At 38.6% G+C, this 280593-nt stretch overlaps 3 protein-coding genes across 12 annotated transcripts; 2 read left to right on the forward strand and 1 right to left on the reverse strand.

Annotated features, from left to right (window-relative positions):
- Positions 1-17258: 17258 nt before the first annotated feature.
- On the forward strand, positions 17259-40179 carry POPDC3 (popeye domain containing 3). 3 transcript variants are annotated; one of them, XR_004352613.1, is made up of 4 exons: positions 17259-17410; positions 33780-34145; positions 35450-35558; positions 36566-37037. XR_004352613.1 is itself a non-coding variant. In XM_032651867.1 (4 exons), the coding sequence occupies exons 2-4, from the start codon at positions 34032-34034 to the stop codon at positions 36845-36847; spliced, it is 876 nt and encodes a 291-aa protein (XP_032507758.1). In that variant the 5' UTR covers positions 17267-17410; positions 33780-34031; the 3' UTR covers positions 36848-37023. The 3 variants fall into 3 exon arrangements, 2 of the variants coding, with proteins under 2 accessions (XP_032507758.1, XP_032507759.1); XM_032651867.1 differs by having other exon boundaries at positions 17267-17410; positions 33780-34516; positions 36566-37023; XM_032651868.1 differs by lacking the exon at positions 17259-17410 and adding an exon at positions 29722-32911 and having other exon boundaries at positions 33780-34516; positions 36566-40179.
- Positions 40180-60341: 20162 nt separating this feature from the next.
- BVES (blood vessel epicardial substance) lies at positions 60342-102884 on the forward strand. Of its 6 annotated transcripts, none has more exons than XM_032651843.1 (9): positions 60342-60582; positions 64473-64709; positions 67088-67212; positions 69842-70029; positions 70755-70863; positions 79070-79237; positions 80170-80311; positions 90520-90562; positions 99472-102884. In XM_032651843.1, exons 1-9 carry the CDS (start codon positions 60390-60392, stop codon positions 99539-99541), a joined length of 1275 nt encoding a protein of 424 aa, XP_032507734.1. In that variant the 5' UTR covers positions 60342-60389; the 3' UTR covers positions 99542-102884. The 6 variants fall into 6 exon arrangements, with proteins under 6 accessions (XP_032507734.1, XP_032507735.1, XP_032507736.1 ...); XM_032651844.1 differs by having other exon boundaries at positions 90523-90562; XM_032651845.1 differs by lacking the exon at positions 99472-102884 and adding an exon at positions 92415-92572 and having other exon boundaries at positions 60344-60582.
- A 14176-nt stretch (positions 102885-117060) lies between these two features.
- On the reverse strand, positions 117061-233321 carry LIN28B (lin-28 homolog B). Of its 3 annotated transcripts, XM_032651457.1 has the most exons (5): positions 232669-232718; positions 232166-232353; positions 167776-167960; positions 141040-141081; positions 117061-117662 (listed from the first exon to the last, which is right to left on the reverse strand). In XM_032651457.1, exons 1-5 carry the CDS (start codon positions 232697-232699, stop codon positions 117296-117298), a joined length of 813 nt encoding a protein of 270 aa, XP_032507348.1. In that variant the 5' UTR covers positions 232700-232718; the 3' UTR covers positions 117061-117295. The 3 variants fall into 3 exon arrangements, with proteins under 3 accessions (XP_032507348.1, XP_032507350.1, XP_032507349.1); XM_032651459.1 differs by lacking the exons at positions 141040-141081; positions 232669-232718 and adding an exon at positions 233189-233321; XM_032651458.1 differs by lacking the exon at positions 141040-141081.
- Between the last annotated feature and the right edge of the window lie 47272 nt (positions 233322-280593).

Below are 280593 nucleotides of genomic sequence, written 5' to 3' on the forward strand. Positions count from 1 at the left end.
AACAGCCACAATTGAGAGGGAGTCTACACATTCTGTTTTTTAGCTGTTTAGATGAATTTTCATGACTTTTCCTTTGTCTGGTAGATGTTTGTTTTTCTACATCGTTTAAGTAGGATTAATTCAAGCATTTCACACCTAGGACCCTCTGAAAGACAATTTTACATTTGAGTATATTTAAGTCCCTAGGTCCACCTCTTTCCTTCCTGCAACTGTAATAGCTCAGCTTCTCATACCCTCCTGTTGTGACTCTGGCCAAGTTCTCCCATCCCTCCTAGAACACAAGTGTACAATTTAGTCAACCCTAGTCCATAGGAACCAATCCTTATAGCTCAGAAATGTTATTACAGCTTCCAGAAAGGACCTCTCCAACATAGTCCCAAAGATCAATTTACTCTTTAAACTAATAAGCCCAATTCATTGGGGAAATCATGCACCATATATATTTTATTACCTAGCTGTAGGAGATATTCCTAAAAGGAAATGTGTCATAGAGCTACATACATGGTGACAAGTTCTGGGGGGGGGGGTGGTTTATCTTGTTGTTGTTGTTGTTTTGCTCAAGAGGAAATTGGTGTTTCTTGAAAAACTGGAGGGAGGGACAGCACTCTTACCACTCCTTACCAACCACCTTTGCTCTCTGGGTCTCCTTTGTCAGCTCAGTACTGGTAGAGAATTGCTGTTCACTGTCTACACCCATGGCAACCAGATCTGACCCATGTGTGTATGTGCCTTTGAGATGGAGGGGAAATAGGAGCCTCCCAAGTTCAGATCAGTTGCTTTGATTCCCATTTCCACTGTGGATTGGCTCATTTGTGCTTACTTCTCTCAATCATCCATTTTGGTTAGTGAACAGGTCACACAATGAAGAACTTCATATGGCCTGAAATGGTATGTAAATGTGTATGTGTGTTAATTAGGTAACTTAGAAATAGCACATCTGAAAAATAAACCAGCAAGAACCTGGCACTAATGTTCTGTAACTAGGTTTCCTATTGCCTTGAACAGCTATTATGTTCACTGGTGGCCAAATGAATTCAAAAGCAAAACATGTACAACACAGACTAATACAATCCTTTCCCAGGTTCCGGAGAGCAGCTTGTGGTGGCTCTGTTTCATCAAAGGAAGCTCTGGTCTGTTGCAAGAATGGCTTGCTCATTCTGGTGATGAATTAGCTGTATTAATGTGCCAGAAAAAAGCAGCGATATGGGGATAATTTCTATAAAACTTGATGTTTCATCCGAATGTCATTAACAGAGCCAAGAATTTTTGTCCTTGCTACTGTGAAATAACTCAGAGCCAGTGGTTGAGTTAATCACAGCTAATATTTTGTCCACATTTGAACAAAGCATCAGTTGATTTTCCTTCCTTTCTGCATAATAGTTTTTGAGAGAGACATTTTGTTTTTTCAGTTTGAAGATTTTTTAGTGAGGACAAGAGTATGGAATTACCAGATTAGAGATAAATTTTGAGATGCAGGGGATCAACAACTGTGCACATTTTGTAAAAAACTGGTTATTAAATACATATTGCAGGCCAACCACTGAGGCAGAGCTGTGGAGCCCCAATCCCAAGTCAGCCACTATCCAAGAGCCGAAAACCTGATTCCTTTCTGACTTGTCCATCCTCCAGCCATCTGGCTGACAGGGCCTTAGTGCTCTGGCCGGGTGTCAGGCCTGAGCCTCTGAAGTGGGAGAGCCAAGCTCAGGACATTGGACCACCAGAGACGTCCCAGCCCCACGTAGTATCAATCGGCGAGAGTTCTCCCAGAGATCTCCATCTCAATGCTAAAACTCAGCTCCACTCAACAACCAGCAGCTCCAGGGCTGGACACCCCATGCCAAACAACTAGCAAGACAAGAACACAACACCACGCATTAGCAGAGAGGCTGCCTAAAATCATAATAAGTTCACTGACACCCCCAAAACACACCACCGGACACGGTCCTGCCCACCAGAAAGACAAGATCCAGCCTCATCCACCAGAACACAGGCACCAGTCCCCTCCACCAGGAAGCACACACAACCTACTGAACCAATTGTACCCACTGTGGGCAGACACCAAAAACAACAGGAACTACAAACCTGCAGCTGGTGAAAAGGAGATCCCAAGCACAGTAAGTTAAGCAAAATGAGAAGACAGAGAAATACAAAGCAGATGAAGGAGTAAAGTAAAAATCCACCAGACTAAACAAATGAACAGGAAATAGGCAGTCTACCTGAAAAAGAATTCAGAGTAATGATAGTAAAGATGATCCAAAATCTTGGAAATAGAATAGAGAAAATATAAGAAACGTTTAACAAGGACCTAGAAGAACTAAAGAGCAAACAAACAATGATGAACAAGATAATAAATGAAATTAAAAATTCTATAGAAGGAATCAATAGCAGAATAACTGAGGCAGAAGAACAGATAAGTGACCTGGAAGATAAAATAGTGGAAGCAACTACCACAGAGTAGAATAAAGAAAAAAGAATGAAAAGAATTGAGGACAATCTCAGAGGCCTCTTGGACAACATTAAAAACACCAACATATGAATTATAGGGGTCCCAGAAGAAGAAGAAAAAAGAAAGGGACTGAGAAAATATTTGAAGAGATTATAGTTGAAAACTTCCCTAATATGGGAAAGGAAATAGTCAATCCAATCCAGGAAGCACAGAGAGTCCCATACAGGATAAATCCAAGGAGAAACATGCCAAGACACATATTAATCAAACTATCAAAGATTAAATACAAAGAAAACATATTAAAAGGAGCAAGGGAAAGGCAACAAATAACATACAAGGGAATCCCCATAAGGTTAACAGCTGATCTTTCAGCAAAAACTCTGCAAGCCACAAGGGAGTGGCAGGACATATTTAAGGTGATGAAAGGGAAAAAACCTGCAACCAAGATTACTCTACCCAGCAAGGATCTCATTCAGATATGATGGAGAAATTACAAACTTTACAGACAAGCAAAAGCTAAGAGAATTCAGCACCACCAAGCCAGCTTTACAACAAATGCTAAAGGAATTTCTCTAGGCAGAAAACACAAGAGAAGGAAAAGACCTACAATAACAAACCAAAAACAATTAAGAAACTGGTAATAGGAACATACATATTGATAATTACCTTAAATGTAAATGGATTAAATGCTCCAACCAAAAGGCATAGACTGGCTGAATGGATACAAAAACAAGACCGGTATATATGTTGTCTACAAGAGACCCCCTTCAGACCTAGGGACACATAGAGACTGAAAGTGAGGGGATGGAAAAACATATTCCATGCAAATAGAAAGCAAAAGGAAGCTGAAGTAGCAATTCTCATATCACACAAAATAGACTTTAAAATAAAGGCTATTACAAAAGACAAAGAAGGACACTACATAATGATCAAGGGATCAATCCAAGAAGAAGATATAACAATTGTAAATATTAATGCACCCAACATAGGAGCACCTCAATACATAAGGCAAATGCTAACAGCCATAAAAGGGGAAATCGACAGTAACACAATCAGAGTAGGGGACTTTAACACCCCACTTTCACCAATGGACAGATCATCCAAAATGAAAATAAATAAGGAAACACAAGGTTTAAATGACACATGACCTAACTGATATTTATAGAACATTCCATCCAAAAACAGAATACACTTTCTTCACATTTGCTCATGGAACATTCTCCAGGATAGATTATATCTTAGGTCAGAATCAAGCCTTGGTAAACTTCAGAAATTGAAATCATATCAAGTATCTTTTCTGACCATAACATTATGAAACTAGATATCAATTACAGGAAAAAAACTGTTAAAAATACAAACACATGGAGGCTAAACAATACACTATTAAATAACCAAGAGATCACTGAAGAAATCAAGGAGGGAATCAAAAAATACTTACAAAAAATTACAATGAAAACATGATGACCCAAAACCTATCGGATGCATCAAAAGCAGTTCTAAGCGGGAAGTTTATAGCAATACAATCCTACCTCAAGAAACAGGAAAAATCTCAAATAAACAACCTAAACTTACACCTTAAGCAATTAGAGAAAGAAGAACAAAAAACCCAAAGTTAGCAGAAGGAAAGAAATCATAAAACCAGATCAGAAGTAAATGAAAAAGAAGTGAAGGAAACAATAGTAAAGACCAATAAAACTAAAAGCTGGTCCTTAGGAAGATAAACAATATTGATAAAACATTAGCCAGACTCACCAAGAAAAAAAGGGAGAAGGCTCAAATCAAAGAATTAGAAATGAAAAAGGAGAAGTTACAGCTGACACTGCAGAAATACAATGGACCATGAGAGATTACTACAAGCAACTGTATGCCAATAAAACAGACAATCTGGAAGAAATGGACAAATTCTTAGAAATGCACAACCTGCCAAGACTGAATCAGGAAGAAATAGAAAATATGAACAGACCAATCACAAGCACTGAAATTGAAACTGTGATTAAAATCTTCCAACAACCAAAAGCCCAGGATCAGATGGCTTCACAGGCGAATTCTGTCAAACATTTAGAGGAGAGCTAACACCTATCCTCAAACTTTTCCAAAATATAGCAGAGGGAGGAACACTCCCAAACTCATTCTACAAGGCCACCATCACCCAGATACCAAAACCAGACAAGGTTGTCACAAAGAAAGAAAACTACAGGCCAATATCACTGATGAACATAGATGCAAAAATCCTCAACAAAATACTAGCAAACAGAATCCAACAGCACATGAAATGGATCATACACCATGATCAAGTGGGGTTTATTCCAGTAATGCAAGGATTCTTCAATATACGCAAATCAATCAATGTGATACACCATGTTAACAAACTGAAGGAGAAGAACCATATGATCATCTCAATAGATGCAGAGAAAGCTTTCGACAAAATTCAACACCCATTTATGATAAAAACCCTCCAGAAAGTAGGCACAGAGGGAACTTTCCTCAACATAATAAAGGCCATATATGACAAACCCACAGCCAACATCGTCCTCAATGGTGAAAAACTGAAAGCATTTCCACTAAGATCAGGAAAAAGACAAGGCTGCCCACTCTCACCACTATTATTCAACATAGTTTTGGAAGCTTTAGCCACAGCAATCAGAGAAGAAAAGGAAATAAAAGGAATCCAATTCGGAAAAGAAGAAGTAAAGCTGTCACTGTTTACAGATGACATGATACTATACATAGAGAATCCTAAAGATGCTACCAGAAAACTACTAGAGCTAATCAATGAATTTGGTAAAGTAGCAGGATACAAAATTAATGCACAGAAATCTCTTGCATTCCTATACACTAATGATGAAAAATCTGAAAGTGAAATCAAGAAAACACTCCCATTTACCATTGCAACAAAAAGAATAAAATACCTAGGAATAAACCTACCTAAGGAGACAAAAGACCTGTATGCAGAAAACTATAAGACACTGATGAAAGAAATTAAACACGATACAAACAGATGGAGAGATATACCATGTTCTTGGATTGGAAGAATCAACATTGTGAAAATGACTATACTACCCAAAGCAGTCTACAGATTCAATGCAATCCCTATCAAACTACCAATGGCAGTTTTCACAGAACTAGAACAAAAAATTTCACAATTTGTATGGAAACACAAAAGACCCCGAATAGCCAAAGCAATCTTGAGAAAGAAAAACGGAGCTGGAGGAATCAGGCTCCTGGACTTCAGACAATACTACAAAGGTACAGTAATCAGGACAGTATGGTACTGGCACAAGAACAGAAATATAGATCAATGGTATAGGATAGAAAGCCCAGAGATAAACCCACACACATATATTATCTTTGATCACCTTATTTTTGATAATGGAGGCAAGAATATACAATGGAGAAAAGACAGCCTCTTCAATAAGTGGTGCTGGGTAAAGTGGACAGCTACATGTAAAGGAATGAAATTAGAACATTCCCTAACACCATACACAAAAATAAATTCAAAATGGATTAAAGACCTAAATGTAAGGCCAGACACTATAAAACTCTTAGAGGAAAACATAGGCAGAACACACTATGACATAAATCACAGCAAGATCCATTTTGACCCACCTCCTAGAGAAATGGAAATAAAAACAAAAAGAAACAAATGGGACCTAATGAAACTTAAAAGCTTTTGCACAGCTTAGGAAACCATAAAAAAGACGAAAAGAAGGCCCTCAGAATGGAAGAAAATATTTGCAAATGAAACAACTGACAAAGGTTTAATCTCCAAAATATACAAGCAGCTCATGCAGCTCAAATCAAAAAAGCCAAACAACCCAATTCAAAAATGGGCAGAAAAAAAAAAAGGGCAGAAGACCAAAATAGACATTTCTCCAAAGAAGATATACTGATTGCCAACAAACACATGAAAGGATACTCAACATCACTAATCATTAGAGAAATGCAAATGAAAACTACAATGAGGTACCACCTCACATTGGTCAGAATAGCCATCATCAAAAAATCTACTAACAATAAATGCTGGAGAGGGTGTGGCGAAAAGGGAACCCTCTTGCTCTGCAGGGGGGAATGTAAATTGGTACAGCCGCTATGGAGAACAGTATGGAGGTTCCTTAAAAAACTAAAAATAGAACTATGACCGAGCAATCCCACTATTGGGCATATACCCTGAGAAAACCATAATTCAAGAAGAGTCATGTACCATAATGTTCATTGCAGCGCTATTTACAATAGCCAGGATATGAAAGAAACCTAAGTGTCCACTGACAGATGAATGGATAAAGAAGATGTGGCACATATATACAATGGAATATTAGCCATAAAAAGAAACGAAATTGAGTTATTTGTAGTGAGGTGGATGGACCTAGAGTCTGTCATACAGAGAGAAGTAAGTCAGAAAGAGGAAAACAAATACCGTATGCTAACACATATATATGGAATCAAAAAAAAAAAAAACTGGTTCTTAAGAACCTAGGGGCAGGACAGGAATAAAGACGCAGATGTAGAGAATGGACTTGAGGACATAGAGAGAGGGAAGGGTAAGCTGGGACGAAGTGAGAGAGTGGCATGGACATATATACATTACCAAATGTAAAATAGATAGCTAGTGGGAAGCAGCTGCATAGCACAGGGAGATCAGCTCGGTGCTTTGTGACCACCTAGAGGGGTGGGATAGGGAGGGTGGGAGGGAGATGCAAGAGGGAGGAGATATTGGGATATATGTATATGTAGAGCTGATTCACTTTGTTATACAGCAGAAACTAACAAAACATTGTAAAGCAATTATACTCCAATAAAGATGTTAAAAAAGAATACACATTCCATAGATACTGACCTTTAAAGCTGTAGTGTAGCAAGTCAGAAGCTATAAACATAGCCTTGCCTTTATTCTTTGGGAAGCAGTAGAAAATTGTGGTAAATATGCACACGAGGGCATCAGAATGATTCAGTTTTAACACTGCCTCCATCACTCTAGGTTATAATAGGAACTGAAGCTAATTGCTGGAGACTGCTTTATACCTCAATGTCCCATCAACAATGAGGGGTAAAGATACTTACCAACCTCACTGAGAAATTGAATGACATAATTTAAGTAAAGCTCCCAGCGCAAAGTAAGTATTCAACAAGTGGTAACCATACCTACTAGCTGCTTAACTATTAAATCAATGTAATACTTACACTTCAAGTGATAATGGAGCTTAGGCACCAAATCAGAGAAAAATAGTAACAATTTATCTTATTTGAATTAATGTTAACTCAAAGTGTTAATACACTAACTTTCTCCGTAATTCACACTGCCTTATCCATGTATACTTAGCAGATTATTAAAAACAACAAGACAACCAAACACCACTTAGTGCATCTGAGACAGCTGATGTATAGGAAGCTTTCTGATTGCATGATGATTTGACTATGGCAAGCTGACTCAGAGGTTGGTAAAACAACTCAGTGTTTGGGTATAGAACCTGATTTCTATTTTAAATATCAAAATCCTTTAGATCTCAGTTTCTTTACCAGCGAGGGTTTGAGACGGAGGGAGCAGGGAAGGCAATCACTTCCCTTCCTGCTTCTCCACTAAGTGGTGGAGCAAGGATTAAAAGAGGAATCTTTTAGACACCAAAATATGTGCACTTAAGTCCTGTACTACAACTGCTTCCCCATTAGGGATAAAGACTGGGCTGTGTCAGCAGTTCCCAGCCAGCGACACTCAAGAGAAGCAGGTGGTACAGGGGCAGAAGGTGTGGCCTCTTAGAACCCCCTGCCTGCATTTGAATCCAGCTCTGCCACGTGTGCCGTAAAACCTGCAAAAATTACTTAATCTCTCCAAGCCTGAGCTTCCTTACCTAGAAAGTGAGGATGGAAACAATACTTGTCCATAAATTCATAGGAGGGTTAAATATCTAATACATGCAATTTGCTTAGAACAGTGTCTCATTTATTATATTAAAAGCATATATCTTGATGGACATATGGGAAACATGCTAAGGTTTGGGGTTTTTTTCTTCATTTATTTGTTATTGAATCTGTGGGATTTTGTCTCATTTGCAACAGAGTTTTTACTCTGTCCTACAAAGCTGGGGATATACCTTTTATCTCTTATGCACTGACTACTTCAAACACTGCTCATGTATGTTTTTTTCTCTTATTTCACAGGGATTTCTGGGAATTAAAGGAGATATTTCAAAATTAAGCTATCCCTTCGTGAGGACTATGAGTGTTAGGTTATCTATCTTTGGGCCAATGATTCCAAAATCACTAAGCTTTAAAAAGTGAGTTGTCGGAACTGCAGTGTAAACTGCTGAGAACTATAAAATTGTAAGGTAAATGCTCACTCAAGGAAGTTGGATCTTATCATAGAGCTTGGCTTTAAAATCAGCATTTAAGGCAAACATTAAACATAGTTAAAATTACTCTTGAACATCTCTTAGAGCACAGGATAGTTCTGTTTGTCAGTAAATCCACTATAGTTACTTTTTATTTTCTTTCTTTCTTTCTTTTTTTTTTTTTTTTGCGGTACGCGGGCCTCTCACTGTTGTGGCCTCTCCCGTTGCAGAGCACAGGCTCCGGACCCGCAGGCTCAGCGGCCATGGCTCACGGGCCCAGCCGCTCCATGGCATGTGGGATCCACCCAGACCAGGGCACGAACCCGTGTCCCCTGCATCGGCAGGCGGAATCTCAACCACTGCGCCACCAGGGAAGCCCCACTATTGTCACTTTTTTCTCCAGCTTTGGAGCAGATGACATTTCTTCTGCTGAACACCAGATGAAGAAACTGACTTGTACTTAAGCCAGTTTTGTATGAAAAAAACATGCACAACATAAACCTAGCACTTTATATATACTATATCATTTACTCTTCACAGTGGTCTTATGAAGTATTAGTATGTATTCCTTTCTCACCTTCTAAGGACTGAGGCAAAGCAAATAACTGACTCCCCTGTGGTCTCTGGCAGGTGGGCTATGGAGCAGAATTTTGATCTCAGCTCACCGAAGCCCCTAATTTCCCTCCACATGCTCCCTCTGCCGAGAATAACTTTTGTACGACATTGAAGGATACAAATTGTCCTTTACTCTGCTCAAGCAAGACTGCTTAGCATCTATTAGAGGAAAGGTTGAGTTTAGAGCTTCATGCATTGAATGCAGAGTAGTTGGAGGAAGTCCAAAGACTAAGGAACCCGTTTGAAAATAGTCCCAATAGGGATGCAGTTTAAGAGTGGAAAGATATAAAGAGAGATAGGACATCACTGACTCTGCTGGGTTTTAGAGCCATAAATAAATTATGCAGGGAAGCCAGGGAAGAAGCATCCTGGCAGTCTGCGTGGCTTGGTTGCAGCCTTCCTTGAAGAGGGGCTGGATGGGGGTCTCCCAAGAGTCCTTTCCATCCACAGTTCTAGGAAACCACCCTGGACATCACTAATAAAAGGAGCAAAGCTAGAGAGATTTTGCCCACCAGCTAGTTACAGATACTACTCAGCTGATTCCTAGAATGCTTCTCTAAAGGGGAACCCGACATTACTGTCTTCTCATTTAATGATGGGGAAATGAGGCCCAGACACCAGATTCACGGGAAAAGTGACGGCTCCACAGGCACTTTTGCTGGAGAGGCGGCCCCAAGGGCACCGGCTCCACGGCCAACAGTGAGTATCCATGCCTACCCCTGGCCTAGAGGAAGCGCACAGGGCCCGGGGGCTGGGGCGTAATAGGGTGTAATCAGGAGAATGTTCCTGATGGCCGGTGCCATATACCTGTGGTCACCAGACCAGCCCATACCTCTGAATAAACAGGCCTGTGAAAGAGACCAATTACTCAAATCCCTGGTCCACAACAAAGTCAGATCCTTTCTTGTGGCCTTGCTCTTTCTAAAGGGTTCTTTTTCTTGTAATGGCTTTTTTTCCTGATTATACATACAATATAGTTAATACAGAAAAGGAAAAAACCGAAAAGTGTATAAAATAAGATAAACAATATAGAGAAGATCAGATAAACAACGAGGTCCTACTGTATAGCACGGGGAACTATATTCAGTATCCTGTAATACACCATAATGGAAAAGAATATTAAAAAGAATATGTATATGTATGTATAACTGAATCACTTTGCTGTACACCAGAAACTAACACAACATTGTAAATCAACTATACTTCAATTTAAAAAAAAGAAGGGATTTCCCTGGTGGTCCAGTGGTAAAGAATCCACCTTACGGTGCAGGGGACGCGGGTTCGATCCCTGGTCAGGGAACTAGGATCCCACATGCCGCAGGGCAGCTGGACCTGCGGGCCACAACTACTGAGCTCGCGTGCCTCAACTAGAGAACCTGCATGCTGCAAACTACAGAGCCCACGCACCCTGGAGTCTGCGTGCCACAACTAGAGAAGAGAAAACCTGCACACCAGAATTAGAGAAGCCCACGTGCCACAACGAAAGATCCCGCATGCCTCAATGAAGATTCTGCGTGCCGCAACTAAGACCCGACACAGCCATAAATAAATAATAAATGTTTAAAAGATCATGTATTTACTATATAGTATATCTTTTCCTTATAAAACTCAGCTATATAATAGTCTATGATATGGATAATAGTAACAATAATAATGAGATAGCTTATGTGCCAAATGCTGTGCTAAGGACTTAATTTGCATCATCGCACTTATTGAAAGCAATCCGGACAGGAATTACTTGATACTTCCTCCAGGTCCAATCCAGTATGGCACTTTTTTTTTATAAATTTTAAAATTTATTTATATATTTATTTTATTTATTTGGCTGCGTTGGGTCTTCGTTGCTGTGCGTGGGCTTTCTCTAGTTGCGGCAAGCAGGGGCTACTCTTCATTGAGATGTGTGGGCTTCTTATTGCGTTGCCTTCTCTTGTTGTGAAGCATGGGCTCTAGGTGCACGGGCTTCAGTAGTTGTGGCATGCGGACTCGGCAGTTGTGGCTTGCGGGCTCTAGAGCGCAGGCTCAGTAGTTGTGGCGCATGGGCTTAGTTGCTCCACGGCATGTGGGATCTTCCCGGACCAGGGCTTAAACCCGTGTCCCCTGCATTGGCAGGTGGATTCTTAACTACTGCGCCACCAGGGAAGTCCCCAGTATGGTACTTTTAAAGAGTCAGATATTTTATTTTCGCTTTCTTTAAAAAAAAAAAAAAAAAAAGCTAAAAAATCTAATGATTCAGGAACATCAAAATCAGCTAGATCATCTTTTCTTTTTTAAATATTTAGTTAGTTAGTTAGTTGTGCCGGGTCTTAGTTGTGGCATGCGGGATCTTCGTTGCGACACGAGGGGTCTTTAGTTGCGGCATGTGGGCTCTTAGTTGCAGCATGCAGGATCTAGTTCCCTGACCAGGGAACAAACCCGGCCCCCCTGCATTGGGAGCGTGGAGTCTTAACAACTGGACCACCAGGGAAGTCCCTCAGCTAGATCATCTTATCATCTTGATTACAGCCCCAGAGGTATGGTTAATATTAAAACCTAAGAAGAACTTACAAAAATTAACATGAATGATAAGCCTCTAGATTTATAAGGCCCCTGTGGGCTCTGTTAATCTGAAAATTCAACAATGGCCTACCACACCTCATCACCAGGCTAATGGTAAAATTATGTGTCAACTTTTAGAACTGTTTAGAGTTTGTGCTTAAGCCACACTTCATTTTGATGACCTTCTGTAAAGGTCTACTAACCTTTTTAGTTCTGTAATTTTCAGGCTTCTAACTTATTAAAGATGATACTGATATAAACATTCTACTAAGCTTTATGAAAGACATAATTTTAAAAGACCAACACATCTAAACAATAAAGTTCTCACCTACAATTTCTTAATAGAATTGTGTTTAGAATGTAGTATAATATTAAAAAATAGTCAATACAAAATGCAAAGTCCTTACAGAGGAATCTACACTTCTATCCTCGTTTTCTCTTCACTTTAGTTGGTTTGTGTTTCTACGTTTCAGCAACTTTCCATTTTTCTCCTAACTCTGAACACTAATTCTCCCTTCTGGAACCCAGAGATAATTTGTGATTTAAAAATCCTCTAAGGAACAGAGTAATGGTTACCAGAGGGGAAGAGGTAGGGGGAGGGTGAAATGGGTAAAGGGGGTCAGCTATGGTGATGAGCTATGCAGAGAGTATGCAGAAGTAGAAATATAACGTTGTACACGTGAAACTTAAATAATGTTATAAACCAATGTTATCTCAATAATAAACACATACTTATATACATAAATATTAAGAAAATAAATAAATAAAAATCCTTTAAGGCTACTGAATTTTAAAATGTGCTTTCTTAACTAAAATCTTAGCAAAAACAAGCCCTAACATAGGGCTTACTATTGTGAGATACTTTTACATAATATATTTTTCTCTTTGCATTGTGCCTCAATTCCAACTATTACCTATTAGGCAGAAAATGAGACATGTCCTATTCACTAATCCCATACATTAAAGCAACTATATCAAGTCACTTGAATCCCATATTTAAAAATATGAGATGTAGGCAGAATACATTTAAAGGCTAATCTACTTTTTTCCTGAGTATATTTTCCCGGTACATATGGCTATGTACCATAGAGCCATAATGAAGGCTTTGCACCCATTTGTGCCTGGAACTAACTGTGCCTGGCACATGGTGGCACTTCATAAATATCTGTTGAATGAATGAATTTGCAACCAATGAAGTGATTTGAGGAGCACAGAGAGAAAAGGGTAACTCTGGTCTCTGCCCCCTACCATGAACCAAGCCAAGAAAACCTCAGTCCCTCCCAGGTCCCATAAACGGCAGGGTCACCCCACTCATTTGGTTCTTGGCCTCAAAGCTTGGCTGTGGCTGAGTTTTTCTGATGGAGCAGAGTGAGGCCTCTTCACAAATGCTGACTTGGATCTCAAATGCTGACCTTCATATTTTTTCTAAGAACCTCTTTTACACAAAGTAGAGAAGTAGCTGTTAGATAACAGTTAGCTCTCCATCCCATTTCCTAAGAGAGAACAACTGCTTACATGGACCAGACATTAAGATCTGTGTTCCAGTTACAACTACTCATGTGGCAACACCCTCTTTATAGGATGCACAGAAGAATATTCTCTTTGCATGGTCTTGATATTATAAAAAGAGTTTAATTGTACACTTGCATATTTGAATTGCATCTTTGATGAGTGAATATTTAAATAAATTTCTTTATTATTGGTTATTCTTCATTTGTAATCTTCCCCATTTTTATTTACTTTACAATTAATTTTTTATTGAGATATAATTGACTACAAATACTTTTTTATTTGATCAGGTGGAATGGGAATATTTCATAGTCAGTTATTGCTCATTTGTTTATACATCCGTGTTTACCTTTCTTTAATCAGCTCCATAACGATATTGCCTAGATCTAACTGTAATTTTTATATCAATCAGCTTTATTTACCATTTGAAAAATAACTGTTGTTTAGCTACATACTGAATTTCTTGAATTTAGGTCTTGTTCAGAACAAAATTTATTTAAGAACAATGATGCTATACTTTTGATGATGTAAAAATTTAGGTATTATTGTTTCCAAAACATTCAGTACTCTATCCTAACCTAAATCTTCTGCCTTCTGCCCTACGTAATATAAGGATATATCCTGGGATGAGGACTGAAACTTTGAAAACTGTCTGGGCCTCACACAGAAGTTCATGGTCCATCTTTCGGGAAATATCTCAAGGTGGATGTTCAGAAGCAGTGAAATTCTAAACTAACCAGAGGCTCTCCTAATATCAGTGTTCGCTAAACTCATAAGGATTTTGAATGCCTCAGAGATCCCCCAATCTACTCCAAGCAGCTATTCCTGCTGTTAAACAAAGACTAAGGTCTTCTGGGTGGATAAAGGTGCAAACTTCTTCCCCAAGATGTGACCTTCACCTAAAACCTGGGAGCTCTCCAATCTCTCAAGGGCATGTTCAAATGGAGACAACCCACAAAGCTTTGGGAAAGCAGAGGAAAAAAGCCAAATACAAACTAAAGAACAACCTAGACACACCACATAGCACTTATTGCAGACAGCAACAGAGATGACAGGTTTTTCTTGGGTGCTGATGGAGATCTAGCCAAGACAGGTACTCTGCTGGACTGCACCTCAAGAGGTTTCCTAATTCCCCTGTCAAATCACCAGCCCAGGTCCTGCTGCCCTAAGGCCTGCTGGGATCCTATCCACCGAAAAACACTGGCATTTTCAGTTCTGGAAGCAGTTCTGACAGCTTTGATTCTGCCACGTGCACAGAAAAGAGAAGCACAAAGATTTTCCATGAGAAGATTGCAGGAAGAGTAAGGAGGTAGAGTCTAGACAACTCTAAGAAGTGCTTTGACCTAAAACTGTGTAATGTACTTTTTCTTTTTTTAACTTATTTTTACTTTTTTATTGTGATATAATTCACATACCATAACATTTACCCTCCTAAAACGTACAGGTCAGTGTTTTTTTTTTTTTACCATATTCACAATGCTGAATCACCATTATCTAATTCCAGATCATTTCATTGCTCCAAAAAGGAAAGGCAAATATGTGGCCTTTTGTGTTTGGCTTCTTAGCATAATGGTTTCAAGTTTCATCCATGTTATTCCATGTATAAGCACTTCATTCCTTTTTATGGCTGAACAATATTCCACTGTATGGATTTACCAGATTTTGTTTACCCATTCATCAGTTGACGGACATTTGGGTTGTTTCCACTTCTTGGCTATTAGGAATAATGCTCCTGACCATTCAGGGCTTAGTTGCTCTGCATGTGGAGGGAAAACATGTTGCTCACGGCTGGGCCCGTGAGCCATGGCCGCTGAGCCTGCACGTCCGGAGCCTGTGCTCCGCAACGGGAGAGGCCACAACAGTGAGAGGCCCACGTACCACAAAAAAAAAAAAAGGAAAGAAAGAAATGCAGTAATGCAGTTGGAAGTCCCAGAGAGCCCTCGACCTGTGGCTGATGCATCGGGCACCACTTCATTAGTTTTTGTCTCATGAAGACTTTGCAGTGAAGATCAAGGCAGGGACATGTATGTGAAGGAGTAAAACAGAAAAACCAGAAGGCATCAGGACAGCAATATTTAACACAAAGTTTATCAAAGAAGGAACTACACTGTATGTACTAATATGTTGAATACCTGAACCACACATACAAGTTGAATTAGTTACTACAAACTTAATGGCTTAAAATAACACACAATTACTACCTCACAATTTTGCTGGGTCAGGAGTCCAGGCATAGCTTAACTGGGTCCTCTGCTTAGCGTTTCACTAAGCCAAAATTAAGGTGTCCCCTGCTCTGCATTCTTATCTGGAGGCTTGACTGGGGAAGAACATTTCTAAGGTCACTTAGATGGTCGACAGAATTCATTTCCCTGTGCTTGTAGAACCCGAGGGCTCTGGCTTCTTGCTGGCTGTTGGCGAGAGGCTGGTCCTAGAGGCCACCTACAGCCCCATGCCCCGTGGACTTCCCCAGCATGGACGCTTACTTCATCAAGCCAAAATGGACAGTCTCTAGAGAGAGTGTGCTACCAAGACCAAGTCTTCTGTAGAGTAATGTAGTTACAGGAGTGGCATCCATCACCTGTGCTGTATTTATTGTTTACACGCAAGTCACAGGTCCCAAATGTACTCAAGGGGAGGGGATCCAACAAAGGCATGAAACCCAGGAGGCAGTGGGAATCGTGAAGCCACCTTACAATCTATCACACAAGCATATCTTTGCTGCTTCTGAGGTTTTAAATTTAAAATGACCATGAATATAATCCTTAAAAACATTGTAATGTACAACACTAAATAAGAAGTAAAATCTGAACCCAGAATACATCTGATGTCAAAGCTCATGACCTTCTCACTTCCCCAGCCATATCCAGTTTAAACTGGATTTCCAACATCTCTGAGGCAATCGCTAGAATGAAGAGTAAGAGCAAAAGCCTGGAAGACAAGCGGCTTCTAGCCGCGTACGGGCTGTAGGAACATGGTTAATTTTTGTCCCTCAGTCCCAGTAACAATTAAAGGAGGTTAATTTTACCATTTATATTACTTTAACTGTTATTCTGGAGACCAAAAGAGACACTGATTACTCAGTAAATATTTTGTTCCTGGAATCACTGTCACCAACACAGTTATATAACACGAATGAGGGTGCTGAGAGAGGGGAGGAGATGGAAACCCTCGGGTAAGTTGTATTTCACTGTTCCCTCACCAACCACCATAGGGTTTGACCAAAGAAAACTTCACTAACTTCATAGGAGGAAAATATGCATTTGATTTTTGCCTTAAGTTGCATGCACTGGCTCATCACTGATTTGAAATTTTTTATCATCTGTATTTAATTTTTTTTCCTTCTATGATCGTCCATGCTCTTTATACATTTTCTTTATTCAGACGTTCATTGATCTGAATCAAGATATTAAACATTCTCTGTCCTATACACCCAAATATTCCCATCCCCTCTCAGGTAATTTCACCACTTTTTGTTTACAGTGCGGGCCGGTGGGGTTGGGTGTGAGGTAGTGAGAGGGCAGACGTACAGTTGCTTTCCATCCCAGGAGTCAACCCCATGTCTCACTGCCTAGGATAACAGCGAATAATACAAGGTTCATTTTATAACTGTGATTGGTGTTCACTTCGGGAAACCCATCTTCGCAAACTTTGGTCCGCCGCGATCGCTAAGTTGATCAGAAGTCCCGCGACTCCTAGGAGGCTGGGGCTGCCCGGGCCCCGCGCGCCCGCGGCCGCCGCCACCCCCGCTGCCCCCGGGGCGCGCGCCCGTGCCCAGCCCCCGCCTGCACCGCCGCGCCGCTCCGGAGCCGGGCTGCGGTCACCGAGCGCCCGGGCGCGGATGCGGGCGCCTGCCCGGGGTCGGCCAGGAGAGCGCGAGCCGGGCGCCGGGGGCTTCGCGCCGGCTGCCAGGGCCCGGCGCGCTCGGCTGGGAAACTTCTCCGGGCGCGAGGCCGGAGCTCAGCGCGGGGCCTGGGAAGGCCAGGTAAGGAGGGAGCCGGGGCGCCTCGGCCGCCACTCTCCCGCCCCCGTCCGCACCCTCACACCTGGCAACGCCGGGGCCGCTCGCCGGGCGAGGCCTCTGTGCTGGCCCCGCCCCCGCGTGGGGGCCGCTCGCCGCAGACCCCCGGCAGCGCCGGTGCTTCGCCGCCGGTGCTACTGCGCGCGCCGCTCCGCCGCCGGGCTCCAGCCCCGCTCGAGCCAGCGGCTAGCCCCGGGTCCGCGCGCCGCCGCTCGAGCTTGGCGGGCGTGGGGGGATCGCTGCTGCGGGTCGGCGCGCGGGCCCTGGGCGCTCGGGTCGTCCGCGCATAGAGGTGAATCTTCCTCCCACCTCTGCTGTTGGTCCCACTCTTGCCCCGGGCACCTTGGAGTCCCCCCAGAAGGCCGGATTTTCGAGGGAGAAAAGCTGCTTCTGGGGGCCCTGATATCTTTAGGTTGGCCTTGGGGAAGTCGGGCAACGGCGGGAAGTTTCCTTCAGCAAAGGGTCTGACTAGGGGCAGGGTTTCACGCTGAGTTGGGGACCGAGAAAGCGACCTCATCCAAGGTCACGCTGACCTGTTTACTCTATTTGGGGAATGCCCCTGAAAAAAAAAGGGAAGGAAGGAAAGAAAAAGACGTTTGAAAACCACTAAATTACCTCCTCACCAAGGTCGGTTACAGAGGTATGATACATTTTGAGGGTCTGTATTTTAAGAAAAGAGTAAAGGCACAGAATCAAATACAGTAGTAGGACTATGGCCAAAAAAAAAAAATTGTTTTAGTCAGGAGATATTGTGCAAAAAGTTCTGTATGTAAATAAATGGAAAGGTAGAATTAGAAACCCACTTTTCTACATAACCGAATTTGATTTTCTAAACTTCTAGAATGTGACAGCCTTCCTTCCTGACGTTTCACTCCAACTTTTGTGGTTAGGTATTTTCAATTTGCAAGCTTGCACACTGCAATTGAGTTTTATGGCAGCCTTAAAAAAATTATCGGTCTCTGTTCATACTAAAGTTTGGTGGCTATTTTCTTTTCTGTAATTTTTAATACCAAGGACTGTTGCATGAACATATCCCTGGTGTGACAGTACAAGAACTTGGCATTGTTCTTTATGGCAAGAGAAAACCAAACAAGAACTACCTGAAACAAAATATAAACAATACAAAAATTGGATCTCCTTCCACATTTGCAAAATGAAGAGGTCTGGCTGATCCCAGATGATCTTTAAGCCTCTTTCCTTCTCTGGGAGACTGGGTTTGTCTTTTGAAGAGTTTGGGATACAAATACTAAGTGAAATCTAGAGTAAGATGTTATCTGTCCTAAAATTTTATACATATAAACTGGGAGACATTTGATAATTGAGTTTCTTTAATCTCATCAGTCTCTCAAAATAGCTGAATCATTGTGCATCCTGGGTTTCTAAATGGTGATATTCTATGTTATTAAATAAAAATGTGTCATGGGAAGCCCAAATTCCATGCTTCTTATCACAAGACTGACTAATAGGGTTGACACACTGGAGCATTCACGTCTGCTTATTTTGAAACAGTCTCCAGGAAAGATCAAGAATGGTTATGAAGCATTTGCTGTAGTATGTGAGCATAACAACACATAGCGACATGACAGGCAAGAAGTTTTGAAACAGCTTTGGAAAATATCCAGGATAGATTTGCAAGCCTGCAAATTGCGATTGAAATCTTTTTTTGTAATTATGGGTGTTGGTCAGCTGGGATTATGAGCTATAGGGAATAAGTAAGAATTTACAAGAGTATATTGAGTCATTAATGTGATTTTTTTTTAAAGAAAAGGGGAAAATATTTCTCTCTTTTATCTAAGTAGTTAGACAAAAATGTCTTAAAGTGAAATTTACAACCGGTTATTTTATAAATTAAATAAATAACCAAAAGTTGCTGACTTAAAGTTCCTGTAACAATGCTGGATCCTCCTCCAGCCCAGAGAATTCAGGGATCAATTCATACAGACCCAAAGTGAGATCTTCTCATTTTGTGCTTTTCAGCAGAATAACCTCTAGTGACTGTCACACACGCACTCTGAAATTGGCGGAGGAGGAGGGATTTATGGTCTAGAAAATGGTCTATAGCAGCTGAGCCTATAGAACTTTCATCTCTCTGAGCCTCATTTTCCATTCTGAACAATGCTGATAATACTATTTGGGTTGCAGAGTTGTTGTGACTCCTAAGTGGGTCAGCATAGGCAAGAGCCAGTGTCTGGCACATAATAAGAGCACAGCTCATCTTAGTTCTCCCTGTCTTCCTTAGTAGGTGTTTGTTTATTGACTGAACAAACTGTAGGTTGAACAGTAGGTCACAATTTTTTGCTTTTGATTTCAGAAACTCCATGTGGCAAAATCTTGACAATTGTTGAATCTTGGTAATGGGTATATAGGAATTCATTATATATTATTTTCTCTGTTTTGGAATACGTTTAAAATTATTCATCAGAACAAAAATTTAAGAGTGAATCTGAAAAAAAACCCACCTTATAAGATATATTTCTAATCTAGCATTTCATTTTTAATTGGAATTTTTAAAATTATTCTATATGGACAGGAAAGAAAAATACAATTATATAGAGTGAATGGATGGGTGGGGAATGATACTGGAGAGCAATCTGTGGTGATCTTCAATTTTTTGTGAAAATTTTTTTTATTTTAAAAGGATCCAAAACTATTACATGATATTTGTTAATTCTGGTTGTTGGATTCATGGATTTTTATTCTCTGAAATTTTTGTATTTAAAAATTCTCAAATTAATATAAAACCACCTTTTGGTTTTGTAAGATTATTATAAAGGAAGCAGGTACTTCTCTGGTGGTGCAGTGGTTAAGAATCCACCTGCCAGTGCAGGGGACATGGGTTCGATCCCTGGTCCAGGGAGATCCCACATGCTGCGGAGCAACTAAGCCCATGCACCACAACTACTAAGCCTGCACTCTAGAGCCCACAAGCCACAACTACTGAGCCCACGTGCTTCAACTACTGAAGCCCTGTGCCCTAGAGCCTGCGTGCCACAACTACTGAAGCCCACGCACTCTAGGGACCATGTGCCACAACTACTGAAGCCTGCACACCTAGAGCCCGTGCTCTGCAATGAGAAGCCCATGCACTGCAAGGAAGAATAGGCCCCGCTGCTCGCCACAACTAGAGAAAGCCCTCGTGCAGCAATGAAGGCCCAACGCAGCCAAAAAAATAAATAAATAAAAACTAAAGTAAGCAAACAATACAGATATGTGCAAAGAAAAAAGTAGTGTCCCACCATACAAGAATAACCACCCTTAAGATTAAGTGAAGATCATTCCATATGTCTTTTTTGCATTTATACAACTAGAAGGATACAGACACATTACTGTGTAATGTGGTACTCCAATGACATATAATGTTTGGGGGTTTATTTGTCTGTTTGCTTTTGGTCTTTGATGGAAGTTCTAAAAAACAAGTTTGTTTGCATTTTGATTTTCAAGACTTTAGACTGTCTTTTAAAATGTAGCATTTATTTTAAAATTCAATATGCAACAACTGACTTTAAGTGAGTTTTAAGTAGCTTAAGTTTTTTGCATATAAGATGTACTATTAGGTGATTTTAGATCTCATAATTTGAAGCTGGGTTTTAATTATGTCAACATTTGAATTTCACTAAAATGCAAGCCCCATGAGGGCAGGAATTTATTGAATTACTGCGTATGTTAATTAGTAATATTTTCCCGGCCATTTGAAAGTTGATGATGCAGTCAATTATGCTATAATGCTTGTTTTGAAAACCAGCGTCATTCCAGTGCAATTGAAATATTAGGGAACAATTTGAGCATAACACAAATTTTGCACTTGCTTATACATGATTTACTCAGCCAGAAACACCAGGTGAACACAGTAAACTGCAACCAGCTAACTGAGCCCTGTAGGAATACACAAAATGCCAACACACAGAGACCTCAACGTCTACCAGCTACCTTGGTTCACCATGTGGTATCCTGCAAGATTGTGTTTTGCTATTCTTTTGCACTTAGGAATTTTTCTACATAAAAACACACTCATTCAACATCCCAAGAATGTTCAAGCATCTTGATTCAAAAAAGAAAAATAGTGCATGCAAAAGGAAAGCTTCAATATTGAAGAGAAGCTTGAGATAATCAAATATTTTGAAAGAATCAGGAGAATATGTAGTATTTCCTGAGCAGCAGGAATAAGGGAATAATCCACATTGCAGATCATGACAGGAAATGCACAAAAAAGAAACATCTATGGCTGGAATAAGCTCAGGTACTACAAAGTCAATAACAACGAGGCTGAAAGAAATCAAAGAAATGGAAAGATCGTTCAGCACGTGGATGGAGGACCAGTGAACAATCTTTCTCACAGCCAAAGAGAAAGCTCCTGTCTATATACGAACACTTGAAATGGTCATTCCCTGCAGAAGTGCTCCTGTTAGCACCAGTAGTGGCTGGTTTGGTGGTTTCAAACATCGTTGACCCTGGTGTGTGATCCATGTGCTCATTAAGCCCGAAAAAATGACAAAGGAAAGATTATAGCCAATTAGCTAGCACACGTGAACTTAATAGGTGTGTTTGCCAGGAAGGAAAATGAGAACCTGAAGTAAATAAACATAGAAAAAGTGAGTTCATTTGCTGCATATAGGACACTTGGAGGAGAGGTAAGTGAAGGTGTCTACCTTGGATTCATATCAAAAGACTGTTAATGCATTCATGGTTCCAGCTTCTCTTGCATCTTTCATCAGGAATCTTAGGTGAACTTACTGCTTGACATGATAGCAGGTGATCAAAAGTGAATGGCTTCCTGCTTGTGCCTTTAACCATTTCCAGGACATGGAGAAGTCAGAAGAACTTGAAGCAGAGTATGGGGGTTGTTTGTTTAAAGCAATCAAATGATGAGCTTGAGAAGGAGAGGTTTACTGCTGTGTCTTCAAATTAAGAATTATAGGGCACTGCGTGATTCAACATAGGACTCAACCTATCCTTCTGTTGCTCCAAAAATTGTAATTTCTTTTTTTTCTCTTTTTTTGGCTGCGTTGGGTCTTCGTTGCTGCCCTCTTGTTTTCCAGATATGACTGAAGACCTGTTACCACCTGATTTTCCTAATTTAAATCTAGCAAGGATTGAGTGTCTTCTGCTCCACAGACCTATATTCCAAGTCTGTCATAGAATGTAGATTATTAGATTAATGAAAAGCCTCATGTATAGTTAGTATTGGTGTATACTGTGTGTGTATTCATTTTCTATTGCTTTGTAACAAATTACCACAAACTTAGTGGCTTAAAACAACATAAATTTATTATCTCACACTTTTTATGAGTCAGAAGTCCACAGGCACAGCTAAACTGGATCCTCAGCTCAGGGCCTCACGAGCTTGCAATCCAGGTGTCAGCCACACTGCACCCCTCATTTGGAGTCCAGGGTCCTCTTCCAAGCTTTTTAGGGTGCTGGCAGAATTCAGCTCCTTGTGGTTGTAGGACTGAGGTCCCCATTATCCTGGTATCTGTTGGTTGGGTACTTCTTTCAGCTCACAGATACTGCCTGCAGTTCCTTGCCTTGTGGCCCCCATAGGCATGTCACAGCATGGTGTCTGCTTTTTTCTAGGCCAGTAAGAATATGTTTGTCTAAGTTCCAATCCCTCTCGAGTCCTACAGTGGAGTCTTATATAACTTAACATAATCACAGCGGTGACTACTCCAGCACCATTGGCCATATAATATTAACTAATCAAGGGAGCATCTGTCCCATGCCATTCACAGGTTCTGCCCAGACTCAAGGGAAGGGGATTATAGGGCGTGCACACAAGCAGGGCAGGAATCTTAGAATTCTCCCTACCACCGTATGTGATAAAGTGAGAAAGCAAACATGGCTGAAGATAATCAAGTGTGATCTTAGCTGAGACAAGAGAATCAGAGAAACCCTTCGTGGCCTGTGCGCATGGTATGAAAAGTCAAAGGCATACTCCAGCCTAGAAGCCTAGTGGTACATGAAGAGACTTAGGCATTATGTGCAAACAAAGGCTGGTGTGGACCTTCTGGAATCCAGAAGGCCACAATCCAATCTCCAGCATAAAATTTATAAGATTGTCTGTCTGAGATTTCCAATGTATACCATGAGGTATCATCAGAAGATGAAATGATAAAACAAGACCATGTAATATAATTGCTTAGAAAAGTAGAATTCTCCTAAGGGAAAAGGAAAAAGTAGTGCCTTCCTTGGTAGGTTAAAGAGGCCAAGAGCTGTAGTGGGGCTGGCCATCTTTTTAGGCAGATGGTGACACATCTATGCCTTGGATAACATCTGACTGTAGCATATGAATATTGTAGCCAATATCATTTACATTGATATCAACTCTTTGCTCTTAATCTTAGATAATTCTTCCATATTTATACATTTATATGCTATACATATGCACTGTTTGCACAGCATCCTGTCAAGTCTTTTCATTTCCTCTCTCTTATTGCTTGAGAGGCTCTAGACCAGCACTGTCCAAGAGAAATATCACGCAAGCCACATACGTAATTTAAAATTTTCTAGTAGCAACATGAAAAAATAAGAAGAAATGGGTGAAATCAGCTTTAATAACATGTTTTATTTAACCCAGTATTTCCAAAACATCATCATTTCAACATGTAACCAATATAAAAGTTATTCACCACTTATTCCTTATCTGTGTACTAAGTCTTCGCAATCCCTTGTGCACAGCACATCTTACTTCAGACCAGCCATATTTCAGGGGCTCGACAGCCACAGGTGGCTCCTGGCTCCTGCAGTAGCCAGCACACCCCTAGAATTCTAAGGCCTCTGATCATGGGCATTTAATTTCAACTCTCATTTCTCTTTGTACTCACTTTCTAGATAGTCTTGCCAGCTCCAGTCCTTACTCAGGATTGTGCTATGTTATTACAAGACAACTGTTACATACCCCTCCATCCTGCCCCTTATCTTCTGTTGTGAACTCTGTTGCTAGACCAAGTGCATCAGGTTAAACATGACTCAAAATGAGTCCCCCTTTCCTCTGATTTCTTTCCGAGCTTCGGGAAAGAAAGGGATGAAAGGAAGATGAAAGTATCTTCATCCTTTTTCTGTTCCTCTGTCGCAGTAGAGACACATCTTCCTTTCATTTCTTCCTCATGGTCTAATATATGCTTTCCTTTCTTTTTAGTCCAACACCTAAGCCATTGATTCAGGTATTGATCATATCTCACTTGGACTTCCTGGCTTATTAACCAGCTTGTTCCAAAACTGTATTCTACACACTGCTTTTCTCCCTGAGCATTGTTATCATTGCTCTCTCTCTCTCTCTCTCTCTCTATATATATATACACACACACACATATACATACATATATAATGACAAATTAATAAAGCCAATGTTTTAAAAATGCACACACGATCTACATACATTCATTTCTTTAAAAAATACTTAAATATATACCCCAACTGAGAGAATAAGCAAATTATGACACTTTAAAAAGGAAAATATATATAATGGGCAATATAATATATAGTGGAAGCCATGTAGACCGATAATAAAGGCCATAAAAACTCAGAACCTAGAAGGTGCACTTCAGCCACCATGTTAAGGAAAGGCTGCTGCAGAATATCCACAAACCTTGAGCCCCCTTGGAGATGAGTGGTGAGGAAGAAAAACGCCTCCTCACCTGAGCAAAGCATGGAAATGAAGACACAGGAGAAAATGGGCCTTTCCAGCCCTTTAAAAAGAAGCATTAGGGCTTCCCTGGTGGCTCAGTGGTTAAGAATCTGCCTGCCAATGCAGGGGACACGGGTTCAAGCCCTGGTCTGGGAAGATCCCACATGCCGCAGAGCAACTAAGCCCGTGTGCCATGACTACTAAGCCTGCGCTCTGGAGCCCGTGCTCCGCAACAAAAGAAGCCACTGCAATGAGAAGCCTGTGCACCGCAACGAAGAGTGGCCCTCGCTCACCGCAACTAGAGAAAGCCTGTGTGCAGCAACAAAGACCCAACACAGCCATAAATAAAATAAATTTTTAAAATATAATAATGAGGATTAAAATTCAGACCCTTTACTCTACAGAATGTTCTGGTGTCTCTCAACCCTATCCCCCTAAAAGTCTGTAACCCTGGTTGCATAACAAAATCCCTGGGAAATTTGTGAAAAAATTCCAGTGCCTGGGCCCTACCACAGTTCTTAAATAATTAAACAATCTCTAGAGTTGGGCCCCAGTCGTAAACCTGGTGTTAAGATCTGCAGTCATAATTCAGTTCTGCCCCTCAGCTCTACATTTTGTCCTATGCTAGGAATAATGTTCTATTTCATATCATGGAGAGTTGTGTTATTTTAGAGCTAAAAGGAACCGTACATTATTTGTCCAACTCTTTCATTTTATCAATGAGGAAACAGGTCTGGGAAGCTTAAAATCACACGCTGTTTAGGGGCACAGCTAAGACTAGGACTCTTCTCTTAAGTTGTAATGCCAACTGGACAGACTAGATAGCAGAATGGTGCACGGACACCAGCACTACAGCCGTGGACAGACAACCAGGGATCAGGGAACATTACATGGAGTAACCAGCATGGGAGGACAGCCAGTGGTCAGCCAGGAATGGACACAGCTGAGGCTCTGCAAGCAAGGGTAATTCAAATATCCTTCAGGAACAAGATAAAATAATGGCTCTCAAACTTTAGTGTACATAAGAATCAACTGGGAGCCTATCAGAAATGCATCTTTCTGGGTCCCTTCCTGGCTCAGTAGTTCTGGGGTGGGGCCAGGGAAGGAGCATTTTAACAAGCCACCAAGGTGATTCTTTTTTTTTTTTAAGATTATAAAGTTTTTTTTTTTTAACATTTTTATTGGAGTATAATTGCTTTACAATGGTGTGAGTTTCTGCTGTATAACAAAGTGAATCAGCTATACATATACATATATCCCCATATCTCTTCCCTCTTGCGTCTCCCTCCCACCCTCCCTATCCCACCCCTCTACGTGGTCACAAAGCACCGAGCTGATCTCCCTGTGCTATGCGGCTGATTCCCACTAGCTATCTATTTTACATTTGGTAGTGTATATACGTCATGCCACTCTCTCACGTCGTCCCAGATTACACTTCCCCTTCCCCATGTCCTCAAGTCCATTCTCTACTGGGTCTGCGTCTTTATTCCTGTACTGCCCCTAGGTTATTCATGACCATTTTTTTTTTTTAGATTCCATATATATATGTGTTAGCATACGGTATTTGTTTTTCTCTTTCTGACTTACTTCACTCTTTATGACAGACTCTAGGTCCATCCACCTCACTACAAATAACTCAATTTCTTTTCTTTTTATGGCTGAGTAATATTCCATTGTATATATGTGCCACATCTTCTTTATCCATTCATCTGTCAATGGACACTTAGGTAGCTTCCATGTCCTGGCTATTGTCTCTTTTTTTTTTTTTTTTTTTTATGCGTTACGCGGGCCTCTCACTGTTGTGGCCTCTCCCGTTGCGGAGGACAGGCTCCGGACGCGCAGGCTCAGCGGCCATGGCTCACGGGCCCAGCCGCTCCGCGGCACGTGGGATCCTCCCAGACCGGGGCACGAACCCGTGTCCCCTGCATCGGCAGGCGGACTCTCAACCACTGCGCCACCAGGGAAGCCCTGTCTCTTTTTGAATTATGGTTTTCTCAGGGTATATGCCCAGTAGTGGGATTGCTGGGTCATATGGTAGTTCTATTTTTAGTTTTTTAAGGAACCTCCATAATGTTCTCTGTAGTGGCTGTATCAATTTACATTCCCATCAACAGTGTATGAGAGTTCCCTTTTCTCCACAACCTCTCCAGCATTTATTTTTTGTAGATTTTTTGATGATGGCCATTCTGACCAGTGTGAGATGATATCGCATTGTAGTTTTGATTTGCATTTCTCTAATGATTAATGATGTTGAGCAGTCTTTCATGTGTTTGTTGGCAATCTGTATATCTTCTGTGGAGAAATGTCTATTTAGGTCTTCTGCCCATTTTTGAATTGGATTGTTTGTTTTTTAGATATTGAGCTGCGTGAGCTGCTTGTAAATTTTGGAGATTAATCCTTTGTCAGTTGCTTCATTTGCAAATATTTTCTCCCATTCTGAGGGTTGTCTTTTCGTCTTGTTTATGGTTTCCTTTGATGTGCAAAAGCTTTTAAGTTTCATTAGGTCCCATTTATTTATTTTTGTTTTTATTTCCATTTCTCTAGGAGGTGGGTCAAAAAGGATCTTGCTGTGATTTATGTCATAGAGTGTTCTGCCTATGTTTTCCTCTAAGAGTTTGATAGTGTCTGGCCTTACATTTAGGTCTTTAATCCATTTTGAGTTTATTTTTGTGTATGTTGTTAGGGAGTGTTCTAATTTCATTCTTTTACATGTAGCTGTTCAGTTTTCCCAGCACCACTTATTGAAGAGGCTGTCTTTTCTCCATTGTATATTCTTGCCTCCTTTATCAAAGATAAGGTGACCATATGTGTGTGGGTTTATCTCTGGGCTTTCTATCCTGTTCCATTTATCTATATTTCTGTTTTTGTGCCAGTACCATACTGTCTTGATTACTGTAGCTTTGTAGTATAGTCTGAAGTCAGGGAGCCTGATTCCTCCAGCTCCGTTTTTCTTTCTCAAGATTGCTTTGGCTATTCGGGGTCTTCTGTGTTTCCATACAAATTGTGAAATTTTTTGTTCTAGTTCTGTTAAAAATGCCAGTGGTAGTTTGATAGGGATTGCGTTGAATCTGTAGATTGCTTTGGGTAGTATAGTCATTTTCACAATGTTGATTCTTCCAATCCAAGAACATGGTATATCTCTCCATCTACTTGTATCATCTTTGATTTCTTTCATCAGTGTCTTATAATTTTCTGCATACAGGTCTTTTGTCTCCTTAGGTAGGTTAATTCCTAGGTATTTTATTCTTTTTGTTGTAGTGGTAAATGGGAGTGTTTTCTTAATTTCACTTTCAGATTTTTCATCATTAGTGCATAGGAATGCAAGAGATTTCTGTGCATTAATTTTGTATCCTGCTACTTTACCAAATTCGTTGATTAGCTCTAGTAGTTGTCTGGTAGCATCTTTAGGATTCTCTATGTATAGTATCATGTCATCTGCAAACAGTGACAGCTGTACTTCTTCTTTTCCGATTTGGATTTCTTTTTCTTCTCTGATTGCTGTGGCTAAAACTTCCAAAACTATGTTGAATAATAGTGGTAAGAGTAGGCAACCTTGTCTTGATCTTACTGGAAATGGTTTCAGTTTTTCACCATTGAAGATGATGTTGGCTGTGGCCAGGTGATTCTGATGGAAGTGATCTGGGCACACCTGCTGGGAAGCACTAAACACTAATCTAAGGAACAAGATTGTTGTTGGCTTCCAGAGACTGGCTTCTTGGCCACTGGAAAGTGAAGACTTAAGGATGGGTTGGTTCTGGGTCTATACCTGCCAGCAGTAGGTGGCCAGGACACAAGATAGGGAAGAATGATAGAGATCACTCCTGCAGAAATGAGTAAATTTAGAATTTACAGTATAAGGATGGTTCGTCTTCAACTGTAGTCCTCTGAGGGAAAGAAAACTTTTGAAAACTGGATTCTCCAAATGGCTCAGCTCTATAACATACAAGCAACAAATACAGCAATGGCATTTCTATGTTATTTAAAAATTTGCTAAGAATTTTTAATAAAGACTTTCTCATCTGAATCTTCCAGCACCCTTTAAAGTGGACAGAATAGGTGATATTACCTCTGCTTTACTGATGAATAAATATGTCTGAGTTCATCTACATAGCAGGGAGAAAACTAAAGCCTACATTTTCTAAATCCTGGTACTGTGGAAGCAGAATGATGCAGTTTAAACTGTGAGTTTCAGAGTCAGGCAGACCTGGATGGAATCTTAGTTCCAATATGAGTAGTGTGGTAACCTTGAACAGCTTACTTGCCTTCCCTGAGTTTTCTCATCTGTGAGATGGAGATAATAGTACTTTCCTCATGGGGTTGTGCAGGTTAAATGAGATAATTTTTCAAATATGTCTGGCACATAGTTGCTGAATAAGTGCAGCTCCTTAAAGATAAGCAGAGAGGGCTTCCCTGGTGGTGCAGTGGTTGAAAGTCCGGCTGCCGATGCAGAGGACATGGGTTCGTGTCCTGGTCCGGGAGGATGCCACGTGCCGCAGAGCAGCTGGGCCTGTGAGCCATGGCCGCTGAGCCCGCGCATCCGGAGCCTGTGCTCCGCAACGGGAGAGGCCACAGCAGTGAGAGGCCCGCATACTGAAAGAAAAAAAAAAAAAAAAGCAGAGAAAACTAGCTTTTTTTTTTTTTTTTTTTTCCAAAACAACATAAATTTATTCTCTCGTAGTTCTGGAGGCCAGAAGTCTGAAATCATGGTATTGGTAGGTGTACTCCTTCCAGAAGCTCTAAGGGAGATTCTGTTCCTTGCCTCTTCCAGTTTCTGGTGGCTGTCAGCATTCCTTGATTTATGGCTGCATCACTCCAGTCTCTGCCTCTGGGGTCACATTGCTTCCTCCTCTTCTATCCTCCTCTTCTATCTGCATCCTCTGTGTGTCTCTTATAAGAACAATTGCCATTGGATTTGGCCCATCCGAGTAATCTAGGATGGCCTTCTCATCCGGAGATCCTTAACTTAGTTATATCTAGAAAGACCTTTTTTCCAAATAAGATTACATTCACAGCTTCCAGCGATTAGGGCATGATCATATATACTGGGGGGCAAAAACTAGCTTTAAGTTCATGATTATTTCCTATATGGAACACACACCAAAGTTGGGATATGATTCCAATTAATGAATAGAATATTCATGGAATTTTGATCTTCTTCGTTGCCTAGCAACCCAAACTAACACAATACCACATGCTACCAGAGTTGTTTTAATCAGATCAGGAATTCAACTGCTCTTAAGGAACTGAACGTTCTAAAAAGACAGAAGGATTCTCCTATGAATTTGGAGTTGTGCCAGACATCTTAAATGAGTGATGTCCCAATCCCTCAGTCAAGGTCTCCTCCACTTCTGTTCCCTTAGGTGACGGAAGATGTTAGAACATCTGTTGAATCGGATAGAGAGTGGGGATGGAAAAGGTAGAGTGGGCTTGTACCTCTATACCCGTGTGTTCAATCCACATTCACTGAGTGCCAAGGGTCAGAAGTACAAAAACATTTGTCTTTGCCCCTTAAGAGTTCTGGAATCTAGAAGAGGAAGTGAGTCAATGTTGAATAATAATACAGCAGATTACTTCATGAGTGCCTTTCTATGTCTGTGTCCCTGGCAGTATTCTGAGCATTATGGATTGAGCAGTACAAGCAGATATAGCAGGTCTCAAATATCCACTGTTGGGATTATTATTTTACTGCCAAGCTGTCCTGGCAGAATATCCCACTGATCTCCCAACACATTAAATCAGATTCACAACCTTGAAAGACACATTGCCTGCTGGGGAGGGCATGAAGCTGAGTGGAGGACTGGAACTTCCACCCTGTGACTTACTGCCTCCTTTCCCTGAAGCAAGTTACCTAACCTGTCCGGTGCCCCGCCTTGCTCATCTGTAGGCTGAGCGCGATGCCTGAGATACTGCCTCCCTCACGGCAGTAAGTGTGATGCAGCGAGGTAATAAATGGCCACGTTCTGAACCAATAACTGCCATTTCTGAGCTGATCTTCATCAGTTTGCCACCCAGTTTAGATCACATTTCACTGAGCGTCTTCGTGCCTGCCTTTACATTTCCTTATTCCCTAGAACTCAGGGTCTTACAATTTAAAGAGCAAACTTGGAAATATTTTGTTTATTTGCCCTTTATTTTGTCTCCGTCACTTGTATCCCCATGTGTTACCTTCTTTTGCAGGGAAGACCCACTTTATTGCTTAAGAAATCCATTGTGCTCCTTTGGCATTTCAGCATTTATTTACCCAAAAACATGACTTAAGGCCTACAGGCTTTTCAAGCAGCCAGCTGGTTGATGCACCACGTGCGGCATTCATATAGTACTGCTGGCACATGTCAGAGGAGCACTCAGGCTCATCACCTGCCCCTGTCAGTTCTTCCTCTTCTAATCAAGTACATCTGTTTTGGTGACTGAATAAAAACACACCAAGCAGAGAAAGGCTGGGTGTGGAGTAATTTAATCAGGGCAAGTCAGCACTCCCTGTTGAGTGAGACGGCGTCAAGGATAGGAAGATGGCTTGGGAGCAGCTTATTGAAACAGAAGCCGACTGGGAAGGGCCGGAAACACGGTTCCTCATATAATCATAATGGGTCACACTCCAGGAATGTAGGTGGCCCAGTATATCCCCCAACTCAAGAGTTTAAGGGGACAAGATTCCCATAAGCTCCCTTCTGAACTGCCACAAACATTTTACATGGCCTCTCCCTGTTAGCATCATTTTAACAATTTGTTGAGGATTATAAATTTTTCAGGAAGTTCAAACCCAAGTTCAGAGCTCTACTGGTGGTGCTTTTTAATATTGGCTTCATGGCTGTGCTTGGCATCCTAAGGAACTGATTAATTTAAAATACCCAAGTTTTAAAAGTTAAACAGCAGGGGGACTGACACTTGCAGTCTGCATTTCACAGTATTGTATTTTTTAACACAGCATTGTATTTTTTAAAAACGTTTAAAAACGTTTCTCTGTTTTGAATGTGCAGTAATATATAATTTTGTGTTTGGTTTAAAGAGGAGAAATGAAACATATTCAGCATGCCAGTCTGCCTTGAATCTCATCTCTCACAGAGAGATGTGTGGAGTGATTATTAGAGGGATGCAGACTGTGTAATATGTATTTGAAAGCAGCATAAGTAGAAATAACAATATGGTTGTAAGTTATAGGTCTGTGTTGTTGTTTCTTTTGGAGCACAGGCTCCGGACGCGCAGGCTCAGCGGCCATGGCTCACGGGCCCAGCCACTCCGCGGCATGTGGGATCTTCCCGGACCGGGGCACGAACCCGTGTCCCCTGCATCGGCAGGCGGACTCTCAACCACCGCGCCACCAGGGAAGCCCTGGTGATGTTCTTAATGTCATTACTTGCTGAGAAGAGAATCACTGTCCAAGATGAAAAACCAGGAACTTCAGCAGCAGCAGCTTCTTTATTTTCATTTCTAGTTCTGTTGGTAGCAACACTATTCCTTTTTTCACTTCAGCTAAGTCATTTTCACCTCTGTTTGTGTACTTTTTTTCTATGAGACAAGATCTATGATATCTGATATTTTATTAACAGGTGTTCTGGAAAAATCCATCTCAAGATAAAAACACTAAATATAGCACACAAGTTCAAGGTTCTTGAATGTTATTTTGGTTTCAAAAAAGTCAATCTAATGAATGCCTCACACTGAAACCATTTATTGTTAAGAAACCTGGTGATAAATGATACATATCCTACAGCTCTGTCATCATGGTTAAATCTCTCCTGAGTCAGATCACATATTAGCATTTATACCATATGGCTGAAAGGGTAGAGAATATATGTGCAGAGGAACAAGTCGCTAACATTTTTGACCATCTGGTAAATAAATGTGTAAGTAGCAGGAATTTTACTATTATTTATTTAGTTATATGGATGCAACCTTTAACCTGAAATAGCCTCTAATACAGTGAAGGAGAACTGAATTTTTATTTCTCAAATAATTTAGATCTAATTAATTAAACATTTTCACAGTCTACTATGTGCCCTTAAAATCTGACTCCTAATTGTGTGTTTCTTATGTTTATTGATTTATTAGGGCTCCTTACAATGCCTAATTTAAAATGTCTCTCATGGGAGACCACATGATTGGATTTAGCATACAGGCTCAAGTCCTGAAGTTCTGCTCTGCCACCAACCACTGTGTGGCCTTGGATAAATTACTTGGCCTTTCTGAGCTTCGAATTCTTCACCCATAAAGAGTGAATAACATATTGTCAAACAGTATCTCTAAAAGGGTGGGCCATGGAAGGCCATGGATCGATGCATCAAAATCATGTGTGGAGCTTGTTCAAAATACCAACACTTAGGCTCCACCCTCAGAGATTCTGACTCAGTATATCCAGAAACAGTCTATGAAGCTGCATATTTAGTCACTGTCCCAAGAGATTCTGAGGTATGCTGAATTACTCTTCTAGGGACCAGCTGATTATAGTGCTTATTAGCTTTCTTGAAAAATATGTAGTTAGTTGTAACAAATACTAAAATTTCTGTAAATAATTTATTATTATTAATAAGCCTAACCCTGAAATATGCATTTATAGAGCCTAGAAATTTAACACTTTCAGTATTTGTGCTGAAAACATTTTAACTTCATAGAAAATAGGATGCCAACTTGAATAAGTAATGCTGATGGCTCACTGAATATACTTCTCAATTCTCCTTGTTTAATTAGAATCCTTTCTGTTTTTTTCTCACACAGGAAACCACAAAATATTTCTGGGCTAGATCTAAATCAGGAGCCCAGATGAACTTAAGGATGCTAGCATGGGATTCTTAGTTTTTCAAGATCCATACACACCAAACCCTTAATCACCCCAACTCCAGTGTCCGGGCTTTCTCTGGTTTTGTGAAGACTGAGCAAAACACTGATGATGGAAAAGCAAAGGACTTAATTACTTGCTTCGATATCATTTAACATCAACTGAGAAGTGAACCAGACGGTAGTACAGCCATGGAGAGAAATTCAAGTTTATGGAAGAACCTAATAGATGAACACCCAGTCTGCACCATCTGGAAGCAAGAGGCCGAAGGAGCCATCTATCATCTTGCCAGTATTTTATTTGTAGTAGGTTTCATGGGTGGCAGTGGATTCTTCGGGCTCCTTTACGTCTTCAGTTTGCTGGGGTTGGGTTTTCTCTGTTCTGCTATCTGGGCTTGGGTAGATGTCTGTGCAGCTGACATATTTTCCTGGAATTTTATATTGTTTGTCATCTGCTTCATGCGGTTTGTTCACATCGCCTATCAAGTTCGCAGCATAACCTTTGCGCGAGAATTTCAGCTGTTGTACAGCTCCCTCTTCCAGCCTCTGGGGACCTCTTTGCCTGACTTCAGAACTATTGCTATGAGCTCAGAAGTGGTTACTTTGGAAAAGGAGCACTGTTATGCCATGCAGGGGAAAACCTCCATTGACAAACTCTCCCTGCTTGTTTCAGGAAGGTTTGTACTCTTGACGCTTGCGTGTCTTTCCTCTTTATTCCTTACTAGCTTGTGTTTCTTTCTGCTGCATTTTCCATCTCAACACAGCATAGTCCCATAGTCCTGGGCAGCATTTAGCACGCTGAGGCGTGAGAAAGCCCTTGACACATGAGTCATGGACATAGGCATTTAGAGTACAGGGTATTATTTACTTGAAGCAGGTTATAATTTAGAGTCTTAATATTTCTTCACAGAAATCAAATGTATGAATTGGTTTGTCTGGATATGCTACTCGTTTCCAAGCTAATCATGAGAGTCAAGAGGATGATGCCAGCTTAAATTCACAGAATACTTACGTTAGCACGCAAAGTATTTTGAACAGATTCTGCTAGGGCATTCTTTTAAATAATAAAGAACACTTAAATTTTATAATGATCATTTTTTTCAGTAAATTCTAGCAATTGCCCACTTGCTAGAAGGGGACGTGCACTATATATAAAATTTGAAAACAGAAAGTTTGGAGGAAGAAATACTAATGTGATTATTCATGTTTTTTAAAAGGTTAAATATTTAGTCTACAGAGGTATTTCCAGTGGTACTTCTTTATGTTCTTCAGTGTTCTCCTGCTTAATTTAAAATCTGACTGAGTGCATTGAAACTTTTAATTGCAAGATATTATATACACAGAAATGGGCACATATCATCAATGTACAGTTTGATGAATTTTCTGATGAATCTTACCCACTGTTCCAGAATCCTAACCATGGGAGGAACAGCGGTACATAAATCTTAAAGGGGATTTTTGTCACTTATTGTAATGTATCAATTTAATATTTTGCCCTTAAAGATTTTAAAAGCCATAAAAAACATCAGAGATCGGAAATACTGTTCTGTATCCTCGTCCCCAACTTAGTGCTCTCTTTCTCCTTCCCTCATAACTGATGTCCTTTGTAGGATCAGAGTGACAGTTGATGGCGAATTTCTGCATTACATCTTCCCCTTCCAGTTCCTGGATTCTCCTGAATGGGACTCACTGAAACCCACAGAGGAAGGCATTTTTCAGGTAAAGAATAACTAGGCCACACTATGAACACTGCCTCTTCCTGTTTAAAAACAGGCAAACAGGCAAACAGAGCAGCAGATGACATAGGAATAATTTATATTTAACTTTGGAATGTACTTAGTATCACGCATGTCTTCCCAGTTCCGCTTGAGTCTTGCTGATTAATGTCACTTTATAGGTCCGGCAACAAGGAGAAGATTCGGTATTACATATGACAGAAAGGAGTCTGTGATAAATATTCTTAAATTTTTCTTTGCTTAACTGAGTGTATGGGAATTCAAATATAATTAATTGATATTTGACTCTAAACACTGCCACCTGTCACAGTTTAGAAAAACACCAAGAACAAAAAATCTGCCCTTATTACAAAACAAGTGACTTTTAAAATTCAAAATACTGATGAATTTCAGTTGTTTTCTAGCAACAAAATGCTAAACTTACTGTCACTAGTCTGCTGCCATATCGGGTAGTTTTGAAAGATAATCCTTTCAGTAGGTTCTGTCTATTATGGTATACTTCCTCTGGTTAATACATGTAACATACATGTGTGTGTATCCATGTGTGTGTCTTTGTCATACAGATTCATATACATATGCAGAATAGGTTAATTCTATTCGGTACTGCAGAAACTGCATTAGGGTTAAATGTTTACAGTCTTCAGGATTGACTTGGAAATATTTCTCTAACATTAGCCAACTTTATTATGTTTTAATATCAAGTAACTCTCACTTCACTGAAATGCAAAATCTAGATACCCAAACTTAGAAAACAGATAAACTGGAGATAAACTGGGCACAACACTGTGATTATTCATGTTATAAATTACATAGATAGTAATACGTTTTGTAGTTTCTATTTTAACAATATATTGTGGGTTGGTAGGCTTTTTTAAAGTTAAAATCAGCACGAGAAATTCATTTAAAATTTGGGGCCAAAAAAAAAAACCACATGGCAGAATATTTCTTGCTTCCTGTTCTCTGATTATGTGTGGTCTTATGTTTGTTTAGGTAACGCTCACAGCAGAAACTGATTGTCGATATGTGTCCTGGAGGAGAAAGAAATTATACTTGCTCTTGGCCCAGCATCGTTACATCTCCCGCCTGTTTTCAGTTTTAATTGGCAGTGACATTGCAGATAAACTCTATGCCTTGAATGACAGGGTATATATAGGAAAAAGATACCATTACGATATTCGGTTACCCAACTTCTATCAAATGTCAAGTCCTGAAATGTCCAGATCAACCCTGACAGAACATTTTCAGAATTCCAGACGACGTTGTGATAAATGACACCGAAGCCTGGAGTTTTATAAGGATAAAAGACTCTCTTCATCACTCCCCGAATGAAATAGCAAAATACAGAAAATGGAGCTCACTAATATTTTTATAAATCCAACTCAGAGGCGAGATGCCACTGCCAGCTGTTTCATTCATCTCAATGTGTGCATTGTGAAGAAATTTTACAAGTTTTTTTTCTGTATTTCTCATTGGAATATATGGGGGGGGGGGGCGGTGAGTAACTACGGGCAGTTTGTCCTTTTCTGCATCAGCACTGGGAGAATGAAATTTTGCGTTCTCAAATATGTCCTCAGACTTATTCAAATCTGCCGCCTTGCCCCACTGAGTTAGTTAAGTGTCGCTTCTCAAGAAGCAGCCAGTAAGTACTCTCAGCAGGAGAGTGGGTAGCTACTGTCCACACCAGTGTTTCCAGAATTCACTTTTTGCTACAACCTCTGATGGAAGCAACATGTGTTATTGTGGTGGGCAGCAATCACTCATTTTAAATGTGGAGTTGTTTACTATGACTAGAAAGCAGAATAAATGCAAGAGGTAACAGTATGCCAATCTTGAAGACTATTTTATTGCTACAAATAATTCATCGGCTTAATCATTACCGTAATAGTCCTAATCATTACAATAACATATTTTAAAAGAGGCATTTCATGAAAAATAAAGCTGCATACTAATTACTGAGTAAAAAGAATACTTGTGAATAAATAGGAAAAATGTAGCACAGCATCTCAATTTTCCACGTTCGGCTGAAAGGGCAAGAGGGGGAGGTTTGGCTAGACAGTGAGGGCCTCCTACTGAAAGCTCCACCCACCGCAAGCACGCCGCAAGCATGGGTGTCTGCCTTCCAGCCATTCCTTCAGCTTTGTAAAGAGACAGATCTGATCCCTACCTGGAAAAAACTGGTTTTCTGAAGCTCACGTGCAGGCCATGTTCTTTGGTAGAAAGATAATAGCATCCTACCTTTAACAAGTGTATATTGAGCACCTACTGTGGCTCCAAATGCTGACCTGGACACTGGGAATATTTCAAGTAACAGAAATCCTATCCCTCGTAGAGCTCACATTCTGGAGGTGAGGGAGACAGATAATAAAATAAATCAGAAACACCTAGAGGTAGAAAGAGATAGTACCATGGAGAAAGCTAAATCAGGGAAGGTGGCTAGAAAGGGGCATTGCAGTTTTAATAGTGGTCAAGGAAGGCCCGAGAGAGAAAGGTAATGTTTGAGCAAAGGCCTGAAAGAAGCAAAGGAACGATGCATGCAGCTATTTGGGGAAAGAGCCATCTGGGCCGAAGGAGAGCAAATGAGGTCTTTAGGCAAAAGCAGGAGCGGCTGGGAGGCCGGCATGATTCGAGCCGAATGAGCACACGGGAGAGAGGGCAAAGAGGTAATATGGGGGCCTAATTAGCATGACAAGAACTTTGACTTTTATTCTGAGAATGACCAGAAGCCATTGGAGAGTTTTAAATAGAAGAGTGATGTAATCTGCCCTACGTTTTAATAGAATCACGTTGGCTAGTCTGCTGAGAATAGACTGGGGGAGATGGGGACAGGAGTGGACCTGGAAGGGGAGATCAGGGTTCAGTGTGAGATGCTCATTCAACTCTGAAGTAGAGGAAATAGTTGGAGGAGTCTGGAGTTCAAGAGAAAGGTCTGGGCTGGAGATAAAGATTTGGGGGTATTTCACCTATAGGTGATATTTAAGGTGATGAGACTAGTTGAAATGGCCAAGGGAGTGAATGTAGATTCAAAAGAAAAAATGGCCCGAGGACCTTTCCTTGGGACAGTCCCTTGTTAAGAGGACAGGGAGGTGGGAAAGAGTCAGCAGAGGGTGCAAGAAAGAGCAGCTAGTGAGGTAGGAAAAAAACCACAGGTGTGCAGTCCTGGAAGCCAAGGGAAGAAAGCGTTTCAAGAAGCGAGCGATGAGCTGCTTCAAATGTAGCTGACGGTCAGGTGATGGGAAGTCTGAGAATAAACCATTGGGTTGAGCAGCATGGAGGTCACTGGTGAACTTGACAGGAGAGGTTTTAGTGGAGTGACTGGGGACAAAAACTCGACTGAAGGAGGTTGAGGGGAAATGTGAGGCAAGATGCTGGAAGAGCAAGTGTAAGTATGTTTATCAAGTTTTGATGTGAAGGGAAACAGATATGGTTGGTAGCCTGAGCAGGAAGTGGGATCAAGAGAGAGGATGTTTTCGCTGGGTGTTTTTTTTTTTTTTTTAGATAAGAGAAATACCAGCATATTTGTATACTGATGGGAATGATCCAGAAGGGAAGGGTGAATTGCTGGAGTGATGACCTTGAGCAGATGACTCAAGGTCAATAGACAATCATTAGTTAAGGAGAGAAGGCAGAGTATATGGGAGTGTAGTTGCTGGCAAATGAGAGATGTGACGGGAGCTTGTGAAAGTTCTCTCATAATTACTTCTATTTTCTCAGTGGCCTAGGAAGCAGAGTCAGCAAGGAGGATGGGGAAGAAGGGGTGGGGTTATGTAAAGTCCATTACTTTGTATGTTAGCATCTGCCGTAAGAGGGACAGTGTGACAAGGTCTGAATCATTAGTCTGGATGAGCTACTGAGCTATTCAAACTCAGCATGCACTAAACGAATAGTCAGGAGGTTCTTCTGTCTCGCAGCCACACATGGCCATCATGGGCAGCACTTACGAGCAGACACAATGGCAGCTGTCTGCCTGGTGCCATTGGAGGCCTTCAGAAAGCACCCACGGGCTTGTCAGTGGCTTCACAATGACTCTGGGAGAAATTCATTTCTTTGCATCTGTAAGACTTTGTGTGGTATGAGATATCAAAACACAGAGTACCCCAAGTAGCAGTCATACCTTAAGTTACTTCCGGCTAACAATACAACAGGGTTTAATTATCAGATAGCTTTCTAACCATGAAAGTCAACTGAGAACAAAGCCAGACAGAAATGGGATATAGACTTTTGGCTCAAATCATGTGGCAGAGGGAGGAGAAGAATATAAATACAAGTTTTCCAGAAATCGAACCATTTTTAGGATGAGGAGGAAGGAGTACAAACATAACAGGATAAAGAGAAGCTAAGAGATGCTGTGAAACCTCTCCATCTTCACACTTTTGTGTAGGCCTGGCACCGTCCCTCGGTATTAACAGATCGGTTACTATCCAACACCTTGGTTGCACCCAGCTTTTCTCACTTAACAAAATAAAAATAAAAAACCCTGTAGTGACCTCTATGTATCTACTCTGTATGTTTGCTTTGAAATGTCTAGCAAACCACATTTTACTATCTCAAAATACTCTAGTCAACCCAGATGGAAAGAAGAAAGCACTGATAATCCTGAAAAAGTACCCCAGAAGTGCAATATCACAGTGAATTTAAATTTAATCTCTATTAAAAATTGGGCTCAATTTAATCTTACCCTAATTGTTTCCAGCCCTAAATTCCTTTGATTCATCTATCGCTGGTAAGAGAGCAGTAAGATGAGGAACCAGTTGTTTCCTTGTGTTAAAAATGCTTTGTGGCTTCATATACAAAATCTGTATATGCAAAAATAAATGGAGCGCCTTGTCCACAGAGTATTAAGAATTTCAAGACCGAGACAGTAGAGCATTTATGCCAAGCGTGGGGCTCTTGTAAGCCTGGGGCTCTCTGTGACTGTGTAAGTCGCAGGCCCACGCAGCTGGTGCTGGCCAAGAATGATCCCTATGACTTGAAGGAATTGGGGTGATTGCTTTGTGATTTTTCTGTCCTAAATTTCGCAGTCAGAAAGAGCTGAGAAGTAGCCTGAGGAGGAAAGGGAGGGGCTTTGTCTTAAAATGAACCCATAAACACTCCCACCCTAGTCACCAAGGCCAGTTCCCAGAGGCTACAGGCTCCTCTTACACACCTTTATTTCACCTGGATGTTTGGAAGCTTCCTATCCCCTCGGGGCAGGATGTGGAGGGGAGCTAGTCCTTTGAACCTGATCTGACCTTTGTGCAAATATAAAAAGGGACCAGTGTGATTCGCCCTGGACTCTGCACCCTTAGGAACTCACGGTGCTGAGATTCATCTACTGTAAAGGATAGTACGACGCTCTCAACATTTACAGGTCGAAGAAATTTCTCTTCCCTTCAACAGAGGAGCAGAAGGAAGTTCATTTGCTCTCTGCTCATCTGAATAAGCTCTGGATGTCATACTGTTACACTGTACAGAACCAGAAGGACACAATTGATCTGACAGAGCAGTTACAAAGCGAAATCCCTCAACTAAGCTGGCAAGAGCCATAAGAAAGACAGTACTCGGCAGAGAGTATGTATTACTATAAGAGCAATATATTATACAGCATTATGTACTTGAGTCCCCTGGTTTGACCAAGGGCGTAAATATACATGTGGCATCGGATTGCACTTTCAAACTAGGTTCCACGTTCCATTATGTTGCGTACGGTTATAGGAGAAATTAATCTTCAGAAATGGTATTCCCAAATTTATATTAGTTTTTAGTAAAAGACAGTTTTTATACAAATTTGAGAAATCAATGGGCCTAATTCCATTATTTTTCTTCGTTCTACTAAAAGTTCACACATACATAATCGATAACAAATATCAGTATCGTATGCATCTATTATAATACAGGTTTAATTTGATAAAACTGTATTATTTCAAGATCAAAAATCTTACAGTAATGAAAAGATGTGGCAAGAGTGAAAATTAGTTCCTTTAGCTCTTAGTCATATCACTATGAGTATTTCCGTCATTTTCATGCTGGATTGTACATTTGCATACAATATTAGCACGGTTTCAACATAATGAAGTTTTATTATTATGCTAAATTTGACTAGGTTTAAAACTTGCTAGCTATTCAAGATTGACAGGGAACGTTTTTTCCCCCTTAGAACAGACCATTTGTGTCTTGAACTATAATTCTTCCCTTTACTCCCTTTCAATTCAAGCTTTGCTGATCTCAATAAATGTAATTAAATTTTATTTATAGGATTCCAAAAATATTTGTTTCTATGTAATTTTACAGTAGGATTTTTAGCTTCACTTGATTTAACACCAGATGTTTTATGAGTCATCTAACTTGAGATTACCACTCTTACTCAATCTAAACTTATCTCCCAAGTTATATAATTACAAAACAATATCTTACGTATATTTAATACTTTATAGTTTACAAAGCATGTGTCTACACATGATTTCATCTGCTTGTTCCTTGGAAGAATTCCATTTTATGGATAAAGATTAGAGAGGTTGTAATCAAACTTATAAGCTTTTGCAGAGCAAAGGAAATCATAAACAAAACAAAAAGACAACCTACAGAATAGGGAAAAGTATTTTCAAATGATGTGACCGACAAGGGCGGAATTTCCAAAATATACAAACAGCTCATACAACTCAGTAACAAAAAAACAAACAACACAATCAAAAAAACAGACATTTCTCCGAAGAAGATAAACAGATGGCCAATACAAGATACATGAAAAGATACTCAACATTGCTAATTATTAGATAAATGCAAATCAAAACCACAATGAGGTATCACCTCACACTGATCAGAATGGCCATCATCAAAAAGTCTACAAATAATAAATGCTGGAGAGGGTGTGGAGAGAAGGGAACCCTCCTACACTGTGGGTGGGAATGTAAATTGGTACAGCCACTACTAAGAACAGTAGGGAGGTTCCTTAAAAAACTAAAAAGAGTTGCCATATGATCCAGTAATCCCACTCCTGGGTATATATCTGGAGAAAACTAATTTGAAAAGATACATGCATCCCAATGTTCATAGCAGCACTATTCACAATAGTCAAGACATGGAAGCAACCTAAATGTCCATCAACAGATGACTGGATAAAGAAAATGTGGTATATACATTTATACAATGGAATATTACTCAGCCATATAAAGAATGACATAATGCCATTTGCAGCAACATAGACGGACCTAGAGATTATCATACTAAGTGAAGTAAGTCAGAAAGAAAAATACCACATGGTATCACTTATATGTGTAATCTAAAATATGATACCAATGAACTTATTTATGAAACAGAAACAGACTCACAGACATAGAAAACAACTTATGGTTACCAGAGGGGAAGGGGGGTAGGGGAGAGATAAATTAGGAGCTTGAGATTAGCAGATACAAACTATTATATATAAATAAATAAATAAACAACAAGATCCTACTGTATAGCACAGGTAGCTATATTCAATATCTTGTAATAAACCATAATGGAAAAGAATTTTAAAAGTAGGCTAAAAAAGATTAGAGAGGTCGAATCACAGTGAATGGTGACACTCAACTCAAGCCAGTTCCTCCAAATCAGTGTCCTTGTGTTTTTCATGCTATATTGACCATGGTGCTACCAAGTGACTTGAAGAGAAGTAAAATGCCCCCAGTCTGAACTGAAAGAAAACTCAAAGTCAAAATGCTAATTGCACATTTGCTGGGTTTGTCAGTGGGGGAACATCTTCCAAACACGAACATTTCTTCTTCCAAATCATCAGCAACTACCTTGAGCTCAAATGTGCTTTACAAGTGAAATTAAATGTAAGTCTATTAAAATGGCTATAAGTTTATATAATAAGAAAGTATGGCCAAGCTTCTTTGATGCAGTTTAAATAAATTCTTTAAATTCTGGATCTGTCCAATTTCATTTGAGATATTTTCATATCTCCAGAAATCTTATCTCAGGCCACCTCCCCCACTTACATTCTAGGTGAACTAATTCAGTGCTCTTTGTAGTGCTGTTTCTCTCTTTTCTTTTTTTTTTTTTTTTTAACGTCTTTATTGGAGTATAATTGCTTTACAATGGTGTGTTACTTTCTGCTTTACAACAAAGTGAATCAGCTATATGTATACATATATCCCCATATCGCCTCCCTCTTACGTCTCCCTCCCACCCTCCCTATCCCACCCCTCTAGGTGGTCACAAAGCACTGAGCTGATCTCCTATGCTATGCAGCTGCTTCCCACTAGCTACCTATTTTACGTTTGGTAGCGTATATATGTCCATGCCACTCTCTCACTTTGTCCCAGCTTACCCTTACCCCTCCCCATATCCTCAAGTCCATTCTATACGTCTGTGTCTTTATTCCTGTCCTGCCCTGAGGTTCTTCAGGACCTTTTTATTTTATTTTAGACTCCATATATATGTGTTAGCATACGGTATTTGTTTTTCTCTTCCTAACTTACTTCACTCTGTATGACAGACTCTAGGTCCATCCACCTCACTACAAATAACTCAATTTCATTTCTTTTTATGGCTGAGTAATATTCCATTGTATATAGGTACCACATCTTCTTTATCCATTCATCTGTCGATGGACACTTAGGTTGCTTCCATGTCCTGGCTATTGTAAATAGAGCTGCAATGAACATTGTGGTACAAGACTCTTTTTGAATTATGGTTTTCTCAGGGTATATATCCAGTAGTGGGATTGCTGGGTCATATGGTAGTCCCATTTTTAGTTTTTTAAGGAACCTCCATACTGTTCTCCATAGTGGAGAACACTATGGAGAACACGGTATATCAATTTACATTCCCACCAACAGTGCAAGAGGGTTCCCTTTTCTCCACACCCTCTCCAGCATTTCTTGTTTGTAGATTTTTTGATGATGACCATTCTGACTGGTGTGAGGTGATACCTCATTGTAGTTTTGATTTGCATCTCTCTAATGATTAGTGATGTTGAGCATCCTTTCATGTGTTTGTTGGCAATCTGTATATCTTCTTTGGAGAAATATCTATTTAGCTTTTCTGCCCATTTTGGATTGGGTTGTTTTTTTGATATTGAACTGCATGAGTTGCTTGTAAGTTTTGGAGATTAATCCTTTGTCAGTTGCTTCATTTGCAAATATTTTCTCCCATTCTGAGGGTTGTCATTTCATTTTGTTTATGTTTTCCTTTGCTGTGCAAAAGATTTTAGTTTCATTAGGTCCCATTTATTTATTTTTGTTGTTATTTCCATTTCTCTAGGAGGTGGGTCAAAAAGGATCTTGCTGTGATTTATGTCATAGAGTATTCTATGTTTTCCTTATTAAAAGAGTTTTATAGTGTCTGGTCTTACATTTAATTCTTTAATCCATTTTGAGTTTATTTTTGTGTACGGTGTTAGGGAGTGTTCTAATTTCATTCTTTTACATGTAGCTGTTCAGTTTTCCCAGCACCAATTATTGAAGAGACTGTCTTTTCTCCATTGTATATTCTTGCCTCCTTTATCAAAAATAAGGTGACCATATGTGCGTCGGTTTATCTCTGGGCTTTCTTTCCTGTTCCATTGATCTATATTTCTGTTTTTGTGCCAGTACCATACTGTCTTGATTACTGTAGCTTTGTAGTATAGTCTGAAGTCCAGGAGCCTGATTCCTCTAGCTCCATTTTTCTTTCTCAAAATTGCTTTGGCTATTCGGGGTCTTCTGTGTTTCCATACAAATTGTGAAATTTTTTCTTCTAGTTCTGTGAAAAATGCTATTGGTGGTTTGATAGGGATGGCATTGAATCTATAGATTGCTTTGGGTAGTATAGTCATTTTCAAAATGTTGATTCTTCCAGTCCAAGAACATGGCATATCTCTCCATCTATTTGTATCATCTTTAATTTCTTTCATCAGTGTCTTATAGTTTTCTGCATACAGGTCTTTTGTCTCCTTAGGTAGGTTTATTCCTAGGTATTTTATTCTTTTTGTTGCAATGGTAAATGGGAGTGTTTCCTTAATTTCACTTTCAGATTTTTCATCATTAGTGTATAGGAATGCAAGAGATTTCTGTGCATTAATTTTGTATCCTGCTACTTTACCAAATTCTTTTCTGCTAGCATCTTTAGGACTCTCTATGTATAGTATCATGTCATCTGCAAACAGTGACAGCTTTACATCTTCTTTTCTGATTTGGATTCCTTTTATTTCTTTTTCTTCTCTGATTGCTGTGGCTAAAACTTCCTAAACGATGTTGAATAATAGTGGTGAGACTGGACAACCTTGTGTTGCTCCTGATCTTAGTGGAAATGGTTTCAGTTTTTCACCATGGAGAATGATGTTGGCTGTGGGTTTGTCATATATGGCCTTTATTATGTTGAGGTAAGTTCCCTCTGTGCCTACTTGCTGGAGGGTTTTTATCATAAATGGGTGTTGAATTTTGTCAAAAGCTTTTTCTGCATCTATTGAGATGATCATATGGTTTCTCCTTCAATTTGTTAATATGGTGTATCACATTGATTGATTTGCATATATTGAAAAATCCTTGCATTGCTGGGATAAACCCTACTTGATCACGGTGTATGATCCTTTTAATGTGCTGTTGGATTCTGTTTGCTAGTATTTTCTTAAGGATTTTTGCATCTATGTTCATCAGAGATATTGGCCTGCAGTTTTTTTTCTTTGTGACATCTTTGTCTGGTTTTGGTATCAGGGTGATGGTGGCCTTGCCGAATGAGTTTGGGAGTGTTCCTCCCTCTGCTATATTTTGGAAGAGTTTGAGAAGGATAGGTGTTAGTTCTTCTCTAAGTGTTTGATAGAATTTGCCTGTGAAGCCATCTGGTCCTGGGCTTTTGTTTGTTGGAAGATTTTAAATCACAGTCTCAATTTCAGTGCTTGTGATTGGTCTGTTTATATTTTCTATTTCTTCCTGGTTCAGTTTTGGAAGGTTGTGCTTTTCTAAGAATTTGTCCATTTCTTCCAGGTTGTCCATTTTATTGGCATATAGTTGCTTGTAGTAATCTCTCATGATCCTTTGTATTTCTCCAGTGTCAGTTGTTACTTCTCTTTCATTTCTAATTCTATTAATTTGAGTCTTCTCCCTTTTTTTCTTGATGAGTCTGGCTAATTGTTGATCAATTTTGTTTACCTTCTCAAAGAACCAGCTTTTAGTTTTATTGTTCTTTGCTGTTGTTTCCTTCATTTCTTTTTCATTTATTTCTGATCTAGATGATCAGATCAGAAATCTTTATGATTTCTTCCTTCTGCTAACTCTGGGAGTTTTTTGTTCTTTTTCTCTAATTGCTTTAGGTGTAAGTTTAGGTTGTTTATTTGAGATTCTTCTTGTTTCTTGAAGTAGGATTGTATTGCTATAAACTTCCCTCTTAGAACTGCTTTTGCTGCATCCCATAGGTTTTGGGTCGTCGTATTTTCATTGTCATTTGTTTCTAGGTATTTTTTGATTTCCTCTTTGATTTCTTCAGTGATCTCTTGGTTATTTAGCAGTGTATTGTTTAGCCTCCATGTGTTTGTATTTTTTACAGTTTTTTTCCTGTAATTGATATCTAGTCTCATAGCGCTGTGGCTGGAAAAGATACTTGATACGATTTGTCTTTCTGGTGGGTGGGACAGCATCCGATGGTGTGTTTTGGGGTGTCTGTAATCTTATTATGAATTTAGGCAGCCTCTCCGCTAATGAGTGGGGTTTTGTTCCTGTCTTGCTAGTTGTTTGGCATAGTGTGTCCAGCACTGTAGTTTGCTGGTTGTTAAGTGGAGCTGGGTCTTAGCGTTGAGATGGAGATCTCTGGGAGAGCTTTCGCCCTTTGATATTACGTGGATCCAGGAGGTCTCTGGTGGACGAATGTCCTGAACTTGGCTCTCCCACCTCAGAGGCACAGGCCTGACATCCGGCGAGAACACCAAGACCCTGTCAGCCACATGGCTCAGAAGAAAAGGGAGGAAGGAACAGAGGAAGGAAGGTAGGAAGGAAAGTTATTAAAATAAAAAAATTATTAAAAATTAAAAATAAAAAAAGAAAGAAGAGAGCAACCAAACCAAAAAACAAATCCACCAATGATAGCAAGCACTAAAAACTATACAAAAAACAAACAGACAAACAAATAAAGGAGAGACAGAACCCTAGGACAAATGGTAAAAGCAAAGCTATACAGACTAAATCACATAAAGAATCATACACATACACACTCACAAAAAGAGAAAAGGAAATATATATATACATCTGACAAAAAAAAAAACGGAGAGCAACCAAATCAGTAAATAAATCTACCAATGATAATAAACTCTAAATATTAAAGTAAGATAAACATAAAACCAGAAACAAATTAGATGCAGAAAGCAAACCCCAAGTCTACAGTTGCTCCCAAAGTCCACCGCCTTGATTTTGGGATGATTCATTGTCTATTCATATATTCCACAGATGCAGAGTACATCAAGTTGATTATGGAGATTTACTCCGCTGCTTCTGAGGCTGCTGGGAGAGATTTCCCTTTCTCCTCTGTTTGCACAGCTCCTGGGGTTCAGCTTTGGACTTGGCCCCGCCTCTGCGTGTAGGTCACCTGAGGGCGTCTGTTCTTCGCTCAGACAGGACGGGGTTAAAGAAGCAGTTGATTAGGGGGCTCTGGCTCACTCAGGCTGGGGGGAGGAAAGGGTACGGAATGCAGGGCGAGCCTGCAGCAGCAGAGGCCAGTGTGAGATTGCAACAGCCTAAGGCGTGTGTTCTCCCGGGTAAGTTGTCCCTGGATCACAGGACCCTGGCAGTGGCGGGCTGCACAGGCTCCTGGGAGGGGCGGTGTGGATAGTGACCTGTGCTTGCACACAGGTTTCTTGCTGGCTGCAGCAGCAGTCTTAGCGTCTCATGCCCATCTCTGGGCTCCACGCTGATAGCCGCGGCTCGCGCCCATCTCTGGAGCTCATTTAGGCAGTGTTCTGAATCCCCTCTCCTCGCGCACCCCGAAACAATGGTCTCTTGACTCTTAGGCATGTCCAGCCTTTTTCTGGGCTCCCTCTGGCTAGCTGTGGCACACTAGCCCCCTTCAGGCTGTGTTCACGCAGCCACCCCCAGTCCTCTCCCTGGGATCCGCCCTCCAAAGCCCGAGCCTCAGCTCCCTGCCCCCACCTGTCCTGGCGGGTGAGCAGACAAGCCTCTTGGCCTGGTGAGTGCTGGTCGGCACTGATCCTCTGTGGAGGAATCTCTCCGCTTTGCCCTCTGAACTGCTGTTTTTGAAGCTTCCCCCCTGCCTCCCCCCGTCTCCGCTAGTGAAGGGGCTTCCTAGTGTGTGGAAACTTTTCCTCCTTCACAGCTCCCTCTTACTGGTACAGGTCCCATCCCTATTCTTTTGTCTCTGTTTTTTCTTTTCTCTTTTGCCCTACCCAGGTACGTGGGGAATTTCTTGTCTTTTGGGAGGTCTGAGGTCCTCTGCCAGCATTCAGTAGGTGTTCTGTAGGAGTTGTTCCACATGTAGATGTATTTCTGGTGTATTTGTGGGGAGGAAGGTGATCTCCATGTCTTACTCCTCCGCCATCTTGAAGGTCTCTCCCTCTCTCTTTTCTAAGATGGGATAAAATTTTATGTACAATGAAACTTTGTAAACTGAAGCTTTTTCACATAGTAACTGGTAAGGTTTCCAAGACAGAGAAGGTATTTTTTGACGTGAGGTAACTGGTGGTTTCTGAAGAACAGGGAATATATCTGAAGTGGGATACAACTTGGTTCATCTGAGATAAAAGTTTAGCCAATGCACAAGCACAAAGTCTATTTTTCTGAGAAAAAGAATTCTGTTTTTAAACTCCCCTACTAGTCTACATCTTGCTTACCATTTGGGAACCAGTGCCTGGCATATGACAGCTGCTTTGTAAATATTTGTTGAGTAGAAGGAAAATAATTGCACCTGTTCTTGAATCCATACCTGAGTTTCGACACTGAATCCCCCTCCCAATTTGACTTCAGTGATGCAATGCCATCGGCAGTTTTATCATGAAATAAAATGTAAGACATGTAATAATGTCATTTTTTCTTTACGTCATTTTTTTTTCTGCATGACACAGAGCTGTTATTACTTTAAATGACTTTCAAAGCCGTTTTTCTTCCTGATATTGTTGAAGCGAGTTAAACAGCACTTGTTCAGAATGCACAGTGATTAGTTTTCAGGTTCCAAGATCATTCTTTGGATTGAAAACCTGCAAGCTGACTTAGCTTAGAGAATTTTGTGCTGGTAACATGCAACAGATTACTGTGTTCCCTCTAAGTAATTCCATTTAAAATGATAAATTGGGGACTTCCCTGGTGGTCCAGTGCGTAGGACTCTGCATTCCCAATGCAGGGGGCCCGGGTTAGATCCCTCATTGGGGAACTGGATCCCGCATGCATGTCACAACTAAGAGTTCACATGCTCGCATGCCGCACCTAAGAAGTCTGCATGCTGCAACTAAAAAGATCCCACAAAATACAATGAGATCCCACGTGCCGCAACTAAGACCCAGCGCAGCCAAAATAAATTAAAACAAACAAACAAAAACCCTTAAAAAATAAAATAAAGTGATAAATTAACTAATATAACTGGTCCTTGTATTTCATCTTTCTCAAAACTTTATAGTTTGGGAGCTCCAGTGACCTCACCTAATGCCAGTCTCCATACTTTTATTATAATTATATTTTTCTGTGAAAAAATCACTCCTGGTCTAGTGATTTGTATATAGCAAGTGCTCGTTATTTTTTTTGAAAAAGAAATGAATAAAATGTATAGCAGGTGTAAACTGAGGAGACACTGATCAGACACACGCAAAACACAGCTTTCCTTTAACCTGTCAGTTGATCTCATCCTGCTCTCACCCCCTCTTCCCAGGGATGGCAGAATAATACACTTGATCCTACCACTTAAAAGTAATTTCTTCCCGTTTTAAACAGTCATTTAAAATGAACCCATTAGTCTTTCTGTGCTTCTCTCCTTGCTCTGGGAGGTGCAGGACAAATTTACAAGGCCTCACGGCAGAGCAGGAGAGGTGTTTCAGCCTCTCTCTGTCCTGTGAGTCCTCCTTGGATTGACTGAATGTTGTTTGGCCACTTGGTCTCTGGGCATCTGGGATGGTGGCCCCCCCACCCCGTGTCCTGCAGTTGCCTGTGGCATTGAGGTCTCTGCACTCCTCCCCCACTGCTGCTTCCTGACCCCGGGCATTTGCCACCATTCAGACCACTCAGTATTTCTAAATGAATGAATGAGCATCTCAGGGTTAACATCACCTCTTCTCTCTCCTTCCAAACCTATCTTTTCCACCTTGTTCCTGTTCCATCATAAATCACCTAGATGGTAAGTGCGGGGAGAGGAAGGTGGTGGTGGGGAGTATGAGGGTGGGGAGGGGAGAGGAAGGTCACTATTATAGTGGAGAGGTCACCATAATTCTAATAAAGTGATTTTTAGTCTAGTAGAATATTATCATTTTGTTATTATTTATTCCTTCTATTAGAAAGATAATATGACCATATCATAAACAAGTTAGAACAGAAAAAAGAAGACAGTAATTTCACTATGCTAACCCAATTTCTATTAATATGTTGGTGGTATATATTTCTTCTTTTATATCCACCATTCATAATAATTTAAGTTGTAAAACACCATTTTTAAAATATTTAATATTTCTTCTATCAGAGGACAATACTTAAAAGCAAATGCAAGTATTCCATCAACTAATATTTACTGAGTCCCAAATATATGTGCATCACGTGTCAGGTACCATGGAGACACGAAAGTTAAATCAGACACACTTCCTACCCACCATAAACTTACAACCTAGAAGGAGAAGTAAGGCTTTTACATAACTATTTAAAAGGTAGCAAGTAATAAAGCCGTAATAGAGATAGAGACAAACTGCTTTGGGGAATCCACTTCTGTAATATCCCTTTAAAACACGTGGGAATCACATGCCAACATGTTAACCCATTAATTATGTAAGTAATAAATGCCAAGGCATTTTAATGATTTCATCATATGGCATCTTATAATGGCCATTAATAGTAATATTTTCTACTAGATTTTTTCCTACTCAACATCAATTTTCTAGGTATTAGAAATTTTATTTATTCATTAAATAGTCATATGACATCATCTGCAAGATTTCCTGACTCACGTTGGAATGCTCTGTTGCTTTTAGATGCCATTTTCTGAGTTTATATTCATTACACTTTTCTTTGGATAATTTAACGTGGTGTAGTTGATGTAAAAAATATTAAGAAATCCCTAAGTTGGAGTACACAGTAAAACTGCATACGAATAGTTTTGTATATGGCATATAAACCATAATGGTGTTCTGTGGGAAAATGCGCTAACCAAGGTAGTTCTATTCCTCCCAAATGCTAAAGCGACTCAATGACTGTAAAATCTATCTTTTCAAATCATGACCTTTTTTTCTCCTATGAAAGTGTGTGAGGGTCTCTGCAGTTTTCAAACCAAACATCATTATCATCATTTTATGTGGCCCTAAATTTTACCAAATATGTTTGATCTTGGACTAAAGAAATATGTCATCTTGTTTATCACTTTTTATGCCAAATGATAAAGCTGCTGGTATGTAGCCCATAAATATTTTATTAGGTTTTATATATGCATTAAGCTAGCAAGGTGTCTTATTTTCATGAATTTATTACAATAATTTAAGTAGTCGTAATAATGAAAATTTGCATGTAAATAATTCTTTTCTCCTGGGAACTCTGAGTGCTTTTGCACATCAATTAATGCCAGATGGCAGCACCATTATTCCCAACTTTATTTTATTTTTCCATCTTTATAATGCATTGCTTCGGGTTTTTGTTTCTAGCCAATGTCAATTACTGGGCTGGCTATTGTTGGCCTCCAAAACCAGCCTTTTTTGAGGATTAATTACTTAACAGAATGATACTTCCCAGTAGAAACTCTATGATGGAAAGTTTTGCTTTCATCAGATACAGATTAAAAGTCATTCCCCTGGCTTCACTTTCAATAAAAATCTTGACTATACATTCAGACTACATGTTATTAAGAACTGCCAAAAGTTATTTTTCTATCATTAACAACTTCTCCTTTCTAATCACTAAATTAATTATTCATATAAAGGAGTTACTTATACACTAAAAAAAACCAGTACCTTTAAAAGCGTCATCCTCAGGCTTGTAGCATTTCTCTTCTCTAGAAGTAGAGGTGCTTAACGTGGGATTCATAAGACAGGCTTCAAGCGTCTGTGAATTTCTAGAAATGCCCAAAAGGGAAAGAACAAAACACAAGAGAAGTTTTTACAGTGGTTGGTGCCAAACTTTTGAACCTGCTCTTCCTGGGGGATCTGCCTGGGCCTGGGATCCATTTTTGTTTTAAGAATCCAACCGGGGCCCAGCCTTGACGCTTCTTTGGGAAATGATTGTGAATTGGAGCTACTTCTCTGATCCTCTTTTCACACTTTTTTAAAAAAATCATGATTCTGTTATACTTAGTTACTTATAATAAATTCCTTCTTTTGGAAATTACTTTCTGAAAGATTAGGAAATCCTATTAAATGCTTCATATATGGCCTTTGTTACTTTAATATTTAAAACAAATAATTCACAAATGCAACTCTTCTGTTTTAGAAGCAAAGTTACGTAAGGAAGAATAAACAGAGGGAGTATCAGGGTTCTAGTTTCTGACTATAGTCACTGTGTGCACATTTCTGTCAAGTCCCAGACAGTGAATTACTGTAACTTAGTTCTGTCAAGTGCCCAGTTTCTAGAATCTATACTATTGCATATTTTATGAATTTGTTTTTGAAGCCAATATCTCATTTCTGGCTACTCCAGGGAAATCCCAAACCACTGGATATTTTAGCATGAGCCAAAGTCTTGCAATCTACAAATTTTGTTTGAAATCTCTGTCTTATGTATGCTATGTTCTAGCTATTTAAAACAGGCAAATACATAGAAGATGAAACCACATCTTTACTTCATGTGTTCATAGAATACGTCAACTATTTCATCAGATTAGGGAATTTTGATGATGGGAATTCTAATAATTTTTACTGATTGTGTACCATGTGCAGAGCACTATAAGGAGGGTAAAAAGATGTACAATTAAGCTACCGAAAGCCGGATGCCAGACATTTTTTTTTTTTTTTTTTTTTGCGGTACGCGGGCCTCTCACTGTTGGGGCCTTTCCCGTTGTGGAGCACAGGCTCCGGACGCGCAGGCTCAGCGGCCATGGCTCATGGGCTCAGCCGCTCCGCGGCATGTGGGATCTTCCCGGACCGGGGCACGAACCCGTGTCCCCTGCATTGGTAGGCGGACTCTCAACCACTGCGCCACCAGGGAAGCCCGATGCCAGACATTTTTTAAAACATAGTTTCTAAAGGTCAAAATAATCCTTTCAACTAAGAATTATTTTCACAGTTTTACAGACAAGCACTTGAGGCTCATAAACGTTTAATCAATGATTTGAATTCACCCAGTTTATTAAAGGTAAAACCACGGTTCAAATCCAGCTGATGATTCCAAATCCCCGACTCTTTCGACTACCTTTATAATTCACTGTCTTCTTAGTACTGGGTCACTTTTTTTGTTAGGTTTTGTTAGTTAGGTTTTGTTTCTTTTAAGGGATGAACGTTTGGGGTAAAAGCTCATTGTTCAATGAATCAAATATAATCCAACTTTTTAGGGAGCTCCTCCCTGAATTTAGTATTAGAAATATTGAGACATTGTTTTAACCATTTTTTAGACTGTGGGCCTTTGGGATGCAACAACAATAATATGAAAGATTATACACTTTTGCTTTATTTCTTGTTTTTAATTTAGCCAAGATATAAAACACCTGTTCAATGCATAACCAGTTCTTTTGAACAAATTAACCGAGTCAGTCTAAAAAACAAAAACTACAGCTATTAGAAAGGCTAAGATAAAAATTTAAAAAAACCTGATTATACCAAATGGTAGCAAGAAGGCAGAGGAGCAGGGATTCTCACTCATTGCTGGTGGGAACGGAAAATGGTCCAGCCACCTCGGAAGACGGTTCGGCAGTCTCTTACAAAGATAACACAGCTTTACCATACAATCTAGCAATTGCACTCCCTGGTATTTATTTACCCAAATGAGTTGAAAACATGTCCACACAAAAACCTGCCCACAAAGGTTTATAGCAGCTTTATTAATAATTGTCAAAACTAGAAGAAACCAAGATGTTCGGAAAATGGTGAATGGATAAACACACTGTGGTACAATACATTCATACTATGGAACACTATTCAGTGATTAAAAAATGAGCTATCAAGACACAGAAAGACACAGAGAAACCTTAAATGCAAATCGCTTAGTGAAAGAAGCCAGTCTGAAAGGTCAGTATTCTATATGATGCTAACTATATGACATTCTGGAAAAGGCAAAACTATGGAGACAGTAAGAAAAAAAATTCAGTGGTTACCAGAGGTTAGGGAAGTGAGGGAGGAGAGGGATGAATCAGAGCACAGGGGATTTTGGGGCAGTGAAACTATTAGCTATGATACTGTAATGGTGGGTACGTGCCATTACTTAAAACAAAAACAAAAACAAAACAAAACTCTGTTTCCTCTACTCTTCGTACACCAAATGTGTGTGGGGTTTTCCCACACCAACCAATCCTCCAACTCCCCAGACACCAAATGGGTGTCCCACAACTCAATTCTGATACTAACTACCCAGAGTTAGTGTAGACCTCGCAGGTTAAGGTCTCAGTGACAGAAGACCACCCCCCCCCACTTCTAATGCCAATCATAAGTAATGGGCCCCCAAGTTCACCCTTCAGTCCACCTTGCCTATAAATCAGGGTTCCCACAACTCTGTCCTCCGCTTTGATAACCTGCTATAACAACTCACAGAACTCAGGGAAACACGTTTACCAGTGTATTATAAAGGATACATATGAACAGCCAGATGAAGAGGTACATAGGGCAAGGTCCAGAAGCTTCCTAGGTGCAGAAGCTTCTGTCCCTGTGGAGTTGGGGTGTGCCACCCTCCGAGCACGTGGATATATTCGCCAACCTGGAAGCTTTCCAAACCCCTTAGCTTACGGATATTTTTGAGAGGCCTCATCTCAACGGCATGGTTGATTATTAACTCAATCTCCAGCCTCTTTCCCCTCCCCAGAGAATAGAGGGTTGGGGATGAAAGCTCCAAGCTTCTAGTCGTGGCTTGGTCTTTCTGGTGACCAGACCCTATCCTGAAGCTATCCAGGAGCCCACACAGGGTTATCTCCTTAGAACAAAACACACTCCTATCACCCAGGAATTTCCAAGGGATTTAGGAAGCTCTGTGAAAGACTCTGTTATCGCCCCCATCACTCAGGAAATTATGAAGATTTTAAGAGCCCTCTGTCAGGAATTGGGGATCAAAGACTAAATATTAGAATAAAAGATGCTCCTCGCACCCCAGTCACTCAAGAAATTGCTACAAGGGTTTTAGGAACTCTGGGTCAGGAACGGGAGAAGAGACCAAGAATTATATTTATTATGTCACAGGTGGACACATGACAAATACATTTGGCAAAACCCATAGGACTGTACAACACAAAGATGAACCCCAATGTAGACCCTTGTTAATAATAATGTAACAATATGGGTTCTTCAATTGTATCACACTAATGCAAGATGTTGATAATTGGGGAAACTGTAAGCAGGGGAGAAAAAGGCTCTATAGGAGCTTTCTCTACTATCTGCTCAATCATCTGTGAACGTAAAACTGCTCTAACAAAACCAAAACCAAGCCTATTAATTTTTTTAAAAAAGGAAAAGAAATTTTAAAACAGTCAATGAGGCTCGTTGTCAAACTGGTCAATGAAAAAGTTAATGTAACATTTAACGCGATAAGCTTAGGTACAGAAAGAATCTAATCAAATCATTGTATAAGAGTTGATCACAACTGCCTGCCATGAGACCATACCAGAAGCAGCTATGGCCTCTGCAGTTCGGAGTAACATTTGAAAGAAAGTCTACACTGATGTAAACCATGGGCAGACAGAGATAAGGAAGGTAATGCGACATACTTTTTTTTTTTTTTTTTTTGGCGGTACGCGGGCCTCTCACTGTTGTGGCCTCTCCCGTTGCGGAACACAGGCTCCGGACACGGCTCAGTGGCCATGGCTCAGGGGCCCAGCCGCTCCGCGGCATGTGGGATCTTCCCGGACCGGGGCACGAACCCGTGTCCCCTGCATTGGCAGGCGGACTCTCAACTACTGCGCCACCAGGGAAGCCCCAGTAATGCGACATACTTTTAAAAACAGTGACTCCCTCAGGTCACGTTTTATTTTCACAAACTTGTTCTACATGAACTTTGAAATCTTATCAAGGTTTTGTCCAAATGATAAAAGCAGACTAGGACGCCCATAGCGAAATAAAGGTAGAAATAATTGTTTATGTCAATCTAAGCTGTACTAGCTAGAGCTTTTGCAGAGGAGACAGGCTGCCCTGTGTTGTTATTCATGCCTCGTACCCTTTTCATTCTACACTTCTATGCAAGTTACCTCCTTGCATCATATTCATTTTCAAATAGCGCTGAGTCTTTCAATCTGATCTTTCCATGCCCAGCAGGAGGAGACCAGGGAGCCTAGGGCACTCCCAAACCCAAGTTTCTGTGTCTAGAATTCTTATTTTGAATTTTATAGAGCTGATAGTCATATATCAGTGATAAGAAATTCAAACATAAAATTATGCTTTTAATCCTTAGACGGGTTATAGTGAGGCGGCACGGATTTAGTTCAGTCTCCTCTTTCTGTGGAGCACAAACTCCGAGCAAACAGACTATCCAAGGCCAGTCTTATGATATCGAATCTAGTATTCTTTTCATAAAAGTATGCAATCTTGATATGATCTAAACGCCTTACAGGCATATCTGATCCTGTTAGGTAAGGAGTATGTCCAGTAACAGCTGACTCCATAACTGGAGTCTGGTATCCTAGTCTGCAAAAGCCAGAACCTGGGCTCTATTATTTTAGTAAACATGTGTTTAAATTTTTATAAAAGGAACATATAATCATCATAGAAAATTTCACAGAAGAAGATGCAGGAGGAGGCGTAGAAGTTGGAAGATGAAGAGGGAGAAAGGAGAAATGGGAGAGAAGAAAGGAGGGAGAGAGAGAGGGAGGGGAAGAAGGAGGAAAAAAAGAAAAATCGGGCTTCCCTGGGGGCGCCGTGGTTGAGAGTCCGCCTGCCGATGCAGGGGACACGGGTTTGAGCCCCGGTCCAGGAAGATCCCACATGCCGCGGAGCGGCTGGGCCCGTGAGCCATGGCCACTGAGCCTGCGCGTCCGGAGCCTGTGCTCCGCAACGGGAGAGGCCACGACAGTGAGAGGCCCGCGTACCTTAAAAAAAAAAAAAAAGAAAGAAAAATCACTTACAACTTCAGCACTCTGAAGTAAGGAATGTAAGCATTATACTGCTTAACATCGCCGATGGTTTGTAATGTTCTCCACATTCTTGTAACCTGCCTTTTTCTACTTAACATCTTTTAACGGGAGGCAGTGTAGGCAGTGACAGAAGGTGGCAGAAACTGTACAGGTAGTGGATGGGAGCGTAAGCTGTAGAGCTAGACTGTCTGGTTCACATCCTGGCTCAGATTCTCGCTAGCTGTGTGACCCTGAGCAGGCTACTCGACCTCGCTGTTACCTCAGTTTCCCGTCTACAAAATGGAGATAATAATAGTAACTACTTCTATCATGAGGATTCAATGGCTTAATATATTTAACCACTTATAACAGTGCCTGGCACAAAGTATACTCTATATCAAAAGGCAGTAAATTTTTTCAGTAAAGAACCAGACAGTAAATATTTTAGGCTCTGCAGGGTCATATAGTTTCTATCACAACTCCGCAATGCTGCCTTCATGGAGACTGAATTTGAATTTCACATAATTTTCACGTCATGAAATACTACTCTTCTTTTGATGATTTCAACCATTTTAAAAATGTAAAAACCGCTTTAGCTCATGAGCTGTGCAAAAATCAGTAGTAGGCTGGGCCTCTGGGCCAGAGTTTGCTGACCTCTGTTCTGTATAATTAGCAGACATTATTATGTCTCTAGTATCTTTCTATAAATTATTTTTAATGGTTGCTTAGAACAAGATTATTTGGATGTCCTATAATTTACTTAGTCCCCTATGATTACAAATTATTTCCAGTGTTCATTACTACAAGCCATTCTCCAATAAATATCCATGCAAAATCTTTGTGCACATTTACTATTAAACCTACACCTTAAAATGTATGTAGTGGCAGCTACCAAAATGGCTGGCAGAGCATCTAAAAAGAAACAGACTCTGGGGCTTCCCTGGTGGCGCAGTGGTTGAGAGTCCGCCTGCCGATGCAGGGGACACGGGTTCGTGCCCCGGTCTGGGAGGATCCCACATGCCGCGGAGCGGCTGGGCCCGTGAGCCATGGCCGCTGAGCCTGCGCGTCCGGAGCCTGTCCTCCGCGGCGGGAGAGGCCACAGCAGTGAGAGGCCCGCGTAACGCATAAAAAAAAAAAAAAAAAAAAAGAAACAGACTCTGAAGAAGTAGCCTTGAAAATAAATCTTGTATAGATACAGCAAATTTCAAACATGTTAGAGAAGGAGCTCTACAAGTAGAATATATATTCATACACACATAGAACTTACTTGGTACCATTCTAAGCCTTCTATGTATATTAAATCATTTAGTCCGCAAAACAATCCTATGAGAAACAGGTGCAATCATCATCCCCATCATCACCCCCAAGATACAAAAGAGGAAACTGAGGCACAGAAAAGCTAAGTAACTTCCCCAAGGTCACACAGCTGGCTGGTGGCAGAGGCAGGATTCAAACCTGGTCTGTGCAGCACTATGGCCCATATTCCTGAAGAAGATGCTGCACTGCTTCTGCAACAGGAGAGGCCTGGCGAGTGTGCACACCCAGGTCCTCACTTTATAAAGTACCTGTGGTCTTTGGCTCATGTTTGGCACGCATGAACGACCTCACACTCTAATAACTGGCACAAATTTTATCTGTCAATGGGACACTTCGGTGGAAACGGTGAATGCCCACCTAACCTTCCTCTTTTGTCCTCGAACTCCTTCCCCATACCGACTCTTCATTAAATTGCCCTGCATTTCTTACCCAAAAGACTTGTGCTCTATAAACAGTAAAGACTGACTGGAGCGTACTTTCACATCTCGTTTTTCAAGTCAGGGTCCCAAATCTGCCAAATTCACGTGGCAAACTCCGGGTGGAGCTTCGCCTTGAGTGGAGGGCCAGGGACGGCCACGGGAATGCAAATTTCGGATAAGTACCTTCTTCCATGGAAACAAAACCGCGGCTCGTGTCGAAGGTCTCTCCCGCGTGGCCCCCGCAGCAGAAGGGCGGGCTTGCTCTGGCCCCTCGCCGGGTCCCCGAAGGCGCAGTCTCGCGTCGGTGTGGACCAAACCGCCAGCCTCCGCCGCCAGGCTCAGACGCCGAGTTGCGCTCTCTCCCGGTCCTTCCGGCTTGTGCTGAGATGCGGGCGACTGTCCCAGAAAGGAGTTATGCGAGTGGGTCGTTCGACTTTGCGGGGAAATTATTCCAGCTTTCGTTTCTCCTTCTGATTTCTCTCCCTCCTGGGACCCGACTGCGAGTTATCCCCATGAGGCTGAGCAGCCAACGCCGCTGGCCCCAAGTTGTTGCCCGTCTCCCACTCGTGCCCAAACTAGGACAGAACCGAGAAGTAGAGAGGAAAACCAGGAAAGAAAGAAGCGGGTGCTTCAAACGGGACCACGCTTGTGCAGACGCGGCGGCGGACTTGGAGCAGCGGGGCGGGGAGTCCTGGCCGAGGCCCGGGACTCCGCCCGCCGGGGGGCGCCGGGACGCTGGGCGCGTGCGCTGTGCGGCCCCAGCCCCGGCCGCAGCTGCCGTGATGCCTATTTTAGTCAAAGCCGCTGCGGACGCGGAGACCCGGCAGCGGCCGAGCAGCCTCCCGACCCGCCGATCGGCCGAGGCTTTCGCGTCGGGGTCCCGTCGAGCCTTCGCGTCCGTGTCCCCTGCGCCCCGCCGCTACCGCCCCAAACTTTGGCCAGCACCAACCGGGCTCCGCTCCAGGGACGAGCCAGGTAAGGAGCGGGAGGCGCAGCGGCCGCGGGCTCCCACAACGCGCCCGGCTATTTGCAGCCTCGAGCTCCCGCGGCTAAATCGGGAAGCGAAAGTTGGATCCCTGCTCAACTGGGAGCAACTTTGCCCTCCCGGGCGGCGGCTGCCTGTTCTCGGTTCCCCGGCCGCCGGGAACCCCGCCCTCTCCTCGCTGGCCGCGCCCTCGCGGGGTTCGCTGTCCTTGGAAGCCGCCCTTCACCCTGGGTCTGGGCGTCGCGGTCACAGACCCTCAGATGTCAACTGCCGCCACTCGGGTCTGGCAGCGCCAGCGTCCTCGGGCGCTTGGACCGCATCGGGTGCCGGTTCCCGCGCTCTGCTGCCCGCAAGCTCTAGGTGAGCTCGGCTTCTCCCCTCCACGAGAGGTTCACAGGGCTCCGGGCCCGCGAACCCACTACGGCTCCTCCTCGCCCCCTGTAGGGCCTCCGGGTCCCACGCGGAGGCAGCGCGCAGCCGGGCTCACCGGGTCGCGCGCTCTGGCCTCGCGCTGCGAATGCGAGGTGGGTCAGGGCGCTCACTGCACACCCGTCGTGGCCCGAGAGCCTCGGATCAAGACCAGTTGACACAGACCTTCCCTCTTTAAGGAGCGAGGTGAGCTGGGCGCCTGGGGAGAGCAGATGGCTGGGGAAACCGAGATCTACCCGCGCCCTCGTTTCTGAGGCTTTGGGAAACGTGTTGTTGGCCAGATAAGTCTCAGAAACTGCTGGCTTTGGAGCAAGAATAAGTACGAAAAGACTCTTAGCAACATAGTGCCCTTGTCATTCCGAAGATAAACGAAGGTTCAGTTAGAATCACGGAATGAATTGCGCTAGTCTATGAGCGTGACTTTTGCTCGCTGCTGTTATCGTCTTCATTTGCGTAGTTTGGTGAAGGATTAATGTTAGTTTCACCATTTAGCTATTTAGCCCTGCACACACCTACCTGAAAAGCAATAGATAAACAGGCCTTAACTAGAACAGGTAATTTAAGAAATCAGACTCGGAGGAAAAAGAAAATTTCTCTTGATTTAGTCAAAATTAACCTGAACGTTCACCAATTTACCAGTCTAATATTCCTCGTTAGACTCATTCATTCTCTGTATAAGGATAGTTCAGTGCAAGCCACATAAATCTATTAAGTAGTGGTCAAAGGAAGCTGAAACCTTTGGCAAGCAAGAGGTTTCCATATTTATTGGCAAGATCCGATCCATATTTATTGACAGTAGGTTACTGGCATTTCAAAAGAGACATATAGATAAGTATCCCTAGATAAATAATAGACATATAAACATACAAATAAAATAAATTATGTATAATAAATAATGTTAATTACTCTACAATATATATTGAATATAGAAAATTAAATAAATATATGGACTATACATATATTTTTAACAAGGTGTGGTGCATCAAAATATGTTGTAGGATTATCTCACCTTTTAAAAATTCTTTTCACCGTGTCCTTGGTTCTTGGGTTAGTAGATCATAGTTTTCCTGTCATTTCTCTTGACCAGAAATTGGTACTTTCAGTGCCAGTTGGAGAAATTTTAAAAGCCTGAAATTGAATTACAGTGAATTAGTTGGCAGTACAGGTGTAATCAGGTGGATGTGAGGGGGAATATGTATTACTTAACTGACTATATAAATATCTGTTAGAGCCACAGACTATTAAAACTTGAAGGGGTTTCAAAGACCATCTAGTCCAGTTGTCTCAATTCCCAGTAAGAAGCCAACCCAAGGAGCAGAAGTGACTTTCCCTGGCTTATGTGGCTCCCTGGCGCTTGTAGTATAGAACCTGACTCTCCCAGCCTCAGGCAGGCTTGGCACTCCCCTATCTTTACTACTGAGGTTTGGGGAGACAGAAAAGTAATTTCTAAAAATGTCTGTCATTTCTGTGTACCTTCCATATGGCTTTCACCTCTGGCATTCTCTACAGAGAAAAGGCCTTGGATATACTTAGGTGAATATGACTTTGTCCCTGTCTCGTAGAGAACACAGGTTAGTTAGGGGAACAAATGGGACAATGGGAATGAAAACACATTCTAAAGTGCAGTAGAAATGGCAGTTATTTTTAGCTTAGGTAATACTAATGCATAAGCTGATATTGACATCATGAGTGATAGAGGACATTTAATATCATTTTCCGTCTTGACAAACTTATGAGATTAATTCTGATTTGGTTCTTGAAAGCAAACTTTGTATAAATTGAGTTATTAAAATAATGATTCCTCCCCCCATCCTAATAGGTTTGTATTTTTATTGAGCCAAACATTTGGAAGGTAGAGGATTAAGAGGTACAACCTATTATGTATGAAATAAGCTACAAGTATATATTGTACAACACAGGGAATACAGCCAATACTTTATAATAACTATAAATGGAGTGTAACCTTTAAAAATTGTGAATCACCATATCATACACCTGTAACTTGTATAATATTGTACATCACCTGTACTTCAATAAAATAAAATTTGGAAAGTAGTTGAATTTCAATGATTTCTTTCCTTTTTGCAGCAAATCAATATCTAAGTCAACTATTTCTCATATGTATGAACTGTTCTAGAATTATGGGAAGAGATCTTTAATTGACTTGATCATTTCATTCACAGTTTGTAAATTTAGGCATGTATAGGTTTCTATCATCTTAAGAGATGTGGAATTCTTTCACATTTATTTATTAACATCCTTTCAAAATGCCCAACCTGATACCAATTGATTCTACCACCTAAAACCTTCATTTTAGTGTGATGGATGAAAAGAAAAAAAATGGAAAAATATGGCTTATTGTGTAACCTTATTTGGAAAGAAAATCATATTTCTAAATTAAATTTAAACATACTTTGGGTCCCCATTGGGAATTCTTTGCCCGAAACAGAACAATTCACATATTCTGTAAATCTACATAGTTTTTGCCAGGGACCAATTTGTATAATTAACAATAGAAAGAGTTTTTTAAGTACCAGAGAGGACAGGTCATATAGTAAGGAAATAGTGCCCTTTTGTGTTAAGGTTTATGTAAGCATGTGTAAAATGTATGTTCTTTGAAATGTATTTGCTACAGATTCTAATATTAAATAGTCAAATGTATACTCATGACCCATCTTCCATATAAGGAACCTGGAAGTTTACTATTTTTCAATTTGTGAGATGCAACCAACTAGAATTTTAATGGGAAAGTAAATCTTTAGACAGTTAAAGGAGTAAATGTTAACACTCTCTCTGTACATATAAATGATTATAGTAATATATTTATTATGTCATATATGATAATTTAGAATGTATATATGTACGCTCTAGTGATTTAACAAGAGTATGAAATTAAAGCCTTCCAAATATCCTAAGCCTTCAAATAGTAAATAGTAAGGTGTTAATTTTTTGAAGGTATTAAAAAAATCATTTTTTCTAGTTATTTTTCCTGTGTTTGGATTCAGTGTCACTAGTGCGAGTATGATAGAAAGCTATACTAAATAACTGTAATAGCTATGGTTTATGAACATTGGTGATTGTCTTTTAGACTAGTTAATTCCCTCATTTCTCTCTCCCCCTCCAAGTATGTTTAGATACAAACATATAGATATATGGAGTGATTATATATATATATATCAGAGAATAATTGTGCACTATGCTAAGTATTTTATATATTTCATTTCCTCATAAAGTCAATGAGGTATTATCATCATTTAACAGATAAGGAAATAGATACATTTAATATGTGACAGAGCTGGGATTTGAACCTAGGTCTGTCTAATTCATAACCACCAGAGAAGTCTATTTACCAACATTTAGTTCTCAGAAATAATTTTGGTATAACACGCATAGGGGTGATAAGATACAGCTGTCATTTTTTGATTGTCCTTTTGTTTATTTGTTTTTATAGGAATTTTCAAGATGAATTATACCAAGTCCAGCCCATTGGCAGAATCAACTGCAATAGGTTTTACACCTGAGTTAGAAACTATCCTACCTGTGCCTTCCAATGAGACCACTTGTGAAAACTGGAAAGAGATACATCATCTAGTTTTTCATGTAGCGAATATTTTTTTTGCAATTGGGTTGGTTATTCCAACTACTCTTCACCTTCATATGATACTTCTTAGGGGGATGTTAACTATAGGTAAGATACCTAACTGAGACTTTATGTAACTTTTCTATAACTTGCATCAGATGGACTTTGTATTGGGGGTTTCAAAGGATTTACATACTTGTTAACTGCGTAACTGGGTCAATAAACTTTCTATACCTCAGTTTCCCCACGTGTCAAATAAGGGTAAAAATACCACCTCCTGGGGTTGTAAGAATTCGGTGAGTGTGAGTGTGATATCTGACTTACAGTAGTGTCTGGCACATCGTAAGTACTCTATAGTTTTAACTATCATTATTTGAATAGGCATTTACTTGCTGCAGCAAGTAAAGCAACACTGGGAACAAAAACAGTTACCCAGACAAAATAGTTCAAGTAAAATTTGGGGGGTGGTGTGCTCTGTTAACCCTGATGAAGCACGTTAAATTAATCCACATCAAAATACTAAAACAATCAACTTTACTATTTTAGCCAGTGATCCTTGACAGATTACTCTCTGTGTGATTATGTCCCTGGTGATTCATTTATTCAGGTCATTTTTGAGCACCTGTAATATGTCAAACAGAAATTGACAAATGCAGTCCCCATCCTTGAGAAAGACACTCTTGGGGGCTGGAGAGAAACAGATGGGCGGTCACATAGGACAGATCAGATGCTGTGATGCAGGTGTGCACCCAGTGCCAGGGAGAAATGGACTCCATGATGGGCTCAGCAGAAAGGCAGACCAGGGTCCACTGAAGAGACAACTTTGGAGCTGGTTTTGGGAAGATGAGGATTTCTCTGAGTGTGAGTGTGTATGGTATCCAGGTAAAAGGCACAGAGGAGAGGGAGATTCAGCATGTTGAGGGAGAACGAAGAGTAGCTCATTGTGCCTGAAATATATGACAGATGACAAGAAAGGGTCAAAGAAGGTGGTAGAAGAGTAGCTAGAAGGTAGCTTGTAGGACTTCTGTGGCTGTTACCTCTGAGTCAGGTAGGGATTACAGCAGGAGGAGCAGAGTACTGAGTGAAAAAATAAAACCACACCCTGTAAAAAGCAAAAGCTAATTATGACTTTTAAGACAGAGTTTTGGAGGTGGAACAGACCAAGGGAGATCACCTAGTCCAACACTTGATAAACAAAGAAACTGAGGCCTTGGAGAAGTTAAATGACTCATCCAAAATTAAGACCAGGAAAAAGTGGTCAAACCAGGACTATAATTCAGGTTCTCCAGCTTCTCAGTCAGTCCTTCCATTATGTTACCCTGTCTCCTTTAAGTAATAAGATTTTACATGTCTTCAATATTTGCTACGCAATATTACCTAAAGAACCTTAAATTTTTTATATTTTGGGCTATTATTCAGGTGCCCCAAATCATTCCGGTGAAATTTTAAAATTGCAAATGAATAACTTTTTTAAATGGGAGATTTAGTTTTTATGTGCATATGTGCTGTTGATATATTTGTGTTGATAATTGATATTGATAATTTTACTTTAAATTTAAAATATATATTGATTCTCCCATCATAAAACTGATCAAAAGAAACTGCAGATTTGCACAAACCCCTTAGAAAACAGTTCTTTAGTGTCGTCAAAACCTATAAAGTTATTCCCCTGGCTTACTGGCAGGTGATCCACCCTAACTAAGCAAGCAGTCACAAGAACAGATACATTTTTATGTATAAAGCTGTTTTTGCTACTTATCAAAAATTACAGCCAAAACATGTCACCCGTCTACCAGTAGGGAGATAGTTAAGTAAATTACGGTTTAATTAATTACAGTCATTAAAAACTATGTATACGAAGAGTTTTAATGAAATGGGAAAATCACTGCAATAAGTAAAAGAATACGTTTTTTTTTTTTTTTTTTTTTTTTTTTTTTGCTGTACACCGGCCTCTCACTGTTGTGGCCTCTCCTGTTGCGGAGCAGAGGCTGTGGACGCACAGGTTCAGTGGCCATGGCTCACGGGCCTAGCCGCTCCGCGGCATGTGGGATCTTCCCGGACCAGGGCACGAACCCGTGTCCCCTGCATTGGCAGGCGGACTCTCAACCGCTGCGCCACCAGGGAAGCCCAAGAATAGGTTTTAAATTGTGAATTCATTAGGTTTGCCATCAGGTAAAAATACATAAAGACTGTGAGGAAGTATTAAATATCAATAGTGGTTGTCTTTAAGTAGTAGAATTATGAAGTTGTTTTTCCTCCTTTAAAAAATGGTTTTTATACTTTACAAGTTTTCTGCAACAAAGTGTGTTTTGGTTTCGTTTGTTTTGGTAATCAAACAAAAACCAAAATGTAACTTCATGTGATATTTGTCTTAGGTATTTCTAAGATGCATTTGGTTTATTTTATACATGGAGGATGACAAATGTATTAAGCTACATGCTGAAGCTACTCTAGACACCTAACATGCCCACTTCATTATTCAACAGGATGTACCCTTTACATCGTCTGGGCCACTCTCTACCGATGTGCCTTGGATATCATGATCTGGAACTCGGTGTTCCTGGGGATCAACGTTTTGCATCTTTCATATCTTTTGTACAAGAAAAGACCGGTAATTACTAACAATTAATTAATAAAGAAGAGATTTTAAAGCTGTTGCTTTTCAAGTACTTTGTTCAGACCTGAGAATGAGCATTTAACATCTTTAGGCCCTTTAATATCATTTTTCTGAAGATGAGACTTTCTATGAAAGTCTTTCTAAGACTTTCACTTTCTTTCTGAAAGTGAAATATTTGAGCACCACGAAATTTGTTCTACCGACGAGTTTTTAAAACGGCTTTAATCATTAGGGCAATTTAGACATGAGAGAACATGACAGTATTCTCTCTTTTTAGTCATCTAACTTCATTATTTATTTTGCCTATTGATATTCAAATGTCACTCTGGAAAATCTTTGCCTTGTTATAAAATTAAGTGCTCAGAGACAACTTCCGTGAACTTGCTAATGATTTACAAATAGCTTATGCTATTTTTAAAAATGTAATAGCTGTTTTTTTTCTTATGTCCAAAATACTCATTTAAGGAAATCACCATTTTTGGTGAGTTGTTATGAAAACACTAGTCTTTAACTTTTTCTTCTCCACTCCTTGTTGTATTTCCTTGGTCATACCAAGAACAGATGTAAACAGAATAGGAAAATAGCATGGCTCCTAGAAACCACTCCACAGCTGTTTGTTGACTGTCCAAAGCACATACAAATATTCAGTAAAGTAAAAGATAACCTGCTTGCTCTAATCTTATGTTCAAGGCCAGACATGCACATAGAAAACTATTAGAAAACAAGATAATTCATAGGAAATTATAATTTTGATGATACAGGTGATATATGTAATAGGCATTCCACTAGACTGTCATCTCCTCAAACATCGTAACCCAGTCTGTTTTGCGTACTGTATTAGTCAGTTTTCACTACATTATGCTGTGTAACAAACAATCCGATAGTCTCAGTGCCTTACAACAGCAACAGGTTTTTTTCCTTACCAACCTAATATATGGATTGTGGCAGCTGTGATTCTATTCCATGTGTCTTCTTCATTTCAGGGTCTCTGCTGAAGCAGCAGGTTCTATTTGGACATGCATTCTCATGGCAGAGAGAAAAATATAAGGGAACAAAAGAAACACCCAATGTTTCTTAAAACTTCTGCTCCCATTTCACTGGCCAAAGCAAATGACATGACCAAGCCTGATGATGTGGGAGTAGGATAGGATAAGAGGATATATGATCCTCTCACGGGGGTGGAAGCAGCAAATAGCTGGAAACAATAATATCATCTACCACAATTACTGTTGTATTCCCGGTTCCTGCCAAGCATGGTTAGCACTTAACTGGTGCTCAAGAAAACATTTGATAAGTGGATGCTTTCAAAGAGAAGAATTAAGAGGGCTTCATGAAGGAATTGGGACTTGAGCTAAGACTTGCAGGACGAGCAGATTATGAATATGAGTCAGTTTTTCAGTTTGCATGTTCATTGCTGTGCCACATTGGCTAGTGTGCATGCCGGAAGTGAGACAGATTTGTGAATTATTTTAAACACTCATCATGAGAGCTGTGGAGTGGAGAAGGTAGATGATAATAATGATAAGGATTTCAGCTTCTGAATATCAGAACTTACTAGAACCCCAAGTTCTGAACATAAGATTCAGAAGTTGCTGATGTGATGGTAGCACCAGGTAAGTAAATCACTTAGTATCTGTGCTTTCGTTTCTTCTCTGACAATAAACCTACCTTTTTGAAAAATATAAATGCTAGTACTTCGTTAAAATGAAACAGCAGGACAAGTGAGAGCATTGCAAAGGCTGCAGTGACATCTGAGCAGCCCTGGTCATCTGCGTCTGTAAGCTTCATGGTGTGGCTGCCGTAGATTTCATTGAGATGGATGATCATTTGAACCCCAAAGTTCATTCACATGCTGTACAGATTTCCCAGACTAATGCTGGGTGCAAAGACGGGGCTTGACCCAGGCCTTGAATAGTCTGACAGCAGAGGTGATTGAGCCATTTTGCTTTCCCTCCCTCTAGCATCCAGCCTTACTGGCCAGTGGGTTCTCTATTCTACCGAGATTATGGTAGCTCAGGATGAGACTACTACATGGAAACTTTTTTACTCTTCATTTTGCTCCAGAATAAATGAGAAGCAGCAGTTGCAGCTGTGGATGTTTGCTTTCCTATATTAACTCATTAGATAATAATTATATATAGAAAAAATGTTTAATGTATGTATCTTCATAAATTTGTTTCCAAGTTGATTCCTAATCTATGTACTTATTTTCTTGCTGTAATATTTCAAAGTTAGTGTAATTTCCTTCTGTGAAACAAAAGTATTCTAAAAATGAAAAGGTTTTACGTTGTTTATAGGAAATGCTAAGATTGGCAAGGTGAATGTTGTGACAGCATTCGAAACCTCTGCGGTTGCTTGGTAGCGCATAGAAAGAGATGTAATCAATGGTGCAGATCTTCACCATATGCTCACAGGGTTCAGTTTAACTGCAAAAGTGCCCTTTCAGCGTCTAAATTTACATCACCACTTACTCTTCTGTGTCAGATTCCACTGACCAACACACAGAAGGGTGATGGCATCCACTGCAGATTTGTTTATTCTCAAAAATCCCTATTTAGACCACAGAAGCCAATGTTTTGGTGTTGCTGCGTTAGTGTGGTATCTGGTCACTGCTGCCTTTCAGGTAAAAATCGAAAAGGAACTCAAAAGCATCTACCAGCGATTGTTTGAACCACTCCGTGTGCCTCCAGATTTGTTCAGAAGATTAACTGGACAGTTTTGCATGATCCAAACATTGAAAAAGGGCGAGACCTATGCTGCAGAGGATATAACCTCAGTTGACGACCGTCTGAGTATTCTCCTGAAGGGAAAGTAAGTGCTCTGTGGAAATCGAAATGCTTCGTTTGCCTGGAATCCTCTTCTGGCTTCTGGGTAGGAAATGAATGAAAGGAAATGTTGCCGACCAATGAAGGAAGTGATCACAGAGCTGGTTGGTGGTGAATTTTCATCAGACAACTGCATTTTAGAATATTACAGAGCAACATGGTAAAATTATGTAGAATTTATTGCTGTGAATCTTGTTGATGTCAGTGTTTTCATTTGTGAAGTTTTCAACTTTTTGGGAAGTTTTATTTAAATTTAACGAGGCAGAATTGTAATAGGTTTAAATTGGGTGTTAAAATTTAAGGAGCTTATGCGTATCTCAGAGGTGACTTGCTTAATTTTTTTGAACATCACAGAAATACAACTTCTAGGAATATCAGTCTCCTGGGGAGACAGCCAGTGTCTGTTCCCTCTCAAAAGTGTCCCAGTTTGAGTAATTAATTATATGGTCACTCCAGCTATAACAGCAATGATAACCATTGGAAGGCACATATCTTCTTCAATACATGTCTTTTTTCCCTTGTTGTTGGTGAAATTTATTTTGAAATTAATACTTGTGCCTCAGGAAGGGCTTTTTAATTATGTCAGTCACCTGTGGGGGGGGGTCTTTAAAATTTTACAAAATACAAACCCATAAGATTATGGAGATTTTAAGGCTTGTCACATTATGTGTGGATTATTATGCATTTATTAACACTAATTTCTGTTATCAGAATGAAGGTCTCCTATCGAGGACATTTTCTGCATAATATTTACCCCTGTGCCTTTATAGATTCTCCTGAATTTAGATCAACCCAGATGCACAAAGGTGAAAAATTCCAGGTATGTTTTGGCATGATTTTTAAGAAGATTGAAACTAGTTAATGTCTCATTCAAAATCCAAAGGATATGGATGGGAAAGTGGCCATGATTTACTGAAAGAAGAGATTACCATACGGAACATATAGTATGACCCCATTTTTGTAAACCTTAAAGTAGTGTGTATATGTACACAGGAAGAGGTCTAGAAAGATCTAACCTGATTTAGCCATTGTGTTAACACTGTTATTTCTGGGTTGTGAGTTTGATTGCTTTTTTGTGTTCTTCCTTTTTGCTTATTTGAAGTTTTATGATTTCTCCACAGAGAACATCTAATGCTCTTGTTATGAGAAAAAAGGAAAATGTCAATTATAGATAATCAGTGTTCTTAAAACATGTAATTGGTTACTTTTATTGGGGAAAAACAGAAAACTGACTTTGCCCTAGAGAACCTACTTTGTTAATCCTTATGAAAAAAAACTGTAACCACTTTACTCTTTTAAATTTAATGAATATGTTTAAGGGCAAAGAATGAAGTTCTTCACAATTACAATAATTTGAACATGACTACTTAGCCTGATTCTTTTTTGTATCTTAAAAAAAGTACTCCATTATGTGACACTTTGTTCTGCTTCTTTCTGCGAGTGTCCAGCTCTCCTTTTTTATTCCCCTCATTATTGTTAGGAGAGTAACCAAGAAAATGGGTGAGAGTTTCCTTTAGTCTCAGTCTCTAGATAAACAGAAGTAAGGAAATATCCTGAGAACAGGTTTTCTTATGAGCCAGAGGGTAAATGTATTTAGGTAGGAAATGGAATAGAAGGGGATGCTATCACCTGAGGGAGGAAAAAAATCAGTGTTTCTTGATGACAGAATCTTATCTTTGAGTCTTATTCTGAAATGCCACACAATTTGGGATGCCACATGGAGATAAAAGGGCACATTCACAGACATTACTTAAGTTTATTTACAATGGTGTCAGGCCTGCCCTGCTCCTACCTTGCCTGAGTAACTGGCCTGAGTAACCACATATCTGGTTAAAGTTATGTGCATTTACTAGAAGGTCTCATATAAATTTACCACCTGGCTGCAGTGCTGGCTGCAAGCACACTGAGCTTAAGATAGAGGAGAAAGCAGCTGCTGTACCCTGTCTCCCCTCATTTACACTTTCCCTTGCGTTTTCAAGGGTCAGCTCTGCACTGAGGTTTATTCTTATAGTATCTTTAATCACCACCATCTACAAACTGGCACAGGGCCACTTCTTTTCTCTCTCCCTCTTTCCTCTGACCACCTTACAATTTCTTCTTCCAAAACCCAACATTTGGGCTTCCCTGGTGGCGCAGTGGTTGGGAGTCCGCCTGCCGATGCAGGGGACACAGGTTCATGCCCCGGTCCGGGAGGATCCCACATGCCGCGGAGCGGCTGGGCCCGTGGGCCATGGCCGCTGAGCCTACGTGTCTGGAGCCTGTGCTCCGTAACGGGAGAGGCCACAACAGTGAGAGGCCCGCGTACCGCAAAAAAAAAAAAAAAAAAAAAAAAAAAAAAAAAAAAAAAAAAAAACCCAACATTTATCTGCTGCATCCATTTCTCTCTTTATAGTAGCAAGTGGTTTTACACAATAGCTCAGTTTCGTATAATCCTGAAGAGACTGGCATTTGGGGAAAAAGTGGGAACTGAACCTCCTCTGTTTCCAGAAGCACATAGCCCCTGGGATATAACATGTACTGTCTTTTCCACCGGACTTCAAATTATGTTATAGTTATAATTAAATTAACAACAAGAAAGGCATTTCTGCCACTGGTCACAGTTCTTTTTCTTCTTGGGGACTAGGGATTGGGATTCGGTAGTTGAGAAATGTTCCTCATGTTTCTAAAAACATGACCAAACTCGAGGTACCTTAGCTGAGTGAAAGCTATTTATTCAGTCTTTCTGAAGACTAGTCAGCTTTTCTCGGCATAGAGTCTGGTGTGGCATTTCCTGATGGGTCAGTGGGTAAAACCTACCCTGGCATCATCGAGACTGTCTCCTGTACAGCTGGAGCAGATTCCCATCAGAGTAAGCCCTCGGGAAAGATTCTGTTTTGATTATTTACCAAATGTTCCTACTGGCAGATACTCAACAGTAAAAATAGCTGTTGCACATCTGTGTAGGAGTATATTGCCTCTTCCTGAAGCGAGTTCGCAGTGAAAACTGGCAGGTGCTCCCAGGACCAACTTTTCGCTCTCTGTGCCAGTGGCATTTACACCTGAGAGTCAATGGCCAGACGTCTCCGTCCACATGCCTTTTTACCTGCTAATCTCATTTTTCTCTAACTCTGAACAGTTACAAGTGTTCTGACAAGGAGCCGCTTCCTTTGCATTTTTCTTTCTTTAAATTCATTCTTTGGTAGGGGTGCTACTGAATTCTACCGTAGGGTGAAAGGAGGAAAGGAAGCAAGTGGACCCGATGACTGTCCCTTGAGATTACACAGTGAATGTTGTTCAGGAATGTGCGGTAATTATGATGACCGGCAGAGTGACAGAGCTGGGACAACGACTCTAAACTTCCAGCTGCCTCCTAGGTGCTGTGTTAGTACTTACAGACCCAAGCTGCTGCTTAGAACTGTTGGAGAATCTTGAGTATCATTATCACAAAAGGTAGTTTTTTGTGTTTGTTTCTTCTTTGTACAGTTTCATATCCAGCGAGCTTTGCCATTTCCATTTTTCTTTTGGATTTTACCTCCCGCTGTTGCCTTCCCATAGTCAATAGCACATCCTGTGCTGTGAAGCTTGAAAATCAAACCTTTATTGACTTTAAAGGAAGAAGAATGTCTTGGAGGCAGATGTCCAAGCTCTGGTGAAATAAACGAACACTGAGTTATAACTGGCTTTTAAATAAAACCTTATCTTAGTGTTAAGTAAATCTTTGGGTTAAGTAGCAAAGCGATTTAATCTGCCAGTCTTGACTCTGCTGTGTTTTAGTGCAGATGAAAACTCAGTAAGAATTAGCTGAACAGACCACCTCCAGGACATTTTTATGTTCCTGGTGTGTGAAACTTTGTGCAGCACACAAAGAAAATAATAAATTCTCCCCTGAGGACAGTCAGTCAGTCACAGTGTCAGACTGCCATTCCCATTCCAGGACATTCAGCAATTCCCTCCGACGCTCTTTTCCTTGATAAGGTCTTTTCATTATGTGAGGGCGTAGGATTGGTTTGGGACTGATCCAGCGCCTTGAGGTAATCACAGCAAACCCGGTTACAAACGCTTAGTCTAATTCCCTACCTGAGAGAAATTCTTTCGTGTCTTCCATTACCGTGTTTGCTTTTATTTCTTCTGTGAAATTCTTCACAAGAACTCAAGCATGGCACTGCTGAGGTACCCTAATAACCTAAGAAGCAAATGTATTTCATGGAAGCTTTAAAAATTCCTAGATTGCATCATAAAAACTCTTCATTAAAGATATGTTTCACTTGACTGTTGTAACAGGAAATCATTAAGTAAATCTATTTGACAGTAATGAAGCATTAGCTATCCACTGAAATGACCTCAGTCGATATGCTAACTACCTGCTTCCAGCTAAATGCCTGCTCTTAGGGACTTGTAAGACTCATACATACTGTAGGTATAGCTTACTATTTGAATATTGTTACTACATTTAAATTGAATAATAATTTTAACAGGTTTAAAATCGTTTTCCACCATCAATAAGAAATGGTTGCCTAGTCGCATGTAAATCAATGAAGTCAGAACACACCCTCTGACCATACACAAAAATAAACTCAAAATGGCTTAAAGACTTAAACATGGGACATGCCACCATAAGACTCTTAGAAGAAATCATAGGCAAAACATTCTCTGACATAAATTGTATCAATATTTTCTTAGGTCAGTCTCCCAAGGCAATAGAAATAAAAATAAAAATCAACAAATGGCACCTAATCAAACTTACAAGCTTTGGCACAGCAAAGGAAACCATAAACAGACTGAAAAGACAACCTACGGAATGGGAGAAAATATTTGCAAACGATGCGACCGACAAGGGCTTAATTTCCAAAATATACAAACAGCTCATACAACTCAACAACAGCAAAAAACCCAATCGAAAAATGGGCAGAAGACCTAAATAGACATTTCTCCAAAGAAGAAATACAGATGGCCAATAGGCACATGAAAAGATGTTCAACATCGTTAATTATTAGGGAAATGCAAATCAAAACTATAATGAGGTACCACCTTACACCGGTCAGAATGGCCACCATTAAAAAGTCTATAAATAACAAATGCTGGAGAGGGTGTGGAGAAAAGGGAACCCTCCTACACTGTTGGTGGGAATGTAAGTTGGTGCAGCCACTGTGGGAAACAGTATGGAGGTTCCTTAGAAAACTAAAAATAGAATAACCATATGATCCAGCAGTCCCATTCTGGGCATATATCCAGACAAAACTATAATTCAAAAAGATACATGCACCCTAATGTTCATAGCAGCACTATTCACAATAGCCAAGACATGGAAACAACCTAAATGTCCATCAACAGATGAATGGATAAAGAAGATGTGGTACATATATACAACGAATACTACTCAGTCATAAAAAATAATGAAATAACGCCATTTCCAGCAACATGAATGAAACTAGAGATTATCACACTAAGTGAAGGAAGTCAGAAAGAGAAAGACAAATACCATATATCACTTATATGCAGAATCTAAAATATGACACAAATGAACCTATCTATGAAACAGAAACAGACTCACAGACAGAGAACAGACTTGTGGTTGCCAAGCAGGAGGGGGGTTGGGGGAGGGATGGAGTGGGAGGCTGGGGTGAGTAGATGTAAGCTATTATATATAGAATGGATAAGCAGCAAGGTTCTACTGTAGAGCACAGAGAACTATATTCACTATCCTATGATAAACAATAAAGGAAAAGAATATTTAAAAAGAATGTATATGTATAACTGAATCACTTTGCTGTACAGCAGAAGTTAACATTGTAAATCAACTATACTTCAATAAAATAAGTGGCTTCCTACTGTATATAAAGCAGATAAACAACAAGGACCTACTATATAGCACAAGGAACTGTATTCAATATGTTGTAATAACCTATTATGGAAAAGAATCTGAAAAAGGAGATATATATATATATATATATATATGTATAAATGAATCCCTTTGCTGTATACCTGAAACACTGTAAATCAACTATACTTCAATTTTTTTTTTTTTTCTTTTTTTGTGGTACGCGGGCCTCTCACTGTTGTGGTCTCTCCCGTTGCGGAGCACAGGCTCCGGACGCGCAGGCCCAGCGGCCATGGCTCACGGGCCCAGCCACTCCGCGGCATGTGGGATCTTCCCGGACCGGGGCACGAACCCGTGTCCCCTGCATCGGCAGGTGGACTCCCAACCACTGCGCCACCAGGGAAGCCCTACTATACTTCAATTTTTAAAAGACATTTAAAAAAATATAGGAAATGGTGGCTAAGCAAATTATAGTATCATTTTGAAAGTATTGCCTCAGGGCAACTTGAGGTTATTAAAATGGTTGAAGAAAAGTTAAATGCATATACATCACCTAAGTGCAACGACGACTTCTTTTCTTGGATGATTTCCGACTCCTCTTTTAACTTCTTCCCCCACTGTTCATGAACTGTATCTTCCAAAGGCATGGATGACATCTGCGCAAAATGAAGGGACCTCAACATTCCTAACCCTTTCTTTAACACTTGGGTGCCAGACTGGGCCACTGTGTGTGCCCGGTGCTCACTTTCTCTAATTACTCCTCTAGAATGTTACTCGGTTGCCTTCTGTTTGCGTGCCCATCTCCTACTATCTCTGGGAACTCCTCAGGACTGGCTTATATGGCTCTTGACCTTATACTTGACCTTATACTTCCTTAAATCTTTTTTTTCCCCTTGGTCACATGTCTTTACTTATTATCAGCTTCCTCCACTAGAATGGAGGCTTCAGGACATCGTGTTCAGCTGTTCTTTGTATGCAGGATTCTTGATGGTGAGTCAGCCTTGTGGTCACTTCACCAAATGCCTTTCTCTGTGACTGTCTTGATGAATCTAGGACACATTGGGTAGGGTTTGGCCTGGTGGAAAAATATGCCTGGGCTAGAAGTCAGCAGTGCTCACTCCACCATTCATTAACATGTGTACCTGCCTAAGTGTTGTGGTGCTTCTCATTTGTTTTTTTATAAATTTATAAATTTATTTATTTACTTATTTATGGCCGCGTTGGGTCTTCGTTGCTACACGCGGGCTTTCTCTGGTTGCGGCGAGCATGGGCTACTCTTTGTTGTAGTGCGCGGGCTTCTCATTGCGGTGGCTTCTTTCTCTTGTTGCGGAGCACAGGCTCTAGGCGCCCGGACTTCAGTAGTTGTGGCCCGCAGGCTTGGTAGTTGCGGCTTGTGGGCTCTAGAGCGCAGGCTCAGTAGTTGTGGCGCACGGGCTTAGTTGCTCCTTAGATCTTCCCGGACCAGAGATCGAACCCGTGTCCCCTGCATCAGCAGGCAGATTCTTAGCCTCTGTGCCAGCAAGGAAGCCCCCTGGTGCTTCTCATTTGGCATCTGGAAAATGAGGAAGAATCTTAGCCGTCTTACCTCAAAGGCAGTTTTAAGGACCTGCTTACATGATAGATGTAAAAGCACCTTAAATGTTAAAGTACAATACATACTTAAAGTGAGCGGCATTATGTGTACCTGTCATTTCTTACTCATTCTCTACCATTTTCCCCTGTTCTGTATTTGTCAAAACACTTACTGCCACCTGAGATTGTCACATTTCTTTATTCCTCATCGGCTTCCTCCACTGGAATGTAAGCATCACAGGGCAAGGATCTTGGCTTTTTTGTTCACAATGGTAACCTCAGTGCCTTGAACCGTGTCTGGCATAAAGTACGAGCCTCACAATGTATGTTGAAAGAATAAATGAAATTTAGTGTTTTACGGAGCCATAGAGCTGCTGATGCATTTCTTAAATCCCAATGTGTTTGGTTTGGGGGATTTATTGTTTAATGTATTTAATATTATTTAATAGAATAAATGAGTGCAGCTTTATTTTTCTAGGAACACTGACCCACGTTTTGTAGCCAAACCCTCTAATTTACTAAAGGTCAGATTTCAACCACTGACATAAGGAGAGAAGCTGGGTTTTCTGTTTTCTCTCCTAGTAGACATAAATACCTCCTTGTCATCTGAAATGTGTTTAATTTTTTTACTAACCAAGGGTAAAGAGCTCCTTTGGAAATCTTTGCTCTGAGCCCAGATATGACTTCATGTCAATTTAGAAACCTTTATTAACCTCCCACTTGGACAAGCATTGGGTTTAATGTTGAAGATGTAAAAATGGTTTTTGCCTTCAACAGTATTTGAGTTCATATGTTAATTTCTTCATCGGTAAACCTGCACTGAGCGCCACTCAGTGTTGGAAGCCAGGCATTCAGTATGAAGATGCACAGTCCCTGCCCTCAGGGTGCTCAGGAGAGAGAGTGGACCACGGATGAGCTTGAGTTCAGTGACAGGAGTGCCACGTGAAGCTGACAGAAGGACCTGCGTGGGAGGAAGGGTGTCCTGACCCTGAACTTGGAGTGAGGGCGTGGCCCCTTGCCCTGGAGAGAGGATGTATTTAAGGAATACTTAAATTCTGTGTAGTGCAATTACAATGCTTTCCCATTTTCCTATATAATAACACTTAAGGAAAAGGTGTGGTTTCCCAGTTCTGAGCTAACGGGGGGATCTCTGTGTGTGTCCCCAGTGGGCTACCCTTGGTAGGTCACACTCAAGAAATACCTATGACAGAAGGACCCAGAGAAGGACCCTTACTAGCCATATTTATCAGTAACCATCTGGGCCCTAAAACCAATTCACGTGAGTTTGCTTTCTCATTCTCTAGTATAATTATCTGGATATAAAGAAATATTTAGCCATAAATTGTACATCCAACTGAGACATCAGTCTAGCACACTCTGTAGCAGTACTATTGACACGGTGGCCATTCTTCTATCACCAGACCTCACAAAACAGAACAACAAAACTTGAAGACTTTGCTTTCATTTAGTCTACAGATTGCTTGGTTTTAAACGTAATGTTATACTTAGTTATAGAAGCGAGTGTGTATGGATCTTATTTTAACTAATATGACAAAGCATTGCTATGATAATATCCACTAAATTATTCTACTCTTCCCTCCCCCCAAGTTACTAACATCATAATTCATACACATTTTTCTCTCTGTTTCTTTGGCAGGTCACCATTATTGCAGATGATAACTGTAGATTTTTATGCTGGTCAAGAGAAAGATTAACTTACTTTCTGGAATCAGAGCCTTTCCTATATGAAATATTTAGGTATCTTATAGGAAAAGACATTACAAATAAGCTCTACTCATTGAATGATCCCACCTTAAATGATAAAGTAAGTGTTTTTCTGAGTCTGTTTTGTTAAATACATACGTATAGTTAGGTATATCTCCTTTTATGCAATATATATTTTCCTGAATCTTCATTAGTCATATGTTAAGTGAAGTGGGGATGCTTGTAATTTAGAGACCCTTCAGGGAATCATTTCTCAAGCGTGAGGAAATATTATGCAATTATTATATTTTCCATGACCTGGTGAGGTGTCTGTGAATGTCAGGGACCTCCATTTGTGGTGATGAGGTGCTAACCTCTTCATAAAGAGTCTTTCAAGCAATCTAAGGAAGATGATAAATGAATGGAAGAACTAGCCAGTGGTATAGGCCATGGAAGGAGGGGCAGGGGGAGGTTGCAGACTGATAAAGGCTGATCAGCGCCAGCAAGCGGGAGGTTGGCTTTTTAACCCTGTGTTTTCCAGTCTTGCACATTCTACTGGTCAGGTACCCTCCCAGAACGCCCATAAGTGACGAGAGGTATGGGATGGAAGCCTGCGTCCATTCGGTTAGGAATTTCAGAGCTGTCTAGATCTCCAACGATTTGCAGTTTGAGCTCCACTTCCCCACATTTGCTTAGAAGGAAATTAAAATGATTACAGAAGAGAACTTGCAAACCTTGTTTCCGTGATAAGTACTGTTCTCCAGGGACTATGAGTATGGGTGTGTGTACTCTTCGAGTCATCTTGGTGAAGGCGGTTATCAAATTAGGTTGGTGCTTATTATTTTTCAGATTCATAAATAGGCTATTGAGTATATTACATTTTTCCTAATGTATTTGTAGTAATAGCTTATAATAAAAATTACAGCTACCATTTATTGGGCACTGACCGTGTACCGGATAGTCTTCTATTTCAAGGAAAAGTAAATGTTACTTACAGGGAATAGGTGATCTAAGTCTCATGGCACTCAGAAATCTTACAACTTTGCTTTATAGACGGTCCAAAAGTTGGACCACCAGCTCAGCCTTTGCACACAGCTGTCCATGCTGGAAATGAGGAACAGTATAGTCAGCTCCAGTGAAGATGAAGACGGCTTACACCAGTTTCTTCGGGGCACCTCCAGTGTTTCCTCTCTTCGTAAGTTATCTCCACACTGGGATTCTGATGGATATTGCTAGAAAAGAACAAATGACAACTTTGATCAGAAAAGTAACTTTTCAAGTAGCAAGTGTTTGGCAACCTAAAGGTAACAATAAAAATAATCAAAACTTTTCTAGCTTTTTTTTTTTTTGGATTGCACATCAGTTAAAATCCAACTCTAGAATGCTTATTTCCATTTCAGAAACTGTCCACTTGTTTTGCCATATGCTTTTCTCAAACACCGGTTCAGTAGAATAGTATGAACGAGTCCATACGGTTTGCTGGGTATCCAAGCCTTGTTGTTTTCATGATTTTAGTGGAAGCCTAGGCCCAGCATCGTGTTTAAAATGGTAGGACGCAACAGCTGGAGGTTGTACAGCCAGCTGTTATCTCAGTGTGACCACCAGAAGTTAACAGGTGAGTGGGTAACGGAATTTTCCTGAAGATGAAGAAGGCCACTCAACACCCCTGTGAGTCTCCTCATTCACACCAAGAGGCAAGTTTTCCAAGATTCCACTATAGTTTAAATTGTTTAAAAACATTTTAAATAATACTAATGGCACAGATGTTGAAGATTAAATGCTTAACATTAATGCTTAAAATTATTTTAAGAATTATTCCAAGAAAGGTAGTATAAGACTGTGGAACAAATTCACGGGAAAGAGCAGACAGGCAGACAGATTCTCTCACTGCATAAGCTAAAAATTATTAATCTTTACAATTGTATGTTAATCCAAGGTAACTTTTAAGAAAATCCAGATACGCATTTAACAACCCTAAGCGTTTATGTAAATGATCTTGTAACTTTGGATGCTTTAGATAAATCGGATTAAGGATTTTAAGTATCGCATAGTCAGGAGAGGCTGGAATTGACAAGGCCATGTCAATGTAAGCTTCAAAGCAAAGTCTAGGCATAGAAATGCATTGTAGGCCTAAAAGAGATTTCAGGAACAACGCAAATGAGAACGTGGAAATGGCTATATTTTATTCCAAAGTAACTTTTAGAAAGTACAGCTGAGGTTGACCAAACTCTGAATCTACTAGCATGTCAGATGTGTTATCTGCCTTGTTGAAACAGTTTGATGGTCGGTAAGCATTTTCAAATGGACCCATCCTAATTACATGTACAGTGATTTCTAAGAAAGGCCAGCAGAAAGGGAATTACAGTGAAATATTGTATGTGAATTATTTTTCCTGTAGAATATCTTTTTTTGTAGTTTTTTTTTTTTTTAGTCCCACAGTCTTGCTTAGGAAGCCCTGAGACTGGGCAGTTTATACTATGGCCATTCGTTTTCTTAAAATCAGTTTTGTTTTTCTGTAATATTTTCTTGTATAATCTAAATCTTTTGGACATTTTAGAAAAAGAAAAAAAGCTTCTCTAGAGTATGTTCTTTAAAGAGAATTAGAACATGTTTTCAAGTTTAATGTTTGCACTGTACTTGCCTTCGGAAACCTTTATTTCCAGGTGTTCCGTGGATGGATCACACACGTTGTGCATACAGACCTGGGTCCTTGCTCTAATAATTCTTAGCTGTGTCACTTGGAGTAAGCCGTATGACCTTTCTTATCTGACATGAGCTGTCATATCTCAGCACAGGCCTGGATCTGGTCACAACTCCTGCTCTGTTTCCTTCCCTCTCCCTTATAGCGAATCGTGAGTTTAATCCAAAAGTCCGTTCCCCACATGGATGATTGAAGCTTCTGTGTCTGTGAAGAAGTAGGCAGCCCTTGGGGGCAGAGGGGGCAACTTTACTTCTCAGTTCCCTTGTCCAGTTGTACTTTGCTGTACTGAAAATGTGTACAACTTGCTTATGTTGTTTATTTACTTATTTTAGCCTTAGGTTTATTAGACAAGATCTTACATATTGATGCAAATGCAGAGAGCCACATATGTGTGCATACTTTTGAGTGTGTGTGTGTGTGTGTGTGTGTGTGTGTGTGTGTGTGTGTGTGAACCGCACAGCAAATCCATGTTCATACCTGCTTCGTTTTTTTTTGCGGTACACGGGCCTCTCACTGTCGTGGCCTCTCCCGTTGCGGAGCACAGGCCCCGGATGCGCAGCCTCGGCGGCCATGGCTCACGGGCGCAGCCGCTCCGCGGCATGTGGGATCTTCCCGGACCAGGGCACGAACCCGTGTCCCCTTTATCGGCAGGCGGACCCCCAACCACTGCGCCACCAGGGAAGCCCCCTACCTGCTTCCTTTTGACCAGTCTTCATTCTTGGCATCACTCCTGCAGTTTAATGAAAGACATTATTATTTGAGCACAACACTGATATTAATTATGAATTATTTAATTCACCCTATCGCGTGATTCATTAAAAACTGGTTAGTTCTTGTTTCTCTTACTTAGATTTTATCCTGGAACTACTGAAGGCTGTTTTCGTTTTTCTCTTGCCAGATCCATCAATATGCCATCGACTTTTCCAAATTACAAATTACATTCCTTGTAAAGCAGAGAATACAAAACCAATCTCTCAGGACTGTTAGGCTGAAATAACGAAATTTCGCACACTTTGAGCATGCAGTAGGCCTCAGTCAATGTTAGGTCCCTAAAACAAGGGCCTAAACTCTTACTAGTCTGGATTTTTGATGGGCACGTGGGGGCAGCTGGGGCAGCTGCTCTCAGCAACAGTATCAGCTTCATGAATGCTAGTGGAGAGAAGGGCACAAACATTTATTGACAATAGCAGGTGTTATTTTTTTCAGGTATTCTCTATACATAATCACATTTAATCTTCACTGCAGTCTACACAGAGGAGAGGTATCTTAGCTTTCACTAGATGATGCAGTGCCAACAGACGGTTCCCCGAATCTCTGGCTGCAATGCTTTCTTTCTCCTTCACCTGCACACTGGATGCTGCTCCAGCTTGTATCCTCCACACTCTGGAACACCAGAGGAGCAGCCGCTGTTTGGGTAAGCTGCCACTCGTGGCATAGGGAGGACAGTGGTGGCAGAATCACCCCACGGCTCTTAAAACTCCTGTTTTGGGCTTCCCTGGTGGTGCCGTGGTTGAGAGTCCGCTGCCGATGCAGGGGAAACGGGTTCGAGCCCCGGGCCGGGAAGTTCCCACATGCCGCGGAGCGGCTGCGCCCGTGAGCCATGGCCACTGAGCCTGTGCGTCCGGAGCCTGTGCTCCACAACAGTGAGAGGCCCGCGTACCGCAAAAAAAAAAAAAACCTTCTGTTTTGAGGTAGCACTTGCCACTTTCACTCATGTCCCCTGGACCAGAGAAGTCACTTGGCCAGAACCACCATGAATGGGTGGCTCTTTAATCCTCCTTCAGGGGCTACACAGGAAGGGAGGGAAAGCAGGCATGTTGACAATAACACAGTCTACCGTGATGAGTATCATTTCACTTTACCGAGAGGAAATTGGGAATATGAGATGTGTACTCACTGTTCCAGATCCTCAGGGGGAGGTGCTGGCAGACAGACATATCCTGTCTGATTCCTCAGTCCATGATTTTAGACCATATTGCCTCTGTGGTTTAAAAAGAAAAGGAAAAAAAATGCATGAAATGTTTGACCGGTGCTTTATAATTTACAGGTCACTTTCACACCCATTCTTGCATTTGAACCTGACGACTCTGCCAGCTGGGCACAGTGGCCGCTATTACTCACCTCTTTGCAGACGAGTCCACTACACTTAGGGAGAAGGTAGTGTTTGCCAAAGGTCACTTCTTCCCCCTCCATCCCACTTCCTTCAAGAAACCTACCATCCCCCGAATCCTTCATTAGGACCAAGCAGTGCCACAAATACGTTTTCTTAGACCAGTTAATTTCCATTTCAAAGAAAATGTTGGACTTAATCGTTGTATGGAGGTTCTACGCAGGGACATTTAAAATTATCCAATAATATTCTCCAGTCAGTTAGCTTTCACATTGCCTCACATAGGTACTTACAGAACGATGAGCAATGCTGCTCTGTAAAAACTAAATTTATTTTATATATTTTCCTAACCAAAAAACTTTGACATTATTCATTCTAGTCATTAACTCAAACGTAGATTTAAATATTAAAAGCCATTTCAATATTTCTCATAATTATTTTTTAAATGAATATCAGGATGTACCCATTCATGGTGGTTCCGGCCAAGTGACTTCTCTGGTCCAGGGGACATGAGTGAAAGTGGCAAGTGCTACCTCAAAACAGGAGCTTTAAGAGCCATGAGCTGAAAAGTCTTGGAATCTCTAGGCTCCCCTTTCCATCTCTTTCTGTCTGTGTTTCAGCTTTTTGTTTTCTTTTGTTTGTCCTATAGAGCAGAGATTCTTAAACATATCTATGCATATGCGTAACTTGGAGATCTCATGAAAGGCTTTGGTGCAGCAGATGGGGGTGGGGCCTGGAAGTCCATGTGTTTATTAACAGGCGCCCACGTGATGCTGATGTGGCTGGTCCCTGAACTATGCCTTGAGTAGTGAAGCTGTAGAATTCCCTGCATTCTGGAATTTGGCTGATTGCATTCCCCTGGTTGTGATTAAGATGTTTCTTGTATTTCCTTGAGGCTCACATAGATTCTGGTGAAGGCTCTACTTTTTTTTTTCTTTTTGCGGTACGTGGGCCTCTCACTGCTGTGGCCTCTCCGGTTGCGGAGCACAGGCTCCGGGCGCGCAGGCTCAGCAGCCATGGCTCACGGGCCCAGCCGCTCCGCGGCATGTGGGATCTTCCCGGACTGGGGCACGAACCTGTGTCCCCTGCATCGGCAGGCGGACTCCCAACCACTACGCCCCCAGGGAAGCCCCAGGATCTCTACTCTTTACCAGGGTCTGGATTCCACTTCAAACGATCATTTAAAGGCAAGAAAGTAAAATAATGAAATAGTCTGAGAAAAACTTTCCTGTTTATTCACTAGCACATACTCCAATTAATTTAACTCTTTTTCGCTTTCCTGTTGCTTCATTTACTTGAGTTCCATGTTTAGAAGTGCGATTGTGAGATAGGATGTCCAGGACGTGTGAGAAGGATTTAATGCCCTCAGATGGATATAAGTTTTCTTCTTTCTGCTCCTGGACCAACGTGCTCATCAGGGTGCCTTGTCATCTCCTTGTCTTTCCTTCCTTACAAGGTTTGGCTCCCTACGTGTGATGTATAAAACACACACACACACAGATCGACTGTACTTGGCAGTTCCATCATGATAAGTGGTGCTGAGCAAGGCATTGTCATGGCAACAGGTGGACATACTATGTTTCCTTGAAAGTTGAGAACTTTATTTTAGTTAATTGGGGTTAAATAAACCTATCGTTTGGTTTGTTTTTGGAAAATCCTGAGTCAGTGTAGGTGATCCAGTCAGAACTCATCTTTGAAAGATTTTGCTAGTTTAAACCGTGTATTTTTTCAGAAATTATAATTAAAATTCATGATTTCTTAGATAGACTATGGAATAGAGATATTTATTACTGACAAAAAAACCTTTACAAGTATTTTTTGTTATTAATGTTAAGATGGTGCTGTGGACAGTGTACTAATTTCGTATGACCTAGATGCACAGGTCTGCTCTAAGCTGAGTTAGTTTGCATCTGGTTCGTATTCTTGGCTGTAAAGACTAGGCAGCATATCTGACGTAATGAGTCTCCCTCACCTCTCTTTATCTATTTTTTTTTACCTGGAAAGATACAAAAAGCCAATACAACCTTCTTGTTTCATGAAATAGTCTGTTCAACCCAATTTGTATTTTGTTCCCCCTGTGAACAACGGTAGGCTTATACACAACAAGCTTTACATAAAATTATAGGGAAAGAGAGAGACAGGGATGTGATCGGGCAGTAGGTACCCAGGGGAAGAGCCCGTGAGCCGTTCTCAGACCCGCCAAGAGGGCTAGTGAGAAGCAGCGCTCCTGTGTAGTCGAGCAGGGTGCAGCTGGGGGAGGTTAAGTAACCTGCTTAGGGCCACTGGGCCAACCCTGAAACAAAGAAGTGGTGAGTTGGTTACAACAGCGGTCCCCAACCTTTTGGGCACCAGGGACCGGTTTCCTGGAAGACAGTTTTCCCGGGGGTGGGCATGCAGGCGGGGTGGGGGGATGATTCAGGTGGTAATGCGAGCAATGGGGAGCGGCAGATAAAGCTTTGCTTGCTCACCTGCCACTCACCTCCCGATGTGCGGCCCAGTTCCTAACAGGCTGCAGATCAATACTGGTCCGCGGCCCGGGGTTTGGGGACCCCTGGGTTACAAGGTCTTGCCTTGCTTTGGCCCTTACGCATAACCATACGTGAGCGTAAACTTGTTTGGGGATATTCAACCCCTACTGCAGCCACTGACACATGCTGACCACTGTCATACATGTTCTCATTTAATCTTCACAACCCCCCAGTGAGGTAAGTGTTACGTTTCCCCCGTTTCAGGTTGAGGAGTACGACAGTCATCTCCTCTGGGTCCTTGGAGCACAGCCCCTCCTGGCTGGGGGACCGTCTCCAAGGCCCACACTCTCACCAACCCTCTAAATGGCCTCTATCCTCATCCAGCATTTTCTCATCTGTAAAATGACTGTAAAAGGATTTTACTGGTTATCTATTTTTAGTCTTTTAAACAAAAATTTTCTTAATTATCAAGTTAATATACACACATAGATATCAAGTAGTAAAGAAAATATCTCAGTGAAAAGAACTGACCCCCTCCAACCTAACTGCTCCCTAAGAGCAATCACATTGGAACAATTTTTGTCTAAAATGATGAATAATGGGCTGTTATTCGATTTATCCTCTTAACCTTTATCTCCTAACCTAACTTAGCTCACTTTTAACTTCCCTTCCCCCTTCTGCTCAGTATGACACTACTAGTTTTTATTCCTTTATTGTTTACCTTTGTAACATTAAATAGTACACTTAAACCTCCATTTCTTTTTTCTCTTTGAAACATTGTTTAAAGGTGAGGACATTAGCACCCCTACCATTAGCATCCCTACCCTTACTTACTCTTTACCCCTGCTACCTTCAAACTGTTGTCTCGTCTTTAACTTTCAAACAATCAAGGTTGATAACATACACATTTCTGTTCCCTCTTTTGTTTTCAAATTGTTTTTAATGTGGTAAAATACACATACTATGCAAATTACCATCTTATCCATTTTAAAATTATGGTTCAGAGGTATTAAATACGTCTGTTCTCTTTGCAGTTAGGTCTTCCTTGCTTTGTCTGTGGGTTGTTTTGTAAAGTTTAAAACAAGTAAATAGTGTTGACATTATGGTTTATTCAGAACCCAATAGTGGGCTATGACTACCCCTTTCTTTAGGTTCCAGTGTCATGATTCCTGATCTCTTCAAAGCAGACTGTTTCTAATAAGTTCAAATGGATTCTGCTTTTGTCAAACACAAACATAACACTACAGTTTACTTCATGCCTTGCCTCTCCTTTTTTCCCCCTGAAGTTTTTTGTCGCTTTGCTCTTAGGGCTGTCTTAATCACCAGATCCCCCGTATCTTAAAGCTGCTTTTTCTTTCGGGTGAATCCATTTCATTTCTCCTTAAACTCTGAGTAGTTATTTCACCTTTGAGCCATGCCTTTTCATATTGCTTTCTGTTTTTACGGGCATCTCCAGTGGCCTCTCTTTTTCCTTATCCTTGCCTTTTTGGTCTCACATCCCCGCTCTCTCAGGCCATCAATTCCGTGTCCCCTTTTTCTCAGACCTTCCTCACAGAGCTTCCCACCCTCGTACCTCACCCCGGACTGGTGATTCTCTGGGTCTGTTGCACAGCTGCCATCCCGGAACCGCCTTCCCTGTTCCCCGGAGTTTATCCACCAGCTCTGCAGCCCTAAAGCTTTCTCTTTGGGGCAGAAAAGGGCTGCAGGACCCTCGCTGTTCCGTAGCTACTCACACCTGTTGCCATGCAGCTCAGGGCCCCGACCGCCCATCTCAGGAGTCGGGAACTGATCTGAGAACCTCCCATAGGAGCCACTAGCCTCCTCTTCCTCCCCGTAATTGCGATAATCTGTATACTTCCTTGCTTGAGTCCCTCAGTGCTGGTGCTAAGTCCCTCCAAGGGAAATTAGGTACAAAGGCCAAACCTACCCTTCTTCAGAAAGCTTCAGTCCAAATTCAGTTTCTACAATTTAAAACAATCTTATGACCTCAATGAAAAGAACCTCTTTTTAATTTAAAAAAGTTTTATGATGTAAGTAGGTAAAGGCAGGAAAGGGGATGATAATCCTTTCTAGCAAAGAAGCCATTAAATTTTTCCCCTTGGGAGGGAGGGAGACGCAAGAGGGAAGACATATGGGAACATATGTATATGTATAACTGATTCACTTTGTTATAAAGCAGAAACTAACACACCATTGTAAAGCAATTATACTCCAATAAAGATGTTAAAACAAACCAAAAAACAAATGACATTTCCCAGCCTAAAAAAAAAAAAATTTTTTCCCCATTCCCATTCATCAAAAAATGTATAATCTAATTAAAATTCTAATCCCCTGTAAGGTTTTTAATTACTTGCTAAAGCAGTTGGCCAGATGGTTCAACATAATAAAAATAAGAACACTTTGAAAGGAATGAAGTAAATGTCATCAAAGTTAACAGAAAAAAGGGGGAAAAATCTTACCATATTATATCGGATAGTTTACAGAAGTGTCACTCCTTGTTAAAAAGTGTATTTCTGAAGCAGAGCGAGAAGTCATTCGACAAACTTCATATCACGGTCCTGTACTTACTTGAAGATCAAACTTGAGGTCGCTTATTCATTCTCTGGAACACATGTGACCTTCACTCTGGATTTAAGAACAACAAATATGTCTGTTTACTTTTTCCTGTGAGGAGAGGCCCTCAGGCCCTCATGTAATCTTAAGCACCTGAAACAGAAATAAGCTTAATAAGGATAGGGCTGTATCAAAGGGAATGTCTCTTACCTAACTTTTTACCACTCTGGATAGCAGAGTTTCGATGGATTCTTATGTAAGATCGCCGTGGTCTGTGTAGAAAAAGCCTTCCTGGGGTTCTGTAACTCGGGACTTTAGGAAGACAGGAAAAGGCCTGGCAGGGCAGCCTGAGCCCATCCTCCGTGGAGGCCCCTGGCTGGTTTGCAACTGCAGGCAATGACCCTCAAGGACGCACAGTGGGTCTTAATCACCAGCTCCTTTTCTTCTCAACTAGGATGCAGCACGAGCCACTGCCTGAACAGGTCTGCTGAGAAGAGACTCTTTTCCCAGATCCAAAGCCCCCCGTGGGTATCCCCAGTGTTGTCACCTCCTGTGGTCTGGCGTGTGTGGAGGTGTCCACTGTTTGGTTCAGGGCTCTTACCTCTAAGTCTGTCTTCTGCATTTGCTCAGAGCCCGTGTTTCTGAGTTTTGGGTTTTTCTCTTACCCTCAGGAGGGCTGCCTGGTGTTCCCGTTCTCTTTCCCACCTGAACACACCGAACGTGGTACACAGCTCAGAGTAAATTCTGCTCCGCTGGCTGTGCCTTTTCCAGGCCTTGCTATCTGTGGAAGGGATATGTACGTCTTCTTGGCAGAATGGTTTTTGGGGTTTTTGTTTTTGTCACGTGGTATAATACGAAACATCCCCCAAGCAAGAGTAACTCGATGGAACCGTTTAACAATTTCACACCTGATAAGTCTGGACTGAAGTTCAGTCTAAGACATTTGTTTTACATCCTTTGAGAATAAACTGTGTTAATTGGCAGCCAGTGCCAATTGGAAGGTGTTGATAGCTGATAGCCCAAAATAATGCTAATTATCTCTTCTTGATTATAATAAACACCAAAGGATATAGTTAACCACTTCTGTCTCCCAACTCTGAAAGCGGTTTTAATAGAAAAAGGATAAAAATCAGTTTTCTGGAAAATTTGTGGATACGGAATGATTTGCCCCTCTAGAATTTGGGATAAATGAAAAGTAAAGCATTATACGGAGGTCATGAACCTCACAGTAACGTCCTCGAGGGGCAAAAGTGACTTGAAAAAGCATTTGGCTAAAGATAAGCTCAATTTCTTCCTCTGTTCTCTCCTCATGTTCTCCTACTTAGGGATGGTATTGGGCCTTCTGGGCCAAGTTCTGAGGATGCATCAATGCATAAGATTAATGAAGAACTGGGCAAACTTGTAGAAAGAATTTACTAATGTTCAACTTGTGAAATGTAAGACAGTCCCCTTAAAGCAGAATTCTTTTTTTCGTTGTTGTTCATACTCCAAATTGGGTTTGGATTTATTAGCGGACAAAGAAATGATTTCTGGCAGCACCGTGATGACCTGAGTCTTTCCACTTGAACCAGCAGGTGTCCTGTGGAGGGCGGAGAACACCGGGTGTTCACCAGGGTGAGTGAGCTCCTTCTCTGGGAAGTCTGCCTTTCTCCTGGCCGTGACGGTGGCCAGTTCCCGTGTAGGGCCAGGCGAACCTCATACTTGGCCCTTAGTGGTACAGAAGCCAGGCTCCCTGAGGTTGAGACAGAGAGTGGACTCTCTCTGCGACTCTGATTCCTGTCGAGGGGTCAGGCAGCCAGCTGGCTCTGGCGGCTTCCGGCGGCTACAAGTCAGACGGTGTCCCTGTCACCTTCCAGTACATCTGCCGATGGAGAAAGAGCAACAGGCACTGTGCTGGGAACTGGGGTGTTGGGGGGCTGGTGGGCCCTAACGCAGCCACAAAGGCTGAAAGGGCATCTCTTCTTCTCTGTGTGAAAAGAGCACAAGGGCTGGCAGTCTCGCTGGGCCGTCGGGGCCTCCTGGTTTACCCTGGCCAAATACGTTTCCGAGTGGGTCCCGCCCCGGTGGGAAAGGCGTTTATCCACAGCATCTCCCCGTGTCTATTTCCTTCACAGGTGTCCTGGTTGTCCTTGCTTTATTTAGCCTCTGAGTATAAATTAGAAATAATGACATGGATACGGTGAGAATGAATTGCTCCCAAAAGTACAATGTAGTTCCTGAGACGTAAAATGATATAAGGGCAGAGACTATGTTTGATTCGTTTTTATTTCCCCAACATTTAACCCAGCCTCTCAGCCTTGTAGTCGCTTGGGGATTCTCTTTGCTGATTGGATGGAAACTTTGTAGCAGGTGACGATACTGACAAACTTCACTGATGCTGACTTGAGGGGACAGTACTCCTGCCTGTGCTATAAGCACTGTCGAATCATCAATGATACGAAAGTGATGTCCGTCAGGGGACGTGATAAAGAATATAGTGATAACAGTCACCTTTCATAGCGAGGTTTTACCATAACCTGAGACCTGCATGCACTTGAGGGACTCGGGTGGCACCCCACTGCCAGGGCAGGGACCTGACCCTCAGAGATCCAGTTTGATGGCCATGTGATATTCCCAAGTCCTCAGGATCAGCTTTCTGAAGGCCCCGTGCAGAGTTTCGGAGGAGGGATTTTTCTCATGTACTCAGTAATTATCAAGGACCTGGCTATGTGTGGGTGCTTCAGAGAGGCTGCAGGAGAGAAGGGGCAGTGATGACTGCCCTCAAAATGCTTGCTCTCCAGTAAGGGAGAGATGCAAGTACTTGTTGTCCGGTGGAGAACAGAATCTCCCCACAGAAGGAATTAGGAAAGATTACAAAGGAAGGAGGTGGGGCTTGAACCGCACCTTGAGGAGTGGATAGGAATTTGGTGGGTAGAGAGGAGAATGGAGAAACCAGTCGGAGGGAGAGAAAAGCAAGGGGAGAAAAGGAAAATGATGGGCTGGATTTGGGGAGCAGTGAGTTTGCTAGAGCTTGACCAGAAGGGAAGGAGGCCCCTGGATGTCACCCCAGGACTGTGGATGACTCTTGCTTGACTGTCTTTTACCGTTACATCATAAGCTCTACAGCTCTTCCTTTCCCAGGTAAATAGAGTGGGGACAGAATAACTTCTTTCACAGTATCAGTGAAAAAAAAATGTTGCCGGCTATATCAGTAGACAAAAGATGTTACAGCCACCCTGACGGTGAGCCCTGAAGGAGCTCAGGAGAGAAACAGGATGCCCGCCATCTAGCAGTCTGCCACCGCCACCACCCCCTGACCGTGCACCCTGAGGGGACTCAGGATGCGAAAGCACAGGATCCTGGCCCCAGATAGCCGAGGTGCATAGCAAAGGAATGATTTCAGTGAGCCCAGACTCCTGCCTCTTCCGATACCCAGAAAAGCGCTAACTTCCTTAACTTGCGATGTCTTGTTTCCTTTAATTAACAGTAATCTTTTGATGCTCTGACTCCCTGGTCTTTGTTGCGAAAACTCCTACGTATCCTGGCTTCTCCCTTCCCTCTTTGGAGCCATCACCCAGAGCGATCTCTCTGAGAGGCTGTGTCCCGGCCTTAAGTCCTCAGTTTTGTTCGCCAAATAAAACATAATTCTCAACGTTTAGGGTGTGCATTCTTTTTTCAGTCAACAACAGAGAAGCTGAAAGTTCTCACAAGGTTTCTCTAGGTCATTTCCAGTGGGATTGGGTCCTCTCTCCATTCTCTCTCAATGGAAAAAGGCAGTGATTGGTGAGGTTAGTTAAGGGGGCAGATAACATTTTGGCCCCGATGTAGACAGCACCCTCACATTACCACAGAACGTCACCCCTGGTTTGACAGATGGGCTTAAAAACTACAAACCAATTTCCCCCACTTCCCCAGCCCAAATGCATTGGGCGTGTTTGTGTTATGTGTGTCGTACACTTAGGTCTGAATGCTCTACGTAACGGATTGGGCATAATGCTCTTAGACATGCCATCTTGCTTGTTCTGAGGGTTTTATCTGTCTGCAAATACTCAGCCTAAGTTAATATTTCATGAGACCCAATCATAACTTGAGGCTAGAAATATGATGGAAGCCATGGCTATTGTTTTTTCTTAAAAAAAAACCAAAAAACAATTTTGCTGCACTCTTAGATTGAGAAACACAAACCCCTATTTGAGCACAAGTCCCATTTCCTTTATGTGCTGTTCCTATGAGTGAAGATGAATTTTAACAAGTTTCCTAATGATTTAGGCCATTGCTCTCCTAAGGCCTTATTATTAACTCGTTTTACTGACTTACATTTACAAAGGGATTATAACATCCTAGGCACAGATGTAAGAACTTAACAAGTGTTGAGTCATGTAATCCTCTTAACCACCATGTGGAGTAGATGGTATTATTATGATTTCTATTTTACAGATAGAGAAATTGAGGCACAGAGAGGTGAAGTAACCTGCCCAAGGTCTCACAGATAGGTCACGTTGCCATTTGAGTAGACGTGCGAATCTGAGGTTATGTTTGGTGTGTCTGCTGTCACCTGTGTAAAAAGGGATAAAAAGAACGTGTCTGAGAGATTCTCCCTTGCTGTGCTCAGAGGCAGAATTGTGTTCTTGGACTATTTTAATTGAGGGTGATTTTCTACCGTTTACATCAGTAGTTGTCTCTCTGGAAACTCAGTATTTTAATTGACTGTAAATGTTGGAAAGTGAACAATTTCCATGTATATACAACAAACACACTAGCTCTGCTGAAGTCCAGCCCTGCGTAATTATGATCTTTTCATGTTGGAAGATGTGGCTGTGGATCAGGGCATCTCCCCAGATGTATGGCAATGACTGTAGAGTTAATAATTAAATGACAGTTATTGTATGTAACTTATTGCTTCCTCCTACCCCCCAAAAAAACCTCAACCATAAAAAAGAATGAAATATTGCCATTTGCAACAACATGGGTGGACTTGGAAGGTATTATGCTGTGTGAAATAAGTCAGATAAAGACAAATACTGTGTGAGATCACTTATGTGTGGAATCTAAAAAATACGACAAGCTAGTGAATATAACAAAAAAAAAACCAGACTTATAGAGAGCTAGTGGTTAGCAATGGGGAGAGGGAAGGGAGAGGAACAAGATAGGGATAGGGGGTCAAGAGGCACAAACTGTATAAATAAGCTACAAGTATATATTGTACAGCATAGGAATATAGCTAATATTTTGTAATAACTAAGTGGAATATAAACTTTAAAAATTGTGAATCGCTATAATGTACACCTGTAACTTACATAATACTGTACCTCAACTATACTTCGAGAAAATTAACAAAAAGTTTTTTTAATGTTTATGTAATGATGTTATGTGAATCTTTAACTGGAAAACAGTGATAAATGTCATATATGCCAAAGAGACTTCTTAAGTTAAAATAATTTATATGTAAACGAATATCATTTCTTGCTAAATACGATATTAATGTTCTCTCCTAACAATGGCCACGTTGATTCCGAAGCTGTCCATGGAAGGAACACACAGAGCCTCCCCCCAAGATGTGTACATATCAGGCCCCCAAAAGTCCATTTCCCAGGTATCTTTATCCTGATCTCAAAATTCTATCAGTTACGTAAGCAATGTAGTATACTTTTCATCCAAATCGATAAAGGTAAAATGAAAAATATATATATCTTGAAAAAAATGACAGTAACATTTCCTATGTGCCCAGCACCGTGCCAAGCACATTCCATTATTTTGTTTAACCCTCCCAACAACCCCATGAGGCAGGTCCTGTGAACATCTCCTTTCCACAGAGAAACGGCTTAGAGAGGTTTAGTAATGGAGGACAGGTCGCACAGCCAGGAAGCGGCACAGCAAGGATCTGAACCCTGGAAGTGTTTCCTTGAGCCTCTGGTCCTGACCACCGTTCACTGCCTCCCACATTCCAATCCGTGCGTGGAGCACACGGCCGGCCCCCACCCCTCCTCCTCGCTGAACGCTCTCAGGGTTGCTGCACCCTCTGGTCTGCAGCTGATTCTGGCCAGGGATTAACAGCTGATCTTGATAAATTTCTTGTAGGCTTTCTGCTTTGTGTCTTCATAGAATCCTGCTACTGTCCTTTGCTGTACAGCAAGTATTTGAAGAGTCAGATTTCACCCACTGTTCCTCCATCATCAACCTCACCCCCAGCCTGAGTTCAGCGTTTCCTGGTTGATTGATTGCTAACTGACCCCGCCCTGCTGGAGGGCAGAGCAAGAATCCGGCACAGGCATGGGTAGGGACAAGGGAGACCATGACAAAGTGGAGCCTGACATGGAACGTGGGAACAGTATGGAAGAGAGTTTGCTGTAATATTAGGCACCTTGAGAAGCCCATGTACCTATTTATAATACCTTTTACTCTTACTGTTAGATAATGTTTTCTTCTGCATCAAGCATGGTGTCCATTACAGTAGATGCTCAATTAGCATTTGGTGAATGCATGAACGAATGAGGGATGGACAGAATGCGTGAGTTATTGTTTGGTTTCTTATCCGCTGCAATTTGGGATTTATTTCCTCCACCCGGCTCTTCCCTCCTGCATGCCTGGATTCTCCTTCTCACCACCTTCTCTCTCTCCCTCTCCCCCGTCAGTCCAGGTAGTGGCTGGACAGGTGGTGGCAAGAAATGTTCTTTTAGGGCTTCCCTGGTGGCGCAGTGGTTGAGAGTCCGCCTGCCGATGCAGGGGACACGGGTTCGTGCCCCGGTCCGGGAAGATCCCACATGCCGCAGAGCGGCTGGGCCTGTGAGCCATGGCCACTGTGCCTGCATGTCCGGAGCCTGTGCTCTGCAGCGGGAGAGGCCACAGCAGTGAGAGGCCCATGCACCGAAAAAAAAAAAAAAAAGAAATGTTCTTTTAGGTGGTGATCCAGATGGTGTTAGGTTCTATAATTTTGGAGTAGAACCATTCTTTAGGGAAATTAGGACTTAAACCAGCCTTCAAGGGACTCGAATCACCACATATGATGTTACTGTAGGAGTGTGCATTCTGAGTTCTAAACAGACCTTGGGGCAACCCACTGGGAGCTGCATATGTTTGAGAAGCTCATACCATCCAGGCATCTGCAGTGGCATCCCCTCCACATCTGTTCTCACGGACTACGAATGGCTTCTTGACTTTCATGCCTTGCATTTGGTCCATAAGACATTTGGTCCACACCAAGGTCCTTGATATTTGGTCGTATTTGGTCCTGTCCAGAATGTCCATGGAGACATTTGGTCCATGCCAAAAGGCCCTTGATATTTGGTCTTATCCAAAATGATTTGCCATGCACAGCAATCAGAGAAGAAAAAGAAATAAAAGGGATCCAAATTGGAAAAAAAGAAGTAAAACTGTCACCGTTTGCAGATGACATGATACTATACATAGAAAATCCTAAAGATGCTACCAGAAAACTACTAGAGCTCATCAATGAATTCGGTAAAGTTGCAGGATACGAAATTAATATACAGAGGGACTTCCCTGGTGGCGCAGTGCTTAAGAATCTGCCTGCCAATGCAGGGGACTCAGGTTCGATCCCTGATCCGGGAAGATCCCACATGCCATGGAGCAACTAAGCCCATGTGCCACAACTACTGAGCCTACGCTCTAGAGCCCACAAGCCACAACTATTGAGCCTGCGTGCTACAACTACTGAAGCCCGCACACCTAGAGTCCGTGCTCCACAGCAAGGGAAGCCACTGCAATGAGAAGCCCATGCACCACAATGAAGAGTAGCCCCTCCTCGCCACAACTAAAGAAAGCCCACACACAGCAATGAAGACCCAACGCAGCCAAAAAATAAATAAATAAAATATTTTTAAAATGTTTTAAAAACAACAAAATTAATACACAGAAATCTGTTGCATGTCTATACACTAACAAAGAAAGATCAGAAAGAAAAATTAAGAAAACTTCCATGGGGTTTCCCTGGTGGCACAGTGGTTAAGAATCCGCCTGCCAATGCAGGGGACACGGGTTTGAGCCCTGGTCCGGGAAGATCCCACATGCCACGGAGCAACTAAGCCCGTGTGCCACAACTACTGAGCCTGTGCTCTATAGCCCGTGAGTCACAACTACTGAAGCCCACGAGTCACATCTACTGAAGCCCACGCTCCTAGAGCCCGTGCTCCGCAAAAAGAGAAGCCACTGCAGTGAGAAGCCTGCACACTACAACAAAGAGTAGCCCCCACTTGCTGCAACTACAGAAATCCTGCATGCAGCAACGAAGACCCAACACAGCCAAAAATAATAAATAAAATAAATAAATTAATTTTTTTAAAAAAGAAAGAAAACTCCCATATACCATTGCATCAAAAAGAATGAAATACCTAGGAATAAACTTACCTAAGGAGGCAAAAGACCTGTACTTTGAAAACTATAAGACACTGATGAAAGAAATCAAAGATGACACAAACAGATGGAAAGATACACCGTGTTCTTGGACTGGAAGAATCAATATGGTTAAATGACTATTCTCCCCAAGGCAATCTACAGATTCAATGCAATCTCTATCAAAGTACCAATGGCATTTTTCACAGAACTAGAACAAAATATTTTAAAATTTGTATGGAAACACAAAAGACCTCAAATAGCCAAAGTAATCTTGAAAAAGAAAAATGGAGCTGGAGGAATCAGGCTCCCTGACTTCAGACTATACTATTACAAAGCTATGGTAATCAGAACAGTATGGTAGTGGCACAAAAACAGAAATATAGATCAATGGAACAGGATAGAAATCCCAGCAATAAACCATGCACCTATGGTCAATTAATCTATGACAAAGGAGGCAAGACTATACAATGGAGAAAAGACAGTCTCTTCAGTAACTGGTGCTGGGAAAACTGGACAACTACATGTAAAAGAATGGAATTTGAACCTTCTCTAACACCATGCACAAAAATAAACTCAAAATGGATTAAAGACCTAAATGTAAGACCAGATACTATAAAACTCCTAGAGGAGAACATAGGTAGGACACACTTTGACATAAATCACAGCAATATATTTTTGGATCAGTCACCTAGAGTAATAGAAATAATAACAAAAATAAACAAATGGGACCTAATTAAATTTAAAAGCTTTTGCACAGCAAAGGAAACCATAAAAAAACCCAAAAGACAACCTACAGAATGGGAGAAAATATTTGCAAATGGTGCAACCAACAAGGGATTAATCTCCAAAATATACAAACAGCTCATGCAGCTCAATAAAAAAAAAAAAAAATCCAATCAAAAAATGGGCAGGGCTTCCCTGGTGGTGCAGTGGTTGAGAGTCCACCTGGTGATGCAGGGGACGTGGGTTCGTGCCCCGGTCCGGGAAGATCCCACATGCCGCGGAGCGGCTGGGTCCATGAGCCATGGCCGCTGAGCCTGCGCGTCCGGAGCCTGTGCTCTGCAACGGGAGAGGCCACAACAGTGACAGGCCCACGTACCGCAAAAAAAAAATGGGCAGAAGATTTACATAGACACTTCTCCAAAGAAGATATACAGATGGCCAAAAGCCATATGACAAGATGCTCAATGTTGCTAATTATTACGGAAATGCAAATCAAAACTAGGAGGTATCATTTCACACCAGTCAGAATAGCCATCATCAAAAAGTTTACAAATAAATACAGGAGAGGGTGTGGAGAAAAGGGAACCCTCCTACACTGTTGGTGGGAACGTAAATTATTGCAGCCAGTACGGAAAACAGTATGGAGGTTCCTTAAACTAAAAATAGAGCTACCATATGATTCTGCAATCCCACTCCTGGGCATATATCCAGAGAAAACCGTAGTTCAAAAAGGTATATGCACCCCAATGTTCACTGCAGCACTATTTACAGTAGCCAAGACATGGAAGCAACCTAAATGTCAATCGACAGAGGAATGGATAAAGGAGACGTGATACATATATACAATGGGATATTAGCCACAAAAATGAAATAATGCCATCTGCAGGAACATGGAGGGACCTAGAGATTATCATACTAAGTGAAGTAAGCCAGAGAAGCACAAATAGCATGTGATATCACATGTGTGGAATCTAAAAAACTAATACAAACGAACTTATTTACAAAACAGAAACAGACTCACAGACTTTGAAAACAAACTTATGGTTACCAGAGGGGAAAGGTGTGGGGGAGGGAGGGATAAATTAGGAGTTTGGGATTAACATACACACTGCTATATATAAAACAGATAATCAACAAGGTCCTCCTGTAGAGCACAGGGAACGCTACTCAATATTCTGTAATAACCTCTCTGGGAAAAGAATCTGAAAAAGAGTAGATATACATATATGTATAACTGAGTCACTTTGCTGTACACCTGAAACTAACACAACATTGTAAATCATCTGTATTCCAATATAAAATAAAAGTTAAGTTAAAAAAAATACAGTATTTACGGAAACTGCATTCCTGGTACCAGCTATAGATGCCCAGAGAGTTTTATCTTCCAGTTGGAGTTTGCCATTGATCTATCAGGCCAGCATCAGGGAAGGCTGTCCGTTAAGTGGTTCTTCTTTCTGTGTCTCTGACAGATGTGTCACCCCTACACCAGCGAGCCTCTGCGAAGATGAACCCAATAGAGGAAGGGGCGGAAAACGATGACGAGGTCTTTGAACCCGTGTCCTCGAATACGCTTCAAGTTCGTCGCTGGCCTTGATCCCAAGAGAGGATTCACGTTACCAAGAGGGAAACTGTCTGGAAGAGATCCTGAAAAATACCAGCACTTTTTCACAGCTTTTCAATTGTTCTGCTTTAATATTGATACTCCCAGCCTGGGAGAGTCTGAGGGCAGGAAAGGGAGGGAGATTCAAAACATGGGAAGGTTATCTTCTCTTTTTACTGGTCAGCTTTCTGTTCCACTGAGCCTTCTGACTAAACCGAGTGCTATTTTTGAGAGATATATTTTCACAGTGTTTTCTAGATATGTTATCATTTAACTTAAAAAAATCTTAGCGCTTTGTCATTGCAAATGCCTTCACTTATCTTTCCGAGCTGTTCCTTTTCGTCAGAGACAGTTTTTTCTCTGCCGTGGCAATGGGGCTGTCCATTTGATAGTTTTAACAAACAATGTAAGTTCGAAATTGAGGCTGAGGTAACATTAAAAAGCAGGGAATCTCAGGCTTCGCTCAGTTGATTTTTTGGCCGGAAAATTTTAAAGAAAGGTGTGATGCGATTCATGTATATTTTTCTCTCATGCCAGACACGTCATTCTACTAGACTGCCTTCCTTTTGTGGGCATTGTGTGGATAGCTTGATAATGAACAAAGCTCGTCAGACTTTGCTCACATTACCCTTATATTATGCTGTTTGGAAGTTGGGCTGAGCCCTAAAGCTGGAAACATTAACAGTGGAAGCGGTTCTGAGCCTGGGGTCGGCCTTTGGCTAAACCAGCCCAGCTTGCCCCACACTCTGCTGTGGGAAGCACGTTCCTTGGGGTGGGAGGACCGGAGAGTCAAGTGGCCAAACAAGTGTCGCAGAATGACGAGGCTGACGGAGCCGCTGCACACTTCAGCTGCTATTCCGACACGCAGATGGCTCCTCCAGGTCCATAGATGTCTCCTTACTGTGTGTGCCAGGGACCAGGTGCCAGAGATGCAAACAAGGACACAGCTGTGTGCGGGCAGACGGTCCACCACAAGCTCTGCCATGATCGCCCGGCCTAGATAGTGCTGTGAGGGCCTGCATTCCAGACATGGTGGTGTTTGGGAAATTCGAAGTCTGCTTAAATCATCCAGCCGGTCAGTGTGACTGTGGCCCTCCACCAGGCCACGTAGTTGGGGGAAGCCCCCTGATGGGCTGTGCTCCGTCATGCCCCACTACCTTTATTTTGTGTCATCCACTGGAACCAACTCTGAGTCAGTCCCATTATGTTAAACAGCTAAGAAAAGTTCCCAGTGAAATTATTTTCAGGTGAGCTGAGCCAAAAGCATCTTTTGCCAAGAGGTGATTTCTGTGAGAGGAGATATAAAAATAAGCTACTCCAGGGTCACCTCATTTTCCTAAACTCATTTTTTAAAGCCAGTTATTTTAGTAATTTCACTTGAGTCAAATCTACATGCTTGGTCACTCACTGAGAAACTTTGCACAGACTGGGTGTCCAGCTCCTAACATACCCATCAAATGCTGGCTTATTAGCCTCACAGTAGAAAGGCTGATTTCACTTTCCCACTATAGTGGTCTCTTCTGCTTGCTAAATTAGAAATTTATTTGGGGACATGAAACAAAGGTGAATGACTTTGCCTTGGCTTTAAGACTATAAAGATATAATAGGTTGAACTCTTTCTTTCAATGCCCGAATCAAGTATATAAGGTAATGGTGTTAATACTGCTTTCCTTTAACTATTGGAGTGAAGCTATGTAGGCCATTGAGTTTACACATGCATAAGACCTAATTTACAAAATCACTCTATAGAGTAATTAGATATTACATCCTTCTCTGAGTAGAAAGTAATTTTAGATGCTGCTAAAGCCGTGTTTTTCATGTTCTGTGAATCCACAGAACCTTGAGATTTTCTTACCCTGACCCATCTTCAGGTTTGTCTCACTTTGTCAACCACAGACAACAGAGGGTGTTATCTCTAATGATCAGCCTGGATGTGTTTGGAGGTTATTTTCTATAGTGCTGGGAACAAACATGCTTAAAAGCACACTGCTAAAATTAGGTGATATGAAGTCATTTACTGGTTTTATTAAAACATGTGTGCACATCAGTGCCATTGATAAGGAAGATTGTAATTTCAAGATTAGGAATCTTGGGCTTACCTGGTGGCACAGTGGTTGAGAGTCCGCGTGCCGATGCAGGGGACGTGGGTTCGTGCCCCGGTCCGGGAGGATCCCACATGCCGTGGAGCGGCTGGGCCCGTGAGCCATGGCCGCTGGGCCTGCGCGTCCGGAGCCTGTGCTCCGCAACGGGAGAGGCCACAACAGTGAGAGGCCCGCGTACCGCCAAAAAAAAAAAAAAAAAAAGATTAGGAATCTTCAAAGAGCCATTTAGCTTGAATGGGAAACACGAAACTATTTTTAAATACATCCCTCTAAGGACAACAGTTAGTCTCAGAGAAAAGGAGCTGAAGACATTGAGTAGTCTTCCCACTAGACTTGATAGCAAAGAAGCAGATAAGAAAACATAAAAGATCTCCTATGGATAATTTTTATAAATTTATGTATACAAATGAACAAGTGTATCTTTGTATAACGCATAGATAAAAAACATGTTTGCTGCCAAAGCCACCAATGAGATGCTTCCTGTGTTCTTTGGCCTTCACTTAGCTGTGTGACCAAGGTCCAGAAAATGGTCTGTAAAAATTATTCTGTATATTACCCCAAATCTACTACGTTTAAATGTAACATCAAGTCCGTTGTATGAAGCTGGACTGTAACGTTTATACCAGAATGTATGTCAGTTATGATATTTTGCAAGCCCTTATAAATATTATATTTATAAATCAATAGCACAAACCCTATGATGTTTCTAGATCTTAAATTAGTAATAATGGGTGCTACATAATTATTTTTCACTTACCATCCTTAGCTTCCTGGGATCTTTTCCGTTTCTCCCTATGGTCCATTTCACTTTAATGCTGTGCCCACTGGGAGACACCACCTTCTTCGTGTCTGGTTCTCCTTCCATATGCCTGAAGTTTTTCTGATTCTGTAACTTGGAGCTGCTGATTCCTGCCTCCCAGGTCCTATCATGGCCCCAAAGGCAGAGTCACTTGGATGCTGGAAAAAATATTTAGGAAACGTTGTGTAACCTACATACTCTGCCCTGTCTCCAGTGTACCCAGGTGATGACCTTGCCTGCCAGTGAAGATTTCATGCTAGTGCATGGTGGCTCCTGGCCGAGCACTTGGGAAGGCTGGTCAGTCCCGACCCTTGGGGCTTGGTGCAGACCCTGAGGTACAGCTCCAAGGATTCACTGTTATTATTATTTTTAAAAATCCATTTTCTTGGTCATTTCTTCTTTTTTTTTTTTGTGATACGCGGGTCTCTCACTGCTGTGGCCTCTCCCGTTGCGGAGCACAGGCTCCGGACGTGCAGGCTCAGCGGCCACGGCTCATGGGCCCAGCCACTCCGCAGCATGTGGGATCTTCCTGGACCGGGGCACCAACCCGTGTCCCCTGCATCGGCAGGCGGACTCTCAACCACTGGGCCACCAGGGAAGCCCTTCTTGGTCATTTCTAAAGTTGCTCTGCAGAAACCGTTGACCCTGTTTCCCCTCCCTTCCCTCTTTCCAACCCTGGTTTCCCAACCTCTTTTTCTAATTATCCCCAACTAGAGTAATTAGAAATTCCCACCCACTCAATTCAAATTCCCAAGGATGTGAAGGGTTAGGACACTGTGCAGGGAGCTCGAGGTTGCCATGCACTCGGGACACATCTTCTCACTCATGGTAGCCATGCTCTGATCATCACAGGACCCCAAGTACCTTGTATGTAACAACATATTGTAAGGGAAATTTAAGAAACCCACTTTAAGTACTATTCACAGATTTTACCGATATACTTGCAATCTAGTTTTAAAGTACACAAGGATTTTGTGAATGGTTTTTACAGACACATTATTTATAGGGATCGCATTCTTTCTGCTTTTAGGTGCCATTTACACTGATACTATTTTACTTTATAATAAATTTACATTTCGACTGAATGGAGCCTTACAGTTTAAAATATCTTCACGTATTGTCATTTGATCAAATACATTTCTTACTTGGAATATGTGCGTATTTTTAATTTCATGTCTCTTACGTGTAGCTGATTTGCCCTAACGCCATGCCCAAAGGTTCAAGAACCTTCAGAGGTTATGGGAATTCCTCTGGTTTAGGTAATCTGAGCAGACCTGCAGAGGGCATGCCCTTGAGTTAGTTCCACTTAGTTTCAAAAGCCTGCCATCTTGCTGCCTTTGGCCGTGAAAAGAAAGGGCCACGAGGCAGTGGGCAGTGTTGCCTGGATGCAGCAACTGGGAAGCCTCCAGAGTTACACTGTGAGGATAGATTTCAACTTTTTAATACACTGCATCTGAACATTCTCTTCTAGTTTTCTGAGATTCAACAACACAAGGGGTCACATAGAGGAGCCAGAACCCCTCCCCTGGGTCTATTCTATTCACGGAGAAACCCTTCTCTCCTCCCATCACCCGTGCTCGGTGTTGGAAAGGGAACTGGGCAGCCCATCTCTTGGCCCTTGATAGTAGGTCCTTGGCACCTAATAAACTTGCCCTGATCAGCCCCAAGACTAGACCCAACTAGAAGAGGCATCTTACATGACGAGCAAAGTAATTAATTCTCTTTCTCAATAAGCCATGTCACCAATAGGTAAACAATTTTCTGCTAAGGTGTATGTGTGATGAATACATATGAATGAACACACTACATCAATACTTCCTTGCTGCAGCAACATGGATGGACCTAGAGATTATCGTACTAAGTGAAGTCAAGTCAGACAGAGAAAGACAAATTATGATATAACTTGTATGTGGAATCTCAAATATGATACAAATGAACTTACTTACAAAACAGAAACAGACTCACAGACAGAAAACAAACTTACGGTGAGCACAAGGGAAAGGGGACGGGGGACGGATAAATTAGGAGTTCAGTATTAGCAGACACACACTACTATATATAAAACAGATGAACCACAAGGTCCTACATTAAAAAAAAAAATTCCTTGCTATATCCTAGGGGCAGACATATCCCCACTGACCGTCAAGCTCTCCCAGCCTCCTTCATTATCCTGTCATGAGAGAATTCACGGCTTCCTGGCATGCAGCGAAGCTTTCTGCTTTTCTGCCCCATTTGCCTGGCCCAGCTGCCCGGTACAGGCAGGACTCCACATCGCGGGACCAGCCCCGGGCCCGCTCCTGGGGACGAAGCCTTGTGGCTGGGGATTTCACCCTCTGACTTCTTGCATGACAGACCAGCAGAAGCAAACGTGGTTTGAACGAAGCTAAACTACCTCACAGCTGAGTAAATGAGGTCCCACAACCAAAACCCAGCTCACAGAGGAAGGGAGCCTTCAGGGGAAAATGATTAGCGCCATTTACCTCTTGATATTTATCTGCAAATGATGAAAACTTGGGAGCTGCTCCCGTTCGCTGGTGGTTACATATAATTAGGCCATTTGTGCAGACACGGACTGAGGTAAAACCCGGAGTCCCTTGCAGAAAGCTCAGACCAGGGGCCGAGCCTCAGGCCATAGCCTCCCATGGGGGCCGTGATGAATGGAAAACAGAACGAACTCATTTCTCTTTAAAGGGTTTCCGTTATCATGGAGGCCTCGCTAACCTTTTTCATTGTGCTTCCCACTATTTTTATTGTTCTCATCTGACCTCTTTTAACTCTTCTCCTTATTAGTATTGATACATTTTGCTATAAGAATTACAATATAATGTGATGAGTAATAATAGCTGTCTCTTGAGTGCCTACTATTTACAAAAGACTGTTATAGGCATTTAAATAAAATACATGAGTTAGGGGACTTCCCTGGTAGTCCAGTGGTTAAGACTGCACTTCCAAGGCAGGTGGGGTGGGTTCTAATCCCTGGTTGGGGAACTAAGATCCCATGTGCTGTGCAGCCAAAAAAAAAAAAAAGAAAAAGTGAGAGAATACACGATTTAGTATTTTCACAAAAATCCTAGAAGGTGGTTAAGACAATCGAACGGAAGCTCAAAAAGAATGATTTTGCCAAAACAAACCAGCTAGTAGAAGGGGGGGGATTTCATCCCAGATCTCTCGGCCTGCGGACCTGCTCACTCTGTTGCTTTTTCCAATCCTCTTAGATAGGAAGCCTGCATCCTCCAGTACAAATCTTGTTCTCAGCTTCTCACCTTAGGTTATCAAGGAGTTTCCATGCTGAAATAAAAAAATATAATGCTTTAAATTTTTTGAGCAACAAACAATTTGTACTTTTGAGGGAGAGGCTTTTTTAGAAAAAAAGAAAAGCTAAAATTTCTATTGACCTTTATTTAAATAACCTATCAGTTCATGTGAAAGGGTGGGGTCCTAGTTACACTTTGCCCCAAACGGGTTTTTATCTCTGTTGTCCACCTTGATCTCCCTCTTAGCTCAAAGCACCGACCTGAAAAAGGAGGCCGAGTCTTTATCCTTGGACATGACTTTGAGGTCAGATCTACCTTGTTCTGAACACCAGCTCTGACCATGTGATCTCTGGCAAGTAGTTACACCTTTTTAAGCTGCTGTGTCCTTGTGTGTATTCTAGAACCTTCCCAAACATGCAGTTGGCATGAAGTACATATTCATTCTCATCCCCTTTTCTCTTTTTCCTTTGGTTGCCACGTTGAATCCTTAAGGCTTCTGGAATCTTAGCAACCACAGTCCTTGTAAAGAGACACAGGGTTGGTACCAGCAGGACCTGAGGGGCAGGCCGGGCAGGGGTCAGTCACCAAGATCCCTCCCGCTCACGGCAGAAATGTCTGCAGGCCCGGGGTCCAGGCTGCAGTCTCTCTGGACCTGTCCGACTGAAGCAGAGAGGCACCCATCCTGTCTCCCACATGTGGCCCCAGGAAGCATTAGGCAGAGAAAGGAGGCTGCAAGCGCCTCTCGGGGGAGGTGGCTATGGATGTAAAACGCCAGCATTAGGCTAAATGAGGCTCTCCAGGAGGTAAAGAGGACATCTTCAGCTGTGGTTGTTTTCAACCAATATCCTTGTTGATCTCCCACGGGGACCACGTGAGAGCGAAGAGCAGGTGGGATGGATATGGCTGGAGCACGTGATGAGTACGTTTTGACAACAGAAGGACGGAGAGAAGTTTATCTAGACCCCAGAGAGTAAGGGGGAGGGGTAGCTGTCAATCACTCAGGAGACATGTATTCCGGTCACAGTTTGATTGTTATAGAATGCTAGGACCCTGGGCAGCTCACATCTCCTGATGGGGCCTCAGTTCTGTCTGTAAAAGGAGGTCCGACCAGGTGAGGGATCTTCCAGTTCTGGTGCCCGTAATTGGCCAGTGTGCGGACTTAAGCGCTGACATGGCGTCTCCTTGCTTCACGCGAGCCTCGTGGTCCAAGTGAGTGAGGCCTTTTTGCAAAGTCTCACCTGCTGTCTTCTATCCAGGGTGCTCCCGTCCTTGGACTGTCCTTCGCGAATGCTGCGTCGGTTTGAAGTTGTGATAGCATTATCATGAGCGACACCCACGTCTTTCATCATCAAGCAATGTTTCCTTGTGTTATCATTTAAAGGTTTCTCCAAAGTTGTCCTTAACGCAGTCAGCTTGCTGACAAACCCCTTCTAGCCCTTCCAGAATGGTGTGGATTGAGGTTTCCTTTGGAGGGGACAGAATTGTAGAATTTTAGAGCAAATAGAGTATGTAAATTTCAGCTAGCACAGAAGTTCTCAAACTTGAGCAGCATCAGAATCACCTGGAGGCTCCTTAAAAACCCAGCCCGTTGGGGCTTCCCTGGTGGTTGAGAGTCCGCCTGCCGATGCAGGGCACGCGGGTTCGTGCCCCGGTCCGAGAAGATCCCACATGCCGCGGAGCAGCTGGGCCCGTGAGCCATGGCCGCTGAGCCTGCGTGTCCGGAGCCTGTGCTCCGCAACGGGAGAGGCCACAATAGTGAGAGGTCCGCGCACCGCGATGAAGAGTGGACCCCGCTTGCCACAACTAGAGAAAGCCCTCATACAGAAACGAAGACCCAACACAGCAAAAATAAATTAATTAATTAACTCCTACCCCCAACATTGTAAAAAAAAACAAAACCACCCAGCCCACTGGGCCCCGCCCCAGAGTTTGATTCAGTACAGTTGGGGTATAGCCCAAAAGCTGCACTTCTAATAAGTTCCCAGATAATGTTGATGCTGCTATTAACGAGACCACACTTTGAAGTCCCCTTAACTAGTCCAACCCCCTTATTAGCAGATGAGGAGGGTATGTCTGGGAAAGTTGAACCCAAGCATACTCATTCATAGTCCGATGGTTTTCAGTTAAAAAAGCAACTTTTGGGCTTCCCTGGTGGCGCAGTGGTTGGGAGTCCGCCTGCTGATGCAGGGGACACGGGTTCATGCCCCGGTCTGGGAGGATCCCGCGTGCCACGGAGCGGCTGGGCCCGTGAGCCATGGCCGCTGAGCCTGCGCGTCTGGAGCCTGTGCTCCGCAACGGGAGGGGCCGCAGCGGTGAGAGGCCCGCGTACCGCAAAAAAAAAAAAAAAGCAACTTTTTTTGTGTGTGGTTTTTTGTTGGTTTTGGTTTTGGTTTGGCTCTAGGCCAATAGTTCCCAAACTTTTAATAAAAGTCACTTAGGGAACCAGTTAAAATCTGGCTCCAGTAACTCAACACACCTAGAACTGTGGGTCTTAACTCTTGGCTGTGCATTGGAGTCACAGATCCTGAAGTAATTTATCTGGGCATCAGGGTTCTTAAAAGCTTCCCAGATGATTCCAATGGGTAGTAAATTTGAGAAGCACTGGGCTGGAGGAAGGTCAGAAACCTTCACTAGTCTACGCATCCCAGGTGATTTGGCTGTAGCTGCAGGCTGGTCTGGACTTTGCGGGCGAAGACTTTTATTGGTCTTGCTACCTGCTTTAGGAAACAAAAAACGACAATGGTGTTAGTTTGGGATTTGAAGAGTGACTAGCAGAAGCGGGTGATAGAGATGGAAACGGTTAGACCAAAGCAAACGTAGGCAGTCTTGGCGTGTGATTTTTTTCTGTGAATACCAATATTTTTGGGGGGAACACTTCCTCTTTTTTATTAAGATATAATTAACCTATAACATTATATTGAGTTCAAATGTACAACATAATGGTTTGATATTTGTATACATTATGAAATGATCATCAAAATATGTCAGGTTAACATCCATCACCACACACAGTTACAGTTTTTTTTTTTTCTTGTGGTGAGAACTTTTAAGATCTCCTCTCTTAGCAACTTTCAAATGTGTAAAACAGTATCATTAACTAGAGTCACCATGCCGTCCATTACATCCCCAGGGCTTACTTATTTTGTAACTGGAAGTTTGTACCTTTTGACCACTGGTGGTGTGTGATTGTGATCCTTTCAACTCCCTTACTCACTTTCTTTGGCTCCCTGTAGCTTCCTGGGCAGAGTCAGAAAGAAGCTTACTGCCTGGTTTTGGTGTTTGGGAGAAAAGAATACTTAGAATCAGAATTCTGAAGTGTCTTTTCTAGCTCCAAGCCTGGTTGTGTGACCTGAGCAGTTAATGTCATCTCCCTGAGCCCAATTGTATATTCCTTTGTAATATAGGTATAGTAATATCTGCCATCTTTCCCTTAGAAGGGCTCCGTGAGAACGAAATTTCAAAGCCCTTGTAAACTATAAAACACTATAAAAGTGAAAGCTATTATTATATTAACCAGTGACACTTAAATGGAAGCTTAAGGTGAAAGAAATATCTCTTCACTAAATTACACCTGGGAATTCTCTTGGAACTTGTATCTAATTAGTCCTTGCTTCTAGGTGCACATGTTCAGATCCCAAATCTAGAACACCTGGGTGTGATAGTGTGAGTATTTTAAGAAGATTCTTAGGTAACAGGAGCATAGACAGACTTATTAAGATGTCCAAGTGAGAAGAAGCCACCACAGTTTTATGTAATAAAATGCCAAACAAAAATTTTAAAAGTCTTGTATTATAGCTTAAAAGGTAGATGAGAATTTATGGGATAGTGATGCAATATGAGCATTTAATGCTATATAGGTGTTTATATTTTTGAAGTTTCTTATTACAAGAAAACCTAGAAATACTCGGATAAAATACTTTGAGACTATCAATATCCCTTCAGCATCATGAACTTCATATTGACAGCCTCTTATGTCTTCTGCATAAGAGCCTATAAAGCCATTACTTATAATTAGACATTTTTCTAGGGAGAAATTTTCCTAGATAAGTTTATCATTCATGTTTAGAAATTCAAATATGTGGTAGCTATGAGGTGATGTAAAATTGTGAGGGAAGAGTGCCCTCTGGTGGTATCATGCATAACTGAAATGTATCATACTTGGTCTTTAATCATAGAATTATTAAACTACAGTTCTACAGTTTCTTAAAAGTCAGACGATCACCTTAACCATAAAGAATTTTTACACCTCCAGAGGCCCAGTGTACAATGGACTATATCAGAACATGATTTTTAATTGTGTTATATTATTTAGGTTATCTTTTACAGAAGCCCTAAAGAAAATTCTAGTCGGGACAGTGTTCCATTAAGAAATACTTTTTAGGGACTTCCCTGGTGATCCAGTGCATAAGACTCTGCGCTCCCAACGCAGGGGGTCCGGGTTCGATCCCTGGTCGGGGAAGTAGATCCTGTATGCATCCTGCAACTAAGAGTCCTCATGCTGTAACTATGACCCGGTGCAGTCTAAATAAATAAATAATTTTTTAAAAAAAGAAATAATTTTTAATTAAAAAGCAGCACTGTAGGTTAACATGGCACCTCCAAATGGAATGTCTTAAATAATCTGACCTTGGCCCAGAGGGTTTTCTTATTGCCTATTTGTTTTGGTTTGGTTTTGAGTGGGGTTAGGGATGGCGTTGGAATATTTAGACATTGTGCTGGGGTTTGGATGGGACTTGCTGAATCTTCTCTGGCAGGTTTTGGGAATAACCAGCTGGGATGATCCAGTGTGATCCTAGGTAAAGACAGAATATTGGGCCAAATGACGTTCTAGGGTCTCTTCCAACCACTTTGTTCTATGTTAAATTTTCCCTGGCAATCTGATCTGTCTCCCCATTAATGCTGTGCAGTATTAAATAAAATGAAAATACAAACCCAAGGAAATAGAGTAAGCTCTGGCACATCTCCTGAATGTTTCTACAACAGCTGCTCACATTCAGCCCCTCCTTTGTATTCTTCAAACTTTTCTACCATGAGAAAGTTTATTATGGTCATAATTAGATTTTATTATTATTGTTTTGAATGGATTGCTCTGGATGAGTGACAGAAGCAGTTTAACACAGGACTGGCAAACTAATATCTGGACTAGCTAATGAAAATTATTCATACAGAATTAATTTCATGAAGAAATGAGAGACTTTGAAGAGCCAATGTGGAGATAACTGTAACGGCATGACGATCTAAATGAAATAAGTGATTATAAATAGAACTTGAAATATCTGACAGAAATATCTGAGGCCACACTCCTAGAGGAAATTGTGGAAAACAGTAAGGAAGGACCACATGTCAATAATACCTGTATTTGAACTAAGTCAAATGTAAATATCGTTTGAGTGTTAAGTTTGAAATTGTCTTTCTCTATACTCAGATTTTGCAGTATTGCTGCTGCCATAATATTTAGGTGTCAGTCCAGTTCTCCTGACAAAAGAGCAAAATGAACCATGTCATTTGAGTGTAAGCAAAAATCCCAAGGTCGGAGTTGGTACTTTAAAGAATTTTTACAAACTGGAACAGGCAGATAGCTCCAGATGCTAGGCAGCTCAGAAATTAACTAGAAATTGAGGTCCTTGACCTTGAGAAAAACAATTCACACCTTCAACTTTGATTAATTTTAGAAACAAAGTATACATACATATGTCCTAAAGTCAAGAAACTTTTTAAGTGGAAATACTGGGCTAAGAAACATGCCTGATATGCAGACTCAGAAACATTTATCACTTTCCAGGATACCTAAGACCACTTCGGAAAGTGTGTGTGTGTGTGTGTGTGTGTGTGTGTGTGAAAGAGAGAATGAGAAAGAGAGAAAGAAGGATTAGAAAGAGTAATATATGATGATTTCTACATTGAAGTTGACAGAAATTATAGTTGGAATTTATTTTTAAAAATCTATACCTAATGTATTGAAAAAAGACCAGAAGAAAATTAATAATGAACGTTAATGGTTATTTATAGGTGATGGGATAACGTGTGTTTAAAAGGTCCATATTTGAAATTAATAAAATTTAATAAAACTAAATTTAAACTTAGAATTAATAAGATGCAGGTGATGGGATTATGTACCATTTAAATTTTCTTTCAAGGTTCTCCATATTCTCTACAGTAAAGTACAGCACTACTTCTACAACGAAAAGCTACTCTTTTAAATAGCGATTATCAATGAAAATAAACATGGTTGAAATGTTTAGGTAATAACCTCCTCGTGAGCATTCACGATTGAGCTCTTCACGTCACCCACTCACTGCTGCACGAGTGACTATACGTCACACTACTGAACTGTACTCTTTAAAACTGGCTAACATGGTAGATGAAGTTATATGCTGTTGTTGCTGTTGTTTTTCATAGTAGACCACAAGGGAAAAAAAACCTGAATCATCCAGGTGTAGAGCAGAAAAGAAAATCGGTGTAATTGTGGGACTGGCCAATTTATAGAACTCGGTGGTTTTATCAAGTTGGTTGTATAGAATACCAAGGCTGCATACAAAGTTTGGTAAATCTACATTCACAGTTTAGATATTTGGTACTGGTGCCACCTGGCCTTGATTGTTCTTTTCAAATACCTGAAAATTCTTAGGGAAAAAATTGGAGGAAAATTCTAAAATGGTTTCTCCAAAAGGGTTTGAACACTTTTGTTTCGGGCTACTCTTCCTGACCCCAAGAAGTATGTGTCCTGATTCACAAGCTTGCACAGTCCGTGCTGGCTGACGCAGAATGATTCCTAGTGATGACGGGACACACCTTTCCTCCTTCATTCAGACGGAATTTATTCCCCATCTGTCCTGTAATAAGTAAGTTTTATATTTATGATCACTGCTATCTGAGGATATGTTAAAACTATTTAATTTATGCTCATATTGGTAATAAATACTGCCCAAGTAGCCTTTTACCCATTCATTTAATTTAGCCATCACACAAATCACGAAAAATCTCCAAAACTCATCATAAATGCCAACGTTATATGTTTTATTTTTAATCAAGTAATTTCTTTAAACCTCAAAATATCCATAATTGACAGAATAAGACATTAGGCATGAGATGAGAATATAAAATCCACGGTCTGCAAAAAGGCAAACAGTACTTTTAGTCCATCAGGATGTCTGTACATGAGTGAAATGCCATTCCGACCATCTAACTCCTTTTTTGTCCTTTAAAAACATACAGTTCAAGTGTTTTTTTATTTTCACTTGTAAACAACGTGAGCCAAAATGGACAATGAGGTCATCTAAATACTACACAGGATAATTTTAAAGCACTAGATAAAACACCATATTAAAGACATATAGAAATCAGTGTTCACTTTGGTCTCTATTATGGTTAAAGTTGTTAATACCAAGAAGCAACACACACTCATTAAAGCCAGCTGGTGGTGGGTGCCAGTGGTTGGGAGCTGTAATTCAGGAGGTAGTCAACACCATCATTTTCAAGCTGGTAACTCTCACGCACGTGAAGCCACAGATGTATTAAATGTCCTAATAGTTTCTCACAGTACAGCACTTTACCATAACTTTGCAGCTTTGCTCCAAGTAGACAATTTAACAACGATTCAGAGGTCAACCTCTCACTCTAACTGAACAACTATGACACAGATCACACAACCACCACATCTGAAAGAGGCTGCTGACAGCAATGTAAGACAGAATTCGATGCTTTTAACAAGTTGTTCTTCCCTAAAACAAACAAACCTCATTAAGACAGCTGGAAAATTAAAGTCCGTGCAGCTGCACTTGTACATACTTCCCCAAATTTTATAACCAAAGGGGAAATACACATATATATTTTATGATAAACATTTCTTAGAGAAAACAGATAAATTAATTTAAATTAACTTTTTAAGACTTAATGAGATCTCCCATGTCCTGTATAATTCATCTTACAGTGAATGTTACAAAGTCTATTAACACTTATGGGCTTCTATTCACAAACTAAATACAACTAGCAGTAACTTGGGGCCACATTGGTGCAAAATAAAACTGGGCCAGAACATGAAAAAAATACCGGCAATAAAAACACCCTATATTTATTTGTAGATGGACCAATGCTAATAACATGATGTTTCTTGATCTTTTCTCCTACATTGCACGCCAAACTTCCAAGTTATAAGCAGGTAAAAATCTTTCTAAATCTTTCAGCTGTAAAAATACATCCAAAGGCTTCTAGTAAAGACTAGAAATGCAAGTATAAAACTGTTTCTACTATAATCTGCCATGTAGCAATGAATAGCTCACGGGGCTAAGAGACCGGTAGTGCATCTTTCTAAGGAATTACATTTGTGTTGACATGGGGGGGTGAGGTCAAGGGGCAACTAATTCACTGACCTCCTGCCCAACCCATTAGCAACTCCTGTAAACTGATGCTTCACACAGACCCTACCCCTCAGTAGCTAGAAATGGCATTGCACGTCCACTCTATGTTCACTCCTTGGCAGCCAGTGCTAGTTAATTATGTGCCTGGGCAATAATGCTGCAATACACTTGGCCTCAGGGCAGCACAGACACAAATGAAGGAGATTGGCATCTTTCTTTGACAAGTTTTGCCCAGCACAAAAACACTCCTACAACCAACCTCTCTTCCCAACCTCTTCCTGCAACCGACTGACCTCTGGGCAAAGTAGCTATTTCCAAGATTGCTTGTGTGTTCTGTTTTGCTTCAGTGGAAGAGTCCCTATAAGTCTTTAAACAACATACATGATAACTTGAAGGAAATGCTCGGAGACTTTGCTAACTAGATGAGATGCTTCATTATTCACAAGTGTTTGTCAGAAACACGCAGTTGTGAACTGCTATCTATACTACAGATAACAAGGTCTGTACCAGAGCATTATCAGCCATTGTAAGGCTGGAGCAGCATAGAGGTGTGCTATGCATCAACTATGAGGTAGCCTTTTGCTGTAAACAGAATAATATTTCACCCATGTAAATGGACACTGTGCTTACGTCAGTGATATTCACATATGCAAGGAGTTGAGGGAGTCTCCTTTAGAGTACTTTTCACATGAAATAAAAATAGGAGAACCGATATCTGATATTCAGAAATTTTGATCTATGTCAAACTCAGAGGTAGTTATTACTAACATCAGTACATAATACTTACATAAAGGTCTAAGTTATTTGGTTTGTTTTGAGTAAGCAGGACTGTAGACTATTCTGTAAAGAAACAAAAATATTATATGGTATGTTCCCTGAGCAAAGTTCTTTGTCCTGAGTGTGTTATGTAATAGTGATAATATTCTTCTATAAAAAATAAACCCCAACTTTTAATCATAAGATAGGTTTGGTATGTGCTTAGTTCAGTCTGGTGAGATGCTGAAAAATGATTTCAAGTTGCACCCATAAGGTCCATAGTTATAACATGTTTCTTTCTGTGTGTCTTTTTTAAAACCATGAACTCAGCTCTGAACTTTTTATATGTAAACAGGGAATGTCCAATTCTCAAGTCCATAATTTCCTATTTCTAATAAGGTCAAGGAACTTTGGTTTGAATTTTCAAAGTGACTTACGTTTTGCATTTTTCCTGTTAACCTGCTTATTATAGCTGCTAAAAATTAAGCAATGCCACTTTGATTTGTCTACATAATTTAAATAAGCTTACGATCCTCACATAAGGCAAGGAAGTACTTCTCTATAGCTATTTATCACATTCAATATCGTCAAAGGTAAGCTTTGCATCACAGCACACTGATATTTCAGTATGTCCCATGGAGATTCTCACAAACACTGTCAACTCAAGCTGAGTTGGGAAGGGCTGGCGGCCCAGCCCGAGGCTCGCTCTCCTTCTGCGTGGCTTGCTCGCTGAAACGGCAGCAACTGTACAACAAGCCTCCCTCGGCAGGACAAGTCGGGGAGGGAGCAGAAACTGTTCAGCAGAACGTGTCTCATTTGAATCATGCTATTTTCTGGTTTTGATTATCTGAGCTTACACCAACAGGCTCATACACAACTATATTTATTGCCAATGTTAAGCGTTACCACTAATTGGTACCTTCTTGGAAATGTTTCCAAAATTGATCCGTAACATCTAGAACCAGGATGACACCAGAATGAATGTTCTTCATGACTGAAACCTGAAGGGACCAATACGATGACTGGCCCCCAGCCAGTTCACTACTGTAACTGAGGACCAACCTGAGAAGCACCTCTGTCCCCATCCACATAGGTCCCTTCAGTAGCAGTCCTGAGGGAATCCCCCTAAGGTGAACTGTATTGTATAAAATACTCCTAGCTCTCCGGTAGGAGAGGTCTGGGAACCTCCTGCCCCAGGCTCATCACTCTAGTCGCCCGCCATCAAACACGGAGCTTTTTAATATTATTCAAGGTCATACGTAATTGGGCAATTGTGAGCATCCACTTAAATGTTCATTCTCAACCCTGGCATTTTACTCACATCTGTGCTGTTTTGTTTGTTTGTTTCAGAAATAAGTTAGGTAACTCTCCAGGGGGAATAAAAACAGCCACCAAAAACATACACCAAACAACTGGAGTTTTCCTCCAAGGTCTTCAGTAGTAAACAAGGAGGCCTCCACTCGAAGCGATGGTTAGAAGGACTGACTTGGTCAAGGGAAGCTGCTGTTGCCACAGTCCCTCAAAAACCTCACAACAGGTAAAAGATTATAACGAGTATCAAAATACCATTGAAAACAATCAAGTCACTACCTTTATACATTGCCCTCCCCTTCATTTCTCTGAATAGGCATCTAATTTACAATCAAAACGTATGAATTAAAAACACTGAAATATCGGCACAGAAATTACACATTCATTGTCTTTTCTGGAGTCATGTATCCCAGATTCAAAAAAGCTTATGGCAGTCAGAGGCATATGGAGTTAAGGTACTGCCTTCAAAGGGGGTGGGGTGGGGGACACACTCTACAGATATCAAGAAAAAGAGGCAATCCCAAATTCGGGAGAACTGATGTCTTAAAAACCTTTAGTACCATAGGATTGGCAGCGCTGAGATCTGAAGTATCCTTTGGTTCACATAAAAGGTAACAGTCATGTTTTGTTTTGTTTTGTTTTTCCTAATGTAATATAAAGGGAATGGTATTTCAAGAAAAACTCCAAGGGTTATTTTCAAAACCATCTAAAATGCTTTACCTGGGTTTTCAATTCTTGGGGATGTCCAATTCTGCGAGGGAGGCTGTGTGCTGACATCTCTATACACACATATATAAAGACAAACCCTCTTTATATATATGTCTACATTCTATAGAAAATCCTCCTACACACACACACAGGCTCAGGCTCTCTCCCTCTCACACATGCACATACAGATACACAGAGCATCGCATCCTCTGAGTCACGTGACACACGACACCCTGCTCAAAGGTAATTTGCTTAGAGTGATTTGTCTGTTTAAAAAAATTCACAGTTCCTCAACAGTAGTTAAAAATCCCAGGTCAGCTGCTGTTTGTGAAATACTGTTCCCCTGTATTTGCATGAGGTAGACTTCCCAACCGGGGAGAGAAAACGATAACGTTAAGAAAAAGGGTTATGTCTTTTTCCGTTTTTGAACGGAAGGCCCCTTTTTGCTTTGATCTTCTGGTGCTGCAGATGACTTTGTGGAGGAAGCTTCTGCAGGTGACGTGCCTGGCCACTCTGAGACCTCGGACCTCGCCTCCTGAGGAAACGGTGGTGACGGATAGCCGTGCCCACCCCCCACCTCTCGAGGGAACGCGGTGCACGGCTGGGGCTCTGCTTCCTGTCTTCCCTGAGAAGCGGCGGGCGGCGGCACCACAGTTTTGTGAGGGCAGTTCGCCACCATGTGCGTGATGCTCTGACAGCAATGGCACTTCTTTGGCTGAGGAGGTAGACTACATTCCTTAGCGTGATGATCGAGGCCACCACAGTTGTAGCATCTGCAACAAGAAAAATGCAAAGATCTTGAGAAGGAGCGTGTCTCACAAAATAGGTCAGAAGTCGAAAATATACTAAACCACGCAGACCGTCGAAGAGATCAGCTTATTTTAATATGCCTTCTTAACAACAAACGTGTTGTATTAAACACAAAAGTCACTGAAAAACGAGAGTCCGGAAGCATGAAAGACTAATCCCCTCCATATGTAAATGACTGCTTTAGATTTGACAGTTAGGTTAGTGTAAAGGAAATTTAGTCCACTAGAGGGCAGCCACGTTCAACAAAAAACAACCAGCTGGCTTGGAAAAGGCAGTTAAAAAACACAGCTGTTGACTAAAATGCAACACCAACTCAACCGGCAACTGGGAAAATTATAGACCAAATTAAATATTATGAGTTTAACATTTCTTTGGGTGTTAATTATTTGGCTGTGGAAACCTGTTGAACTGGAAGAATTCTTTCCCATCGCGCAAATTAGTGCAGTGAAATTTGATAAGTAAGTCAGACAATCTATGGTGAATGGTATTTGGGGAATTACCAAGTAATATTAGAACAAGATAGAAAGTGTCTGAATCAGAAGAATGCTGTAAAAGAAAGCTTCTTAGATCAGATTAATATAGATTAATCTAAGCTTCTCAGATACTTAGATCAGATTAATAAAGGTTGATGCTAGTTCAGGAGTGGGAAAAACTTTCTTTTCTTTCTGTAAGAAGTTAGTTTTCCTTCAGGGTAAATTCTTCTAAGTTGAAATAAATATAAATCCATCTTTAATTAATACCTGAATGCACACTGGGGGCACAGCTTGTACTATATGTTTGAAATTCTGACAGCTTCTAAAAGATGAGAAATTATTTGGAAGCTACATTGCTCAATTTCAGTCACATTTTCTTTCTTCTAAAATTTTATATTAAAAACAATAAAACACCATCAGCTGGAGAGAATATTTTATATTTATGAAGGTTTTTAACCTACTTGTTGAGTACAAAATTTGCTTACTGATTTGTCTCCAAATGAAAAGTTTTAAGGGCTTTCCATTTTAAATTTATTTTCCAAATACATTTATGACTCCATAATTCTCATTATGAAATTCACACAATAGGTCACGTTTTTAAAAAATGATAGTAAAATAGGTGGTAACTGTGAGAATCAGCTTAAGATCATAACAACAAAATCATTATAATTAATTAGATTTGTGTGTGTGTGTGTGTGTGTGTGTGTGTGTGTGAGAGAGAGAGAGAGAGACTAGCAAGCTTAATAACTCATATTACCATATACTTCTAAGACAAACTACTATTAACCTACTGGGAAGTATATGTAGGATACTTATGGTTATGTATTTTATCTTCTGAGATAAGTTATAGAGTGAATTTTTTTTTACTTGGCAAAAACTAGGATAACTAACAGCCTGCTTCTCCAGTTATCAATATTACCTTGCAAATTTTAGAATAATGGATGCACAAGATGGGCTTTTATTCTTTGCAGTAATTAACAAGTATTTATGTCAGGAAAAAAGAAAGCATCATATTTTCAAAAGTTAATGGGAAAAACTAAGAAATCACTTTTTATGATTAAATTATTTATTGTGTAATTATACCTTAATAAGTTAATGAAACTATTACAATGCAGATTCAATGTTTTTTTAGCCACGTGTTCTAAGAGATAATTCAAAATTAAAGAATAAAAATTACTGACTAATGCTTGAAATTCAGGTCCCCAAAATACACTCAAAAATGGCATCTTTGGGCTTCCCTGGTGGCACAGTGGTTGAGAGTCCGCCGGCCGATGCAGGGGACACGGGTTCGTGCCCCGGTCCGGGATGATCCCACATGCCACGGAGCGGCTGGGCCCCGTGAGCCATGGCCGCTGAGCCTGCGCATCCGGAGCCTGTGCTCCGCAACGGGAGAGGCCACAACAGTGAGAGGTCCGCGTACCGCAAAAAAAAAATAGCATATTTGAGAAGTATAAGCATATTACTTATAATAATGTTTTTCCACATAGTTCTCTTCTATAATGGAAAAGTGAATTCTTAAACTAAATTTGCCCATCTATAAAACAGCTTCTTTTGAATTAAATTCACTTCCTTGAGGATAACATCCACTCAGAAGCTCATTTTTGAAGACAGAGAAAACAGGTTAAAGGATTGAGTAATAGAGCCGCTCTCCCACGGACACATCAATTTCATCAGTCACTGTGGTATGTGCACTGCTACCCAATTCAGGGAACCATTTGCCCACTCATTTACCAAGAGGCTGACGTCAGAATTCCATTTTTTCAAATGGGGTCTTCCATCATATTCTGTATGTGTATTTACCATTACATCTGGGTTTTAAAAGTTACTTTTAAGGATACTACGGAATTTTGGCTTCCTTGCATTTTGAGCTGCATGGTTAATTCACTCCCTTGGCTTTTCAGATTCATGCTATCATTAGGCCAGACTGCCTTCCACACTGAAAAGATTTGCATTCAGTATATTTGTGCTTTGCCTTAAAGGGGAGGAATGATATATATTCTTCTCTTCTATTTAAACATTCAATGCCAATCACGCTTACTAGAAGTGCAGGTCACACCCCATTATGAAACTCCTTCCTTCCCAAGGGACCGACAGGAAAATGGAACAGCACACAAATAATATCACACCACATTCTCCATACAAAGCTCTGAACGGTACTAAGCTCCTTTGTTCACTCTCCACACCTCTTCAAATCAGCTTGCTTCTGTTAATTTGCATGAATTTTATGTTGTGACACGAGCATTAAAACAGGTCCCAGAAGTGATCAAATAAAATGAGAGGTGACACTACATAAAGAGAGAAAGTCAGCTCTGCTTGTCTAAAAGTGTAACAGAAAAAAAATATAACGTAGGCGCTTCTAAGTATTTTAAAGTGTTAACTTAATAAGAATATATATGGAAACTTAGATCCATATTCTGGGGGGTTAGAGGGAGGCATTAAGGATAAGGATACAGTGATCTATAAACTTCTGAAGAGGAAGGGAATGCTGAAAGAACAGTAAGTAAAGCAGTATCAGTGAGAGAGAACAGAGTGGGAAAAGTGCAAGCGATGGGGCAGGAAGGAGGGATGAATATAGAAAGGAGTATAATAAAATCCCTGGAAAAGAGAGATGAGAGAAAGGATCAGTAAAGTTTCAAATGGGAAGCCAGAGGGGTAAAGAAAAGTCACAGATCGGAAGGAGTTTCAGAAACTAATCTGGAGAAACGATAACCAACTCTTTGAAGAGATTAGCGTTGTTAACTCCGATACAGTCCAACTAAAATCCAGAAATGATACTAATGACATTCATCAAGGCTACAGTTTTCGATTTTACTCTGTCTGAACACTTGTTATCTAATTCAATTGTGTGTCATTCAGCCCAAGACCTGGGAGTGCTGGATCCCAGTCTGAACGTGGGAGGTAGGGGGATGGGCAGAAATGCCATCACAGACCCCAAGAGAGCAGGAGAGCAAAGGATCCAGAGTGGCAGAAGCAATAAGCTCACCCTGTACCTCCAGAAGGTAAGAGACAGATTCCTAGGCCAACCTTCCAGAAGCCCTCATTTTATTCTGAAAGCTTCCGAACAATCTAAATTCACAACTGGGTATATAGCTTATTCACTCCATAGGATCTGCCCCAAAATACCAAGAGGAGAGTTGGAAAATGTTGATGAACCACTGAGCTAGAAACAGTTAACAGTGCACACATTTTCTGACCTCTATCAAAGCAACCTATTCTTTATGCAAATTTGTTTCTTTTATTATTCTTATATCCAAACACCTAAGACTATAAGCCAACTAAACAATAAAAACATTTTAATAACGTTAACTTTTATATATTTTTCCTAAGTACAATGGTAAAAATATTGAGTTTTCAAAAATATTGGTTAGTAGTGAATTATGTTTATTAAAAAGGGGTCTTATGGAACAAATACATATTTAACACCAGAATAATTTTTTTAACACCAGAAAATCTTTCATGTGTATCTTTTGAAATACAAAAGCCAGTATCCCCCCTCAATTACCTTAACTCATGCTAAAAATAAAATAATCTATCCACAGCAGGGCTGAACACACTGTTAACAGAATTAAAATGATAATAATAGGAATAATACTGAGGTTCAATTTATTAAGAGTTTACCATACTCCAAACATTGTGCAAAAGGATTTTTTTTTAATTTATTTTATTTTTATTTTTCGGCTGCGTTGGGTCTTTGTTGTGGCACGCGGGATCTTCGTCGAGGTGTGCAGGTTTTCTCTCTCTTGTTGAGGCACGCGAGCTCTGTAGTTGTGGTGCGCGGGCTTAGTTGCCCCATGGCATGTGGGATCTTAGCTCCCTGACCCAGGGATCGTCCGCTGCGTTGGAAGGAGGGTTCTTTAGCACTGGACCACCAGGGAAGTCCCTAAAGGTTTTTAATATGTAATATAAAATGGACTCCTCCCCCAAATCCTATGAACTAGGTACTAAATATCAACGTGTTGATGAGAAAATTAAGACTCAAGAGAGTATACAGAGAAGGAAATTTGAATTGAAAATAATAAATTTCACTTGCATTTTCATTATATAAAAACATTATACCCAACGATACTGATGTAAATTTTATTATGTAAAAGTCTAAAAACATATAATAAGGGTCCTGAATTTAAAACGCCAACAAACACACAGATTTGAAGTAGATTTTTCTCGAGACTTGGGTTACTATTCTGTCACTATGGTGTGCGGAAGTGAGCTTCTCTCTTTGAGCTGTTCCATCTAAAGGCTGTAACTACTAGTCCAGGTCAGACTTTTCACTGCCAAAGCCCAGTTATTTCCCCCTACCTCTCTTGTAATTTCTATGTTGAAAGTTTTTATCTAAAAAAAACCAAAAATCAGTAAATAATTTTTCCATTTTCCTTGATCATATGTTTAAGACCGTAAATTGGAACTTCAGGTTGATATGCTATAATCAGAGCTATCAAACTGACTCAGTGAAATTCCAGCCAAAATAAAGAAAATAAATTCCAGTCATTGTGGTTATTAGCCCTTGAAGCCACACTGTGATGTGAACAATTTATTGAGGCCGTGAAATAAATACTGCAGTGAGATTCTATTGGCTGGAGCAAATGTAAATTGCTCTTGGAGGGAAATTTGACAGCACGTTTCAAAATATTAATATGCATACTCTCTGAGCCAGCAACTCTAACGCTAGGAATTTGCCCTACAGGAATATTCATTGATAAGCATAATGATTTGGGTACTAAAATATTATCTACAGTATTCTCCATACTGGTAAAAAATAGAAAAATTAAGTGGTAATAATACCACCAACAATAATAAATACTTATAGTCAAAACCAGGTAGTCTGGCTACAGAGTTTTTGCTCTTTACCATTGAGCTACAAATATGTGAAAAGGAAAAAGGAAATTAAAGCCCACATATACTGAGAAACACTCTACAGATATTGAAAGGAATGAAGTAAAAGAATTTTTTTTTAAATGAGGTAGATCTGGGGCTTCCCTGGTCGTGCAGCGGTTGAGAGTCCGCCTGCCGATGCAGGGAACACGGGTTCGTGCCCCGGTCTGGGAAGATCCCACATGCCGCGGAGCAGCTAGGCCCATGAGCCATGGCCGCTGAGCCTGTGCGTCCGGAGCCTGTGCTCCACAACGGGAGAAGCCCCAACAGTGAGAGGCCCGCGTACCGCAAAAAAAAAAAAAAAAAAAAAAAAAAAAAAGAGGTAGATCTATATGTATTGACATGGAAAGATCTCCAAGCCAAATTAAGTGATAAAAGCAAACCACGGAATAATAAAAGATGGTGTAATCTCATTTATGTTTCAAAAACACTATATATGATTATAAGTAAATATGCATTTTTAAATGCATGGAAAACCACTGGAACGATAAACAGTACATTAACAGTGGTTACATATGGAGAGGATATAGGTAAAGGTGAAGGTGAACTTACATTTTTACTCCCTAAATTCTTGTATAGTTTCTTTTTTAAATAACCAGAAAATTTATAGTTTATGTAATTGAAAAAGGAAAAAGAGCAATTATAAAGCTGCATTTCCATTTTATAATTTGACCTTCATTATTATTGTCAGTCATCTAACAGTTAACCTGTACATCAGCGATTCTAGAATCACCTTGTAAGCTTTTTAAAAAATACTTATGCCTGGGCCCTACTCCAGACCATTAAATCAGGATCTTTGAGGGCAGACCCCCAGGCATCAGTACTTCTTAAAAAGCTTCCCAGATGATAGTGAGCAGCTACTTGAGAACCACAGCTGTCTACAGACCTGAGTTTACCGCCGCCGACAACCTAGACCAAGAGAGAGCGCTTTGTAATCCCAACCACAAGGAATGTGGTTCAAAACAGAACACTGAATAGTCCCCAAACACTGTTTCAACAGTTCATCGGTGCCTTGAAAGGAAGGAGGAAGGAAAGAAGAAGGAAAGAAGGAAGGAAGGAAGGAAGGAAGGAAGGAAGGAAGGAAGGAAGGAAGGAAGGAAGGAAGGAAGGAAGGGAAGGAGGGAGAGAGGGAGAGAGGGAGGAAAAAGGTGTGTGTAGATCTTGTTTCTTTACTGAAAACTAAAAATGATTCCCTGAAACTTCTAGCTGTAAGCACAAAAGCCCACAACTTTTTACCATCACTGATTCCTGCTTATTTTGGAAGGAAAACATTGCAAAAATCTACTGAGTTTAGCTTCACAAGTAGTTTCTCTGTTTTTGAGGTTATTACTCAGTTCTTAGTTCATCAATCAAGGATGGGTTCAATGGAGAGGCACCCATGTCATCAAAACGGGTGATAATTTACAGCTCTTGAATCAATTGCTCCATTCTCTAAACTTCACCATCATTACCAATTAACATTTATTGATTTCCCATAATAACTCTTTTAATTCTCCATCTTCTGTTGCCTCCATCTACAGTAATTCTCAAAACCATATAAACTTATTTCCTATAGAGATACTCCTGCAAACATTTCTAATGGCCAAATTCTTCTGTCTGTTACATACAAATGAATATAAACATAATAAAAAGATCTCTGCTTTTTATAAAATCTGTTAGCCATGGAATTTTTAAAACCTCTAATATTTAAACTACATTTCACCTAAAATAGCACCATTAATAAGGTTACTACTGCCCACTCTGTTTTTTAAACTAAGAGAAAAATAAAAGTACATAATGGATGGTTTAAAATCTGCTTATTAGTTAGACCACCCTAAGGATTGGTTTTCAAAATTATTTTTAAAAAGCAAAATTTAGTCAGTATAACTGCCATTCAGTTCTTTCCGGTGAATAACTGCTAGATGTTTGGATGGCTCTCTATGGCCTAGTGTTAGTCATAGTAAGCAAGGGTCAGTCTGATGTGGATGGAACTAATGTGAACTCAGAACTCGAAGCTGCTGGCAGAGGAAATGAATACTCTGTGCCTCCTCCAAACCTCAGTGCTCAGACCATTTACTAAACTGATATGGGGTTTGCACTGAGTTCAAAGGGTATTTTTTACTTACCAACTACTAACCTCTTTTATCATCCGGTTCTATGATGTGCTATTACCTAGATACCTTGCCTATCAGTGGGGACTCACTGCTTATAATACCCATGCAATCATTTTCATAAACTCAAATGAAAAACAGAAAAAAAAAAACCACTTAAGAATATCTACAATGAGTACAACTTTGTACTAGATACTAATAAAATGTATGTGCATAGTTGGCTGGATGGTAATATATACATACATATGTGTATATGTATGTATATAAAATCTTGTTTGATGTCTTTGCCTGACTGCTTTTTGGATTGTCTTATGTTTATTAGTTTTTGGACACTCTCTCTGATTAATGCCATGGTCTGTCATCTGTATCATAACACCAGCTAAAAATGCCCCACAGTATCTTGACAACCAGCTAAAATATAGTAATAGTTCTATTCACAAACCTTTCATCATCTTATAAAAACAAGAAGATAAGATGGAAAAATGTGGGGGACAGATGTGATGAATGGTGGTGCAGGGTCAAGAGAAGTAGGGATGGAACATATAACAGTTTTTAAAGAGTAGAGGACATGAAAGGGAGAGAAATCACTGGAGGAACTGGGGAAAAGGGAGCCTTTTTCATGTAAGGGCCCTTCCACCACACGGAAGGCATCAGGCATTTTTGTATTTCATTCCATTATGTTTAAAAATAGAGTCAGAAAGTAAATTGGGAGATGCCTGGGAGTCGGGGGTGGGGAGGGGAATGGGAAGTTAGTGTTTAAAAGGGATAGAGTTTCAGTTTAGGAAGGCGAAACATTCGGGACATGGATGATGGTGAGAGTTGCACAACAATGTGAATGTACTTAGTGCCCCTGAACTCTACAGTTAAATATGGTTAGAAAAATATGTTTCATATTATGTGACTCTTACCACAATAAAAAAACATTAAAAAAAATTACTTGTAGGTTATTCAGCAATTCCACGGAACAATAATCGTTTGTTGAGAATTTGCTACTTTGCACCACAACTTGAGAAGGCGTATAATAATGAATTCTAGGTCATAAATTAAATCTGTATTTGAAATAGAAATGTTATCTCTCTTTTAGGTGACAAACGACATCCCACACAGGTAATCCCTTCTGGCTAATGGAAAAGTTGAAAAAACAAGGAGAAAAACGGACTCAAATACAGATAACTTAATGCTTTCCAATTTCTTGGGAGGAAAAGCAGTTTGTTATAAAATAGGACCCAATCTTACATGCAGTGGGCACTCTGCCAGCACGGCTTGCATGATCCCAACACAGCTAGGGAGGAGTGTCCAGGTCAGGACGACACACACACACACAAAAGCCACATGTATTTTTGAAATGGCAGTGTTACAACTATCCAAACTGCTGGTTTCTTGCTGGAACCAAGGTCAGTGTATCTACCATATTTGATCATATTGACCTTTAAGGTACAGTGTTTTTAGAAGGTTAGTGCAGGTATTAAATATGAAGGAAAGGGCTTCCCTGGTGGTGCAGCGGTTGAGAGTCCGCCTGCCGATGCAGGGGACATGGGTTCGTGCCCCGGTCCCGGAAGATCCCACATGCCGTGGAGTGGCTGGGCCCGTGAGCCATGGCCGCTGAGCCTGTGCATCCGGAACCTGTGCTCCGCAATGCGAGAGCCAACAACAGTGAGAGGCCCGTGTACCGCAAAAAAAAAAAAAAAAAAAAAAAAAAAAATATATATATATATATATATATATGAAGGAAAGACATTCAAAATTTAACTTATCTTGAGATGGTTGAAATTAAGTATTTACTTAGATGGAAGAATCAGATTATAATAATCTGATTACAGCAATCTGGAAATGTTGGTTCATTTATCTGTCACAGCAGCCTTGCTTGAAAACATAAAACCCCAGGGCTGCTTGGTTTCCACCACACCATTTCACATTCACCATTGTCACAGGTGTGACATCTGCTGTAAATAAGCACTGGTTTGGCCCGAAGGACAATTCCACTACTGCTTTTGTGTCAACTTTTATAAATGTTTTTTCTTGCTCATCACATGATTTCTTTTAGGCTCTGGCTCAGGAAAACAGCCTTATTTTTAGGGTTGACATTTTTTCACAAATCATTCTAAAGTGATCTTTCTCCTTATGTTGTACATTGAATTTTTTCATTATTAAACATTTGGTCAGAGGCACAAGAAATTTTAAAAGACAAATTTCATTATGATTACTTGATAGGTGAAACAGTAATTTGTAATCTAGAGAAGTAGATGTAAACATCAAAACAATATATGAGAAAATTTAAAAACATAGTAAGAATACTTAAGGGTTAAAAAACCTTAGGTATTCAAATGAGGACTGCACAATTAAAAAGTGACTCGCTCACGTTTTGTTACACACACCTCCTCCATTAAAGCACAGAAGGAAGAGATAGCATGAGAAATTTCAAAGGAAAGAATGATGTATAGAGGTCAAGAATCAATTTTAGTGGCATGACTGATGAACTGCACAGAGGAAGGTTAGATAACAGTTCCAGATTTATGCTGGTTATTTGCAAGCTGGAAGCAAAAAGAGGGCTGGATTAAAAGATGCAATCCTGGGGCTTCCCTGGTGGCACAGTGGTTAAGAATCTGCCTCCCAATGCAGGGGACATGGGTTAGAGCCCTGGTCCGGTAAGCCCGTGCACCACAACTACTGAGCCTATGCTCTAGAGCCCGTGAGCCACAACTACTGAGCCCTCGTGCCACAACTACTGAAGCTCGCACTCCTAGAGCCCGTGCTCTGCAACAAGAGAAGCCACCGCGATGAGAAGCCCGCACACCGCAACGAAGAGAAGCCCCCACTCGCTGCAACTAGAGAAAGCCCGTGCACGGCAACGAAGACCCAATGCAGCCAAAAATAAATAAATTAAATAAATTAAAAAAAATAAAGATACAATCCTAGTTTTAGCCAAATGAGTTATTGTTGTTGTTGTTATTTAGCCAAACTGGTTATTTAAAGCTTTGATGTTACCATGGCTTAATTACCTCTGATGCCAGTAATAATGCTGGTAGCATTTGAGTTTCTGTGAAAAGAGTGTTAAAACAACTCCCTATTGTTGTATTAGTGAATTAATATTTTTACTATTAACACTGAATTGTTGCTATATTCCTGAATTAAGAAGGACTATGTGTAAACTTTCCACTTTGACAATGTTTATATGAGTAGCATTAAAATATATTTATAGAGGACCTGTCGTCCTAGAGCACGCTGCTTGGTGTGATCTACCCAAAACGTACCCTCAGGATTAATTCATGTGCAAGATGCAAAAGAAGACTGCGCCAAACCACCTCTATCTCTACAGCTACTCAGGAATCAGAAGGAGTTAAAACTATTCTGCTGAAATCACCAAGGAAAGGCTTCTAACAATCGATAAATTTGATCTCCCATTCCAGCACCAGCTACTGCTGAGGAAAATGAAGTACAGATGAGATGTAAATGACCTCTGTTCACTTCCCCCTCTAGCCCAATTGGTCTTCCTGTGACTGGATATATATTGCTCTTTACCAAGAATCAGCAGTTCTTAAATTGTTTACCATGTACATACATAGGTAGGCAAGCGAAAGCTGAACAAGGAAAATTGCTACTATGTTCAGATAACCTCTATAAACTGTGATATTGTCTCCTCTCTGTGTAGGTCTCATCTTGAAAATTAGAGCCATGTCAGGTATTCTTGGCCTCATGGCTACTTCTTTTTTTTCCCTCCTTACTGGCTGCAGTTGCCCTTCACATCATCCCAGCTTTTCATATGACTAAAGATTGATGGTCAAGCTGCTAAGGCATCCTTGCAGATCTTTCCTCTCATCACTGATTCCTTAAGGAATTTTGTTTCCCTACTTGAGCATTTTAAGGCTGTGACTCTGTGAACACACAGCCACTAGTATAAAAAGAGACAGCTGTGGAGCTGAGGATGGAGGTAAAAACTGAAGGTAGGTATGAGAAGAGCAGATAGGTCCTTGGGCGGAGCCAAGCCATGTCCAAATACTCTTAATAAGTGCAAACCATTAGGACTAGATTCTACACATTAACCAATTTATGTGTGCATTTCTATAAGCCAAACTATGGCTTGCCTTGAATACAATTCCTTTAGTATTTGAACAATGGAGTTTTCATCTCCTTTGGTCATCCTTTAAATTTGGCTGGTAAAGTTTACATGAAGAATTTGGTTTTCTCTCAGTGGGATGAAAGGAACAAAGCCACTAAAGAATTTTTCTGTGTTTCTCTAACAAAAAAAAATTTTTTTTTTTGGCTGTGCTGCATGGCTTGCAGGCTCTCAGTTCCCCATCCAGGGATTGAACACAGGCCAGAGCAGTGAAAGCCCAGAATCCTAACCACTAGGCCACCAGGGAACTCCCTAACAAAAAAATTCTTGACAAATATCCTGGTAGGTGTGGTGAAAGGAGGTAACCTTCTTTGGATGATACTTGATCTTGAAACTCTAAAAATGTATGTATTTAGGGGCTTCCCTGGTGGCACAGTGGTTGAGAGTCCGCCTGCCGATGCAGGGGACACGGGTTCGTGCCCCGGTCCAGGAAGATCCCACATGCCGCGGAGCGGCTAGGTCCGTGAGCCATGGCCGCTGAGCCTTCGCGTCCACAGCCTGTGCTCCGCAACAGGAGAGGCCACAACAGTGAGAGGCCCGCGTACCGCAAAAAAAAAAAAAAAAAAAATGTATGTATTTAGAAAACAAAGAAACATTGAAAAATATGAGAGCTACCAAGTGGCAAAGTGTTATTTATCACACTTGAGTGTGAAGTTCTCTTTATATGTTTTATGTTTATAATTTAATTGAATATAACATATGTGTAAGGAAAAAGTTGTGCTTCCCTGGAAACTGTGCACTGCCTAGACCTAGCATTCACAATTATGGATTATCTGATTCTGATTGTATGGGAGTTATCTTACAGCTCTTTAAATCACCGATAATTGCAAAGTTATTCTTGCCCGTAGAGTAGCAAATTCTGCCCTGTCAGGTTCAATTTACTTCCCTTTCCCATGTGGAAAAAAGCTAGTGTTGCTTCCATTTGCATAATTTCAATATTCCTCAACTACAAATGTGTCTGTTCTTTGGATTCTCCTTTGAAAAGGTTGTAACATCTGCTTGTTTCCCTCATTTGAGTTAAATAAAATCTTTAACACTTGCTCATTTTATATCTGTATGAGAGTCATGATGTTACCTTTTTTGAAAACTGTCCTATAATTCTCATACAATAAATCTATCCCAGAGAAGCCACCGCATGAGATGCAAAGATCATTATGACATTATGATGACTTTGTTCTTTAAGCACATAACATCTAGAAAAGAGATCAGATAAATGCACAACTAACTTTAATTCTCAGGGTTATCGGACCCAATTTACGTTTTTGTGTTTCTTCTCAGTGATCTTATTTTTCTTATACCTTGAAACACTCTGCTCTTTCATAATCCTGGGAATTACACCCAACTATGCTAAGGAGCTGAAAATAGTATGAAAATTTAATTTTTTCCACAGAAGACATACAAATGGCCAACAGATACATGAAAAGGTGCTAATCACTAATCATCAGGGAAATGTAAATCAAAACCACAATGAGATATCACCTTACACCTATTAGAATGGCTGTCATCAAAAAGAGAAGGGAGAGCTTCCCTGGTGGTGCAGTGGTTGGGAGTCCGCCGGCAGATGCAGGGGACACGGGTTCGTGCTCCAGTCTGGGAAGATCCCACATGGCGTGGAGCGGCTGGGCCCGGGAGCCACGGCCGCTGAGCCTGCGCGTCCGGAGCCTGTGCTCCGCAGCGGGAGAGGCCACAGCAGTGAGAGACCCGCATACCGAAAAAAAAAAAAGGACAAGGGATAACAAGTATTGATGAGGACATGAAGAAAAGAGAACCCTCGTGCACTACTGGTGGGAATGTACATTGGTGCAGCCACTGTGGAAAACAGTACGGAGAGTCTTCAAAAAATTAAAAATAGAACTACCATAGGATCCAGCAATTCCACTTTTGGGTATAGACCCAAGGGAAACGAAATCCTTATCTTGAAAAGATATCTGCACCCCCATGTTCACTGTAACATTATTTAAAATAGCCAAGACGTAGAAACAACCTAAGTGTTCATCGATGGATGAATGGATAAAGAAAATGTGGCATTTTTATATACACAATGGAATATTATTCAGCCATAAGAAAGAATGGAATCCTGCCATTTGCAACAACATGGAAGAACCTCAGAGGCATTATACTGAGTGTAATAAGTCAGACACTGAAAGACAAATACTTATATGTTGAATCTAAAAAAAAATCAACCTCATAGAAAGAGAGAATAGAAAAGTGGTTGCCAGGGGTTGGAGGGTGGGAGAAATAAGGAGAGGTTGGTAAAAGTATACAAACTCTCAAGCTGTAAGATGAATAAGGTCTGAGGATCTAATGTATAACATGGTGACTTCAGATGATAATATTGTACTGTTTAACTGAAATTTGCCAAGAGAGTAGAACTTAAATGTTCTTACAAAAAAAAAAGATAAAGATGTGAGGTGATGGACGTGTTAATTAACTAGATGGGAGGAATTCTTTTGCAGTGTATACGTATATCAAATCATCACAATGTACACTTTAAAATCTTACAATTTTACCTGTTGACTATACTTCAATAAAGCTGGGGTGGGGAGGGGGTTTAGAACTTCAGGCCACCTTAATGCTTTTTCTTTTCTCTCATATTTTATATAACTTTCCTACTTCCCAATTCACTATGCTGGAAACTCGCTGAAACAAAGGTCAGGAAACTTCAGCACTTGTTTTTAGCTCTACTACTAACTAACTCTCCAACTCACTTTGCAAGATGGTGCTAAGACTTGAATTCTCTTGATTGTCTCGCAATTTAAACTGTCTGTGATCTTGGTATCTCTCTACCCTCACAACTCAGCCTGATTTTATAACTTTATCTGAGAAATATTTGCCAGTCCCACAGTGGGCAATGGGAGGTAGAAGAGACCCAAATTTATCTAGAGTTGGGGTTGGAAAGGTAGATGGTGGGGAGGGACAAAAGTATGAGGAGGACAAGTTTTCTCATAAAAGCATTATTGAAACGAGTTGGTCCAAGCTGGGAGGAGAGGCACCTGAGACCAAAAGCAACTCAGAGAAAGAAAAAACAAGGGGGGGGGGGCAGATTTTAAATACCTAGATGCAATAGTCTAGATCTTCTCTAATTTTATAACCCTAAGTATCAGTTATGCTACATGTTCATTTGGAATTGAGATTATATAAATCATTACTCAATTGCCCCATGCAATCCTGGTGTTCAAAAAACTGTTTGCAGAGAACTTAACCTGCTTAACATTATTTTGACCTGCCTCCAGAGAAATCTATTAATTATACAATTAAATAATTTTCTGAAACTGGCAAATAACCATATTGAATTTAAGGCTTTCACAGAAAAAAAAAAGAAAATTTAAAAATGATGTGATCATCTAGAGGGATGATAAAATAGTGAAATAAATCATCGCTATTTCATCATCCTTGTTATTGCATTGCCCAAAGTTTCGTCTGATCTTTCCAGAAGGTATAAAAGACATCAGGAGGGCTCCCCTGGTGGCGCAGTGGTTGGGAGTCCGCCTGCCGATGCATGGAACGCGGGTTCGTGCCCCCGGTCCGGGAGGATCCCACATGCCGCGGAGCGGCTGGGCCTGTGAGCCATGGCCGCTGGGCCTGCGCGTCTGGAGCCTGTGCTCCGCAACGGGAGAGGCCACAGCAGTGAGAGGCCTGCGTACCGCCAAAAAAAAAAAAGACATCAGGAGACAGGACTTCTGTTGTCTTTTTCTTTTTAACTCTTCATTGAACACAGTTGAGAATTCAGAAATTTTCATTTTCTGTCCATAACAGCAAAGAGAAGAAAATGACAGAAGTTATTTCACAATTGTTAGATGAAAAAGAACACAAATACAAAAAGACAGACAGTAATACTCCAGACTCTAATGATGATGATAAAATTAATCATATAAGCTAAATCTCAGATTATGAGTCTTCACATAATATATCCTAGAAATGTATTTTATCAAACTCAAGAATCAATGAGTAAACAATATATTTCTATGGACAGAAAGGAAATCTGTTATTCAGTTAGTCCTTCAAGGAGAACGTCATCATGCAGTATTTTTTTTGACAAGGTATGTTTACTAAAAAGGACATGTAACAGGATGCTTTCACCTTTTATCAAGCTTGTGCTAGGGAATTTACTTGATATGATTCATAAGTAGATAAATGCTGAAGGCACTGACTGAAAGGAGATAAACAGCACAGAAATGAAAAAGCTCATTGAATTGATCATTCTAATCAATATCTAAAATGAAAATATTTTGTTGCTACTGACGAGGAAAATTACCACCCTCTCTTCAACAAAATTACGAGCCATAAGTTTTCAAAGCACTGTATTTTGATGATAGAAGTGCAAGAAAAACCAGAGGTAATAAAAAGCTGGACTCTTAGAAATATATTTGAAATCTAGATCATTATTTATAAGATGGCTATGCTCCCGGCTCAGCTATGAGCAATTACTTTCATTCAAAGGATATTGCCAATTTTGGATGTGTATATCTTTTTTTTTTTTTTAACAAGGGTTTTTATTTTTGCCAGTCTGACAGGTGAAAAAGAATACTTTTTTTTGGATGTGTATATCTTCACACCAGAAAAATATGGAATAAAATTTGGGTCTGTTACATTTAAATTCTTATTAATTTCTAATCCAGTTGTTTTTCACAACATACTTTTATTTTTATATCTGTAAACTACCTGTAAAATGATGTTTAAAATATGTTTTACAAGAGTCTACTAAACTCAGATAGTAACTGGTGATGACTATTCTTCCTGGTATATTGGCAGCTAATAAAACATAGAGTTTGACAAATGGTGTAAGAGAAAGAAAGTGTTAACATCTTTTCAAGAGAAGACATGGTCACAATTATTGGGAGCAACAGGAATGGTTTTGTAAAGGAGTTGACCTGACTACAACAGGCTAGTTAAAGGCTATTTAAAATGAGTAAGATTTGTTTAGATAGAAGAGAAAACATGCCATTTGAATATATGGCATGAATAAGAAAACAGAAGTGGAAAACTGGAGGATATGTCTAGGAAGGCAATTAATTGGCTAGCTTGCAGAAGCAAATGGAGGGTATCCCTGGTGGCACAGTGGTAGTGGTTAAGAGTCCGCCTGGCAGTGTAGGGGACACAGGTTCGAGCCCTGGTCCAGGAGGATCCCACATGCCACAGAGCAACTGAGCCAGTGCGCCAGAGCCCGTGAGCCACAACTACTGAGTCCATGTGCTACAACTACTGAGGCCCGCATGCCTAGAGCCCGTGCTCCACAACAACAGAAGCCACTGCAATGAGAAGCCCATGCACCGCAGCGAAGAGTAGCCCCCGCTCGCTGCAACTAGAGAAAGCCCACGCGCAGCAAGGAAGACCCAATGCAGCCAAAAACAAATAAATAAAATAAACTTATTTTTAAAAAAGCAAATGGAAACCAAGATTACTAAGCAGAATATTAAATATATTTTATAGTTTAATATTTTTTTAATCTTTCATCTTAAGAGTTGAAAAAATTGAGTTTCAAAGCTGACACATGCATTGCTCATGACCACAAACCTAATAATGGATAGCCCAGGATTTCACCTTATAACTCCAGTGATGCACGATAAATCACTTAATCTCTCTGGGTTTCCTCATCCATAAATAAGTTTCACCATTCAGGAATCCTTTTTAAAGATGACAATGATTCTCACTTCCTTCACATGGTTGCTGTTTGTCTCAAGTGAAATAAATATTTTAAAATGCTTTGCAAACTACAAAGCTCTTTATAAATGGTAGGTACAATTTCTTTCCCTACCCCTAATCTTAGATATTATATTCCTGAAGCACTTCCACTCCAGTGGTGGTGAGATAATTAATGGTAGAAGAATTGAAGTTCTCATGAATTACAGTGGGAGAAAACAAAAATAAATAACAGGAAAAGCTTAAAATATCTTTCCATTTTCAAGAATAGTAAAGAGAACAGACTAAATAGCCTAATAATGATATATTGCTTATCTTATGAATGTTCTATAATTAATTTGCATTTACCATTCCTTGTCCACTGGGATTTTCTTTACCATCTCCTACTCTGCATTTTGATGAGTAAACTAATTTGCTTTGTCGCAGATGCCCAGCATTTTTTCTTATATGTAGGTAACTGTTGAAATGTTCAGTATTTTTCTGATTTATAACTTGGAGTCCCTAAAAATCAAATCTAGAGTAACTTTGTTTTAATAAATTCTATCAGAAAATTTTGTAGATAAAGAAAATTATAAAGACACTAATCTGTACATAATACAGCTTTATGTATGGGAAATTTGCTCACTATTCCTATATTCTAGAAACTACTCTTTCATCTAGCTCTTAGGACACTCTTTATATTGCTTTTCTTTCTACCTTTCTGACATTATTTTCCTATCTTATTCTCAGTATCTTCCTGGATTCACCAAAATCTAAACGTAAGCTGATCTATCATCTCTCCTTTGAAAAACTCATCCATTTCCTTAAACAAACTATTTTATTTATGCTGATCACTCACAAATTATTCCCACTTTGATGTTTTTCCATAATCTCAAACTCAATTCATCCCTTCAAGGCCATTTTGACCCCTTGTTTCCAGATGTCTTCCAATACTGATTAATTTTCCTGTAAGTTCCATCATTCATCATTGCGTTCATAGTGTCCACTGTTATATTACTTGGATGCCTCAAAGAAAAGGAAAAGTAGTACGAAAATTTTCACTATTTTTTTTGTCTTTTAAAAGCAAAATGGAAACATAAAGCTTACTCTTGGGTCAATTTTCCTAAACCTATAAACAGTTTTCTCAGTATCTTGTCCACTTGGGGATAGTTTCCTGGTCTCTGTCTTGATGCCATGCCAAAGATAGGTCATTCTTATACTCCAGGTACATCTATCAACCCACTTGGTCCACTCAATTACCAATCAGTGATGACCATGTTAGTATTACCTTAGATAATATAAATGACACAAAAATTTATTAAATTAGTCACCATGTATTACTTTTTAATAGTGTGTAATAAAAAATAAAAACAGTGAAAAGGAAAATTACTATGAGCTGCTGGAACCTGAAGGTGGAAAAGAGAGAATTTAGTACCAAAAGGGCATCATCATGAAAGTGGGTGAGGTACAGAGTGACTAATGTCAAAAGGAAATAAAGGCATGCCTTCCCACCTACCATACTTTTTTTTTTGCAGTATGCAGGCCTCTCACTGTTGTAGCCTCTCCCATTGCAGAGCAACGGGCTCTGGAAGCGCAGGCTCAGCGGCCATGGCTCATGGGCTCAGCCGCTCTGAGGCATGTGGGATCTTCCCGGACCGGGGCACGAACCCATGTCCCCTGCATCGGCAGGCGGACTCTCAACCACTGTGCCACCAGGGAAGCCCCTACCATACTTTTTGTACTGACATTACTGTCCTGTATTCTAGACAATATTGCAGATTAACAGGCACCCACTAGGGCATCATACAACCCTATGGCAACAGCCTCATCTCCTGGGCAAAAACTACCAAATTCCGCTCAATTTCCCTTTATCTAGTCATCTTTTGACAAGTGCTTCAGACTTTTGACTAAGCTTCAGTATTCACTATATAAGGAGTTTTCAAAGACGTTGTAATGGGAGAACTAAAAGTTAACTGTATGTTGATGTGCATCCTTGGAGATCCTGCTAGTCTGAAACTTGAGGAGATGCTAAGGTTGAAGTCACAGATTTGGGAGATATCACTGAAAGGACAGGTAGTAGTTAAAGCCATGGGACAAAGGTCAACCAGCAAAATGTGAAGAGTGAGAAGAGACCTGCAGACAAAGTTTTCAGAAATACTTCTCTTTCATAATTTTCAGGTGTAAGAACCAGTGAGGTGTCTAAGAAGTAACAGTCAGAGGGGTAGTAGTGTCGACTGAAACAACATTGCACAACCCAAAAGTTGAGAGTTATGTGCAATTGTTTTCAGTCGATAGTAGGAAGGCAAAAAAGAGGGGTTTCCCCAGTTTCCTCAGATATTGGGTTGATTAGATTCAAATTGTAAAGGAAAATACAGTTTTGTAGTGGAGAAAGTGGCTAATAAGATGAGGTATTAAAATAGGTTGATGGATTTAGCAAGCAAGTGGTAGTAAGAAGCCTCAGATAGAACATACAATGAATACAAAAGGATTAAGGAGCTAAAATTGAACTGCAGTGCCAGTATCAGACTTAACTTCCTCAGAGTTAAACATGCATATCTTAGGGAAAAGGAGTACCTCAGAGAGCAGAGAATAAGCCCCTTCCAAAGTGTATAGTATACATTTTTTTTAAATCACCAGAGACAAATAGAAAAACAAAGAAGACACGAACAGGAAATTCACAAAAAGAGAAAGAAAAATGACACAAGTACTTTTTAAATACTCACACTAGCAAAAAATAAAAAAAATTTTGAGTCAACCATACAAAAAAAAAAAAAGAATTATATTGCCTTCAAAGTAGCATATAAAAATACTCTGACCATACCACTGAAAATGACTAAAAATAGTGGACAAAATATTTTAAAAACATCTTTTGAAATGCATTACTGATCAGGCAAGGAAGTTAGGAATGCTTAGAAGTCAAAAAGGAAGTGAAAGCAGGAAACCAGGGCAGTAAGTGGAGCATTGAAACAGACTCTCACCCTGGAGGCATCCATATAACACTGCCAACCTTAAGCTTTGACCTTGTAACGGGGATGATGAAGCAGAAGGGGCAGGAAACAAAGTCTAGGATCTGCCCAGAAGTTGGGGGTGTCGTAGGAGATCCTGTCCCATAGAGCCAGAACCCCCCCCCCCGAAACTGCACTCACAATGTAAAGATAAATGAAAAACAAATTTGCCCTGAAGAAGAGTATGGCATGGAAACTTTCCCACCCCCAGAATGGTGCTGGGAGGAAGAGAAAACAAGTCTCCCCTGAGAAGTGATAACCACAACCCAGACTGCAGCTCACGTGGAGATGTGGCATAAGCTGAGCATTTCTCATAAAATGGTTCCCAGTTGGTACAAATGTCTCCAGGCAAATACAAAAAAAATCCCTGGAAAAAAATGTATTTTTCAAGCCAGGAGTCAAAGAACTCCTACAGGTAAAAGTCCAAGAAATATGACTGGTTAAAAAAAATCATAGAGCTTCCCTGGTGGCACAGTGGTTGAGAGTCTGCCTGCCGATGCAGGGGACACGGGTTCGTGCCCCGGTCCGGGAGGATCCCACGTGCCGCGGAGCGGCTGGGCCCGTGAGCCATGGCCGCTGAGCCTGCGCATCCGGAGCCTGTGCTCCGAAACAGGAGAGGCCACAACAGTGAGAGGCCCACGTACCGCAAAAAACAAAAGAAAAGAAAAAAAATCATAAAAAACAAAAGAAAAATAGGGTAGCATGAACTACAGCCAGTAGAATCAGAACCAAAGACCTCAGATATTGGGTTGATTAGATTCAAATTGTAAAATAAATACATTTTGATATGTTTAAGGCAATGGTTCTTAACATTATCAGGCCCATGTCTACTTTGTACAATAAATATTTTTGTAATGCCCCTATTCTTATCATGACAGAAATTTAAAATAATCTAATCTGCATATACACATTATATATGCATACATATATATATCCCTTAAGTATAAAATATAGGAGAAAAAGTAATAGTAAAATAATGCATATTTCAATTAAAAATGCAGTAACAAAACCACACTAGAAGACATAATGAAATTGTCAGTGCTTGGTACTTGTCTCTCATAAATAAATCTGGACTTAAGAGAAGCCATTCCATACAAGCACAGGAAAATAAAAAAGAAGAGGTACAGGGGAATACTAGAATAAAAATTAGTACAAATGTATATATACAACGAGAAAGGGAATGACCTTAATTGAAGCAGCATAACATGTCAAGGCAAATTTAACAACAATCAATATACAAAATATGAGAAAATATAACACTCTTCAAGTGAGCTAGACCTTACTTATAAGTGCAGTACCCAATTCCCCATGTTGTAACATGGTAGACAATACTGATGAAGTACAGCAGAAAACTTACCATGTATCTTTTAACTGTACCTCATGCTGAGACATAAATTCAGTGTCAAGTATATAAAAAGACCTTGGAAACCATACCCTTTAATAGGTGACACGGAATAGCTGATGGATTGGAAAACAAAACAATAATACAAGAGTTTATAGAAAAATTGTTTCTGGAGACAGTATTTCAGTAGGTGTGAAAAGCAAACTGCAAACTCAAAATAAATACTTTCTACATGCAATTTTTAAATCTCTATGTTACAGACAAGTTAAGAATACATAGGTTCAGTAGGCTTCTGACCATGACAGACTCACTGTTACTAGACTTCTTCTTCAGTAAGCAACTAAACAACTGGAAAAGATATGTGAGGTAACTGTTTACAGGCACTGGATGGGACAACGGGCAGTGAAAAACTGATGCTTTATGGAAGGAAAACATTCAAAATAAGCACCATGTGTGATCTGGCTTCCTGAGTAGACTTTGGGACTAAGGGTTGAAGAGAAAGAACCCAGGCACAGCACAGTGATGTTAATGAGCAGAAGAATGAAAGATTTGAGCTAAAGGTTTATGAAGCAGTTGAAATTGTGGAACAGACTACTGGATAGAAGAAATGTGTACAAAAGAGAAGCCTCTACCCCCATATACAGAATGAGACTTGCTAAGCACAGCAGAAAGAGGGTACTGTTGTTTGGTGCAGAGATAACCAGATACCAGATACCCAAGGTCACAAAGTGCTGGAAGATATAGGAGTTCTACCCAGACAGGGTGGTAAGACCACACTGGATTCTTAATCCAGCACCTTGGGTATTCAGCTGAGATCCCAGTAACTCATACCTTAGGAATAAGGACCGTACCCCAGAGGAAAGGCTGCATCCTAGGACTAAACACGAAACCAAAATAGATCTACACTGAATAAAAACAGGGCTGGCAGAATAAAAAACTAACAGTAATTCAATTGCCTACCAGAATAAAACTCAACACCTGTAAAAAAAAGATGAAAACCTAGATTCCCTACAACTATTAGCAGCAACATTCTGCACACACACAAAAAATTACTAGACATATAAAGAAGCAGGAAAAAAGCAGACAAGATAAAAGACCTTGAAAAGACCCAAAAGTTGGAAATAAAAGACCTCAGAACAGCTATGTTAAATACGTTCAACCGTGGAAAGGAAAAGAAGGACTTGCTGAATTTTAAAAAATGGGGAATCGTGGCAGGGAAAAAAAGAAAACAAAATAATCCAACTGGAAATTCTAGAACTGAAAGCTATAACTAAAATGAAAAGTTCACTAACTGGAAATTGCTGAAAAACGTCAGTGAACTTAAAGATGGACTACAAAAAAATAATATGAACTGATTTCAGATACAATAAAGGACTGAAAAATACGAACAGAGTGTCTGTGACATGTGGGATAATACAAAGTAGTGTGTTATATGTGTAATTAGTCCCAGAAAAAAGGGAGAGAATGGAGCAGAAAGAAAAAAAAACTTGAAGAAATAACGGTTAAAAATTTCCTAAATTTTATGCAAAACATCTTGGATCAACAGATCAAAAATGCTCAGAGAATACCAAACATGATAAATGCAAAGAAAACACACCTTGGCACATGAATGATAATTACTACTGAAAACCCAAATAAAGGAGCAAGGGGAGCAAAGGGATACATTTCACACCATGGAACAAAGAAATGAATTACATTTAGTGTCTTCTCAGAACTAATGGAGGCCAGATAACAAACATCATCAAAGTAGTAAAAGAAAAAATACTTTTAATTGATTATTCTGAATCTATTAAAATATCCTTCATAAATGAGGATATAATAAAGATACCTGAGAGAACTTGTGGCCAGCAGACTTCCACAAGAAGAAATGCTAAAAAAAAAAAAGGAAAAAAAATTTCTTCAGGCTCAAGGGAAATGCTACCACATGAAAACTTCAATCTACACAAAGAAATGAAAAGAACTGGAAATTGGCAATGTGTACATAAACATAAAATGCTATTTATTTTCTATTCTTATTTACTTCTAAGATAAATATCAATCTAAAGCAAAAGCAATTACACTGACTTGTGGAATTTACAAGTTATGTCAAAGTAAATATATGACACAATAAATAGCACAAAGGATGACACAGGGGTGAATGAAATTATCCTTTTGTAAGTGCTTACATTTTACAGCACATGAAACAATATTAAGCAGAAAGAAAACGGAATGAATAGAAAGAAAAGTGAGAAAAATAGCAAACAAATAGCAAAGTTGTAGACTTATATCTAACTATGTTAATAATTAAATACAAATAGTCTCAATTCTCCAATTAAAAAGCAGAGATTGTCGGGTTTGATAAAAACCAGGTTTTTAAAATCAGTTTTTGATTTAAAAAATCTGGTCTGTTTCCCTAGAGATCTCTATTATACCTTCTATCTATTAAAGAAATTGAATTTGTAATAAAAAAAATTTCCACAAAGAAAGCTCCAAGTCCAGATGGTTTTACTAGTGAATTCTATGTTAAATAAATTATACAATATTACAATATAGTTTTCATTATAAGGAAGGAAATTGTTTATAAGATCTAAATAATCCTAATACCAAAACCTGACAAATACATTATAAGACAATAAAATCATATACCCATATCCTTCATGAACACACAAATTAGCTAAATATTAGCAAAAAGAGTCCAGCAATATATAAAAAAGATTATGTATCATGAACAACTGGAGTTTATCCCAGAAATACATATCTATTGGTACTATCATTGAAAAGTCAATTAATTGACTTAAAAGTCATATTAATAAAGGAGATAAAAACACCTGATCAGTACATTCACAGAAAGCATTTGAGAAAATCCAACATTCATTCATGAATAAAAATTTTCAGAAATTAGAAACAGGACAAAACTTCCTCAACCTGACAAAGGACTATCACAAAATAATAAATACTGAAATACTGAACACTTTCCTCCAAAGAATGAGGATGTCCATCACTTCTAATTAAAATTTTACTCAAGTACCTAGCCAGTCCATAAGGAGAAAAAAACACACAAAAACAAAACAAATAAAGGAAAGAAATAAAAGTCATAAAGATGGAAAAGGAGTTATCTTCATTTGCAGACAACATGATTATTAACACATAAAATCCTAAGGAGTCTACAAAAGATAACAGAATTAATAGACAAATGCAGTACTCAAGAAATCAATTGTATTATTATATACTAGCAGCAAACAGTAAACAAAATTTAAGGAAATTATATATAAGAGCAACCAAACACATAAAATACTCAAGAGTAAATTCAACAAAAGATATGGAAGGCTTTTAATACTAAAAACTGAAAAACGTTACTGGGAGAAATAAAACTTAAATAAATGGTTATATATCAGGTTAATGAATCCAAAGACTCAAAATAATCTATAGATTAAATGCAATCCCAATCAAATTTCCAGTTTACAAGCTCATTTGTAATTTCTATAAAAATGCAATGGACCTTGAATACCCAAGGCAATTTTGAAAAAGATTAACAAGGTTGGAGGACTGATACTACCTTATTTCAAGAGTTACTGTAAAGATACAGTGGGTTTCTTCAATCTCGGCACAATGACATTAGGCCAGATAATACTTGTGCGGGCTGTCCTATGTACCGAAAGATTTTTTTTATCAGTATCCCTAGCATCTAACAACTAGATGCCAGTAGCAACCCCGCTCCTCAATTGTAACAACCGAAGATGTCTCCAGGCATTGCCAAATGTCCCCCCGGGGCAAAATCAACCCCAACTATCATACAATAAACTAGATAGGGTGGTACTGGCATTAGGATGGACAGATAGGTTAATAGAAGAGAATCCATAAACATGCTACCTTTGGGCAGCCAGTTGATTTTCAACAAAAATTAAAGTTGAAATTAAATCAATGAAACAACGAAAGTCTTTATCAAAAAGGTAAGGCACTAGTAAGCTGCATAGCACATGGAGATCAGCTCGGTGCTTTGTGACCACCTAGAGGGCCGGGATAGGGAGGGTGGGAGGGAGATGCAAGAGGGAGGGGATATGGGAATATATGCATACGTATAGCTGATTCACTTTGTTATACAGCAGAAACTAAGACAACAATGTAAAGCAATTATACTCCAATAAACATGTTAAAAAAAAAGACATTAGTAAAATGTAGATAGGACAATGTGTGTGTCCTCTGAGACTGTCTCATACACTGAAATCATCTAACATTCCTACACAACCGTAATTACCCCTTCCCATTATTGACTAAAGTGGAGGAAATGATCAAAATACCCTTTCCCATCACTGACTACCATTTGTAGGGAAAATAACCAAAATCTCCTCCACAAATTTCCAAACACCTTCTGTGTGATAGGACCATGCTCACTGAGAACCATTAATCTAAAGAAGTAACAAGGGATTGAAACTATGGTCAGGAGCAAAAGATAAGCAGATTTGAAAAAATAAACAGAACACTCAGAAAATTTAAAAAAAAAGAGTAATTGGAACTAAAAATTCAATGGATGTCTTAAAAAGTAGATCAGAAATAGCTGAAGAGAACATTAAGAACTTCTGCTTCCAGCAATGTGACCAACCAATTCTCAAAAAAATGCATGGAAAAAACACACATTTGCATGCATTGCTGGGCTTGCAGAAAGCTGGGCTTGCAGAAAATAAAGGTAAGAGCCTCCCCAAATAACACTAAAGGTAAAGTTAGAGCAAGGAGCAGTAAGCTATAAGCAAACAGGAAAGGCAGGGCTTCCCTGAGGATGGATAATAATATTAGTGCTGTAACAGGTGACTAGACTGAGTCACAGGGCCAGCAGCATCTTAAGTCTCTTCCACACTGAGGGATTTTTGAAATTAGTTATAATGATGAAGGCTATGGAAACCCATAGTTCCAGACAGAAGCAAACAGTTACTTCTAGAGGAAAGTTTTCTCAATTTAAGCCTGTACTATTTCCATAGATATAATCAAACATGTATGACCTCATAATCAAAGATAATGAGACACCAATAAATAAACCACCATGAGGTAAGGGTCAGCAGAAACAACAAACTACCAAGTTAGACTTCTAAGAACTTTATCAGAATTGTCAAAAACAGCCTATAAAATAGTTAGAGACAGAGTTTTTAAAGAAATAGAGAGAAAAAGATGAAGTTACAAAAATGAACCACCAACAAGAGACTAGAAAAAATAACCAGGCATATTTGAAAATAACAAACTCAACAGGACTATTAGGTATCGAATCAATGCTGCTGACATCTCAAACTCAGTGGAATTATTAAACAGCACTTAGGCACAGATAAAGGTTAGACTAATAAACTAGAAAGTAAATATCAAGAAATTACATGGAACACAGCATAGAAAGATAAGATAAAAATGTAAAAGAGGGACTTTCCTGGTGGTGCAGTGGTTTAGAATCTGCCTGCCAATGCAGGGGACATGGGTTCAATCCCTGGTCCGGGAAGATCCCACGTGCCGCGGAGCAACTAAGCCTGTGAGCCACAACTACTGCGCTCTAGAGCCTGCAATCCACAACTACTGAGCCCATGCATCGCAACTACTGAAGCCCACATGCTCTAGGGCCTGTGTGCCACAACTACTGAGCCCGCAAGCTGCAACTATTGAAGCCCGCGCACCTAGAGCCCGTGCTCCGCAACAAGAGAAGCCACTGCAATGAGAAGCCCACACACTGCAACGAAGAGTAGCCCCCATTCACCGCAACTAGAGAAAACCTGTGCGTAGCCATGAAGACCCAACACAGACAAAAATAACAAAAATTTTTTAAAAATTAAAAAAAAGAAAGGAGAAAGAACAACAACAGAAAGGAAAAAAGAAAAAAAATAGGAAAAAATCCAGTCTGAAAAGATAGCACAAAACCTGTAATAAAAATATATCAATAATGGCATTAAATGTGTACAGACTAAATGTACCAGTTTAAATACAGACTGTCAGATTAGATTTAAAAATATAAAAATCAGATATATGTTGTCTATAAAGGACATATAAAACAAAATAATATGAATAGCTTGAAAAAAAAGAGGAAAGAAACTATATTATCTTATGTAGCCACACACACAAATTCATATGCTGAAGTCCTAATCATCAATGTACTTGGGGAGAGAGCCTTTAAAGAGGTAATCAAGGTTAAATGAAGACTTCAGGGCGAGGCCTTAATCCAAAATGACTAGTGTACCATTATAAGAAGAGAAAGAGACACCAGGGATATGTGTGCATCCAGGTGAGGACAAAGTGAGAAGGCACCATCTGCAAACCAAGGAGAGAGGCCTCGGGAGAAACCAAACCTGTCAACACATTGATCTTGGACTTTTAGCCTCTAGAACTGTGAGATATAAATTGTTGTTTAAGCCACCTAGTCTGTGGTATTTGGTTATGGCAACCTTAGCAGACTAGAACATCAGACAAATATTAACCAAAAGAAAGCTGGTTTTATATATATATATATATATATATTTTTTTTTTTGGCTGTATGTGTGCCTCTCACTGTTGTGGCCTCTCCCGTCGCGGAGCACAGGCTCCAGACGCGCAGGCTCAGTGGCCATGGCTCACGGGCCCAGCCGCTCCGCAGCATGTGGGATCTTCCCGGACCGGGGCACGAACCCATGTACCCTGCATCGGCAGGCGGAATCTCAACCACTGCGCCACCAGGGAAGCCCTGGTTTTATTAATATTAACAGAAAAAATATACTTTGAGGCAAAAATATATTCCTAGGAATAGAAAAGGATGCTACATGATGAAAAATAATTGAATTTATAATTTAAATATTTATATATATACATACAAAAATGGACAGATCTAGAAGGAGAAACTGACAAATTCACCACTTTAGATACTGATTATGCAAACCAGCTGAAGAGGACATTTTACAATTATTTGGAGGAGATTTGAATATGTTATGGGTTTTAGATAAGATGAAAATAGAAAAGAGATTACTGGCTAAAAACTTACCAGGTTATGAAAGAGCCATATATTTAGGCAAATATTGATACATACATATGTAAAAAAACACACAAACACACATACACACACAGAGACATTGGGAATATTTACCAACAACTAATTCTATACCACACAGGTGCTGGAAGTTAGATATACAATGATAAATAAGGAAGATCAGATACTATCCTCATGGATTTTATACGTCAAAGCAACTCAGATTGTAGGTCTCATGGGCTTCCGCTCTTTCTATGACACACACTTCTTTGAACCTTTAAAATAGTCCTTTGAGACAACAAAGCTAGAACTCGACATTCCTTAGTAATTCAATTACAACTAGGTGTTCCCTGGTTGTCTATTTCTTTTATTCATTAAAATGGGCATTTTTTTCTTCTTTTAAAAATTATTATTGACATACAACATTACAGTAGTTTCAGGTGTGTAGCATGATTCAATATTTTACATATTGTGAAATGATCACCCCAATAAGTCTAGTTAACATCCATCACACAGTTACAAACATTTGTTGTCTTGTGATGAGAACTTTTAACATTTACCCTCTTAGCAACTTCCCAATATAAGTGCATTTTTTTTTCTTTTAGGTATAGCTACTTAACTTAGAGAGTCCTATACACCTTTTACATCATTTGTAAAACAGTCTTACATTTTATACCATGTACTGAATCTCCTAAGGAAACAAAAGTGGCTAAATCAACATTTCTCTGATATTTTGGTGATCTATGACTGACTTAAGAAAAAAATTTTAACAAAGTTAATGAGGCCTATAATTGACCTGATAATATAAAAAGTGATTTTAAAACATTACAAATCCATTTAGTATTAATTAAAATTACTATAAAAATGCCATTTCAGAAAATAGAGAGAAAACAGTACATGAAAGAAAGAATAGCTAAGCTTCAGATTTTTTAAAAAGTAGTATTAGATAGCAAGCCCATCGTATATTGATCATTTGGAGAGGCATGTGGTCAAGTTTACAGTTCCGAGTTCTGGTATTGCTCAGCATCCCACCAACTGGACTTTGAAAAGCAGCCTGGCCATGCACTATGAGATATGAGACTTCCTTCCTGAGCCAAAAAAAGAGTGATTTTTTTTCTTTTTAGCATGGCTCAAGTGTTTGCAGACATGATAGCTTTTTAATTTTTTAAGAAAATATAATTTAAAATGAGTAAAGGGTCACCCAGAATTTAATTAAACAGGCATACCTATGTAAAATATACCTAGAAGAGACAATGCCTTCAAGTACTCCTATAATTTTCAGTCTGTGATGGGATTATTTATCTGCTTTTTCTATTTCTAACAGTTTAACTGTTAGACTATTCATAATACATATACCTACAGCATTATTTTTCCTTCTATCTTTAACAACACCTTTCTAATATATCATAGATCCAAATTTTACTTATTACACAATTGTAGATATTAAACATCAGAGGTAAATTATTTTTAATAAATATGAAGATATTAAACTATTGCTATTAAAGTAATATCCAATGACTGTATTCAATTCTTAGAGCATGAAAAAACAGATCAAAGTATATGAAGTGATAGTTTACAGTTATGATTACATTTATGGCTTTACTATAGAAATTTAAATTTCTATTTATATCAATAGTATTGTTCCTCAGATTTATCAACTGTAAGGATTCCTGTACCTCAGGAATTTCATGAATAAAATAATTTGAATTCCTATCAAAATACCAGTGGGATTCTCTTGGTAGTGACAAAGACTTGACAAAGTGATATTAAAGTTTATCCAGAATTGACATGTACACACTGCTATATTTAAAAAGGATAACCAACAAGGACCTATTTTATAGCACAGGGAGCTCTGCTCAGTGTTATGTGGCAACCTGGATGGGAGAATGGATACACGTATATGTATGGCAGAGTCACTTTGTTGTGCACCTGAAACTATCACAACATTGTTAATCGGCTATGCTCCAATATAAAATAAAAAGTTAAAAAAATAAATAAAGTTTATCCAGGAGCTACAAGGATATTTTAGACCACTAATAAAGGGAGATTTGCTTTCTAGGTACTAAAAGGTATTACAAACACAGAGAAATAAAGACACTTGGTGGAAGAGAAATCAAGACAAACAATACAAAATTGGAGTCCTGAAACACACATCTTAGAGATAACACATAGAAGAAATCATTATGTAACAAAAGAGGCTTCAGGTTAATGGAAAGAGTTCAAACAAGAGATACTGAGTATGGGGAAATTTAAAATAAAGCTTTATTTTATGTAAAGGTATAAATTAAATTTTAGATGGAGTTATGAGTTAAAAGAAAGAAACCATAAACCAGAAAACATATAGATCACTATTTATCTGATCTATAAGAAACAAAGGCAGAAACAAAATGCAAGAACTCACCAAATGAAAGAGCAATGAAATTGGATATGCCAAAGATGATCTCAGATGAGGCAAAATTATTATTTGTAGGTGAAAATATTTCATACCTTGAAAACCATAAATACATTGAAAAATTATTAAAATCAATAAAAAAGAAGTTAATAAGGTGGCTGGTTACAAAAATGTTACACAAAATCAATTCCATTTAGAAAAAAAGATTATAAAAGAAGGAAAAAAATGTCAATTTGAATAGTACAGAAACACATACACACACAATGATAATAAACCCCAGGACAGATTGTAGACATGTGTTTAGATTACTTAACTCTTCTTTTACGTTAACAAAGTATAGTTTTCATTTTCACTATTTAGGTCCTGCATATCTCTTATTAAACTTTATTCCTAAGTGTTTTCATTTTTTGTTCCTTTGGTAAATTAAATATATTCTTCAGTGAGCAGAGGAAGATAACAGAGTTTCTCTCCTCTGTCCTCCATCCTCCTATCTCCCTTAGCAAAAGGGTCATGGTTTGCTAATTTGTTTACTGACAGCTCAGAAGAGCAGAAACTATACCTTCCACAGCTCAGAGATTTGCCTCTGCTCAAAAAATGCTAAAAGCCAGCTCTATACTCTTGTTTAGGGAAGAAAAACCATGACTGGAGAAATAAGCAGCAGGGAAAAAACACAGGGACAATGTAATCTGATGAAGAAAGATGCACCTTTAGAAAATGCTCCCACTGAAATTCTCTGAAGAAAATTTTAACCTAAACCAGTTAGTTTAGAACAGAGAAAAAAAGGCTGTCTTGAATTGAAAACATGATTTGAAATTTTAAAATTAAATAGGAAGAACAGTGATAGGAGAGAGTCACACCTGAGAACTCAATATGCTGGAAGTTCAAGAGGAACAATCTTACAACAAAAAGTAAGACAGATGGAAATGCTAAGAAAAAAAATAATAAGAAACTTTAAAGACCAATTTTGGAACTAACAGTTGACTAAGAGGGGTTCTAAAAGGAGAAAAGGAGACAAGTAAAGAAATATGTAAACAAATTACAGAAGAAAATTTCTAAACACATGAAAAAACGAATATTTAGTACAGGTGACCCTGTTTTTGTACTAAGACTTTCTCAAGTGAAGGAAGTAGCATGTTTTACATTATGGCACAAGTTCCTAGTGTTGCTGAAGAACGGAAACAGTTTGCAGAATGGCTACTTTGAATAGCACTGTTTTACGGATAATAGTTGTTTTTGCCTAACTCATCTAACATCTCTTTTCATAATAGCACCTTGGTTTGCTTTTGGAGAGTCCTCCTTTCCCTACTTTAAATCCTTGTGGTTTAGATGGGGCTCACCTCACTCCTCAGCTCAAGGGGTGGGCAAATGACTGCTGTCTAGCAAACCAGAGTGCCGCATTACAGGTTAGAGCAATCCTGGGCTTTCGCTAGAATTGCTGGTAATTCTATCCCTCTTGGCATGTGGATTGAGCACTCAAATCCAGATATCTCTGAAACTACTCTAATTCCTGGAATTATAAATTATGCAAGTCAATACATTTCTTTTTTTCCTCCTGAAGCCAGTGGTTCTCAAATTTCAGAGCACATCAAAATTACCTAGAGGGTTTGTTTTAAAAAATAATAATAATAACAGAACAAAACAAAAGACAGATTGCTGAGGTCCATAACCTGGTGGGTAAGTCTCGATGAGGCCTGAGAATCTGCATTTCTGGCAAGAGTCCATGTGATGCTGATGCTTGTCCAGGGACCACAACTGTGAATGATTGCCTTATGCCATTATGAGTTGGTTCATATTACTTACACCTGAAAGATTAGTGACCAACGTATCTCCAAACAGATGAAAAAAAATGAAATAACCCTTGAAGCAAAGTGAAAATTAAAAATTTAAATTATCCAGAAAATAATGAAAATAATAAATTCATACCAAAACCTATGCAACACAATGAAGCTTTTCTTAAAGGAATACTTATTGTCTGGAATCCTTATTGTTGATAAAAATAAAGATGAAAACTAAGTATTCAACTTCAGAAAGTAGAAAAAATAAACAAAATTAATAAAACAAAATTAACAAAAGTTGAAGACTTTTTACTGTAAGATCTGAAATAAAGAAACAGAGAAAACCAACAAAAGCAGCAGAAAATATAGATAAGACAAAAGCTAATTATTTAGAAACATAAATCCACAAGAAGCCTAAATAGGAAGAAACAGACAAAATAAAAATGTAAAGTGCTAGAGATTATTAAAATCCAACTGCACAATGGGAGAGACTAAAAGAGTAAGAGGATCTTATTGCCACTTTATGGCAATGTATCAGAAAATATAAAGGAGGTAAATAATTCCCCAGCAAAATATACCAAATTCAACCAATCAGAAGTAGAAAAACCTAATAGATAAGACTCTGGGAACATAATTTTTTAAACTACAAAAGGCAAAGAAAGGGCTTAGATGTTTTGTAGCTCAGCTCTATCACCATTTTTTTTTTTTTTTTTTTTTTTTTTTTTTAGCGGTACGCGGGCCTCTCACTGTTGTGGCCTCTCCCGTTGTGGAGCACAGGCTCCAGACGCGCAGGCTCAGCGGCCATGGCTCACGGGCCCAGCCGCTCCGCGGCATGTGGGATCTTCCCAGACCAGGGCACGAACCCGTGTCCCCTGCATCGGCAGGGTTCCAAATCATTTTGATCACACACACTTATCAGTAAAATATTTTTGAATATCCATCCCAATATATGTATATTTGCTTGTATTTATAAAGTAAAAGCATACTTTATAAAGTAAATGTATACATTATTAAACAAAAAAATAAATAAATATAAACACAAGTCATGATATTTTTTTCCATGTATGAATAAAATGAATCTATTATCTTGTCTATCTATTGGAGATAGATTTTCCACTTTGGAGACTAGTACTTTAATTCTTATGTATATTAAATTACCCCACAACATAGAAATAGACAGAAAACTACCCAAACATTAAATAAAATAGCCTTAGTAATAAAACATGATGAGGAAAACACATTAAAAAGTCCAAGTTCATGAAGACCAATAAATATTATGAAACTGAATATATCAGCATATCATGACTAAGAGGGTTTTTTCCCACAGGAATATAAGAATTATTCAACTTCATAGAATCTATAGATGTAATTCATTGTATCAATAACTTGAAGTCAAAAATTACATAATTATGTCAACAGATGCTGAAAAGTTTTTTGATATAATCTGACAGGTATTCATAATAAAAAGAGAAGGGAAGCAATTAAACATTATGATTATTAACTGAAAATAACACATTTAAATTTGAAATATTACAGCCATTTTCATTAAATCAGAAGATAGGATGCCTGCTGTCAGCAGCATTTTCAACACTGTTTAGGAAATTCTAGTCTATTCCATAAGAAAAGAAAATTAAATAATAGGTATGACTATTGGAGAAGACACAAAACTATTGCCCAAACCCATAGTTTTTCTCTACAAAAGCAGTGGCCAGTTAAAAGGAAAAAACAATTATTCACAATAGCATCAAAAATACCTAAGAATAATCATTACAAGAAATCTATATAAGTAACTTATTAAAGGTCACAGGGACTTCCCTGGTGGTCCAGTGTTAAGAATCCGCCTTCCAATGCAGGGGACATGGGTTCGACCCCTGATCTGAGAAGATCCCGCATCCCGCGAGTCAACTAAGCCCATGCGCCACAGCTACTGAGCCCACACTCCAGTGCCTGCGAGCCACAACTACTGAAGCCTGTGCACTCTAGAGCCTGCATGCCGCAACTACTGAAGCCTGCGCACTCTGGGGCCCGCGTGCTGCAACTACCGAGCCTGCGTGTTGCAACTACTGAAGCCCACACACCTAGAGCCCGTGCTCCGCAACAAGAGAAGCCACCGCAATGAGAAGCCCGTGCACAGCAAGAGTAGCCCCCGCTCACCGCAACTAGAGAAAAAAGCCCACGCACAGCAATGAAGACCCAGCACAGCCAAAAAATAAATAAGTAAAAATAAAGGACACAAAAATAACTTGAAAAAAATGGGTCAACATAACCTATATGCTCCTCCAATCCCATTCTCTTCTCTGATCTCAGAGTAGCATTATGATGAACTCAGCGTTCATCATGTTTCATATTTTTACCATAAATATAAGTATTCACAGACAATGCATAATATTACTTGATGGTTTAAAAAAATTAATAAAGATGAATAATATTGCATCGATCATTCTGCTGCTTGCTTTATTAATTAACATTATAGCGGGATTTTTAAAAAAGTAATCCAGACTGATAACGGTAGCTGTAGTCTGTTCATTTTAACTCAATTTCATTTTGAGAATATACTATAATTTAAGCATCCTCTTGGTAACAGACATTTAGGTTGTTTCTGAGTTGTTTTTTTTTTCTATTACAAGCAATGCTGCAATAAATATTTTTTTGCACAATTCTTTGTGTACATGTGACCGTAACCCACAGAGAAAACATTTTGCGTCATAATTCAGTACTCACATACACAAAAACACCCAGCATAACCCAAAAGTATATGAAACAATACTCTTACTACATGCACTTAACTCTGATGACTTTTATTGTTCTATTTCATTAAGAAATAGCACTAATACTTTCCATAATCTACCAAATTAATATCAAAAGGCACTAGTGGGTCCCAGCCCACATTCTGAAAAACACTGCTCTGGTAAATCCACCTAGAAGTGGAATCAAAGTATATGAAAAATTTTGATTCCACCAGATATTGCCACATTGCTCTCTCAAGTGGATTCATTGATTATGAGTCCCATCAGGACTGTGTGACATTCTTCACACTACTTAGTATGGTCAGACCTTAAAATTTCTGCTACTTCTATGGGAGTGAAATTATATCTCATTTAAATCAGTATCTTTTTGTTTATTGAATATTAATTTTTTTCTTTTATAAATTACTATTTGCTCATTTTTCTGTTGGGCTTTTACTTCCTTTTGATTTGTAGTCCTTTATATATTATGGATATTAATTCCTTATCAACTACATGCAATACCTTTTGCAATATCTACATTGCAAATATCTTTTCCCACTCTATATTGTATTAGATTTCTAACTTTGTTTATACTGTTGGTGCTGGACTCTTTTATGTCAGTTAGGTTATGCCTGGTAACTATGTTTCCCAGAGTCTTTTTTCTGGATGGTTCTGGGTTACAGTCAGCCAAAAGAGAAACTCATATACTACAAGACATGGAAAGCAAAAACAAAGCAGAAGCCATTATCATGGTCAGCCACGGTAGCACACACAGATCTGCCCAGCACGTCCTGGCTTGCCCTCTCTGGTACTCTGTGCCCACCTTGTCTTCCCAATGTTGGTCCCACTGACCAGCAGCCTGACACCATCCCTTGTCTGCAAATCCAGAGAGGTTGTCACGACACAGAGGTAGCGGTTTCCATAGCTCTCCCCAGGGGCTCCCTCTCCCCAGTTCCTCTGCAATACCAGATACGCTTGGCTTTTTGGATTTCCCTGCATGCTTTGATTTGTCTATCTAGTCCAGGGCTTCTGAAGACTGGTTAGTGAATATTTCTCTAATGTACTGTATGTACTGACCCTTCCCTTGCCCATCAACTCTCACATTTGTGTAAGTTCTTTTTTTAAAAAAATTAATTATTTTTAAATTTATTTTTATTTTTGGCTACGTTGGGTCTTCGTTGCTGCACGTGGGCTTTCTCTAGCTGTGGTGAGTGGGGACTACTCTACGTTGCGGTACGTGGGCTTCTCATTACAGTGGCTCCTCTTGTTGCGGAGCACGGGCTCTAGGCGCACAGGCTTCAGTAGTTGTGGCACATGGGCTCAGTAGTTATGGCTTGCAGGCTCTAGAGCACAGGCTCAGTAGTTGTGGCGCACGAGCTTACTTGCTCTGTGGCATGTGGGATCTTCCCTGACCAGGGCTCAAACCCGTGTCCCCTGCATTGGCAGGCGGTTTCTTAACCACTGCACCACCAGGGGAAGTCCCTTGTGTAAGTTCTGAATCTTCAATTTTCATAACACTTAAAGTGGCTCTATCTTCCTGACTGAAACCTTTGCCAGGTAGAAATTTTAAATTCTGAAGTAGTCAATTTAATTTAACTGCTTATAGTTTGTATTTTTTGTGTCTTGTTTAAAAAAAAAAAAATCCTTCCCAAACTTAAGAGCTGTAAAGTTTTGCTTTACACCTTTAGATCTTCAGATATGTTATGAGGTCGGGGTCCAATTTTACTTTTTCTCTATAGTCAGATATACTACCAGGACCATTTATAATCTTTGCATTATTTTCCAAGATCTGAAAAGCACCTCTGCCATAAATTAATATTTGTATATATTCTCATTGCTAATGGTCTATTCATCCTTCACTGGGCCATCACCTCACTTATTTACATATACTTACATAGCTGTATAATAAATATAGATATCTGGTAGGGAGAGCCTTGAAACTTTGATTTTCATCTACAGAATTGTGAGGTTATTATTGGTCTTATTAACTTCCAAGTCAATTTAAAATCGACCTTATTGGAATTCTGAATGAAATTACATTGAATCTGTAGATTAATTTATAGGAAATTATGCTCTTTAAAATATTGAGTCTTGCCATTTATTAACAAAATATCTTTCTCCATTTATTTAGGTTTGCTTTTATATACCTCAATATGTTTATCATTTCTCCATAAATATCTTTCATAGTTTTGTTAGATTTATTCCTAGGTATAGTATATTACAGTTTATGTTCCAATTGTGAAACAAACCCTTATTTTATTTTTAATTTTTTAAATGTTTTTAAGAATTAAATTGTGCCATGACACCTAATGATTGCACTTTTTTCTTTTTTTTGGCTGCATCGGGTCTTCTTTGCTGCATGGGCTTTCTCTAGTTGTGGCAAGTGGGGGTTATTCTTCATTGCAATGCACAGGCTTCTCATTGCAGTGGTTTCTCTTGTTGCAGAGCATAGGCTCTAGGCATGTGGGCTTCAGTAGTTGTAGCACACAGGCTCAGTAGTTGTGGCTCACGGGCTCTAGAGCGCAGGCTCAGTACTTATGGCGCACAGGCTTAGTTGCTCCACGGCATGCGGGATCTTCCCAGACCAGGGCCCGAACCCATGTCTCCTGCATTGGCAGGTGGATTCTTAACCACTGTGCCAACAGGGAAGTCTCAGCAAACCCTTTTTAAAATACCAGTTTCTAATTGTGAATTCCTAGGATGCAGAACTGTCCTTACACTCCAGATATTCATTTGTTCTTAGTTTGACTTTTGTGTATTTATAACTAGCAATCTTGTTAAATTTTTTTTATTCCAATAATTTATCTATGGATAACCATGGATATAAAATCATATTGATGTGAATAACAAAGCATTTGCTTTCTTCTTTTCCAATCCTTAGATCTTTTACTTAGTTTTCTTCTCTTATTACATTGGTAGCACCTCCAGTAGTATCAATACCAAACCCAAGAGGGGACTCTAGATGGGCTATTAAAACTGAGAGGACTAAAAGCAACTGCTTAAATCAGAGAACAGAATCTCAAGTCAGCCAAGTAGGAAAAAGAAAGGATTGACTTAATAGCAGTTCCATACAATGATACTATAAAAAAAAAAAAAAAATCACTGTCCCCAGAGGCTTTTATTTGTGACAGCATAGAAGTGAGGAAGCAGGCCAAGTATAAAGAGCCCTGGTTCAAATTTAGCACAGGCAAGCAACTGAGCTCCTCTAACCATGATCATATACCTGCTTACCCAGTTAATGAAGATATCTATGAAATTCAGTTGTCCTTAGTACAAGAGTCTTGAAAAACTGAGTTTAAAAAATAATTACAGGGCTTCCCTGGTGGCGCAGTGGTTGAGAGTCCGCCTGCCGATGCAGGGGACACGGGTTCGTGCCCCGGTCTGGGAGGATCCCACACGCCGCGGAGCAGCTGGTCCCGTGAGCCATGGCTGCTGAGCCTGCGCTTCCGGAGCCTGTGCTCCCCGGCGGGAGAGGCCACAACAGTGAGAGGCCAGGGTACCGCAACAACAACAAAAAATTACGAAAACTATAGATAATATTAACTCTCTATCACAAAAGGAAAGGAAACATTTAACTTTGATCCTTATTAGCCCATATATTTAGAATAATCATACAACAGACAAGACTTGAAGAAAAATTTTAAACTTAAAGAAAAGTTTTAGAGGCCAAAATTCTTGACTTCTTGCTTGACTTGTTCTAGATTTCCCTTTAAGAGAACATTTTCCCCTTTACAAAAACATTTTCTAAATTTAATATTTGTTCTCTGCTTATATCCGAAGTATCTATACTTTACAGGTAGTTCTTCATTATATGAAAATGCATATGTTAAAATTTTTACTTTAGATGGTAATTTATTATGAATCTGATTTTACAGAAGTAGAAACTGTGTTACTAAATTACTACTTCTTATCGATAAGTGCAAGCATATTAAAATCTATTTATTAAAGTTTGGTAATCTTATCTACACCAACAAAAAGAACCATCTCTTTATCATATGAGAATAATTCAAGTTGTAGCTCTTAATATGTTTACTTTAACCAAATTTCAAAAAACAAAAATTCCAGTGTAAATTTAGAAGGAGCTTTGCAAAAGGCTCTTCAAGTTCATAAGAACTGAATTTGACTTGTACTTCCTTATTAATGGAGAATAAAGAAAGGCTAGCTGAAGGCTGCTAACAACTTTGTAATTCTCTGAAAATGGCACTTGGGCTTGGGACACAGGACTAGTATTTCAGTGGAGGAATTTGGCAGTATAAAGTATAGACATTTTCTGTGGATCAGTCTTCATCTTAGTCAGCCCTTATTGTTCAAACAGGAACAGACTGGATCTCCTAGCAGATATAAGCATGAGGATTCATGTTTTTTAAAGTTTACAACTAACACTCTGAACAATGTTGTATGTTCATTAAAAATATACATACTTAGTATTAAAGGCTAAATTAATTTCTTTTTTTGAAAGGATCTCCAAGTTTAAAGTATTAGCCACTTTTCATAATCCCTTTTATTAAAACCATACAATAAATAATCTTATTTTCACCAAGACCAGTCTAAAGTAAGGAAGCTATGTAAAGTTACTTCTTAAACCCACAATTTCTACTTGTTATATTATAAGTTGCTTCTGGACCATTTCTTTTCTATAGGCATTATTTTACTATTTATTTTGCTTAGAATAAAATGGCAATCAGAGAACCTAAAATTGTGATTATTTGCCACTTGGCTTCTGACCATTCTCATCAGGCAACTTGGGAGACCTATGCAGCGCCAAATGAAGTTCTGCCCACACAATGTCTTGTGGTGGGTGATGAGAATGGCACATTGTCTGCCTAGTCCGAACAGAGGTCACAGCAGGGAGAGCATCTGCTAAGATAATGTGAATGAAGGAAACAACCATAATTGCCTCATTAAGAGATCTCTGGCCAAATAATCACAAGAAGAAAGGAACCCACCCTAAAATTAGGTATATAATAAGGAAAATTTGGGGTAGAATTAAAAAATGCAGAATTCAGGAGACTTGGGTATTCCACTGGTTTTGCTAATTTTCTTAGTCACTGTATGAATGAATGGAAACGTGGATGCAACAGTTCAGTTATTCAACTCCAGCCCTTGCCAGTCATTAGTAAGAAGCAGAAGATGCAGATTCACAGCTGTCCAGGATACAAACAAATGTAAAATATAGGGTGGTGGGGAATTGCTTACAAGGGACCAAAACTTAGGAACTAAGATTTAAAGTCTATTTTGAAATTACAATGAAGAGCATACAGTCTAAGAACGGGAGGGAAAAAAGGAAAGGGAAAAAAGGAAATTGTCTCTGCTTAACCAATTTACTTTCTTCTGTTTTCTATCTCTATGTTTTAAAAATAGATTTTTCTTATGTCAATGGTATATAATTACAACTAAATCCTCAGTCACTTTAAATTATATATAATTGAATATATATTTCATTCAACTGCTGATAAAATTATTTCACAGTAAAAGCTAAGGTAAATATTTTCCCAATTTCGATTTAAATTAAGCATCTAAGCTGAATGAAAAACTAAAATGTATTGAAACTGTGACAAATTATTTTTGCATTTCCTGATATTTGGAGATTAAGCTTTATTAATTTGTATTATACAGTTAACATTGTATAAATAGAATCTTGTAGTGAATTATGATTATTAAATTTTTCTGATTCCAACAAACACAGTAAAATTAGCTTGTTACAACCACAAGCCAGGTTTAAAATAAGCAAACTATTTGATGACTTTGATGTTTTGCACCCAAAATGTGCTGGCTAATTTTTCCATTCCATTTACCATTCCGGTCTTTAAACTGCCTTAATCTCCTGCCCTCAGATGTTGACCTTGTGAGAATAGGGGTCATAGGTCAGAATAGACAGACCTCAAAGGATCTGGACTATCAATTCATGCCTGAGAGATTTCTCTTCCACAATAGGAACCTACTAAACAGCAAATTCCTAAATCTAATCACACAAGTATCAGGGTGAAACAGTTATTTATTGGAATTTGTTGATTTACATTTTTCAAACATCTCCTGCACCTAAAGAGCATTTTTCTTTTTCTTTTGGGAGCAGGTTCTGGGACATAATAAATATGAAAATAAAATCATTGAAAGAATTTTTAATATAAAACAGATATCCTTAATAAAATGGCACCATAAACCTGAGTACAGCTTTATTGTTTCCAGGAATGCTATGTGGATTTCAAAAATATAGAACTAGAATTCCTAACTATAAAGTACCTGAGAAACTTCAAATTATACCACAGAGATAATGAGTGTAAGAGATTATACTGCCACAGAGGTGGATGGGGAGGGAGTGGAGGAGGGTTACCACTAGTTAGTTTTGAGCTCTCTAAAGGAGAATGAGGGAATTAAATAAGTATTTTTTCTTTTTAATAAACAGGTGAAAATATATGATCCTTCAGTGAGGACAGACAAAAGCAAAATTCTTATGGCTTCCAAATCTTCTTGCAAATTAAAAAATTTGAAACCACAAAACTAGGACCCTGTAAAAATAACTCTTCTATCATACATCTTTAATTTTTTTAAAAAAGGCAAGTTCCCTCTTCTGAGCTGAGAATTTAGACATATAAAATGAGTTTCTATTTACATTCACTTTGGTCTTTCTGGCCATACATGGTAAATATAACATAATGTACCATTCTAACACCATTTTAACACTGGACTATAAGGAATGTCAAATTTCATAATCAGTTTTTAAGTCTAAATGAAGAGCATCTTAAAAATGATAAATTTACAAGTCTTTCTAACATGAACAAATGAATTTCCTATACTTCCATGCCAAAAGCAGTAATACGGAACATCATAACAATTAACCTTCTTTCTAAACAAAATACACTGAAAGTTCAACTCATGTAGAAAATCAAAAAGCTTACTCATGTGCTAATGCAGTGATGCAAATGTATTATTGCCTGAAATGGAATGAAAGCAATAGAACGTTGGTATTATTTTCTAAGTTATTTTAAAAATCTCAAGTCAACATTGTTGAAAGGGAACTTGCATTATTATGAATAGCACTTCTTGCACACTGCGGTTGGGTCAAAAGATGTGGAAGGTTGAGAACAAAGAAGACAGTCACTATGCTAGAAAAAAATTACAATAAAAAAGGAGGTTAAAAAAACCATAAATAAAAAACCACAAAATTATATGTATATATTTATACCTATCATGCATATATGCATTTCAAATATTTTTTTAAATTACACATATTTTTATTTTTTAATTATTAAGGATTAAAATAATTTAATCTACATAGAAACATTTCCAGACCATTTGTTTCAGTCCACATCATTTTTACTAATATAACACATATGTTAATACAAACTGAAATTTTATTATATAAAATATTTAATTCTATATTACAGGTTGACATAATTATTTCATATAAATAAGATAGTGACAAATAAATAAAATCCTCATTCTACTATCTTCCCCCACAATTTCATTCTGTTAGAAGTTACTTCTTTTTCCTCATAGTAAATTGTAGCTCTTTAAAGAATAAAAAGATACCAAAATATACGCCAGTTTTTCAGAATAAGAATAAAGTTTTAAAATCTTTTATTAACAACAACCTTCATGTTAGCATAAAGAGAGCTTTTATAAGGTCATTAAATCTCTTTACTCTTCTGATAATGAACATAAGAAAAAGTAAACAGCAAATATAAATCAAAAATTATTTCATTTAAAAATTTAAGAAAATATTTTAAACATAAGAGAATTTAAAAGTTAATATTTACTGCTATTATGTAGCTGGATGCTAGTAACAGCATACTAAATTCAGCAGAATTAAGACAATAAAAAAATAAACTCACTTTCTTTTGCAAATAGTTTACTTAAAATTAAGATAGAATCTTTAAAATTATTTTTTTATTTCTTGCCACAGAAACATAAATCTTCTCAAAAATATGATTCTATATATAGATGTATATATATATAGAACAAATAAGTTCTCTTGAGTGACAAAACCAAATTTGAATTTGTTAAAATAAACATTTTAGAGCTTTAATTTTTAAACCTGAAATGACAGAAATTAAACTTTCTAACTTAAAAACATTTCAAGAGAAAAGATATAGTTTTCAACAGATGGTGTTTGAACAATTCATATTATTCACAGGCGAAAAATGAGCCTAGACCTCAACCTCACACTTCACACAGGGGAAAAAAACTCTGTGATTAATCAAATTTGGAGTTAATCAAAGATTTTTTTAAACATGACAAAAAATAAAAGATTGATAAACGTCTTTATCAAAATTTAAAACTTTTGCTCTGTGGGAGATACTTAAGAGACTGGAACAATAAACCACAAACTCAGAAAAAATATTTGCAAATCATAAATCTAAGGACTTGTATCCACAATTTATATAAAGAGCTCTCAAAATGCAACAATAAGAATCCAGTTTTCTGGATTTTACAATAATAACTAATAGTAAGATAGAAATATTATAATATGCTATAATAAAAGTTATATGAATATCTCTCTCTCAAAACATCTTATTGTATAAATTTAATGTCTTTCCCATTTTAACTATGCACTTATCATGCACTGTGGCCATAACTTTTGCAGCTTGGGATGCAACAGCAAGAATATCACAAATTTCTTTTTCCTTCTTCACAATTTCACAGATAGAAGATTCCTTCATATCATATCTTAGCAACCTTAGCACATGATTTTTTTTTTCCTGATTAAGTCAAGACCTTTCTCCTTTTCACTTAGAAGAAGCACTTCGCGGCTGCTCTTTGGCATATCCAAATTGCCAGCAACACTACTCCTGTGCTTTGGAGCCATTATTAAGTAAAAAAAGGGTTATTTGAACACACACACTGCGATATCATGATAGTCAAACTGATATCCAAGATGGCTGCTAACTGACTAATGGACAGTGTATGCTGGACAAAGGGATGATCCAGGTCTGGATGGAACAAAGCAAATGGTGCAAGATTTCATCACACTACTCAGAACACTGCAGTTTAAAACTTACCAATTGTTTATTTCTGGAATTTTCCATTTAATATTTTTGACAACTGATGACCATGGATAACTGAAATCCCAGAAAGCAAAACTGTGGATAAGGGGGGAATACTATGTTGATACACTCAAAAGTTTGGATGAATTTCAAAGTCATTATGTTGAGTAAAAAGAGCTAATTTCAAAAGGTTACAAATGAACTAAGCCCAAATTAGGAGAAGGAAGAAAATAAAGACCACAGTGGAAATAAATGAAATAGAGACTAAAAAGACAATAGAAAAGATATATGAAACTAAGAACTGATATTTTGAAAAGATATACAAAATAGACAAAGCTTGAGCTAAACTTCAGAGAGAGAGAGGAAAAGAGAGAGAACCCAAATAAATAAAATTGGAAATGAAAGAGAAGACATTACACCTGATACAACAGAAATACAAAGGATTATAAAAGACTACCATGAGCAATTATAAACCAACAAATTGAATAAACTAAAAGAAATGGATAAATCTCAAGAAACATGCAATCTACCAAGCCTAGAACATGAAGAAATAGAAAATCTGAGCATACGAATTACTAGTAAGGAGACTGAATCAGTAATCAAAAACATCTCAAAAACAAAAAAGTCCACGACCACGTGGCTGCATTGGTGAATTCTACTAAATATTTAAAGAAGAATTAATATCAATCCTTAAACTCTTCGCAAAAACAGAGGAGGAGGGAACACTTCCAAACTCATCTTATGAGACCAGCATTACCCTGTTACTAAAACCAGACATGAATAGTATGAGAAAAGAAAATGACAGGTCAATATCCTGGATGAATATAGATGCAAAATCCTCAACAAACTATGAGAAAACCAAAATTCAACAATAGATTAAAAGGGTCCTACATCACTATCAAGTGGGATTTATTCCAGAAATACAAGGATGATTCAACATCTGCAAATCAATCAATGTGATATATATATACCATGTTAACAAAATGAAGGATAAAAACCATGATTATCTCAGTAGATGCAGAAAAAGCATTTGACAAAATTCAACATCTATTCATGGTAAGAACTTTCAATAAAGTAGGTATAGAGAATGTACCTCAACATAATAAGGGCCATATATGACACAGCTAACATCATACTATGGTGAGAAGCTGAAAACTTTCCTCTAAGATCAGAAACAACACAAAAACACCCATTCTTGACACTTGATTCACATAGTACCAGAAGTCCTAGACAGAGCAGTTACATAAGAAAAAGAAAGAAAAGCATTCCAAATTGGAAAGAAAAAATAAAATTGTCTCTACTTGCAGATAACATGGTATTGAACATAGAAACCTCCAAAGACTACACCAAAACAGTTAGAACTAAAAAATGAATTAAATAAATTTACAGGATAAAAACTCAATATACAAAAATCAGTTAATTTTTATATACTAACAACTAGCTATCAAAAAAGAAAATTAAGAAAACAACCCCATTTACAATTGCATGAAAAAGAATGAAAATCCCTAGGAATAAATGTAACCAAAGAGGTGAAATATCTATACACTAAAAATTACATGACACTGATGAAAGAAAATGAATAATTTTTTAAAAAATTGAATAAAACACAAATAAATGGAAAGATTTCTGTGCTCATGGATTAGAAGAATTAATACTATTAAAGAGTCCATATCACCTAAAGTGATCTACAGATTCAATGCAATCCTTACTAAAGTTACAATGGACTTTTGCACAGAAATAGTACAAACAACCCTAAAATTTGTATGTAACCACAAAAGACCCAGAATAGCCAAAATAATCTTGAGAAAGTACAAAAATCTGGAGGTGTCACACTCCCTGATTTCTAACTGTACTTTGTAACTGCACTACAAAGCAATAGTACTCAAGCAGTACTCAAGCATTTGGCATAAAAACAGAAACATAGATTATGGAACAAAACAGAGAACTAAGAAATAAACTCACACATATGTGGTCAATTAATTTACAACAAAGGAACCACAAATATACAATGCAGAAAGGATAGTCTCTTCAATAAATGGTGTTGGGAAAACTGGAGAGCCACGTGCAAAGGACTGAAACTGCACTACTACCTTACACCATACAGGAAAACCAATTCAAAACACTGAAAACTTGAACATAAGACCTGAAATATAAAACTCCTAGTAGGAAATATAAGCCTTAAGCTCTTTGACAACGGTCTTGGCAATTATTTGACACCAAAAGCAAAGGCAACAAAAGCAAAAACAAAAGCAAAAATCAAATGGAACTATATCAAACTAAAAAGCTTCTGCACAGCAAAGGAAACAATTAACAAAAAAGGCAACCTATAGAATGGGAGAAAATATTTGCAAATCATCTACCTGATAAGGGGTTAATATCCAAAGAATATAAAGGATTCATACCAGCGAAAAGCAAACAAGCAATCCAGTTTAAAAATGGGCAGAGGCCATTTACAATCACATCAAAAAGAATAAAGTACCTAAGCATAAATCTAACTAAGGAGGTAAAAGATCTGTAATCAGAAAACTGTAAGACACTGATGAAAGAAACTGAAGAGGACGCAAACAGATAGAAAGATATACCATGTTCATGGATTGGAAGGATTAATATTGTTAAATGACCATAGTACCCAAGACAATCTACAGATTCAATGCAATCTCTATCAAAATGCCAATGGCATTTTTCACAGAACTAGAACAAATAATTTTAAAATCTGTATGGAAACACAAAAGACCCTGAATAACCAAAACAATCTTGAGAAAGAAGAATTGAACTAGAGGAATCATGCTCCCTGACTTCAGACTATACTACAAACCTACCATCAAAAGAGCATGGTACTGGCACAAAAACAGACACCTAGATCAATGGAACAGGATAGAAAGTCCAGAAATAAACCCACACATGGTCCATTAATCTATGACAAAGGAGGCAAAAATACACAATGGGGGCAAGACAGTCTCTTCAGTAAGAGATGCTGGGAAAACTGGACAACATGTAAAACAATGAAATTAGAACATTTTCTCACATCATATACAAAAATAAACTCAAAATGCATTAAAGACCTAAATGTAAGACTAGAAGCCATAAAACTCCTAGAAGAAAACACAGGGAGAACACCCCTTGACATTAACTCTAGCAATATTTTTTTGGATCTGTCTCCTACAGCAAGAAACAAAAGCAAAAATAAACAAATGGGACCTAATTAAACTTAAAAGCTTTTGCACAACAAAGGATACCATTGACAAATGAAAAGACAACCTACTGAATGGGAGAAAATATTTGCAAATGATACAATTGAGAAGGTGTCAATATCTAAAATATATAAATAGCTCATAGAACTCAATATCAAAACAAACCAAACAATCCCATTAAAAATGAGCAAAATACCTGACTAGACATTTTTCCAAAGAAGACATACAGATTCACCATTGCTAATCATCAGAGATATGCAAATCAAAACCACCATGAGATGTTACCTCACACCTTTGCGGAAACTGTTTAAAGTTTTAAAATATATTACAGATGTATAGCATTTGTATATAGTATTTTACTTAGAGTAATGCCATCAAGGTCCAACCATGTTGCCACAAATGGCAAGATTCCATTCTTTTTTATGGCTGAGTAATAGTCCATTGTGTGTGTGTGTGTGTGTGTGTGTGTGTGCGCGTGTGCATATATTTCACAAGCTGAAAAAGATACTTCCTATATATTTGGGACAAACGATTACCATGATAAATATACAAAGAGAATGTGAGATAACAGGAAATACATATTGGTCTTTGCCCCTGGTTCCTGGCACAGAGCTCCTAAAACCCTTGTAATTTCCTAAGTGATAAGAACACTAGAAGCTCCTCTTTTTCTAATATCAGTCTTTGACCTCTGTTCCTGACACAGGGCTCCTGAAACCCTTGTAATTTCCTGGGTGATAGAAGAGTCTTCTGTTCTAATGAGGTGACACTGGGTGGGCTCCTGGATAGCTCCTGAGTGAGGGCTGATCACTGGAAAGACCAAGCTATGATTAGAAGCTTGGAATTTTCAGCCCCACTCCCAGTTTTCTTGAGAAGGAAAAGGGGTTGAAAATCAAGCCTACGTGATGAAGCCTCTGTAAAATCCCCAAAGTACAAAATGCAGAGGGCTTCCAGGTTGGCAAACATATCCACATTGGGAGGGTGAAGCACTCCAGCCTGCTGGGAACAGAAGCTCCTATGCTCGGGACCCTCAAGACCTCACTCTATGTATCTGTTTATCTGGCTGTCATCTGTATCCTTTATCTGCTGTTATCATAACCTTGATAAACTGGTAAATGTAAGCATTTCCCTGAGTTCTGAGAGCTGCTCTAGCAAATTAAACAAACCTGAGGAGAGGATCGTGGAAACCTCTGATTTGTAGCCAACTCAGACAGAAGTTGCGGGTAACCTGGGTTACTTGCAACTGGCATCTGAAATGTGGTGGGACAGCCTTGTGGGACTGAGCCCTTAACCTATGGGACCCGACATTATCTCCAGGTAGACAGTGCCAGAATTGAGTTAAATTGTAGGACACCCAGCTGGCATTGTGGAGAATTGCTTGGTGTGGGGAAAAACCTCCACAAATTTGGTGACCAGAAGTGAAGCAGTCTGTGTAAAAGTAATGGAGACACACAGGAGAGAAACATAATATGGAAGAACTGAGTTCTTCCCAGCATAGGAAAGAGGAAAACTGAGATTTTTTTTCTAAAGAGAGAAGTTAGAAATCAACAATAGCAAATGAACATCTCAGTGGAAAATAAGCACAGGACAAGAAACATGCAATTCACAGAAGATAAAAATGAAAATTAACATATAAAAATATATTTAACCTTAGTCAAAGGATGCAAAGAAAAAAAGTAAGCTGCATTTCTTAACCTATGTAATTGGAAAAGATTTAAGAGATGACATTATTCAATGAGCAGTCTCAATTTTAAAGGGGTTGTATACACTGGCCCTAACCATTTCTGAAGAGCAGTTTGGAAATAGATATCAAAATTTTTAAAGTGCATAGTTTTTGATCCAGATTTTTTCAGTACTAGGTATTTATCCCTTATGATATAATCAGACAATTTTAAAAAATGTACATATAAGGATTCTTACTAAGGTGTTACTGATAAATTTAAAATACTGGAAATAGCCTAAATTTAACAATTCAATTAATTTAACGTAGCCTTGTTTTAAATTTTGGTACATTCACACAGTGGGAATTTATGCAGGTGCTGAAGACTACCATGGAATGTTCCACCATACACTTCTAAGTGAAAAAAAATGCAAGTTTCAAAAATACTGCATACATATTATGATTCCCACCTGTAGTTAACATTTCCAGTGACTTTTTTATATTTGAATTTTCTGTAGTGAGTTATCTTTTCCAAACAGACAAAATAATAAACGTATTTTCATTTGAAAAAACAGGTGAGGTGTTGAGATGTACAGAGGGGCACCTCTGTCTGTTGGGAACTTCAACTTCCCATTTGTGGTCTCTGAACAGTCTGGTGGAAATAATGGTTGGGAGACTGTCTAGTGTGCAATACTGAAGGCTCAGTTAAGTATATTCTGCAGAGAGTTCAAGTTGCAAGATAGCCTATATTTCTGAGAAATTCGATTCAAATACTCAGTGGTTGCATTTTATTTTATTGTGGCTAGATTTAATAACATAATAAAAATATAAATTAAAATTTTAGAAATCTTTTCCAAATACAATAAACTCACAGGCTAACAAGGTAAAATGATTACCTGTCTCCCTTTGGTTTTCTTTTTTGTAGTGTCTTCCCTTTGGGTCTTCTTTCACTTCCTAAGCAGGGGCTCCCACCAGGTCCTGTTACCCGTATTGATTCAAGGCCTTTGGAAGATTTTTTAAATGTGAACTCCACTGGTTCTCCTTCTTTTAGGCTTCTAAATCCTTCCATGAATAATTTGCTCTGAGAAGAGCAGGGGAGGGAGGGAGAGAGAAAGAGAGATCATGATTATTAATGCTTTATAAATTATCTCTGTGATTTTAAGATTAACACAGCAAGATATCCCCAGTTATTCATTGCTAAGTATAAAATCTTTTTTTTTAAAGTTCAGTGAAAGGCATACCATTTAAAAGTTTCCTGTTGTAATGCTGACAGTGGGAGAATAAACTAATACCATTTTTAAAGGAATTTGGCAATACTTACAAAAATTTTAATGTGTATATTTTTTGACCCAGCAATTCCACTTCAAGGACTCTCCTATAGACATACTCACACAAAGGTCCCTCCACCCCCATCACACACAAAAACCTATAACAAAATTCACTACGGTACTGCTGCCTGGTAGAAAAATTACAGCTACCCTAAGGTCCATCAACGGGAAACTGATGAAATAAATGATAGTAGAGGTATATAATGTAACACTGTTGAGCCATTAAAAGATCTATATGTATTAATGTGGGGAAAATAAACACGTAATACTGATGAGTAAAAAAAGTAAGGATAAAGAACAGTGTGTCTACCATAACACCATCTATGTAGAGAAGTGTTTAAAAGATACATGTTTACTTATGTAGCAATGGGGTCTGGAACAATCGACAGCAAACCATGAACAGTCATTTTTCTCTAGTCCTTTTTTGGGAAAGTGGGGAAGCTTCTGGATACACACATTATTGTGTTGTTTGAACTTTCTTGTAATTTGAAAGATACTTAGTTTTTACCAAAAAAAAAAAAAAAAAAAAAAGTTTCCTGATTGGAAAAGTGTAACTTTGGTTACAAATAATTGGCTCTTTCAATCTAACTCTTCATCAAAGTCAATGTGCCAATTCAAACTATATTAAAATAAGTAAATCATTCTAATTTTATTTATTTCTTCAAATCCCCTTGTGTACATCTTACAGATCTAATTTTGAGTACGATGTAGTTCTTTAAGACTTTTCTGAATTTGGGGTCAAAAGGAAGCAAATCTGAATATAGTAGGTAGGAGACCCTGGTTCAAGTCCAGTTCTTTAAGAAAACAGGCATGCAACTTTGAATGAGTCATTTCTCTCTTTTCTGTTTAATCCGTAAAATTAAGGAATTTGAGTTTCCCCTCATGTGTTCAGAGGAACGATGGTCCTGAAAAAGATTCCATGAAAAAAGGATCTGGTGGTCAAATAAGTTTGTGAATTGCTACACCTCGTTTCTTCTTAGTTGGATCATATTAGCATATTAAAGTCTCTGAGATTTCATACCCTCCCCAACCTCCACTGAAATAAAAATCTTGTTTAACTGTGTTTAACTCAGGAATTTCCCGACCTAATTGATCCCAGAGACCTTTCTTTATAACTACAGATGACTAACATACTTAAGGAAATGCTGGACCAGAAAAATCTCCACCCTTCCCAAGTCCATGACTCTAAAGGTAGGTAAATAATTACATATAACCAAATAATTACATGGAAAAGATAAAATCAACACTTCAAATTTCAATGCAAAAGGGGACTCTTCATTATGAAAGTAATACGGCACATGAAAACAGGGGTTTTAACCAGTTTCTAGTGCAGGTCGTCTGACACTGAGAAAGCCTGCACATGGAAGTGTAATTTGGCAGCACCTTTTCTGCTCCCTGATGCTGTGTAGGAATTAGAGAAAAAAAAAAAATCACAACTGCCTACATGCTGTAAAATTTTTTTTAATTATTGTTTTCAAAACTTTATATAATATTTCCAAATCTTCTATTTTTTTCTCCTAAGCTCTCTCCTCACTAATTATAAACAGTCCTTTGCTTTCATTTCCTTTCTTACTCCCTACTCTAAAAAGTGCAGATTATCAAATCAGATGAAGTGGCGCATAGGGTCAACTACTGCAATTAAGAGAAGGGAGGGATAGCAGTTTTAATTAGAGCTATCATATGTTCATGCTTTGTTTCTATAATCAAAATTCTGTCACTTATTTCCTCATAGTTCCTAGTGTACTGGCACACTTGATTTCATTTTCCATTATTACAATTTTTGATAGGTATCATTTGTAAGTGAACTGCATTTCTGAATCTAAAGTAAAATCCTGCTCTCTGGCTATTCTTCACGATATTCTGAAAGAATACTTTTTCCCCCATTCTGTCATATACTCCCCTCCTTCCCCAAATGAGTACATAAGGCAATTTAGATTCACAGTAATTGACAATAATAATAATAATATCCGTAAGAAACTATAATGGCTTTGCAAGAAAAGGACAAGAATTCACAGAGAATATTCTATCTTTGCTATTACACCAAAATTGCTGCTCCATAAGTGGGAAAGATTTGTTAAAGGTGGGGAATTAGCTTATTTTATTTCTTCACAAAAATCAACTTCTCCCCTTGCCTTGGCAATTTTTATTAAAGGTGCCTCCATTTTTCCAGTCATACTGGTTCCAATCCTTAGTTTTACCCAACCATTTACTGAATCAGGTGCATTCTTACTTTCATCTGCCCCAACCATTTCATTGGATTGCCACTGCCCTACTTCTGGTCCTAACTATTTCCTACCTGGATGAGTGTAATAGTTTCTTCATTGCTATTTCAGCATCAACTCTCCTCCCTACTCCTTAGCATCTTCCACACCTGCATATCTTCTCTGAATAAATCTTAGCCTGTTGGTCTCCTGTCTCAAAAATCTACAATACTTCCGTTAAATTGTAGGTAAGACCACTCATAATGTTACCTCTAGGTATATTTTCCACTTGCTTTCCCATTACTCTAATAAAGCTGGCTGACTTGTACTTCCCTAAGCACATTTCACGTTTTCTCATCTCTGTACTCCAACTTAGGCTGGTGGGGATGCATTTCTCTCTTAGTCATAGCTGTCTATCAAAATCTTACTCAAGATTCAAGGCATAATTCATAGGATCCTTTTTGCAATCATCCTCAATTGCCCAAGTTGGAAATTCCCTCCTCTTTCACTTAATTGATTCTTGTATATAGTTTTTATAATACACTGCTGCGTAATGCAGATATCTGTGTATGCCTTACTTTTATTTGCTCTTGTGGATTTTTCTTCTCCTGAAGGTCAGGGACTGTGATATATATCTTAGTATTTCCCAAAGGACTTAGCCTAATGCCTGCAAACAACTATCATTCAATAAGTACTTAAAAGAATCATAGATTTAGCATCAGTAAGATCATTAATCATTTAGTCCAACTCCCACTTGAAAAAAAAAGGTGGACTGAACTCTAAGGGGTTAAGCTCATGCCAAGTCAAATTTCCCAGCTCCTACTTCTGCTACATAAAATAACTTCTACTTTTAGTGTCAAGGTGACACTGTGCATGATACCTTTGGAATAAAATGCTGATAGGATTATAATGGTTCGTGGTAATAACGTTATTCTCTGACTCCATTCAGAAGTTAATATGGATCTATTTTTCTTGTTCTTCCTTCTTCCAATATTCTCTAATCACTCTCATTGCTATGCCTCACAATTCATGATGCTCTGCCTATGAGAACCAAGAATGCAGATTTATGTAGATTTTTGCTCAATCTACATGTAAGACTTTCATAAGGCGAGCCATTTGGTGTTTGGGCTTACACTGTCATCTGCAACATTTGTTTGGACAAAATAGACGTTTATCTTCTACAGGAAAGAATCGCAATTACTGAATGAATAAATGAACAAAGAAATGACCAAATGATTGTAGAAGCATTTAGAAGCTGCTGACATGCCTGCAAAGGTATCAGGCACTTACAAAGGGAACAGGCCAATTTTGAATGTGCACATATTAACTCATCTAATACCTTTAATTTGTGTTCCTCTTCCTCCAACCAAATAAGGTTCCTCTTTCTCCCACTTCCCTTTATTCCAAAATTTAAAATTCATTTTGGAAAAAATTTATTTCAGAATTATAAAAACACTGACTCTCAATTTCCTTGCTATACTCCTTTTCCTCCTCCCAATCATTTTTTTTTTTTTTTGCGGAACACGGGCCTCTCACTGCTGTGGCCTCTCCCGTTGCGGAGCACAGGCTCCGGACGCGCAGGCCCAGTGGCCATGGCTCACGGGCCCAGCCGCTCCGCGGCATGTGGGATCCTCCCGGACCAGGGCACGAACCCGTGTCCCCTGCATCGGCAGGCGGACTCTCAACCACTGCGCCACCAGGGAAGCCCCCCCCCCAATCATTTTCTTAAAGAGGAGAACCTTGTTCTCATAAATCCTCCCTCATTTTATTTATTTATTTTGGCTGCACCACGCAGCATATGGGGTCTTAGTTCCCCGTCCAGGGATCGAACCTGCACTCCCTGCAGTGGGAACTTAGAGTCTTAACCACTGGACTGCCAGGGAAGTCCCACCTCCCAATCATTTTCAAAGAATGACAGGGGGCTTCCCTGGTGGCGCAGTGGTTGAGCGTCCGCCTGCCGATGCAGGGGACACGGGTTCGTGCCCCGGTCCGGGAAGATCCCACATGCCGCGGAGCGGCTGGGCCCGTGAGCCATGGCCGCTGAGCCTGCGCGTCCGGGGCCTGTGCTCCGCAACGGGAGAGGCCACAACAGTGAGAGGCCCGTGTACCGCAAAAAAAAAAAAAAAAAAAAAAAAAAAAAAAAAAAAAAAAAAGAATGACAGGAACATGGAGTCAAACAACAGTGGTCCAAATACTAAACTTTATTTGCCAAGTATTCTACCCAAGGTTCCAATTAGTAATGAGATTACTTATCTCTTTTGGCACACGTTTTTTCTCTCCAACTCGATTAGGAAAGCAATAAAGTGTTGATACAGTTTTATACTTGATTCTCCTTAGAAGTAAGAGTATATTTTCTTCTCTAGGAAACATAAGCTGACTTCCAATTTAAGATGGCAGGCTGAATAAACATGTCTCATGTTCCTCTTTAAAAGGCATCAAAACTACAATAAAATAATAAAAAGAAATAAATTCACAATAAGGAAGAGAATAAGGCGGGTGCCATCAAGACAAAGCAAACTTCAAGAAATTTCTGGAAGTTAGAAAGACTGATGACTGGTCAACTGAGCTGAAGGAGCCATACCCTAGGAAAACTAATAAAAGGAGCTGCAGAAGTAGGAACCAGCATTCCTAACAGAACACAGAGAGACTGTGCTGAGACACTACATGTACAACGAAAACAGAAGGATTAATGGAAAGTTTGTATATGGACTAGATGCCCGTTTCATTTTCCCACCCCTATTCCCACCTACACATGTGAAAACAGGCAAACAATACCCCAATGCAAATAATGTGAGGCCCTTCTCTTAAGAGACTGAAGGAAGTATCTAGACAACTTGTGAAAAACTGGATCCTACACACAAACCTCTATTCATTCCGACAATTAGGAAGCCACAGGTGCAAGAGCTGTCTCCCTACCCACTCAACCTTAAATCAGTCCTATCCCTCATTCTTACCCCTCATTCATATACCTGAAGGGTCAACCAAGAATCACAAAACACGCAGCATAATGAAGAAAAGCCAAGATAAATGAGGGAACAAAAGAAATTTTATCCACCACCTAATTAATATCTCTACAGATATTTGAGACAATATCAATAAAACAAGAACAAAAACAATCAGAGAATTTTAACAATACTCTCAGACAATTAAAAAAAAAATTGAGTTGGAAATAAAAGTTTAGAAAATCTCTCGGCACATAGGATAAACGGACCCGCTCAAATGAAATATACCCAAACCTTGGATTAGAGGTCCTGGGAAAGAAAATACAGAAGATGGAGGAGATAAATTATTAAATTATTATTATTAAATGAATAGTATGAGAAAATTTCCCAGAGCTAAAGGGAATGCCAAGGAGAGGCCTATACTGGGTGAAGCATATTTTATGGAATACGTATTATGGAAGCTTTTACACACGAGGTACATTTCTCCTTGCATGAAGAGAGAGTGAGATTTCAATGGAGAGTGAAAACAGTAATCCAAACTGAGCTAATGGCTTAACCTTATGCTTGTACAGCAGGATACTTAGCAGATATCTGGGGAAGGGAAGAAGCTTACTTTAAGTATATTAGTGTGAAGAGGGTGACCATAAATGAGGCTGGAAAATGCAAGTTAGAGCCAGAAAATGGAAATTATTTATTGATATCCTAAGCATTTTATTCTGTATAAAATAAACACCTACTGATACGTTTTGCTTTCATAAGTTGCAAGATCAAATCTGTGTTTTAAAAACATATCACCTTTTTGGCAATACCATGGATGTGTGGAGACATGAGGATTGTATGTCTGTTACAGGGGATGCCTGTTACAAGGTAACTGTCATAGTCTTAGCAAGAGATGGTTACAAATAAACTAAAAATGAAAGGAGGAACTGGTTTTGCAAAATACATTCTGAGCCATACATATCACCTGCTATAAATTATTACTTGCCCCATGGAAAAATTTACTGGTAAATGGATAGTGATGTTGTACAAACGTCTTTGCAAGACTGCTGCAAGTGCTTCATCACAGAAATGATTATCTAACACTGTCGGCTGGAAGACAACAACACTAAAAATCAAAATCTGGCATTTTTTTTAACCACCACTCCTTGAACAGGCCAATTGATACCTCTTTTTATTTTTTTTAACATCTTTATAGGAGTATAATTGCTTTACAATGGTGTGTTAGTTTCTGCTTTATAACAAAGTGAATCAGCTATACATATACATATATCCCCATATCCCTTCCCTCTTGCGCCTCCCTCCCACCCTCCCTATCCCACCCCTCTAGGTGGTCACAAAGCACCAAGCTCATCACCCTGTGCTATGCAGCTGCTTCCCACTAGCTATCTATTTTACATTTGGTAGTGTATATATGTCCATGCCACTCTCCCACTTCGTCCCAGCTTACCCTTTCCCCTCCCCATGTCCTCAAGTCCATTCTCTACGTCTGTGTCTTTATTCCTATCCTACCCCTAGGTTCTTCAGAACCTTTACCTTTTTTAGATTCCATATATATGTGTTAGCATATGGTATTTGTTTTTCTCTTTCTGACTTACTTCATTCTGTATGACAGTCTCTAGGTCCATCCACCTCACTACAAATAACTCAATTTCGTTTCTTTTTATGGCTGAGTAATATTTCATTGTATACATGTGCCACATCTTCTTTATCCATTCATCTGTCGATGGACACTTAGGTTGCTTTCACGTCCTGGCAATTGTAAATAGTGCTGCAATGAACACTGTGGTACATGTCTCTCTTTGAATTATGGTATTCTCAGGGTATATGCCCAGTATTTGGTCTATGGTAGTTCTATTTTCAGTTTTTTAAGGGACCTCCATATTGTTCTCTACAGTGGCTGTATCAATTTACATTCCCACCAATGGTGCAAAAGGGTTCCCTTTTCTCCACACTTATTGTTTTTAGATTTTTTGATGATGGCCATTCTGACTGGTGTGATGTGATACCTCATTGTAGTTTTGATTTGCATTTCTCTAATGGTTAGTGATGTTGAGAATCCTTTAATGTGTTTGTTGGCAATCTGTATATCTTCTTTGGAGAAATGTCTTTTTAGGTCTTCTGCCCATTTTTGGATTGGGTTGTTTGTTTTTTTGATATTGAGCTGCACGAGCTGTTTGTATATTTTGGAGATTAATCCTTTGTCAGTTGCTTCGTTTGCAAATATTTTCTCCCATTCTGAGGGTTGTCATTTTGTCTTGTTTATGGTTTCCTTTGCTATGCAAAAGTTTTTAAGTTTCATTAGGTCCCATTTGTTTATTTTTGTTTGATACCTTCTTGATAGTTGACTTACTCTAATGATAACAATAGACTTAAGTGATTCACTTCATTGTTAGGCAGAATAATAAGAATATAATTAAAATTAAGTTGTAGAAGAATTTCAGTCCAATAAAGCTGGGTGATACAGATATGTTAGAAAAAAAAATTCTGGAATATCAGATAATATTAGGAGGCTAAAGAGCTGAAAATTCAAATATATTCTGCTTTTCAATATTTTAATATATTTTTCTGAGAAAAAGAGTATTTTTTTCTAAGGTGTCAGTGGAAAAATATACAATGAGTGAAGGGCAGTTAATTAGTACACAATATGCAGCAAACATATTACATAATATGCATGAATAACAGTTAAGACTCTTAAGGACTATATGCTTTTTTTAAAAAATAAACTTGTTTGTTTGTTTATTTATTTATTTATGGCCGCGTTGGGTCTTCGTTGCTGCACACAGGCTTTCTCTAGTTGTAGCGAGCAGGGGCTACTCTGCGTTGCAGTGCGCAGGCTTCTCGTTGCAGTGGCTTCTCTTGTTGCGGAGCATGGGCTCTAGGCATGTGGGCTTCAATAGTTGTGGCACGCAGGCTCAGTAGTTGTGGCTCGTGGGCTCTAGAGCGCAGGCTCAGTAATTGTGGCACACAGGCTTAGTTGCTCCACAGCATGTGGGATCTTCCTGGACCAGGGCTCGAACCCGTGTCCCCTGCATTGACAGGTGGATTCTTAACCAATGCGCTACCAGGGAAGTCCCCAAGGACTATATGCTTTTGATCTACATATCAAGATACCCCAGGAATCATTAAGCCTGAGGTATGTATAAGAACACAACAAAAATATCACTGGACTAAGTATTAGGAGGTCTGGGACTTAGTCTTGGCTCCAACAACTAGTGTGTTACACAACGATAGACAAATGGCTTACAGTTGGGTGGGTCTCCTTCTTTTCTTTCTGTTATAGAACACAAGTCTCTATCCTTTCTTAAAATACGTATTTTTAATTCTATGACTTCACTCTGTCTATGCAGACAGAGATCGAAATGAACGAGTAACTATTTTTTAGTCAATGCTAAAATTTCTCTTTACGCGTTCTCGAGATTTTAGTCCTTACTTAACTCAAATCCCTTAAGAAAACAGAAGCTAAAAGAAATATGGTGGCCTGGTAGAAGTCAATGTTTACTGAGCTTTATGTAAATAGATAAAATCCAGTTTAGCCCCAGTCAAATTACTAAATTTCACATAAATAGGATTAAAAATAATGAGATTTTTATACTTTTCTTGATATTGAAGTAAATCCTAACTAAGTCCCTTCATCTGGCCTGTACTTCAAAACTGAGAAGGGTACACTAAAACTGGCAAAACTGCTGGAATGGTATTTAAAGTGACATAATGGAAAGCAGGCAGGGATTAAAGTTGGATTTCAATACTGGTTTGAATCCTAATCCTACTACTTACAACCTCAAACTGCATGACCAGAGACATGTTAAAAAACCCTGTGCTCCAGTTTCCTTATCTATCGACTGGGGATAATAATATCTTCAAGGAATAAAAAATGTCTACTACAGTTATTGCTAGATTCTAAATAATTAATATAAAATGCCTCGAACAGTGCTTAGCAGACTGAATAGCAGCTCAATAAATGGTTTATACTATTTTTGTAAGTATCCAGGTCTGCCTATGGGAGAGAGGTAAGAGAAAACAAACAGGTTCAAGAACCTATTAAAAACAGGCACTGTCTGCACTACAGTAAAACAGCATGGTACCGGCACAGAAACAGACATATGGATCAATGGAACAGAATAGAGAACCCAGAAATAAACCCACATACCTATGGTCAATTAATCTTCGACAAAGGAGGCAAGAATATACAATGGAGAAAAGACAGTCTCTTCAGCAACTGGTGTTGGGAGAGCTGGACAGCCAACATAAATCAATGAAGTTAGAACGCACCCTCACACCATACACAAAAATAAACTCAAAATGGCTTAAAGGCTTAAATATAAGACACGACACCATAAAACTCCTAGAAGAGGACGTGGGCAAAACATTCTCTGACATAAATCATACCAATGTTTTCTTAGGTCAGTCTCCCAAGGCAATAAAAATAAAAGCAAAAATAAATGGGATCTAATCAAACTTATTAGCTTTTGCACAGCAAAGGAAACCATAAACAAAATGAAAAGACAATCTACAGACTGGGAAAAAATATTTGCAAACAATGCAACCAACAAGGGCTTAAATTTCCAAAATATACGAATAGCTCATACAACTCTATAACAAAAAAACAAACAACCCAATCAAAAAATGGGCAGAAGACCTAAAGAGACGTTTCTCCAAAGAAGATATACAGATGGCCAATAGGCACATGAAAAGATACTCAACATTACTAATTATTAGAGAAGTGCATATCAAAACTACAATGAGGTATCACCTCGCAGCAGTCAGAATGGCCATCATTAAAAAGTCTACAAATAATAAACACTGGAGAGGGTGTGAAGAAAAGGGGACCCTCCTACACTGTTGGTGGGAATGTAAATTCGTGCCCCGGTCCGGGAAGATCCCACATGTTGCGGAGCGGGCTGGGCCCATGAGCCATGGCCGCTGAGCCTGCACGTCCGGAGCCGTGAGAGCCACAACAGTGCGAGGCCTGCGTACCCAAAAAAAAAAAAAAAAAAAAAAAACTAAACTAAAAATAGAGTTGCCATATGACCCAGCAATCCCACTCTTGGGTGTATATCTGGAGAAAACTTTAATTCGAAAAGATACATGCACCTGCTATGTTCATAGCAGCACTATTTATAATAGCCAAGACATGGAAGCAACCTAAATGAATGGATAAATAAGATGTGGTATATATATGGAATACTGCTCAACCATAAAAAAGAATGAAATAATGCCATTTGCAGCAACATGGATGGACCTAGAGATTAAGAGATTATCATACTAAGTGAAGTATGTCAGACAAAGATAAATACCATATATCACTTATATGTGCAATCTAAAATATGACACAAATGAACCTATCTATGAAACAGAAACAGACTCACAGACATAGAAAACAAACTGACGGTTACGAAAGGGAAAAGGGGTTCAGGGAGGGATAAGTTAGGAGTTTGGGATTAGCAGATACAAATTGCTATATATAAAATAGATAAACAACAAGGTCCTACTGTACAGCACAGGGAACTATATTCAATATCCTATAATAAACCATAGTGGGAAAAAAAAAATCACAGGCACTGTCTGAATGCTTTCATTTGATCCAACTTACCCTTACCCCTGACACCCACTTGGCAAATGTCTGCACATTACTGAGTTTCCGTTTAAACACGATCTCATCTTCAAACTCTTTCATGACATTCTTGAGCAAATATAGGTACTTCTTTTTAATTATATATGGCATACTTCACCATTATAACACCTACCATACTGTAATTTTTCATTTACATCCCCTAAAAGCTAAAACCATCCCTGAAACACAGTGGGTGCTCAGTATATATTCAAGGCAGAGGAAGAGAATCAGGGTGGTGGGGAGCAAAGGAAAGAGGTGGGGAGGAAGGACAAAGTAGTGTGACTTTGTCTCTTTTAGATGAGGACACTGAGAGGTCAAATCTGATGAATGGTAGAGCCAGGACTCAAAGCCAGATCATTTGACACCAAAAGCCCTTGTATACCATGATGCCTAGTGTAACATTCTCCAGAATATTTCAATGGTCCCTCAACACCAAGGTCTCAACATTAGGTTTAGAATCTTGAAGCTGCAGGCCTCTGGCAGACCTCCCTACCCAACTCATGCTCATCTTTTACCCCTTAATTGTTCTGCTTAACTCTTATTAAAAATTTGCTGTAAAACTTCTTAGCTGATACATTGAATTGTAAGTATTCGACCCTTTTATCATTGTACATCTTATTTTTATTGCGTTCCTTTGAAAATTAGAAGTACTTAATACATGATGGCTAAATTAAAAAATTTTTAAATATCCCAATTGAATCTAACCTTCAGTGATATTCATGTTTCATCAAACTGAAAGAATTCTACATTTCTTTTATATATTAATAATTATTATATTATATATTATAGTACATATTTAGATTAAGTATATATTATATATTTAGATATAATTATATATACATATAAAAAAACACTTCTAAGGGCTTCCCTGGTGGTGCAGTGGTTGAAGAGTCCGCCTGCCAATGCAGGGGACACGGATTTGTGCCCCGGTCCGGGAGGATCCCACATGGCGCAGAGCAGCTGGGCCTGTGATTTATGGCCGCTGGGCCTGCGTGTCCGGAGCCTGTGCTCCGCAGCGGGAGAGGCCATAGCAGTGAGAGGCCCGCGTACGGCAAAAAAAAAAAAAAAAAAAAAACCAAAACACTTATTAACAAATGGTGCTGGACCAACTGGACATTCACATGCCCAAAAAAAATTCTACACAGTCCTATACCTTTCACAAAAATAATTCAACGTGAATCATAGACTTAAATTTAAAACACAAAACTATAAAACTCCCAGAAGACACCACAGAAGAAAACCTAATGACCTTAGGAATGATGAAGACTTTTCAAATACAACACCAAAGCCATGACCCATGAAAAAATAACTGATAATCCGGACTTCATTAAAATTAAATACTTCTCTGCAGAAGACAATGTCAAGAATATGAGAAGATAAGTCATTGACTGAAAAAAATACGTGCAGAAGGCACATCTGGTAAAGGACTGTTATTCAAATATACAAAGAACACTTAAAACTCAACAATAAGAAAATGAACCACCTGATTAAAAAATGGGCCAACGGGGCTTCCCTGGTGGTGCAGTGGTTGAGAGTCCGCCTGCTGATGCAGGGGACACGGATCCGTGCCCCGGTCCGGGAGGATCCCACGTGCCACAGAGCGGCTGGGCCCGTGAGCCATGGCCGCTGAGCCTGTGCTCCGCAATGGGGGAGGCCGCAGTGGTGGGAGGCCCGTGTACCGCCAAAAAAAAAAAAAAAGGGGCCAACAATCTAAACAAACATCTCACTAAAAGAAGATACAACGATGGCAAATAAACATATGAAAAGATGCTCCATATCATATGTCATCAGGAAAATGTAAATTAAAATGAAATATGATTATACACCTATTAAAATGGTCAAAATCTGGAACACTGATAACACCAAATGCTGCCAAGGATATTTAGCAACAGGAACTCATTCATTGCTGCTGGGAATGCAAAACTGTGTAATCACTTTGGGAGACAGTTTTGGCAATTACTTAACAATACTAAACATACTCCTACCATACAATCCAGCAATTGCATGTCACTCCTTGGTATATACTCAGAGAAGTTGAAAACTTATGTCCACAGAAAAACCTGCATACTGATGTTTAGAGCGGCTTTACTCATAACTGTCAAAACTTGGAAGCAACCAAGATGTCCTTCAGTAGGTGAATGGATAAATAAACTGAGGTACATCTGGACGACAGAATGTTATTCATCACTGAAAAGAAATGGGCTATCAAGCCATGAAAAGACATGGAGGAACCTTAAACGCATATTATTAAGTGAAAGAAACCAATCTGAAGAGGCTACATACTGTCTGATTCCAATTACATAACATTGTGGAAAAGGTAAAACTATGGAAACAGTAAAAAGATCAGTGTTTTCCAGGGGTCTGGGGAAGGGCGGCCGATGAATAGGTAGAACACAGAGGATTTTTAGAGCAGTGAAAATACTCTGTATGGTACTATAACAATGATACATATCCTTATTCATTTGACCAAACCCACAGAACATGTAACACCAAGAGTGAATCCTAAGGTAAATTATGGACTTTGGGTGATTATGATGTATCACTGTAGGTTCAACAACTGTAACAAACGTACCACTCTGGCAGGAAACGTTGATAATGGGTGAGGCTATGCATGTGTAGGAGCACTGGGTATATGGAAAATTTCTGTACTTTTATCTCAGTTTTGCTGTGAACCTAAAACTGCTTTAAAAATATAAAGCAGTCTTAAAGGGCATAACTTAAGATGTCATGGATATAAAAATGATTTTTTTTAAAACATATTGCTGATTTTACTCAAAGTGTGGTAGGATATTAAGTCTATGTATATTACTGAAAGTTTAAGGATGTACACTGTAAACCAAGACAAGTATTTCTCAACCTGTTTTTCATCATCCCCTCATAAGGAGACGTTTTTATTACTTGCCTCCCCCATGGAACTTTAATAACACTGATATACTGAATATTTACTTATGTACTATGGCTCTTTACAGGGCCACAAATTACTATAATATCTAGGATGGTTTTTGCCCTTACCCCTAAAAATAATTTTCACATTCTTATGATAACCTCTTTGAGAAGGCAAGCCTTAGGGCAACCCCTAAAAATAATACAAAAAGGTATAATTAAAAAGCCAACAGATGATTTAAAATGGAACTTTAAAAATATCATACTAAGACAGAAGAAGGCAGAAATGGAAGAAAATAGGTACCAAAAAAACAAAACCAGTGGGATAAACAAAAAACAGCAAAGTGGTAGATCTAAATCAAAGCATATAAATAAATACGTGTTAGTTCTCCAACTAAAACACAAACATTGATAGAACGGATAAAAAGGCAAGATCTGACTATGTGCTATTTACAAAAGAACCACCTTAATACAAAGACACTTGAAAAAAACTACAGGATGGAAAAGACATAACATGAAAACAATAAGCAATAAGAAGGCTACAGCTTTGTTAATAATAAAAGTGACTTTAAGACAGAGTACTACCAGAAATAAAGGACATTTCAAAATGAAATAAAATACAGCAATCAAAAATCTTAAAACATAGGCTTTAAGATTCTTACTTGCCAGATATATACAGAGCTCTGAAATGCATAAATCAAACACTGACAGAATTAGAGAAACAGACAAAATCCAGTCATAGTTGGAGGTTTTTTAATATGCTACTCCCAGCAGTTGATAAAACTAGGGAAAAAAAATCACTCAGGACAAAAAGAAAATCTTAAAACACACAATTAACCACTTTGCCCTAATAGACATAGATATAGTTATGGATATACAGCTATAAATAGATATAGATCTCACGCACACATATATAAACTACACCCATCAACGGCAAGATACAATTCTTTGCAATTCCACATGGCCCATTCACCAAAATAGTCCATAAGGAGGGCCATAAAAAAACAGTCTCAATACATTTTAGATGATCTTAGAGTATAGTCTCAGGTCAAAACAGAATTAAAATAGAAAACAATACTGATTAAGAAACAGAAAGGTAAATAAATGTAAATATTTGCAAGTAAACAAGATCCTTTTGATTAACTTGACAGATTAAAGAAATCACAAAAAATTTGAAAAATGTTTTACATGAATGATAATGAAAAATACACCATATCAAAATTTGTGGAATGTGGTTAAAACCAACCATAAAGAAAAACCTACAGATGTAAATGCTTATATTAGAAATAAAAGAGAGGTCACAAATCAGTGTCATAGGGTTTCACCTTAAGAAGTGAGAAGAAAAAAGAAAACCCAAAGTTAGTAAATGGAAAAAATAATAAGAGCATAATTCAATAAAATAGGGAAAAATAGAAAAAACTAAGAAACCCAAAAGTCAGGGCTTTCAACAAAACTGATAAGCCCCTAGGTAGACTAATTAGAAAAATAAGAACACAAATTACCCAAAGCAGGAACCAAAGAGGGTCTAGCAATCTTACATGGAAAGGCTAATAAAGGAATATTATGAATATTGCCAATAAAATTGATGACCTAGGAGAAATGGACAATTCTTTGAAAAACAGGACTTAACGATCAAAAGAGAAAATAATAACTGAAAATAAAATTCAGCAAAAACTCTCAACAAACTAGGAACAGAAGGAAACATCCCAATCTACTAAATGACAAGTATGGAAAAGCTAACGCCAGGGACTTCCCTGGCAGTCCAGTAGTTAAGACTCTGTGCTGCCAGTGCTGGGGGCGTGGGTTTGATCCCTGGTTGGGGAACTAAGATCCCGCTAAGCCACATGGCACAGCCAAAAAATAAAAATAAATAAAGTGAGCGTTAGTTTAAAAGAAAAAACAAAACAAACAAAAAAAACCTAAAGCTAAATCAAACTTAATAATGAAGTATTAAACACTTTCCTCCTCAGATTGGGAATAAGCAAGGATGCTCATCATCTCTTTTCAACATTGTGCTGGAGGTTCTAGCCATTGCAGTTAGGGGGTGGGGGATGGGAGGCAGAAATATATACTGGTCTTCATCCCAGTTTCTGACACAGAGCTCATAAAACCCTTGGAATTTCCTTAAGGTGTCTTTTGTTATATTGATAAGGTGACTTTGGTATAGCATCGTAGGAGGGAGGCTGGTTGCCAGGGAAACCAACCTTGCAATTAGAGGGTTGGAACTTTCACTCCTCACCCCTCTCATCAACCTCTGGGGATGGCAGAAGGGCTAGAGGTTGAGTTCAATTGCCAATGGCCAATGGTTTAATCAGTCATGCCTTTGTATTGAGCCTCCATAAAACCCAAAAGGTTGGGTTCTGACAGTTTCTGGTTTGGTGAACATGTGGAGGGGCTAGAAGAGTGGTATGCCTAAAGAAGGCAGGGAAGATCTGTCCCTCTTCCCACATACCTTGCCCTATGAGTCTCTTCTATCTACTTGCTCCTTAGTGATATCCTTTTATATTAAAACAGTAATTTAGTAAGTAAAATATTTCTCTGAGCTCTGTGAGCTGCTCTAGCAAATCAAGCAAAACCGGGGTTGGGGGGTGGGGTGGTCATAGGAGCATCTAATCTTTTTTTTTTTGTTTGCGTTGGGTCTTTGTTGCTGTGTGCGGGCTTTCTCTAGCTGCGGCAAGTGGGGGCTACTGTTTGTTGCAGTGCACAGGCTTCTCATTGCAGTGGCTTCTCACTGCAGTGGCTTCTCTTGTTGCGGAGCATGGGATCTTGGCATGCAGGCTTCAGTAGTTGTGGTCGTGGGCTCTACAGAGCAGACTCAGTAATTGTAGCGCATAGGCTTAGTTGCTCCGCAGCATGTGGGATCTTCCTGGGCTAGGGCTCGAACCTGTGTCTCCTGCACTGGCAGGCGAATTCTTAACCACTGCACCACCAGGGAAGTCCAGGAGCCTCTAATCTAACAGCCATTCAGTCAGCAGCACAGGTGACAAGGTGCAACTGGCATCTGAAGGAGGGGTGCAGTCTTGTGGGACTGAGCCTTTAACCTGCCTTTTACCTGGGATATAATGCTATCTCCAGGTAGACAGTGTCAAAATTGAGTTGAATGTAGTACACCTAGCTGGTGTCACAGAATTGCTTGGTGGTATGGTCAAAAAAATCCACAGATTTGAACTGGAGTCAGAATCTTATGGAAGAGTTAAAACTCTCATAAATTGTTGGTAGGAGTATAAAATGGCAGATCTACTTTGGAAAAAGTTCTGCAATTTCTAATAGACTTAAATATATACCTGTCATATGGCCCAGTATTTCACTCTTAGGTATTTACCCAAGAGAAGTGAAAACAGATGTCCACCCAAAGACTTGTATGCAAATCTTTACAAGACTTTGGATAACAGGTTTATCCATAACAGCTAAAACCCAGGAACAGGGAAGATATCCTTCAGTAAAAGAACAAGTAAATAAATTGTGCTATGTACATAGAACAATACTGAGAAATAAAAAGGAATGAATTACTGGTATATATATCACAATACCTGTCAAGAACTGTAAAGGGTCTTTTATCTTACTTCAAATGCAAGCTAAAAAAATGAGCCTGCTAAAATTTCAAAGATGCTGGTAGAAGGCACAGTGCTACAGATTCTGAGACAAAGGACAGTTTACTATTCAGAGCAACAGTAGTAACCAGAGTATCAGCTTCTTTATGCTGGTTCTACAAGCCCCAATTCCCACAGGGTGATGTGAAGAAGGTCAAATAAAACTTATACACAGTGGGTTGCATTATAAGAGAGGAACACTGACCTTAGGGAACCTGAATTTTTATAATGGGCAGTAAGCATTGCCCTTTACACTGGAAGGAAACACTGTCTCTGTGTTCCAAAGCTGTTTGCTATATAAATATCCTTGAAAATATAGCCTAGAATAAAGGAGAGTCAGTGCCTCATGCATAAAACACGCAGCAATCTGGGAGACCCAGGGAAAATTGTCTCCCAACAGTACTGAGTGAAAGCAGCTCTATACAAAAAGAGTACAAAATTGACTAGGAGGGACATAAGGTATCCTTCTGGAGTAATGATAATGTTCAGTGTTTTAAGAGTGGCTAAGGCAGGTTACAAAAGTGTAGTCATTTGTCAAAGTCATTGAACGGTGCACTTACAGTTCATGCATTTCACTGTATATCAATTTTACCTCAAAAAAGATACTGGGGCTTCCCTGGTGGCGCAGTGGTTGAGAATCTGCCTGCTAATGCAGGGAACATGGGTTCGAGCCCTGGTCTGGGAGGATCCCACATGCCGCGGAGCAACTAGGCCCGTGAGCCACAACTACTGAGCCTGCGCGTCTGGAGCCTGTGCTCCGCAACAAGAGAGGCCGCGATAGTAAGAGGCCTGCGCACCGCGATGAAGAGTGGCCCCCGCTTGCCACAACTAGAGAAAGCCCTTGCACAGAAATGAAGACCCAACACAGCAAAAATTAATTAATTAATTAATTAATAAACTTCTACCCCCAACATCTTCAAAAAAAAAAAAGATACTGAACTCTAGTTAATGATATGCATGCTGAAGGATTTAGGGGGGGAGTGCACTGATGTCTGCAACTTCTTTTGAAATGCATTAAAAAGACAGATTAATGGATCTACATTAACAGATATAGAGTTAGGTGAACAAACAAGTACAGGAAAATGTTAACTATACAATCTAGATGTTGCATATAATGGTTTACTGTTAAAATTATTTCAATTTCTTTATGTTTCAAATTTTTCATTTAAGAATATTATAAAAAATACACCTTTGATAAAGAGATACTTTGAGTGAGTGATATATTGCCATACTTAAAAAAAATTTACGTGTTAAGTTGAAATTAAAGTTATCATTATTAGGGCTTCCCTGGTGGTGCAGTGGTTGAGAGTCTGCCTGCCGATGCAGGGGACATGGGTTCGTGCCCCAGTCCGGGAGGATCCCACATGCCGTGGAGTGGCTGGGGCAATAAGCCATGGCTACTGAGCCTGCGCGTCTGGAGCCTGTGCCCCACAAGGGGAGAGGCCACAACAGTGAGAGGCTCGCGCACCACACACACACACACACACACACACACACACACACACAAAGTTATCATTATTATATTTATAAAGTATTTAATAAGACCAAATTGTATATGGCACTATATTGGACATTACCAACAAATTTTAGAAAATTAAATATTCTAGTGACTTAAACAATATGACATTTTATATTATTTATATAATTGGAAAAGGGGAAAAGGTGGATGGTGGGGAGAAAGAGCTAGAGATGAATAAGAAATAATGAATACAAACATGAATGGAACTGAGAATAAATGAATATAAGAACTTTTGAATGAATTTGGAGAATTATTTTCAGACTCTACATTCTGGGCTGGTGGGCTGCTGCCTGAATTTGAAAGGCAGCAGAAAGGTGATTTAGACAACAGCACAGGAGAGCAAAGATCTTGAACCTAAAGAGAACAACTGATAGAGGGATCCTGCTCTCCATTTTAGCATATTTTCTGAGAGGAATTACACTTGATCCTTTCCTGCAAGGCAGCTTCTGCCCTCTGCATGGAGCTAATTTGGCTCTAAGAACAACAGTATGCTATTCACCCTATATTACAATGATCGTTGATGGGGATGATGGGTAACAGAGATGAATCAATGAGAAGGGCAGCCACTTTCCCTTTAGAGCTAAGGAAAAAATGAGGAACTTCTCAAGCTGCAGAGATGAGGACAAAAACTCCAAACTTACCTTTTTTGGGTTTATCCAATGGAGAAAAAAATCAGTAACTCGGCTTTCCACAACTCCCCTCGCTCACACCCATCTGAGGCCCTTTGAAAGAATAACTCTTATACCTTGCTACTTAAAAACCTCTGGAGTTCAGAGAAATGCTTCAGTGATTCTACAATAATTGATCTGAATTCCTATTTTTAAATATGCTTTTAAGTACCTTAAGATCTATAACATACAACAATCATATTAGACACAAAATTAAGTCAGTAGAATGCCTAACATGTTACTCGGCACCACCAGGTTTACACTTTTTTTTTTTTTTGGTTCAGATTTCAGAAGTTTCAACTGGTATTTTTCAGTGCATATATTAAAACTTGAGCTTTTAATTTAAAATAGTACAGCCCTCCATTGCTCTTTCATTAACGCTTCTGGCTTGTTCAAGGCCACTCACAAAAAAATCAAACAAGTGCAGTTACTACTAGAGCACATGTGATATACACAAATGTGGCAAGACCCAGGCATACAATATAACTGTCAGCTGTTTATTAACAAGTGAACACATAAAATGCTTTGTTATAATATCTTAAGAGTTCCTCTTTAGCTGAATATCAATGTGTATGTAATGTGAAAATAACTACTTTTAAAGCTAAAAAGAATTCTCTATTTCTTGCCTAAAAGTAGGACATTTAAAAAAAAATGTGTTGAAAAAGAATATATATATATATATCTGAATCACTCTGCTGTACACCTGAAACTAACATAACACTGTAAATCAACTACACTTGAATAAAAAATAATAATTAAAAAAATGTGTAGAGTCTTTAGACTCAAGGCAAAACAAGTTCCATTATGCTAATAACAAATTGTTCTACTGCTTCCACTATGTGAAGAGTGCCCAAAACTTTCATATAAAATCATCACTCAAAGGCAAGCAAATACTATAACATTACTTGGTGCTGGGGTACTCCTTTTTGAAAATAAAACTTGTTTATACATGTATTTCAAATAATGAAATTGAGCAAAGTGTTTGTATGGTCATTGTCAAGATACAATGTCATTTTCAAATACAGAATGAAAATAAAGCTATTAATTTATTTTTAGAGTAAAATGAACAACTTAGTGGTTTAGAAAACAAAATTATATCATTTTAAAAAACTACTAAATTGAATATTTGGGGAAAACAGTCATGGACAGAGAAAAAGCTTACTGACTTAGCAATGTGGTATCACAATGTCACTGGGCTTACAAAGATAACATCAGCAAAAAAATTAAAACAAAGTTTGAAATAATGCATAAAATAAAATCAATGCGAGTGAAATTTTATCCGGCTGAAGGGTATTAAGATATTTGAGGTATTTTTTTATATGACAACATACAGTAACTTATAATTTTTAAGAAGATATATTTTTAAATATACATGTTTATTTTCAACTAAGAAAGACCATTTAAGTTAACTGAGGAATCGTGGTTGTTTAAAAATTTAAAACCTCCCCATTGGACATTTATAATTCAAGAATCAAAGCAGTTGCTAAATATTGCCAGTGATTCAAGACAGAAGCAAAAATGTCCTACAATTCTGTCAAGCTTCTGAATCTGTTTCTTTTTTGAAAGAAATAAACTGCTACTGAGGAAAATAGCTCCCATCTTTGACAGAATATTAGTGGTTTTATTTTTACTACATTTATTGAACACAGTAATTTTCAAGAAGTTGTCAGGGGTGAGTGGCAGTTCTTAACTCATATACCCATAGACTTTGAAGCTGGAAAAGAACTTAGACATCTCACTCTTGAAAGATACATCTATTGCAAAATCCATTAAAATAGCAAGAGCATAAAGAAATTTCAGAATATGCATAAGTGGAGTACGATTGTGGTAGCTATTACAGCTGTTACAAACATTCTGGTTGCTCACTCCCTCAGGGCAAATGGTAAGCTTGCACTTCACCACTTTTTTTTTTTTTTTTTTTTTTTTTTTTGCGGTACGCAGGCCTCTCACTGCTGTGGCCTCTCCCGTTGCGGAGCACAGGCTCCAGACACACAGGCCCAGCGGCCATGGCTCACGGGCTCAGGCGCTCCGCGGCATGCGGGATCCTCCCGGACCGGGGCATGAACCCGTGTCCCCTGCATCGGCAGGCGGACTCCCAACCTCTGCGCCACCAGGGAAGCCCTTCGCCACTTTTTAAATTAGGCATGGCCATATGACCTGCTTTGGTCAGTGAAATGTGAGTAGAAGTGGCTTACATACCTCTGGGTAGAAGTTATAAGAGCTAGTGCCCAATCTGCTGTTATTACCTATAACTGCCTCAGCAATCAGAGAAGGAAGTTTCATGATAGAGTCTCCATTAGCCTGAGTCCTAAAGTGAGGACCATGAGTACAGGGTCCTGTAGATCACATTGTACATGCGAGAGAGATAAAACTTTAATTGTGTATACCACTGAAAATCTGAGGTTGTTTGTTACCAAAACATAATTTAGACTCTCCTGCATGGTACAGAAAAAGGAATCTAGAAGTGAGTTGTGGCCACACCCAAAACCTAAAATATCTGCCATTATCTTATGGGCTGGCAAGTGGGAGACTAAATTATACTAGAAGGCAATCCATGCTATGTGGTGTCAAAGCATTTAGTAAAAGTGTCCCATAACAAAACATCTTGGTCACTCTTAAGAATGGAGAGCCAAGAATCACCTTTCTTTCAACATGGGAAAAGGAGCCAACATAAGCAAATAGAAGAAAAAAAAAAAGTCTGGAGTAAATAGGACAAGTACGGAAAACAAAGCTTAAAAAATTGCAATTAGGGCTTCCCTGATGGCGCAGTGGTTGAGAGTCCGCCTGCCGATGCAGGGGACACGGATTTGTGCCCCGGTTCGGGAAGATCCCACATGCCGCGGAGTGGCTAGGCCCGTGAACCATGGCCTCTGAGCCTGTGCGTCCGGAGCCTGTGCTCCACAATGGGAGAGGCCACAACAGTGAGAGGCCCGCGTACCGCAAAAAAAAAAAATTTCAATTAACATCCTCAGATAGATAAAAGATTATATTGCATAAATGAAACAAGTCAGGGTTCTCCTGAAAACAAGAAAGAGCTCTTGGAAATTGAATATATGATTAGAGACACTGAAAATTCAACAGAAGTGTCATAAAATTGATTAAATACTCCAAAAGGAGTATTTAACTTTGATGAACAATAAGAGTGATGAACAATAAGAGTGAAAAGTTTAAAATACAGCATTCTCCCATAGGAGTTACAAAAAGAAAAAACAAGGAGGCAAGGACTTTGAGAATAGTTCCAATAACAGAAAGACATGAGTTTTCATACTGAAAGGATCAAGTCAAGTAAAAACTAATTTAAAAACCTGGCACATCACTGTGAAACCTCAGAACAACCCAGGTTGGTGGGAGAGGAGTGACTTAAAAGCTTCTAGGGAGAAAGAAAAGCAAGGTGGAGTCTTATAAAAAGGAGTGAGAATCAGAATGGCATCTGACTTTTCAACAGACACTAGAAGATGAGAGAAGAATATTTTCAAATGTGAGGGGAAAATATTTCCATATAAATTCTATACCTAGCCAAACTAACAGACACATGGAGTCTTAAAAACGTACTTCCTTAGTACTCTTTCTTAGGAAGAAGTTTATGGATGTGTTCCATCCAAACATGGAATAAAAACCAAGAAATATGAAGACATGAGATCCAGAAATAGTAAAGAGGCAAAAAAGTTCCCAGAATGAGAGTTTAAAAATGCATGGGACAAGAGCTATTCAGCAGGCCTGAACAGAACAACAGGGTTTAGACTGGAGCGAGAGTGTGGTAAACTCCAGGAGGGATGCTCCAAGAAAGAAGAAATGAAATTGGCAGACGATCTGAGATATTTGAAGCTATGGAGTAGCTTTCCAGTTCTGTTGAATACTTTGGAGACATAGTAATGATACATATACAATAAATTAAGAAAAAAGCAATTATTAACTCTAAAAATTGTTTTTAAAACGGGAAAAATCATAGTACACTCTGATTCCTCTGTTAACAACTTTTATGTTGCTACAATAAAGTAATACTAAATATTTCTTTAATCAAAAATTGTGCTATACCAAATATAAAATAGCTAGCTAGTGGGAAGCTGCTGCATAGCACAGGGAGATCAGCTCCATGCTTTGTGACAACCTAGAGGGGTGGGATAGGGACAGTGGGAGGGAGGCTCAAGAGGGAGGGGAGAAAAAAGAATTGTCCTAAACTTTTTTCTTTTTTTAAGAATGGGGGAGGTAAAGGTAATCATATTCTGCAGTAGGAAGTCTATAGATAATATCTAAGGAGCAAAAGAAACAGCAGTATGAAACAGGGCAGTAAATTCCAGAAGAAACAGCTGGACCATTTTATTTTGGTTTCCTCTATAAAAAAGGAAGTGGGGTGGGGAGGAATGGAGCACAGGATTGCTTTTCCTTTTTTCCTTCTAAGCCTTATAGAACTACTTGATTTTTTTAACTATTACTTTGATAAAATTAATTTTTTAAAAAAATCAGTGAAAGAAAGGGGGAGAAAGAGAGATTGAAACTCAACATCTCCATTGCCTCATCCATTTATTCCTCAGGCCTTGGTAAAGTGACCTCTGCCCTAAACTCCACAAAAATGCTCTCACCGTAGGGCTTCCCTGGTGTCACAGTGGTTAAGAATCCGCCTGTCAATGCAGAGGACATGGGTTTGAGCCCTGGTCCAGGAAGATCCCACATGCCGCGGAGCAACTAAGCCCGTACGCCACAACCACTGAGCCTGCACTCTAGAGCCCGTGAGCCACAACTACTGAGCCCATGTGCCACAACTACTGAAGCCCACACACCTAGAGCCTGTGCTCCGCAACAAGAGAACGCACCTTAATGAGAGGCCTGCGCACTGCAACAAAGAGCAGCCCCCGCTTGCTGCAACTAAAAAGAAACCCTGTGCACAGCAAGGAAGACCCAATGCATCCATAAATAAATAAATAAATAAACAGATTTAAAAAAAAAAAAGGCTCTCACTGTGAATCCAGTGGACTCTTCAATCTTTAATCTTTATCTTGTCAGCTTTACAGCTTTTGACATTAATCACTCCCTCACTGCCCTTAGTATCCAGGATTCTAAGGACTAATTTTCTTCCTTATGCCTCTGGTCACTCCCCCTCACTGACACCCATAAGCCCATCTTCCTTGACTTCTAAATTATCGTTGTTCCCTGGAACTCCACCTTGGCCTTCTACTCACTGTATCTGCTTCCCCTGGGATAGTTTCTATATTCCCTTAATTTCAACTACTACTTACATAATAACTCCCATTATAGTATTCCCAGCACAGACTACTCTACTGAGCTCTATCCAGTCTCATATATCTAACTGCTTACTACATATAGGTACATGGCTCTCCTTTATTATGTCTAAAACTTAACTAAGGCATATCCTCCAGGAATAATAACAGCAAACACATATAATGCTTACTTGTCAGGAACTATTCTAAGCATTTTAACACATTAATGTATCTGTAAGTGAATCTGATGAAGGAAATTAAGGCAGGGCCACAAAGCTAATAAATGGCAAAGCTAGGATTTCAGATGTAAAATCCAAGGTCTGGCTCTGAGGTATAGCTTCTGAGACACACACTACATTAACTCAGCAGTCACGTCACTGTTTTCCTTACCCAATGAAAAGTGACCATCATCCAACTAGTTGCTTGACACAGAGACCTCCATCTCCCTTAACCACATCAACCAGTCACCACGTTCAACTCATAATGATTTTACTTAGCATCTGCTCGCTTTCTCCCATCTTCCTAATACAAGTCTTCACCATATCTCACTTTAACTGGATTAACAGCTTCCTACTGGTCTCTTTGCTTTTAACCCATTCTCCACGTTGCTTCTAGAGTGAACATCCTGAGGCACAGGTATGCGCCTTCTCTACCCAGACCTTCACGCTACCCTGCTCATATACCCAGGCTTAAAACTTTCAGTGTGGGCTTCCCTGGTGGCGCAGTGGCTGAGAGTCCGCCTGCCGATGCAGGGGACACAGGTTCGTGACCCGGTCCGGGAAGATCCCACATGCCGCGAAGCACCTGGGCCCGTGAGCCATGGCCGCTGAGCCTGTGCATCCGGAGCCTGTGCTCTGCAACGGGAGAGGCCACAACAGTGAGAGGCCCACGTACGGCAAAAAAAAAAAAAAAAAACTTTCAGTGTATCCCCACAGTGTTCAGCATGAAGTTCAAACTTCTTAGTCCTTTAATTTCTAGCCTCTGCTTCAATTCCTAGGCTTAACTCTTATCATACTCTTCTATTCCTTCTCAGTGCTTTACCTGATTACCTCTCATACCGGTGTCCATGCTCACGCCACTGCCTGGAATACCTTCTACTACTCTCTTCTCTACCTTGGCCTGGTCTCAGGTAGACAACCTTCCTTTCTGTTCTTATAAATACCTGGTACACCATCTATAACAGACTTTTCCATCTATTATTGTAGTAATGTGTCTTTCCCTCTGAATTGACTATAAGCCCCAAGAGATATCACTTCATTTCATTCATCCAACAGGAAATGGAGACAGGTAGGTTACATAACTTGCTCAAGGTCACACAGCTAGTGATCAGGGGAAATGCTGTCTAAATCCAAAACCACGCTGCATGAGTCCAAAGCTAAAGAAGGTTTTTAGGCAGAAGGAGTGAACACAATGAAAGCAATAGTATTTTCGGATAAGCTGCTATAATTTAAGACCAACAGTCCTTCTCATATTCCTGAGCAGCGGTTTAGTGGTTTCTATAGCTAACTACGCTATCTTAAAATGATAGTGAATAAGGGCAGGGTTCTCTCGGCAGTTTTCATCAACACCTTCTCTTTATCTTTGTATTACTTCTCCTGTTCAAAAGAGTAGGTCTTTCATAAAAGTTATATCTGAGGGAACAAAGGGCCCAGAATTAAATACTGTAACAAAAGAGATGTTAAAAAATGTTTTATTTAAACCTACAATTTAGAGATAAAGAAATTAAATCCCAAATTAAGTTTGGAAAATGAAGTGACCAAAGTCTTATAACTAGTGGCAAAGCTGGGACAAGATCACATTTACTTTCTTCGAAGTTAGTGTTCTTTTTCACTAACTACATAATGCTGTTTCCCACAAGCCTAACTTTATAGTATTTTACAGCTTAACACAGTAATCTCCATTACTGATTAACTTGAATGAAACTCCCCTCATAGTAAAGTTAGCTAACTCACAAATCCACTGTGTCATTGTAATATACCGTGAAGGTACAAGAACGTCTGCCCAGCTTGAAAAAACACCATGGTTTCTCATCAATAAACCTATGCTTTAAAAGCTATGGATAAGGCAAAATCAATGACTGCCTCAAAAGATATATCCTCTAGAGGAGTGCTGACCAACAGAATTTTATGCAATGACAGAAATGCTCTATATTTGAGCTGTCCAAGATGGTAGCTGCCAACTAGCCACATGTGGGTAGTGAGCACTTGAAATACTGTTAGTGCAACTGGGGAACCAAATATTTTATAATTTTTATTAATTTAAATTTAAATAGCCACTCGGGCTAGTGACTGCCATCTTGAACAGTGTGGTTTTAGAGTTATGTCAGAGACCTGAGAGGTATTTTGCAAAGGAGGCTTGAAAATAGATCACTATACAGTTTGGGGGGTTTTTTGTGTTTTTGTTTGTTTTGTTTTTGTTTTTGGCTGTACCGCGAGACTTGTGGGATCTTAGTTCCTTGACCAGGGATTGAACCCTGGCCCTCGTTAGTGAGCACTGAGTCCTAACCACTGGACTGCCAGAGAATTCCCTAGATCACTATACTGTTCAGTCCTATTAATGTAAAAGAGTTAACATAGGTAATGACCATGAGATCCATTATTTTGAAATTTTTTTATTAACTGCATGACCACCTTCATTTTCCAATCTATGTATCAGAGAGCAGGATATTATGTGTCATGGGAGAAAATCTTTATGGCTGGTGCAAGGCTGGGCAAAAAAAGTGAACAAACCCTCCTCCTCTAAAAAAATCAGAGGATCTCTTCAAGTGCCCAGCCTGCTCCAATGATCACAGAAGGGTCACGAAGCCCCAGGGGATCTTCCCAGGCATGAAACAAGTTCCACAACTCTGCTCTAATTCTTTCACTGGATAAATCACTGGATACATGTAAGGCAATGTCCCAGCTATGCCACATTACGATTTCTACATTACTACAAATTACTCCAAATAATCAGACAGAAAAGAAAAAGATGTAATTTTAAGCAAGGGCTTCATTAATTTATGACTGTGCTATGTATTTTATCCTTCCTCCCCTTTCTCTATTGTTTAAATACTTGCTAGAAAAGAATTAACTTCCAGCTAGTAATATGTTTGTTTTTTTTTAATATCCAGAAAATCTTGGAGCAGGGCTTGTATATTCCTTTTACTCATAGGAATATAATATTTCTTTAATTAGCTTATCATCTTTCAGTAATATTGTTTCAATTTCCATGATACCTCCCCTAGCATGTTTATCCAATATTTATATTCTCCTGTCTTCTCTATCCAACTGTTCTGAATACTTCATTGCCCTAGTTAATAATTCTTCCTTTCTCTTATACATGTCCCATTTTCCCTTAGAATCTTGACAATTTTTTTTTTCTGACACTTATCAAACCTAAACAACATTTTGGAAATGAACTATCTCCTCCTGGAAAAAAGCATATTCATAGAAATGACTGGTGTCTAAATGCACTCAGACTTCTCCCAGATTTTTTACCTAGCTCTGTGAAGGCCCACAGGATCACAGATAAGAGAGTATGTGGATGGCTCAAGACAATCAGTTACTACCATAAATAAGTCAAGCGTAAATCATGCTGACAGTGTGAAGTCTGGACCAGGAAATAATACCAAAAGAAATGCCATCTTCAAGTATAAAAAACTGTGATTTGTGTATGTTCCAAGGGCAAAATGATTTATATATGTTCCAGAGGCAAAGCATGTTGACACTGTACATTTCCATATAAGTGTGGTGCTCAGCTTACATTAAAGCAAACATAGTAATTCAGGGCCAAAGCTACCAAAGATAGGCTTCTAAAGTGTTTCCATAAGAATGGGTATCTGTGGGCTTCCCTGGTGGTGCAGCAGTTAAGAATCCGCCTGCCAATGCAGGGGACACAGCTTCGAGCTCTGGTCTGGGAAGATCCCACAAGCCGCAAAGATCCCACATGGAGCAACTAAGCCCATGTGCCACAGCTACTGAGCCTGAACTCTAGAGCCCATGAGCCACAACTACTGAGCCTGCATACAACTACTGTAGCCCACACACCTAGAGCCCATGCTCCGCCACAAGAGAAGCCACCACAATGAGAAAGCCCGCACACCACAACGAAGAGTAGCCCCCGCTCGCTACAACTAGAGAAAGCCTGCATGCAGCAATGAAGTCCCAACGTGGCCAAAAATAAATAAATAAATAAATTTATTTTTAAAAAAAGAAAAAAAGAATGGGCACTGCATCGACTTAGAAGATCCTCTTGTTTCCTTTCTGCATAAGGTGGTGGCAATGAGTGAAGCAAGAGCAGCAGCAGGTCAAAGGCTTCTAACAGGATGAGATAAAAAACTGAAAATCTAAATGAAATGTAAAATATATACAAACATGTCAACATATTTATATGTTTCACATCTACCATCTGCGAACTATTCCTGAAGTTTAAGGCAATTAGTAATATGAACTGGGATTCAAGGAATTGGAATTCTTTGAAAACAAGAGGAGATATATCCAGGTAGTCTGAATGTGACCTTGGTCATATTACTTAAGCTCTCTGCATATAATAACAGTACCTAAATTGGGTTGTTATAAGAATTAGATGAGTTAATATACATCAACCACTTAGAACAGTACCTGGCATGTAGTAAATTCTATGGTTAATTGTTATTGTTCTAGGATAAAGAAGCATTTTCTATTTTTTTAATTTAATAAATATTTTTAATCCAAGTTCTGCTTATTTTCTTTACTATTCTTTAAACTTAAACCATTTTACCAATTAAAAATAGTAGTACAAGAGAAACTCAGTTACAACATACCTTCTATCATATAAATAAAGGTCTTGTGAATAGTTAGCCAATAAGGCCAAAACTAGTTCTGACCACATATGCATTAAAAGGGAACTTTGTATGTACATTTGATAACATTTTTAAAGTATCTGTAAGTTATCACTATCGCCTTTTTTTCTTATCACAAATAGTACCTGTTAATTTTACAGTTATAAAACATTTAATTAAAATATAAAATTAATTTTATAAAATTATAAAATATAAAACCTACAGATAAGAAAAGCAGAGTAAAAATCACCTGAAATTCCATCATACCACTGTTACCATTTTTTTCAATCACTTTATTACCATTATTACCATTAAACTTCCATTTTTTCATATGCATAGGCAGATGGAGATCTTTTTTCAAACATTGAGATCGTATTATAACCCAATGTTTTATACTCTACTATCTTTCATTTAGCACAGTAACATGAGCAACTTTCCACTGCACTGAACCTCTTAAAGCTGCAAGTACACTTTCCTACCCTTTCTCCAGGCAGACTCTTATTTGAAACTTCTGTATAAAAAACAAATAGACTACCATATGATCCAGAGATTCCACTTTTGGGTATGTCTAAAGAAAACAAAAACACTAATTCATAAAGATATATGCACTCCTATATACACTGCAGCATTATTTGTAATAGCCAAGATACGGAAGCAACCTAAGTGTCCTTCATCAGATGAATAAAGAAAATGTGGTACACACACACAAACACACACACACACACACACACACAATGGAATATTACTCAGCCCTAATAAAGTGTGATATCTTTCCATCTGTGACAACATAGATGGACCCAGAGAGTATTATGCTAAGTGAAGTAAGTCAGACACTTGAAAGACATATACAGTACCATCTCACTTACATGTGGAATCTAAAAAACAAAACAAACAAAGATAACAAAACAGAAACAGACTCACAGATACAGAGAACAAACTGATGGTTGCCAGAGAGGAGAGAGGAGAGTTGATGAGTGAAATAGGTCAGGGAGATTAAAAGGCATATACTTCCAGTTATAAAGTAAACAAGCCATGGGGATGTAATGTACAGCAAAGGGGATATAGTGAGCAATATTGTAGTAACTCTGGGGACAGATGGTTACTAGACTTGTGGTGATTATTTTGTAGTGTATAAAAATATCGAATCACTATGTTGTACATCTGAAACAAATATAATATTGTAAGTCAATTACACTTTAATAAAAACAAAACCAAAAACAAATAGAGACAAAGCTGCTGTGGCTGAAGCAGAATTAACTTGTGTTCAGCCTCCCCCATTCCCAGGGTCCTCAAACTTCCTCCAAAGAAATCAAGGGCATTTCTGAATAAAGGTTAACAATCTAAGTTTGAAAACATCATTTTAAAAAACTGGCTACACAATATTACATTTTGTGGATGTTCATAATTTAACTAATTACCTAATGATGAACATTTAGTTGCTTCCTTTTATAAAAAGTGCTATGAGGGACTTCCCTGAAGGTCCAGTGGTTAAGACTCCGCGCTTCCACTGCAGGGGGCGCGGGATGGATCACTGGTCGGGGAACTAAGATCCTGCATGCCACACAGACAAAAAAGAAAAAAAAAGTGCTATGATAAAAACGTTTGTGTACATCCATCCTTACTTACAGGCTTTTGACATGTATTGCCAAATTATACTGTAGAAATTTGTATCAGTATATATCTCTGCCAGAGGTATATGAGACTGACCATTTCTCTGCAACTTTACTAATATCAGGTATGATCATTAAAATAAATAACTTTGCCAAACTTTAATCCATTAAATGCTGTCTTAAACTTACATTTCTTTCATTTCTATTTATACTTCTACGAATTTCTGTGTTCCTGTCCTTTGCCCATGTTCTACGAGGATGCTTGTATTTTCTTACTAAGTCACAAGACTTCTTTACACTGCAAAGATAGTAACCTTTTGCCTCTGCACTGCAAATAATTTTCTTATTTTGCAATCTGTGTTTTAATTTCCTAACAATTTTCTACAAGCTTTTAAAATCTAATTAAAAATTAAAATAGAGTTAACATGAAAAAGATCCATGGTCAAGCATAATATTAAAAAAATCTGGTTTACTCTATCCTTCAGATATATACATATTAATTTATACATAATTTACTCACTTTACTTGAATGTACGACTCCAATGTGTAACTAAACTGTAGTTTATGAAACTAAAATATATTTGGAATAAAAGATTTCACTCATTAAACAGCCGTCATTACTTTTATAAACAATAGGTCATCTAAATATAAAATTGACTTTAAGTGTCAATGTCAGTGAATGATTAGTGATATTGGATCCTAAGAGGAAATGAACGAGCAAGAACAAATTAAATTTTTATACATGCAGCTGTATCATGACACAGCCGGCACATATGGAGACAAAAAAGCAGCTAAATATAAATGGCAAAGGTCAAAAAAGTTTTAAGTCACAAATAACCACTTGGTTATTATTGTCTATATTTTAACAATAAATTAAACTATTATACTAAGAGTAAAATTAGATGAAGTAAATCATCTAATCCTAAACTATTTTAGGGTATATTCATTGCTAAGTATGTTTCCTGCTAAAGTTTAACATTGAAAAATCTAAGTAAAATGATAAATAATTTTACATCCTTCTTTTATGAACTTTATGTTTTATGAATGAAATAAATGTAGTCTCAGGACTTGAATTATACAATAAATTGTACTGCAATGAACTTCAACCATTTCTAAATTTTTTCCTTATGAATTTTTACATGAAATACTTCTTAAAATTATGAGCCACGAATTAGGCATGTTAACTTTAATATTCTGTTATAATATGGTTTTATTTGTATTACATTTTTGTATCTAAACCTATTCTATATATGATTAAAACAAATTGGGTGGATAACAAAAGTACTTATGTTTTACAGTATAAAAACATTTAAAACAAGCTGAACAATCAGACTTCTCCAATAATGGAACCTTTCTCTCCTCAGTTTATTACTGTGTATAAATAAGACAGTTTTTTCGAAGGCATCTAAAGAAGACAACCTTATCAAAAAGGCACCAGGGAATAAATTAAGGATGAAAGGCTAGTGCTGCTTCCGATGAATACCACCAACGCTAATGGGGACGCTAGGCATCGAAACCCGGAAGTGGAGGCCTTCATTAATGCTCTTAGACTAATTTTTATGGGATGTGAATCCAGCTACACGCAGATTACAAATTCTGAGTTCGGTATAAGTATGAACTTCCTACCACTAGCAAACTCTACCACCGTCATTATTTTTCACCACTGTCACCAAATGTCAAATCTTTCAGCCTAAAAACACATTATTATTTTAATAATCAGGCATAACTTGCAACTTTCAGGATATCTTATAGAAACAGCATTGGTGGGTATTATATACTTTTGTTGATACTCTATTATCCAACAAAGAAACTATGTATATAGGTGTAGTTCAATTTTGTCACTGTCAAGGGTTCAGAATTTTTTATTCTTCTCTTCCTTTACTCTATTTATCAGTAATAGAGGCTCATTAATTCCTCCTCCAAAATGTTTGCCATTTCCTTTATATCACTGCTTTTACTGTCTTTCCCTTTCTGAAAAAACTGATAGCCTCACATACAACTATTGGAATGATCTTCAAACAAGGTAAAGACACAGAATAAAGTGTACAATGGTACACTGAACAAAAACGTTTTAAAGCTCAGAATATAAAATTATAACTATAACAGTGTAAGGAAGTATATGGACAAGTATTTTTAAGAAAAATAGCCATTTTAAGTTATAGGCAAGGTGAAATTTTCATTAAAATCATTTTTAGGTAGTTAATAATTTTAAAAACAGTTGTATCATTCACAAACATTCATTTCATCATACCGTAACCTGGTTTAGGAATCTACCTGAACTATATTCTAAGTTGATCATTTAAAACCATTCACCAATGGCCTCTCCTTACCGTTCCACTCTTCCTAACCTCCCTTACTTACTATCCTCCTTGTCCTCCAACTACAAACTTAACTAGAGTAATTCCTAACGACACCCAACATTTATCTTTGCCACCACGCCCTAGCTAAATTCTCCTCTTCCCTTATCACCGTTATAGACTGAGAAAGACAAAAGCAGCCCCTGACAGCTGGGGGCTGGCCTGTCACTCTTGAGTCAGGCGCTGTGATGCTGGCTTGGCACTCAGAGCTACACCAGTGTGTGCATAGCAAAACACTTCATTCTCAACACAAACGATTTCAGACAAGGCCACTCTATGATTTTACCTGAACAGAAACAAAAACAAGAAACAAAAATACTGTCCAAACTCAAAAATGGTCAAACACTCCCCTTTTCTGGATAATGTGTCTGCTTCCTTACCAATTCCAGTCATAGCCCCGCTGTGTTCTTCTTGCCTTCTAGAGAAGTACTATTAAGATACCCAACCACAGAATGATTGCTTTCTTCTCACAGCATCCATTCCAGAGCAAACCCCAGTTTCCTTGACCCTTTTCCCAAATCACCTAACATAAACCCAAGTCCTATAAGTCTTTTCTAACACCCCCCTTAACTGAGATGCTCCAAGGTTCCACATGATGTGCCATGTCCCTTGCTGCCTCAAGTTCATATATACAATTTTTTGTTGTTGTTGTTCAAGTGTGTTCCTGATGGCATTTACATATATATAATTATATAATGCTTTTTTGAATCTTGTTCAAATCACCTATTAACTAAAAGTGCCTATTATCTGAAACCAAACTACTTTTAGTTTCAGTATATACTTTTACAGTTCATATTACATTTTATGCATTTACTTATACATTAAGTAAATGTGCTTCCACCACAAGCAAATAGACATTTGTTCCTTAATTCCATAAAAAACAGATAAGCTCCTTGTGGATCCAAACATTTATATCTTTATTTCACTACAAAGAAGGAACACACAGATACGTCATTAATCCCTTTTATTTATTGGTACATCCCCAAATTCTGTTCCTGGATCCTTTTCTTGCCAGTCACATTTTCTTCTGTGATGCTATCCACCTCATGTTCACTACCACCTAAATTTGATGACTTCTAAAGTGATAACTATAATCCAGCCTTCTAAGATCCACATGGATCTATCCAATTGGATGGTTACAAGGCTCTCACACTCACATATCTAAAACAGAACTCAGTATCTGGGCCCCCAAACCTGTGTCTGTCCCATTCACTCACCCAAGTTAGAAATCTAGACTTTCCTCTACAACTAACAGTTTACCAAATCTTGAGTCTTTTTAATGTTTTTCTTAACATCTCTCATCTTCCTGTTTATACCCAGTATTACTACCTTAGTTAAGGTCCTTACCACCCTCCCCCGTAAACTATAGTTCTCTTACCTCCCTCAAATTCATCTTCAATATAATATTGTACAAAACCATCTAGACTGAAAACCTGCTCAAATTAGTTCCTTGCTTAAAATCCTTCAATGGCTCCCCAGTGTCATTAAGTTGAAGGCCAAACCTCCCACCTCTTCAACTGACTCTCTTGTACTGTCCCCTCAACCTTAAGCCATATTCAACTATATGAAATGTCCTAAAAATGCTAGGCGTTGGGTATAATGCTCCCACTGCTGAGAATCACTTCCCTAGATGTCTGACTGACAAACACTCTCCTCTTACAAGACTCAGCTTAACAATCACCGCACATAAAATATTTTTTAACACCCTGACAAATCAAGCATATATTCCCCTTTTGAATTCCATTGTAATTCCTGACAGCATCTACATCACTTTAATGCACTTCTGTATATACAGCTTTTTCTCCTATTCTGAACTGTAAGCTCCTTGAAGACAGAGCCACGACCTGAGTTAATTCAGCTTTGTATCCTGAGCATTTAACACCATGCCCGACACAAAACAGAACTACATAAATAAGTTAAATAATTGATTTGCTAATTCACAGCAAAAGAAATAATTTTTCCATGAATCGTAAGAGTAAGGCTATCACCACAAAGAATCTTCCTGGTGCTACACCATTTCACATAGTTCTGTATCCTGATTGTGATGGTGGTTACACGAAGCCACACATGTGATAAGATTTCATAGAGCTTTACACACATTGTACCAATGCCAATATTTTGAAATTGTTTTAATGTTTTGATATTGTACTATAGTTATGTAAGATGTAACCACTTGGGGAGACTGGGTGAAGAGTAAACAGGACCTCTCTATACTATTACAAATTTTTAATTCATAGGAAAAAAAAAAGTAAGGCTAAAAGTTAAAGGATGTTCTATCAAGGACTGGTGTACCTTAAAGACATCTTTAGAGATAAATAACTTCTTTGCAAAATGCTAAAAGAAAAAGAAACGTTACAAGATGATCAGTTTATGACTTTCCGAATTGCTGCTTGTACTGATGCTCACAAGAAATAAACAAGATTTAAGATCCCACCTTTTAAATCCTGAAATGAACAAATTAAACACTGGCTACTTATTCAACAATAAAAATAATCTTAATAATGCTAATTAATATAAACACATAGGGACTTCCCTGGTGGTCCAGTGGTAAAGAATCTGCCTTGCAATGTAGGGGACGTGGGTTTGATCCCTGGGGTCAGGAAACTAAGATCCCACATGCTGCAGGGCAACTAAGCCCGCGTGCCACAATTATCGAGCTCGCACACCTCAACTAGAGAAGCCATGTGCTGCAAACTACAGAGCCCACGCACTCTGGAACCCGCACGCCACAACTACAGAGCCCACGTGCCCTGGAGCCTGCACACCACAACTGAAGAGAGAGCCCGCAGGCCACAACTAGAGAGAAGCCCACGTCACAACGAAAGATCCCGCATGCCTCAACAAAGATCCAGCGTGCTGCAACTGAGACCCGACGCAGCCAACAATAAAATAAATATTAAATAATAAATAAATCTTTAAAAAAATTAAACACATAAAATCAGGGACATAAATGTGAAAGAAAATATTTTAAAGGTTTAAAAACAAAATGAAGGAAAACAACTTTATAATCTCAGAGTAGAAATTGATATAGGAAAACAACTTTATAATCTCAGAGTAGAAATTGATATAACCACAATTTAGCATTTAGAAAACAAGTTAGCATTTCTTAATCAAGTTGAAAATACACATACCTTATGACTCAAATATTTTTTTCTAGATATAGTCTAGAAAAATTCTTGCATATGTGTACCTGAAGACTTGTAAGAGAATGTTCAGTACGTATCGTTTATAATGGCAAAAAATTTAAAAATCAAATTGATTAATAATAATGATAATAGAATATAGTATATTCATATAAGAGAATACTATACAATATAATTATGGATATATGAATATCCATATAAGAATATGGATGAACTACAGCTATATATAATAAGTCTTTAAATATTAAGCACAAAAATCAATTTTAAAAGTTTTTTAAAAGCCATTAATAAACGCCTTAATCAATTTCTAATTTTCTTCCAATCCCAAAGAAATATAAATGGGAAAACTATGGTATGACTACCTTTATTAGACAGGTAAAAATTTTTTCAATTAGAAGTTAACCTGACAGCTAGTAAACAATTATTTTCAATAAAATAAAAATGAAGAATCTAAGTCAGCACTGTCCAACAGAACTTTCTGTGATGATGGAAAGGTCCTATATTTGTACTGTGCAACACAACAGCTACTAGTCATATGCAGCTACTGAGCACTTGAAATGTGGCTATTGCAACAGAGAAACTAAATTTCAAATGTTAATTGAAGTTAAATTTAAAGAGCTGTATTTTATAAGTGATAATCATATTGAACAGTATAGTCCTAAATATTTCCTTCATAGAAACATAACCTAGAAGAATAATTATGCAATGCAAAATCTAAAATACCTAGTTTGGGACTTCCCTGGTGGCGCAGTGGTTAAGAATCCTCCTGCCAATGCAGGGAACACGGGTTTGAGCCCGGGTCTGGGAAAAATCCCACATGCCACGGAATAATTAAGCCCGTGCACTACTACTGAGCCTGCGCTCTAGAGCCCGCGAGCCACAACTACTGAGCCCTCATGCCACAACTACTGAAGCCTGTGCACCTAGAGCCGTGCTCTGCAACAAGAGAAGCCACCACAATGAGAAGCCTGCATGCCGCAACTAGAGAGAGCCCGCGTGCAGCAATGAAGACCCAATGCAGCCAAAAAGAAATAAAATAAAATAAATAAATAAATAAATAAAATAAAATACCTAGTTTTAGGGACTTCCCTGGTGGTCCAGTGGGTAAGACTCTGTGCTCCCAAGGCAGGGGACTCGGGTTCAATCCCTGGTTGGGGAACTAGATCCCACATGCCACAACTAAGAAGTCCACATGCCGCAATGAAGATCCTAAAGGTCCTACATGCCGCAACTAAGACCCGGCACAGCCAAAATAAATAAATATTTTAAAAATAGTAATAAAAAATAAAATACCTAACTTTGGCATCTTAAGTTGATTTTCTTTATAGTAAGTCTATATGTATATATTTTAAATTTATTTATTTTTTATTTTTGGCTGTGTTGGGTCTTCGTTGCTGCGCGTGGGCTTTCTCTAGTTGCGGCAAGCGGGGGCTACTCTTCGTTGCAGTGCATGGGTTTCTCACTGCGATGGCTTCTCTTGTTGTGGAGCATGGGCTCTAGGCGTGCGGGCTTCAGTAGTTGTGGCACACAGGCTTGGTTGCTCCACGGCATGTGGGATCTTCCCGGACCAGGGCTCGAACCCATGTCCCCTGCATTGTGAGGAGGATTCTTAATCACAGTACCACCAGGGAAGCCCGTAAGTCTGTATTAATTTATAACGTCCTTTGCTTTTCAACTCTCACCACTAAATCAAACCTCAGGTGTTGGATGGAAAGATGCTTTCGTTATAAAAAAGACATTTTACATAGTTCTCTAGGTCCTTTCACATCTAAAATCTCCACTGAAACTATATAACTACTGAAAACATACAATTAAATTAAATTTCCATTCTCCCACCGAAAATATAATAGGAAAGGCTCTGTTGTCACAGATGAGAATACTAGCTCTGGCACTTACTAATTCTATGACATCAGTCAAGTTTATTTAACCTGAGCTTCAATCTTCTCATTTTAAAATGAAATAATATCTAACCCAGATGAATACCAAGATTAAATAAAATGAAACAAATTTGCATTACACAGTGTCTGACCCTTATTAGAAACTTCCTAATTGTGATTTGCCTTTCCCACTTCCTCCCCCGCTCCTTCCCCCTGAATAGAGGGCTTTTGCTCTCTCCAAAATAATCAAACCATGCTATTTTCCTCTCCCTTTTGAGTAAAAAGGCATTTTCCTCTTTTTTTCACTTTTTTCTATTGAGAGATTTGTTTTCTGAATAACTTAGTAAAAACATAATATTAAACTCTATGGCATCAGAAAAGTATTCCATGCTATAGATTACACTAAGTTTTAATACACAGCAGCTTACAATACTAAAAAAAAAATTGTCAAAATAAATGTATATGTCAAAAGTCACAACAGACATGTAACACAGCTGTTACATGAACTCAGCAATGTTTTACAGATCACCAGAGTGTAAATGCTGGGAGTAGCTAAGAAAGAAAGGTATACAACCTCTTCGTAATCATGATTAAGAAAAAATAAGGAAAAATCAAAATTTATCTTTTTAAAATGCATTTATTTTCTTCAATTTTTTCTGTGCATATCAGTTAATAGACCTAGAATTGTATTTAATAAATTTAGTTTTATAGCACTTAACAACTCATAATGAACATATTCTAAGTCATCAGTTATTCTTCAAATTATTTTTTGATGGCTAATATATTATTTTATTCAGAGCTAAGCAAAGTGTTTGGCACATAGTAGGTATTCAATAAATACTGGATGAATGAATAGGTCCAAGTTTTTCCACTGTAGGGACATACCATAATTCAACCATAGGCTGATTTTTGCACATTTTTCTTCGTGTCGATATTTGCATTATCAATAATGCAATAAATTTTGCCATAAGCCTTTGGTTAACTATTTCCTTATAAGCCAGGTTTTTCAATAAAGAATAATCTTTATTTACTATGAGTTTCAACCTTTTTCCCTCTACCTTGGTGAAACTCCCTCTTCTTCAGTAGGCATATTAGTTGGACTACCTGCTCAGGCACAAGGCTCTATATTTTATACCACTGTATTAGATACTTCATTTTTACATAATGTTTAAATACCTTTGAACTGATTTTCTAAACCAACATTCAGATAATGTTCAAAGTAAGTTGTCTCTTTTATTAATATATTTTAAGTAAATAATTACTACTTAGACTTAAGAATTAAATACAGTACAATCTTGTCTTCACTATTTTACTTCACTATTTTTAAATGTTAATAACTTCGCTTCATTATTTTAAGATACTAATTCAAGAGATTAAATTTTATGTATACTAAAAATTAATTTCTATTCTGAAGGAAACAGCTATGAAGTTCAGATATAATTTTTAAAGTTTTATCACTATATGGAAAGTTTTAACATAGCCATCATTATGTTTAAATGAGATATGATGTATTTAGTATTTGTAGCAGACAGAATTCTGTCACTCCCAATTATCCCTAACCCTCAAATAATTCTCTCCTTTGTGAAGATGATGGGATATCACTCTTGTGATTATGTTACACAGATATAATTACAGTTACTAACCAGTTGACTTTGAGTTAATCAAAAGAGAGATTATGGGGTGTGTTTGGGGCTCTATATAATCACATGAGTTTTTAAAAAGCAGAAAATTTTCTCTGGCTGGTAACAAAAGGGGAAGTCAGAGAGACTGGAAGCAGGCAAGACCCACCACTGCTGACATGAAGATGTTGGGTCCACCAGGCAAGGATGTAAATATGGCCTATAGGAGCTGACAGTGGTACCTGGCTCATAGCCAATGAAAAAATGGACACTTCAGTTCTATAAGCACAAGGAACTAATTTGTACCAGCAATACAAATAGAAAGAGAGCCCTGAGCTACAGATGAGAACAAGTTGGCTGACACCTTGGTTTCAGCCTTGTGTTATTCTGAGCACCCAGCAACAGAGAACCCGGCCACACTGCACCAGACTTCCGACCTATAGACTGTGAACTGATAAATGGGTATTGTTTTAAAGCCACTAAGTTTGTGGTAATAGAAAGCTAATTCAGTATTGAAGTGGGAGGAAGGAAAAGAGGGGGAAGAGAAGTGTAAAAAAATGTATACCTCATAAACTGCAGGAAGTAGTGCAAAGTAGTGCTCAAGGACTATCCTACAGCTCAAAAATAACAACCCTAGCATAATAATAGCTCTTAACAGAGCATCTACCTACCAATGCAATGGGCAAGGTTAAAAAATATAAAAGCCTACACAAAATTTTAAGTCTTTGGGGTTTGTTTTCTACATTCTTTCTTATCTGTGAGTGTCTCTCCTCATCCATTCAGATTATGAAATTCTTAAGACTAACAGTAACTCCTATCCCTACCAAAACAGAAAAGTATCTGAGTGATCCCTGGTATGTACTCACTACACTTAAATAAAAATTAGCTTCATCTGAATGCTACTAAACTATCCAGGATAGTGGTTCCCATACAGCTGTGTGGGAACTCAGATGATATTTTAAATACTTCATTGCAGAAATGTAGAACATAAGAACAATGTCGATGCTTGCAAGTTGTCTTTCTTAGGGCTTTTCCTTTATTCAGAGATGGTATCCTTCCCACGAACTTACAGTAATTACAAATGTCCTTACATGGCAAAATAAAAAACAGCAATGCAGCAGTGTGCTGGAGCTGCCTTGTACCAGCTGAAGACACCTCATTGTTAAATTTGTATGAATCCCGTGAGATGGTTGTTAAATACAGCCACTATTGAATATTAAAGTATAAAGATAAAATTAAATGAATTGTATGGAAAAATGGTAAAAAAATTACTAAAAAGTTGTTACTCCCTAATTATTTTACTACATTTTACTATTACCTACATTGTGAGGTTATTTACATCTTTTGAATCTGTACAGTGGAACTACTACATAATGGTGTGTCACTGTGCCTTTCTTCCAACTCCACATCACTGACATTACATTGATAGCTTGAAATTGGCCATGATGTTCATACCATGGAAACTGGTAAGTACTACAAATCATGGCATGATGTATTGTTTTGCTGATTGTCTAGACACTTAGGAAAGTGATGAAGAAAATGTTAACAATACAGATTAAATATAACAGTGATTCATGTCTATAGCTGTTACATTGTGAACAGCACAAAAGCTGAGGAAATATTTTACAATATTCAAAAACTGTTATCCAAGTCATCAAAAACAATCACAATAAAGTTCTGACATACATCATTTTTGTCTTACTTTTGTGCTAACTCATTAGTATAAAAATCACTTAATATTCGTGTAAGAACTACACTTGTTCATCAATTGCAAGCAGAGTTTGGCTACAGATACAAGAGTTCAGGAAAAAAAATCAAGGAAGGTATTCTGTGAGAATCAACTGGCCACATGGAATTTATAATAAAGAGTATTATACATGTATTATTATTTGTAAATTGTATTCTACATCCTTTATATCAGTAAAACTTATAAGACACACTCAATGTTTTTTGGAAAGTCAGTTATTAAACATTTACCAAATCAGCTATTTTTTTTTTTTTTTAACGTTTACTGGTCCAGGGACTTCCCTGGTGGTACAGTGCTTAAGAACCCGCCTTCCAATGCAGGGGATGCGGGTTTGATCCCTGGTTGGGGAATTAAGATCCCACATGTCACAGGGCAACTAAACCCACATGCCACAAGGCAACTAATCCACGCACCGCAACTAGAGAGAAGCCTGCAACGAAGAGTCCGAACGCAGCAATGAAGATCCAGTACAGCCAAAATTAAAAAAAAAAAATGTTTACTGGTCCACAAATTACCAAAATTACAATCTCTGACAGAAACAGCATTTATATTTTTTAATCACTTTTTTCTCTAGTTGTAGAATAAAAGGTTTAGTCCTCAGTAGGAAGAACTTTTGGCAGTTGTAAGTGGTGAGATTTTCAAGTTGAGAGCAGGGTAGAAGTGGTGATAATCTAGTAACAGTGCTGGTGCAGTCTGAAGATCAGCGCTGGTAAGTAAGCTGTTCATTACTGGACCATGACAAGTATACAAACTAAGAAAAGCATTTGTACAATGGTATTTGGTCTGCAAGAGATCAGAAATTTAAAAAAAAAAAGCCTGGTATCACTACTCTAGGATACCAAAGTTTGCCAGGAGAGTACACCTGATATAGTCCTGTTGAATAACTGGGGTAGCTGCCTTCAAGCAAACTCTGCTGCTACTCAAAAAAGGCAGCCAGCCATAAAAAAGAATGAAATTTTGCCATTTGCAACAACATGGATGGACGTGGAGGGCACTATGCTAAGTGAAATAAGTCAAATCAGAGAAAGACAAATATCGTGTGATATCACATATATGTGGATTTGAAAAAAATAACACAAACTAGTGAATATAACAAAAAGGAAACAGACTCACAGATAGAACAAACCAGTGGTTACCAATGGGGAGAGGGAAGCGGGAGGGCCAAGATAGGGAAGGAGACTAAGAGGTACAAACTAATATATATAAAATAAATAAGCTACAAGGATATTTTATATAACACAAGGAATACAGCCAATATTTTATAATAACTATAAATGGACTACAACCTTTAAAAATTATGAATCACTATGTTGTACACTTGTAACATATAATATTTACATCAACTATAGCTCAATTTTTTTTTTTTTTTTTTTTTGTGGTACGCGGGCCTCTCACTGTTGTGGCCTCTCCCGTTGTGGAGCACAGGCTCCGGACGCGCAGGCTCAGCGGCCATGGCTCATGGGCCCAGCTGCTCCGTGGCATGTGGGATCTTCCCGGACCGGGGCACGAACCCGTGTCCCCTGCATCGGCAGGCGGACTCTCAACCACTGCGCCACCAGGGAAGCCTTCAATTTTAAAAGAGTAAAGAAAAAAAAAAAAAATGGGGAAGCCAGGTGCCCCAGGCCAGAGGCCATTCCCAGAAGCTGCTAGTGAAAGACAAATGTGTACCACTTGTTTCTTTTTATTCCACTTTCCCCGGCCAAATTTCAGCTTTCTTATACCATCACCATCAATAACATTTACCAATCTTGAGCTATCTTCACTCTCCTTTAAATGCCCAGATGCACGGCTAATGTTTTATAAATACCTGATTTTAGTTCATCTATTAGGCTATTTTTATATGATGTACCACCCCCCTTCTCCCAGCTTTTCTGGATGTCTTGAATATTATTTATATTTCCGGTTTTGTAAAATAAAAATATATCATTAAAAATGTTTATAAGATGTTTAAAAGACCTTTACCTTCTTTCAACTTAAGGATAAACTATGAGCTAAAGAGTAAAGATATTAATATTTATTGATACACAGTATTATTATACAATAATATGATAATTAACTAATATTAATTAATTCTTGACCATAACCCAAGAATTTCTCAGAGCTTATTCCCATGGAACTATGTCCCATGAGATGATTCTTTAAAAAACAAACAAAAAAGAGGTACCAATGTGCCAGTATTCAACAAGTAGGTAAAAATACCACATTCTACATCTTTGAGGCTGATAGCATACTTTAGCATAATAAGGCATTGAAAAGTCATATATTAACTTTGTGTAACCAAGAATTTCCCAAACTTACTGAATAAGGACTTTTTTTCCCTTCCAGGGAACACTTCCTAAAACACCATAAAACTACTTGTTTGCAAAACATGCTTTGGAGCATTAGCCATAGTTCAATCTCACCACTGAGCCTGAGGCCATTCAAATTAACTCCTTCCTATGACAGTCCTATCTATAGCTAATATCACTATGTGCAAACACCTTTATATAGTGTCTAAGGAATAGTCCAAATACATTTTGGTCATTCTGTAAAATTTTTTCATCAGATCTTATAACCTTATTATCAGGCTAACTAGCTGCTCAAACTTGTCCATGACCTAAAGACAAATTCTTGTAACTCTGTATCTAAGTATGATAGCACTTGACATGTTTAAAGAAATATCCCTATAAAAAAAACAATATAGTAACTCTCCCTGGTTTTTCTAGATCTCATTGCATTAGTTTCTGACGGCATGATTTCCTTTTAAGTGCTTTAGAATTGTTTTGCCTTGGTTTTCCTAGGAAAGTCAACAAGAGTTAGGAAAGAAATACACTCATTTTGATTTGCAGTCATCCCCTTCTGAATAGGAAGCAGCATTATGAATTAAATTGTGCAAGTACTAGAATTAGCTGTAATCGTGGAGGATATACAAATTAAACGAAATTGGCTCTTCACCCTGCAGTTTAAATGAAGTAAAAGAAAGCCAAGAATTAAAAGTTTATAATAAAAAGGTAAAGCGATAGGAACAGAAGAAGAGCAGATGCAAGCTAGGCAGCAATGGGCAAATGATTGAAATTTCAAGCTAGTTTTCCTTTGTTAAAAGCAGCTTCTCCAGTAAAGAAAAATTGATTAATCAGAGAAACTGACAAGGATCACAGGAACCTGTTCAATTTCTCTTAGCAGCCAGCTCCATGTGTTAAAGACTTTGAAGCAGAAAGACACTGATTATCAATTTCCTACAGAAGCTCTTTACACCAGGAAGAGGGAGTGGGGGTGGAAGTTGACCAAGAGGAGAAACACACACACAGACACACACAAAGTGGTGAGAGGAGCAAAATGAGTGAAAGATTTTAAAATAGAAGTGTTTTAGAACAGATGGGAAAATAATAGCACAAAGAAAGCAAAGGCTAAGGTGAATTTATAATGTGGAAGAATATGTCCTGCATCCTTTGTGATGCTTTATTTTTGTTAGCTAAAATACGATGTTCCAGAACCTACTGGGGCATCCAACCTCAATTCTGATAAGCATTAGCTTAAGAATGGGCCAAACATCCAGGAGAAAAGAGAAAATTTATAGCATGATATACACAGCAGAAACTGATAGCAGTTTAAATATATAGTAGGAATAAAATTAATAACACAGGATTAGGGTGGGCTGTTCCTGGTGGCTGTGTTGAGAAAATGAGTAGGGTGGCCAATAATTTAAGTGGGCATGATATGAAAAGGTTAATTCAGTTTGAGTATAGAGGGGGAATCTCAGTGTTTAAAGAAGATTCATGGGTGACAACTAATAAATACGTGGATAAGCAGATAATGAATGAACCACTGTTGAGAAAGGAACATTTAAAGAAGGTATAATAAAGGCTGTTTCCTTTCATATTAAGTGAAAATTGTTCCTTTAATATAGGTATTTAATGCCTATAATGCCAGACAGACCTGCAGTATATTTGCCACTTAAAATTAGGTCAGCATATAATCTTCTGAAAGTAAAAAAGGAATATATATCTTTGTGTATCTCTGAAACCAATTTGGGGATTTCAAGTCGAGAGGGGCTCCTGGGAACTCCATATGTCATACAAAATTTTCAAACTCAAAAAAAGGACTGTTTTTACCCTTTTAATATCTGCATCATTTTCCCTGCCCAGAATGCTTTTTTACTCCTTGCTCTGTAGACAAACATCTTCCTTTCTAAAAGAAATAAAAACTCACCTTCTCTCAACTGCAAATAACACTGACAGTTACTTAATATGCTTTGGTTATATATACAGATTCATCAGAACTTGTACAAACTGATAAATTTTAATAATTATTTCATGGCATTTTATTAAATTTAAGAAACTAAACTACAGAATTTTAAATAATATATTTTAGAAGTGAAGGTCATCTCTAAATATAGTTAGCAGAATTGAATTCCATTATCAGCTAGGAGAAAAAAATATTAACTTGCCTATAAAACTGAAAACTAGTCAAAGATTAAATAATGACCTTCTAAATTTTTATACAAAATAAATACAACATACCAATCTTTCTATATTTAGCATGTGAAAATAAAGACAAAGTAACATGATTCTGTTGTTTTTTTCCTGAATTTTTCCAGATGATAAAATTTTCCAATTTATAATTTATTTTCCTATTATAATTTGATTAGTATTAAACTTCTCTAATTTATAATTGGCAGTGATTTGACAAAGGGAATTGAGAGTTATTTTCCCCATTTGCAAAAACAAATGTTAGGCAAACAGCATAAAAAACAAATGATTTGGGCTTCCCTGGTGGCGCAGTGGTTGAGAGTCCGCCTGCCGATGCAGGGGACACGGGTTTGTGCCCCGGTCCGGGAGGATCCCACATGCCGCGGAGCGGCTGGGCCTGTGAGCCATGGCCGCTGAGCCTGTGCGTCCGGAGCCTGTGCTCCACAACAGGAGAGGCCACAACAGTGAGAGGCCCGTGGACCGCAAAAAAAGCAAAACAAAACAAAAAAACCAAATGATTCAAAAATAGCATTTGTGGACTTCCCTGGTGGCGCAGTAGTTAGGAATCCGCCTGCCAATGCAGGGGACATGGGTTCAATCCCTGGTCCGGGAAGACCCCCACATGCCGCGGAGCAACCAAGCCCATGCGCCACAACTACTGAGCCTGCGCCCTAGAGCCCGCGAGCCACAACCACTGAAGCCCACGTGCCACAACTACTGAGCCCACATGCCACAACTACTGAAGCCCACGCACCTAGAGCCCGTGCTCCGCAACAAGAGAAGCCACTGCAATGAGAAGCCCGCGCACCACAACGAAAAGTAGCTCCTGCTCACCGCTCACCGTAGAGAAAGCCCGCGTGCAGCAACAAAGACCCAACGCAGCCAAAACTAAATTAATTAATTAATTAATTTTTAAAAAGATACTGTATTCTACATTGAGTATTGTTAGTCTATGTTCCTATTTTTTCACAGTGAAGATAGAAGATAAAAAAAGAGGAATGGGAATGCATGAAAAAGGAATTTTCATTTGTCTTCTTCTGCTCATTGCTATATCTCACATATTAGGTGTTTAATAATTATTTGTTGAATGAATTGATGGAGCTAAGTCCTGATGGAGACTGCCTACCACCATGATCCCCTCTGGAAAGTGATCTACCTGCAGAAGCTCACCCCTGGAAGAAAGACCTCGGCATCAAATCATATCATATGCCTGTCTTTAATTCCAAAGCTGCTTTATCTGATTTGCCTAAATTTCAGGTCTGTGTTCTTTTAGGTAAGGACCCTAGGCAGCTAATCAAGACTGGGCTCTGATCATTAAGATCTCAAGTACAGATGATAGGAAGTTGTGAGACATTTTGAGATTATAAAAATGGCAACAGCAACAATTACTGGTTGGACATGAGGGCTAAAGAAGAGTCATGAGTCAGAAATGACACTAACTTTTCATATCCAAGTAAACCAATTTGATGAAAAGTTTGAGATGGGGATGGGTGAGAGAGGCACGTCCTCCAGACTGGAAATCAGTATATATGAAAGGAATTGTCACTGGTAGAAGTTCTACCCAAGGAAAGAAAATAAAGTTCAAGCCTTCTGGACTTAAATAGAGAATTAGACACAAAGGTCCTTCCCCTCCAATAAACTGCAGACATTTTAGACTTAGCAAACTGTGGTAATAAATATAGCACAGAAGCCACCATCTTTTCTGCTAAGAAAAAAGGGAGGGGGCAGAAGCCCCAAAGCATCCTGGGCCCACAAAAGCAGAATGCGTAACTTGATGCATAATGCGTAACTTGATGCATAATGAACATGTTAGAGTGATAGTCAAAGGGAACTGAATATAAGTTGAACACTAGGTTTTCTTAAAGAAGAGTTTACATATACTCTCTTGGATAACATTCATATCTTTTTATCCAATGGAAGATAGGAGAAAATGTTCCTAATATACTTTTTTGAATGTTCAAGAAATGGTTTTGAGTATGAATTATGAAAAGCATGCTCCCATATACTGCATGAAATACAAAATTTGGTAAGACAATTCAAGAGTTTACAATTTAGTCAGAGACACAAGACAACAAAATGTAACAGAAGACAATCTATGACAAACGGAGTTTTGGAGTTTATAAGAAGTAAGCAAGCAATTCTAGCTAGAAGGATCTAAATTTGGGGCTGGATTCTGAAAGATGGCAGTGATTTCCAAAAGTGACTGTAGGAAGGAAATTAAGGGAAAGACAGTATTATCTATGCAAAGGGGAAGAGGCAAAGAAGTGTAGGGTACATTGTGACTTGACAAAGCAAACAAATAAGTATGAGAGGAAAGACAGAAAAGTAGATTCAATCAGGTCATGAAGAGGTAGGATGCTTGGCTAAAACGTCTAAATTCTATTTGAAAACAAATAGCCAATGAAGCTTTGGGGAGAGGGAGTACTTTAAAGAAATTCATAAATAGCAATGTTTAGGGTGAGGACCAAGGATAAACCTGCCTGATCTCAAGCTGGCCCAGCCCTGGCTTGAGTTTCTTCTTCCAGCACTGGTCTACCATGCCCCTTACCCTGCTGCTTCCACCCAGCAAGCACCTGGCACCCTACCTGCACACTGGCCTTTAGAGGCTCTTTCACCTCTCCTCATCTCTGCACAAGTATAACATGAAATGCCCTCTCAGGCTGCCAAGTTCCTAGGTATTTCCAAGGCCAATCTCAAATGGTCTCTTCTTTTATAAAGCCTTCCTCACTACTAAAAACATGGGCAATTCCTGCCTTATTGCTCTTATGCTAGCACTTATCACTCTGTGGTAACTGCTGGTCACATACACAACACACGCAACACACACACACACACACACTCTCTAACTGCAAGCTTCTTAAAGACACGGACTGGACATTACTGATCTTTGTAATCCTAACACATTGTAAAGCTAATGTTCATTTTCCCTCCTGACTCTGTACATTCCCCCTTTCTCTGCTAGAATATTCTTTTCCTTGTTCTTTGCCTACTCATTTTTCAACACCCATCACAAATTTACTGCCCCAAAGAAGTCTTCCTGATCCTGAAACTGGGTCAGAACCCTCACGGTTATATACTTACAGCACCATGTACCTTTTCTTCATGGCACTCATCATGGTTTTTATTTTACTTTCATTTATGTGATCTGATTGTCTGTCTCCCCTACTGTTCTTTAAACTCTGTGAAGTCAGAATCAGAACCCCTGTCTGCTTTTGGCTCATAATTGAATCTCAATCACTTAGCATAAGTTACGCATATTAATATAAAATTAAAACAGCTAAAAATGTGGCTGGAACCCAGAGATTCAAGAGCACTGCTCTAGAGTCATACTGCTGGCTCAACTATGTGAAATTAGGCAATTCACCATTCTAAGATCATTTTTTTTCATCTTAAAAATGAGACAACAATAGTAACTATCTTTCAGAGCTGTGAAAATTTAATGGATGTAAAATGTTTAGCACAGCACTCGGCACATGCAAACACTCTATAAAACTTACATGATACTATTATCATCATTCTGTTATTGATGTCCTGATCACTATCATTGCTACGGTATTGATTGGCTATGGCTGAAGGGTTCTCTTGTGTTGGCAGAACAGAAAGCCTTGTTACAGGGGAGGCATACCAGTGTCTTTGGATGATCCGGAGTTAGGATCAATGACGGCAAACTGGGGTCTATCCCCCGGGAATGGTAGTAGTGGGAATTTAGCATTAGCAAGAGGCTAAAACAAAAGAAATATAAACGTTTGTTGATCTGGAAAGGGGGTAGACTAATAGAAAGGAATATATGATTACATTCTAACTTTCTTTTTCAAGTATTCTATCAAAAGATTGCTTATACTTATCATTTTTATATTACTTTAAATATGTCTGCAATTATGTCATATTTTTGTGCTTGTCCTTTTAATAAATAACATTCAAAAAATTCAAAATATCTGGTTTATTCCATAAAACGTATTACACAATATTCATTTTTATTATCTTTCAGACATAAATTATAACTTCTAAAATCCTCTTTAAGCTAATTGTGAGATTCCATGACCATTCTGCTTAAGTTTTTCAAACTAGGGTCAGTAAGTATGAGAAACTTAAACCAACACATGTGGAGCTAAGTAAAGGGATTGCCCTTTAAGATGAAGAAATGCTAGCGCAAATATCTACAGCACAAAGAAACTTGGGCCCTTCAGCAATCTCACACTACAGTTTATAGTGTTTACCACACTGAATCTGCATTTCCTTACTCATCCTGAAACAAACAAAAGAAGGAATTTATGAACAATCTAAGGAAGTAAATAATGAAAACATTTCTAGATCTATCAGTATCAATTTATTTTCATTGTTAGCCAATTTTATGAGTTAGCTTGTGGTTTAAAAAGCCTTCTAGGCAAAAATATGCTAGACACACAAACATTATCTTTAGATGACAAATGATATTGAGTAAAACATTTCATATAAACTTCCTTTGGAAATTTAGGAAAATATTTCAAATAATCAGTAAGTGTTTAGAAATGTTAAAATTACCTAACCATCCATGGCTTTTTTTTTTCAGAACTCACACTCCTCTTCAAAGTTAGGAAAATTACTGGCAACAGCCTTTAGAAACAGTATAAAAGATTTAGCCAAAGCTAAGTAAAGAGAGAAAAGTGGTGAAGGACTGAATTTGACTTTGCTAATGCCTAAAACAGACAAAGTAGACTTCTTTTTTCTTAACACCACAATATCCAGCTGTACCAAAAATGAATTCTAAATTAATGTTTGATAAACTCTGTTATTAACCTCTTCTCAACTACACACTCTTCTCCAAGGGATGATACTTCTGCTAAAGACAGACACTTTCTGCTGAGTGACTGCTTTTTTCTGGTATCTCTAGAGCTAGGGCCCCAGGCTTCCTTCCCGAAGGGGAGTGGGGGAGGGGAAAAGGGGGAGGCGGACACTAAAGAGAGAGACCACTTAAGGCCCCAACAATTCCCGATGGCAGATCAAATGATGTTAGGGCAGGAATCATTTGGGGACAATATAATGCTTTAATAATTGGGGTAATTTATTTTTTCAATTTACAGCTAAAAATGGGAACATATACATATGTATCAAAATAATGAATTCTATTCCATAAAATCGTACTCTGAAAACATTATCCCATGTCTTATGAGATTTTCCAAAAATCATTTGAATTTTGTGAATTCGAATAATTGAATACATGTTGAACACTGAATCTCATAGGAAATTCTGGATTACCTTTAGGAATATTAATGATTTAACAGTGACCAGACACTTTTAAAAGTAAAGGCAGAGAGTAAGGAAAAGTGGTCAATAACTAACAACTTCCCAAACATTACTTATTAAGATTTTTTATATTAGAATATCATTAAAAAAATACCCAACCCTAAACTAAAGAGCATGTACTGAAACAAATGTCCAGATTTACTTGATATTTCAGATATTTCAACAATTTGAAAAATTATTTCCCATTTTTTATAAAGTTTATTTTAGGGGAAAGAAAATTTAGAAATCAAATCATTCACGTATTATTTATTTACAGTAACCCTCATGAAAACAAGTAGCAATATCCCAAGTGGTATTACTCCCCACAAATGAACTTTGTACTTCTGACTAAACATGAAGACACTTAAAGCCATGTAAATTCATTTAACTACTCTTCACACAAGTTAAAGAAAACTTTGCAGGAGAAAAATAGTTATAAAGGGAAAAGCACCCAACTTTTCACTTTCTAATATCATATTTTGTTATGAAAAAAAAAAGCAAGAGGTACACAAAAAATCTGGTAGTAATTTTTTAAAATTAGACTTTGTTTCTTAATCTTTTTATTTTAAACTCAGAGTGACACTAAGATACTAAATGGATTATTTCAGCAAAAATGTTGGTACTAATTCAAACAAATACTTAATAATAGATTGCTGGTGTTTTATGAATACCTTGCTATCCAAATGTTAAATGAAGAAGTATCACATATTTGAAAGATTTAGTATCCTAAACCTTTCCTCAAAGCAAAATTTTAGTGGCAATTTAAACATTAAATATCAATAAATATTTAAAAGTTAATTAATGAAATATACTGAAGTTCAAATACTCAATTGTAAAGCACATGCAAAATAAATCACTTACTATACACTTTAATGTCAATGAAAACATGAAAACACGACAAGCACACTGCAGACTTCAAACCAGATCCTGGTTGTTGAAAAACTGATAACCCAGTGTTATTAAACTTAAGTAGCTTTTCTGTATATCTCAACAGATTTTTCATATTAAAAAATCTGAACTAACCAAGTTATCTTGGATAACAGCAAAATCATTGGATTAAATATCACTGACTTTCAAGATGTGTAAGACTATTGAAAATGTAAGAAACAATGCTTTTTATGTAAGAATTTATTTTACTGAAACACAACATTTTAAATAAAAATGCATACAGGATTTTAAAACATAGTAGGATTTCTCCTTAGAAGTCTTTTAAAAGTACTGACTTGCAGGGAAATATCATGTGTCAAAGAACATTGTATTTTAAAAATCATTGACAGGATACTTCTTTTAGAAGTACTGTTTTTCAAAATATTTTATTTATTATTTGGGGACAGCTCTACTGTTACTAAAACAGAATTTGAAGGTTTGGGAAAACAGCTTAAGAACAAATTTAAATAATTTTAAAGATTAAATATTTAATAGTAAATTATATCATCATGACTAAATCCCCGAATTGGGATTAAGCATCAACGTAAATATTCTAGGAGCTGGATAGCATTTTCTCCTAACAGCTAGCTACACCACTTACTATTATAGAGAGGTGAGAGAGAAGAGGAGCAAAAAGAAATACATCCAGTTAGTTCCTTCTTATATGTACATGCAGTTCTGTAACACATTTTTTCCTATCAGCAAATTTTCCTGACTAAAATCATCCCAAACATCACTGCTACTTTCTTTACACTGTGAGTTCTGAGAAATAAGCTACAGTTAAAAAACCTCAAATGATACTACAAGATAACTGAGAGAAAAACGTATACACTAAGAAACTACCATGATATAGATAAGATCAGTTTTATTTTAAAAATCTATTTGGTAACCTTTTTTTGGCTTCCTAAAAAACTACATGGATGTAATATAAGGTATAGTTGTTCAAAACAAATATTTTAATGCATAAAACACATGAATTAAATAAGAGGCACATTTCAATAAATATTTCATATAAACACAACATTTGCTATGTTATGCATTTTGAGATTCACTTCAACACTATCTGTAACTAACTAAAAAGGAAGTCACATGACTTACACAATGAAAAAGAAAGAACAGTTTTCTTTCCTTTCCTTTCTACAGGAAGAAACAAAAGCTTGGTATTAGCTATCCAAGGCCAACGGGTGGGGCCTGGCAAGCCAAAGGCTGTAATGGATTGAGGTTAATCTTAATGGACGCCCACTTTAACCTTATGGAAGCATCAAAAATGTGAAAACTGCAACCAGCGCTTGCATAAAATAACAAATATTTAATGTAAATTAGGTTTTACAACTAGAAAATTCTACAGGGACATAATTCAGCTTATAAACAACGGTGCTGTTTTTGTTGGGGTAAAATCACCTAACTGTGATTCCCTACACAGATACACACACCATCCCCCCACTGGCACACAGATACTTCACAAGCTTCTTGAATAAATAGGAGTATCCAATGTCCAGGGTGATGGGTGGTCCTGAGGTCCTGAACCAGAGCTGTATACTTTTAAGGGATGCTGAGATAAGAACAAAGTGTTTTGTGTTTGTTTAAACCTGGGTCTATATTTAAAGTCTTTACACGATTATTGATACAGTTCATAAACTTGTGCTATAGTTGATTCAGGAAAATTTTAAGTGTCAGCATAAATGCTAGAAATTAAGCACATCAAAACAAAATACTTTGGGGCTTTTATAGATTGAATTCAAATTAATAAATTCAGTTTACTTAAAAGTAATCACTACATTTCAAAGGTGTTAAGTCTCAACCTGAGACAGAATATCATCTCACCAAACTTTCACTACCAACAGGATGCTTTTCTAATATCTAATGAAATAGCATTATTTAAACAAAATTACATACATCAAATAACCTGCAGTGGCATGAAAAACTTCAAAAATAGTGAAATTAACCCATGTGAAGTCACAATCAAGCATCAACTATTATGCCCATTTTTATTCTCCAGGCTTTATTATAAGTCTAATATAAAGAGATTTTTTGCAGAGCAGAAAGGCAGGATTTACAAGTGGCCCAAGGAAAAGATAAGCAATGAATAGTTCTGACCCCGGCTTCTCTGGCTTGATCAAGTGGGTCTGCAACCTGAGCCAAAGGGCGCAAATTCCTCCCCATTCAAAATTCTTCAATGGCAAGGGGGAGGAAACAGTGAAAGGGGCAAACATGCAAATCCAACTGTCCTTAGATTTAGTATTCAACTAAAAATTTTAATTAGAGAGCTAAAAAAAAAAAATGAGGTCAAGACTGTGATTAAATTTCTGACTCATAGTTTAACCAATCCTGAAAAGAGAAGTTTTTTGTTTTTTCTTGTTAAAACTGAAAAAAAATCATTCATTTATCCTTTTAAATGTATGGCTTACATTGAACTGTGTTAGGTGCGTGTCTCTCGTATCATTTAATCTATTTAAAGGAGTTGCTGAAAAGTGGAATTAGTTTCCAAGCACCAGTGTTTCCATATTGTAAGCAAAATGATGTATTATTAAAATTCTGGCTGGGAAAAAAGTTGATAGAATTCATTCATTCCAAGCTTTACAACACATCAATGATCTATTAAGTATTTAAAGTGATAGATATAACCTGTGTTGTCAGACTTCTGTTACAAACTGAACTAAGGATAAAGATAATTCATTTGAATGAAAACACGTTAAGATAAAAGAATTTAGGAACTACTGCATCTAGGAACTTTGTAGCTACTAACTGTAAAGACCTAGGGAATTGCTTACAAAGCTTAACAAATGGTCGTGAACAAATCATGGCCAAATTAAAATTAATTTGAAATTTACATAGAGTATTTATATAACATAGAACAATAAAACTGAAAAGAAAAATTTTGAGTTATTAGTAAATTAAACTTACAAGATTTTGAAATAGAAGCTAACTTTAAGGAACAAAAATAATAAATTTCAGTGAGGTTTGATCTTAAAAAGTGTTTTATAACAAAAAGAGCAGCTGGTAAAAAATAAGCATACTACTAATAGCACAATAAAATAATATGATTCTCAGCAATGGTAAAGACAGTTTAGTTTCTATGCATGAAATCTGAAAACTATATAAGACTGATGAGAAATCATTGTATTTAGTTCAAAAGTTTAAAAACTAACATTTATTTTTTCATCATAATTATCCCCAAATTATGGGTAGAGAGAGGAGCATAATTAAACTTTGTAAAAAGAAAGTGAGTAGTACATGGGGAAAATGAGCCTTTGCTTCATACCTTGTATGAAAAGAATGAGAATTGGAAAAATCTTATTAAAAAGTTTGCCAAAAGAAGTAAACAGGAAGAATATATAGCAATCTGGAGAGCAGAACTCTCAAATCTATCACCAAACAATGCTTTACACTTAGTATGTGATCAATTAAAAAAATAGTTGAATAGATAAATTATTGAACCAGAAGTTTTTCTAGAGTTACCACTTTCTTAAAAGTTAATACTTTTATACAGCAATAAGCCTTCTTGCCGATTTAAACCTCTAAGAATGTTTACACAAAAACTCAGTTAAGACAGAAATTCATTAAATTTCTGACAAGAAATGAGAATATCAATAAGCCTCATTAGGCCCTTTAGGTAAGCAGTGAGTTTATGTTGTATGAAAAAGTACCATAAGGGTAAATGAAATTAAGTTTGAAGATTAGTGAAATGTATGCTAATTAATCTCACTTTCACAAGCACAGAAACTACTGGTGAAAGGTCATTGTCGAGCAGAAATAACTAAAGAGAAACAAACAAAAACATGAAAATAAGTGGATTGTATTTCATAAAGGATAATGGGTTGTAGCTTATATCTAAATAGACAAAGTTAAAAGAAACAGGTCAGTTAACCAGTTAATATGACCTATCAATATCATAGGACAACTGTGCCTCTCTTCTTCAAGGGTGACTACAAATGGGCACAAGGGAACTTTTTTGGGCTGATGAAATGTTCTGTATGATGACTGTGGTGGAAGTTACACAATTTGTGAAAACTCATCTCACTGTATACTTAAATTTGGTGAACTTTATTCTATATAAATTATACCTCAATTAAGTTGACAAGGCAAAAAAGATAAATGACATGAGCTTACTATCTTTTAAAAAATCTGACAAAGGTTTATAATGGTGAAGGTATAATAAAAATATAGTGCTTGAAATGAAGATTAAAACTAAACCTGGATCATTAGAATTCTTAAATTATTTTCATGTATGATACCTCAGTTGACCCTTACCCCACCCCTCAAAAATAGGGACGGCAAGATATTATTGCCACATTTTACGCATGAGAATACTGAAGCTCCTTGGAAGCAACTAGCCAAAAGTAAGAAACCCACCCAAGTGGCACAGCCAAACCCAAACCTTTATTTCTGATATTTTCTCCCTCACTCTACCACATGATATCTCCTTTGTAATAATAATTATGTACAAACATCGCTGAGTCTTTACTATCTGCCAAGCTCTGCGTTAAATGCTTTACATGTCTAATAACATTTAATTCTCATAATAACCCTATACAAAGTGGGTACTTTTTGTCCCTTCCCTTGTAAGATGCTGAAACACTGACATGGTAACTTACTTCCCCTACAGACATATAATAAACTGGGATTTGAACACTGATCTATTGGACCAGATTCTATACCACTGTATCATATCTCGCCAAGTATTAAGTAATTATTAATAGAGCAATAGGTATTAAATTATCACAGCAGGTCTATTTAAGACAATATTTCATATTTTTCCCTTAGCCTATACTGAAGAATACAAACTGAATACGTATACCTGAATACATAGGTAAAAATCTCACGATGAAACAAACTATTAAAACAAAAACATTTGCATCACAAAATTATGTCCAAGTCTCAGTTTATATCCTGATGTGTTAAACAATAGTAAACAATACTCTATACCATAAAATTATAATAAAAAGCCTTATAGTTCACTGTAATTAAAATTAAGCTATTAAGATTGTGCAACACATTTTGCCTAATTTTAAAGAGAGCACATAAAAGATACCAATTTCATTTTCAACCACAAATACATACCACTGATAATAACTTATCCCTGATTTTGTTGTGGCAAAAAGACTAGTTTACATTTTAGTTTATTTATTCAACATATACCTGCTAGGCAGTTTATATAATGGTATCTCTACTCTTCACAACACCTGAAAAGTGAGGTATTATTCCAATTTGCAGCTGATTACAGAAAGAAACATAAGACTAAAGCTATCAATTATCTATAAATATTATTTGAGACAGCATTTCTAAACTGTCAGATATTTAGATATGGGAAGGGGGGCAATCATCAGATAATCTTCTAATTTGTTGCTAGACAGAAGATAAAATTAATCCTGATGTATCAAAATGCAACATAACAAACATTTTTATTAATTAATAGAGTACTCTTTTAAAAGATCATTTCTCAATGTACCCCACTAACCTACAATGTATTTTTTGATATATTACTGTTATCAATTTTTTTGATATTAGAAAATGTTACCACATTATTTTAGTTAAGAATATAAATCATTTAAGTTCCTTATGGGCTGTATATGTTACAATGCCATAACCTCAGTAACTACATATTGAACAAGCTGAAGTTCCAGTGAGAAATTCAGTGAGAAATATCTCAATATTTAGTTCCAAATCAAGTCTACAAAATATCATATTTAAAGTAATAAATTTCCAGTTGAATCAGAAATATCCTTACTTTACTTGTTTAGGTTATACTTGGTTTAGAAATAAGAATACAGTACACCATATTTTTAACTAGTAACTTTTAATCCCGATACCAATAAAACTTTTCAGTTAAGGTATACAAAACTATCTGCAATAGTTAGGTAATTTCTGAACAGGATGATGAATTCAACCAAACCCTTATTAGGGTTCCTTGCTGTCCAAAAGCAACAAAATTTATCTCAAAGGACTTCCATGTTGAGTCCAGGTAACAAAACAGTTTTTAACTTCTTATGAAACCCAAGAACTCTGAGATGAGTTAAAGACAGGTTAAAGATATTATGCTAAATACTCATAAGTGGCTTGTCACATATTTGTTTAAAAAACAGTTCTTGAATTTATCGCCTTCATTTGCTGTGAATGGTCTTTTTAAAAAAGAAGAATCAAAAATAAGAGGAAAATATTTGAGTTACATCAATATACTCTTTAAAATGAAGAGTGAAGACGATGTCTTAATTATGTACCCAATTCACATTTCATGTTTGAACTGAACAAGGATATCTTTTTAGAAGTATACAGAAAAGTTCCTGAAAATGGATCAGTATTTGAAAACCAGAAGGAATGTATCCAATATTTTTTAAGACAATTAAAGTCTCATACAGTTTTTATTTAAATGCCTTTAGATGAGATTTTATGATTAAGTAGCTTCAAAGCATTTCATTTGGGATTCTTCCAAACTGGTCATATGGGCAATTCATCTTGAAAATTTGGTAGCTTTAGGAACCATTTTCAAAATATTAAAATGCAGAACTCACTAACAAATGAGGTATAACTGTTTATTATCACATTTTTAAACTTCCAAGATTTCTCTATCCAAATATTTTTTTTTTTTTTTTGATATTGACATTTTCAACAGCCCCAAGAAAAAAAAATAACCATATCTATTCTGAGTGTGAAAAATGTTTCACTCTAAACTATGACAAAAGTAATATGGCTAATAAATTGGTAGTTAAATATTATGAAAAGCCCTTAAACATGAGCATATTGGAGTAAATCAGTTTCATAATTGTGTAGCTAATTAATGTTAAAAACACTGAGACATGAACTCCATGCTACATCAATTGAACGGTGTATAATACTTCAATTTTCATGTATTTAAATACTAGTCATCTCCAAATGTTTTTCATATCCTATACTATTAATAAAAATGCTTTAAACTTATCTCTTATTTCTTCTATTTCCATTACTCTTTTGAAATGTTTTCTGAGCAGGTAATAGGAACATAAAATATATAAAATCTTTGTAATATAGGCATTTGTATTCTCATAAAGATCAAACCATAAATCAGAAATAAAGAGCAAAAGAAGGAAAACATCAATACCTGAAAGGTAATTGAAGACTTAAAAACCAAATTAAATATTTAAGCCAACTGAGTAATAATAGCTAAATTGCAATCATTTTGAAATTACTCTTCTCTTTGAAAAGAATTCTTACATAAACTGTGAAACAAATGAAACACATTTATGTTAAAAATTCTTTGTGGAAACTTCCCTGGTGGTTAAGAATCCGCATGCCAATGCAGAGGACACAGGTTCGAGCCCTGGTCCGGGGAGATCCCACATGCCGCGGAGCAACTAAGCCCGTGAGCCACAACTACTGAGCCCACATGCCACAACTAAGGAAGCCCGCGTGCCTAGAGCCCGTGCTCCGCAACAAGAGAAGCCACCGCGATGAGAAGCTTGTGCACCACAACGAAGAGTAGCCCCCTTTCGTGTCAACTAGATAAAGCCCACGTGCAGCAACGAAGACCCAACGTGGCCAAAAATAAAAATTAAAAAATTTATTTTTAAAAAATTCTTTGTATCCTATTTGATGGCAAACAATCCCAAATATATAACCCAACAAGAAAATATTATTATGCAAATGAGCTGTAGAGAGGGTAATAAGGAGAATGGATTCCAACCCTCCTCTGGACAAAATAAAGTTCAAATGATCATTTTTATCTTATTGGTTGAGATAATGACTTTAAAAATAAATGTCAAAATCTATGTAAAGAAAAACTTACATAACATCAACAGGTAGTTATTGAGTAATAATAAAAGATCTAGTATTTAATTACCATGTGATTCATTTAAAGTATCATCACATATATAAGTACTATTAAAAGATTATATTTCAGAAAGTTGCCAGAGACCTTTCCAGGTAATTTAGACATGTTACCCCACAATCTAACGGTGGAGGCAAATTTTTAAAAACTTAGTAACAATAAACTGATAGGGGTATTAATTATTAGCACTTACAAAATAACTGTATTCTAATTGGTGAAATCAACTGAGTAAGAACCTAGACTTAAAATCTGAATTAATCATCTACACTCTTACCTCTTACTACTACTCAGTGTTTTGCACTGGATGCTTAAGTAAGAAATTCCTACAAATTTATCCTACTTACAAACTAAATCATCACCAAATATTTTAAATACTGAAAATTTTAAGGAACACCTCAAAAACAGTGGACTGTGACAAAATTCACAACTATAATATCTATACATTTTTGTTAAGTTTCTAAAAATACTGAATGCTATCAGGGTTTCAAGTATTAACATATCAGAATACATCTATTCATTACAAACCCATAAAAATACAATCATTTAAATCACCAGTTAACATTAGAAAATCCAATGAAGACAGTCATTTTAAACCAATGGTCACATACCATCCTCAAATGGCAGAGTCTCACTACATTTATCAACAAGTCTGAAGAAAGAGAAAGGACAGCACCTAAGTCTTGGGCATGTTTTTGAGGAGTTGGTGGCATTACAACAACTAAAAGAAAGTTTGATTGTATTTTTGCCAACAAATTGTAAATAGAATTCGTAACCATAAATGTATAGCTCTATTTTAAGAACACACTCATATATTCTCTTCATTTCATAGCAACTGATTGTTTTTGATGTGCAGTTCTTTGCAATCAATATTTTTAAAGGAGAAAAAATATCTGGGTGCCTTGGCATGAATTTTTAAATATTATTTTAAAGAAATTAAAATCATTTCTTTTTTCACTTCCCCAAACATATACTATTAAAAACATGTTTTAGAATATCTTTTTAAAATCCAACGACACATGTACTTCTAAACAGTCAAAAAAAACCGCCCCTACTTCATATATTTAAAATAATAATTAGATGTCGCTCTAGTTGAACATTTAAAATTCCTAATTATCTATGATGCCTATTCTTTCATAACAAAATAGTATACAGACATAATGGGGAAAAATCTAATTTATGACTATACATAAAATCTAGTATGCTTTCAAAATGCTCATACGGTAAAAATGGCAGCTAAAAAAATAATTTTTAAAATGTCTTAAAAACTTCTATAAAATGGTGCTGAATTGCAACCTGATTGTGTAAGTGATGCTGCACACATTATTTATGGCCATCAAATTGTTACTTGTAGCTGCTTGGCTAAAATCAGTGGGATCCTGCCTTCTTCAAAACAATTATTCATATGATTTATATGCAATTTATATAAGCTTCAATATAAGACAGAAATCCCTTTACCTAGGCATCAAAGCTAAGAAGCAAAAAAAAAACAAAGAAAAACAAAACAAAAAACCCAGCAACAACAAGAAAGCAACTGATTCTAAATAGTCTTCCCTAGGAAAAAACTGAGATATATTTCAAACAGCAAATACTTTAACCATCAAAAACTGTCCTAAAATGTCACTTTCTAATTTTAAATTTAAAGATTATTACTGCCCTATTTTTTTACATCACAAAAATGCTAATACGTGAGTTTTACTGACTTTTTACATACTTCTTCCTAAGAATGTATCCAGATATATTCTTATGAAAAATACAAATACATATTTTTTGAGAGAATTTTTTATCACATACATCGTTTTAATACTGTTCTATTAGTAAATACATGATGTGTAACAGAAAATTTAAAGTAAGTCTAATATGAATAATCAATGTTTGTACTCTAGAAACTATTCACTATATATATAAAAAAACTTTTGCAGCAATATAGCATTTCTTAATTCAGTGGATATGGGAATGTTTATCAACATACAACCATTAAATAGCTTAAAATTGGATGTCTCATTGTTCTAAACATTAATATCAGTTAATAAAATGTCTACTATTTGAATACATTAAAAGGTAAACATAGAAAACGAAATTATAACAAGGCGTGATCAGACAAAGAAGAAAAGGCTATTTTTTTTCATTCATCTATAAAACAAATTTATGAGATTGTAAAGAACAATTTAACAACCTAAAGAAGGTTCAAAGCAGGGAAAGCAGAGGCCTGAGAGAAAATGGATTTGTCAATGATTTCAGTCATTCAGTCTAGGGAGGAGAAAAGCAGAAAATGTGGCTTCATTTTGCCATATAAAGTAGGAGGCATAAAATCCAGTAGCCTGTCTGTGGAGTTCTATTTATGTATTTAAACCCTGTTTCAATTCACAGATTATGCTGATCCTTCCACATGTAAACAGCCAATAATGATAGCCAGGCCTTTAGGAAAGGAAAACACACACCACACAGCAAGGTCAGGAAGCTACCAAGCACACAGGACAACAGATCAAAACAGAATGGTTTCATATGTTTCTATTGTTTATATACTTAATTTGAAGATGATATTCCTTAGGGGGAAAGGAGGTTGTAAATTATTACTAAGAACATGCAACATACTATCAAAACAGAAAATTTTTATTCAAATATACTAAATATTTATTTCCTGCATGTATCTATGTCAGTCAACCTGTAGGACTGATATGCATTCATTCGATTATTTTTAACTTAGATGTCAAGCTAAAAAAACCTCTTTAGTCCTAAATCCCTTTACTCCTAAGAATTCATTACAGATAATTTGTATTTCTCTAACTTCTTTCGATGAAATAATCAAGTTTGCAAACTGTAAATACCTTTTTTTTTCTTACTATTAAGAGATTAAGCACAACAGAGGAGTGAAAGGGGGAGAGGTATTAATTTCCTTGTTTCTGGGTAAAATTTCGAAAATAAGAAGCAATGACATTCTATTTGGTATTGAAGCATCTTAAAAAATTACAACACAATATAAGCAACAGTGGAAATTTACCCCAAGTAGCCCACTAGCACATTTTAAACATACAAACTAGAGCCGCCTCTGGCCACATGTTTTTTTGAGTTCAGTCTCTTAAAGAGACAGTATCCTTGGACCTATGCCCTACACGGAGCACTTTTCTAAAATGTTTGATTACCAACAATCCTCTCTTGCATTTCTTCAAATCCATACTAGGCCAACAATGTTCTACTCTATTTTACTGTGAAATCAAATTATTTTAATTTGAATCTACAAAAGACTACCGGACAGACAGATATAAAATAATTGGGGAAGCTACTGTGATTAGAGGTGTCTAAAATAAGGGGACCTACAGATTTCTTATAACAGCAAATTGGCTTAAAAAAAAACAAAACTTAATATGATCACTGTTTCCTCATTCATTTCCCACTCATTCCCCAGGCACAGGCCACATAATGTATCGTAACCGATAACACCGGAAGCTACACTACGGCAATTTCGCTGTCGAAAGAAGAGGGGAACTTGCTTAATCAAGTCAACCACCACCCAGAAGCGAAATTTCAGAGATTTCATTTTCTGTTTAGGAAAAGACACCCAGGAAGGTGCCATGTACACACCCTAATAACTGTATTCACTCGTGACTGTAAGGAAGATTTTGAAGGGCACATTATTGTAAGCCCACTGACAAAACTACCGGTCAGCTCCTCCACATGAAAAAGGTGAAGACGAGGAGAAAAAAACAAAACCAAAACAAAACACAAAAACAGTTTGGCTTACTTGGTGTACAAATACATCGACTGGAATATCCAAGGGGCTTCCCTCTCGGTTTATCATGGAGATGAATCCAAATCCCATTCGCACGTTGAACCACTTACAGTGGCCAGTTCCGTGCAAAACCTGGGATTCCTCCTCTGCCTGCTCCGGCAGCTTCCCGGGCTCTTCTCCACCACCTTTGCTTGCCCCGCCTGAGTAGAACAGGACAAAAAAGTCAGTTAGTCAGTATTGCCATACAGTTCGGTGAAAGGAAAAAAAAAACTGCTTGGGAGTGGGGGTGGAGGGGAGAGGAAATGAAAGAAAAAAAAAGCGCTATTAAATGGTTGATTCCTTCTTTTATTCGGCAGAAAATATTTTAAGTTAAAGGCTTAAAAGGGAAAGCGGGGGAGGGAGGAAGCCACACTGTTCTATCGATCACAACTTCCACGTTTCTGTACATACGTGTACGTTTTCATTTAACTCTGTTTCTCGGCCACATATTACAGTACAGCATGCGATTATTTTACTTGCATGTTGCTGATTTAACACTGATCCCATTTACAAAGAGAAATTTTCAGCGAAACTAATTCTTTCCGGCGTGCCCGAGGAGGAAAGAGAAATCGTGAAGATGGTTAGAACTAGTTAATGCACATGCGGCAGCAGTGAATCCAGGGTTATTTGCAATGTGCATTCCCCTCCCCCCCAATAACTTTCAATTAAAGTTGGGGTGGAATGGGGGAGGGGGCAGGTGTATAAAAGTTTTCTTGGGCTCACTAACTGAAACTGCGCTTAATCACACTCAAACAATTCAAACAATAGCCCCCTGAAAGCTTTTCAAGTTGTGAATCAGTGTGGGCGGTACAAAACATTTTTGGAGATCTATAACAATAGGTTGCAGAAAGCCCCACTGCGCGATGGGGGTGAGGGGTACTGCTCAGTATTGGGGTAAAAGGGGAAGGGGGGACGGGCAAAGAAGGGTGGGAGAGGGAGAGGGCGGGAGAAAGGAAGAGAGAAAATCACAGTAAAACAATAGAAAAGAAAATTAACCTTCGGCCATGTTGCCCCACGGGCCCTCTGCTCCAAACTCGTGAGATGAAAACTTTCCCTTTGCAACGGAGTGATCTTCTGCATCAATCTAACATCTTGATTTTGTGCGATCACAAATTTAGCTCGCATGGTCTAATGTGCTTTCCCTCTTTTGATTTTTTTCTCTCCTCTCTCCAGTTTCTGGCCCCCTGAGCACACGTGACTTTGTCAATTACATGCTTTCTTGCTACTAATTTCACCTCGGATCCTTAAGGGGCTGGCAAGAGGAAGAGATAACCAATCGCCATTTCATCTATGCTGACATCAAAATAATTTATGAATGAACACGAAAAACTCAAACATGTTATCTTAAAGACAATTGGGGACGCTTCTTTACGATAAATCAGAATGCCGATTTCGTGCTTTTACTTAAACACAATGGAGGGTCCTTGTGAATCGTCGATTTAGAAAAACGGCACAGTCATATATGTGCACACGCGCGCCTTACACACAAGCCTGTCTAAATAATCTCATTTAAGGGGAAAAAAGCCATTTAAATAAAGCAACCGACGTTACGCTTTTTTCCCCCTAAGAATTCAGATGCTCCGTTAACAGTAAACCTGCTTGGGATGCAAATTTCATATTTAATTCCAATCTTAGAGGAAAATATGTAATTTACAAAAGACCTAATTGAACCTAATTACACACCCATGAAACTTTAGATAATGGTAACCTACACCTACAATAAGAGAACTATACACAATTACCTGACTGTGACCTGAAATTTGTTTCAAATTTAAAATAAAATGCTACCGGAAAAATCGCTATCACCTTCTTGTAGTCAAATTGTGTTTAGGTTTACCATTTCGGAACATTTTGGAGGGGGCTGGTAAGGAATTGTACTTCACAGGTTTCTCCGCCATCTCTTTCCGGGGGAGGAGATGTGATTAATGACTTCCTAAATAACAGCCCAGTTTTCCAGCCTAACATAGAGTGAACCTCAATCAGTGGCGATTGTTCCCCAAGAGCAAGGCGACGTAGGGCAGGGAGGGGGAGGGGAGCGCCAGGCAGGGGAGGTGAAGAGGAGCCGCCAGCACAGGCGGCTGCGGAGCCAGAGAAAGAGGTGGGGGAGAAACAGCGGGCGCGGGGGGGGGAGGGGGTGAAAAAGGGAGGCAAGTGGGAGAAAAAAAGGTAAATTTATATCTTATTGACCGGACCCTGACATTTTAAAAGTCCACTACCAGGGGACAGAAGAGTTGAATAAACGAAAACTTAATAACGGGTTAGGCTCCTACCGTCCCTTCCCCGGCCAGCCCCCTGTTTCAAACTGCTTACCCTTTACCTTTAAAATTGGTTCAAACGATTGTTGATTACTAGATGCTGACACCAATACTGCCTCCCTTATCGACCACTACAGTAAATGTTATAGATCAACTAGAAATGCTGGATTTCCTTTAGAATATAAAATAAAACCCGTCTTTGAAACATTAAAACGCACCACTACTCTTCCCCCACCCCACCCCCATTTTCTTAAACAAGCAGTTTACCGAGAAACTGTACAGATACCACTTCCCTTCGGCAAAGCTACGGAGCTTACCCTCCCCCACTATACCCGCAACCCCCCTCCCCGTCTCTCCAAACACACTCCTAACTCTAACACTGTTTCACACAAACTAAAACGTAGGGATTTTGACCGAATCTAAAAGCTTTTGAAAATCCACATAATGCACCTATTTACACCTCCTCCCCATACTAAACAATGAAATATAAATTTATACTAATTAGCTCAGATCTGAAGTAAATTGATGTATATAAATAAATGTTATTTTCAGCTGTTTGTGGTAAAAGGCTTCAATCGAGACTGATTAACTTGAAAAGATTTTTCGTCTGTTTATTTCTTTTGTTGTTTCTCAAGAAAGGAGGCAAAGCTTTCTCATTTTATTTACTTTGTGTGTGGGGGGGGGGATTACCATGCGCCAGCTGGTAGGGAGGAAAGAAAAAGTGTAAAAATGTAAATGATTCTGCAAGAGTCCCAAAAGCTGAAGCTCTCAGAAAAATTATTTACTAACAAAACACTCACTAGGCATTACTTTAATAGTAGAAATCAACTGATTACACTGACCTATAATAACTTTAACGATGGTATTCCAGGTTAAATATTTTGAATAACAGGAAATAGAGAAACTAATTTGAATAAGTTGTTTTTTTTTAATATTTTAAATGAAAGAACTACTTTTAAAAATCAACATCTGGTAACAGAAATAATGTGAAAAGTACTCATGCAAATTGAGGAAATGCCATTATTTATGTAAAATTATCATAAAATTTAACAGGCAGTATAATTTAGTTTTGTCACTGACACACATTCATGATAAACAATGTTTTATCTGTAAGCTTTTTAATTAAAAAATAGTCTAATCATCATAAAATCAGAAATATGTAGGTGGGTTCTGAATCCTTGTCTGTTAAATTTGATGAAATTCAAACCTATAAATACATAGATGAAAAGTGTGAAATGCCATAAGTGAACCACATTGGATGGTTTGGTTATGAGATTCAGTTTTGCCTGATTGGGGGCCTCCAGTATTAGTGGAATTAAGGTAGGGTTCACTGGACTGGTCACTGGTGTCAGAGGTTATCGACTCATTCATTTCCTGAGAGGGACATCGGCCTTTCAAGTCGTGTAGAAAGCTTTTTCCAACTGGGGACTTTGAGAAATCCTCTAACATTCATTCACAAAGAATTTAAGGCAAATGCATTTTACATACCTGGTTGGGGCGGGGTGAATTGGAGTGGGGTCGGTAAAAGAAAGGGGGAGAGAAGGGAAGAGGAAGGGTAGAGGGAGGAGAAGCAGGGAAGGGAACTGGGAGGGAGGGAAGAGAAGGAAGGAGATAGTGACAGAAAATATCAGTCCCCATTTCAGGGATATGGCACTGTCTTTTAAATAGACTCATCTTTTCCTGCTCCCCCCCTCAGTCTTTTGAGCCTAAGATCCTTTTATGAAACTAACCATCATCTTTTTAAGCTCATAGAGTTCTTCTTTCACCTAAAATGGTCCCATGAATCTCCTAGAACGCTTTCCAATTTGTCACCTTCCTGAAGTCTTCTGGTTTTAATTTTTTTCTCATTTCCTACTTGTTTTTAGTGCCAGAAAGACCTGTGCTTGACTCAAAACGCATGTTTTATACTTGTGGAAGCCAAATGTTTCAGTGGCTTGATTTATCATACTTCTTGCAAAATGTCTTTAAAATGAGTTCAAGTAGCTACAAAGAATCCTCAACGCACTGGGGGTAAAAAAAAAAAAAAATCAAGGAAATAACCTATCATACGCCCGTTGGTTATCACAATCTAAGATTTCTACATTTAAAAAACGTACATATTTTCTTTCTTTTTTTTTCTTTTTTTAAAGAATTCCGACAGTGCAATGCAAGGAGCCCAGAGAGGTGCCAGAGCCAACCGTCGTTGTTTTCAACTATATGCAATGAGTGACTTCTATTACAGCTGAAACAATGCTTCGGTTCTTCTTAAAACTAGGAGGAGGGGCTGCGGCACTGCGACGAGCGGCTCCACCCGTGCTCTGCGTCCCGGCCGATAAGGCCGGGGTCTGCAGCCCCGCGCTGCCCTCGTAGCCGCGGATCTTCACGCGCAGCTCGCGCCCCCAGGGTCGCCGAGACCCCCAGGTCAGCGGATCTGCCCCTTCCCTCCACCGCCCGCCCCTGCCACTTCCTCTCCCCGTTCTCTCTCCAGTCACCTTTCCCTTTAGTTACCACATCACCACCTCCTCTCGAGAAGTCAAGCCGTTCCAAAGAAGGCTGAGGATTTCTCACTAATTAGGGGACATTCACATTTGTCATTTCGTCCCGACAAGAGGAACACCAAACAAAAGAAACCTTCACCAGGATGGAGGTAACGCTTGACGCACCCTACTACCTTCCCTGCGTTTCCAGACATGTACCGTGTATAATCTGATTCCTTCATCTGGGAGATGTCAGTCTCCGCAAACCAAAAAGTGAAGTCAAGGGGGGGAGGGGTCATGAGAACCCGAGAGAATGACCACTCCACCCCCTACTCCCCCACCAGGCCATGCCTAAAATGGAGCTGTCTTCACACAGACCCCTGGCGCCGTCCTTTCGGGAAGCCACGAAAACGTCGCCGTGCGCCTTTGGAGGATCAGGAAAAGCTGTCGGCGGGGAAGGGGGTGGGGGGCGGCCGGGGGCGATTTTAGGGAACCCGCTGTCTGGCCGCGGCTTGAGGTTTCCCGCCCAAAGGCTGCGGACCCGCACGTCGGGCAAACTGTTGCCGATCCCTCCCACTGCGTTTCAGTAAACTACTTTACCCGCAAATAACTTTCTTGAAATTCTTGCAACACGGAGTCAGCTGAAAGGAGTACTGGACTGGGTGCGTTGGTCTTATAGCACAGGCACTTTAGAATATGGGGGCTATTTGTTTTCGTTTCCGAAGAGCAAAATTCCGTTCTCACTTAATTTCCTTATCTGAGAGCAAAATGCTCTGGCTTAACACAATTGTTCCAATTTGGTAATTTTTACACAGCTGTAAAAATCTCTTAAATATTTTCCTTAAATAGGTTAACATATTTCCCCAGGTATAATTAAATAAAATTATGGAAATACGGGAAACGATTAAAATAAATTTTAAGTGTGCCAGATAAAATTGCCTTTATATTTCAAAAAACAAGCATTTGCAAATGTTTCCTTCTTTTTTTTGGCCCCTTACGTTTCAGCCAAGTATTTAGAGCAACAAAATTAATTCAGAAAAGGGGCATTATTTTAACACCATCATTTTGTAGAAAGTTTATTATTTTTTTAACTGGAATAGCAAAAATCATATTTTATTAACATACTTCTTCATTTAAAAGGAAAAATAAAAATTTTATTACTCCTCCCAAATATTTTCTGAATTGTGCTCACAAATACTTTCCTAAATGATTTTAATTAAGACAGCAATAGGTTAGAGAAATCATTTAGTAATAAGCATTACATTACTTTGCCCAGAATAGCACAAAATGAAGGTTCTTCATGTTTTATTTGAAAAATGAGTCCAGATTTTTCACCTGTACTACTTGAACAGGTATGCCTCATAATTTACAGACCTTTTTGCAATAAATATTCTGAGTCTGCAGAAATGACACTAAATAATGTAAACAACAATTTTTCCCTCTCTCTCAAAGCAATGAATGAAAATTTACCCTTTAAAACTTAATCTCATCAAAACAACTGGAATAAGAGTGTGGACTGTCGCGCAGTGGTTGAGAGTCCGCCTGCCGATGCAAGGGACACGGGTTCGTGCCCCAGTCCGGGAAGATCCCACGTGCCGCGGAGCAGCTGGGCCCGTGAACCATGGCCGCTGAGCCTGCGCGTCCGGAGCCTGTGCTCCGCATCGGGAGAGGCCACAACAGTGAGAGGCCCGCGTACCGCAAAAAAAAAAAAAAAAGAGTGTGGACGGCTTCCTAGGTATTTCTTTTAATATTTTCACTTTAGGTTAATTTTGGGAAGAGGACAGGTAGGTGGAAAATAGGAAGGGAAAAAATAGTACAGGAGTAAAAGATGAGGCAAATGAGAAGAAATCTTCAGGCTTTAAAGATGCCTGTGCAGGAGGCAAATCTGTGGAGAAAAAGCACCCAGCTAGAAACCGGAGGCCAGAGTTCTGGTCCCATTTAATGACCTTGTGTGTGACCTTGGATCATTAAGCTTCTCTGGGCCTCAGTTTCCTCACCTGCAAAGTGAGGACACTGGAGCAGTTGATGTTCAAATCTTTGGCTTAAATGCAATCTCTGGCAATAACCTTTCTTTTGGTGAAAGTGCAACCTCTCCCTGGCCAACGCTTTTTAATCACAAGGAAACACAGACATGAAACTTTATTGCAGTCACTTAACACACTGGTGTTAACATTACTTCCCAGCAGAAGAGAAAAGGGCCTCTGGACTGCCTCCAATTTGCCCCCAGAGGGAAACCACAATCAATAGTAAGGGGAAAAGAGTTGGTAAATTAAAATATTGTAGCAACTTTTCGGAATCTTCTTTTTCATGGTACTCTTTAGAGCATCATCTCTATGTCAAAGGATTCACTCCAGAAAAAAGTAAAGTGCTTGTCAAAAGGCAATGCCTATCAGTGGTTTCCTCATTAAACCTTTTGATTCCTACTGCTTTCCTCTTGCTACCTACAATCCTGTATTTGATAAGCTTAATAATAGAATAACAGCATTTCACTTGTACTTATAAATGCTCATAAACTCTGTCATCTCATAGCTCTTAAGAGTTTTGAAAGCAGTATTAGTCAAGAGTAGAGCCAAGGCATTAACTGCATGAGAGCAGAAGCCAGAGTAATACATTAAAATACTAATACAAATAAAACTGTTACTGAAAATAGTATTGTCAGTTTTCAGTTAGTTTCATTAATACAAGAGAATATTTCTCCATTAAAAGCCTAGGTTTACAGTACACCTAAATAAATGAAAGGACATACATATATATAGATATTTTAAGCGTAGGTTTAAGATGTTAAAAGTTCACATGACTCATTTTTGTAGTATAATGAGGAACAAATTTGATACATGCTCATGAAAAGCAAAATAAATGGAGCTTTCCTAGATTAGGAAAATTCTCTAATTCCCTGAAAAACATGGCTAATATATTGTGCTATTTATGTTATGGTAAATTTTTTGAAAACAGGAGCAAGTCTCTAGCTTTAAATTAATTCAACATATACTTGTGAGTGCCTATTTTACTACGGGCTTTACAAAAATGAACAAGCCACAAATACTTTTCATTCAGCTCCATTAACATTTAAATATTATCTGTTTTGCCTGAGATACAGAAAAGGGAATCACAAAATCCAATATTGCTAAAATCAGGAGGAAAAGGAGTTAATTAGAAGATTTCATCCATGCAATTCTGGTGGGAGTATCAGTTTATAGATGAAGTGATCTGGAGTACAGTAGGTACAAGATGGGTACCATATCCATCTTGCCAAAGTGGAGAATGCCTGAGGGCTGTCATGTTTTCTCATATGCCTCCAATGATCTTTCTAAATAAATATTAGTTAAGTAAAAATTTAATTAAAAAAAAAGACTAACCTGGGGCTGATGAAACCTGGTTGAATGACCTCATTGTCTTCTGAAGAACCTAAAATCAGAGAGCTCAAGTCAGTACTACATTAATTGCTCATTTAATTGCCTCTTCTTCAGCTTAATAGCTCATTAGAAAGCAATAAAATGCTTAGGTTTTGACTCTGTGAAGTGACCTGTAAACTTTTTTTTACAATTTAAGACTCACCTAGCAAAATTAGATAACCAATTGGCATAAACTTGCCTTTCATTCCAATTAAAGGATGGTAGACCTTTAAGACCACTAAGATGTAGTCAAAGATCCAGATTTCAAGAACAATGCAGTTTTAAATTTTTTTAATATTTAATTTTACACTGTAATTCAAGAATCCCATTCTCTTTTTTAACCACAGTTAAAAATGAACTTAACCTATGATACTGTGTTCCTTGATGGACTAATTTGACTATTCAGATATCTTTTAGAAGATAAATCATGAGACTCTAATTGTGATACTACACCCCTGAAACTGGGTCTATTACATTCAATTACTTTTTGAGAAAAAAATTACTTTAAGAGGTAATACATTTAATCATTGAGTATATTTAATTAAAGCTATCTAATACGCATTAACTCAGATTTTAAGCAAAATCAGTTCTCCTTAAAAAAATATGAGCAAGTACTAATGTTTCTAATATATCCACTGGCAGATGTCACAACACAATAAAACTTGCAATAAAGAGGTCACCCAGTAATGAAGTATAGCGGTTGGAAGAAAAATTCCTGATGACCACTGAATTATCATTTTTATCCTTGGGTCCGAGTTATTAAATCTTGGAAAACAGATTGGTTTGAACATGCATACACTCACCTGCCACCACCCAGGGCTGTCTTTCCTTCCTTAACTAAGTTTTTACACACTGTATCTACTATATCAACTCACAAAAAAATAAAATCATTATGTGTAAATTCTCTAAGTTGTGATCTAATTTTCTTCTCAAAACGAAATGGAGGCTTTTCCAAATGCAGAGTTCTACTGAATGTTGACCCAAGATTCTTCTTACAAAGGATGACAATCTCACTGAGTAAGATTTGAAAATAATAGAGGAAGAATGTGAACAAAAGGCACGTGAACCTCTGTGCATTAAGTCCTTTAGTTATCCTGTGTTTACAACCAAAAGACAGACGATAATGACAGCCCCTCATTTGTAGAGACGTGGATAGACCTAGAGACTATCATACAGAGTGAAGTAAGTCAGAAAGAGAAAAACAAATATATTAACGCATACATGTGGAATCTAGAAAAATGGTACAGATGAACAGGTTTACAAGGCAGAAATAGAGGCACAGACATAGAGGATAAACATATGGACACCAAGGGGGGATAGCCAGGGTGGGGGTGGGGGTGGGGGTGATGAACTGGGCGATTGGGATTGACATGTATACACTAATATGTATAAAATAGATAACTAACAAGAACCTCCTGTATAAAAATAAAAATTAAAAAAAAAGATGACAGTCCCTAATGTTATCAAAATTCATTATTAAAACTTACTAGTTTTCCTTTACATTGAGCGTATATTAAATTTTATTTTGCACATTTGGTTTAGTGAGGGGGTATTTAAATACTATAAACAAATTTCAGCAAAATCTAGCTCATGTTTTTCTAATAGCCCACAGCCCAGACTTGATCTTCTCTGCTTATATATTTGCAAAAAAGTTCAAAATGACATATTCTAAAGATGTGAAAGAAACACAGAAAGTGTTTGCAAACATTTTTTTCAAATAAGTCAAATGATAAATTATTATGTGAAATCTAATAAAGTGAAAGTCAAATGGTGTAAAAATTAGCTAAATAACACTATTTAATTTTAAGAGCTCAAACTATGAGCTTTCCGGGTTTTAAGAAAGCCGGACAATTTGAATGATAAAGATGTTCAGATTTTTCATTATCCAAACTTACACATGATGGTTTTGGTTATTGATAGTTTTAATATTATCAACCTTTTCAAAGGAAAAGTAAGGTGGAATTATTTCACAGATATCAATATATTTCACTGATATTAAATAATGATTTAAAAATTTTCACAAAAGAGTTGGAAGAGAAAATAGAATTAAGTTTAAATATAGATATTAATATCCATCCATATGAACAACTATGATAGGGATTTGATAGGTTAATGTTATATAAAATGTTCACAATATTAAATGTTCATATTCTGACTATAGGTGACTTTTGAAAAGAAATAACAATAAAGAATGAAAATAATTCTTTAAATGTACAAAATACTCCCAAAACAGCTATTTATAATTTTATACACAGGTATCTCTATTTAATATTATAATGCACTTCTTTGCCCCTTCACTAGGATAATCCCTAATCATCATTTAAATCTCCACTTAGATCTCTTTTTCTTATTGTTCCATACTGAGTACAATGCCTCTACCATTTAGCACCGTACTGTAATTGACTGTAATAGCCCATGATGTTCTCTCTCCTAACTTGACTCTACCTTCTATGAGTGGGAGGAATAGAGTACATTTAGCTCATCACTGTAATCCTAGCTTTCTTTAGTGTTCAATACATATTTTTTAATGAATCAAAGACTTAATGAATTTCTGAACCTGGGCTGACTATCTCTAGGATGCCTTTTATGAATTAAATAGACTATAAACAAATTTTTTCTTAAAAATCTTTTCACCAAGAGAATGTGATAGGGAATTAATCAGTTGACTATTGCAAACATAAAATATGTACAAATAAAGTGACTTCAATGATTTTATTTTAAATATACTATAGACTTAATATTATAAAATTGCCTAACTTAACACCATTCATTACAAACACTCCAAGATTTCGTATTTCTTCCTAGTAAAATATGTAACAATATTCTTCTCAAGTACATTGCATATTGTTGTTAATCCACTATTGTAACTATTCAATGTAAAGGAAAATGCTTACTACTATGCATTATACACTATAATTTATTTAAAAATTGCCAAGATGCTAAGCCCAGAGAACTGAGTAGTAATAAAATAAAATACTGCTATATAACATATTACTGAGAACTTTATTTAAATTCAATTGACATCATATTAGCCTTTACTTCTAATATTAATAAAAAGCAATAGTTACTTTAGGTTGGCAAAAAATGATTTAGCAATCAAGAATATTCACCATAATAAAGTAAAAGTATTTCATTATTTATTCTCATCACTACAACTTCTCAACATTTAAAAAAAAGGTTAAATTTTTGTTTCTGACTATATTTTCTAAAATAATGTAAGGGTAAAAGCACATTATAGTTTATTAAATATTCACTTCATGGTTTATAACAAAAATTATAGCCTATTTACAATGTGTCTCAGCCATCACTGAACTAAATACATTCTTTGGAAAGCAAAGTAGGCAATAATGTGACTTTCCTTTCTTCAAAGAATAGTTGGGGGGAAAGTTTTTAAATGACTACTTAAAATCATACAGCAAACATACTATAAACACCAGAGTAAAACCTAAAGCACAGTATTTATTTACATTTACTATAACTTAAATATAACATATACACATATGAAATAAAACATTAGATGTGGAGGTTCAACATTGAAGTGAATGTGTGTGCTTTATGAAAATATTTTCTTACATTGTCCTCTAAAGGAATGTTTAATATGTAGTAAAATGTTTCACTGTAATTATTTTTTTGCCGATTAGTCAATAAACTAAATTCAAATGCTATCTAAGCAAAATCAGGGTAAATTATTGTGTAATTTAACTCAACATCCTACTGTAACTTTGGATAAAACTGAAAATGCTGTACCTTCAATTATATACAGATACAGAAAATTTAAAGAAAATACTTAAAACTAAAGTTAAGACAAATATTTACATGTGACTTTATGTAACTGAAAATTCATAGGTATAGACAGGAGTGCTAAAACAAGAAACCTCACATTTACTGAACTAGTTTGAACATTATCTTTAGAGAATGGAAAAAAATTTATACTACTTTATGAAAAACATTTCAAAATTATATTTTTTATATTTATGAATCAAGTTATTATTTGTAACATATTAAAATACAGTTAACCTTAAATTAAAGGCTAGTATGTCATACTGCTATTGAATCACAGAGATGAATTTAACTTTAACCATTTTACAAATTGAAATTTTACTGATTTCACCTAAGATATGGGCAGCTCTAGCATTCTCTTCAACTGCTGTAGCAAAACATTATTCTAGAAAATAAAAAATTTCAAAGTAATAATTTAAGTCAACTAGCATATTGTCAAAATTGTTTAAAGGTGCCAACTATGACACAAATATTAATTGGTAAACACAATTCTTTAGCTTAAATGTGAATGTTGTAAAACAACTGAGCCATGGCACAGTTGGTTTTGCTAATGCAAACAGTTTGTATTTTCTACCATATCAAACAACAGTTTCATATAATAAAGCTCATAACTGAGTCATTGTTGAGGTCATATTGAATAGAAGAAAAAAATAGTGGTTTTAGATTAAAAAGAGTCAAAATAATGGCAAAAGTCGTGTCGTAAAGAAGCTAATCACATATATTTTGAAGGCCCACCATAACTTTAAGATAAAAACTTTAAGGTAGCTTCTTGATATGATAAACAAAAATGATTCTAAGTAAACCTGAATAGTTCTAAATAAGTACAATGTTAATAAGAAAATTATATTTGATAGACATTTTAAGTTTTGATATACAACATTAATGGTTAAAAATTTATATCACAAGAGATTAACAACTAAATGAGAACTTTTCATGCATTTGAAATAGCTTCAATAAACATTTTAGAAAGATCAAGAGATGTTTTAGAGGCTGCTCACTTTTACATCACTGCCAGTGATCTAATGGTGTAATAATGTAATATTTTTTAAAAAACAGGATATCAACTAGCAAAGGAGATTACACCAAGAACCTAACGCAAAAAAGACAAAACATAATTTACACATATTTTCTAAAATTTTAAATCTACAAAACAGTAAAGCCTGTTTTTAACCTATACAGTATAGAATATTTTAGTTGAAATGTTTTTGTAGTGTCTGAAAGAAATGTTACATAAAAGAACTGTTTGCAAAATATAAAAGTAGCATTTTGGCTCTTGCATTCCCAAATAAGAAATACTGATTTGAAAATATCTAAAAAATTTAAAATATGTTTTTCCACCAATAGAACTGGTCATTCAATACTAAGTCCTTTTTCCTATATAATTAACCTTTTGTTCAGCCATGAAAAAACTAGGAACTGATTGCTTGAAAATGAGCTGCATGCCCTTTGTCCTGGTTTGTCACCTTTGACCCTTAATTTGATGATCCTGCATGTCAACCCATTCTATTTTTAGGAAAATCATGTCATAGTTTTATGCCTAAAATAGTACTTTTTACTGAAATATTAAATATGTTACAACATTCCTTTTCAGGTAATTTGTACAATGGTTTCATACCAGTGTTCATTTCACACAATGTAGAACACAATAACATTGTTAGGAGTGACAGCCTGGTGTTTATTCTGGTTCAAACAACAGAAAATTTCCCCAAAGTGCTAAGTCAAGATTATTATAATTTCAAAATTTATATTTTTCTCGTTATTTAAAAAGTGCTTGTATTATTGTTTCTCAGTATAACTTGTTTCATGAGTGATGTAATTTTATTACTTTTGATAACCACATGTTTTGATGTTGGTTTTGATAGTGCCACTTAGACAGTGATATAAACCTGAATCAAAAATTGCAAATATCAAGTTCATACTCAAGCTTACAGTGGTGTCCCCTAAAATTCTACAGTTTTTGAGAGAACTCATTGGTCACTTAACTTGGTTTTAAAATCTTGTCTTCATCTGCAAGGGGCAGCTTTCCAAGAAAGAGAAAACCTCTAGCATTGATCCCATTGATTTTACTGACACTACTTAAAATCAATGTTATATTAATATAATTCAGAGAGAAAATTTCTCTATCACAATTTTTGGTTGATTTCAATACATCTGGGTAAAAAGAAGATATAAAAAAGTACATATGAAATATATGTATATATTTCCTACAATGATGATGCTACTTGAACATCTACACAATTTCTGTGTACAGTTTTCAGTCAGATTTAGCAGTGGCCAACATGGCTGTCTTGGTTCAGCACTATGGTCAGCGACTTCATAGAGAGTCATTGTGTCAGAGAAATCCAACACAGTGTACATGTACATACTGGGCAAGTTTCTCAAACCGATGTGATTCTATACTTCATATATTCCTAGATATGTTCATATAAATCAGTCTTAAGTTTTGTAATGTAAAGAATTTTCATTGTTATGCTTGGCAAACTAGAAATTCTTTACCATGTGGTTCATCAAAAACCATACTTATTTATAATGCAAACACAGTCCTTTTAAAAAGCAAGAGAATCAAGTACAGGCTCTAAAGCATTTAAACATAAAAACTTACGGGTATTTATGGGCTACAGAATTTTAAAAGACAGTAATATTCTACTAAAAATTACCAAATAAGAGAACTCTTTAGCTGACCAAAATTTTGTATAGTCCCTTTCATAATCAATAGCTTTAATTACTTCTGAACTGATATATCTCTGAATCTCCATTCTCCTTTTTTTTCAATCAATTCCACTATGCATTAACATAAATGTTAACAGATCATTTCCTGACCTGAGCTTTCTAATACAATCCCTAAATTTGGTAGTTTTGAATAGCACTTCAATTATTTTAAAGAAACATCAGTTCTATATCTGAAGACTGTTATGAAGACTGTTACCTAAAAACATGCATATATGTTTTATTTAACAACTTATTTTTCTCTTAATTATGATTTGTAAATTATGATAGCAGTGTGTTACAAATACAAAAAAAATTATTGTACATAATCAGATACCAAACATTATCAAACTATTAGACAGGTAACATCTATTTAATCTTCTCTTTGTTCAGAGTAAACAGGAAAAAAACCCTTAAATCCACTATATTTATTAAAATTCTAGTGTTTTCTTTTTAAATTTACATGTACAACACACTTTAAAATAAGTCATTTTGAAGATTAACTTTTGAGTACCACCATATTAAAACTTAATCTGCTTCACTTACAAAGAGGTATAGTTAACTGCATTTTCCCCCATAATACAGTCAATTTTTAATTTAAATCGTGATTAATTTCACAACAAATTTTTCATTGTTTCTGAAAGAAATCTGGCACAGACATGTAATACGACACTACAATTTGACAAGGATTAATGAGCCTTGATCGTTGAATCATTTGCTTCCAGATCTATTGAGGAGCACCTATAAACAGTTCTAATAACCAATATGCACTACAAATTGATTCATATCCTTAAATTCTTTTTGACATTTTATTATCAAGCAACGATTAGCTGATCCTATTTGTAAAATGGAAGAGTCAAATAAAGCATTTTATTCATTTGTAGTACCTTCCCCTCCCCAGCAAGTACTAGAAAGAGGCCTATGTCAGTTTAATTCCTAAAGCTATTTAGGAAATTTGGGCACCTGGATTGTCCTATTTCATACATTCAGAGATATAGAATATGGGAAGCAAGAATTGTCCCCTAAATGAACACGGGTCTGTTAATTATTAGTCTAAATGCAGTACTATTACAGATTGTGTTGTTAATTTATAATGACTCCTCTATTACATCTGTGCAAACTCATAACAGAAAAAAAATCCATGGCATAAATTTCATAACAATTAAATTTATATTTTGTAAACCACATAAACTGCCATTAATTCCCAATAATTCAATTTAAAATTTTGTAGTTTTCCCGCAGTCCTCATAAAAATTGTTTCGCAACTTACTGTTGGACTTAAAATTTTGCTTTACCAACAGATGCATTTTAAATAAGCGTTACTGCATTATCACCTAACTAAATATGGTAATTGCACAAAAAATGAAACATGAGGATTTTTTTGATCCGAGTAAATATAATTTTAAGTCATACTTTTCTAAGGATGCTGTTAAATGTTTTAAAATTCATTCTAATACCAGTTGTCATGTGTAATTTTAACTTCCACAATATTTTGACCAAGAAATTCAAAACTACAATAAAACACGAGCATATTTTCCCCGCATTTAACAACTGTAAGTGTATAGTTGTTACACGGTGAAGAATTTAGTTCTATGAGCAGTAATAATACCTGATAACCTTAATATCCTGTGGATGAAAACAAATCCACAGAGGGAACAGAAAGGAACTCAAGGAAACACAGGAACCTAAGATTTCAGTCTGTTACATGAAACAATTCAAAATGGCGGACTATTACTTACATTTAAGAAATTTCCGCAATGAAGACACTAAATACATACTGTAAGATGTTACTCGAAAACACTCAGTATTTATCAACGTGCAGTTTAAAAAAAAAAAAAAAGTTTTTGGAGTACAAATCCTCGTAAGGCGCCCGCATCCAGTGTTCCAGTCAATAGTTACTGCTCCTGCGAATGTATTGATTCTTCTTTGGTTGTTTTCTTTTCAAAAGCAACCTAAGTCCAAGTGCGTTTTTCTCTCTCTGTTCTCCTCAAATCCTTAATTCTAATTCATGAATTTACATTACCAATCCCGACGCAAAAAGGATCCCCGACGCCTGCGGCTACAAAGCAGCTCCGCTGCGGAGTGCGCGAAGGGCAGGAGCGGACGCCCCCTGGCGGCGCAGACCCTCGGACCCGAAGCGCCCACCCCGGCCACGCGGACCGGCTGCCGGGACCCCAGCTCGCGCTGCACCATTGCCCCCGAGTCGCCCGCGCCCCCTCCCCACGCGGCCCGCCAGTTCCTGCTGCTGGGCGGCGACGGCCGCGGCGAGACCCGTCGGCCGTGCTAGCTACGCCGCGCCTGCACACAGCGCCTACCCAGCGGCGCGGAGCGAGGAGAGAAAGGTGTGAACCCGGAAGTACATCGTCCGCCCGCATCTCGGTGGGAACACTGGGGCAATAAATCAGGGCCGGCGAAGGCAGGACACCGCTCTGGCTCCCAAACGGCAACTTGCTGCGAGACCTGTCACTTCCCCACCTGGCCCCGTCCTTCCCCCCTCCCTGGCGCTCACGCCTCCTCCTTTCTTCCTGCTCCGCCGCACAGAGCTCCACTCGACGTTGCTCACGTGCCAGACCCGGGGCCGCGAGCGGCGTCCGCACCCGCGCGCACACCCGGCCACACTCGCACTCGCCGGGCCGCGGGGCGCGCTGCTTACCTCCGGGGCCTCATGGTCGCGTCGCTCGCCTGGGTAGGGCGGGGGAGAGGGTGTGAGTACGTGTGTGGCGTTTAGTCCGGGGGGACGGGGCGGAGGAAGGGGCCTGGAGTCTGTCACTTCCTGAGGGAGCGCGGCGGCCGGAGACCCGGGATGCGCGCGGCGGGGCCGGGAGGGTCAGCACATTGTGAGCCGGCGAGGGGACGCGGCGCGGAGGGGCCGGAGAGCGAGGGCGGTGCTCGGCTGCCGGAGTGGAAGCCGCTGTTGCCGCCGCTCCGCCGCCACAGCCGGGCGGGGAGGAGGGGGCTGGACCGGGGTGGGGGGGAGCCGCGGAGCGCGGCGGCGGCGGCGACACCAGGCTGTTCGACTCGAACCCTGCGTCAGGCGGCGGCACGCGCACACCTGCCCGTCGCCGCTCCCGGCCTCACCATTGGCTGCCCGCTCCGAGCGCGCGAGATTGAACTTTCCATTCATTCTTGGGCCGGGCGGGCGCGGGCGGCGGCGGCGGAGGAGCTTTCCCCGCGGGCTCGCGGGGACGCGCGCCGCCCGCCCCGACCCGAAGGCGCGTCCCCGCGCGGGCTGTGAGCGCGCACGGTCGCCGCCGCCGCCGCCGCCGCCTCTTCTCTTGGCGGCTGCGAGCTTAAGGGCCTGTCACTCGGTCCCGCCGCGCGCTGCACTGGTTCTTGGAGGAGCCTCAGATGGCGATCCCTGGGCCGCGCCTGGAGAGAGGCAGAAGCGAAACTGTAAGAAGTTACCAAATCGTATCCTCAGCCCCGCTGCCTGCTCCTTAACCAACAAACGCTGTGGAGGTACTAGGAGATAGTGAACTCCTAATTGTGCAGTTCAAAGCAATAATGAGTAACGTATCTCAGAATCCAGTGAGCATCGTAGATAATGTCAGAAGTTTGAGGAACCTACTATCAGGTCAGTTCTACATTGTATTTCCTAAACAGTAAAATACTCAACCTCATATTGAATACAGACATTATATCACAAAATGCCAAAAGATCTGTGGCCAAACATACTGTACTATGTGTTTACCTAACTGTGGTATTTTGGTATATCTTCCCAAAATATCACTGCCTTCTCCCCTATTATTTTCTACCGCGACTTCATAGTTCTTTCTTGTCAAAGTTTCTCTTTATTTTCTCAGAAGCAAATGCGTGGTCCTGATCAGTCATTGTCTGACCAGCTGCAAAACTGAACACAGCCTTGTGATCTGTGAATGGGTCTGATCAAATATAGACTATTTGGTGGAACTGATTCAAAGGATTAAATATTACAGCAATCTAAAAACCAGATGTGTGCATATAATTTCTGTAAATTAAAAGTGGAAAAGTTTGAACATGACTAATAAAGGCCAGTTAGCTGGATAACCTGTGACTAAAAGGCAAGCCTCCAAACCATTCCTGTGTAATGATGATCATTTTGTTCCCTTCCAATTCCTGGATTAGGATTAGGAAACCAGTTCATCTGTCAGGGATAACCACAGTCTAGAAAAAACACTTCTGGCCTGGGGATAAGTGCAGACAAAGTGATCAAAAGCAAAATACCATTTGACTCCCCAAGAATTTTCCAGGTCGGCCACCTTTGATACATTTACTGAAAGGCTGCCCAATTTTCCACTGAATGTGTGTAGAACAGAACGTGACTGACTTTAAAGTTGCCTTTACACTGGCAAGTTCATAAAGTAAATACTTCACATTACTCATTGAGTAGTACTGAGGATTCTTTTGGATACAATTCTTAGTTTTAACCATTGTATCAATCTATTGCAATAGATTTGATACAATACTACATACTTTATGATTTCAAAAATAATTTAGTGGAAAAGGATGGAGACATTGATCACTAGAAATAAAAACAGCAATTAATTATATATCACCATCTGAAATATGATATGATTGACTTAAAAGCATTATAGTAATTTTTTATTTATGAGTAGAGCTTACAAATGATACACTTACAGAGTGAACTGGGTTGTTCTTGTTGTCTTTTTTTTTTTTTCCAATACTCTGTCTTTTAGGTGCTTTGTAAGACTTTAAGTATATTTATGTAGTACCTGTTTAAAGTCCTGAGAAGAATTGTAATCAGAAAACAAAATTTAAAACATTAAAACATAACCTAAACTTAGTATTCCAAATAATCACGAGGTCATATTTCTTTTTGATTTCAAAAAGAAACTAATTATCACCATGGCATCATGGTACTGTTACAAAAATGAAAAATGGGACATTGTAATATTTAATGTTTTATTTCATATCAGGTTCCAGGAAGGGGAGATAATGAACTTTGATAGACTAAGCACTTACTAAAGAATATCTTAGCATGATTAGAAGTGGATGAAAAGCCGCAAGAGAACATTAAAGGCAAATGAATTTATCATTTGGGTGTGGCTCTTGACAATTACTTACTAAAAATGTATCTTTCTACCTGGGGCTGTGGCGGTAATTTGCTTTACTTTAAAAATTATATCTGATAATTACTCCCTGAGAGCACAGGCTTTATCTTACTCTTCTTAATATCCTCAATGCCTACAACAGTGCCTGACACATAGTGGATGTAAAAGAAATGTCATTTTTTAATTAGTGTATGAGAATGCACCCTGAACACATTTTCAAGCAACTAATTAACAAGACATTTAGAAAATATAGAATGTGGTGTATTATATCTCACCCTCCCCTTTTTTTGATGACTATAGTATATGAAAGTAAGTCCCAGAGATCATGTCATTTTACTTATGAATTACAAGTATTGAGTGTTATGATATTGAAAAACTAGGCTCTTTATATCTTTATTTTCCTGCTGTAAAACAATTTTTAAACTAGAGTTTAAGAAAAAGGAAAGATTAGATTTTTTAAAAAATGAATAAAGAAAGGTTAGTATTCTATTTGTTTGCTGGAGCCCACCCAAATAACTTCATCTTAACTTGATCATCTGCAAAGACCCTATTTCCAAATTAAGTCACATTCACAGGTACTGGGGGTTAGCACTTCAACATTTTTTGGAAGGGGCACAATTCAACCCATAAGTTATCATTGTTAGAACTAGATGATTTTGCTTCTTCACTGAAAAATGAATATCTTTCTGCAGGGAACTGACTAGATCCACATAGGGTTTTTTTCCCCCGTTTATTATGGTAAAAGAAATAACTCCATGGGGCTTCCCTGGTGGCGCAGTGGTTGAGAGTCCGCCTGCCGATGCAGGGGACACGGGTTCGTGCCCCGGTCTGGGAAGATCCCACATGCCGCGGAGCGGCTGGGCCCATGAGCCATGGCCGCTGAGCCTGCGCGTCCGGAGCCTGTCCTCCGCAACGGGAGAGGCCACAACAGTGAGAGGCCCGCGTAACGCATAAAAAAAAAAAAAAAAAAAAAAAAAAAAAGAAATAACTCCAGTCACAAATGCTTATTTTAGACTTCTATATGCCTATCACAAATATAATTTGTCATCTTTTCAAAATTAAAGTTTATAAAGCGAGCGCTATCACCCAAATTATAAGGTATCTATTGAACTGTCTCTCACATATAGAGGAGAAAAATGAAAATGGGCAGAAAGTTTAACATTCATAAAAGTTATGACAAACTTGCACTTGCCTATAGAACTGGCAAAAATCCCAGTTTGACAGCACTGTTGGCAAGATTGTGGGTAAACCACTACCTTCATACACTGCTGTGGGAGTGCAGGAGAGGCACGACATTTAGAGAGGGCATTTTGGTGATATCTATTAAAATTATAAATATACTCTGTGACCTAACAGTCCCTCTTCTGGAAAATTATCCTACAGATATATAAATGCACACATAACAAATAATGTGTGTACCTGGGTTGAACATTTTTATCATAGCAAAAGAATGGAAATAACCTGTATCCATTGACAGAGGCTGAGTAAATAAAAAGCAATGGTACATTGATACAATGGATGGAAAATCTCTCTGTGTACTTATATGGAAAGGACTCTAGGATACATAGTTAAATACAAAAAGCTGCATGCCAGACACTTTTGTGTGAGAAAGGGAGGAGATAATATGAGTATACTGCTTATATTTGTCATTATTTGCATATAGAAATGCTAGAAAGATACTTGGGAAATGAAATGTTTGCCTATGGGGGACAGATAGATCAGAATGGATGGAATAGGGGTGGGAGCAAGACTTAAATATATGCCTGTTATATAGTTTTGATATTTGAACCATGTAAGTGTATTACTTATTTGAAAAAATTTTAGTAAAAGCAATTAAGTATGATGAGGTATTAATGCTAATTCTATGAAACACACTCTTTAAAACCCTTCTGTTTTTTGAAAACTCAATTGTTTAAAAAAAAAAATCTCCAAAAAATGAGAGAGAGTGGATCAATGAAGCAAATATGACAAAACCTTAACTGTTGAATCTTGGTATAGGTATGTGGTAGTTCATCGTACTAGTCTCTCTAATTTTATGTATTTGAACATCTTCATATTTCCAGTATTCTCTCAAACATTAGAATTTATAAAACCTCGTGAATTACCTAAAAATTGGATAAATTTTTTAAAAGTTAGAGAAATCAGATGTCACTTAAAAATTGTTAATGCTTTAAATGCTTGGCTTTAGAGGAGTCTACCTAATTCAGGGCTTTAAGGCAGTTGGCTAGAAATAACCAGTAAAGCCTCCTTTGAATGGGTAGTCTGGTAATGTAAGCCAACCAGGAGAAAAGGAATGCTTGGCAGAAAGATTATTTATTACTGTTGGCCACAGCCTTGCCAATAGTATGTATCATAGTCATAGAAAGAATTATAGACGCCAACTTTTTAAAATCAAATTTCCTCGTCTAGATCCAACTTCTAAAAAAATCATTATTGTTCATTTAAAAATTTTCATTTTAATTGTATTTTAAATTATTAGAGCCATGGTGTAAAAATGTGTATGTTTTACCTCATCAGTGAACACACATTTCCTCCAATATATGTATATTTATTTATTTATTTATAGATTGTATGCATATACTTGTGTATTAAGACCATTACACTTTCCCTTCCTGCTCACCTTATCCCAGCATATGTAATTAAGTGTTTACATTATTGACTATGGTTAAGAATGTTTACATGATTAAGATTATGTAACATAATCTCATATAAGTGATGTGTTATTCTTACCCCATACTGCATTTTTATTTCCTTGAGTTAATAATTGACTTTGTTTGCATGGGTTTTTATGTACTTATTACTAATTAAACCCAAAACTCTATATTCAGACAAAAAAAATACATTATGTACACTGTAAAACATGTACAAAGTAGAAATTTAAGATAACGAGATAAAAATCAAATTGTAATTATGTATTTCCCATTTCTCATTGGATTGTCTTCTGTGCTCATTCCACTTGGAAACCACTGGATTGGAGCATCCAGGGTGGATGCCAGTGCACAGTCCTCATCCTGCCCTGCTATTGCTTAAGGGCACAATGAGAACAGAAAAGTACAGATTAATAGGAAATTTATCCCCATTTCCTTACTTCTGGAAAACTAAGATCCAAGATTTAATGATGGTGCATAAGTAGCATCATTTTCATATGTTACAATGTAATAATAATTTAGCCCCATGACCCACAAGGACAGGTGTGTTTGCTTGCTTTTATTCTTTGGAGTAGGTACACAATAAACAGTTGTAAAATAGATTCAATGGATGAATACTTGCCCTAGTTTCATCCAATTCTCCTAAGCCTTTGAGACAGGAAAGGATTTATTACCACTAGCCAAAAGAGGGTCAAAAATTCAGGGTCGTGCAATATTTAAAAAGGCAACTACATTTTTACCTCATACAGTAAAACATAAGAGTTTGAAAAGCTTTGGCTCATTGAAAATTGATCTTGAAGCAGAAGCCGGAGTAAACAAAAACCTCTAAAAGGATTAAGAATCTAAGTACAAAGATCAAATCAAGGATGTGGCACCCATAAATCTTTTCATTGGGATGAGGTGTTTCATGAAAAAGGGGCTAAAGTGTGGGTCTTTCAAACCATCTATCATTAGAGAAAGAGAGAGATGGGAGAACTAATTCAAATCAGAGTAAACTATGGATGTTGTTCATGGCACATTGAGCCAGTAACTGGCTTGTTACCATATAGAAAAGAAGCCTATATTTTGCTAGAGTTATGCTGCCAAAGGCATTACCAACCTTGTCTAAAATTGTGTGAAACTGTTTTAGACTTTCAACTACAATTTTTTTTAAGGATTAAATAAATGAGGTGTTCTTTTTTTCTAAACTTACGTCTTTACTTCTTAACTTATTAATTTAGAAGTCTCTACTAAAGAGGAAAAGGATACTGGAGATATAAAAGATGGATCCCTCTTGAAAGCAAAAAGAAAGCATAAGAAAAAACATAAAGAGAGGCATAAAATGGGAGAAGAGGTGGTACCATTACGAGTACTATCAAAGTAACTCAACGGTACAAATTATATTCTTGGCATTTGACACACTCCATCAACTACTCTTTTTTTTTTTTTTTTTGGTATGTGGGCCCCTCACTGTTGTGGACTCTCCCATTGCAGAGCAACAGGCTCCGGACGCGCAGGCTCAGCGGCCATGGCTCACGGGCCCAGGCGCTCCGCGGCATGTGGGATCTTCCCCGACCGGGGCACGAACCCGTGTCCCCTGCATCGGCAGGCAGACTCCCAACCACTGCGCCACCAGGGAAGCCCCTCCATCAACTACTCTTAAGCTCCTGAGAATCTGGGCAGGCATAGGGTTGAGAAACATGTACAGCCCCCAAGAAAGGGATATTCTTCAACAACCACTTCAAATGTAGCCAAAGAGGTAGTAGAAAAGGAAGAATCTTCTGGGAGTGTTGGGATTGGTAGGGAAGGGGAGCAGAGGCCATGGAGAGCAACAAACAAGCAAGTTCCTTTTAAGGAACAAAATCAGTACCTAATCAAGGAAGATTTCCCTACAACTGGGTTGGGGGCCTCACAACATCCACCCAGCAGGATTCCCAGATTGCTTTAGACCTGTGACTACTGTGTGTCTTTCATTCTTCTTCCTTTCAGAATAAGAGTGTTGACTGCAGAGCCAGTTCTGCCATTGTGTATTGGGTGTGTTCCAGAAATGAAAGGCTGATATCTTATTTCTTCAGTTCATATATTCTGAAATAAAGGGGATTCCCACATGGACCCAATTGGGAACCATTGTGAATCACTCAAAGATCTAGTATTTTGAGCTCCATGCCATAACTGAATGGCACTTTTGGATTGTCTCCCTTGGGAAAGAGGTTACTGATTCTGTGTCTGTGAAGGAGAGACATAAGACTTTGTGGTGGTAAGAAGGGTGGCCTGTAGAAGATACTTCTGTTGCTCCCCCACATCCATAGCTTCTCTTCTGGTCACTTTCAGGGGGGCAGAGCCATGTGACTAGTTCTAGCCAGTGGGTTAGAGATGGAAATGACACATCTCTATGTGGTTTTCTTTTTTTTTTTTAACTAGAAGTGCCCCTCAGGGTTGTAGGTACTAATAGCCATGAAGATGTCTCTACTGACTTTTAGGTCAAGTTTTAGATTCTAGATTCTCCTCCAACAAAAATTCACAGAGGGGTCAAGGATTGTCCATAAGAATAGATCTATTGAGAAAATAAACACATTGGATTTATTTCGTTGTGACATATTTTGAAATGTCAAAGAAGGAAAAGGAAGGGTGCATCAAAACTTTGCAGATTTGGGACTTCACTGGTGGCGCAGCGGTTAAGAATCTGCCTGCCAATGCGGGGGACATGGGTTCGAGCCCTGGACCAGGAAGATCCCACGTGCTGCGGAGCAACTAAGCCCGTGCGCCACAACTACTGAAGTCCGCGTGCCTAGAGCCCGTGCTCCACAACAAGAGAAGCCACCACAATGAGAAGCCCGTGCACTGCAACAAAGAGTAGCCCCCGCTCGCGGTAACTAGAGAAAACCCGCATGCAGCAATGAAGACCCAACACAGCCAAAAAAATTTTTTTTATTAAATTAATTAATTTTTTAAAAACTTTGCAGATTTGCATACAGTTTGTCTTGTTATTTAGCTTTAGCGTAGATTATATTAAACACTTGACTTTGTAAATCACTATAGAGTTGATGCACAAAGGGTTCCCAGTTGATCCGCCCGGGTCATTCCATCCAGTAGTCTTCCCATAGTAGCTGAAATTGCTGTGCTTTCAGCCCTACAGATCAAGCTAGAAAGATGGTGCTAAAGTACAAATTGTATTTGCTATTTAAGATAAGCATGAACAAGTTAGCTCAAATTATGGGACAGAATTAAAATATTGTGATGGCCATCTTGATTTCCATTTGTTAGAAACACAGTATAATGGAGGTTAACCTGGGGCAGGTGGTAAACTAATGTTAAGCAGTCAGTAAAGCTATTCAGAAGTAAATCTAGCTGAAAACCAGAATGTATTTATTGTGATCTGATTGAGTAGGGAGAAATTATATTGTAATTCACCACATTTCCTTTTTTCTATAGTGGAAAATAATCTCTAAAATTGAAAAGAAGGGGTGCAGTTGAAGTGCAGGCCCTGTTCTAAGTATTTATGTACATTATTTTATTTATATCTCATAATAAACCTATGAAATAGACATATCTGTTTCCCTTTGCAGAGGAAGATTCTAAGGCTACTCACTTCATGTTTTCAAAGGGTGTTCCACAGATCACCTACACCAAAATCACCTAGCGCTTAACAGAAGTTTAAATTCCTGGACCTCAAATCAATTCCCCTGAATCATAATTTCTGGGACACTTTCAAGAGAACGAACGAACTAAATTATACAGAAGGCATAAAAAATATGAACGCTTTTTTGGTGAGTGGGTATTAAAGTCATGAGTTAATCTATCTCTGTTCATGACGAAGTTCCTTAGTGACCAGTATCTGTATCTATAATTTCATTTCTGTGTTATAAATGGTCAGTTACTAATTTTTTAATCTGCAAATAAAGTGCCTAATAAAGAGGTAAGAGATCAGCATTCTAGATTTCAGTGTCTGCCTAGTCTCTTCCTCAATTGACTGTCAGGAATAGCATCAAAAGCAACTGTTAGTGCCATTCTTATCACTGATAGTATTCAAAAATATATCCTTCTTTTCTTTATATTTTGCTTTCCTTATTTCAGTCTCTCTTTAATACTTTCTTATTGTACAGGAATTTTTCTTCTTCCTTTACTGTGCCTTGGGTTTGTCACTAGTTTCTGCTGACTTGATGAGGCATTAAATAATACTCCATTCTCCTTTCCCAGTTCTGAACCAACTAAGATATATACAGAGAAGCAAGACAGATGGAGATTACAACAAAAAAGCTAGATTGAAAACTAGCCAATCAAGCTTCCTAATACTTCTCACCGTCTAGACCTTGGAATGATCCACTTACCTGGAATCACTGCTTCAAAAGTCAAGCCCAGAGAGTGGGAACAGAGACAAGTAGTAGCCTCCAGCCATGTTTCTAGAAGACAGTTTTAAGTTGGGTATGGTTATTAGTACATTTGTATTGAGACATATTTAGAATATATATTGTCACCATGTAGCAGAGAGTTCTGCTTTTTTTTTTTTTTTTGCTGCCATGTAACAGAGGTTTCTGGTTGGAAGAGTGTGACACAGTCTGTGGCAATGGTGACCTTAGGGGTGGCAATAGCAACCATGAAACAGGGTCAATCAGCTTCAAGTAAAGCCTTCTAAAATGGTATACAGAGAGGAATAAGACTGTCCTGCACTCACAGAATTTATAATTTAGTAAATAAAGGATATGGGAACAACTTATTTTAGTAACTGAAATCAGAAGAGTGACAATAGCCAACATTTATCACGTGCTTACTGTATTCCAGGTGATCATAACACTCAGTTGATCCTTACCAGAGAATCAACTTTTGTAGGTACTAAAACAATTCTTTCTTTATAAACGGATAAACTGAGACTTGGGGGGGGGGAGGTGGGTATTAAATAGTTTGCTCATGGACACAGGAATAGTAGGTCCTTAAGCTAAGATTTAAACTCAGGAAAAATAATGCAAAGTATTATGAATACAAAAACCAGTAGATCAGATCGGAAGAGAGACTTAACTGGGAAGATGCGTGTGTGGTTACTTTTCTCAACAGACCAGCCCCTTGCCTAGAACAGTGTAGCTCCTGTTGAAATTTTTGTGTGTGAATAACCATGATGAGCTTACCATGAGTTTGGGGGAAGGAAGTGGCAGGAGTCATATTTTGTGATTTGTGATTTGAGTCCGTGTTTTCCTCTCTTAGGCTCTTGGTTTGAAGAGAGAGACAGGAAGGAGAAGGGTTTAGCAGGCAAGCTTCAGAACAGACGGAAGCTAAATCTGACAGTGAGAAGTGCCAAGAAATCAGGTCCCAGAGATTATGGTGGATTCAGACAGATAGGTAGGGCAATTAGAATATGCAAGTAATTAGCCAGAGCTAATTAGTTAACAAGGGACTTCCAGCCTAAGCATTGACAACACAAAGTTGCAAAGCAGTTGAAACAGCTAAAGTAAGGCTTTAGATGTTGAAACTGTTCCCAAAGTAAAACATACCAACTGAAGCAGCGAACACAGTTGTGAACAGGTCCAAAATACCAGAAGTGGGATATTTCTATTTTTCTTAAAGGTAGCAGAGAAAACTAAAGATCAAGGAGTCATAGATATAAGTTAAGATTTACTCTGAAAGGAATGTGACTTGTATCTAAAAAGATGTGTTTCTTTAATATCACTTTCTGTATATTTTTTACTTTGTATAATGAGTAGCTAACTAATTTATAGTATTTGCTTAATAAAAGTTTATATATTTACATTAAACATTTACTTCTCCATTTTGCAGAGCTACCTTCTGGAGCTTAAAGGATTGTCATAGATTCCACCTAGGAGACTGTGCTTCTGAATCCTGGTAGGGCAGCCCGACACTATCTTATATGAGGAACCATAAGAAATGTCTGATGGATGGGAGATGGAAGGATGCAGAAGGTGACGTTGGTTATTAATCTATCCAGTGTGAACCTCAAAGCAGGTTACAGAATTTCCTTTTTTGCTTAGAGGCCCCAGATCCCTGGGAGAAAGCTTTGCATCTAACAGCTAGGTCCTTGTGAAAATGAAATTAGGACAAAGGGCAGATGAAATCCCCCCAACCTCTGTAGAGGATGGGGGTTGGAATTAATGTGTCAGACAGGGAAACAATTCACCACATAGCAAAAGAGAGTTTCTTCTGGATCATCAGGAAGAGGATATTCTTTTCAGTCTATTTTTTTTTTCTGTCATTCAGGTTCAGTGAATTTTATTTATCTGTCCTCAAGTTGACTGCTTCAATCCTGTCATCACTCTACAAGTGAGCCCATCTAGTGATTCGTTTATTTTGGTTATTGTGCTTTTCAGTTTTCTATTTTCCATTTGTTTTTTTTTTTCTTAACTTACATTTCTTTGTTGCAATTTTCTGTCTTTTCATTTGTTTCAAGGGAAATCATAATGGCTTGTTGAAGCATTTTTATGGTGGCTCTCTACAATCCATGTCAGATAATTCCAACATCTGACGCATCTTAGTGTTGTTTCATTTTGCTTTTCCCATTTAGTTGTGATTTTTCCTGGCTCTTAGTATTAGAGGCGATTTTTTGTTGTATCCTGGATATTGGGCTGTTGTGTTAGGAAATTCGAGGTCCTGTTTAAATCTTTTATTTTAGCAGGCAGTCACTCTGCTCAGGTTTAGCATGCAGGACCTGGTGTATTTGTAGCCTGTGGTTTCAATGACAATTTAATATTCAGAGCCTTTGCTGTACTATTTTGGTCTGCTTCTCTCCTCTGGTGCCACTAGGGTTTCCACTGATCCCTGCTGTCGCCACCTGTGGGGCTGAGAGACATTTCCCCAGTGCAAGCCACCTGGCTTCTAGGGGGGAAAAGGAAGTCTTCAGCCCATGGGGATGACAAGTTGTTCCCCTGGGCCACTTGTTTTCAGAGGAGCTTCCACTCTGTCCCCCTTGCCAGTGTCACTTGGCCTGTCTGGTGTTGTTGGCAGGACTCTTGTTTGATCCAGGGGAGGAATGAGTCTACCTGGGCCATCTCCTGCCACTAGGTTGGGATTTGGAAGACATGGAGTATGAGTTACCTCTTAGTGCTGGGTGGGGAGGATCATAAGATACCCAGCCACTGTGTCGTTTCTCCAGCCTTGGGTCCCTAGTCTATGATTGCCTCTTTTGTCACTTCCAGGGTTTATAGTTGTTCTTGGTTAGAAAAGTCTATACCATTTTGTCTGGATCAAAAGCCCACCGGAAAGGCTATTTTAAAAGTCGGTGTGGGGGCTTCCCTGGTGGCGCAGTGGTTGAGAGTCCACCTGCCGATGCAGGGGACGTGGGTTCGTGCCCCGGTCTGGGAGGATCCTGCATGCCGCGGAGCGGCTGGGCCCGTGAGCCGTGGCCGCTGGGCCTGCGCGTCTGGAGCCTGTGCTCCGCGGCGGGAGAGACCGCAACAGTGAGAGGCCTGGATAACGCAAATAAATAAATAAATAAATAAAAGCCGGTGTTGTCATTTAAATATTCTCTAGCCAGGGCTTCCCTGGTGGCGCAGTGGTTGAGAGTCCGCCTGCTGATGCAGAGGACACGGTTCGTGCCCCGGTCCGGGAGTATCCCACATGCCGCGGAGCTGCTGGGCCCGTGAGCCATGGCCGCTGAGCTGGCGCGTCCGGAGCCTGTGCTCCGCAACGGGAGAGGCCACAACAGTGAGAGGCCCACATACCGCAAAAAAAAATTTAAAAAAAAAAAAATTGTCTAGTCAATCCTTGAGGGACTTAGAACATTCATTGAACAAATATTATTGAGTACTTACTATGTGCCAGGAAGTGCCCTGAAGATATGGAAATGAACAAGATAGATTTGGTACCTTACCTCATAGAGGGGACTGTTCAGTAGAGTGAGGAATTATTTCATAGTAAAAGTTATAGTTGGAGGCCAAAAGGGTATCATTTATTTACTTTTTAAATAAATATTTTATTTTTTGGCTGTGTTGGGTCTTCGTTGCTGTGCACGGGCTTTCTCTAGTTGCGGCGAGCGGGGGCTACTCTTCGTTGTGGTGCACAGGCTTATTGCGGTGGCTTCTCTTGTTGCGGAGCACCGGCTCTAGGCTCATGGGCTTCAGTAGTTGTGGCATGCGGGCTTAGTTGCTCTGCGGCATGTGGGATTTTCCCAGACCCGGGCTCAAACCCGTGTCCCCTGCATTGGCAGGAGGATTTTTAACCACTGTGCCACCAGGGAAGTCCAAAAGGGTATCATTTAGAAAGAACATTTATCACCTCTCTGTCTTCCACTGTGGGGTCAATACAACAAAGACCACATTATGGCTGGAGATGCAAAGAAGTGTGCCAACTTCAGGATGATAGTGAAAATGGTAGCCCAGAAAGCATTGCCAAGGACCAGAATCCTGCAGTGTTTGCCAAAGAACATGAGCTACATGGACTAGTCAGAGGAATGGACTTGGGAATCCCAGTCCTGATAGTAGATAGAGGCTCAAGCCAATTCTCATCACCTCCCAGAACCACATTGGGCAGAGATGTAGAGGATGGTATGGTTATTCCAAGGGTTGTTTGGACAATAATAGGAAACATGAACAGGAGGGCTGTGTTTCAACTAATAAGACTAATAAGAAACAGAATTGGGACTCATATTATCTATGATATTGATTCATAAAACAGTGTTTTTATCTAACAACTCGCTTTGCTATGGTGATGCTCCTATCTTCACAATAAAGCTGTGGGGCAGTTAGCCATAAAATAAACAGTTGATTCAGAGTGGTGTGGAGATGCTCAAATTCTTTAGACTCTCAGATTTCTGCAGGGTTCCCTAAGGGCTTGAAATACAGGCATCCCTACTTAGCTGAACAGGTGACTTGGAAGGGGTTTTAATAATAATTAGTGTATTATGAGGGAATTGTCTGGTTCAAGTTATAATATCTGTGTGAGAGAGCATGTGTAATGTAATCACCATCTCATAGAAACACCTGGGAGGTTGTTTCAAGGGCTTGTGATTGATGCCTATAGTCTAAAACTGGAATAGTTTTCATGATAATTGGGAAAATCAGTTAGAGCACATCTATAAATGCGAAAGCAGTTCCAGCATCCTCAAATATTTGAACGTTTCTAAAGTCAGTTAATTCAAAAGAGGCTCTAGACCCCATTTTCTTCAATATTTTCTTCAGATTGATATTTAGATTATATGAATACAATTTTCATTGCATTTCAATAAGATTAGTGCCCTTTCTCAGCCTATGTACTTGTTCTAATGTATTTATCTTCATTTGGAAAAATTTTTATTATTGCTGCTTCTTTAATCATTATTCTATCCATTTTTCTACAAAGTATTTTCTTATTATTTACATATAACCATTCTACATGTAAATTTTTAGTACTAAAATTTTATCTGCTGCAATATTAAAGCTGATTAATTTTCTAAACTCTAATCTTAAAGTTATTGAAATGAAACAAGTTTATTGAAAAATTAGAACAGGATAGAGTACATAATATACCAAGTAGAATCCTCAGAGTAACAGTTTGGTATATACTTTTCCATGGCATCAACAAAGCATTCCTTTACTTGAGATTATTTGTAGTAGTATCAGAAGTAAGTCAAGATAAGGTGCCCACTGTACCCCCATTTAAAAAAATTTTTGGCCATGCTGTGTGGCTTGCAGGATCTTAGTTCCCTGACCAGGGATCGAACCTGCACCCTCAGCAGTGAAAACATGGAGTCCTAACCACTGGACCATCAGGGCATTCCCTGTACCCCCATTTTGAAGATGCAAGACTAAAAGCATGGGAGGCAGCAAGAAAAGCAGAGACTAAGCCGCCTGGAGCCCCCTGCAGATGGTCGGTTGTAATAGAACCTGTGGCCCCTAGCTTCCATTTTAAAAATTCTCTAACCTGGCTTCTTAATCAGGGCGAGAGAGCTCTGAAGGGTAAGAGAGAGGGGAGTCGATATTAGAAACCAAATTTGCTCAGAGGAACGAAAATGATTAGATGGAAAAGAATAAGTTGACTATCTCAAAAAAACAAAAAAAGAAAGAAAGAAAAAATCATGGAGTATCACACTAACCTGATTGTTTTAATCAAATTCTTTGGGGTTTCTGTTTTTTGTTTGTTTGTTTTATTGAAATATAGTTGATTTACAATGTCCTGTTAGTTTCAGATGTACAGCACAGTGATTCAGTTATACATATTTATGTACATATATATATATGTATGCTTTTTCAGATTCTTTTCCCTTATAGGTTATTACAAAATATTGAGTTTAGTTCCCTGTGCTGTACAGTAGGTCCTTGTTGGCTATCTATTTTATATATAGTAGTGTGTATATTTAAATCAAATTCTTTGACCAACACCCAAGGACATTCCATTGAGTAAGAATGCTAAAATACTTTTCATACTTTGGCGTAACTGGGCAATGGTAGAGTTTTTAACATAAAGCGCTAACACTGTGGCTTCCTTCAGCCCATGGGCTTTTAACCACCCACCCACCCACTCTTAGGCAACCAAGGGACTGATTATAGGATAAAAAGCATCAAAATGAAACCCCCACCTCATATTCTAAAATAATGATTCAAAGAGTCCCCAAATGAATAAGGAAAGGCATTAAGATGATTCCACCACACTACTTTTTGGCAAATAGCAAGAGACATTCCCATGAAACCTGTACAGAAATGCTAGAAGAAAAGCAGAATGGACAAAAGGTGTAAATGATAAAGAGTACACTTCAAAAAAAAAAAAAGAGTACACTTCAGAAGAACAAAATTTTACATAATTTCTTTGAGTCTCAAGATTAAAGAAAATAAGGACTCTACAAAACAAGAAAAGAATGTCAAATAACCCTAATTCTATCTCTAAACCTCCATATAATCTTTAATAAAACAAGTAAACAAAAGCAGTTTAAGAATTTTTTTCTTCATCTTTAAAATGTAAATGAAAATATGTAATCAAGTTATGTAGGAAAGAACTGTCGATACACATTGAACCCACTTAAACACAGAATTAAATTCAAATAACTCTGGTAATTATAGTTAGAAAGTGGAATATAAATCTTATAATCACTGAAAGAAAATTTTAGTGTATTATAATAATTTAACTAATAGTCTGGGACAAAATTCTCAGAGCATGCAAACAAAAATGTGAGGCTGGGGAAAATGGAAAGCAATATTAGAGCCTTATTTTACTTCTCTGTCATAAGGCACGCTCAATAGAAATGTTAATTCTGTGGTGTGATTTTTACCTTGTTTTTATTTTTAAATAAGAAAAAAACATTTTCATATTCTTAAAACTAAGTTCAGGTGGTGGAAGAGACAAGGGCTATTTAATTAGCCTCACGTGTTATGGAACCTTACTTATGGAAGAGATCTCTGAAACTACCCATGAAAATATATCTAATGACCTAACAAATTCTATTGTTTCACTGCAGACTCTGAGCAAAATGATGCCAGTCAGCTGAGCCAACTGTGTACATTCCTCACTCAACCCCAGACAGCTTAATAATAGTTCATTAAGCAGCTAATTAGACTTGCAGTACTTCCAGCCACAGGCTCACAGACCCCGCCCAGTCGGCACACCTTTGCCATGCTCCTTTCTCCTGGCGCATCTCACTTTGTTTTGCTGCTCAGAAGTGGCCCAAGAGGGAATTTTATGTTCCAGGAAAAACAAGCAACAATTTTTGTATTTTAAGCAGCCTGTCAGTGCACTGATCTTGATTTGTTTTGTTGACTATGCTTCAAAAGAGATGCACAAGGGAACTTAGTGATTCTATGGCCTAAATCTGAAAGGAGAGACTGAAAAGTTGTTGGGCAGGTGCCAAGAAGCAACACAGGCAGCACGTGTGCAGGACCATAGCTAGTGTGGTTCTTTTGTGAAGAACATCTTGGTCTCATGACCTGAAGGAACTGCCAAATACTTAGAATCAAAGTCCAGTTATTTGGTTCTTGAGATGATAGGGTACTGCTTGTAGAGAATCCTTGCACATAGAATTTTGTCCTGGTCCTGATTTGGCAAAGTGCCAGTTGGTGAACCTCCAGGGCTTGCGAAACGGTCATTTAAAGTTAGATTTTTATTCTTGTTTTAAGAATTATCACCATAATTGAGTTTATTATTTTCTAAATATATTACTTTATATATTTCAAGCAAACCTTTCATATGTTTTCCAATTATCTTTTCTCATAAATCATAACCTTAAAGAAAAAATGAAACTGACATCAGAACCATTGGCAGGATTTCAGTTCATAAGTGCTGACATCTAGTGGTTGTTGCAATTCTTTGATAAAGTGATAAAGTATTATCCAGGGAGTCTTTTCTGCAGCTTCTATCAGAATAAGTGATTTTAAAAGTACTTACTTCAAAATGTAGTTAATTTTATTTATCCTTATAAAACTTTATGCATTTCAAATAGTTTGGTTAAGAAAAATCAGTCTGAAACCTTGAAATTAAACAAACTTTTTCCCCCTGCAAGTATGCCCTTCACAGGTGCGGTGCTTTCCCATCATAACATCCTGCTCTACGCAGTGATTTGCAGGAAGGGCATGGAGGAGAGGTGGAAAGTCCTAGGTTACAGGTAAGGAGTTTCCTACACCTCTTGAAACTTACTAGTTTTAACTTTGTTTTTAGTGTCTGCTTATAAATGTGGATAGCATTGATGGATGGTCATGATGCTTAAATTCATTAGAATTTCCTGGAAGCTTAGATCTGGTATTATTTTGGTGATCCAAAATACCACTTAGAATGAAAACACACTTATTAGGCATGTGCCCAGACTAGCCCTAGGAATGCAACATGAATTATTGTGAAACTTAATGTTGAGAAATCCTAAGATCAGGAAAACAAATGTGTCATGAAATAACTGCAATTTAGTATGAGAGGCAGAACTTTGACTGTGGTAAAGATTGAAAAGCACAAAGGAGGAAATTGGAGAGGTGAAGAATGAACTTCACATAGAAGTGATCTCTAAACCAGGTTTTGAAGATTATTTGTGAATTATCTAGGTGACAAAAAAGAGGAATTCTAAACAGCCACTTATTCATTAGCCATTCCATAAATATTTGTTGAGCACCTACCATATGGTAGGTGCTGCATGGGGTACAACATGGGCAAAGGCTGGAGATATAAATTGTATTTTAGAGGACGCTATTGCCAAAGCAGAAAATAGCAGAAATTAGGGGAGCAGTAGGAGATGAAGGTGTGTAGTGGGGAAAAACAAATCTGAGTTCAAATCCCATATCCACCACACTTACTTAGTCTATAGACTTAAGCAAGTAACATGAGCTCACTAAATATCAGTTCTCCCATCTGTACAGTGCAAGAAAGACTGTTTCATAGGTTATTGGGAAAGTTAAATGAGCTAATAGATGTGAAAGTTCCTGGCACTGTATAAGGACTAAAATGTTAGTTATTGTATCTATCATCTTTTGCTGTGTAATAAACAACCATGAACATATTTTTGGCCTGCAATAATTAGCATTTATTTTCATGCTCATAGGACTGCAGTTCAACTGCTAATCAGCTGATCTAAGCAGGGGTTGGCTGGGAAGCTCTGCTTCAGGTTGTGGGTCCAGCCCACATATCTCATTCTGGACTCGGGCTGCAGGGACCAAGGGTATCACAGTATGTTCTTAGAGTGATGGCAGAAGAACAAGCCCAACCATGCAAGCTCCTTTTAAGCCCCTGTTCATGTCACATTCCTAACATACCATTGGTCAAAGCAATCACATGGGCAAGTTCAAAGTCAAAGGGTGGGAAATCACCCTGTGCCTCCATGGAGCCATGACAAGGATGTGGATGTATAATATTACCAAAGGGAATAAGATTTGGCAGTGATTTATCTTGTTATATTTCTTTTGTTGCAAAGGCCTTGTATATCATCCTAAGGAGTTTGGACTTCATCCTGCAGGCAATGGGAAAACACCTGATCAAACCTGTGACTTTAGAACAGGTTCTCCTGATGCCATGGAGAGTAGAATTGAAGAGAAACATGACTGAAAGCAGAAATACCAGTTGCAATAATTCTTATTCTTTTTTTACATTTTTTATTTTATTTATTTTTATACAGCAGGTTCTTATTAGTTACCCATTTTATACATATTAATGTATACATGTCAATCCCAGTCTCCCAATTCATCCCCCCCACACTTTCCCCCCTTGGTGTCCATACGTTTGTTCTCTACATCTGCATCTCAATTTCTGCCTTGCAAACCGGTTCATCTGTACCATTTTTCTAGATTCCACATATATTTGTTAATAAACGATATTTGTTTTTCTCTTTCTGACTTATTTCACTCTGTATGACAGTCTCTAGGTCCATCCACATCTCTACAAATGACCCAATTTCGTTCCTTTTTATGGCTGAGTAATATTTCATTGTATATATGTACCACATCTTCTTTATCCATTCATTTGTCACTGGGCATTTAGGTTGCTTTCATGACCTGGCTATTGCAAATAGTGCTGCAATGAACATTGGAGTGCATATGTCTTTTTGAATTATGGTTTTCTCTGGGTATATGCCCAAGAGTGGGATTGCTGGGTCATGTGGTAGCTCTATTTTTAGTTTTTTAAGGAACCTCCATACAGTTCTCCATAGTGGCTGTATCAATTTACATTCCCACCAACAGTGCAAGAGGGTTCCCTTTTCTCCACACCCACTACATCATTTGTTGTTTGTAGATTTTCTGATGATGGCCATTCTGACTGCTGTGAGGTGATACCTCACTGAAGTTTTGATTTGCATTTCTCTAATGATTAGTGATGTTGAGCATTTTTTCTTTTTTTTTTTTTTTTTTTTTTTTTTTGCGGTACGCGGGGCTCTCACTGTTGTGGCCTCCCCCATTGCGGAGCACAGACTCCGGACGCGCAGGCCCAACGGCCATGGCTCACGGGCCCAGCCGCTATGCGGCACGTGGGATCTTCCCGGACCGGGGCACGAACCCGTGTCCCCTGCACCGGCAGGCAGACTCTCAACCACTGCGCCACCAGGGAAGCCCCTGTTGAGCATTTTTTCATGTGTTTGTTGGCCATCTGTATGTCTTCTTTGGAGAAATGTCTATTTAGGTCAACTGCCCATTTTTTAATTGGGTTGTTTGTTTTTTTGATATTGAGCTACATGAGCTGTTTGTGTATTTTGGAGATTAATCCTTTGTCCATTCCTTCATTTGCAAATATTTTCTCCCATTCTGAGGGTTGCCTTTTCATCCTGTTTATGGTTTCCTTTGCTGTGCAAAAGCTTTTAAGTTTCATTAGGTCCCATTTGTTTATTTTTGTTTTTATTCTCATTACTCTAGGAGGTGGGTCAAAAAAGATCTTGATGTGATTTATGTCAAAGAGTGTTCTGCCTGTGTTTTCCTCTAAGAATCTTATAGTGTCTGGCCTTACATTTAGGTCTTTAATCCATTTTGATTTTATTTTTCTGTATGGTGTTAGGGAGTGTTCTAATTTCATTCTTTCACATGTAGCTGTCCAGTTTTCCCAGCACCACTTATTGAAGAGGCTGTCTTTGCTCCATTGTATATTCTGACCTCTTTTGACATTGATTAGGTGACCATAGGTGCGTGGGTTTATCTCTGGGCTTTCTATCCTGTTCCATTGATCTATATTTCTGTTTTTGTGCCAGTACCATACAGTCTTGATTACTGTAGCCCTGTAGTATAATCTGAAGCCAGGGAGTCTGATTCCTACAGCTCCGTTTTTGTTTTTTTTTTTCTCAAGATTGCTTTTGCTATTCAAGGTCTTTTGTGTTTCCATACAAACTGTAACATTTTTTGTTCTAGTTCTGTGAAAAATGCCATTGGTATTTTGATAGGGACTGCATTGAATCTGTAGATTGCTTTGGGTAGTATAGTCATTTTCACAATATTGATTCTTCTAATCCAAGAACATAGTATATCTCTCTATCTGTTTGTGTCCTCTTTGATTTCTTTCATCAGTATTTTATAGTTTTCTGTGTACAGGTCTTTTGCCTCCTTAGGTAGGTTTATTCCTAGGTATTTTATTCTTTTTGTTGCAATGGTAAAGGGGAGTGTTTCCTTAATTTCTCTTTCTGATCTTTCACTGTTAGTGTATAGGAATGCAAGAGATTTCTGTGTATTAACTTTGTATCCTGCAACTTTGCTAAATTCATTGATAAGCTCTAGTAGTTTTCTGTAGGAATTTCTGTATATAGTATCATGACATCTGCAAACAGTGACAGTTTTACTTCTTCTTTTCCAATTTGTATTCCTTTTTCTTCTCTGATTCACATGGCTAGGACTTCCAAAACTATGTTGAATAATAGTGGCTAGGGTGGGCATCCTTCTCTTATTCCTGATTTTAGAGGAAATGCTTTCAGTTTTTCTCCATTGAGAGTAATGTTTGCTGTGCGTCCATCATATATGGCCTTTATTATGTTGAGGTAGGTTCCCTTTATGCACACTTTCTGGAGAGTTTTTATCATAAATGCGTGTTGAATTTTGTCAAAAATTTTTTCTGCATCTATTGAGATGATCATATGGTTTTTATTCTTCAGTTTGTTAATATGGTGTATCACATTGATTGTTTTGCATATATTGAAGAATCCTTGCATCCCTGGGATAAATCCCACTTGATCATGGTGTATGATCCTTTTAATGAGTTGTTGGATTCTGTTTGCTAGTATTTTGTTGAGGATCAATATTGATCTGTAATTTTCTTTTTTTGTAGTATCTGGTTTCTTTTTGTCTGGTTTTGGTATCAGGGTGGTGGTGGCCTCATAGAATGAGTTTGAGAGTGTTCCTTCCTCTGCAATTTTTTGGAAGAGTTTGAGAAAGATGGGTATTAGCTCTTCTCTAATGAAGCCATCTGGTCCTGGACTTAGTTGGTTGGAAGATTTTTAACCACAGTTTCAATTTCAATGCTTATGATTGGTCTGTTCATATTTTCTGTTTCTTCCTGGTTCAGTCTTGGAAGGTTGTGTTTTTCTAAGAATTTGTCCATTTCTTCCAGGTTGTCCATTTTATTGGCATAGAGTTGCTTGTAGTAGTCTCTTACGATGCTTTGTATTTCTGTGGTGTCTGTTGTAACTTCTCCTTTTTCATTTCTAATTTTATTGATTTGAGCACTCTCCTTTTTCTTCATTGCGGTGCGTGGGCTTCTCATTGCGGTGGCTTCTCTTGTTGTGAAGCATGGGCTCTAGGTGCGTGGGCTTCAGTAGTTGTGGCACGCAGGCTCAGTAGTTGTGGCTTGCAGGTTTAGTTGCTCCGCGGCATGTGGGATCTTCCTGGACCAGGGATCGAACCCATGTCTCCTGCATTGGCAGGCGGATTCTTGACCACTGCACCACCAGGGAAGCCCTGCAATAACTTCTTAACCTAGAGATGACAAAGGCCTGAGCTAGAAATGTGCCTTGGCCTGCATAGAGGCAAGAGACTCCACTGAATAAAGAGAAGAGAGTAATATGGTAAGTTAAATCCTGAGGCTGAATCCTAAAGAATTTATTAATTTTATTTTATTTGCTTCACTTTTTAATTAGAATTTTTAAAATTATTGAATAAATCTGACTAGAACAGTTCTTTAGGCCATGGAATTTAGACTTGATAACTAGAAGTAATCTTAAATTGAATAAGATAATCTCTTTGTCAGATGGATGTAGAAAGTGAGGCTCAGAGGCAGCTTATACTGATTTGTGAAAGCCAGTTGCTAAATTTTCAGGAACTTTGTGAGCCAGTTGATTTACACGGTCCTTATTAAAAATTAAATTGTATAAACTTATAATGAAATAAATTATACTAAAAATAAAGGTAATTAAACTGCCTCCAGCCAAGATGGAGTAACAGGAAATGACCTGACTTGTCCACCTGAAAAAGAAAATTTTCAACTTAGACAAAATATATGAAACAACAGTTTTCTAGATACTGGACATCTGGTAACAAAAGACAGCGATCCCTGAGAGATGAGAAACAAACAAAAAGAAGCCTTCAAGTGGCCCCAGCTTACTGCCTTGAGAAAGGTTCCAGGCAATGGAGCAAAGAGGGAGCACACAGCCAGAGCCTAGACTCACTGAGTTGAGATAGAGCTGAGGGTCTAGTGAGACCAAGGCAGCTACAGTTCTCAGGACAAAGTAGCAGAGGAGAGAGCTGCAGGGAGAGAGCATCTTAGAGCTCTGGACAGGGTTCCTCTGGAATATTCTGCAGAGTACTAGCCAGTACCTGCATATAACGAAATTACTTGATCCTGGCAAAACAACTATCTGAAAGGATTACCAAAAATAGTATTCTATGCTCACACATGATGTGAAATAGTACCTGTTCTCACCAGCTGGAAAAACTCATAATTTGGATAAAATACTCAGAAAGGTCTTGCCTCAGTAGTGGGGAACATCTAACTCTAGACTAACTACTGCTCTGTCCTCACCTTAAAAACCCTAAAAATTGAGGCTCAAAAGGAACAAACTGTTTTTAAGTAACTTAACTACATCTCAGAAAAACTCAAGAAAATTTAGAGGAGTACAAAAACATGCGGCACTCAACAAAGTAAAATTCACAATATCTAATGCAAGATTACCAGGATTGCAAAGAAGCAGGAAAACAGGAGTCATAAAAAGAAAAATTAATCAATTAAACCAACGCAGAACAGACGCAGAGGTCATAATTAGCAGAAAGACTGTAAAACACTTATTTATTTTAGCTGTATTCCATGTGGTCAACATTTAAGTAGAAACACTGAAGACAAAAAAAGACCCATATATAATTTCTAGAGATGAAACTACAAGGTTGGAGATGAAAAGATATAGAGTGGATTAACAGCTGATTAGACATTGCAGAAAATGGATGAACTTGAATACATAGCTATAGAAGCTGTTACAATGAAACTCAAAAGAGTAAAAGGAATTTTTTTTTTTTTTTTTTTTTTTGGCTGTGCCCCATGGCATGCTGGTGTGGGATCTTAGTTCCCTGAGCAAGGATTGAACCCATGCCCCCTGCAGTGGAAGCACAGAGTCTTAACCACTGGGCCACCAAGGAAATCCCAAGAATTTTTTAAAAAATGAGTGTCATTAAACTTTGAGATAGAAACAACCCAAACATCCATCAGTAGGTAGATGGATAAACAAATTATCGTATATTCGTACAATGGAATATGCTCAGCAATTAAAAGGATACATTATTGATATATACAACATGGGTGAATCTCAAAATAATTAGTCTGTGAGAGAAGCAAGATAACAGTAGGGTACACACTGTATGATTCTGCTCTTATAAAGTCCTAGAAGATCCAAATTACTGTGACAGAGAGCAGATCAATGGTTGCCTGGGGAATAGAGTGAGGATGGGAGGGGCAAAAGGGAGGGGTTACAAAAGGGCACAAGGGAAATTTTTGGGGTGGTGGATATTTTATTGATGGTTTCATGGGTGCATACATATACCAGAAATGATCAAATTGTACACTTTAAGTAAGTGCTATTTATTTTATGCCAGTTAGACCTTAATTAAAAAAAAAAGTCTGACCCACAGTAGTAATTCAGTAAAATTCAACTATTTTGAACACACACACACAGGTAAGAAATACTTAGAACTCATCATTTCCTAATGATTTTTCTACATTCTATTGCCATCTATGTACTTGCGGTTACTGTTTACATCTATTATGTGTGTATGGTAGCAGTACTATGTGATGTGCCACTTTGCATCTCTTCACAACTCCACGTTCAGTGACATCACGCTGGTAGCTTGAAATAGGTCATGGTGGGAACATATACATCACAGAAATTGGCAAATACTACAAATCATGGCCACTCATCTCCCACCACCCCCGACTCCAAGAACCTGTAGTTAGCTAGTTAGAGATACAGGTCTAAAACCAGGTGTCCTATTCCTAAGTCCAGTGATCCTTTCACCCAACCATGCCACCCATCTTACCAGCATAACTAGAAACTGCTCAGAGACACACTGGGGAGGGGGGAGACTGAAGCAGAGACTGAAAGGGCCCTTTCCTTCTGCCTTCCAGCCAGAGGAAGACTTCGAGGCACAAGACATATTCTTCATTGTTTCCTCTCATTTTCACTTCTTTGCTACCCACCCCCCATTACTCCTTTTCCACCTTTTTTTCATCTGATAAAAGAACAGATCTGGGCTTCCCTGGTGGTGCAGTGGTTGAGAGTCCGCCTGCTGATGCAGGGGACACGGGTTCGTGCCCCGGTCCGGGAAGATCCCACATGCCGCAGAGCGGCTGGGCCCGTGAGCCATGGCCGCTGAGCCTGCGCGTCCGGAGCCTGTGCTCCACAACGGGAGAGGCCACAACAGTGAGAGGCCCGCGTACCGCCAAAAAAAAAAAAAAAAGAACAGATCTGCTCTCAGAAAGCAGTGCTTAAAAAAAGGAATATATTATTTATGTTATTTATGGTAGAATTTCAGCAGTCAATGGAAATGATTTTTTTTCTCTAGCAAGGGTTCTTGCCAACACCTCTCTGATTGTAACATATGAATATGGCAACTATATTTCTGCTCCCAAATGGGCCATATAACTTGAAGATGAAATTTATGCATTTCCATGGTTTATTTGAAATCTGGATTTTTACCAGAAAATCCACAAATGCTGAATTCCTCAGTCTTTACCAGCCTGTGGGTACAAATGGCGTTAAATAAGTGATCAAATTTCACGTTACTGCCCCCACCTACTATCACTGGACTTCCAGGATCCCTCTGAATCTTAAGGAATGATTCACATCAGCTTAGGAAGCCCTCTCATATCTGGGATTCTGGTCACCTGGTTAATGTGAAGGGAAGCCTCTGAAAGTGGTACCTGGCATTGTTGCCCACTTCCAATATAATATTGAATCTATTGAAGGTGCCATCTTTCATTGCTTTCAGAGCTGCCAAATCTGGAGGTGCTGAAGCCACCCTGCATTTTCGGAAGCTATTGTTGGTGATGCCAAGTCATGTTGTGCTGTGAGAAGACAGATGGATAATACCCCTGTTCCTCACTATGTCCAGCTGTGTTCCCTTAGCTCCTAGAGTGCTGTATAATGTGTTCCTTGGAATTTTTTTTTTTGTAACTTCTCTTTCTGGAGGGCTCCAAGTATCCAAGACACAGAACATACTGTTTTCTCCATCTGTGGCCTCAGGTATGTGGTTGGCGGGAGTGTGCAGGTGTGGGAGACAGCAGGGGAGAAAAGTAGAAAAACAAAAGTCTGGTCCAGACATGGCTAAATACTGATTTTGACTCAGTACGGCCCCGTTACATCCAATAATGTGAATAACCTTCAATTTTTCCTATGGTGGTAAAAACTGGTCTCTTTTAAACTCTCTGACCCAGTTCTCGCCATAGAGTTGAGATGTCTGGGCAGCACATACAGAGATGGTCTTTGGTTGACTAAGGAAATTGACATGTTACATCAGATCATTTTGCCCAGTAGCTTAGCTTTTGTTTTTTTAACCAATGATCCTTCTCATCCTATCACTTAATCTGGTATGTTTATTTTTGTGGGATAAAAATTGAGAAGGGTACATTTGAAAGGCAGGGAGAAATGCACAACAAAGAACCCTCTCCTGTTCCTTCTTTCAGATAATGTTAGCATTAATTAAGGTATAGATCCTGGCATGTGAAATCAATTTTATAGAGAAAAATGAGGCACTGAGGTGTTAAATGTCTTAAATTTACAAAGGCCCTTAAGGCAGAAATGAACTGAGAGCCTGTGTCCCTCAACTCCTAGATCAGCAGCTGTCCCAATGTGTTCGCTGCTTATCACCATACATTATCTACTCAAATCATAAAGTCCCATCTGCTGATAAATGTTATGGAGGAACATCTTTTTGTTATATTTTGATATTTGTTCATGACTGCAGCCCATGCAGTTGCCGAGGATTTTCATGTACAGAGCCTTTATATGATGGGTATTTGGGAAATAATGAAAGCCTTACAGAATGGTAGAGAATCTTTTGACAAATCATAAACCCCTAGGAATGCAGTTTTGTTAAATAGTGTGTTTTTACATCTCCTGTAATTCTCCAGAGGCAGATGACCTGCAAATACATGAAAATCAAAAACTCTGAAGGTTTAAAATCATACTTTAAGTTCTAAAGCTGCAGAAGCAATTGAATGATTTAGTTCAGGCAGGGGGTTTGTAGGGCTTGGTTCTAATATTAGACAAATCAGTTCCCTCATCTCTAGCTGACCTATTTGTTCATCCATCCAAGTCATTACCCTAATCTCTATAGCTCCTGTGTTCTGTACCGTAATTAGCACATATGGGATCCATTTGTAGCAGACAGTGCCACCTCCTTGATAGTAAGTTTAATCTAAATTCGTACATTTATGAAAAACTTCCTCCCCTAAGAGGAGTGGCAGATTGATTAATTGAAACAGGTAAGGTGTACCTTGGCAATAGCTGTCAGGCAAATGCAGAACTCTCTTCACTCCAGACGTGAGTACTGCTCTATAACGTGACACTGGAGACCTCTTCGCTACATGAGTGGGTATGTCCAGTACTTTATGGAGGTGGGAGGTAATGATTGCACAAAACTAGTTAACTGAATGGCTGTGCAATGACCACTCCTACTCATCTGATCATATTCTATTAGCTCCTTTATATATCTTTTGAAATTATATATGAAAGCTGTGTTCTGCAAAAGTAAGAACTGTGAACTAGAGAAAATACGTAAATATGTTCATATAATTATATATACACATTTTATATATTCAGTATCATATATGTATATATATATAACATATATTTCATCTATTTCTTATATCTAAATACACACACCTATCCACATACAAGTTTTCTCCATATAATATAGAAGGAAAGTTTTCTTCTCTCGAGTTATTGCTTAAACAGTTCTGTCACGAAGAAGAAAATCAAGGAGGGTAGTGATATTCCACTTGAGTTTGTCAGCAGTCTTTCTTATTAATTTACTCCTATAAACATTGCTGCTCATAGGGAATGGACACATATCCTTTTCCAAAAGACAAATTAATTTTAACTTTCAAAAAAACCAAAACATAAATAGCATGGCCGTATCATTCCTTTGAAAAAAAGAATGACACATCTTCTTTAGAAAGTTATTTATATTTCTCTGGTTTTCATTGATAGACCCTCATCCCACTACTTTCTTTAGACCAATTAACTCTAATCTTCTAACTATTTTCCTGGCAGGAGTTGGCAAATTATGTCCTATGAATCAAATCTGGCTTGTGGTCTAAGAATTTTTTTTAACATTTTGAATTGTTGCTTAAAAATTTTTTAAATGAAGAAGAATATGTGATGGAGAAGAATATGGGGTCTACAAAGGCCTAAAAATATTTACTATCTGGCCCTTTATAGAAACAGTTAGTTGACACCTTTTCTAGGAGTTGGCTCCAAGGCCCTAGTCATAGCATGTGCAGAATAAAAATCATTATGGTCCAGGCTTGGCCCTTGATATTCCCAGTTATTAGACAAGACCTGAATGTCTTAGGCAGTGGTATAGTTTCCTGTATATCTCTGACAAGAAAATGCATCTCTTATATAGAAATTTATCCTGTAACCAACAAAGCACGAATTTGGAAAAAGTACACATGGAGCATTGAAGAATTTTGAGGACATCCATGTAGTCAGTCACATTATACCAAATCCATCGAGGAGGTCAATGAACTTATGTTAATACCACATTACATTTGCATCCATGATAATTATGCTGGTTATGTAGCAAAATAAAGTGCATATGTGGTCTTCTACTTCTGCTTGCTTATTTGCCAAACTCTTGAACTTCTAGTTAGAGTTTCTTCCCACTTAGTTGGCCGACACTGTCAATCTCTGAGAAAAGAGCCTCTGATGTTAACCATCTTACCTCCTGTACTCTTGGTTTGCTTCTTTTAATAAGACTGTCCTTTATTTAAAATATGTAAAAAGAGATTATAAGGATTCTGTTCTTACCCTTAAGTAAGAGGTGACTTTCTTCTTGAATGGAAAAAACTTTTCTCTATATACTCTGCTTGCTTATCTATTTTTCCCAATTGTGTTCGCACCCCTTTATCTATCTGGGATAAAATCAAGACAAAATGTCTTCTCAACTAATATGCACATATACACACACACACACACTTGTGGTTTTCTTCCTAAAGCAGGTTCGTATAAAGTCATTTTTTGTCTTGACAGGAAAAAAAAAGTTAAAATGAAATTCCTAAAATAAAGATGAGAATAATCATATCAGTACTCATCATTTTTCCCCCTTCCCCAATTACCTCATTCTTCTTTTCATTCTGTTTTTTTTTTTTTTAATCTTCTCTGGGTTAGAGCAAAATAATCGGTAGTGAATTAAGGTATTTGCTTCTAAAATATCAAGACCATGAGGGCTCCAGAGGACCTACGTCACAGCTGTAATCAATGGCCTCCATTTAATGCTGTTCACACCTGTGAGCAGCACAAATCTGTTAGCTGTTATCTGTCCACACAGGATTATTGCTTAAAACCATTGTCTCACTATTATTGGCATGCATTGAGTACTTGTGGACTTGAATCCAACTGAATTGAATTGAATCAGATCAAAGGGCAGGAAGACCTTATTCTCTGTGCACTGTTGTTGGCAGCTGCTTGCCTGCTGCTTCACTTGAAAGTGCTGTTTCTAGTTCTCAAGTCTGAATTCCTTCCCTTTCTATTTTATACAGCCTTAGCTTGTACCCCAATCCTTATTTTTGTTCTCAGAGTTGACTTTTCCTTTCCTTGAGTGTGACTCCTGGATATCTGATTTTAAGACCTTTACCATGCCTCTGCCTGGGCTCTGTGGATGCCAGATTGGCCTCTGCAGTTGGCCTCTGAACTGTGCCTGTGCTTTCACTCCAGCCACTACTGCATGATACACAATAAAATATGATTTTCTATAAAAGCAAACTATCCGAAGTAGAGGTGGTGCAGCACTATTTACAATAGCCGGGACATAGAAGCAACCTAAGTGACCATCAACAGATGAATGGATGAAGATGTGGCATATATATACAGTGGAATATTACTCAGCCATAAAAAGGAACGAAATTGGGTATTTGTAGTGAGGTGGATGGACCTAGAGTCTGTCATACAGAGTGGACTAAGTCAGAAAGAGAGAAACAAATACGGTATGCTAACACATGTACATGAAATCTAAAAAAAAAATGGTTCTGATGAACCTAGGGGCAGGACAGGAATAAAGACGCAGACGTAGAGAATGGACTTGAGGACACGGGGAGGGGGAAGGGTAAGCTGGGACGAAGTGAGAGAGTAGCATTGACATATATACACTACCAAATGTAAAATAGATAGCTAGTGGGAAGCAGCTGCATAGCACAGGGAGATCAGTGCTTTGTGACCACCTAGAGGGGTGGGATAGGGAAGGTGGGAGGGAGACACAAGAGGGAGGGGATATGGGGATATATGTATACATATAGCTGATTCACTTTGTTATACAGCAGAAACTAACACAACATTGTAAAGCAATTATGCTCCAATAAAGATGTTAAAAAATTTATGATACAGAAAGCACAAAACAAAACAAAACAGAGGTGATAAGGGCACGCACATCACTGTCCATGGTCCTGAATTTACCACTGCGCTAAAACACCCCGGTGTTGTCTTCTCTGATCTACCTACACTCCATTTATCTTGCTCTCCAGTCTGGTTCACGGTCTTGGCCTCTGAATTCTGTTCTGCCAAGCATTGGACGTGAACACTATTTTAAGTTGCAAAGCACCTCCAGGAAGATGCTATGTGGAGGCCCTGAAATGGTGAACTTGGCCTGCATCTGCCACCTGAGTTTATGTTCATTTGATCAAAACATGTTTAAAACCAAAGACCATGGCTTGAAAGAAAATGTTAAGTGTGGATACAAATCTTAGAACTTTTTTCCAAGTTATTTTATTTGCTGATCCCTCTATTTTACTCAACTCTTTATCTGTCAGTGCACTCTGATAGGTTTATATACATAATTATCATTGTAGTTCTTTGCACAGGATTTTTATATTTTTTGATATTTCATTTTTGTCACAGGGATAGAGAAAAATCTTAGAGGATCTAGATTTTAAACAAGCTTGCCCAGATAGTTGTGAAACTCTGATAAACGACCTTGTCATTAATGAAAGATGATTTCAAAGCCTAATTAAAACTGTTGAGAATGGTGAGTGGATCAGAATCCAGATATTTATAAAAATCTCTTGGGCTTCCCTGGTGGCATAGTGGTTAAGGATCCACCTGCCAATGCAGGGGACATGGGTTCAAGCCCTGGCGCAGGAAGAT

Source organism: Phocoena sinus, chromosome 12 (genome assembly GCF_008692025.1).
Source record: "Phocoena sinus isolate mPhoSin1 chromosome 12, mPhoSin1.pri, whole genome shotgun sequence".
Lineage (NCBI taxonomy): Eukaryota > Metazoa > Chordata > Mammalia > Artiodactyla > Phocoenidae > Phocoena > Phocoena sinus.

Bases quoted from the DNA above. Each gene is read 5' to 3' on its own strand.
- LIN28B (XM_032651457.1), bottom strand. From the start codon at position 232,699: ATGGGATCAGTGTTAAATCAGCAACATGCAA. The intron at 141,082-167,775 runs GTAATCATTTTA...TTTTTTTTTTAG, and splicing joins AGAAAACCAAAGGGAGACAG to CATTTCTTCTTGTGGAAGTC. The intron at 117,663-141,039 runs GTATCTTTATTA...TTCTTGTTGCAG, and splicing joins CTGGCCACAAGTTCTCTCAG to ATGCTACAACTGTGGTGGCC.
- BVES (XM_032651842.1), top strand. From the start codon at position 60,390: ATGCCTATTTTAGTCAAAGCCGCTGCGGACGCGGAGACCCGGCAGCGG. The intron at 60,583-64,472 runs GTAAGGAGCGGG...TTGTTTTTATAG, and splicing joins CCGCTCCAGGGACGAGCCAG to GAATTTTCAAGATGAATTAT. The intron at 64,710-67,087 runs GTAAGATACCTA...ATTATTCAACAG, and splicing joins TAGGGGGATGTTAACTATAG to GATGTACCCTTTACATCGTC.
- POPDC3 (XM_032651867.1), top strand. From the start codon at position 34,032: ATGGAGAGAAATTCAAGTTTATGGAAGAACCTAATAGATGAACACCCA. The intron at 34,517-35,449 runs GTTTGTACTCTT...TGTCCTTTGTAG, and splicing joins TCCCTGCTTGTTTCAGGAAG to GATCAGAGTGACAGTTGATG. The intron at 35,559-36,565 runs GTAAAGAATAAC...ATGTTTGTTTAG, and splicing joins CAGAGGAAGGCATTTTTCAG to GTAACGCTCACAGCAGAAAC.